A 288358-nucleotide genomic window follows, 5' to 3' on the forward strand; every position below is an offset into this window, starting at 1 on the left:
TGCTTCCTGGAGTGGAGCCCTGAAAGATGAGAGACTACTGATAGAGATATATGACAAAAGGTTCCTGGAGAGGAGAAATGAAGGGTTTTACAGAAACTGAAAGATCTATAGTAGAGCTAAAATGTTTTACAAAGTGCTGGTTGCAACCCATTAGTTATAAAACCAATTCCTTTAGTCATGGCCAATATTTCATGTAAAATGAGATAGAATAAAAGAGAATGGAAAATACCAGAGTGTATCACTGTAGAAAGGTTAAATCTTGTTTTAAAAACTTTTGTTTCATTATGTGTAGGAGCCAAGTCAAAAATATTTGAGAAACACTGAGCTAGATAGAATGTCAAGAATGTGTAGGGGAGACAGCTTAAGGAGTGTCAGAGATGTGATCTGAAATGAATCTTACTATATCCTGAAGACAATGGAAGCCAATAAAGAGTAATTCAGGGAATGTTGTGATCACATTTGTGTTTTGGAAAGATCCCTCTAGAGAAAAGATGAAAGAGGAGCCAGGAGACTGCTCAGGTAGCTACTGCAGTAATGCACAAGAGATCAAGATGGGCTGGACTGGGACAGCAGCAATGGGGATGGAGAGAGAGCCCACTTAAGGTTGGCCCTCAATATATAAAGATACCAAGCTGTACTGCCGCATAATTAATTCCCTTCAGGTGTAAACAGTAGGTGATGTGCAAGGCAGAGAAGTCAGAATGATTGATCTTCACTGGGGATTTGACCAATAAGTAAGATGAGATGACACTGGGGCTTGGGACTACTAAGAGAGAAATGGAATTATTAGGCTGTAAAATCTAATCTGGATTTTAAAAGAAATTAAATCCAGAAGCTGATTTAAGTTAAAAATAGTGAGAACAAGACACCTACCAGAATAGCTTAAATTAAAAGGACTAGTATTGGTGAGGATGTGAAACAAGTAAAGTTCTCATATACTGCTGGTGGCAGTAAAAATTGGTACAGTCAATTTGGAAAACTGGTTGGCAGTATCTACTAAAGCTTATCATATACAAATCTTATGACCCAACTATTCTACTCCTTGGTCCTCCTCTTCCCCAAAGAGAAAAGCATGCATTTGTCCAAAAAGACATGGACAAGAACGTTCATAGCAGCCTTATTCATAATAATAAAAAACTGAGAGCAACTTGAAGTCCATCAATAGTAGAATGAATAAATTGTGATGTTTGAACATTAAAATATTATACTGTCTCTCTCCCCATTAAGTGTGATTACCAGTTATCAACTGACAACAGTATAGCAATCTGTAGTGCCTCAGTGCATGGAACTGCAGAGGATTACTTTTTTAATATGAATAGTACAAGATTACTATTCTGTTTCTTTTGATGAGTTAATTTTGCCATTAAAAAGTCATTTTATTGTTGTTCCTTACCAATGTACACTTTTTGATGGAATAGAGTCAGCAATTCAGTGAAGCAAAGTGAGGATTAGAAGGTCATTCACGTGAGCAGAAGAAGAAGATGCACTTAAGTAGAAGAAATAGGCCGGTGCCTTTGCTGAGCCTGACACTATGGTCCTGAACAGAGGAGACTTTAAGGCAAACATTTAAAATCTATATACTCATTGCATGAACGAATAGCCTCAGTCAGCGTAGATACTCTTATTGAATCAAGTAGGGTTTGAAAACAGAAATCTAGAAAAAAGCATGGACTTGTTCTTTGTTCTTCCATTACTGTAGATATTAACCGGTTTTGGTCTTCAGTTGTAAAACAACCGAGTAATGTAGCACCTGCAACCAGAGGGAGGTTACATATGATGTCTGTGTTGAAAGAAGCCTGGTTTGCATGTTATTGTCACGATATCACTTTGGGCCACAAGTTCTTTGAGTCTAGAGGCTATGTGTTGTCTTTGTATCACCCCATGGTCTGTTACAGAATATCTAGCATAGTCTCATTATCTGTAGGCTCTAAAGCTGTTATGTTAGTCTTAGCGACTTCTTTATTAGAAGTACTTGCATTTTCAGGATTCAAAGTTTGTTTTTAAAAATTGGCTATTATATACTGTGCTGGGTTTTAGTGACAATATAAGAACTATTTATAATTGATATGTTAGGTGTCCAAAACACATTAACATACCTAAGAAACTTTGGAAAGTTTCTTGACTATTTTAAACATACTCAAATTAATCCAGTTTACATGGTTAAAAAAAAATTATACTGTCTCTTGCAAAAACATGGGTTAATCTCACAAACATAATAGAGAAAGAAAGAAGCAGACACAAAAGAGATACCATTTACAGAAAGGTTAAACAGATAAAACTAATCTGTGGTGTGGGAGATCAGAATAGTGGTTACCTTTGATGGAGGCCAGTAATGGCTCAAAAAACTTCAAGGAATTGAAAATGTTCTGTTTCTTGATCTGGGAGTTGATTATATGAGTGTGTTCCTGTGTGGAAAACCATCAGGCTTTACGTTTAATCTTTGATCAAAATCAAAGATTTTTGATTGTGAAATATGTTTTACTGCAGGCTTTTAAAAAGTAGAAAATCAACAGAGACTACCTATTGTCATAGAATAAATTCTAGCAGAAGTACAATTTCCGGTTCCATGGACAGGCACCTCAGCTGCCCCAAGTTGAGTTTCTCACACACTTCAGTTCATGGCTTAGTAGTCTAAGTAAGACTTCTCTTATATGTTATTTCATGCTATTTTTATTCTCTTTATCCCCCATCTTCCTCTCTCCCAGGTACCCATCCTAGTGTATTTAATATCTATCCTTTAAATTCACTGTCCATTCTTCTATGTAGAAATATGTGTATCTGAAAAACTCATCGTGGTGTTGTATATATGTACTTTTAAGATATACAAGTGATGCTGCGCTAAAAATCTCATTTTGTTTCTTACATGTTAACCTTAAGTACTATGAATTTGAGATATGATCATGTTATATGAAAATATTATAATTGCTGCATGGCATTCCACTGTATGCATGCTTTTTTTTTTTTTTTTTTTTTTTTTTTTTTTTTTTGCGGTACGCGGGCCTCTCACTGTTGTGGCCTCTCCCGTTGCGGAGCACAGGCTCCAGATGCGCAGGCTCAGCAGCCATGTCTCATGGGCCCAGCCGCTCCACGGCATGTGTGATCCTCCCCGACCGGGATGTGAACCCGTGTCCCCTGCATAGGCAGCCGGCCTCTCAACCACTGCGCCACCAGGGAAGCCCTGTATGTATGCATGCATTTTACTTCTTCATTCCCTAATAATGGACCTCCACGTTGCTTCCCACTCCTCACTCCATCCCACAAACTGTACACGTTTACTCATGGATCTGTGCGACAGTTAATGAAGCACATTGTACGAGCTTGTCATCTTTATCATCAATTTTTTTCCAGGAAGATTCAATCACATTCCTATCAGGTTTTATAATTCTTTTTAATTTTTTTCCCCAATCTGATAAGCAAAAATTCTCAATATATCTTAATTTGTATTTTAAAATAACTTTAAAAATTTTAAATAAAAAAAAAACTAGTAAGATTCAATCTTTTTTTCATATGTGTTTTGTTCATTTGTATTCTTCTTAGTCAACTGCTCATTCATGCCTTTAATTCATTTTTCTTCTGGGATTTTTTTCTTTTTTTTTTTCTTTTTTTTTTTTTTATGCTGTACGCGGGCCTCTCACTGTTGTGGCTTCTCCCGTTGCGGAGCACAGGCTCCGGACGCGCAGGCTCAGCGGCCATGGCTCACGGGCCCAGCCGCTCCGCGGCATGTGGGATCCTCCCCGACCGGGGCACGAACCCGCGTCCCCTGCATCGGCAGGCGGACTCGCAACCACTGCGCCACCAGGGAAGCCCGGATTTTTTTCTTTTCCTCATTGATTCTTAAGAAAGATTCATATATTAACAAAATTGACCTATGTTCATACATTGCAGATATTTTTCTCATTTCATTTTGTCTTCTAACTTTGTTTATTATGGTGCTGCTTGTGGTAATTGGGGAGTTTATTTTGGTTTTTTTGCTGTTTTGTTATTTGGTTTGGTTTGGTTTTGGCCTTATACCTGCCTTTTTGTTTCCTTTAAAAAAATTTTTTTTTTGTATTTGTATAATGCCTTTTTATGGTTTTGGTTTGGGGGTAATACTCAAGAAGAGCAAAAAAAAACCTTCTAATTCAGTTATACGTTAAGAATTATAGGAAATATAAGCGAGGGAGACTATGGTTGAGAGGAACATTAATCCTATCACGACACATCAGGGAAGAAAGTAACCAACCAAACCAAAAGGAACTGTGTTTGCAAAACAAGTTTTTGAAGTTAGAACCCACTTGGAATGTTTAAGATAAGCCAAAATAGTGCTGGCTTCAGCAGCATATATACTAAAATTGGAATAATACAGAGAAGGTTAGCATGGCCCCTGTTCAAGGATGACTTGCAAATTCGTGAAGTGTTCCATATTGAGGGGAGAAAAGGTATTTGGACCACAGTAAGAATTCAATAAATGGTAGCAGTTGTTAAGACAAAAGAAGACAAGATAGACCAAAATATACCCAGGATGTTGTTTTGATTGTACCTACCCTCTACTCACCTATACACTATGATAGTCTTGTTAGGCACTGAAGTCAGGGTAGGTTCCAACCGTCGTGACTTGAGATCCTGGGTCCTGTGTCATGCAGTGTCAAGAAGCAAGAAGTGGCAGCCTCTCGCCACATTGGCTGACTAGCATTGGTGGGAATTTTAGACCAGCAGGCTGATATCATCTGCAGTGTGTCACATGGTGAAGAAAGCAATGGTTCTTCTCTGGTCAGCATAACTGCTGAAGAAGTACAGTTACTTCTTTTTCTAGACACTTCAGTTAGAAATTCAAACCATGCCTTATTGAAAAGGGGATTTGAGATTGCCTACATGCAAAAATATAGTGCAAGATTTAAAGAGTAGATGAAGAAATTATGGAAAAGGAAAAATTAGAGTAAGACAAATAAGGTAAAACCAGGGATAACATTATTACGCAAAATGCATACCTAAAAGTTGAGTACAAGTTGTGAAATAAGGGCAGGAGTTTGAGCTGCCTCACGTTAAAAGCAAAAAGAGTGAAGCCTTTTCATGAAAGTTGTTAATGAAAATTACAATCATTCCTGATACTGAGTTCTGAGAGAAATTTCTCCACTGAGTAACCATAAAGAGAATACTGCCCTATGACCTAGTTAATAAAACCCTCAGCAACATATAAGCAGCAACGGTATAAGCCCTCCAATGTAGGCAACTAAGGGGAGTACTTGATATTTTTACATCCAGTGAGTCTCATACAAAAAGGGTTGAAAATGTCTCCCCTTTCTTGATTAGAAGATTCTCTTAGATAAGGAAGAAAGATGTTATGAATGTTCATAACATTCGGTTCAAAATACACGTGGCAAATTTTGTTCCTTTGAATTTCTGTAGTCAAATTTTCAATGTTGCAGGGCAGGCTTGGATAGGAATTTTGTAGCAGAAAAGGACTTTCACATTAAACTGTGTAATTCCTTGCTGGCTTTTTATTCCTACCCAGTGCAAGCTATCCTTTTTATAATTCTGCAGGGTACTTAATAAACAAAATTTTATTGTAGTAATGATTTGAACTACACAGTTGATTTGCTACCCACAATGACTACTTTTCTCTTCCTTCTATTAAGAGTGGTTTTGTATATGTTTTCAAATAAGTCGATTGAGCAATAAGAGTGATGAAGAGGGTAGCTTAGAGGAAAAGAGTTAACAGGAACTAAAGGGAGGGTGCGGCACGCATTTTTGTGTCATCTTATTTTTGTCCTGGTGCTCTTATAGACAGAAGTGGAGCGAATGCACACTTTATGGAACACAGTCGGCCTGGGCAAAAACTGTCCTGTATTTGGAATGAGTTTTGGAAGCAGAACAGAGGTGTGTTTTTCATTATGCCACATTGGATTTTTGCATTCGAGAGTATAATTACCAAACCCAGCCCTCAAACCACTGCAAAAACATCACATGTTTCTTACACACATTTTTTTCCCTTCAAACTAGCACTCAAGTGCCCACCAAGGGCCCTGCCCACAGTAGGGTTCGTTTAAAATTCTTTTCAAACACAGTTGTAACATGGCCCTCATCCACAAAACAAGTATTATCAGCAGTTAAATCATAGGATTATTCTTACATTACAGATAACTAGGTACATTCAATGTATAATAGTTGTTATATTAAGACCTTGGGCCAGGCTCTCCCTGTGTATAAAATTGCCATCCAGACGGCAAGCTCTCATCAATGCACCAGTATCTCTTTCAAGCTTATAATGAACCCGTGCTATAAACTTGAAGTTTAGAAGGTCAATTCAGTTTGGAGTTTAACTTACATTTAAAATTTAGAAGCAGTGCTAAGGAGAAATAAAGACAGAAAGAGGTAGATATTTTATGCTTCTTTTTTTCCCAGAGAGCTCTTTTGGGGTCAGTGAGAAATTCTAAGCATCAAGCCCTCTTACGATCCCCCTTCCTTACTGCATGTTGCAAACCCATGATTCTCCCCACTCACCCCTGCAGGCTGGGGGACAGCAGTTACTGAGGCTTCCTGGGCAGGAGGAGTTTCTAACTGAATCGTGTTCTAGCAGCTTAAAGATTTAATGCAGCTTTTTGAAGAACCTTAGTCAAGAGGAGTAGCATGGGAAAGGGAGTCATTTATCACCTATGGGTTAGTGTGGAATATACACTAATATAATGCAAGAAGCTTACAGGTGTTACATTAACAAACACTTATTTTAATAGTTAAGTGTTTAAAATAATAATAATTATTGCATTTAAATAGTACTTACTATGGGCCAGACATTATGCCTTATCTCTACTAACTCATTTAGTCCTCAGAACTCTAGGAAGAGGGTAGGTAATATTATTGTCCCCTGTTACAGATGAGGAGACCAAAGCACAGAAAGATCAAGTGATTTGTCCCTGGTTGTTTAGGAAGTTACAGGTAAAGCCTGGATCTGAACCTATATAATCTAGCTCCAGTGTCTATGCAGTTAAGCCCTCTCCAGCTCTTCTCAGCCGTATCGAGGGCATCCATTGTGTGTAACGAATTGCCTCCTCACCTATGCGTCTAGAATAGTGATAGCTAAGTACCATCCTTGGGTGCATAGTGTCTATCTAATGACTTCAGAAAAAGTCACTTAAATAACTTTCTGCTTAATTCTCACACACAACCCTAATTGGAAAAGGCCATTCGATTATACAGTATAACACGTATTAGAGAAATACATGACTAGCTGTATTAATTATTGCTATGGACTGAATGGGGCTTCCCCTTCATATGTTGAAGCCTAATCCTTAATTTGATAGTATTTAGAGGTGGGGCTATGGAAGGTAATTAGGTTTGGATGAGATCATGGGAGTGGAGCCCCCATGATTGTATTGGTGCTCTTGTAATGAAGAGCCCAGTGCTCGCTCTCTCGCTCTCTCTCTCTCTCTCTCTCTCTCTCTTTCTATCTCTATCTCTGCCATGTGAGGACACAGCAAGAAGATGGCCATCTGTGAAGCAGAGTAGCCCTCACCAGACACCAAATCTGCTGGCACCTTGATGTCAGACTTCCCAGCCTCCAGAACTGTAAGAAATAAATTTGTTACTGAAGCCACCCAGCCTATAGTATTTCTGTTATCGCAGCCCAAACTAACAAAGACATTTAACCATTATTGTATTAAAGATTACTCCAAAACTTAATGGCCAAAACAGCAAATATTTATTATATCATAATTTATATGGGTCAGAAATGAAAACTTATGTTTACACAAAAACCCATACACAAGTGTTCCAAAAACTGGAAATAACTCAAATATTCTTCAGAAGGTGAATGGTTAAGCAAACTGTGGTAAATCCATACTATTGAGTACTAATGAGCAACAAAAAGGAGCAGACTACTGATACATGCAGCAACTTGGGCGGGTATCAAGGGAGTTATGCTAAGTAAAAAAAGCCAATTTCAAACGGTTACATGACTTCATTTACATAACATTTTCAAAATGACAGAATTATAGAGGAATTTGAGAACAGATTGGTGGTTGTCAAGGTCTAGGGAGGGCGAGGAAGAATGGTGGCTGTGTCTGTAAAAGGGTAGCACGAGAGATCTGTGTGATGGAACTGTTCTGCTTGATGTGACGGTAGTCACGTGCATCTACACACGTGATTCCAATTACACAGAATGAAATACACACAAAAGGAGTGCATGCAAATCTGGTGGATGATATCAATGTCAATTTCTTGTTTGGGATATTATTCTATAGTTATGCAAAATATTGTTGTTGGGGGAAACTGGGTGAAGGGTATATAGCATTTCTCTGTATTATTTCTTACAACTGCATGTGTAGCTCATTTAGATTAAAAGTACAACAGTCAACTTATTTTTTTAATCAATAAAATGAATAGGATGAGTACATTCTGAGAAAATCTACAGAAAGTAGGACAAAAAAAGTAAAGATGCAAAATATAAGAGACAAGAAAAATGATTATAGAATCAATCCAGGTGGGGAATAAGGAATGGCTGTTATTATGTGGTTTCTTTTGGGGGTGATGAAAATCTTCTAAAGTTAGTTTATGGTGGTGGTTGCACAATTCTATGAATATACTAAAAAATGATGAATTATACACTTTAAATGGGTGAATTTTATGGTATGTGATGCTTTTAAAAATAAAGAAAAAAGAATCAATCCAGGAGCGTTAAGACCAGACTAATAGAACTTCCACAAAAAGATAACATGAAAAATACTAGGGAGGGAATTTTCAAATAAATATTTCAAGAAAATTTCATAGAATTAAAAGATATGCTTTTATAGATTTAAAAGACCTATGTAAAAGACTTAGAACAACGAAAATAATATGCATACCAATGCACAACAATGTGAAATTTTAGAATACTAGGCACAAAGAGAAAATTCTAAGTTTCCCAAAAGAAAAAAAGTCACAGACAATGGATAAAGAGTAAGGATGTTAACCAGATTTGTTTAAATTTATTTTTGAAATTTACACACAGTAAAATTTGCTTCTTTTGGAGTATAGTTCAATGAATATTGACAAATGCAGAGTCATGTAACCACCACCACAATCGAGATACAGTTCTATCACCTCACAAATTTCCTTGTGCTGCCCCATTGTAGTCAGACCCTCCCTCACCAGTGTTCTCTGACAAGCACTGATCTGTTCTCTAACACTATAGCTCTGCCTTTCCCAGAATGCTATGTAAGTGGAATAGTGCAGTATGTAGCCTTTTGAAATTCATCCATGTTATTGCATGCATCAATAGTTGATTCCTTTATGGGGCTGAGTTGTAATCCATCATATAGATGTACCATAGTTTGCTTATCCATTCACCAGGTGAAGGATATATGGCTTCTTTACAGTTTTGGCTAGTATGAATAAAGCTGCTAAAAACATTCACGTATGGGCTTTTGTGAAAATATAAGTTTTCATTTCTCTTGAGTAAATACCTAGGAGTGGAATTACTGGGTCCTATGATAAGTGATTGCTTATAAGAGACTGATAAACTGTTTTCCAAAGTAGTATATATTTCCACCAATAGCATAAAAGAGTTCTAGTTGTTTCCCATCATCTCTGTCACTTGGTTTTCTCTCTTTGTTCTGTTTTGTTAAATTTAGTCATTCTGAAAGATATGTACTGGTTTCTCAGTGTGGTTTTGATTGGTATTTCCTAACGACTATTGATGATCAGCATCTACTTTGAGGAAATGTCTCTGCAAATATTGCCCATTTTTTACCAGGTTGTTTGGTTTTTATAGTAGAGTGTTGAGTTCTTTTTATATTCTGGGCACAAATTTTCTGTCAGATATATGTTTTGCAAATATTTTATTCCAGTCAGGGAGTTGTCTTTTCATTCTCTTGTGTACTGCATGAAGTAAAGATCTAAGTGGTTGTTTGTTTTGCATATGGCTAGTCCATTGTCTCTGCTCAATATATTGAAAAGATTATCCTTTCCCCATTCCATTGTTTTGGCATGTTGTTTGAAAATTGACAAATCATAAGTGTAAGCATTTCTTTCTGGACCTTTTATTCCATTCCACTGGTATATATATATATATATATATATATATATATATATATATATATATATATATATATATTTTTTTTTTTTTAGAAGATGTTGGGGTAGGAGTTTATTAATTAATTAATTTATTTTTGCTGTGTTGCGTCTTCGTTTCTGTGCGAGGGCTTTCTCTAGTTGTGGCAAGCGGGGGCCACTCTTCATCGCCGTGCGCGGGCCTCTCACTATCGCGGCCTCTCTTGTTGCGGAGCACAGGCTGCAGACGCGCAGGCTCAGTAGTTGTGGCTCACGGGCCTAGTTGCTCCGCGACATGTGGGATCCTCCCACACCAGGGCTCGAACCCGTGTCCCCTGCATTAGCAGGCAGATTCTCAACCACTGCGCCACCAGGGAAGCCCCCACTGGTCTCTATTTTTATCCTCAGACACTATCTTGAATATATAGCTTTATAGTAAGTTCAGGTAGTGTACCTCTTCCAACTTTATTCTTTTTCAAAATGGCTTTGGTTATTTTAAATTCTTTGCATTTCATGTAAATTATAGGATTAGCTTGCCAATTTCTTAAAAAAACAAAAACAAACAAACCTGCTGGGATTTTTATTGGGATTGTGTTGAATCTATACATCAATTTGGGAAGAATTGACACCTTAACAATATTTCATGAACATGGAACATTTCTCCAGTTATTTAAATCTTCTTTCATTTGTCTTAGCAAAGTTTTGTAGTCTTTAGTGCACAGGTCTTGCACTTTGTTAAATTTATTCCAGAGTATTTTATTCTTTTTGATGCTATGGTGAATGAAATTGTTTTCTGATTTTCTCTTTCAGATTGTTTGTTGCTAGCATAAAACAATTGAATATTTATATTAATCTTGCATGCCATGACCTTGTTAATCTAGTTTCTAAGTTGTAATTGTATCATAGATTCCCTAGGATTTTCTACCCAAGGGATCATATTGTTTGTGAATGGTTTTATTTCTTTCATTTCATCTGCATGCCTTTACCTTTCTCTTACCTTGTTATACTGGCTAGAACCTCTAGTACAATATTGAATTTAAGCAGGGAGAGTGGAAATCCCTGCCTTGTTCTTGATATCAAGGAAAAGCATGTAGTCTTTTACCAGTAAATATAATGCTAAGTGTAGGTTTTTCATAGATGCTTTTTATCTGGCTGAGGAAGTTCTCTACTATTCCTTGTTTGCTTGTAATTAAGAGAGGGCATCCTATCTATATATGGGAGCTCTTTTCTCTCTCTCTCCTGGATTCAGCATAATTTCTTCTGCCTGTTGTCATTTGCCCGCAGTTATTCATGAGAATTCAACCTGGAGTGCTAAATTCAAAGAAACGGTCAAGACATTTTCAGTCTCTTCACTGTGGCCAACATGGGCTTCTAAAGCAAAGACAGTCTGTTCTTCTACAGCTTATTTTTCTTTAACAAAATCTAGCTTGTATGCAATTAGTAATTAGGATAAGGATATCAATATAATGCAGAAGTTGTGTTCGCTTAAATGGGATTTTCCCTAGGTTTTTAACATTTTGTGCCAACAAGTAACAGCAATTGAAACTAAAGCACTTAACACAGCTGAAGACAGGAAAGCCATGGGGGTACAATCGCCCCACAGTCGTCTCCTTGGCTGAGTTTTACCTGATTGCCTGTTTCTCCCCATCACGGTATATTTTTCATTCTTTGCTGTAGTTCAGCAACCTCAACAATTCCTTTCAGATATGTTTCATTTATCTATTGCTGTATAACAAGCCACCCCAAAACTTAGTGGTTTAAAGCAACATAAATGTTTAATTTACCATTGTTCTGGCAATTTGGGTGAGGCTTGGAAGGAACATCTTCTCTTTGTTTCACAGTATCTGGGGCCTCAAGATGACTCCAGTGGATTGGAGGCTGGAAGAGCTGGGAGCTGGCTGGGTTTCTCTATTTCTGTCTCTGTTTCTCTCTCTCTTCCCTTCCCACATGAATAGTTCAGACTTCCTCATAGCACGTTGACTTCAGGGTGGTTGCACTTCTCACAGAGCAGTTGACTTCTCCCAGTGGCAGCATTCCCAAAGTCCGTGGTGGAAGCTCCAAGTTTTCTTATGATCTAACCTCAGAAGTACTAGAACATCCCTTTTGCTGCATTCTGTTGGTCAAGCAAGTCATCAGGGCCAGCTCAGATTCCAGGAGAGGGAACTAGACTCCGCTTCTCAATGGGAGGAATAGCAAAAAAACTGTAACCATCTTGCATCTCCCTAAAGCCCCTTTCATCAAAACTCTTTGACTTTATTTTTAAGCTTAAATTCCATATTTACTGGAATACTTTTATTAGGAATTTATCGTATCTTTTAAAATTCGGCTAGTATATTCATTTTAAATTGTGCTCGTTATTTATTTAGATGGTGCTCTAATTATCAAGTTCCATAGATTTTGGGTGGTTTATGCCAACTATATTTTGTCCACAAGCTTTGTTGTTTTGAGTGCAGGATTTCACAGAACTCAACATTTTCAGGAGTACGTATATCATGTATACCCCGTGACAGCAGAGACACCTGTAAATCCATGTGCTTACAGTCCTAGGGTCTTCACTGAGTGTTCCAGGCCTCTGCTTAGACCCAAAATTTCTTAAGGAGCCCCAATTTCTTATTTTACCCCTTGATCCCAATGCAGCAGGACATTGTTACATCAAACAACACTCATTCTTCAAGCAGAAACTGCCACAGAGGCAGTAATAAAACTGATCTTCTGTGATGAAAATGCAGGTTGACTTCAAGGCAAAACTGGGAAAGTGATTTTTTTCAGATTATTGTTGTTCCTGTTTTAGTCATTTAGCACATTGTTACGTATGTGGCACGGCAGAGAATCCCATGCAAGGTTAGCCGAAGACATGTAAGGCATTCAGTGGGCATAATGCCCAGAGGAATTTGTGTTTGTGTGTGTGTGTGTGTGTGTGTGTGTGAGAGAGAGAGAGACAGAGACAGACAGAGACACAGAGAGACACAGAGAGAGGGAGAGAGAGAGAGGCTGGCTGATTTGTCATTCAGAGCTCTGCTGAATTTTTTCCATGCCTACTTGCATCTTCATCACTTTTCTGTTAAGTACTTTTCAAAACACAGGAACACTGTAAGGAAACCAAATACCATTTACAACTAAAGCTAAGACTGACTTTTCTTCCGGCCACTTTCTCTGTGGAAATAAAACCACACGCACGTACGTGCACATGTGCACTAGCGCACGCGCGCACACACACACAGAGCGTAGCGCTCAGAACTTGAGCACCACCGATGAAGGGTAGGTCCTAGCACCAGAGTTCTGACATAAAATTCCATATCAAGATAAGAGCGTTCATCAAAATGCCATATGATTGACTAAATTAGTAGCACTATTGAGATGAAAGTCAGGACATCTTATAGTCGCAGACCAAATTTCAACAAAAATTTCTTGACAACCTGCTGTATATTAAGCACCACATGAGAAGGATGTATGAAAAGAAACAAGAATTCATTTCCTATTACTCAGTTGCTGAGGCCGAAAACCTAGACTCCCCTTTGACTTCTCTCTTTTCAAAGCTCTCAGTAACTGCTGTAGAATCTACCATTCCGAACATATCTAATCCGGACGCTCCTCACCACCTCCTTGTGCTGCCTTCTTAGTTCAAACCACCTTCTCTTCCACGGACTATAGCAGGAGCCTTCTAATTGTTCTTCCTTCTCCCACCCCCCTCGGACCACATACTGTCTACTCTCCACACAGCAGCCAGGATGTCCTTCTTAAAAACAAAATCAGAGGGACTTCCCTGGTGGCGCAGTGGATAAGAATCCGCCTGCCAATGCAGAGGACGTGGGTTCGAGCCCTGGTCCAGGAAGATCCCACATGCCGTGGAGCAACTAAGCCTGTGTGCCGCAACTACTGAGCCTGTGCTCTAGAGCCCGTTAGCCACTGAAGCCCTCACACCTAGAGCCCGTGCTCCACAACAAGAGAAGACACTGCAATGAGAGTAGCCCCCACTCACCACAGCTAGAGAAAGCCCGCACGCAGCAACGAAGACCCAACGCAGCCAAAAATAAATAAAATTAAATCTTAAAAAAAAACAAACTCAGAAAGCTCCAACAACACTCAGAATAAAAATCCCAACTCCTTACCGTGTCCTTCAAGGCCTCTGTCTCTCTCCTACCTCATCTTCTGTACTTTGCTCCTTGCTCACTCCAGCACACTGACTTTGAACGTACCTAGTTCATGTTCAGTTCAAGCCCTTTGCACTAAGCTATTTCTTCTGCTTGGAGTCCTCTTCCCCTCACCCTACCTCCTGCCCCAAGACATTCACTTGATTTGAGTCTCTACTCAAATGTCACTTCCTCAGAGGGGCCTTCTCTGACCTAAAATACCATAGCTTAAAATAGGAGAGGCTGCCAACTCCTCGCTCTGTCCCCTTACCCTGAATTGTTTTTGTCTTCCTAGCCTTTCATATTAAATATTTATCTTTGTTGTCGTTTTTCTTCCCCACTAAAATGAAACCCCAAGAGCTTCGTCCGTCTTAACTGCTATCATCCCAATGCCTAGAACAATGCCTGCCACATAATAAATAATAAATATTTGTTGAATGAATGCATGCATGAGTGAAAACCTGTCCTGGCAGAGCTCTGATCTGTATTAGAAGGCAATCTTGGAGACAGCCATGGTCATACAATGTGATTGTGCTGTGACAGGTGCATGTGCAAGGTGTTTGGGGAGCTCAGAGGACTGAGTCACTGGCTGCTTAGGGAGGGAAGGGCCAGAGTTTTTTCACCTGAATCTTAAGGATTCATAAGGGCTCACCAGATGAAGTCTGCAGAGGACATTTCAAGCAGAAGAAATAGTGGATGCAAAGGCCTGGATATAAAAACATAACACACAGGGAAGCTCGTCATTTCATCGTGCCTGGAAAGCAGGATGTGCAAACGTGCCGCAGAGGGAGATGAGAGACGAAAGTCGCAGAGGTGAGTTGATCAGCTCAGAGCCAGAAATGACTCTGCGAGAAACCTGGAAGGGCCATTGGATTTGAGGAAGATAAAATCATCCTCAGAGTTTCAGAGAGAGTTTACTGGCCTCTATGTGGTGGATAGTGTGAGGCAGAACAGTCATCACAGGGGGAATGGAGACAAGGTGCATTTTGAGAGAGTGTGGAGGGGGCTTGGTGACCTAGTTGTGGGGGACAGTGGAAAGGGAGGAACAGGCCAGCAGCATTTTAAACTTGGGTGACTTGATGACTGTATCCTAGTAAGGAAACCCAGATCTGGGGAGTAAGGAAGAGAAATAGTTTCCGCCCACATTTGCCCAGTGTTCTTCCTCTCCAAGCCCCTGGATAGCCATCTTCTACTTTCCAGCCGTCCATTAGTGGGGGAGCCCACCTGCCGGGTTCCACAGCAAACTGCACAGGGCTGGGCTCACACCTGCTCATCTCTTCCACCCACTGAGCCTCGGGGATTAGGTCACACATGTGTGCCTGCCTCTCTCTTTCCTTGAGACAAAAACCTCTCTCAGGTGGCTCTTTGTCTCGAACATAGATTCCTAGCAATTCTGCTCAGACAGAGCAAGTTCCAGCAGGGCGAAGACTTAAGCTCAAGCCTAGATCCACCCAAACTCAAGTCTAATATTACTGAACTTTTGTTATTATTTTACGTAATTTTTAAATTATACAACTAATACATGAATACTTTACCATTATAAAAAAATTCAGACAATACGGAAGTACACAAAGACTTGAGAGTTCCTTTCATGGCCACCCCTTGAAAAAGAAAAAAAGTACACTCCCCCTCCTAAGAGTAAGATGTTTCTCTTTTTCAGTCCTTTATTACACGCACACACACACACACACATTTATATACACACATGCATACATACATACATACATATATACATATAGAAACAATATATGGTTTTATATGTTATCTTTGGGCTCAGATTATTTTGAAAACTTTTTCACTTAAATATATGTCTTCTAAGATTTTCACAGCAGTAAATTTAAATCTACTTCTTTCTTTGCAAACTACTGAATAGTATTCCATGGCAGAGATGTATATATTTGTCACTGAATCATTCCCCTTCTCATGGATACTTGGGTTGCCTCCAAGTTTGCAAGATTTTAAACAGCGGTACAGTGAGTATCTTTATACACTCTATTTTGTACACGTTTGCAAATGTTTCTCTAATGTGGGTCCCTGGAAGCAGAATTGGTGGGCCATCCTAAAGGTATTCCATTTTAATTTTGCTAGAGGCTGCCAGTTTTCCTATTCTATTTTATTAAGTGCTTCCAGATGTACTAAAACAAGAAAATTTCCTGAAATTTTCAGTTATATCTTGACAGGATCCTTAACTGAGGCTAACATCAATCCAGGGACAAGCCCAACACTCATGCTCATAGATGTGCAGTATCCCAGAAGGCTAGGGATGATGGGCTACAGGCACAGTTCTTAGGGCGTTATAGCTTTTCAGGGGCCTGCCAAAAGGTTTGGAATCTGAAAAAACTCTTTGCTTCAGTAGATGAAAAGAAAAAGAGAACGTTGAGGTTAATACAGATTTATTAACTAATTATAAAATGTAGCATGTGTCAACTTCATGGCTATTAGATTTAGTATTCACAAACGTTTCCTTACTGAGCAACCTGGTATTCTCCTGAATTCTTTCCCTGACCTTCTCTACTCCCTAGTTTGAGGGACCAGCCCAGCCCTCCCTCTTGCCTTGTCTTTCTCATGTTCAGGGAAGATATTCACCCAGAAAATATTATCAGGGCTTCCTTTTTTCCCTTCCCTGCTCTGGGGGTCTTTCCAAGGGGATTCCTTTGTGATCCTCTTCAGGAAGGAGGCAAGTTTAACTTGGACAGCAGATTGAGGAAGGGAGCTCCTTCTCCAGGAGGGGGCAGTATTAGGGAAGGAACTGCATTTGTCAGGTGTCAAACACGGCGGCGGGCGGGGCGGGGTGGGGGGGAATTTTTCTCTCATCTGCGGGAGAAGACGAAAGGCAGTGAGGGCCTGGAGGGACCAGTCCCAAGCACTCAGTGGGTGGGTGGGGCAGGGCCTCTGGGTCACAGACTCTCTGCTATAGGGATGAAGAGGCAGGTAATAGTCGGGATCTCTCTCTGACCTCAGCTTTTATTCTGAATATCAACCTCTTTTTCAATGAATTTATTTTCCGCTAGTGCTTAATTCCTGGTGTGGCAGTGACATTGCACCTTACTATTTTTCATCACTAAAGTATCATATTTCAGCAGCACTGTGGGCTAAACAGTCCTTGCAGGACATGATGGGGACCTGATCCATTATAATGTTTCTATGGGAAAATGCTTTGGGGTTTCCAACAGTGGACTTAACAGAGGAACCTCCGGAGTACATCCATTCCTGACTGAGTGCTGTTCACGTGGCCCACATATGAGATGATCAGACGTTTCTGTTTTCCAAGGAAGTTCCAGTTTGTGATTCCCTGGGAAATGTCCCAGGTCAGGGAGTTTTTTATTCAAGTTTCTCTGTACTAAACTACATAGTACTGTGGATGTGAGATGCCTTATGGATTGACCTGGCTAAATTATGTTGTTTTTTTAAGCTGGTGACTTTGTAGTTTACAAAATGACCCATGGAGTTTGGCAGTGTGCAAGCCTTGAAAGCTCAAGATGCATTTCTAAGAGTATAAACATTCCCTTTGGCCACTTGGACTATAAAACCCAACAGGTTCCCCTGCTGGGGATTGCTGGTGGGCTTCCTTTCCTCCTTTTCTATTACTCCTTTTTTTTTTTTTTTTTTTTTTGCGGTACACGGGCCTCTCACTGTTGTGGCCTATCCCATTGCGGAGCACAGGCTCTGGACGTGCAGGCTCAGCGGCCATGGCTCACGGGCCCAGCCACTCCACGGCATGTGGGATCTTCCACGGACCGGGGCACGAACCCGTGTCCCCTGCATCGGCAGGCAGACTCTCAACCACTGCGCCACCAGGGAAGCCCTCTATTACTCCTTTTTTCCTGCAGCCCAGCCTGGAGCTCTGGGGTCTTTAAAGATGTAGTGAACTAAGATCTGTTGAAATTCTAGCAATTGCCCAACTACTCGTCCCGATACCCTCCCCGCCCTTCTCCCTAGGAAAATGACCTGATTATAAAACTCTCTTTATAGATACATTCAAGATGTGGTGACCTCAGTTCCCTCCTTTGTTAGACAATGGAGGTTGAGTCTAGGTCTTCACCCTGGAATTCCCTCCCACACACACTCAGGAGAGCTCCACGTGGGCACGAAGGGTCCACTAACGAATTTCATGTTTGAGAAAACCTCCCAAATGTTTAGTTATCTGAAATAAAGCCGCACAGGAAAATGAAAACATCAAATGTCTTTTGCTTTTGGCTGAAATTGTATAAACTCACCAGTTGAGACATTGACCATACGGAGATGTGGAAGAGATGGACCTATTTTCAGAGTTTTCACTGTCTAGCAGGATACTTGGTAAGTACTAAACACATGCTTGTTGAATTAAACTGAGAGCCAAGAAACACTGGAGGTGATTACATTCACCAACTCTGCCACCCTGAAATTTCCAGAACCCTCAGTTATTCTTTGTCTTGGCCGCTGCACTCAAAAGAAGGTAGCTGCCCATACCTTTTGCTCTGAGGAGCCCTCCAAGGGCTTCCCATACTCCCAGCACATCGGTCACTGTCTCCGCACAACTTGACCTGAAATTCTCACCTTAATACCACTTTGGGGGGTTAAGCCACTGTTCCCATTTAAATATCTACATTACCAGGAGGAGAGGGAGGAACCTGCGTGGTTCAAGTATGTGTAGAGATGCGTGTGTGTGGTGTGTAGTGGTTATTAAGGGAAAAGGAAGAGTAGAGAGGTAGAGAGGCTGGATGCCTGTAGTTCCCTCTTTTTACCATTGAGCCAAAGACTGTTTCTGTCAGGTTATCTCATTAGACCTTTGGAAGCCCTAGAAACTTGGCTTTGAGGATATAGAAAACGAAATGGCACTGGTGATGCACTTTAGTGCTACACTCTCCAGTCCAGTAGCCACCAGCCACGTGGGGCTCTTGAGCTCTTGGAATTCTGTTCCAAATTGAGATGTGCTGTACATATAAAATACACCAGTTTTCTAAGACGTAGCATGGAAAAAACCCCATAAAATATCTCATTAGTAATTTTTTTATATTCATTACATGTTGAAATGAAAATATTTTGGATATATTGGCTAAATAAAATCTATTATTAAAATTAGTGCTAATTTGTTTCTTTTTATTTTTTAATGATGACTACTAGAAAATTTTAAGTTATGTATATAGCATTGTATCACTACTGAACAACACTGCTCTAGTGGTAGGAGGAAATATCCCACCCGAGAGGGCACTGAAATCCAGTGCACCGGCAGAGGTGCCAGAGGGATGAGACTGCAAAGGCAGAAATGTCACTAGGGGGAAAGGGTGGCCTCAAGGCAGGGGGAGTAACAAAGACTCCCTTGTGTGTCTTGTTGGCATCCTGGCTAAGCACACAGGGACTCCCACCGTCCCTTTGCATCCCAAGGTCTTAAATCGGTTGGCTGATCTCCCTCGTGTTGACTCCCGTGGCAGGGGAATGGGGCAGGGAAGAGGAGAAGATCCCTATGGCTCTAAGATTTGGCTCAGGGTTAGCTTCTGGGGTGATCTCTGTACCTTCTGATTCCCGGTTCTATATGTAGAACTTACACTGTAGGTTACTGACATGTTAGTTGTGAGCTCGATATCCCAGTCAGGCTTGGGAGGACTAATAATTCTATTGACTTGACTGATTTAAAAATTTCAGATAATACATTTTAATTGTAAGACCTTGTTTTACTGTTTTCCTAAACTGACTTTGCAGATTAGTGCATAGACTTTGGTATCAAGGCAGGAATAACTGGATTTTTCATAGTGGTTTACAGTTTTCAATGTCCTTTTCAGCAAATTATCACTTTTTATTGTCACAACATCTTGCAAGGCAGGCGAGGCATGTATAGATTTTTATCCATATGTTATAGCTAAGAAACCAAAAAAAAGGTTGCCTTGACCAGCATTTGAAAGCTGTTAAGTGACAGAATTAGGAATGGATCATGGATGATCTCATTGAAAACCTTGGCTCTGGTCTTTGGTGGTTTCTTCTGGTGTACAGAGGATCACTGAGTTGGGCCAGGGCATGAGTAGTTAACAGCTTCCTGAATTCAAGCAATTCTGCCCCCTTAAAGATCAGGAAAGTAATTTACAGGGCCTGCACATGCAGATTTGGAAAGATGCCATTTGGGGATCCAGAGAAGGAGACTAATTGGAGTACCACCTTCCACTCAGTGCGAATGCCTTTGAAGTCGGTGCCTCTGCTTAATTCCCTCAGGTGACCTCCCTGGTAGCACTGGGAGAGGCCCAGCCAGTTCCTCTGCAGAGAAAGGTTCTGAGCTGCAGGCAGAGCCCAGCAGAGGGTGCTGAGAGCCTACTATTTCAGGGTGAGATTGGTGGTGGGGGCTGGGGGTGGAGAACTGTCTGCCTTGCAGGGATGGACGCTGGAAGAGGAGGAAACTTAAGGAAACAATAGTTATAAGAGATTTCCTATCCAGTAGAGCGATGAAGACGATGATGGTGAGATGTGATGATGATGATGGTGATGGTGGTGGTGGTGGTGATGACAATGATGATATAAGTGGTGGCCAGGACTCACCTGGTGGATGTGGTGTGATTTGGAAATGTTAGAGGATCTGGAACAAGTACTAAGTTTCCACCATATGTTTGAGTTAAGACACCTAGTTCTGAGTTGGCAGCCAACAACAAGCAGGAAATGTGAGGCAGAGAAATTATAGAATCAGAGGGCTGGGGGGAATAGTACAAATGATCTCTGGGTCAATGCCACAGAGTATTTCATTGGTCTTGACTGTACCTTTGTGATATTTTTAGAGATCACCATGATCACTGACATACTCCATGCTGGGAAAATAGTTTCAGTTATTTGTCTAGATACTCACAAATCATTGCACAACCAAAATTAGAGCCACAGTTATTCAACAGGATGACAGGGGACCCAAGTGATGTCCAATGCCTTCATTTTATAATTAAGAATATGAGATCCAGACATGGGAAATAACTTGCCAAAGGTCACATAGCTAGTAGTGACCTTGGATAAGAACTAGAGACAGTGAAGTATCACTATCACAATCAGGAATCCAGGCTATGGAATGAGATCTGGTTTCAAATCTGGGCTCTGACAATTATTTCTTCTGTAATTCGGGCAAGTTATGTGACTTTTCTGATCTTAGTTTCCTCATCTGTACGATAAGGATTTTAAAAAAGTATCTAGGGCTTCCCTGGTGGCGCAGTGGTTGAGAGTCCGCCTGCCGATGCAGGGGACACGGGTTCGTGCCCCGGTCCGGGAAGATCCCACGTGCCGCAGAGTGGCTGGACCCGTGAGCCATGGCCGCTGAGCCTGTGTGTCCGGAGCCTGTGCTCCGCAGCGGGAGAGGCCACAGCAGTGAGAGGCCTGCGTACCACAAAAAAACAACAAAAAACAAAAAGTATCTACCTCAAAAGTATTAAGTGGGATAATAGATGTGAAGTATTTACATATTATATGTTAATTGCAAACATTCAATAAATAGTAACTGATATTATTATTAGAATTCAATTTTTCTGACTTCCAGGTCAGAATTCATTCTTTATTAGGCAGCCTTCCCCAATCCTCCTCAAGTCTTTGGCATGCTTATACAGTTCCCTATTTATAAGTTCTGCTGTGATATCTCCATGGAGGATTGTTTGAATGATATTAAGGAAGTTATTTGACTTCACAGTTTCCTTACATACAAAATGGGAGAAAACTATCTGGGCTCAGGCCAGCTGATATAACAAAAAGACTCCTAAATAGAGTGGCTTAAGCAGAATGGGAGCTTGTTTCTCTTTCATGTAACAGTTCAGAGGTGGCAATACAGGGTTGGTATCTGTCACAGAATCCCAAGGGCCACCCCTAGAGCAGTGGCAGTGGGAATGGGGAGGAAAGGCTGAATTTGAGAGACCTTCCAGAGGAGGTCACCAGCAGGCATTCTTCTGATAACTGAAATGGCACAGCAAGTCCCCTGAGCCTACTGGAGTCCATCTTTAGCTTCAACGTGACTTCTCCAGTTCTTGTATTTTCTCAGGCAAATGGGACCAGAGGGCACATGCCTGACACTTTCACCATCATTTCTCTCATTTATTTTTTTAATTGAAGTATAGTTGATTTACAATATTACATTAGTTTCAGGTACACAGCATAGTGATTCAGTAATTTTAGTTTGTACTCCATTAAAAATTATTACAAGATAATGGCTATAATTCCCTGCACTTGTACAATATATCCTTGTTGCTTATCTATTTTATACATAGTAGTTTGCATATGCTAATCCCCTACCTCTATCTTGCCTCTTCCCCCTTCCCTCTCCCCACTGGTAACTACTAGTTCTCTATATCTGTGGGTCTATTTCTATTTTGCTATATACATTCATTTGTATTGTTTGTATTATTTTTTAGATTCCACATATAAGTGATATCATATAGTATTTTTCTTTCTCTGTCTGACTTATTTCACTAAGCATAATATTCTCCAACTTCATCCATGTTGCTGCAAAGGGCAGAATTTCGTTCTTTTTTATGGCTGAGTAATATTCCATTGTATACCTATACCACCTCTTCTTTATCCATTCATCTGTTGATAGACGCTTGGGTTGCTTCCATATCTTGACTACTATAAATGGTGCTGATATGAACAATGGGGTGCATGTGTATTTTTGAATTCGTGGTTTGTTTGTTTCAGATATATGCCCAGGAGTGGAATTGCTGGGTCATATGTAGTTCGATTTTTAGTTTTTTAAGGAACCTCCCTACCGTTTTCCATAGTGGCTGCATCAATTTACATTCCTGCCAACAGTGCACAGGGGTTCCCTTTTCTCCACATCCTCACCAACATTTCACTTCTCTCATTTAAATGTCCAAAACTTAATCACATGCTCACACCTAGCAGCAAAGGGAGCTGGGAAATATAGGCTCCAGCTGGGCAGCTGTGTGACAGGAAAAAGAAGAATATTACACGAAAACCTGAAATTTGTCACAAGGTCCTTACTGTTACAGACTTGGGAGTTGCTGCTAATATAAGTGCCGATATTTCTAAAGATCTATTCACCCCACTTTTCACAGAAGAACCTAGAAAATTCTCTTCTCTCAAAATCTTCTGATTTTTGGCTTGTGATTCAAAAGAAATTTACAAGCAAGGTGGTTGCTGGTGGTTATAGAAAGAGTGATCAGGGATTACTAATGTAAAACTGAGCTGGAAAAGGAGTGGGGAAGTCATGAAGCAATTGAGAGAGGTGATGTTTTGATGGAGAGGCAGAGAACAAACAAGGAGGTGCTGTGCTGTGTTATGAAATACAGAGGCTGCTTTGACCGTTTGGGGGATACATTCCCTTCCAGGAAGGAGATGATCCAGCACATGGCTGACCCAGAGACCCTCTACATCTGCTCAGTCTGGAGAAGGCTTCTGGAGGCCACTCCAAGAGTCTGGATCCATAAAAATTTTTCTGAAATGCTGGAAAATATTTTCCAGTATCTCTCTCAAGTAGATAATAATTTTCTAGAACTTTAGCACCCTTTTGACCTACTTTGGGGCCACCTAACCAGGATCAGACCAGTTTGTGAGATGCTGGGTGATCCAGGCTCTGGAAGAAAATGATTGGGATGGGAAAATCCAGGTAAGGATTCCGGAGGGTATGCCCTGGGGCTGGACTCCAGTAGGCTCAGGGGACTTGCTGTGCCATTTCAGTTATCAGAAGAATGACTGCTGGTGACCTTCTCTGGAAGGTCTCTCAAATTCAGCCTTTCCTCCCCATTCCCACTGCCACTGCTCTAGGGGTGGCCCTCGGGATTCTGTGACAGGCTTGTTATCCTGTTTAACTTGTCTCCTTGCTACTTGCCGTTTGTTCCTCAAAGCCATCCTGCACATTCTTGCCATGATAATTCTCCAAAATCCTTTTCATGATGAGCCTTCTTTACCTTAGAATTTACCAAGCAGAATTATTAGGGTTCTTTTATATTTCTCTCTCTCTCTCTCTCTCTCTCTCTCTCTCTCTCTCTCTCTCTCTCTGTCTCTCTCTCCGGAGCTGGACTTTTTCTTATACGTACTTTTAAAAGCCTCTACAATAAACATGTATGATTTCTGTAACAATGAGAAGACAAAGTCAGTTTTAAATGCCTTAAAAATTGGGAGGGAGAAGTTGGGAGCCACTGTGACTCTCATTTCTTCTTCATCAAGTCTGTATCCTTTGGGGCACTATTTGAGGCCTCCATAGATAGTCCTACCCTAGGCTACCAAACACACTCTCTCTCAGTTCTTCAAATCTAGGCTGTTATACTTTCTACATGGCACCCAGCTTCTGCTCCTGTCAAAACCTGTCTTCTCAGCCCACTTAAGTTTTAGCCATCTTTCCAGAGCCAGTTAAAATTTCACCTTCCTGGGCTATTTTAATTCTAAAACTTATCTATCACTTCTTTGACATTTTATTTATGTCTGTACCTCACCCCTAGAAAACTGATGATACCCTTTTCATTGTTGCCGACTATTTTACGTGCGTGAATCTTGTCCCCTAAGTGAATTCCAAGTTCTTTGAGGACAAGGGTGAGCTCTTGTAAATTCCTTGCTTTCCTCTCACCATCTGGAATAATTCTAAATACATAATAGGTAATCCATTTATAATTATATTTTGAGAACTTTATTCACATCTTAGCTAAATGATTTAACATGTGTCAGACCACTTCCTACAAAATATTTGAAGGAGGATTTCATAGGGGTGGTAATCAAGAATACAAAGGAGTAAAAAGTTAATGGGGGAGTTTGGGGTATCAGTAACAACCTGACGGTGTGGCCTTGGGAGACATCACCTTTGCCCTGACTTGCCAGCCAGTCGCTCTCTACGTAACTTGTTTGTTCTTCTGACCACTGCCCCGATGAGTTCCTTAGCAGATTGGGAACTCACTGTGTACACCAAGTTCCTGCCTCTGCCATTGTGGACAGCTCTGTCTGTTCATTTGTCTCAGTTCCATCAGCATCTGAGGTACCCCTTTCTCCAAGAGGCAAGCTCGAAATGCCCTCAGTGATCACACGTCCTCTAAGCCCGAATTTCCAAAGAGGCTACTCTTCTGCAATTGTCACTCAAAAACAGGAACTTGTGTCAGTGTACATTTGGATATAAAATCTGTTTGCTTACCCATATATTTTGTCCATGATCTGCGTGGTCAAGCAGGATATGGTTCTATTAACAGTTAATCTTAGATTGTCAGTTCTTAGAGGGTATTCAGGTTGTATTTTTTAAAATGCCTGGCCTATTTCCTGACCTGAAAACACCCTTCCAAAAGATTGGTAAATGGTGCCTTTAGAAAAGGTCACCTGCATAAAAACTCATCTCTGACTCTTCACTGTTAGGCTGATGATGGAACCAGATAGAAAGTCTAAGTAGCTCAGACCTACTCATTAAAACCACTCCTAATTAGCAGTGTGATCTTGTGACAGTTATGTAACTTCTCTGAACTCACTTTTGAAAGTGAAATGTGGATGATAATAGTACCTATCTAACAGTATTGTTTTAAGGATTAAATGAGATAATACATGTAAAGCATCTAGTAACATTCATAGCTCTTATTTTTCAAGTTGTTTCAATTATTCCTTGAGATAGAAGATAGCTGAACGATGGAATGTACAAACCAGTAGCTTCTCAGTATATTTGTTGAACTGATGTGGCTCTGAGTCCTGGGTTTTGAAGTCCCCAGTGTCAGCAGAGACCTGAGCCTTTCGGTCAATCCAGTTTGGTGGCTATCATTCCAGATCCATTTCCTTTTGCTTCTCCTTCTCCCTTCCACAGGACTGAAAATATAAACAATACAGGCACAATAAAAACAAATGGCTGTTATGCAGAAGGGGAGGCAAAGGGTGAGAGTTGCTACCTCAGGCTCCACAGCTGGGCTTCAGTTTATAATAACCCTACCCACCCCAAAGAGCCTGAGGGGTTTCATCCAGGGACAAGGGTTCCCCGTGTGTTAGTGGTGTCTGCCCTTAAGCTGCTGTAGAGAATTGATTGGTAAAAAGCAATCAGTTTGTGTTTGGTTTGTGGGAGTGAACACACCGTCTGGAAGGTCATTGAAATGTTATTGTATGAATGTTTCAAACTAATGTAAATATCTAGGCAGAGCTCACAAAGGACAAAACATTGAATCAAAGAGAGAACCATACAGAACAGCGTCTTGGGTGTTTCCCTTCTGAAAGCCTCTTCCTGGGCCTCACGACTCTGCATTTTAACACTTACACCTGAAGTCAAAGGCAATGGTAGGCCAGGTGTCTAACCAACCTGCCGCAAGCTGATTTGGCCTAGTGTGTAGACTTCGAGAAATCCTCAGGAAAAGAGACACAAAGCCGCAGGACAGAAGAAGGGGGTCTTTGGTGGTAGCCCGTACAATCTGCTCTGCTTTTGCGAAAGGCTGGAGAGGCCGCTCCTCTGAGGCTTCAAGCATGGCCCCCACGGGTTTGTGCTCGGTCTTCCAGGTAAGTGAAGAGAATTCTGATTTGGTGTTGCTGCCCCTGAAGGCTCTACTTTGTCATTGTGCCCTTCTGGGGCTGCTGGTGGCCTCAGTGTAGCTCAAAGAACACAACCCAGAGAAAAATCTGACCACGGTGAGAACAGCAGAGGAATTTATAAACCGGATGGAGAATACCGCCTCACCCAACAAGGTATAACCATTTTGTTCCCTAAAATCAGATGACTGTAATAGGAAAATGGCAATATTTTATTTCTTTGTCAACAGCAAACAAACAACACCGGTGCCTGGGCAAATTTAATGCAGAGAGATGTTTCTCATAGTAAGCCTAGGTCTTCTCACCATTTGGTATGACACCCTGTGTCCCTGTAGCAGGAATCAAAGAATCTTGCATTTCTTTTTCTTTACCCTGAACCAATATAATATCACAACTCTGAGGCCATATGATAAGTTCTACCTGCCTGAGCACAGTCCTCTGAAATGACCTCTTGGAAGAAAGTCCTGCTAACCTCTGCCCGTCTTGCCCAGCTGAGGAGCCTCCAGCGTAGGGGAAGAAAGAGTACAAAACAGCTGAGGAGAAGGCTCTAGACAGATGCTTAATACAGTTCAGAAAAATCTCACTGGTGATGAAGTGCTATAAGGTCCTTTGCATTATTTTGTCTTAAAAAAAAACTGGATCTAAGAGAACAATGTGATCTAACCTTCAACTCCTTGCTCACTCAATAATTTTTCAGTATGAATTAAGAGAGAAGGCCAATTGGATTAGGAATTCCCACATCATAATAATAGAGTAAACATTCTCAAGGTTTTTACTATGTTCTAAAAGCTGTTTTAAGCAACTTACATAGAGTATTTCATTTAATCCTCTCAGCTTTAGGAGATAGCTGTTAGTATCATGCCCATTTGACAGATATGAAAAATGAGGCTCCGAGAGGTAAGTTAACCTCCCCAGGTTTACACTGCTAGTTAAGTGGCAATGACAGAATTGATGTACACTATAGGTTTAAAATTCCGAAGCATAATGCTTCTTCCCCCCAATATTTACATTATTTTTAAGAATTTTTCATAGTCATTAAAGTTACCATTGCAGGAAGATGGTTACTGTTGTTTAAATACGTTTAATCTTTTTAAAAAGAGACTTGTTTCCTGCACCAGCTCCCAGCACACACTGGCATAACCTCCTTAAGGGTGGTCAGAGTTCTCCTTTCCTTTCCATCATACTCCCTACCCAACATCTTATTCACCACCAGTCTTCTGGGTGAGGAAAGAGGTGCAGGCAGTATTCCAGATCCTTCTTCACAGGCCTCTCCATCCAATGTCTCTTTGAGAAGAGAATGCCTGGAGTCTAGCCTCCAGGAAGGGTGAGGGGGCACGACCAGGGTAAAGTGAATCACCTGTTCTGGAAGCTCACCCCTGTGCTGGGGGAATGAGAGAGAGAAACTCTTCACCGTAGACTTCCACCCACTCCCACAGACACAGGTGGAGAAACGTGGACTCACCTTAGTGGGAAGGGATTTCCTAGATCATGGTGCTAAACCCAGAGGATTGAGCTAAATGAATAGAAAGCTATGGAAGGCAAAGAGGTTCAATTCTTCTTGGAGTAGGGGAGGGAACAGGAAAAACAAAGTAGGTAATATGCAGTTGTGTTTAGAATGCATTCGAGTAAATCTTCCCTGTTATTCAACGCAGCTCACCCACACGGAGTGCCAAGGGAGAGGAAGTCTGAGGTTTGTTTTTATTCGTATAGTTTCAGCTTTGCTGTAGATACTGTTGTGTGTGGTAATTCCTAGGCAGAGGTTACAATGTAGAGTTTCTCCAGGCGGTTTAGTTGGTATTTTTAAGAGGACTCGGATTAAAGTCTTTCTCCTCAAAAACCGGTTCAGTGATTGAGGCTGAAAGGAGCCAGGCTTTGAAATCCTCTCCTACAGAACCAAAGACAATCAGAGCAGCCTTATATTCTTTTGCCATGAGTCTGCTGTGAACCATCACAGGTTTAGGTCACAGGAATCTCTCAGACCCCCCAGGTGGGAAGTCACTCCAGCCGACGGACCATGGAGACCCCTTGTGAGATCCACAGCAAGTGTCAGTCTTCAGGGATACAACAGAGCTCACAGGGCCCTAGAGCAGGGCTAACGGGATTGTGTGTTTGAAAGCAAACGTGTCTATTCTGTTCCCTTCCCAGAGAACCTCTTCTTTTTCTCTTGTTGCCATTGTTGTATGTAGGCTAACTGAAAACTTGGTGCTTTTTAACTTCTAAAAGACTGAAATGGGAAGGGCAAATGACTGGGTTGGGGGGTTAGCAGGTCGATGAGCTGAGTTGCCTTAGTGTCATTCCATTATGAATTTCTATAAGCAGTGCTTCTGAATTGTCAATTTTATCAGCCAAATATAATTTTTGTATGTGTATGATAGAATAAGTATCACACATCTCAGCCAACCTATGCTTTTCCTTCTTCTCCCCAATTCCCAAAGGACTTTGAAGAAGGGAAATCAATAAATCAATTGGTACCTTGTCCAATACCCATTTCAGTGACATAACAGCGCCATTTGCTAAAGATCAGACGTTAGCTATGGAAAGAGACAGACATTTCCATTTGATAATGTATCTCTTTGCCTTTGTGAATCAGATACAAAATAGGAATAGTGGAGTGTCCTTGTAAATAAGTATTTTGGTGCTGACCTTATCAAAAATTAATCAGAGGGTAATTATGGAGAGAATGATAAAATATCATTTATATCTCAGGGTTTATTACAAAAATAGTTGGGAATGTTTTCTAGGCTTATCTGATAATATTTCATTCAAGAGATGTCCCTACTGTCGCTAAATCAACTTTTTAGTAATTAGATTTTAATTTTTTTTCAAATCTGATTTTAGAAATGTATGTATTCTTTCCTCTTGGTCCTTAAAAATGACACCAGAATTTAACATTTACAAATCTATAAACAAACACTTAAATGCACTAAATTAGCTCTGATTTTTGGAGAAAAACTATACAACTTGAAAGAATGTGTTTATAATACCAGGAATCCCACATTTTTTGTTCTGTTTTGTTCATTCAGACACATATTTGCACATATCCAATGTTCTTAAGTTGGGATAAAACAATACTATTTTTGTTTAGTCTTTCCTCCAAATGCTTCAATGCTATATGTAACTTCATTTCCAAAATTTCCTCCCTTTGAGCCTATACTCTTTTCACACAGACCTTGAAGATTTTATTATCAATATATTATTAAAGGAGTATGCCTTACTAAGAACCCTAAAATATGTGGGAACATAATAATTACAAGGATAATAACAAAGCCCCATAGTCAAACTGGACTGGACTGAGGGTCAGAAGAGGCGACTTTGAGGCATTTGGGCTTTCCCACCTGGCATGTGATTCTTTGCCTGTATTCAGCTCAAGTTCCTCACCAGCAAACTACAACTGTAAGAATAGATGGTCTTTAAGTTTGCTTCCAAGAGTGAAATTCTTTGTGTTTGTGGTTCCCCAAAGAGACTTTGATGACTTAGCATTAGGAGAGCTCTTAGAGGGTAGTGGTGAGTTCCTGGGGGAAGGCTGGATTTTGTATTGGAGAGCTTGCAGGCTTTTATCTGTGGGAGTATTGACCAGGAAGTCTCTGGTCCCTCAGCACTCCTGTGCGGCCACACTGGGCACAGTGTGGTGGTCTGTGGGCTAACAGTCCAGCTAACCTGGAATAGGGTTGTTCTCTAAACATTGGTCATATCTTAAAATGAAAGCTTCCAAACCCTTGCTTAAGCATATGGAGTCAGAAAGAAAAAGAGTCTGTTGTGATACTACTACAGCAAAGCCAGCAGGTCTCCTCTGAGCTCCTAGTTTGTGCTGGGACCATCTAAAGCTCCTGGAAATAAAGGACTTGGAAACACAGTGAGAAGGGATTAGATCACCTCAAAATTTGTGGAACTAAGGACAGTCCGTAACCACTGGGGGCGGGGGGTGGGTGGGAGATGGGGGTGAAATCTATATAATGAATATATTTCCCATTGGATATGGGCAAAGGTGATAATCTCGTCACCTACAAAGTTATTTAACTACATCTGGATCTAAAGAATATACTTCGGTCTCGCCTATGTTCTTCGCTATGCAGCAACCGGGAATTAGTGGGCTTGGCCCTGTGATCCCTTCTCTACTGGCAGCTCGCACCTGGAGAGCAGGTGAGGCGGCCACACGCGCTCCGCGTTCCGTTTGCCGCCGGCGGTGGGGCCAGCTTGAGGCCGGGACCCGAGCTGGCCTAGCGCCTGAGGCGGCTCCCCCTACCGGGAATCCGGAGCAGCGCCGGTGGCTGAGCGCAGGGTGGCAAAGCCGCCTCCCCGAAGCCCGTTCCTTCGTGGCTTCGCGGGTGGGATCCGCGAGCTGCCGCCGGCGAGGTCCGCCAGCGCAGGGCGGAAGCGTTCGGTCTGGGTGACGAGCATTTTCCTGCATAAGCACTTAGCTATGAATAAACATCTGAAACGATGGCTCCTTAAACCGAGTGGCTGCCGCGCGCCTCTAAGTGGTGTGGCCGCGGTTGGGCGGGGGTGAGGGTAGGGGTAAGACAGGAGAGTGGAGGGAAAGATGCGAGGCAAAGGAAGGAGGTGCATGCGTGCGTGTGTGCGTGTGTGTGTGTGTGTGCGTGTGAGTGTGTGTGTCTGCGTGTGCAGGGAGCTGCCCCAACACGCGGTCCCCGAGTTCAGAGGCGCTTAAGTTACTAACAAGTCAGGGCCGATTCCTGGAGAGGTAGCCGACCATCCCCGTTACACGGCGCCCTTTTCTCCGGCCCGCGATCCGCGCGCGCTGCAGGTAGTCAGCACAACCCACCTCGGGTCCGGATGCCCTCGGAGACCCGGCCCCCAGGATCGAGGGCCTCGGCCGGGGCGCAGCTACCTTGCACTCCTAGGCTCTGATACAACCGATAGTTCACTGGGGCCTTCGAATGTCTCAAGTTCAGGTGAGCAGAGGAGTTCCCAAGCTCCAGGCCTCGCCTTCTCCTTCGGGACTTCTCTCCCGGGTCTTGGGTCCTAGCAGTACCCCGAAGGCAAAGCCGTTTGGAGTGAAAGACAAGAGGGCGAATCGATTTCAAAGTGGGAGAATGCTTGCACGTGCTCGGGGCCCCCAGCTCGTTTAGGAGCGCGCAGTGCAGGAGCTCAGACTAGGGTGCATTTTGGGCGCGCAGATTTGAGCGATGCACACTCTGCTGGGCCAGAACAGCCATCAGTTCTGCCTGAGAGCTGCCGTGGGAATCCACGTGCGAGGTGGGTGGGTCGAGAACCGAATCTTGAAGATTGGTCACCAGGGAAGCCGAATTTGCAAAGCCTAGCCCAATCCTTGAGGCATTTTATGTAGGCTAAGACGCTGGAATATAGCAGCCGTACACCTAACAAAGATGGGACATGAAAAAAAATGATAGGGAGTAAAGGGGTGAGGGTTTGACCTACCACGGGGCATCTTGCCCTTGCCTCCTTCTCCTCAGGCCGAGGGCAGCCCTGGAGGTAGCGCGAGGCGCAGTGGATGTCACCAGACCGCGCCCGGGGTTCCTGAGGTCGCACCCCCCTCCCCCCCACCCCAGGCAAGAACCTGGCAGTCTCGGAGCAGCCAGAGGCCTCCTAGGCATCCTCGGCCGAGGCGGGGCCTAATCTAAGAGCCCGGGTGGGTGTCTGCAGCCAGACTCATACCGCAGACCAAGCTCCAGGGAGTCTAGGGAAAGGAGGCCCAAGCTCCGGGCACTGCGGGCTGCTTCCCGGGAAGTCTCAGGCAGGGGCTTCGACCTGTGAGTGGAGAAGTCGCCTCAACGGCTTTAGCTGCAGGGAGGTTTCGTGGGTCAAGGGTGCCGCAGGAGACTGTGACGACCTTCTCCAGCCGCCCGCGCTTTCTTGCCCACCTGGGGCTGAGCCGGAGCGGGGAGAGCTGATGCTCTCCAGCACACGCCCGGTTCTCTGCCCGGGCGCCTAGGCTGAGGGCGCTGGGAGGGAGCTGGCGGGGAGGAGGAAAGGATTCGTTTCCCGCCTGCTTCCTCTTCCTTTTCAGAATAAGCCAGCGATATGGTGGTTGTGCTGTTACAGAGACTGACTTTCTAAACTCCCCTCCCTTCCCAGTTTTTCTTGAAGGTCTTGCAATATCCACCACCCCCCTAAAACACGCGCGCGCGCACGCACACACCTTTCTCCAACCTGCTCCTGCCCCCACTTTCGCCGAAAATGTAGTATGTGTGAAAGGCAGCTCAGTCCAGTGTCTACAGCAGAGCCGAAAACTAAGTGCTTGGGGAGGGGGCTTCCCTGAAGGGTTTGGTGTTTCTGAAGTTGCTGATATACCCCCTTGCAAAGGAGCTCGGCTAGTTGGAGAGTAAAACTCGAGCCCCGGGGTGGGTGGGGAGGGGAGGCTGTGTGCGCCTCTCCAGAGCACTGTCTGACCTCCCAGTCTCTGGGCTGGAGGCCCCTAGGCTCAGCCAGGGGCCAGGATCAGGTTCCTAAGGTAGCAGATGAATCAGACAAGTAATCTCGCTCCTTTATCCTCCCCCGCCTCCCACCCGCCCCACCACTTCTCCTTTTTTTCTTTTCGTAGACGGGCTGTGCAATAGGCAGGTAGCCAGAAGCTGCGATGTAGGAGTGGTGAGCGATCCCGGGGCTGGCACTGCCCTCTTGGATTTAGGAACCGTCTAGGGATGGAGGAGGGTCAGAGGAACATCCGTTTCTTTTGAACGAGGACGCCGTTTACTTCCCCTAGACTGCTCGCGCGGGGAAGAGCTCGGAGCGGAGGGCTCTCTAGGATGGCTCTCTGAGCAGGTAAATCTGCGGCGGGGTCGAGAGCAGGTGACTGACATTTTCGGTGATGGCAACCAGGCCGGGCAGCGCCCTTTCCGGTTATCAAGAGGATTAACCTCGGGGCCTTGCCGCTGGTGGGATCTCTGCTCCCCCTCGCAGGGATTAGGGGGCGCTCCTTTCAGAGGAGGACCCAAGGGTCGCGGCCTGGGCCCTTCCTTACCTCCGAGCGACCTCTCCTCTGAGCAGGGCGGAGAGAGGAGGGGGCGGCACGCAGCCCGGTCCCTTCTTGTCGCCCACCTCGCCGAGTAGGGTTCACCGGGCCGGTCCCCCGCGTTCCCCCGGGTCACCTTCCCCGCCCCCCACCCCGCAAACACTTGTCTGAAACTTACCAGATTCCAACCTTTAGGCAGGAAAAAAAGTGTTTCATATACGAACCGATCAGGGTATTTGCAGATAATTGCGAATGTCAAATACTCGGGCGTGATGACAAAGTGCAGAGATTGCCAGGGCCCGAGCTCCGCCTGAGGGGCGGGGGCTGCTGGCGGGGCTCCCGGGCCACCACACGCCTGCTCAGAGGAGGGGAGGGGGCAGTCGGCCGCAGCTGCCCGCAGCCCATTTAACCGGGGCGGCTATTCCTTCGACCTCTCCGCCGTGGAGCTGCTTCATGAATTCATTCACTGCGTCCTTACTCGAGCCCCGCGCGGAAGGGCAGTGCGAGGCTGGGGACCGCACCAGCCCAGCAGCCCTCACAGCCCCAAGAATGCACAAACACCCCAGGCAAGAGGCACACACGAGCGGGGCTACTGGGCCTCAGTTGGACGCCGAGGCCCAACGCCCTGCCAGGCTGCGTTCCCAGAGCTACTGCCAAACTGCCACCCTCTGCTGCGTGACGCACGGGAGAGGGGCGAGTCGCAGGTTACTCTGGGGCCAACTGCTGCACAATTTTAGCGCCAGCATCAGCCCTCTACAGAAGTAAAGACAAACTAAACTAAACTCAAATAAAAGACGCCCCCCCCACACACACCCTCAATTCTCCAACCCAGTCCTCCTATCCTGGTTGCAGGAGGCCATGGTGTCGGGGGAGGGGGGGTGTCCCTGGAGCCACAGCACGCAGCCTGCCAGAGCTGAGCCTGTCGAGAAGGTGGCTGCTCTCAGCAGCTTTCGGGACAGCTCCTCTGAGACCTCCTGCGGGCACGCTCAGAATGCTTCAGGCGCCCCAAATCCTAACATACTAAAGTTACCCTCGTTAAATTCCAGATCTACTGCAAACCGAGAGGAGCCCTTATAGATGGGATGATACAGTTAGTGGCAGATCTGCAGCTTCCCGGCGGTCAGAACAGCAGGGGTGGTGGGGTGATAGGGATTTGGGCGCTGGCCCCGGGGGCTGGAGAGGAGAGGAGAGGAGCAGTAGAAGTGCGCACAGTGCGTAAGGCATCGTAAGGAGCACCTCAGGCAACCCGGAGCTGGCTCTTGTGTTCTGGGAGGAGACTGAGAGACCTTGGTGCGATCGGTCCCTTTCCTTTCCGAGGGCCGAAGAAGTGGCGGGGATGCTTCCGAAGGCCGGGCAGAGGGGAGGGAAGGGTGGAGGAGTGCGTGGGCGTGTGCAGCTGGGCTACAGATGGCGGCAAGTCCAAGAGAGCGCGTTGGGACGTCTGTCCTGGGCGTCCCTGTCCCCGACCCTCACCCCGCCCCCGCCCCTTCCATTGAATGCCTGAAGTCAGCATATCCCTGGAAGCCCTTGAAGTTTTACACTACAGTTGTCTGAGGTTTCCAACGACGACAAATTAGAAAAACGCTTCGGCTGCAACCCAGTACCTCAGTCTGAGAGTTGGGGGGCGGGGACGTTACTAGATGCAGAACTGGGGAAAAGGAGAGACTGGCCTCCCCAGCTTTCTCTGCCTCTAAAACTGCAGGGTTGGGGTGAGGGAGGGCAGGGGACTAAGGCCTGGGGCCGGAGAAGCTCTTCCGCAGTTGGGAAGCCAGATCTGCAGAAGCTGGGCGCTTGGCTACTTAGCCAAGGGCCACCAGGAGTGCTCCGGGAGCTCAGCTTTCCATGTCCTTACCAGGAAGGCCTCCATCTTGCCGGAAAAGCCGACTGGAGGTCACCAGGGACAAACAGGGTGGCAAGCTCTGCAGGGGACTCATCCAAGTCCAGTGAGGCTGGTGTAGACAGACAACACTGTCTGTCCCCAGCCTGGGTGGCAAGCTGGGGCCCCACGAGTGCAAGATGTGATTCTATTTGACTTTCCAAATCAAAATGCATTGACTGGGGCCCAAAGAGTTCATGGCACATAACTATCTTAATTAAACCTGTTATAAACAGACAAATCACTTCTCCTCTTGCACATAGAGCTCTGGGAGGTCGCATGGGGTCTGGCAGAAGCCTGGCTTGGGGGGATGCTCTTTTTTTAAAAAGGAGCGTGAATGAGTCAAAGAGAAAAAGAATAAGAGTGGAGTTTCCACAGCCTCAGAAAACAGGTTAACTGAAACCAAAACATAGGATGGCAGGGAGGTAATGGCGGGGGTAAGGGGGTACTTAAAAGCCTAGGGACCACTTGAGTTCACAGAGCAGCTCTGACACGAACCCGCAGCCCAAGGTGGGACCTGAGTGGAAGGGCAGGGAGGGAAGGGGAGGCCCTGGGCTTTTGGGGGAGGCGGGGGTGCCCATTGCTGAGATTCTAAGTTACCCTACTCAGCCCTGCTCTTTCCTTGCTAATCCTTCCATCTTTCTCTGCCACTGTTTTCAACTGCCTGTCACTCGGAGGACTGCACCAAGAGGACACATTCTTCCTTAATATGGTCAGCTTGGGGGACAAGGGAGCACCCCTGTGAGTGCCCTGAGCACTTGGAACCTGGATTTGGCAACACTGGGGAGGATGGGCGGGAACTGGAGGCTGGCCCACAGCAGATGGTAAGGAAAGTTGTCTGTAACCTTCTGGGAAAGCAGGGGATGGCGTGTATACACCCACAGCTCAAGGTTCGCTCCCTCTGCAGCGAAGCACCAACACTGGGGCATTATCTGGAGAAGGGAGAAGCGGGTCGGGTGCTCTGATGCCCTCAGCCTGCGGGTGCGGAGGAGAGGTTGGGGAAGTGGTGGCTCAGAGAAGAGTCGGTAAGACGCCCTTCTCCGCTGCGAATGCTCAAAGGGCTGAGTCTATCACCAGGTAACTCTGGTCCTCCGGAAGTTACAAAGCAGAAGGCTACCTTCCGCTGACTTTGGGTCTCACAGACTAAAACAAGCTGAGCTAAGGAAAAGCTCATCAAGTTTTAAACTAAAAGTGGAAAGCAAAAGTTCTCCACAGTATGTAAACACTGAAGGTGTGAGCGCACAGGTTGGGGTGTGTTCCTTGGAACTTCAGAAGCCGATTTTCCCCTCCCCCCAACCTGGTTTGCAAACATGAATTCTCTTTGCTTTTCATTGAATAGCTTCTGACCTCAACAATAATCTGGTTCAGCAGTACTCTTCATTTCGTTTAGGCTGACGTTGGTGGGCACTAGCTATGTTGTATCTAGTGGGGAATTTAAGTTCAGGTAAATTTTAGCATAACACTTTTCTTTAAAGTATTTTAAAATACTTCTTTACTTCCATACAACAGTGATGAAATATATATATTGCTGTGATTGTAGAGAAACATGCTTATATTGCCTTTAGATTTCCGAGATTTTGTGTAGGCGCCAACACCTCTGTGGACACTAACGAATGGGCTATTTGCAGTTATTCATGAAAGGTCTTTTATATTTTTAAATTGAGACTTGTTCCCAGGTGGAAAAATTCCTTATGACTAAGAATATGCTTTCAAAAAGATTAGAAAATCAAAACAAAAAATTAGATGGCATTATAGTATAGAAGTCTTTACTGAAAACAACAGATATCATTACAATCTAGGAGTTGAAGTTAAAATGTAGTGAGACTTAATTAAAATGCAAACTATTACGGAAGCACTGCAAAAGTCTTTGTCACATTCAAAGGGAAAAATCTTAAGGACCCCTGCCCTTCTTATATTATACGTGTATTGTGAGACTTGAATTGTTGTTAACATTTTCCTCCTCTGAAATAACAATTCACCTTTCAAAACTCTTCACCATAGAACGACAATGATGATTGTTCTCCAGGAAAAGGACTTTTGAAACAACTTCTTTCACACACTCGCACACCCGACACAAACGCACCCACAGTTGCCGGTTTTTTAAAACGTTGCTTCTGAATGAGAGGGAGAGAGAGAGAGAGAGAGAGGGAAAGAGAGAGTAAGAAGGAGAGAGAGAGAGAGAGAGAGACTGGGAAACTCGAGCTTAGGTAACAACAAACCCAATTACTAGGCTTTATTGATACTAAAAGGAAAAGTTCCCCTCGTAAAATGTCTCTGAGCTTATTAGTTATTTAAATCAGCCCCAGGGCCGGACGAGCGACGCCGCAGGCTCCCGCTGTCTACTCCTGGAGGAGAGCAGACGGCGTCTGCGCCCTGACCTGCCGCCCCTCGCTCGGTCCTTGGCACCGGGGGTAAAGGCAGGCGCCGTAAGCAGAGGTGAGCCACTTGGCAGGGGTGCCGGGCCTGGCCCGCTTGGAGACAGCTCCGCGTGGCCTACGGGGATTAGATTTCAGAAATTAGAATTCAGAGACAGGTGATGAAGCGTGGATGAGCAGGCCAGGCGGACGCCCAGCCCCGGAACTCAGCAGGCTGGCGCAGCTTCCCTAGGGCGCCGCTGGGCACCGGCCGGGGCTGGAGCGCGCGAACTGGCGCGGCTGGCCGGGCGCCCCGCGAGAGTGCAGCTTCTGGCCGCCTCCCGAGCGGCCCCTTGGGCGTCCAGGGCTCGCTCCTCTTTTGTGTGGGGCTGGGAGCTTTGTAACAGGGTGGGGACCAGGTGAATTTCCACCTTTGCGTCGTTGTCCCTTTCCATAACTGACAGTCTCAAAACGTCTGTGCGCGTGTGTGCGCGCTAGCGCGCGCACGGGGAACAATTGAATTTGTTTAGGATAAGCCCCAGCCTACCCACTAAAGTCCTCTAAGCCCGACGTGGTGGCTCTGGAGTCCTGACGTAGCGGCCGGGCAGCGCCAGGTGACGCCCGGTTCGGCGGGGCTTAGCCTCTGGGCTCGGAGGCAAGGCATCGCGGGGTGGGGAAGAACCGAGCCCCAGGGCACTGTGAACAGAGCCCCAGGACACTAACGCTACCTGGGCCTTAGCCCGGGGGTCAAGCCTTGCCGGACTGAGAGAGTGGGCTTTGGGGTTCGTGAGACCGAGAGAACTGGCGAGTCGCCAGCCCAGAAAGCCCTCCAGGTTCCACGCCACTCCGGACGGCTTTGGGCCGCCGGATAGACCGACACCCGCTTGGTCCTCGGTCCCAGTAAGTGCCTGGGACCTTGGGTCTCGCAGCAAGCGCTCTCGCTCTCTCTGGCGCGGTTCGAGACCGGCGTGGGCCCAGAGCCGCGAAACGCTCCTGGAGCCGCTTGGTCTTGGGCTGCCTCGGATTCGGCTTCCTCGGCTCGCTCGCCCCAGCTAGGGGTGGGCGCGGATTTCACGACGCGGGCCAGCCTGCCTGGAGTTTGGGGTTCGGGTGGGGCGCCGCGGCCTGGACTTTCCAGGTGTACTTTTCATTACAAGGGGTTAGGGCAAACTGAGGGCGCCGGTGTTCTGTCTGCCGGGCGCGTTTTTGTGTTGGGTGGTCCGGTTGTGCCCGGGGCCGGGGACCTGCCCCTGCCCCGCCGCGTTCTGAACCCCAGGACTTGGGGCGACGTGTAAGGCCGGCTCCGGGACGCAGCGGACTGAACCGGCGCCGCAGGTTCGGGCCGCAGCCCACGCGGTGGCGCTGTCGGGAGAGGACGCCTCAGCTCAGGTCTGGGACACGGGCCTTGACCCGGGCTTGGGGGTGACGGGGCCGCGATGACGAGTCGAGGCCGTGGGTTTCTTCGCCACCACCTTGGGCCCGGGATTTGGAGATGGGACCGACCATCTTCTTCCTGGCCCAGTGTTTCCCGACAGAAAAAGCAGCGGGTCCGGAACGCGACTCTGGGCTCCCATCCCGGCTGCCCCGGGGTGGGGGCGGGGAGGTAGCGGCGGCTTCTTTGGCGTTTCGTTTTCTTTCCCTCTTTGCCTTGTTACCCCGTGGTTGAAAGTCGATTTCTACTTAAAAAAAAAAAAAGAACAACAACAACAACAAAAACCCCAACTAGATTAGCAGGGCCGTCGTTCTCTCGCTGCGCGGCTGCAGCAGGAGATCCAGCTCTTAAGCTCTTAGGTCTGAAAAAGAATGAAGGGACCCGGGAGCCCCGGGGGCATTGTCCTGTGTCGCTGGAGTAGTGCTCGGTGCCCGCAGGCCCTCCGCCCTCCCGGGCCTCCCGGCCCGCCGCCACGGCGAAAGCACACCCAGCGACTTCCCTTGGCTTCGAAACCTGTCCGCTGACTTTCCTTGCTCCGGGCAGTCAGTGCCCACCCCCGACGCCCTCTCCCATCCCCTACATGTGGGACCCTGGTGCCGAAAGCTCTCCGTCTTCGCCCGAGGCAGCTCCGGGGGCCGACCTTTGCGCGTTCCCTCCCGAGCTCTGGGCCTCTGCACTGTCTGTTCCCCTGACCCCCGACCCTCTGGCATCTTGGGTGTTCCGCTCACCGTCTAACGCGGACTAGTCGCCCACCAACTTTCCCCAATCAGCCGTTTCCCTGGGACGCATCTCGCTGTCCGGGCTGCAGGGGCTCGTTCATTTGAGGATGGGAGCACGACCTCCACTGCCCCTGCCTTAGGCGGCCCGACGGTCTCCTCACCGCTCCGCCCCCGCCCAGGCCCCTGGAGCCGCTGGGGGAGCCAGGAGGAATTTATCTTTGACTGGCGCGGGCTGGGATTTGTCCGGCTCTGATGCCAACGAGGAAGACGTGCGGATAACGAAGTAAGTGTCCCCCGCCCCTGCGCTCCGGCCAGTCCCCAGACGCCCCGGGGCAGCCTGGGAAAGGGCAGGAGCCCACCCTGGTCGATCGGTCCTTCTAGGCGCGTTCCCCACGGGGCATTCTGGCGCCGGGCCCTTGTCCCCTCGGCGCATCCAATTTCCAATCCAAGCCCCGCGCAGTTATGCGGCCTGCGAAAATGTTGGTCACCCAGCTCTCCTCGGACAGTCAGTGGCGGAAATTGGCTTCAGAGCTGGTGTGGGCTTCAAGTGAAAGGAACGATTCCCTCCCGCCTCCTCTCGCCCCCAGCAGAGCAAGCCCCGGGCGGGGGGTGGGGTGGGGTGGGGGAGAGGCAGGCCCGCGTGGGTTCCTAGGAGCCGTCAAAGGTTTTTGACGCTGGCCATTCCCATAGAATTTTCTCCTGTGCTTGCGGCAGTGGAGGGGAAAGGCGGCACAACTTTCCCGTGTTCTCTAAGATGCAGCGCACGGCTGGGAGGGCCTCTTGGGTGACCGGACCTGAAATCCTGGGAGCCTGGTGATAGATGCTGGGCACAGGCCACGGCGGCCCAGCAGAGAGCCAGGATCCCACGCCCAGCACCCGGCACCCTGGGCCGGGGCAGTCGGGCCTAGGCCGTCCCGCGCGGGCATCAGGGAAGGAAGGTTGGCCAGAGTTGACAGCTAGCACGGCACAAACCTCGGTGTCGAGAGACAGAAATCAAGAAATGTCATTAAAAGTGCAGGCCATAAAATAAGGGAGAAGAAAGGCCCGACGAGAGATAGACAGAAAAAGGGAGAACATGGAAATAAGAAAAAGCATATATACTTAAGCCCAGCGTATGAAGACCCGTTGATTTTTAAAATAACAAATCTCGGTGTGATTATGAAAGACAGACGACCTTTGACTAAATAACATATGAAAAAAATTGGGAGTGGGGGAGGATGGGGGGAAAAGTCTGAGTAGATTCCCGACAAAAACGTCAGTGAGAAGCAATCTGAGGTATAAAAATGTCCCCCAAAGTGAACTTTATGCTTTGAGCACTGGAGCAAACTATCATGTAATGCGCAAAAATGCGTTCGGGATCAAATGATTTTTTAAAAAAGTAATTAAAAACAATTCTTTTCTTGAGTGTTATTTTGTTTTAAAACTGTTTGGAAATAAGCCACTTGAGGAATATAAAACAAAACCAAACAAAACTTTTGAATCATCATAATTTATTTACTGTTTTAAAAAGTAGAATATCCTAGCAAAAGGTAAAAATATTATTTAAAATTTCTTATTGTCGAAATTAAACATGCTGGAAATAATCACTTACTTCAGTTGAAATAAGGTCAATACAAAAATTGTGTAGTAAAAAGCTTACGTAATTTGAAACAGAAAAGGCCTTCATTAGAGACAAAACTCAAGAGGAGAAAGAAAAAAAAACCCATACCGGGCATATATCACAAAAATCCCTAAAATTCTTCCTTTTTAAATCGAAATAAATTTGTAAAATTTCTGAACACAAATCTCCAAACATTCAAAATACATTTTTGGTAATAATTCATAGTATTTGCCATTTTCTTTTACGTTAAATGCAATTAAAAATTTTTGAGTTCTTTTGCCCCAAATGATAGATTTGTTCATTACCAAAAATGATCAAGAGTAAACTCCAATTAAAAGAAAAATCAATGAATTAAAAAGAGTGCAGAATCTGAAAACAAACTAGCCACAATGTACATTTAATTGTACTTAACTGTAAACTTTATTTAAATCGCCCGTCTCAGGGGTTTAATAATTTAGAATCAATAGTTCCTTTCAAAACATAATAAAATATTTACACTTTATAAAATATTAACCGATTAACAATACGGCTGTGTTGTTTATAAGAGTGTAACTGAAGTCCCCATAATCATGCTGTTGACATAAGCCTGTGAGGTTAGCGAAGTGATCCTTCGCAAAATGTAGATGAAGATCTTCAGACAGTAGTGTTTATAAAATAGCTCATTAATGACTTAAGATTGAATCGCTCCAACCATTCGCATCATCAGATATAATAATAGTGACGAATCAGACAGGAAAGATCCTGGCTAAACCATTTGCATTTTTTTCCAGAAGTACTGAAGTCCTAATATCACCAATTCTTCTAAGTTCCTGGACATTGATCCGGAGAAGGATTCTGCAGTTCAACACCAAGGTAAGGAAAGAAACAGCATTATTATCGTTGTTAAGGTATTAATAAGAAATGCGCCTTTTCCCCATTTTGAAAACGGGCTTAAACTTTTGACAGTGGTAGTAGTTGGCTTTTGCAACACCCTCTTCCCATTCCGACTTGATATTACAGATTTTTAAAAAAAGTTTGTCAATCGAACTTACAGTTTGTTTCTTTGCAGCCCCAAACCTTTTAGCTAGCACCACGAAGTTGGTTTGCTAGAGCCACTTTGTTCTCACAGACTCCGAAATGTGCGTTTTCTCTAACTCGTTCTTTTGGGGAGGTGGGAGGGGGATGAGGTTGTGGAGGGCACAGGGAAAAGCAAACGCAGCCTAAAACCCCCAGGCTGGCTCCCCGAAGCTTTGCTATCCATCTCGCTTCCTTTCTCCGCTCGTCTCCCACCGCCTCTCGGGTCGCCTAGCGCTCCTTTGGAACTTGGTGGGCGGCGACTGGGTGCGGGGTCCTTCGGATTCTGGGCTCTGAGACTTAGGCCGGGGGCAGGTTTCACTTCTGGGACCCTTTCTCTTCCAGAGTCTCCCCCGCCTCCCAGTTTCCTGCTTTTGAGGGGAGGCCAGGTGCACGCCGCGCGCCGGTTCGTGCGGCGAGTGGACGGCGGCCTGGCCCCGGGTACACTGGGCTGACGCGGCTTCCCGCGGCGGGTGCACCCGACCGAGATTTCCATAATTGCCCCCCGAGCGCGTTTCCCGAGATCGAATTTAGTTTGGCCCTCTGGCGCCGCCGTAGAGTCAGCGCTTCTTAAGGGAGACCGGCGGCTCAGGCGACGAGATGGTGGGGAGTCCTCGGGGTCCCAGGGGTTAGGAGGGAGAACCAAGGTGTGCGGGAGCGACTAGAGATACCGCCAGCTCAGGAGGCTTCATTGGCCTCAAGACGGGCGGGAACGCGTCCACATTTTCCCGCTTCAGGTCGGGACGGGGAGTGTCAGCAGGCGCCCCCGGGGTCTCGCGGGGGCCGCGGCTCCTTCCCACGTGCTTTCTTTAAGGAGGTTCCGCGTCCAAGAGGGATCTTAGGGACAAAAGCGCGGTCAGAGCCCGGTCTGCTCGGCTAGCGCCCGGGCCACCTTAAATGAGCACCGCGGCCGGAGCCGGGCTACGGGCGACTGCGGCCGCGGGAGTCGGCAAAAGTTTGTGGCTCAGTTACGCCTTCTCGGGACCTGCTGGGGACGCCCCCGCACGGCCTCCCCCGGGATGGGGAGGCCGGGTTCCCACCGCACAGCTCTGACCGCGCTCTCAGCCTAGGGCCCGAGCGGCTTGGGATCCCAGGAGTCCCAGCCCAGCAGCCAGCGGACAGGGAGCCCCGCCGCCCTCGCTGCCACCGCGTCACGGCCTGCAGGCTGCCCGGGCTGCGCCGCTCGAGATGTCGCCGGCGCTGCGAGCGCTCCAGGGACGTCATCCAGGGATGCTCCCCGCCCTGCGACCCTCCTGCAGCCCCCTTCCCTGTGCCACCCGCCGCCCGGCGGGCAGTGCTGGTGCTCCTGCCATTCGGGACACCCGGGCTATTGTTCTGGACCCACGGCAGCGCCAACTGTGAGGGAGAAGCGGCCTTCCTAGCGCGTGCGGCAGCGCGGCGGGCCCGGACGGCTGGCTCCGCACGGAGGGGGAGCTCGAAGGCACCGGGAAAAGTTGTTCGGAGGGGCGGAGGCGGTGCGTGGTGGGCGGAGGCGGTGGGTGGGGGAGGTGATAGCCCTCCTATCTCCAAAGTCGAAAGTACTCCGCGTAGTTAGCAGAACCCGGAGCCGAGGCAGCCGTGGTTGCCTCCTGCGCGTGGGTCTGTGCCTCCGCCGGGAGACGAGGCAACCACCGCTTACCTTGCCGCCGCCTCCGAGCCGGGACTAGTGCGCCTCAGGGCTGGGCGAGGCGGCCGCGCCCTGGACCCGCAGCGAGGAGGAGGAGGAGGAGGAGGAGGAGGACGAGACCCCGGGCCCCAGCTCCCGCCTGTACCCGGGCGCACCCACCCACCAGCCGCGGCCACCGCCTCGCGAGGCCCTCGGTTCCCTGCCATAGGTCCCCCGCCGCGCCGCGCGCGCGCGGTCCTCGCCACACCGCTCTCCCACCGCCGACTCTCTCCTTCCTCCTTCTCCCTCCTCCCTGCTTCCCACCCGCCCCTCTCCAGTCGCTCTGCCTCCTCTGCAGCTCCGCCGCTGTTCGGTCGCCGGCCTCACAGCGATTGATTGATTGATGTTTAATTTCCTGCCAGGCGGGGCCCCCTCCCCCCGCAACCTCCCCGGCCCTCCTCCCCGCCCCCCCACTCTCCTCCTTCAATGCGGTGTACCAGTCTGGCTCGGGTTTAGATCTTTTCCCCCCAGCCCCCATCCCAAAATAACCCAGAGACTTCCCCTACCCCCACCCCAAATTATTATTTTGAAGGCGCTAGATCTGGGGACGGACAGGGGGAGGGGGAGAAATCGGAAACCGAGGACAACCCAAAAGGACTCACTTTGCCTGATGACTCAACGCAACTAATAATCATCTCCCTCTCACTGTGTCTCTCTGCGGCTTGTCAGTGAGTCCGGCTTCGGCTGCTGGCGGCGGCGGCCGAAAGGGGAGAGGCTGGAGGTGACAGCTTGGGCGGCCGCCGCTTTTCCTCCCGCGTGCGGTCCCAGGTCCCTGCGCCTTCTCGCTTCTCGGTGGCACCGGCCCTACGGCTCCGGCCGCGCCTCCTCGCGAGCTAGCCGCCCTGCGAAGCGGCAGCCCCGGCCCGCCTCCGCCGCCTCCCAGTTTTCAGCCCTTTCTCGCCAGAACGGGTCTCCTTCCCGAAGGTGTGAAAAGGCTTTTTCAGCCTCCTTCTCTCTTCTCCCCTCCTCTGTCGCCTCCTCCCGCGCTCGCTCGGGTGTTCCTTTGGAGGAGCCCTCCTTTCCCTCTTCTCCTCCTCCCTCTACTCCCCCCACCCCCCATCATCATCATCATAACAACCATCGCCGCACTAAGAAGACACCCTGACCCAGGACCCTAAACGTTTGGACCTGGGAAAGAGGAAAGGGAAAGGAGGAAAGAGAAAGGAAGACTAGGAGAACACTGCAAGGCAAATCACCAGAAACTTTCCACCCTGGATTCTCTACTTTTGCTCCATGGACAGAGCCCCAGCCAGCCAAGTTACAGACAGACTGTGAGCAGTAAGTACTCAGCGCGAAGGCGCCCGCGCCAGGCTCCGGAGTTCGGGGAAGCCCCGGGTCCTGCTGAGTTCCCTCCCCGCAGCTCTCGCGCTGTTCGTTAGACAGCGCAGCCGAGGGAATCCGGGCGGAACCTTCGCCCTCAGCCCTGGCGCTCTGTCTCTGCATCACTCGCATCTCTTCTCACTTCTCCTCTGCCACCCCCACCTTGTCTCCTTGAGCCGTGGCCACGCGGCTTCTCCCACGGCCAGAGCGCCCGCGAGGATTCCCAGCGCACTTTGTTGTGCCGGGTTCCTCTTGCTTCTTGGGGATGTCAGTGACAATGTGAGTGCCGTTTCATCAGGTGTTTCCTCCTCCGCCGCCCCCCAAAAATCCGGGGGTGCCGAGATCTGCGGGTTCCGTGAGGAGCGCGCTGCCAGCCAGGCGACCCAGGAGAAAACTTTTTGGAGAGATTTTAAGATTGGGTTTGATGAAGGCTGCTCCCGCACCTAATAATTTAAATGCTTTTGCTTTTGTAATTTATGCGGAAGAGCTTTTTAAAAAATCACTCAGGATCGGATGTAGATAAGAACTTTCCAAAATAATAACGATTGTAGACCCCGCTTGAGGTTATTTTGATGAATACCGCCAAGTGTTTGGGGATGCTTATTAATGTGGAATCAGGGTTGATTTTGTGCAGTGTGTGTGTGTGTCCCAGGACGTGCTCGGTAAAGGTAAAAAGCGGGGATTCAAGGGTCTTTTTGGCAGGCCTTTGCCTACTGCCCCGCGATTCAGAGCGCATTCTTCTTGTGGTTAATTTGTTTTCATATGGACTTACGTACACCCGCACCCACTCCTTGAGTGAGTGAGATGTCTTCTTAGGAAGTTCACTCCTTCCGCAGCCCTGACCCCCCGACAGCAAGGTCGGCGCACTGGAGAACGGTTTATGTCAACCCTGTCCCAATGAATGGATTAATTCTGGGCGCCCTGGGCGGACTTCGTGACCCAGAGCTAACTTCTGGGAGCAGCGACTGGGCAGAATCGCGGCACCCCAAGTTCTGGGTTTCCTTTGGGCCGCCCAGTGTAAGGTTGGGACCGGCTTCCCTGTTCGGGCCCCTCGGGCAGCGTGGGAGGAAGTTTGTGTGGCTTTGGTGCAGCGCTCTGCCACTGGCCTAAACGTCTATCACGTGTGTGAGCGGTTTTCCCTCTTTTTTTTTTCCCTCCCCCTTTCCCCCCCCCGCCCCCTCCCTAGGTCCCTGTGCATTTTATTGCGACCTGCCGGTGGGAACTTTGTCTCCGAGTCGGAGCAGCATGGAGCGGCGGAGCGAGAGCCCGTGCCTGCGGGACAGCCCCGACCGGCGGAGCGGCAGCCCCGACGTCAAGGGTCCTCCCCCGGTGAAGGTGGCCCGGCTGGAGCAGAACGGCAGCCCCATGGGAGCCCGCGGGAGGCCCAACGGCGCCGTGGCCAAGGCTGTGGGAGGTAACAGCCCGGAGCAGGGAGGCGCGCGCAGCCCGCGGCCGGGTGATAAAGGCCCGGGTGTCAGGGTTCAGGTTGATTAGGCGATGTCGCGGTGTAGGATTACAGGAAGTGAATTCCAGGTTGCCAAATAATGCCCCTGTCGCCTCTCCTCTGCAACTGGTAGCTTCATCTCGAGTTAAAACAAGAAAGTGGTTTACCCGGAGGGTGGCATTTTTTGGGCACTTTGCCACTGTGTGTTGAGGTGTTGGCAGGTTTATGTCACAGCCAGCTAACTGTTTCTAGATTTTCCTAGAGAGCTTTTTAGTGATTTAACTCTTTTGCCTTGCCTCAGAGTATCTGTTGTAGGGATGAAGTTTAGGTGCGTTCGCTTTTATGGACTAATGTTTAATGCTCAGGTTAGTACAGGAGCAAGTGTTGGTGTTACTTTGTAGTTAGGACAGTGCTTCGAGACAAATGATTAACAACTGGGAATATTTCCAGCCACATTTCAAGTGGGAAATAAGGAATCACTACGAATCTGTCAGGCCCTTAGAGACTTTAATGCTACCGTTTTTTTAAAAATAAAGTTTAAAGTCATATGCATTTGTAACTTTGTTATGAATTACAGCACAACAGGTAAAAATAGCATAGTAGTCTTACTGACTGCCTGCTGTTTTTCTTTCCAAGAATTTACTATTACTTAAAATCTTGAGTAGTTTTTGCTATTTAAACAACCACTTTCTTTTAAAGTGGTTAGGGAAAGTAATTTTATAAAATAAAGATATGCAAGAAATTTAAACATTATTAAAATATTTTGAGGATTATATGACATTTCCTTAGTTGTTTTTTAAATATAAATGCACAGTTCTACATGGCATGCAGTTTTTTTGTGTTTGATTTAAATTACTAGTTTAATCTTTTTTATTTTTTGCTTCTAAAGGTTTTTTCCCCCCCTAATATTTTCAGTAGTAGTCTGTTTAATAGAATTCTTATATTAGCCAGCCTGAAATGAAACAAAACCCTGGCAAAAGTTAGGGATGAATTCCCATGTTCTAAAGAGCCATAGTTTGTATTTCCAAGTAAAGCCTTAATTCGCAATATCCACTCCCTTTTAAAGACATTTTATAAACAGACAACAGACAATTTATAAAAGAACAAGTTTTTATTTTTACTTATTTTGCTATTACTATTTCTTCATGGTAGACATTCAAGAAGGTTTGCCTTAGTTTCTTACATTAATCATCTCCCTTGAGAAGCACTCATTCTCTCAGTTTTAACTAAATTATTTGACCATAGATTGTGGCTTATATATCTTTCATTTTAGGGACTTGAAGATATACTTTAATGAAGCAAAAGAAAACTTGATAGTTTTGTGACTCCTTTTTAGAAATAGTGTTTATTAATGTGTTGTCTTGAGATTGAAGCAATAACTTCGGACTTTTCGGATCATTTTTTAGTATATGCATATAAGAAAGAAAAATATATGGTGAATATGGTGGGACCCAATGTGAGATGGTTATGATAAGTGCTGGTAATGTTGGATTGAAAAACTTTTGGAAATCCTTGGAGAGGATGTGTTCTCAAAGTGGCCTTATGCATTAAAGAAAAAAACCTGGACTGAAATTTTGGTTTCTTTCTAAGCTCACTAAATTGAAAGAAGTCTCTAAACATTTTAGAATGTAATGGTTACCAATTGTGCTTCCCTACAAAAAGTTTTTTTTCCCCCTATATCTTACTGAAGGAAACTGCCTGATTTTGTTGACCTAGGGATACCCTCAGTGTAAAATAGTGGTTACTTTTCATATTTTCTGAGACTATAATTCACATTTGGCCACTTACCATAAATTTGATATAGACAAATATTATTAAGTCTTGGTGAGGAATAATAAATTTGTTTCAACAAGCTCGTATATTCACTTTTTTCTGAGCTTTAACTTAATTTAGTGATATCAAAGGTCTTAGCTGCTTTCCGAACTGAAAATAAAGATGACATTATTTTGTCTCAGTAAGTACCATTTATGATACTTAACAGTAAAGCGGTTACAATAGTTTACCTATGGTGGATTTTTAAAGATTTTTTTATAAGAAAGATTTTACTCGATAGAACTTAATAGATTGTTTGGAAAGATTTTAATTTAGAAAGCTTTCAAATATAACAACTGAGAACGTAAAATTTCAATAGTACAAAGTTTTCTTATGAATGTTAATGATTATTTTGTGGGTTTAAGTTTATATAGTTTCCAAATGTACATTGAGATGTTAATAATTTTATTTCATTATGACTTTTGATCATGTATATAGACTGGAGAAAAGCAAAGCCTTTTTAAAAATGCACATTCTAAATTTTAAAAATGTTTAAAATATATTTCTATTTAGCGGTTCTTTTATAATTGAAATAAGTTTTTTTTAGAACATAGAATAAATATAAAATAGATTATATTTCTATCACCCTACCTCCTTTTGTTTAAATTTTCTTTATGAAGCAATATAATAAGTATAGAAAGCTACAAAAATATTTGTAGCTCTGCATCATTTATTACCATTTTCAGATATATTGTGGTCTTGTCAATGTTGTAAAGATGGCTATAATCATATATATTTTTAAAATAGAGCTCAAAATTTGGGAGGATGTATTTGTCAATCTTCAGTGATTCTCTTTTTAAATGCTCTCCCTCTAAAAATAGGGGAAATCATTAAGTTAATTGGTTGCTCAATAAAATGTCAGTTTATCTTACTGCTTCTGATAAATAGGTGAATAAATGCTTCTGAATGCATTGGTTGCCCTAATAAATTCTGTTGCTGTTATTCTACCTTTTTTAGGGAGAGAGAGAGTTTGCTATCTTTTTGATGAGAACTAAAAAAAAAAGAGAGACATAATTTTAGTGTCTGGATTTGACTAGATGAGGTGGTAGAAACACTGTCACAGTCTTCAGGGTTCTGTTTTAATAGGGGACTTAAGAGTGTGTTGTTTACAATGTGGTTAGCTTTAGAAGACTATTAGAAAGTAGATCAATTTTGTTTTGTATTTCTAACACTTTGTAGGCTCTATTTGCTCTTATCTAAGCAGTGCGTTTTAAAGCATGTATGTAATAAAATATAAGTGCTCATATGTGTATGACAGTCAGCTTTTATAGAAGGTCCTGGAAAAAAAAAAGGCTAATATCTCTTTAAAAAACATATGAAGGCTGGGAGAGAGTTTAGAGCAAGCAAGAGCACCATGGTGTTGACAGCTTTATATCCCTGCTGGGTAACATTCACTTACTAGAATTGGCGTCCTCTCTCAGCTAGTAATTCACTCCATAAGGATTTTGAAAAAGGATGATTAATGGTGGGGAAATTTATATTTGTGAAATTGTTGATTAAAACTTACAGATCTATTTGAAGATTTAGAAAAAGAAAAGATTATTAAGGATGATGAATATAAGAATCAGATGATCCTTTTACCACCATTAGCATAAGTACCTAAAATGTTCTGCTGTATGTAATGCTTCAGCCACACAACCTACAGCATAAAATGAAAGTGATGCCAATCAAGTTTCCAGAGGAAGCAAGGCATTCTGCTTTCCTCCTGGACTGCTGAAAGGCGCTGGCCAGTTGTGCTTTAATAACAATAAATTACTGTGCTTCATTCATTGTTAACACAAGCATTTTCATTTTTTAATGTTTGGCTTAAAGAAGAACTTTTCAGACAGCTTTATTTAAACTGAATGAACAGCGCTTGAGTATACCAGATGGTGTATTTGCTGATAGGAGGCATTAAACATCAGAAATCTTTTTGATATTTTTCATTTTCTTATGAATTTTGATGACTTTTTTGTGTGTTAAATCTTCTAGAGTTCAAGGAAAAATGTTTAAACACAGAATATCTTGATTTTTTTGAAAAAAAAATAGCTTTTTGGGGGAAAAATTAGTTTTTAAAATAACTTTAATTTTGTTGAAGAATTGTCTGTTGAAGTTATCTTGTAACTCTTTGACCCGAAGTAAACCTATTCTTCTTGCTACCAGGCAGCCCTTTCAAGAACATAACTGTCTTGTTGCAAGGGGAAAAAATATCATTATGCAATACACACTGATGTACTCAAATAGGGAAGCAAATGTGATCATGATTGTTGCGCAGGGCCTCATTTAGAGCTGAACACTGTCTACAACAACAGTTAGTTTAATTGTCTGCATGTGGAACATTTCCTTTTAGATAAGAGTAAAAGAAATGCAGTTCAGGTCAGGTGTAGTCACCATATGAGCAGTTGTAGAGAGATATTTTACTTTTTGAAAGGAGGGCAGATATGAAAGAGTATAGATATTGACCTATTGAAATGTATAAAATATTTAGAAATTTGAAACGTATTGTCAACATAGGCAAAATGGAGAAAACTCATTAAATTCATTTTAACCTAGGATGTTATACCATTATGCTTGTAGGGAAGACTCGTTATTACTTTAAAAGTGAAAAGGTTGTATTTCGGTCTTGTACTCCACTTTTTTTTTTTTTTTTTTTTAAGGGTTTAAGATCTTTTAAATAGAATGAACTTAGGCTTTGGGGTCATCCAACAATCTAGCATGTCCTCTGTAGTTTTGCTGAGGTAGAAAAATAGCCCTCTCTAAAGTGTTTTCAGTCCTTGGCCTGTTATTAAAATAAAGATATACTTGGTTAAAAAAATATATGCAATGGAACATACACATTAAACAGAACATAGGGTATCCGCCCCTCAAAGTCTTGAGCATAATTTGATGTTTTGAGTAATTTTGGAAGCCTTATATTCCATCAGTAGAAACCCCACTGACCATTATATATTCAAGATCATCTGCAGTGAAATGTGTGTGTGTGTGTGAGTGTGTGTGTGTGTTAGAACTGCATAGATGTCCCTTAAGGCGTCTGTTTTCTAACCACTGCAGACAATAAGCAGTATCCTCTTTTTTCAGGGGGTTGTGACTAAGAGTGTCAGTCTGTACATATTAGATATCCTGTGTTAATTCTTTTCTCCTTGTGTGAATGTGTGTATATATTTTGCCTAGCTATCTCTGTAGGGAGGGAAACAGACTAATCATAATTTATTAGATATCTAAGAATGTTAATTTTGAGTTATTTTAAGAATATGGAAATCAGTTTTATTCCAGGCAAGACATGGTAATTATTTGGTGTATCTGACAAGGCGTATCTGGTAAGCAGTCAAATTTGGTGGTGCTACTTTGATAATTTAAAACTCTTTTTTAAGATTCAATGTGGAGACAGTTTATATGATATATGAAAAAGACAAATTGACAGAGTTAGATGAATTTCAAATTGCATTATTTTCTTTTGTCTTTTTAGAGTTTTTAGGTTTCTTTTTTTTTTGACTGAAAATAAGGTAGAAAACTTATGTTTCCAGTATAGAGCAAAATGACAATTTCTCATCATTAAAAAAGTTTTTTATAACTAGTAATCTCACATTAGGTGCCAAAAACATGTACATAGTTTATTTCATTTCAAGAAGCCAAACTTTATCTTACATAGCGTGTAAATAAAGTTATTTATACTCTTTTACCTAATAAGTAGGCTTTTTTTTTTTAACCTATGTAACTAATGTGTGGTAACATAGTTTTACTATCTTCCTTACATGAATGCTGAGATACAATGGCATTTTGGAACATATTTAAGGATGGAGCATTTGACAAAAGTTGTATGTGTAACAGTTTGTCAGTGGAAAGTGACAAGTGGGAAATGACAAATGAAATGTTGGCATCATCACTCTTTATTTTGATAAAAATGTCTCAATTTGCAGTGATATAATACTGTTTCATTTTATTTCATGAGTTGTGTGAGATGCATAAGGGGAATTTAGATTTTGTGAACGGGAAATTAGCAGCCTAAACTCTCTTTTCTGAAGCTTTGGCAGCAAGTTCCCCCTCCCCCCCCAACTCCCCAAGAATAAGAACAGCAGTGAAATGTTGGATCTAACTCATACATTTTAACTCATTACTTTTTGGAAAAAAAGAAAGAAAGAAAGAAAGAAAGGAAGGAAGCAGGGAAGGAAGGAAGGAAGGGACAGGGAGAGGGAGAGAGAGAAAAGAAAGAAAGAAAAGAACTGAAAATGGTTTCAAGTAGGAGACATTTATGCTTAGCTCAAAAAATGAAGAAGCGCGTTTGCCTTTTGTTTTCTTTATAGGGGTTTAAAAATGAGTGATTTCCTTCTGCTGACTTTGTATTGGGCCTTTCTCACTTGCAATTACCACTGCCCTCCATCCTTAATTTAGGGTGTCAATGTGGAGAGCATGAATTCCTTTTATTTTAAGGTGGCAACAGAGGTTTGGAAATGTCTATGCGTTAAAAATTGATTTTTATATACAGAGGATTCACCATCCTCCTACTTACGGATAATGTGATAGATATTTCAAAGTCAGAGTAGACTGCCCTGCGTGGAATTGAGGTATGAGTTAAAACAAAAGCCAGTTGAGAACTTACAGATTTCCAAAAAAGTACGGATGTGGCCTCCATAGGGTGTGATTTTCTTTATTTTCTGAAGTCAGTGAGCAACCAAACATTTATTTTCTTCTTTTACATGAAACAAGCCCCACAAGGACTTCATGCTATACAGTGTTTATGTAAAAATGCTCTATGGTGGAGTTTTCAAAATCATGGAACTCCATCTATACAAATAATTTTTTTTTGCTTTCAATTAACAGAATTGTTTTGCTGTTTAATAACAAGTGATTTAAAAATTGTGGTAAAATCAGTATAATTACGAGGCAGTGAAAGGGTGCATCAAAAATTGTCTTCTACAACTTGTCTTTGGCTTCTCATTTGCAAAGTTTTACTTATTCCAGATTTTTTATTAACCAGGTAAAAATGACCTAAAATGGAGTAAATGTGCCATAGATATACAATTATGGCAGTTGGGCTTTTGGTGTGTATTTTTTCCATTTTTAATTGATGTGTATACCTTTGAAAATTTTTAAAATAAACTAGTGAATATTATAGTTATTAGTTTGACAAATGCTTAAAATGAAGAAAAATCCTTAATAGAAATTTCAAGAATTTGAACCTTGCAATAAAGTTATGAGCAAATTATGGCAGTCTTATATTGTACTAAGAATATTATTTGTGCTTATGACACATTAGGGTAGTAAAACTCTCTGAGGGGTGTATATTTCAATTTTAATTGCTCCCAGTATTATTACTGTTGGTTAGTGGGTGAGGCGGATTAGGTTCTGCCCTTAACTAGTTGCCTTATCATTGGAATGGAGTTCTACCTTAGCACAGTGGCTGTTAAACTATAGCATAACGTAACAAAAAGATTAAAAAGTTAAGGGGAAACCCTTCAAGCTACCGTATATGAAAAGGGGTGCATTTCACACCAGAGTAAATGTTTGGTGCCTACTGATGGTTGCACAGTTATTGAAATGTGCACAGCAGCTCAGTGACTTTGTTTTGTTGAAGACTTGCACAGATATGAACAAATTAATAGAGACTCTAGTTAGAGAAAATGTTTTCCAAAGCACTAAGATCTGACAGAGGTGATTTTCACTTTTCATAGAAACAATTTTAATTTCATAATGTTAAGGACAGATATCTTTTATTTCTTTTAAAAATATTTTTTACTTTTAAAAAAAATTTTGGCTAGAAAGCAAGTGTATCCATTCTTTTATAACTGACTAAGATTGATTTTCAAATTTCCTGATTATTCCCCACATTAAAATTGCATGTTTTTCTTGCGTTGGTTCCAATTATTTATACATACATATAAGAAAAGCAAAAATTGATAGCTTGTAAGGAAAACGCATTCATATCAAGACTCTTCAAATAGCAATGTTTTCAAAACATTATTATTTCTTTTTGGTTAACAGAACAAGAGCTTTCTTTAGTCATAACCCGAAGATGCTAACAGAGCGGCATGATAAATGTCTCTTTAAGTGTCGTAGTAAAAGAAAATGACATGCCTTCTGAGGCAGTGGAGAGTTTATGTTGTTTCGGACCCATTTCCCAAGCAGTGATCGAAAACAGATTACAATAACAATTATACAGTCAGAAGATGCAATATCCATTTCTGCTTTAATTGAGTGAAAGAATAATAAAAACATCATTAAGAAAAATGAGGGGGACCTGTCACACGACGTACAAATTTTTAGTCTTGAAGAAGATGCAGAATAACTCAAGTACTTTTCACTTACTTTGCTGTATTTATTAGCTAAAATTTGTTTTGGGGAGAGACCATTTGGTTCTTGCTCCTCCCTGGGAAGTTCAGAGAGGAGCCCCCAGGAGGTAGTTGCTCAGGAGACATGAGAAGTGCTCGCTGATTTGTCTTCATATACAGTTTACGATGGGAAATCAGTTTCTTATATTCCACCTGAGGTGTAACTACCTTCTCTCGCTCTCTCTCTCTCTCTTTCTCTTTTTCATCTATGTAAATGGAAGTAAAAAGTAATGAATGTTCCTCTTGTTACAAAGTCCTGCAAAGTAAGGGTTAGGTGTGGTCTCTGGATCTGCTGTTCTTCCTCCCCTGGCTGAAGGGGAGGGAGAAAGTTGAAGGTGAATAATGAGCACCCTTATTTTTTCTCGGTTCACGTGGGGTGTTGGGGACCCCGAGTTTCCACATGGACACATCACCTGACATTCATGTAGGTGACATAGACTGTCACCTGAGATGCACAGGATCTGGCCTCCATCTGCAATCATTGGAACCATTGAATCGATAATCCTTCACAATGCTGAGCCTCCAGCCCTCATTACCCAGAGTAGAGCTTTCAGCAACTTGGAGCGAGCTGGCTGGCAGCCGCTGAAATCAGTGGCTAGCGTTCTTTCACCCTAGGCTGTATTTCTTACTCTATTCATAGAATTGCATGTGCCTGGAAACTTGGGTGATGACAGTGGAGTTAGCCCAGACAGTGGAGTTAACCCCTGCTCGTTGTGGGAATACTGAAACCGCAAATGGTGTTGGCCATCAAAGCAGCTGGAGCCCAAGGTTGGACCTAGTGGACAGAGATAGAGGAGACTGTTTCCTTGGTCTGTAGCCAGGAGTTTTCTTGGGTTCAATATTTAAAAACCTTCCTGAAAGCAAAATGAAAGGAATAAGATAGGCAGTATAAACCCTTCCTGGTGGAGTTCTCATGATCCCAGAATTGTCCCAAGCATAATCCCTTTCAGACTGGAATTTATGTCATACAGCTCAAAAGGCTTTTTTTTTTTTTTAAATTCAGTTTAGAGAGTCTAGTTAATAGTGCCTTCATTAAAATACTTTTGTCAGCAAAAGGTTTTTCAGTTTTAACATTTACATAACCTAACATCATCGACTAATGCCACGAGCTTTAAGGGTCTATTAGTGGTTCCGTTTTTTTTCTGGGCTTTATAATTTAAACCTAAACATTAATTCTGGGAGGAACTTGACATAATGTCTTTTTGCCTTGGAGGGAATTTTTGTTGTACAATCAAAAAAAAACCTATATATTTTTTTCATACAGTCACCTTCTCCGTGTCTCCCCTCCCCTAAGTAAATAGCAGGTAAATAGTCAAGGTTTTAAAAGGGCTTATTTAAATCAAAAAAAGAAGTGATTATTTTAGGTGAAGTTAACAATTTTCCATTAGTTCATATTGCAAACTAGTGCTTTTGATATTAACAAAAAAGATCTGTGAGGCTGCTAATGTAATGAAAATATTTTTCCTCTCATACTAAAGTCATGTGGCAAATTTTTTTTTAATAAAATTATATTTGAGAACCCTTGAAACTTACAAATCAGTTACCTGTCTTATTTATTAGAAGCTGAGAGACGTAAAAAATTCTTTATGTCACCTGAAATTATAGCACTGACTAGGAGGAAAGAAGTTGGGATCTCAGTGTTAAGTAATAAAGGGACTAAATTTCCCAGTATTAGTTATTTTGGAAAACATACTTAAACTAGGATTCTTAAAATGATCTTTTAAATATATGATGTTAATACTATGTTAAAGTTGAGTTATTATAGGAATCTGGTTACAAGGTAATTGTGAAATTAAGAAACAATTGAGGAAACCCTGTGATGATCAGTTGCCGTGATCTGCAAACCAGAAAGTGTTCAGAACCCTAGGAAGAATGCATGCCTGGAAATCGCTCATGGAGGAGAGTGAGGCTAAGTTAGGGTTCTCCTGAAGCTTTGCCGGCTTTCAGCTTACCAGGCTCCATTTAGACAGATTTTTTCCTGTATGTAGGTTTGGCAGATGTGGTATTAGATGACCAAATACCCTTCATTATTGAGGAGCGGTATTATAAGAGGAGCAAATTGTTCACTGAAAGGGAAGTTATTACACATTTAAGACCCAAGTAAAGACATTTTACAAGGGTAAACCAGGTGATTCTGATTTTTTTTTTCCTTCTCAAATGGATCTCCAGGTAATATTCAGCACAACTCACTCGATTTACAGGTCCATTCATATAGGAAGCTTGAGCCTTCAGCACGTTTTTACAGGTAACTTATAACCAAACCCCACCGCCCCCCAAACTAGAGCTTACTATTGAAAGCCTGCCAGTGCCGTCACAAACGGTCATTAGTTCCCAAGAGACTTGGAGGAAAAAAGAACTGGAGGAGAATGCCATGACTTCAGTAAGAACCATTTTGCTGCATGTGTATATTTTTGCTGCCATGGCAAAACTGTCTGGGGGCTGACCTTCATATTCAGAACTGATACCACACACTCTCCCATGGAAATGTATAGAATTCCAATTAGCACAGGGTCAGAGTATAAATGTACCTCTGTTCACACTGTTCCAAGTGGTTAGTGGAAGACAAGCTGCAAAGTAATTCCCTTAGTCCCCCAATAAAAATATTTATAGCAAGATAATTCTCGGCCCCATAATGGGAGTGTTGTAGGTTTGCGTTTGATATTTATAAGACTGAAATACAGTCCATGTGCCCAAACTAAGCATTTATTGTAAACAAGTTAACTGCCGAGAGGTTATATTCTGTCCAACATAATTATATTGAAGATTGATGTATAGCTTGAAAGCAGGTTTGAGGGAGACAGTTCTTTTTAACCAAGGAAGGCTTCTGAGACGCAGCTCTTTTCTTCCTTTGATGTGAGTCAGTGAAGTCGTCTTTCTCACAGCCAGCCTCTCATGTATATAATAAACACAGGCTTGCTCTCTGAAAACATATGTTTGTTGATCCTACTTCTATTAGCAAAATAAAGAAATGAACCTATATTCACTGAAGCTGTTAGGTATAGTTTCTTTTATCATCTTTACCTGGACCTGGGCAGTGATGGTGCTAAGATAACATAGTTGCTGTCAGTATGGCAGGCAGGTGAGTTCACACACAAGCCTAAACCTACATCTCTGAGTTAACCTCCAAAAGAACCCCTTTCTCCTTTAATGCAAATTTTGAAAAAGAGCCTTTGCCTTGTCTTTCTGTTATCTTGTGTTGAGCTTGTGAGATGAGAACTATTTTTGAAATTGTGGCCTCCCGGGATGGGGAGAAACTATACTAATAGGCTTCATTTTATGGCTCAGAAATTATTCTAGAGTTAAAGAACTTGTGAATCCAGGGAGTCTAGGGAGAATGAAATCTTTCTGAGGTTGAGATATTCCATATCTGAGATTACCCCCAATTTAAAATAGTACACTGCTCTTCCAGGGTTTCTGTGCTTTAAGGAAGGTAGAAACTTACATTTTCTTTAGGATAAAGATTTATGACTTTTTTTTCCAGGAGAAAAAAAGAGGGTTTTTGTGACACTTTTCAAAGATAGTTAAAAATGGAATAACATTCCTCCTTTGGTTGGGTGGTATCCTTTAGATAACATTAAGAATGAGAATAAGAGTTTCAATGGATTTACATGCAGTGGCTGAAATGGTCTCTTTGGTTTTTTAATATCAAACTTAATAGTGTCTTTTGGAAATGATATAAATTATAAAGGGGATGTCAGAAACATAACGTGAAAAAAAGCAGTATAATAGTTTTCTCTGTTCTGATTTTCTTATTTAAATAATTGCTATAAATTGTACAGGTACATATAAGCTTAAAATATCTTGTGTGGGAAGTATTCCATCAGTGGGGACCTGAGTTTCCCCAGTCTGTGTGCTGGGTTTTATTAACTTCATCTCAGTCACAATAATAATACCCTATGTATTGCCATCCAGAGAGCCCAGTGTACCCTTAGGGAACTGCAGAATACACAGCATGATTTTGACTTTCTTGCTTTCTCCTCCTGTTCTTTTCTTTTTCTTCTCCCAGTGTTAGCCATTTCAAGGACCTGATTGCTGTTACATCTCAGTGGAGGCATTTGTTGGGTGTAAGAATGAGAGTGGCTTTTAGTGGTTGGGAAAGGATGGTAATGGCTGCCCGTCTGTTTAAGCTCGGCCTTGTGAAACCTGCATTCATTTCACAGTGACGATCTTTATACATCTATTAAACATCCATATATGTTTTGCTGTTTGAACCCTAAACATAGACAGTAGGATTTCCTCTTGTAAGGGAGAAAGTCTTTATTTTTCACTCTACAAACTTTACCTTTTCAGATTTTTATTTGATAAAAATCTCTCCACTCTAGTATGATTTCCTTTGGGGCTTTGCACCAGTGTTTGATCTCAACTTTTAATAATTTTGGTGAGTTAAACTCCCCAAAGAAAACATGCTCGTGCTCTGAAATATTCCCACTAGAAATCTGGGTAGTCTTGTCTTATTGAGAGCCGAGTGCTTGATTCCTTTATTAATTCCTTGCTAGAGAACCTCAGTACAGTTAAGCTTTCCTTACCACTACACTGGAGAAATCAATCAAGGGTTTTTATTTTAATTATTAAATTAGATAAAATAACATTTAAGGCAGAGCTCAAAACCTGAGATGACGAAGCAAACGTTAGTATAAAGATAATTTTTATTAACTCCTTTTTTAACTCCTGGGGCTCTGAGTTGCAAATAGCTTTTCCAGAGAGGATAATAAGAATGAAGGGAGCGGCAAGTACATCTCTAGTTCAATACTATTTAAAAAATTATCCTCCCAGAAACCTCCAGAATAAAATTTTACTTAACGGAGAAAGGAGATCCTAATGTTGATGAATTATGGTACAGTCATTTCAGCATGCCATTGAGTCTCAAGGCTTACTAATATATGCATTTCTAACCCCGTGAGAAAAGAACCTCAAGAATTTAGTTTTGAACTTGGGGATACTTACACAGTATGCCATATGTTTGCACTCTTCTGTGATACACAGACTTGCATATTCTACTTTTTTTCCTTTTCTTAATTTTTTTTTTTGATGCTGGGATCAGTAAACATTTTGTCTCTCTGTAGTTACTACATTTAGAAGAGGTGCCGCAGTCCTTCAGTGCAGGACTTGGGTAGGACTGCAGATAAGATGCCCAGGGCTCCAGGATGTGCACAGTCACAGAGCACAGTGCTGCTACCCAACAGAGTCCTACGCCAGTTGACTGTGATGCCTTCGTGGTGATAAACCAACAATTTCTGTGGACAGCGGTCGTGCAGGGCCCTGTGGTCTGGTGCGCTTCCCCCAGAGAACATGGAGTGAGCTCCTGAATCCACTTGTGCGGATCCTTTCCTAGACAGCTTTCCTTGTCTACCAATGCTGAATGCTGTGTAGTAGGGCCAAAGTGATGTGGACAAGTTAGGTGGCCAGGGAGTCATGAGACTTTAGAACCGACACTGCCTATTAATGGTGGTTACTAATGTCTAGGTGGAATTAACATTTTGTTAAAATAAACATTTCTTTTGGGCCTGCTGCAGGTCAGCCTGGGAGTGGAAGGGAGAGTGGGAGGGTGAAGACTTAATCTAAGTCCAGTTCATGTTGGAGAAGGAAAAGACCGGCCTCTCCTTCACTCTAACTGGACATTCTTGACAGCTGGGAATTTGGTTCCTTGGGTCAGGCTTACTGTGGCTGTGTTCCCAGGTGTAGCGCAGGCATTTTTGTTTAGATAAGTTGCCACACTGTGCCTCCTGTGTGCCTGTGAAATCCCGTTTTGCAGATTGCCAGGCCAGCTTGATCCTGCCACTGCGTTTGTATAACTGAAGAGTATTGCGAGACCTGGAGTTTATCCTTCAGCCTTCAGATCTGACTTCAGGTTGAATTGTGGCCTCTCAGTTTGGGGACAGGCCTGGAATCAGAGGTCTGGAAGACCAGAACCCATCTCCCTTCCCTACCACTTTAAACCCAATTTGAGCCTTTGAGGTGCTAAGTGAGAGGACCAGAGTTTACTAGGCCATCCCTACCCCTGGCCTATTTTTCGTTCTTATCTTCCAAAGTTAAGATCTGCCCCAGGGGCTGCACAGTAGTGTCTGGTTTTACTAGAGAGATTTCTGAAAATAAAATATTTCTTGGTAGTCTTACCTCTCCCCACCTCCCCACAGAGGAAGTGGCATCAAGGAGCTATATTGTTAAAGCTTTACTTGGAGGCCTAATTCTCAGGTCTAAGCAACTGGGTCATGGATGAACAGGAGATCGAATTTCTGCATATGTGGCTTCGTTTGCACTTAGAGTAATTATTAAGTGCATTTTGCCTTCCCCATAATTGTAGGATTGACTGGTCTTCCACCTGTGAACAACCCAGGACTTTCAGCTGTCCCACCTCTGTCTCTGCTCCTGCTTCCTCTTCGGGAAGAGTTAATTAAAAACAAAACCAACAACAAAAACGAATGAATCCTTCTGAGAATCTGTAGTTCATAAGCAAAAGACAGAAAGGAACTTTGGAAAGTGGAGCAGTTTAGGGGAGCTTGGAGGTCCTCTGGGCTACCTATGGGTGGCTCCTTTGCCCCCAGATGTTTTTGCTCTTCCCCCTCAAGACTGGTGAAAGCATGTTTTTCTTTATGACAGTACCTCAAATTCTTTCCATTAGAAGTTAATGTGGGATACAGTGTACTTCTTTTACAATGAAAATATATGTGAGGAAATTAAGGGGCTACCAAGCCGTTAAAACAGTGAAGTGTAGCATCTTTTTATCTATTAATCTCTTTGGAATTTCAGCCCCTGGGGGAATGGGAGGCTGGAGTGGAATGTGGAGCCTGGGGCCACCAGAGCTCAGGAGGTTAGTCCCTGGGAGTGAAGAGCAGAGGCAGAAAAGAAGAGAGTAGGGAAGACACACTTGATCCATTTTGAGATTTTGCCTGGGACCCCAAGAAGGAGGTGAGGAACACCCTATCCTTTCTTTCTATTTCTGGTAGCAATTCTTGGCGCTCAAACTTGCCTTTATTGTTTTAGGGTGGGAGGAAGCATCTACAGGTTAATATTGGCGAGTTCTTTCTATTCTTGTCTGTGACGCAGGGTGTGTGTGTGAATGTGAGTGTGTGCTTGTGCGTGTGTGAGAGAAACAGAGAGGGAGAGGATATGAGGTTAAAGAGCAAGGAAGTGGTTGTTTTGTTTTTCTAGTAAATTTGCAATAAGAAAAGATAGTTGCCACCCCTCACTCCCTTCTCTGCCAGTCCTTTGGAAAACCCTGTATTATTCACTTGGTCTCCAGGGTAGAATTTGTTTCAGTGTTTCTGGGGTTCTATGATTTATTGATTGTGGTGGCGTGATGTTTTACCCCAGGTTCAGTTTTATACAAAGAACAGATATTTATGAGAGACTCTGCCCTAAAGCCTTTGTAATCTTCAGTTAGCCCAGGGACCTTCTCAGGTAATAGAACCATATCTACTGCCAGCCCCAGGGAAGGGAGTGGGCCCTGTGGCCGCCTTTCTTTTGGAAACAGATGGTTTTAGGAGCCCTTTGAAAGAGGGGAGGAGAAAGGCTGGCCTCCTGTCATCTCAGACTGATTCCTGTCATTCAGGGGGCAGGTCCAGGAATGAAGGTGGACCCAGGAGGCAAAGGGGCTGGGGAGGAGACCAGAGCCTGTGGGCACCACACTAGAGAAGGACCCAATATTTGAGCCTTTCTCTGTCTGTGAGTGACTGAAGGGCAGGATCTGTGTTTGGTTCCTCCTCTGTGCCCAGCACAGTGCCTGACAGGTGATAGGCCATTGAAAGGTAAATTCACTTACAAGCCGCGCAGGTCACCCACTGGACACAGCAAGTGTGGTGAAGGGTCCTTTACTGAAAGCCCACACCTTTAGATTTCTGTGGACATGGGCTTTGGAGTGTTGTTTTCGACCCCCAAGAAAGCTGTGTGCTTGGGATTTAAAGTTGGTTAATCGGAGCTGCTCTGCTCTTTCCTCTCTTGGTTTCTTTGGACATCTTACTTATTTTCCTATAGTTTCAGCTTCCTCATTTATCAGATGAGGGTAATAATAACCCTCCCACAGGGTAAACGTGGGGAGGAAACAAAGGTAAGTATGTATGTCAGAGTACACGATGACTTAGGAGGCGCTGTGCAAATGAGCGTGTTGTTTTGTGTCCAGCTTTCGCAGAAGGCGGTAGAACCCTGTCATCTAGACCCCCCTGCCTCTGGACCTTCTTTCATCTTTCTCTGTTAGGTTAGATCTAGCCCATTAAAGAGTACTTGTTCCTCGGGTCACATTCATGCCAGTGTCTTGTCATTTCCTGAACACTGTAACTGTTCTCTAAAATGAAGGGAAGGGGGAAAAAAGCCTTTCTTTAATAAAGAAGTTGGATTAATATAATTAGGAATAAAACAATAGCCTACAATTTGCTCAGTGATGCGGAGAAGATATCACGTTAGATATTGGAGTTCAACCAAGAATACATCTGTACTCAAGTCTCCTAAGATCTGGAGCACAGAGAAAAGATAAAGCGAGGGGCATCAAGACAATCGCACAATTGTCCTGCTTATCAGTTTGTGGTGTATTTATCCTGGGTCAGAGAAACCACTGTATATGCTGGTATTTGGCAGATTGCTTAGAGCAGCTTTGTCTGATCGAAATGTAATAAGAGCTGCGTGTATAATTTTAAATTTTCTTGTAGCTTCATTTAAAGAAATGGTAAAGAAACAGGTGAAATTAATTTTAATACATTTTGTTTAACTCAGTGTATCTAAAATATTATCTCTACATGCAGTTCATAAAAATTTTTTTGTGTTAAGTATAATTATTTTTAATTTTTTGGTATTAAATTGTTGAAATTGAGTGTGTATGTCACACGCCACATCTCAACGCAGGACTAGTCAACATTCAAGTGCTCCGTCACCACTTGTGGCTCCTGTATTGGACAGGCAATTTTAGAATATATTTTAGAATATAAAGTATGGTGCTTTTAACACTTTCACCCTTTTGCTCTGGGGCCTGTTGAACATTTTTGGCCTTAATTATTTGCATCTTCAGTAATTAGGCCATTCAGTGATTATTAGTATAATTTTTATTCTGAAGAAATGCTTTTTAGGAAGTATCATGAGCATTGATTACGGACCCTGAAAAAAATGATTGGTCTCTTTTTTTTCTCTGTAAAGTGGTATTAATACTGTTTTTGTAGAAAGAAAATCAAATAGGGACTTCCCTGTGGCGCAGTGGTTAAGAATCCGCCTGCCAATGCAGGGGACACGGGTTCGAGCCCTGGTCTGGGAAGATCCCACATGCCGCAGAGCAACTAAGCCCGTGCGCCACAACTACTGAGCCTGCGCTCTAGAGCCCGCGAGCCACAACTACTGAGCCCGCATGCCACAACTACTGAAGCCTGCGTGCCTAGAGCCCGTGCTCTGCAACAAGAGAAGCCACCGCAATGAGAAGCCTGTGCACCGCAACCAAGAGTAGCCCCCGCTTGTTGCAACTAGAGAAATCCCGCGCGCAGCAACGAAGACCCACAACGGCCAAAAATAAATGAATAAATTTATAAAAAAGAAAACCAGATAGGTTTCATTATTTGAGGGCTACATGTCAGACAGTTTAACTACCTTCCACTGTTTAATTGTCACAACCAGTCTAGGATGTAGATGCTATTGTTCGCATTTCAGCTGGGAGGAGTTTGAGCCTCAGAGAGGTCAGGTAAATTTCCCAGGATCACTCCCACAGGTTAGTATGGTAGTGCCAGGACTCCACCTAAGAGTGCCTGCCCCCGGGTGCAGAGCCGTCCTCTCCCCGCACGCCTCTGTTCCCTCTGTTCCCAGGGCTGTGCTGGTGAAGACCAGATTAACGCTTCATCATTATGCGCGCTTCTTCAGAGATCATGTCATAATGAAAGTGACAATTGAGCATCATAACTAATGACAGTTGGGAAAATGCATTTTTCCAGTAGAGAAAGTCCCGTTTCTTATTTTTCCTCTGTGATAACAGAATTAACCATTTATCCCAATTGTCAGGACAGCTCTTAATTTTTAGCAAATGGCTAGGGCTGTGTGCCTGTCCTCTAGATTAAACCATTTGCTTACCTCCTGCAATTGTAAAAGGCTTAGCGAGGCTTATAATCAAAAGGTTCAAAGTTCTCTCCTTGATCATCTGAAGATGGGTCTGTGCTACAATAAAAGAAAAATAATGCCATAAGCTGTAGGTATAGGGCTAGAACAAGAGTGTCTTTCTTTTTCTTCTTGATCATTTCTGAATTTTTATAGATGCAGTTTAGTTTTATTGCTGTTATTCTTTTGTTGGAACTTATCTATTAATTCTTCCCATTCTTTAGTTTTTGAAGTGCTTTCCACATACTCTCCTTATCCTTTCATCTATTGTCACATTTTTCTTTTTCTTTTTTTCCCCTCTTTTTTCCTGGAGCGAATGGGGGGACAAAATGGATAAATATATTTTTTTGATATATATTTCTACTCATCCTCTTATAGTTTTCTTTCCTAGGGATTTGCTGTTTTTAAAGGCATTTAAAACCTATGCCTTAATTTTCTTCTTCCTTACATTTGACTTCAATTGTACTGTTTTACCCGTTTTCATTTCTCTTGTCATTGTCACTAGTAACTGCATCTATTGTTCCTGCCTTATTCTTTTGTAAAAATTGCGTTTCATTGTAAAGATTTCATTGTTTAGGTTGCTCCAATTCTACTAAAAAGGTACATTGTTTAGTCATTAAATATAACCTGTTTATGATAGTTTTTGGTATCACATGTATATGTGCTTTCAGAACAGATTCTGTTATCATACACTTCTGATTAATACTGTTTTGTTTTATAAATGACTTCAAAGTCCTTTTTTTCCCTTCTTTTTTTGAAAGTAGGCGATTGCCTGTGAGGGACTGGCGCTTGCGTTTTGGCTGTGAGGAGTTACTGCTGTCACGTACTAACAATTGCTTCCTTTACTCACTGAACTAAAATATTTAGGAAATATTTTGGTCATTGCCATTTTCAAAACATAAGTCTCTACATGGTATATAGATCCTTGTGCTTTAGTATTGTATTTCATCTCTAACTCATGAACTGTTAATATTACTAAAAAAAATTAATGGGGTCTTAAATTTTTTCACTTGACCATAGACTTGAGGAAGATTTATGGTTCCTAAGTAATGAATACATGATAGCTTGTGGAGCAACTGGATTCATTTAAAGGTCTTATCTGTGATTCCCAGATGAGTGACACTTAGATGTTGACATTAGGAACTGCACATGGATTTTCAGCATTGAAACTTATGTACACACAGGTATTAGTGGTGAAGTAGCTTATGGCACCACTGACTGCACGGCCTTATGTGTGCTTACGTTTAAATCATTAAAAAGAGAAATCAACCTACTTCCTTGGACAAAGATCATATACCAGTATGTAAGAGTTAAAAGGTCTAAATGGGGGCTATTCCCTGCTGGTAAGGACTCTCACGAATGGGTCCTATAAAATGCCATTATGCTTGCTTAGGAAGATTTTACAACACTTTTCAACTGCACTGAGGGCAGGAGCAAGGTAAGGCTTGTTTTCATTTGTATCACTGGAGCCACAAGGGATACCTGGCACACAGTAGGTGTTCAGGGAGTAAGAGTTGGATAAGTGAATGACCACAGAGACAATTTGGAGGAAATCTATTTTATGTTATTCACTACGTGTCTTACATGCAATGGGGAATAAAGCAGACATGTAAGTAAATAAGCATTTGATATGCCAGTGCTGGTCACAGTTAAAAAAAATATTTTGTAAGGCACCACGTGGCTAGGCTCAATTCTCCTCTTTATGTAAAACAATCAGTCTGCTCCATCCTTATTTCCTATGTTCCGTGAGTCTATACCATAGATGGTATATGAGCAATGGACGATAATGCTGCTTTGTTGTTCCTTGGCGTGAACACTAAGTTAATAGTTGTCCCAGGTCTGGTATTGTGTGGCTTGCTAGTCTGTCGTTCAGGCTTAGTAATAATTACCGTGATCTTTAATGATAACAATTCTTAATGAGTATTATTAATAATGATTATATTTAATAATTACATCGAACACTTACTACCTTTAATAATAATAATTAGCACATGGGAACCAGTTGCACCACTGTATTATCTTTAGCAGAAAAATCTAAATCTGTGACCTGGTAGTTTGCAGAGTATTTGTTCCCACCCTCTGCTTTCCAGATCAGAGTGAGTCAGGAGGCTTCTAGGGTCTGGACAACAGGGAGGGGCTTCTAGAGAAACTCCTCTGCATTCTGTGTGTGAGAGGCCATACTTGCACGTGTCATTTTACACAGAGGTCTTATTTTTATTGTGAAGTGCCATCATCATGAACAGCCCGTCTTCCACCTCCCCCATCTCTCTGCCTGCCCACTCATCCTTCATAACCTTTGATTTTTCTTGCACGAAGAGAAGACCTGGAGCAGATCCTAACTCCGTAACATACTAATTTGTGTGAATTGTGTAGGGCAGAGTCCATGTTTATTACTCGTATGTTGGTAAAACTTTGATCTTCTTTTGCCATGGCTACGTTTAGATTTAAATACCTGTATGACTTTTTTAAAAAAATAAAAAACATTTTATAAAACACCTTTGGCGAATTAAACATTTTTTAGCTTTTCACATATTGATACAAAGGAGAGAAATATTTCAGTGGCAACAGATTTCAACAGATTTTCAACTACACTAGTTTGCTTTATTCTTTAGGGTAGTTTACTTCTTTTCTTTGAAAACCAAGCAGAGGTATTCCTTTCCAGTGATAACTGGTGTTATTATATAAAATAATAATTTTTTAAAAAGACAAAGTTTCATATTTGTATGTATATTTTGACATAAATGTCAGTTAAGACTTACATGAGCAGGGTATTTTCAGGTTAGTTGATGGCCTGTTTACCAGGATTTAGAAAAATAAAAGATACAAGAGGGGCTTCTTTTAAATTCCTATTGATTTTCTTGTACATATTCACATAATAGCTTAGGACCATTACTAGGTATCTTACAACATTTCTAGACAAAAGCAGATCTTATCTGAAAATACTAGTCCTGATTAATAGTTAATGATAGGACCATAGATTCGAGGATGCTAGGGTCTGGAAGGTCACTTTTATCTCACCTATGCTCCGGCTGTGAACTTGAGGTCTCTCAGTCAGGACACCTCTGATTGGTGTGCTCCACTTTTTAATGACTAGAATCTGAGGGCTCTGCCACTGCTCGGGGCGATTCTGCTGCAGTCTGATAGTAATAATGGAGGGGAAAAACCCCCCACAGTTTTCCCATTAGGCGCATCTGACTAAGAGGCTTGTTTAATCCAAACCACTGTCCACAGATGATAACTGTCTCTTCCCTTCTCATGATGACTGGGGTTTGCTTTGTAATGTTTGTGTTTTGTTCTTGGGTTTTGTCCCTGCAGGTTTGATGATTCCGGTCTTTTGTGTGGTAGAGCAGTTGGATGGCTCTCTTGAATATGACAACAGGGAAGAACACGCAGAGTTTGTCCTGGTTCGCAAGGACGTGCTTTTCAGCCAGCTGGTGGAGACCGCACTCCTGGCCCTGGGCTACTCCCACAGCTCCGCGGCGCAGGCACAAGGTATTCTCGCGTCTCCCCTCTCCTCCCCGTGCCTCGGGTGTGTCATGATTTGAGGAAGAGTGTGTTCCCCGAAATAATTCTCCAAACAGGGATCGGAGGAGAGTGGTTACATCTAACATCTTTCCCAAACAGTGAACAGCAGGATGTTTCATGGAGAGTCTGGTTTTCTGGTTGCATTGGGAAGCATTTGACCAGTACCTCTAGAGCCACCAAAATCCCATTTCAAGCCATCACTTGCATTTCAGAGTGATCATCGTGGGTTTTTTTGCATTAATAACTCTCTTATTTTCTCTAAGTCCCCAAATCGGTATTCTCAGAGTGCTGAGACATTTGACTCCTAACTTATCCAAACTTTAATATGTGAATTATAAGCTTTCAGTTTTCTAAATTTATTTATTGCTTTGGGCCTGCTGCTTTTACACATTATGATCAGCTTTTAGTTAAATAGAAAAAAATGTATGCCTCTTATATACTGTACTTTTGTATCTTTGAAAACCTCTCTGTAGTTCTGATGTGGTCCATTCATTAAAAAAAAAAAATGCTCAGTGTCTTTGTGATCAATTCATTTTACCTATTTAATTAAATATAATTAAATATTAAAATTGCATTATTATTTCAGTGTGAATTGTATAGCACTGGGGAATCCATTGTGAGCTTGTGTTGCCCATTGTTCTTTTATGCCAGATAATTGACAAAACAAATAGCAAAAAATCCCCAAACCTTGGAGAATGGGAAAATAAATTTTTGACCCAATGGAATGATTATCTTTGTTTTTTAGCTGAAATTATTGAACTGTATAGATGATGATAATGGTTAGAACGAAAGGGTAGAAACAAGTGACTTCCAGGTCTTGTTCCATATATTAATTTCCTTTATTACTGTCCTTACTTAACATTTGTGTATGTGCCATGGATTTTTGCTACTTTTTCAAATGAATTCCTCTTCATATACTTACTAAGAACTATTAGTCCAAACCTCTATTTATTGAGAGAAGGAAGCTATGAGAGATTAAACAGTTTATAAAAAGTTACAAAATATGGTGACCAAGGACATGGAATTTAAATTCCCCAGCTCTTGACTCTGATTTTGTAATCAGATGATTACTGTTTAAAAGAAGTTTTAATTAAATATTCAAATTATATCTTAGTTCTACCAAGAAAGCAACTCATCTGAAACCAGGAGGTCAAGGATGTTTTTCCAGGGCCATGGATTATTGTGAGTTGAAGTGCAGTCTGAATCCCAGCACTTGGCCTGTCTGGGTGCAGTAATACATACAGCTGAATCGTAGAGTCCACTGCTTTCAGAGCAGTGTGATAAAGGATGATTCATTTCCTTTCCCTGACAACTTTCCTTCTTGTGTGAGGGATTCAAGATTTGATCCCGAGCAAATTGCATAGTGGGCATCATTGCTTTTATTTCATGCTATGTACCTAAATGAAATAAAAGAATCCCCCCTCCTTCCCCCACCGTAAACTTTTCATGCCATTTTAGGGATATTTTTCTCTGAATGTAAAGGTCATTGTATCCCACTGCCTGCATCCTGGTGTGCCAGCTTCCTGTTTGACAGGGCTATCCATCTCAGTTAGCATGGCTGCTCAACACGCCGTGAGCTCACATGTGGAGCACAGAGCACTAAGTGGCCAAGATTTGATTCTTGGCACACGTTCAGGGAAGGGGCTCTCAGGAAATTCGCACGAGGGAGCCACACTGTTCCATTCAGTAGTGTGGCCTGAGAGTTCTGCTCACCCAGGTGAGATCCACTAGCAAGAAATATGGTCTACAGTGGAGGATTAAAGAAGAAAAAAGTCAAAAGTGAATATCTGCTTCCCCAGAGTTTTTGAAAACCACGGTTAAAAATGACTAAATATTACACTTTTTAAAAGTTGAATCAACATCCTGAAGGTGCTCTAGATCATGATATAGTTTATTTTGTAGGTAAACAAGGGTTTTATCGCTAGGTCCTGTACTATAATTTTACAGATGGGGAAGAAAATCACAGTTTGTTTATTTTGTTTTCAATTAGATTGCTGATTTCTGTTTTGGGTAAATGGAAAAACTTGGAATTGTTTATTTGGAAATGAATGTATTAGATCTCTGTTGTCATTCAGATCATCACACTTGTGCATTTTGCTGCATATTTATTACAGACGAAACAGAATGCATGATAAGACAGGTCGTTCATGTGCTGGAGAAACAGCAGAGTGGGAGGAATCTAGAAAAGGAGGCAGAACAAAATGTGACTGCGTATCTGAGGCCTGAGGTTTTATGTGTCTAGTTTTTTGTTTTGGTTTGGTTTTATTTGTTTGTTAGTTTAGGTAATTCCCCCAAGATGGGAAAGTCATTGGGTGACCTGCTAGCAAATGCATTTGTGGCAGAGAAACTGAGTGTTTCCGAACCTCTTCTTCCTGTGTTGGAAAAGTTGGGCCAAAGTAAACTTCAGGGAGAGCTGGTTTCGTGAGCCTGTTTTACAAATTGAGACTCTTGAAATGTGATTTTTCATTTTGACGTGACCAGAAAAGGGCTTCAGTAATTGAATTGGAATAGTATTCAGATTAGCAATGTCATTATTTTGGAGTGATACTCACGTTCCAATGAGAGACAGCATACCCATGTTCTCGTGAGCATAGGATAGTCAGTTTCTTTTTCTGAGATGGCATTTCCTCCAGGTGAACTGAAGAGATTTCATTAAGAAAGAATATTTGCTTATAAAGAATGATAGAAATTCCACTAAAATGGAATTTAGGGGTTGCCAATCCTGCCCCCCCTCCCCATTTTACAGTACCTTCTTTATTTGAAGCCAGATATTTGGACCCAAGAGAGGATAAGGGCACAAGATAATGTCATAAATCATGGGCATTATGTTTTTAACTGACCTAAACCCTCCGTATCCCAGAACACATACCATTTACTCTCTGTGATTCTCAAGGATATGAGATGCAGGATTCATCTGACCTGCTGTTTTGCATATGCAAAAAGCCTAAAGATGGCAAGCTCTTGGCTTTTTCCGGAATAGGTAGCCTAAAGTCTAATGAGCAACAAGCACGTTTTATGTTATATGTTGAACTATGAGTCAATATATGTGGATCAAAAGTAGTCTTCCAGTCTTTTGGAAGAGGAGTATTAACCTAGGGAACTGCTCTGCAGTAACCCTCCCCCACTAAACTCTTCATTCCCTTTATTCGTCTTTCTTGTTTCCTTTTCATCCTTTCAGTTTTGCTCCATAATGCTTTTGGTAATAGTCATGGGCCTCTCTGCATTGTCGAGAGAGTTCTTTATCTCACTGATTAAGTAGCTATTTGTACTTACCAAGATGGTTGGTGGACTCTGGGAGGTGGCAGTGATGGCAACGTGATTCCTCACTGTGTACATTTGACTTAATTTGTAAATGGATATCTTTTTCCTGCTTCCTATTTAAAATTTATTTTAAAATTTATATTAAAATTTATTTTTGACAAGAAAATTTTATTTAAGAACAAACATGCTGAACAATAAATAAGCAAAAATCCTTTCTGGCTGGTTATTTTTGGGGTCATGAGTATGTAAAAATTATGAGTTCAAGAGGAAGTGTTATTAGTCACCAGTTTTTCTTACTTGTGTTAGAATAATTAAGTGTATATAGTCATTTAAAGTGATGTTTTTAACAAGTGACACAAAAAAGCATTTAATACAATGTTATGTGAATCAAGCAGAGTGCCAAATACAGTCTCAGTTATATAAAATTTCACTTATATGCATAGAAAAAAACCAAAGGAAATATATTAAAATATCAACTGGGTGGGTAGTGGGATTATGTGGGGTTTTCTTCTTTTTCTAATCAGAAAAAAAAAAAAGTACGAAATTCCACTTCCTCTATGAATTCCTCTCTGAATAAGTGGGAAGTTGTTATTTCCACCATATTATCCAATTTTGATGAACAGTTCACTTTGTCCCTAATTTATCCATAAGTGTGAAAACTTGTACATGATACAGATGCATTTCTGTTGTTTTTTCAGTTTAATATTAAAAAAAGAATCAGTAAGTCATTAATGAGCCCCTGTGTATAAAACAAGGGTTTCCTAGTTTTTTTTTAAATTTATTCATTGAAGTATAGTTGATGTACAAGGATTTCTTAGAGTTTTAATAGTGCTAGGTAACATAAATTGAGCAACTGCTATTTGTCAGACACTCTTCTAAGAGATTTACATGTACTGACTCATTTAATTCTCATAACAGCTCTTTGACGTAAGTTATATGTTTCCCATTTCATAGATGAGGAAACTGAGGCAAATAAAGAGAGAGAAGTAACTTTCCCTGGTGCACAGGGCTAGTGGATGGAAGAGTTGAGATCTGAAGGCTAGTTAACCGCCTCCTGAGTCAGAGTCCTTAACCACAGAACTGTCCAGTGACAGACCTGATCACGGGGAATGTAGACTTGGGGTAGGAGTCCATTCTTTTTTTTTTTTTCATTCTTATTTAATGCTTGTTCTTTTGATCTTTGACATAAGGCCTAAAAGGAAGGACTTTTTGGATTGGGTGCTTACTAAATATATAATAATTATATTTATTTGATAATGATTACATATATTCAATAATGATAAATTATACATATTTCATTTCCATCATGAAATATATAGAGATATTTCTTCAAGGTAACTGAGATAGATTTCGTTAAAAACAAAAACCTCGGGCTTCCCTGGTGGCGCAGTGGTTGAGAGTCCGCCTGCCGATGCAGGGGACGTGGGTTCGTGCCCCGGTCTGGGAGGATCCCACATGCCGCGGAGCGGCTGGGCCCGCGAGCCATGGCCGCTGAGCCTGCGCGTCCGGAGCCTGTGCTCCGCAACGGGAGAGGCCACAACAGTGAGAGGCCCGCGTACCACAAAAAAAAAAAAAAAAAAAAAAAACAAAAACCTCACAGAATTGTTTTTTTTTTGTTTTTTTTATTTTTTGCGGTACGCGGGCCTCTCACTGTTGTGGCCTCTCCCGTTGCGGAGCGCAGACTCAGCAGCCATGGCTCACGCTCCGCGGCATGTGGGTTCTTCCCGGACCGGGGCACGAACCCGTGTCCCCTGCATCGGTAGGCGGACTCTCAACCACTGCGCCACCAGGGAAGCCCCAGAATTGTTTATTGAAGCCAACTCCTAAAACTAAAAAGTGGACCCACAGTAGGTTGAGGAATTCAAATATACATTTTTTGCTTATGAAGCCAAAATGATTCCTGATATGCAAATAAAGCATATTCCTTAGCAATTCTCATCTTCAAATTAATTAATTCAGTAGTATGAAATGCGGGCTGTGTGTCAGTCATTGTTCTAGGTTCTGGGGATAAAGAACTGAAAAAAAAAGTCTTGTTTTCATGGAGCTTACAGAGAAAAGTTTAGTATGTGGATGACTAGTTGATTTTCACCCTCTGAGCTCAGAAATATTGAATATTGAGGCTCAGAGAATAGAAATGCATATAAAATTTGTTTACAGGTCTGGTGCTAATTTTTAACTAAATATTCATTTTACTCCTGAAAAAACGCTCAAGAATTTCTCTTCCTCTTGTTAGCTTTTGGAAGTAGATGACGAGATGGGAAATAATGGGTTAAAACTTCTAGGAAATCGTACTTTGCATTATTAAAGCAAAGCTGTTTATTTGCCTCTTCTGTCCATTGTTGTCTTCATTTTAAAGATAGGCTTAATGTTGGCTTTGATTTTTATTGGTGAAACTCTTCCGCTCTCACAGGCCCATTTCTTCAGAACACAAGGGTGGTACTTGTGCTAGGCATTTAGTCGATGTTAGAAGAATGAACAAATAAACTTGAAGGTATTTATTACCCTGGAGAAATATGGATTCCTAAAAAGTGCCAGTTTACTGTCTTTTATTATTAGATTTGGACTCATGAGCTGGAAACTATTTTGTTCCCTTATAACAGAGTGATACATAGCACAATGTGAAGTCTGTAGGAATGCAGTAATTGTTTTCTAACTGAATGAAAACAGTTTTTAAGGTTCATTTTTGCTAAATTTTATCCATGAAGAATTTTTTTGTGTGTGTATCACTGTGAAGTTGGCTCCCATTCATTAGCTATTTTTATCAGAACTGCAATATAATTTAACTCCTTATTGATCAGCTATCACCATTTCTAGGTTATTCTATGTCATCATTCCACAGTCAGTGATGTTTTGGCTATGCTTGGGGTGGCAAAACACTCCAATAATAACTGTTAGACTCAAAGAAGTAGTTATTCAAAGGGTACTTAGGGGATTGCTGAGATCCAGATTCTTCTGATCAGAAGTTAGAGATGTTTTGTCAGTATTTATCTGGACCTCATCTGTTTGAAGGCATTGTATGTAGGGTGAATAATTTCAGTCTATGGACTAGTAACTATGATAAGAATAAATAGAATAAGATTTAAAACCAAAGCAGTGAGAATATTTATATAAAAAGGAATGGAAGTAGAGTTCCCTGTGCTATACAGCAGGTTCTTATTAGTTATCTATTTTATACATATTAGAGTATATATGTCAATCCCAATCTCCCAATTCATCCCCCCCACCCCCGCTTTACCCCCTTGATGTCGGTATGTTTGTTTTCTACATCTGTGTCTCTATTTCTGCCTTGCAAACCAGTTCATCTGTACCATTTTTCTAGATTCCACATATACGCGTTAATATATGATATTTGTTTTTCTCTTTCTGACTTACTTCACTCTGTATGACAGTGTCTAGGTCCATCCATCTTCTCTATACAGTAGAAACTAACACAACATTGTAAAACAACTATACCCCAATTAAAAAAAAAAAAAAAGAACTACCATATACACAGCAATTCCACTCTTGGGTATATATCCTACAAACACCCCCAAAACAGTAATTCTAAAAGATGCATGCACCCAATGTTTATAGTAGCATTATTTACAATTGCCAAGATATGGAAGCAATCTAAGTATACATCAGCAGTGAATGGATACAGAAGAGGTGGTACATATATACAATGGAATACTACTCAGCCATAAAAAGAGAATGAAATTTTGCCATTTGCAGCAACAGGGATGGACTTGGAGGGCATTATGCTAAGTGAAATAAGTCAGACAGAGAAAGACAAATACTGTATAATATCACTAATATGTGGCATCTAAAAAATAAAACAAACTAGTGAATATAACAAAAAAAAAAGCAGGCTCACAGATATGGAGAACAAACTAGTGGATACCAGTTGGGACGGGGAGGGGCAATACAGGGATGGGAGAGTAGGAGGTACAAACTATTTGGTGTAAGATAGGCTCAAGGATGTATTGTACAACACAAGGAATATGGCCAATATTTTGTACTAACTAAATGTAAAGTAACCTTTAAAAATTGTATAACAAATTAAAAAAACCTTTTTAAATAAAAAATATTTTATATTAAAAAAGGAATGGAATGGCTTAATTTATGTATTATTTATTTATTATTTTATATATTATTCATTTATTAATTATCATATACTTTCCAGTGGACTAGCTGTACAACATACCACATATTGGGAAGAACTTTACATAGAAGCTACTGTTAAGGTAAATTTCATCATTAGAAATGAATACACTTTCATTTTAAGTTATTCAGTGCTTGAAATGCTCTGTTCTTAAATTAATTCTCTAAAATGTTTTATTATGGGAATATATAATGTATACAAAGTTGAGAGACTAGTGTATTAAATACTCACGAACTCATCAGCTAGGATCACCAATTAGCAATTTATGGTTGATTTTGTTTCATCTGTGCCTTACCCGTTTCGCACCTCTCTCCCACTGGATTATTTAAAATAATCCTAGACCTTGTATTTTGTCCATAAATATTTTACTAAGTGTCTCTTAAAGACTATTTTCAAAACATAACCACAATACCAGCATGACGCCTAAAAAGAAAGATAATGATTCCTTAATATCATAAAATATCCAGTCAAGCCTCAAATTTTCCCAATTATTTTATATATATGTATATATTTTTAGTGTTCATTCACATCAAGAGCCATACAAATCTATATATTGCACTTGGTTGATGTGTCTCTTAAGTCTTTGAATCTGTGGGTTTCCCATTCTCTTAAATTCTAAAAAACTCTAAAACTTATGTTTGCTGCTTTAATTCAGAATTATTTTTAGTTTGCTAAACTTAATGAAAACCCTAATCCTATAAATGCTTGCAAATACTATGATTTTAAATAAAAAATTAATAAGCTTAATCATAACCTTGGAAAGGAATTCAGAAAAATCACTTTTTGTTTTTCTTTTTGAGAGAGGGTGGTTAAAAGACATATGTTGTCTAGAGCTGAAAGGTTTTTCATGTTCTAAAAGTTTGACATTCTCCCTACTGAAAATGTTTTAAATGATCTCTTGCCTTGTCTTTCTTAGTTTCTTTGGTTGTCTCTCTTTTTTTCCTATGTTTTCTTCTTTAATTAAACTCTTATGTTTGGGAGACTCTCAGAAGTTTTTTCTTCATAAGGGCAATGTTGAAAAAAAGGTACATATTTAGAAGTTTTAGGCCTTGGAGCAACCTTTTAACAAACAAGCTGCTTTTTACAAAATTCTGTGGCTCTCAAAAGACAGCTAAGAAAGTTCCCCAAAATTGCTGTTAACCATGTTTCAACCCTCATTAGAGCTGGATGGGCCAAAATATAAAACACTGGCTGGGCTGACACAAATCTCTAACAAGCCCCCATGCTCTTCCCTCCTCTGCTATATAAAATTAAATATTCATGTATGTGTGTGTGCATACATATTTGTTCACCGGCACATAGCAAAACCTGAAACACTACTTTTTAACTAAATGCCAGGGGAAAAATAATGCTCATCTTACTTCTTTGTCTAATATATACTTAGAAATGAATATCTAATACAAGTGTTTATAGTTCTGTATTCCTTATATTTGTTTATATTGTCATAAATATGTTATTTAAAATATATAAATATGTAATTATGGCTCGTTTAAAGGTCAGCTGATGGAATTATTGTCTACAGGTAAATCTGTAGAGGGTGAACACCCCATCCAATTTGATTTGTGGAATGCCTAGCTGTTGGGTAGGAAGTACTTGATAAGAAGTGTTAAGGGCAGTGAATTAAAAAACAAATCTTATCTCACTTTACATCTGACCTTGCAATTTCTGCCAGAATGTACAGTTGATAAAAACCATTATCAGTGGAAATAATTCATTTAAAAAAACAGGCTCATTATTTTCTCTATTATGATGGAAGGGTTTAGCAATGTTTACAGTTATCTGTTTTGTTTGGGGCAGTTGGCCATGGTGGCCATTAGCTTTGGTGTATTTTTAAAACTGCTTAAAATCCTTCTATTTGGAATTTGGTCGTTAATGCCTAAGACCTGGAGGGGACTGATCATCTTAGTTCTGCGTTTTGACATTCATGTAAAATGATCCAGGTTAAACAGATTGACCCACAGTGATATATAACTTATTTAATAATTAAAGTATGTCCCATTAAAAATACACAGCTCTTGAGGAGTTATGAGTAGGAAACCTACAATCTAAAACTGGTGATAACTCTGATACAATTTATATTGTGATTAATTTTTTATTCTGTTCCCTTCAAGAGTATAACTGTCTTTTACTAATGTATGGATTTAAAATGCAGGGTAGAGTCATTTGCTGAAGACCCACTCTTTTTTGTGCTTTAAGAAGATGCAGTAACGATTCCGTTAAAGGAACTCATGCGGTAAAAAGCACATTCAATAATGATACAATAGACAGTGCTGTTACCTTTTGGGTAGATCCTTTATATTTAAAGCTCTCCATTGGTACAACTCTCCGTCTTGGTGCTATACCAGTCATATTCCAACTCTTAATAAAGTCTGTTTTGACATTCATGATAAACAGTGAAAAATTCTTGGCCATAGAGCATTTTGTAATATTCCAATGCTTTTTAAAAACTCCCTGCTTTCTTTTTTTTTTTTTCCTTTTTTATATGGATAAGAGCTCTGTCATCTAAATCTTTTAATTTAAGTTAATTCTTTGCGAAATGGTGAAATTTCAGAATTGTAGGTCCTTTTACTTCTTATTTTAGTGTACATTTTACTTTATACTTTGTCCAAATTTTCTCAGATACAATTATAATTGTATTTAAGCATTTTTATGGGATAACGACTCCACAGTAATTCATTCATTGCATAGTGTCAGTTGGTGGGCAGCTTATTTGTGACTTATGTAGGCACCTTGGCACACGAAGAGGAGCCCTGCAGTGTCAGGGGCCCCTTCTGTCTGCAGTGTGACAGAGCTCAGAGGAGGGCTGTGCGGAGGCAAGGGTATAGAGCAAGCGTGCAGCTGGGCGTTGGTCACTCAGAGGCTCCTTGGTTTGGTTTCCGAAGTGCCACGTAGATTTCACATGATTGTGATGAGCATTTAAAATCCAGTGCTTTGAAAAGCAATTTTTTTTTTTTGACAGTAGCTTTGAGAGTTTTAAAGAGTCTTATATCAAGGTTCTACTTGCTCAAAAGCAGTAATTGGCAAAATTATTTGTGTGTCAATGAGGGAAAACACAAAGGTTTTTCCCTGTCGGCCCCTTTTTGGTTTGAAGAAATACCACCCAGGACAGAACGGTGAATCTGCGCTCTTGTTTTACAAGCCCGTTACTCGGGTTGGAAAAGATCGCTGCAGGCTATATGCAAATAGTGCCGAGGTTTCTCTCAGTTTCCCTAGTGCCGAGGTTTCTCTCAGTTTCCAGCTCCAGCTCGGCAGAGAAATGCATCCAACACATTCTTTCTGTCGGTTTTGTAAATCAAAGAATGAGATGCTGGAAGGCTCATAGCACAGTCAAACCTCTGTCCTCAGTGATTTGGCTCTACAAGGCCTAATCATCTCCCAGGTGTGAAAACTGGGCCCACCATCCTGGGAGCCAAGTTAAGAGGGTGGTCTGTTCTTAATCAAAAGCTTTGACCAGTTTTACCAGCTTAAGGTGATACTCCAGAGCCAGAGTAATAAATAAAAATTCAAGTGTCGTGTTTTATTATTATGAATACAGTAATTCCTTAAGGGAAGGGGGAGACTTCTTTGAAAGGGCGTCTGCTTTAGATACTCTGAAAGGGAAGAGAGATATCAGAATTATTTGGGAAGGAAGCACTTTCTTAAGATCGTTAGTCTTTTAGAGCATCATTGGAAGAAATGTAGCTGAGTTTTACTGTTCCCTTTTCATGGAGAGGAACACAATACAGAAACTTTTATTAAAGATTATACCTTAATTTTCTGGTTCCTTCACACACTATGATATCATTCATTCACTTAACAAATACTTCTTGAGTGCCTATTATGTGTTGGGGACACAGTGAAGAACCAAACATACAATGCCTCCGCCCTCAAGATACATTCCAGTAGGAAAGATAGAAAATAAACTATAAATATATAATAAAATGTGTGGTAGGACCTGGCAATAAGTTATGCTTATGTTGACTCTGTTCTCTCAATCTTGTCTAGAAGGAGGTTTTGGCAAATTTAGGCTTCTGGAAAGTAGCCGTTTAGCCAGAACAAACTTGAAGGTTTTGAATGGGGTTGAGGATTAAAAATAAAATGATGTAGGTACTGAAAGGGTAAGCCTCAGTTTTCTGAGAAATTTACCTATTTTGGACTATCTCATGTTTGGAATAGGATAAATAATGTCAGAATTAGCTTAGATTAAGCCGTAGTTTAGTTTTTGTGAGGGAAACTGAAACTTTTACATAATAGACATGCTATGAATATATTTGATAGAGTTACTATTATTAACTAATTAGTAATATTAAGCTTCACTATTTATTTACTGCTTCTCATACACCAGGTACTGTTCTAGGTGCTTCACATATATTTGCTCATTCAATCTCATAATAACCGCCATGAAGTACATGATATAATTGTCCACATTTTACCAGTGAGGAAACTGACATTCAAAGAGGTAAACAGCTTAGCTGACACTAAAAACCAGCTTCAGAGAATGTGTACTTAACCAATATCCCATTCTGTGGCATTATATTTGTAGTCTGCCAATTTAGTCTAGAATTCAAACTAATAGTAACTATATTTTACAGGCATAAACCAAAGATTGACATTTTGGAATTGGTAACTGAACATATATATGTTTAAATTGAGTGGGGAGCTTGTTTTGAGTTTAAATAACGAAATGGAACTTGCTGTCTTGGGATGGCATTTTATGAGAATTTATTTTGTGAGACCCCCATTTTTGTATACCTAAGCTCCTTATAAACTTATAAATTAAAAAACAACTTTTTCTAATAACAAGCTAGTGCTTATTAATTATAGAAAACTAAAAAATACAGAAAAAGGAAAAAGAAGACAAACCCCCCACACCCCCCATTGGACCTACCACCTAGAAATAAATGTAGGTAACATTTTAGGACACTCCTCTTTAGTTACAGTGCTAGGCATTTTTTTACATAGTTGAGGTCATATATGCAATATTTTCATCTGTGGTTTTTCACTTAATATTATAATGTATAATTTGCATATTATTTGTTATTATTTCTAATATTTTATAATAGCCAAGTTTTTGGTTTTCAAAGCAAATGTGAAAGATTCATTTTCTTTTGATGATCTAGAAGGATTTAGGAGTGGTCAGTAAATTAGGTGTTAAGTACAGATGCTGTGCGTAGGCCGTGCTGGAGGATCAGAGTGACCAACTCCACTATTTATGTGAGAACATAGTTACCGTTTGAAAATAAGTTTCTTGTAAGTTATTTCATTGCAGGGACTTCCCTGGCGGTCCAGTGGTTAAGACTCCAAGCTTCCAATGCAGGGGCCGTGGGTTCGATTCCTGGTCGGGGAACTAAGATCCCACATAATGCGCGGCCAAAAAAAAAAAAAAAAAATGGCTAAGTTAGTTCATTGCAGGTGAAAGGCTGATTATTTAAAAAATAATTTTGGCATTGACCTGCTTTCTTCCTTACCTCTGCCTTGTGGTAAAGAGTTGTTTTTTAATGTGGGAGAAAAGTTAAAAGACATTGTGTCATTCAGGAAACCTTAGTTAATTGATTGCTTACTTTGTTTTTATAACAGTCTCGTTCTTACCACATTTTGGTCATTCTCCTCTTTAAAAAACACATACACAGCATTGTGTGGGTTAGTTACTGAGCGCTTAATAGTTTCACAATGACAGTCCTGTGTTAACGATGTCCCTTGGCCCAGGAATTAATAACTGATGACAGTTTGTCTATTTTTTAGCCTCTGGTTTTTGCTCTGTGCAGTAAGATGGAGATTTTCTGAAAGAGTCATTGGGGAAAACTCTTAGGGAAGGTTTCTCCTGTGTTTGAATTGACTGAGCACAGCTCACTATGGGAGGTAGGGAATTTGTCAGGCAAATCATGAAAACTCCCAGGCTTGCAGGAGCAATGAGCTGTAATCCCTTTTTGGTGGTTTGTTTCTAGAGGACCTCAGATCCTGCTGGGCATGGGAAAGAGATGATCATCTCTCCGTCTCCCTTCTGTATTTTATAGTTCTAAGACTGACCCAACTTCTTTCCATAGTCTTCTCTGTAGCTTAGAAGGTGTGAGATGGTCCTAGTTAGAAGTCAAATGTATTTGGCCACCTACCCTGCACCCTTTCCTAACAGTGTTGTTGGTACCATTCCGATCATCTCCCTTTTGTGTGCTTTTCTGGAATCATTCAACTCACACTGAGGTCTGTCCTCAGAGGTAGGGATCACTCTCTTCCTATGTGATAATGTTGCTGGCTCTTGGATAGAAAGAAGTATTTGACTGCAATAAATATTTAGGTGGGTTTTCATAATGGGCATAGCAAGGATTGGTCAGGATTTATGTAACCCAAATCAGATAATAGATGTTAAAATGTACGCATGTGACCAAAAATATCAATTCATATGAACAAAGAGTTTTATTTATGAAACCAATGTTTTATCATGAGATATCTTACATAACACATTAAGTTATAATCTGCTACTATTTTCCTTTTTTCACTTGTAACCCCTAGTGGATATTAAAATGCACCCATTTGCAGTTTAAACAAATGCAGTTAAGATCAATAACTGCTTTTCTGTCTTACTTATTAAAGGGAAATTTCCTGTTGTGACTAATAAGATTATGAATTTGTCTGAGTCTCTCAGCAGATACTAATTCAGCCAGGTAAATGAAAAAGAATAGGCCCAACTCTGTTGTAAATCGGGGGGATTAAAACACTTATGGGTGTGGTGTGTTCCCCCAGGAGACTGAGGTGTCATTTCGTACTTGGTAAGGAACCTTGGCTGCATTGCCTTGAAGTTTACAAAATTAACCAATTTATCACCCCAAAAAGGACACACCAATAGGCTATTTTTCTCTTGTCTATCATTGGAATACCTCGGTATTAATCAGTAAGACATAGTTTTGTTATGTTTTCATGTATGTTTAGTCCTTAAAAGAAAAAAAGGAGTGGTGTGCATATTGTTGCTAATTATAGTGCTAGTGAACACAGAGCTTACTGTATGCCAGGCATGTGGCACATTTAATGCTCACAAACCATGTGTGGCATAAGTACGATTATCTACATTTTACAGCTGAGAAAAAAACTAAGGCACAGAGAGGTTAAGTGAATTACCCCAGGGCGTCCAGCAAGTAAGTGATGGAGCCGCGATTCAGATGTTCAAACCCAGGCATTCTGCTTCTTGAGACAGTGGCTTAGTCACTATCCCCTGCCTCTCTATGGCATCATTAGACATTGTTGTGGTAGTGAATATAAATAAAATCCTCTACAAGGCCTAATATAACTAGACTAACTCACTAAAATGCTACTTATTTTCCCCTCTTTTTCCTTTATTTATTTATCCTTTCTTCTTGTAGTAGATTGGGAGACAAGAACTTCAAAAACATTATGAGTGCATTCTACTTAATCTGAAATATTTTGATGCTTCTGGAAAAGTGAGATGAGTTAATTTCATATATAATTGCATGAGGAATTATAAATTATGTTTTCTAAAATACCTATGACACTAAACCACAAAATGAACAGACAAAACTGATTTGTTCTCTGACAAATCAAGATATATGGCAGTGTTTTCATTGCAAGTGCCGTTCGTGGGGATGGAGCAGCTGAGCGTGCTACAATATGACACAAACGTTCCCAGGCAGCACTGCTTTCACATGGGCATCCCGAGGTGATTTACAACACGTACTAAAAATTTTTTTAAAACAGTGTCGGGCAAAGCCCAGGTTGAACTTCTAAAGTCATGGAATGCAGATATATTTTTCTAACTGGCCTTCGTTAGCATTAACTTACTCTTCAGAAATAAGGTTGTTTTATCCTGTGGAGAGAATGGACTATTTTCAGGGCCCTGGGGGAGTGACATTTAGAGAATTCTGTCTTAAGTGCATTCAATAGTTTCCTGGAAGGTATGTGTTGTTCTTCTGGAGGGTAATTTATTCATAGTAAGACTGAGTAATAATTCCTTTTTCTTCCCACTGGACTAAAAACAGAGTGTGTTGTAGGTCTCTGTGTGGTGAAAGGCTAAAAACTCAAAATTTGGATGTTGTGAGTTCAAGCACTTCTCAAAGGACCTGTGTCTGCAAGCTGCCATAGTCATTTGTTTGCCCTGAATTTTTAAAAGTCTTTGAAATGTGTGGAACCAAAATAGTTCTGTTTGTAGTACTAGGGAATCTGGGAAAATAAGTGTTGTCTTCTGTGTGGGAGAGACTGATATGGGTTGATTGCTGGTAGCACCTAATCACTGTGTTGGTTTTTGTTGGGCGGTGATGGATTTTTCACTGAGTCTGCCAAAATCACTCACCTGGTCCCTTTTGTGATCCATGACAGGTGATTTATGTTGGGTGGGTAGGAACAGGAGGGGAGATCAGATCTTTGGGTCAAAGACAAAAACAGAACTCCATAAGGCAGATCTTGGTTTATTTTGTATGAGATTCCAGTCTGATGGGTGAATTCAGACATAACAGGAGATGTTATTGTGTGTCGCTAATACTTGTATTAGATGCTTTATTTAATGTTTTCTTTTTGGGTACGTTTTTTATTATGTGTAACAAAAAGGTGGTTGAAAATGGTTGTCCAATTTAAATGTGAGAGTTTATTAAACAGACCAAATCAAACAACAGATAGTATTGTACAACAATGTAGAAGGAAACCAGGCTAAGTGTTGAAAGTAAAAGTCACTGATAACATTTCACAGTTGTACATTAGCTTTAAAAAAAAAATTTAGCTTCCAACTTAACGAACATAAATGGTTAAAAGCACATGGATTTCCCAGTTTCTTTTCTTTAAGACATTGTTAGGAATTGCTCATGGTGAACAGTTGATCAAGTGTCTCCTGTCGGACCAGCTGAGAGCTATCTAATGTGGTGGGACGGGGCCTTGGGTCTCCAGTTCTGTGTCTTCTGTGGTGCTGCTCTTGTTGAGGACAGGATAGTATAGTGTGTTGTTAGGTGTTGAGAATTCGGGAGAGTGACTGCTGGGCTTTTAACCTTGCTCTTACCACTTCCCAGCTCTGTGACTCTCTGCCCCTCATCCTCATCTATAAAGTAGGGGTAACAGGGACTTTCCTGGCGACCTAGTGGTTAAGACTCCATGCTTCCACTGCAGGGGGTGCGGATTAGAACCCTCGTGGGGAAGTAAGATCCCACATGCCCCGTGGCCAAAAAAAAAAAAAAAAAAAAAAACCGGTAGCGCTGACAATAATCACCTCCTTCCTAGGGTTGTTTGGAAGATTAAATGAAACAATCCAGATAAGGAGCTTTACACAGGGTAAGAGCTGGGTACCTGTTAGTTGCTAGTATAAGTACTGTTGTTATTATTATTACTTTACAAAGCAGAAGCTAGACATAATGGGTTAATTTCTTTTGTTTTCTGTGGTCTCCATTCATATAGCCCCTCATTCTGAGATTCTGGATGTGAATTACCAATATTATTTCCATAATCATTTTGATTTTCTTACAGTATAGGAAGAATAGATCTTCTGATATTCATTGTGTTTTGATCAACAAAATCCTATTCCATGGCTCTGCATCAACTTGGAAAAGAATTGATTTCTTTTTTTGTAGACAAAGTATTCTGTACTACATTGACTCCACTTTTTTCAAAGAATTTAATCTGTATTTTATATATGCTGATAGAAATTTTATAAAATTTCTCCCCCCAAGTCATCTGGTTGAAATTGTGTGTTTTAAAAAATGAAATAGCCTTATTAATAACAAATTTAAAAAGTTTTACATTTCACTAATGGCTTTGTAATAAAATGAGCTAGTTTTTAAGTCAAGTGACAAACACTTTGTGTCTGTTCAATCTTCTCCTTCCATAGCGTTCTAAATATCAAGTTACCTCCGTACAAATGCAGCTTGACTACAGTGAAACCATCTAGTTTAACACAGCTTTTCCACAGTTGGATTGAAAACCAGGCTATTTCCCCTCTCATTCCTCTTCCAAAATAGTTGTTCATATCTTTTCTTCTGATGTGGTTCCACTTGTGGAACTGCCTCAAAGCAAATCTGGGGCTGTGTGGAGCGGAAGGAATGTAAATGTTTTCCCCGGGGACACATTGTCAATAGGTATTTGTGTCCTAGAAGATTTGAATGTCACGTTACCTTTGAATCACGGCTCCTTCTTTTCATTCTCCTTCCTGGAGCATCTCACAGGAGATAGCTTCGCTTTGGTACGCTTTTACCTGGACTAAATGATCACAGCTTAAAGAGAAAAAAGTAAATAGTGATATTTGTGTGACTAAAGAGCCCAGCTAGATAAAGATATTAGGTCACGTTATGCTATATTCAGTTACGTCGCAGCATGGTGCAGTTAGCTTGTAAATTAGGGCAATAAGAAACGAACCGGCAGTGAACTCCGAAGTAGCAGTTTTAATTTATTGTGATTTATTAATTTCTTTCCCCTGATTTCTGTAGTCTTCTTCCATTCTCACTGTTTCTCTCCCTTTTCTTAGTATTTAAAACATTCCTGTTTCAACGTTACTTTTCTGATTACATAAGTCAATCTTTCTTTTTTTTCCCTTAATATTGTTCTTTTGGGTATGCCAGATCCAGCGTCAATGTGAATAAAATTCAAAGTTTAAATCAGAAAAAAAAAAAAATTCCTGTCTCCCCTCCCTGCCCTTTTTTGAGCAATATTCTATTATTAAAAAAAAATTAAGCATGCATTTATTACTTGTGGGAAAATACAGCATGTGAAGACCTTTTTCCTGCCAGCTAGTAGATGTGTGGTCCCACTGTGTTTTGGTATGTGTTTATTTTAATATTAGAATTACCAACTGAAAGCTATTAATACTCTAAGAAAAGTATAATTATGAAGGTAAATCTGTATCAAAAATTGCATGGTGTACCTCAAAGTCAAATATAATTATTAGGGGATAGTCTCCTATTTGATAATTATCCATTCATAGATTTGTACATAAAGTAGTGTTTTTAAAATTGTGTATTTTTAAAATTCATTCAATTTCCCACAAAGTATAATCCACTAGATTTTAAGCAAAATAACCCACTTTGGTATAATAGAACCACACCTATATCGAAATAACTAAAACACACTAAAATAGAAATATAATGTTTCTTCTGCCAAATATTATGATGACTCCTGCCAAGTCCTGGTGCCCACTCCCTTCTGGATCCAGTGGTCCTATTTTTAACTTTCCCGAGTACTCACCCCTGCCGAGGCCTGTGCATATGACAGCTACCTCTTTACCCTGTGGCCATTTGCAGTGGCAGTGGGAGCAGCGGTGATGCTACAAGTCGGCTGACAGGCTTGATGGGGCTGGGAGCAGCCTGAAGAGAAGGACAGCTCACAGGGAGTGGTGCTGGGCCTGGAGGCTGCCCTCAGAGGGCTTGGAGAGTAGGATGGAGTGTCATGTCAGGAAGGAGACAGGCTAGACCAGGAGGGGCACAGTGCAGGTGTCACGGGGACTAGCTTCTAATCATAAAGGTTTACATGGCCACCGCAGACCCGTGGGGGAGGCATTAGAGACGTGATGGGTCACTGGACACCTAGCAAGCACGGTCTCATCTGGGGAGTGAGGGATGAATTTATTTAATGCAATTTCTCACGAATGAAGGAGCCACCTTCCCATCCAATCAAATATCTACAGATTTTAATGCAATTTTGATACTGTTGTTATTGTATTGTATGTTATTAATGTTCATTCAGTTATTTTTTAGCCAGCATGCATTTAGTATTAAATGCTTGTTAAAGCAGTATCATTTTTAATTATAGTATCTAATATGTTAAAACAATACTAGATAGCACTGTCAGTGTTACATATGGCTAACGATTAGCAAGTTTTCTCAGAGATTTACAGTAATATTGATGACTTAGTCTCCATTCCAATTAATAGTGTATGTAACAGTTACTTTGTTTTGGCTTACTTTGAACACTTACTTGGCCATTAGGCAGATGACAAACTTAACTCTTCTGGTGTTTTTTTCTTTTTGGCTGTGTCACATGGCTTGTGAGATCTTAGTTCCCTGATCAGGGATTGAACTCAGGCCCACGGCAGTGAAAGTGCTGAGTCTTAACCACTGGACCAGCAGGGAATTCCCAAAGTTAACTACTCTGTTACGGCAGATAACATTTTCTTTAGGGACTTGCCGTCGTGGAGCTAGTACGAGTTATAGTAACCCTGTACTGTGAAGAAGGACAGCATGTTTCTCACTTCAGGTCCTATATTTTAATATGTAAATTTTATGGCTCTCATTCTTATTTGAGTTATTTTGTTTTTTAGATTGTATTCAAATTGCACAGGCTCTCATCCTGTAGACTTTCCCTCCTTTTATGATTCCCAGCTTTTTGCCGTCTGAACTGAATGCTTCCTCGGTATTGCTAAGGTGTAGCCTTTACTTAGTCAGGACACGCTGTTCTTCTGCCCTTGGCCAACACGTCCTGCTCTTTACCCCTGTCTAGCTGCCGGTGATCATTTCTGGAAGGACAGGTGTGTGCTGACGGATCCCATTGAGACCCTGCTCCTGCTGGAATCATTCCGTTTCATTTGTGATCCACAGGGAGAGCAGTGACCAGCTAGAGGCTTTTCTGAAGCAGAAGCCACATGGTGCTCCGAATGGAAGGTTTTTGCAGACTGGGGTTTGTTACAGGCAGGAGAGGTTGGCGCAGGAGTCTTGAGTGAGCGCTTTGACACACCGAGTAACAGCCCATTATCACTTGTGCTGGTGTCAAAACAATACCGCAGTTTACTCCTGCTGTCACACATGCTCCCTCGTAAGTCATTAGAGTGTTGGCGTGGACTCTTTCCGGGAGCAGTCAGAGATGCATTAGGAGAGGGGGAAGTGTTTATTAATTCAATTTAAGAAGTGCTATTAATTATCTGCTGTGTGTCAGACACTGTGCCGGGGCTGGAGGTGGGGCTTCCATGCCAGAATCACAAGGTCCTGCCTTCAAGGTGCCTCTTGCCTAGGAGAGCACACGAGTGCAGGGGCTGTGGTAAAGAGTAATCTTGGAGGGGGCAAACAAAATTACTTTGAGGGTTCAAAATGGGGAGAAATATTACCAAGTTGGAGGGATCCATTTAGACTGATGAGGGAAGTGATATGTGAGAGGAGTCTTGACAAGACTATAGGATTTTGATGGGCAGAGATGAGGTGAGAGAGGCAGTTGGCAGGGAGTTCTGTTTAGCTGGTAGGCAGGATGTGTTTAGGGGAGATATCAAGACTCAAGAATCTATCATAAAGAGCTTTGGATGCCAGGTTGAAGAGTTAATGTTGATTTAGTGGTCTCCTGCTTGAGACCTCCGCTGAAAGGTTTTTGAGTCTGGGCAATGATATGTTAGGAATATGTCAGTGCATAGTAAGATGTTAGTTTAGGTATTAATCAGTTAAGATTGCAAGTGACCACATGTAGCAGAAACTCTACGGTGGTAGTTTAACCAAATAGGGGCTTTTATTTGTCTTACGTAGTGACCAATCCAGGATAATACAGTATTTCCCAGTGCTGCCAGGGACACAGCCTCCAGCTCTCTTCCTGGCTTCTCTTCTTATGTTTGCAAAATGACTGCTGTACCTCTAGATATCCAGTGCAGATTCCAGGCAGGAAGAGGGTGGGGAAAGAAGGACAAAAGGCCAAATACCTCTCCTCTTGAAGCTCTGTCTTTATTATTCTGGAAGGGATTTCATCCCCTAGGACTTTGTCCTTTATCTCAGTTTCAGGTCTAGAGAGCCTGGGAAATCAAACTTCGTATTTGACACAGTGCTTCTAAGAAAAAAATTGGGATTCTTTGGGAAGAAAGAAATGGGAGAGTGGATATTGGGTAGATAAGTAGCAGTGTGGGCCGCAGCTTGTTTGTGAATCTGTCGTGGGAAATCAGGGAAGACTGACAGCAGAGGGGCAGAAAGCTAATCGTGCCAGCAAGGATTTCTGATTCGATTCAGAGAGAAAAACTTCAGAGTTTGGTTTCAGTTTTAGGTTTGCTTAGTGAAAGACTATGGGACAATGAGTTAGGGAAACGAGGCTTTAAATCTGGCACTATTATTAAAAATGCATGTTTTTGAAGAAGTCACTTCTCTGAACTTCAGTTTTCTTATCTATAAAATTGAGGACTTCAAAACCTGTGAGCCAAAATCTATGATGCTAAGAAATGATTGCATATGTGCTTTTGAATACTATTCTCAGATTAAACACTGAGTAAGTTATAAAAATAAACATACAGATTATGAGAAGATATAAATTTTATTTAGAAATGTTTTCTTCTAATTTGAGGAACCAAAGAGCTAGCAAAAGCATTTCATGTATTAATTTTAAATAAATTTTTTAAAACAACATTGTAATATTCCTTGGCACTGGTGTTTTCTGTTATCAACTATACTTGCATTTAGTTACTGTTAAGGGAAGTAGGAGATAACAGATTCACTCCTGAGCCCCTGCTCTAACAGGATTATTTATAATGTGACAATTTATTACACGGTCTTTTCCTGATAAATAGCTCAATTACATTCTCCATGTATTTTACAGTTCCATCTGGGACAGCTCGTACCATGCAAAGCAAACTTGCACAGTTTCTATTTTTCATCTGTGACTTGTTCCCGTTAGGGGAGGTGTTGTCTCTTTTGATCCATCCCTGATTTCCTCCCAGACCCACCGTGACAAGGTACACATGCCTAGCTCAGATGTGTCCACATTGTTTTAAGTAAGGAGGGAGATTCAAAGAAATAGGAAACCTGGCCACTGCCCCTGAGGGACTTATTACTTACTTGGGAAGAGAAGACAAAGACACATAGAATTGAGAACAGTACAAAAGACGAACTAACAACTAACGAAGTGCTGGAGGCTGGAGTAGGCATTGTCGTCTCTGTGTGTTGGGGGGTGGGTGTGTGTTAGTGGGGCGAGCAGCCATATGAGGGGTCCTTTCCTGGCTCACTCACTTGCTTACTCTCTCACCTTTTTGGGGGGCTTTTCTTCATCATTTGTCCTGAGAGTTCTTGTAGCTTTGATTTCTTCCTTTCTGTCGCCTCTTTCTGTTTGGTCTACAGAAATGCTCAATCAAGACCACCCCAAACTGAAACAGAGATTCTCGGTACTTATTCCCTGACTCAGGCCACCACCATATTCTATATTTTCCTTGTTAAATGTATTCAAAGTTTGCATCACTCCATTCTTCTAATCTAGCTTCCATCCATCTCAAATCACTTTTCACAGTGCTTTTCTAGTCACCAAATTTAGGGGCCCCATGATCTAGCTTGTCTTCATCTCCTTCCAATCATGGAACGGCTTGCGTTTTCTGCCCTCATTCAGAGTTGAATTTCTCCTTGTTCCTCAGATGCACCATATTCTTTCATGAATCTTCATCTTTATGCATTTTCTGAAATGTTTGCTCTCTCTCCAGCTTACGTGGAACACTTAAGAACCAATTACAATTGTAGTTATCCTAGGAGGATCATCCACTGTCCATTCACCAAAGAGCATTAATTAGTGCTTTCTTCTTTATGCTCCTAGAGCACTTATCTTTGTAACAGCAGTTAGCACAATAGATTATAGTTTATCTGTTTACCTATCTTTTCTCCCCTGGTCTGTGAGTTATTCTAGTCTAGAGACCATGTACTATCCACACCCACTGCTTGCCATACAGTCCATACTATTGATACATTATAACCACTCTCATTGCTAAAATACTGGCTTTAGAGTCACACTGCCGGAGTGCATATGTTGACTACCACTTGCTTGCTTTGTGACATTGAAAAAGTGTGCAAACTTCCATGAACCTCAGTTTGTTTAGCTGTAAATAAGAATAGTACCTACCCTCATAATGCTGTGAGAATAAGATGACATACAAGTAATGTTCTTAGCATAGTGACTAGAACATGGTAGGTATTCATGTTAATAGAATATTTGTTAAAAAATATGTTAATAAATAGAACAATACTCGTTTGGTGGTAATACTGTCTGTGGCCTCTTTCACTTTTTGTCTGAATGTAAATAGAAGCAAGGAAAATTAAGGGTGTTGTCGTGCATAAATATGCTTGGTGAGCTTCTGGATGGCAAACTCTACTCAATAAAGATGAGATCTTTATCATAAGAAGAAAGAAACTACACAAGATCAGTAAATGCCATTTATTAGCAGTTACTATTTGGGCTTCTTTAATTAGAAAAAAGCCGCTAGGCATCTAAGATCACTAATAGAGCTTTAGAAGTAAGAGGCACAAAGGACTTTTATGACTTTTTAGAAAATGTTTTATTTTTGTATTTACAAAGGTGACTGTAAATGTTTTACCAGGCCTTGAGTGTATGTTTTGATCTACCTTTGCACTTATTAACTGCTTATAGTAGGAAAATTCATCATAGGTTTTAACACTTGCTTTTATGATAGCCTTATGATGTCATTCTTGTGTAGTACATTGCATTAAAAAATAAAGTGACCACCCTGAGAAGTCGGTTAAAATATTCCATAGTTAAAGTTATAACAACATGCGCTGGGAGGTCAGTTTTTCAGAGTTGTCATCTCCCTTCAAGATTGGAAATTGGTAAAGATGACAATCCCCAGCATTCTTTGTCCAATTCTTTGGGAAGATGATACGGGAAAATACTGAGTTCTGATAAATGAGGCATTAATAGGTCCTATTCTGACTGTCAAGTTATTTGCATTGAGGAATGGGTGGGTGATCTGTAATAGCAGTTTAACTCAAATGCCAGTTGAGATGAGAGTATTCTGCCCGAGGAACAATGGCTCGTTTTACAGTGTGGCCACAAAATTCAGCATGGTTGATCCTAACTGCCTCAAATATCATTAAACTAATCTCAGAGCCTGGGATTAAGTTTGGCTGACCAAGTGTCCTTTTCAGGTCAGAGTTCAAGGAGTCCTGGTAAAGTTCCAGGGAGCAGGGAAGACAACCTGCTCTTGATATATTTTCAACAAAGATTTTGTTCTATAGAGTTTTAACAATCCCTCAAATACCCTTAACTGCTAAAATAACACAGAGAAAGGCAGTTCATAGTCTCAAAAATAGTCTGTTTACACAGGTTATTAATGACTCTGGCCTATAGAGTGTGTACAAACCAAAAAGAAAAGTCAGTGGGGTGGGGGATGGCATTGATGGAGAGAGAGGGAGCCGTGCTGACGCACTTCCTCTCCGCTTCATTCTTTGCACTCCTGTGATTAAATCCAGACTTAGCAGCGGTATCATTACATTGGGAAGATGAGCTACAGACTCTTTTGAAGTTGAATTTCTTAACATTACCCCCTGCAGTAGAAAGGGCATTCGCACTGTGACCAATCTTTAAAAACAAACCAATGCTAGACAGCATGCATATTTTAAGCAAAGATTCCTCCTTTATAAAAGCTTGGCATTTGTTGCAGGTGGTGTTATAACACCATGGTATAGAAAAATCTAGTTTTGATTTTTTAAGTAAGGTATTGAAGATATAAAGTAGGCAGAGCTGTAGGGCACAGATTAATTTAGCCATGATAAATGTGTTAATTCACCATCTTGTCCATGGAAAAAGCTATTCCTCAGGGAAATGGTATTAACTATGCAATATCTTATAGCTGAATATTGCTCTGTAAAATGTTGGAGATTTACACATGATCTGAATTCAGCTTTCTACCTATTATTTTATTCAATGCCTTTTGTACATCAATAAATCTACTATAAATTCCCTCCCCCTCCAGTGCAGTGTAGATCACAGCTGAGTAGTGTGTAGGGCTGCCTGTGAAAAGGGAAAAACTGGAATGGACTATTAGGATTGGGGTTGAGCCCTAAAACATAATTAGAGATCATCTCTTCCCACCTCCCACCATATTCCAGAATCTCCTCCAGTTTCTCTGGTGGAGTGTTACTAGCCTGTGCTTCTCGGGATGGGGAACTCACTCCTTTTCGAGGCTATAGATGTCTGTCACGTTGCTCTAGTTTTATCATTTCCTGAGGATTGTAAAAGAAAAAAGGAAATAGTCTTCAGACAGAGTGTACCGATACTACTTCCTTTGTAGGACAGTTCAGATATTTGGAAAGTAACGATCATGCCCTCTCTAAGACTTCCTTTCTGTAGGCTAAACAACCACAGATGTCTGCGTGTATATTTGGTCCCTTTTCTATCCTTTCATGCTCTGTATCACCCTTGTCTTTGGTTGCTCTCCAGGTGTCCATGGCCCTTTGAAACTAACTCATCTCATTACCTCACATGTGATCTTGACTTTCTAGAAATGCATTAATTGTTTTTGGCAAATGTTCACAGTAGTGGCTCATGTTGAATAACCTTAATGTAATCAAGATTTTCGCTCTTTTGTTTTTTTCTCAAGAATTTAGGGAAGGTCAAAATTTATTTATATATATATATAATATATACACACATATATATGTGTGTGTGTGTCATATATATTGTATATATATCAGTATACATGACACTAATATATTAATTCTTGGTAAATTTCATTTTGCCTTATCTATTCAAGTGTTAATGGCCCAGTGAGATAATTTTTTAATTAATTAATTTTTTGGCTGCGTTGGGTCTTCATTGCTGTGCGCAGGCTTTCTCTAGTTGCGGTGAGCAGGGGCTACTCTTTGTTGCGGTGCGCAGGCTTCTCATTGTGGTGGCTTCTCTTGTTGTGGAGCACGGGCTCTAGGCACGCGGGCTTCAGTAGTTGTGGCTTGCAGGCTCTAGAGCACAGGCTCAATAGTTGTGGTGCATAGGCTTAGTTGCTCTGCGGCATGTGGGATCTTCCTGGACAAGTGCTCGAAGGTGTGTCCCCTGCATTGGCAGGTATATTCTTAACCACTGCGCCACCTGGGAAGTCCTGAGATAATTTTTAATCTAAATTATATTATCAACTATATTGGCTTTGTGGACTCTACACATTTTATAAGCATCTTCATCCAAATCATTAGCAAAATGTTGAATGGGCAGGGCCAAACACAGAATGCTGGGTCATAACCCTGAAGACCACCTTGGAGGCTGACTGTTTACTTGGAGACTAGTTATTATTGAGCAAGGCACAAACTACCTAACTGTACTGTCTGTCTGGTCCACTAAGGTATCATGAAAGCTTTTCTCAAATATTTCTGCCATTCTTATACCCCTGGTCAAAGGACATGATTTTAATTTAGCTTTATACTTTCTTTGTGGACTGAACTTTTTTTACTTCTTACATTTTGAACTTGGAGTTAACAGTTTGACTTGTTCTAGAATTCGTCTATTTCTTCATGATTTTATGTATGTATGCATTTACTTATTTTTTACTATCGGATATCACATCTACAAATTCCTCCAATACCCTGGGATGTGAGTTTTCTGGGCCAGGAGGCTTACACTCATTTATAGCAGTCCGTGTTCTTTTATGGCTTTATTTTCTGTATTAGCTTTCAGGGCCTTCTCAAGCCATTGTTCTAGCATTTCTAGTTTGAAGCTTCTTTTGCTTTAGCAGAAGAAAAATGGGGATAGATGGGTAATTGGGTAGGTTTGCCTCTAGTCTTTTCATCTTTTTACATGATATCATCTCCCTTAAGCAGTTGTCCTGTCTTTTCGTAGATCATCATTTGGTCCCTGATTTTACCAAACACCTTTGTGAATGTTAGCAGGTTTCCCTTGTCTCAGGTGTTTTTGGGCTGTGACCTCTTCGTTAAGATTCTTTTAGAGATTCCTGCTTATTTCTCCACTCTACTTTCTACACTTTTTATGTAATTTTCAAGTTTTAAGCTCATAGGAGATCTTCCTAGGCAGCCACACAGAAGGCTTTCTAGTGCAGTGTTCAGATCCTGACCTCATTTCTTACTAGGGGACTGACCTTAGGAGAGTACCTGAAATTCTCTACACTTCATCTCTAGAATGGGTTCAGAGCCCACCTTACTTTAGGACAGTTTTAAAGATTAAGTGAGATTATTTTAATGACCAAAGAGTGGCATCATAGTCAATGAATGTTATTACTATTATTTTTCATGACGATGCTCATTCATATTCTTTCCCATTTTTGTGACTGTACAGGCATTTTTACAGCCTCACATCTCTTTTAAACCATCTCCCTCAAAACAGCACTATCCACAGAATCACACCCATACTTTCAGCTTTTTGATGTCTGCTTTCCTAAGCTATAGACTTACATACCTCTTTCTAACGTCATTGCTTAATTTACTGTAAGTTTCAGGAGAAGCGGGCTTTTGTACCTCTGAGACTCCTATGGCTCCATATCTTTCAAGTTTATTCTTTTGATTTAAGCCCAGCATAGTTTAGCTTCATAAAGGTGTTCCATATGCTTTCCATAGTGAGTACCATGAGCCAGATGACTTCTGGGGGTGGCTTATGGCTCTTAAGATACTAAGCTCTCAGAAGGCTCTGTGGAAACCTCTGCTCTTCAAGGGGGTAGACTGTCAGCTGAAAATGTTGGTATTTCCCTGGATTTTCTCACAAAAGACTGCACATGGTGAAAACTAAACATATTATTAGCATATAGGGCTGGGAATTTAATGGGCTTAGGGGAAAATAAGTAAGAATTGTGGAAACATAATTATGAAAATATAGGGTTTCACCGTGTTTACATTTTAACTTCCTACCTTGTTAGGTGTGTTAATTGTAAAGACTGCCTGCTTTTTATCTGTAGTATGCAGAGAATAAATAATAGTACTTACCACGGACCATGCAATATTCATATAATTAAGCATTCCTAAATTTTTGGAATTCCTAAGTAAGAATGAATTTGAAAGTGTCTGGCCCTGAGAGCTTTTTTCTTCTTTTTTCCTTTTTAAGAATATATATTTATATATAGAAATAAGCATGTGGAGTTTGATTTCTTTACCATGAATAATTGTACTAAAATATTTCTAGGACATGTTCTAAGTTTGCAGCTCTATGTGCGAAGGTTCAGAGAATACTTTTGAGGAAACTCCTTTCGTTTTCCCTGAAAAAATGATGGTGGTGGAGTACTTAAAAAAAATGTAGCTTCCCTCTCTCACCCATCACTTTCCTGTTCCCTCTGGCCTTCCTATACTTCCCCTGGGGAGACACTCTCTATTCTAGTATCTCCCTGAGAGGCCTGCTTTGCTGTGAGGTACTTCTGTAAGCGCAGATTCTTGGGCTTATCCTGACCTAGTGCATCCAATCCCGTGGTGGCAGACCCCAGAATCTTCATTTTCGTAAATTACTTTTTTGGTGGGCAGGTCTCATGTCCCCAGGTTTTGAGAACCACCTCTCCAGTCCAATTGTCGCTGGCTTCAATAATGTCAGATGAAACCAACATTATGCAGTGTTCCTTCCAAAGTGCTTTGTTGTTGAGGAACAGGCTGCTGGTGGGCCAGAACAGATTGTCACCATGTAAATGGGGTGTCAAGGGACATAATTTTATGGGCTCACACCTATCTCTCAGCCAAAGACATTTCAGGTTAGTCGTGTGCCTGCACTGGTAAAGGAATATAGTCTCATTTGAACTGGGACAACCCTAGTTCTGGGTACATTCTGTGGTATTATATTTGCCAACTCCTATTCAGCCCATGCATTTATAATTACTCAACTGTTTCCATGCATTGAGTCATTGCAGAAAAGCCGCTTCTTTGTAGAACCTCATTAAGATTTCAGCTGCTAACAGATTTTATTTTACAGTTCCAGCTTTCATGATATTAAGATATGGAGATTTAGGCTTCTGGGAGGGGTTATTTACAAGTTTAAAACTCTTAGCTATGGGAGCATCACAGTTATTTTAAGGGCATACCAAAAAGGGGAAAAAAATGAGTAGTCCGGTATTCTAATCAAAGTAATGTAATACTTTGAAGGCAAAAATAAAGAATGCCAAATTGCCTTTTAAAAAATTACTTGTTTGGGGGCTTCCCTGGTGGCGCAGTGGTTGAGAGTCTGCCTGCCGATGCAGGGGACACGGGTTCGTGGCCCGGTCCGGGAAGATCCCACATGCTGCAGAGCGTCTAGGCCCGTGAGCCATGGCCGCTAAGCCTGCGCGTCCGGAGCCTGTGCTCCGCAATGGGAGGCCACAGCAGTGAGAGGCCCGCGTACCGCAAAAAAAAAAAAAAAAAAATTACTTGTTTGGGATTTGCATGATTTTATTTGAAATGTCTTTTAATTTAACGCAATGTTTTTATAAATGTTATTTAAAATTCTGGGGGCCTAAAAAGACCCACATATCATTAAAGCACTATTCACAGTGTTTGTATTTTCTTAAATGAGTATACTTTCTTTATGCTAAGTATACATGGTAAATGAATCATCTCTGGCTTAACTGGCATAGATTTCTTCTGTGGTTTCACCCAAAATTATACTGAGCCATTTTATACCCTGTATTGCTCTTTACCATGGTATTTTAAAACTTTCTTCTAAATAATGTGCACTATTCTAATTAAGGTAAGTAACCATTAACTGAGAGTTATGGGTTATGTCAATTAGAGCTGCCACTTACATTTTATCTTCTATGTGTTAACATAATAATCATTCTTTAAGCCGCCCACAAAGGGAAGTGAGCTAAATCAGAGCAAGCAGGTCCATGTCAGGAGTTGGGAGTGCTAGCCTTTGAGAAGTTCTTATCTCCTTCCTTGTCACGGTGTTACCATTGCTTTCACTGAATAGGCGTTGGCTGCTTGTCCTGTTTGGTAATCCTCTTTAGTATTTCCAAAGGGGAAGTCTTACTCATCCAGCGCTTAGGGGCCCTTCTTTCCCTCACTGGGCATCTGTCCAGGGATCATTTACTTGCTGATTTGTCCCTGGTGTCCTTGCCTTACCTATTGTTTCTCCAGCCAGGTGATAAGAAGCCCCTTGTTGACAGACATTGTTTTCTGACTTCTGTGTCCCCCTGTGGTTTGGTGTCCTGCCATCCCAGGAGGCACTGTGTAGATGTTGGCTGAATAGAGGATGAAGACTAGGAGAGGAGTTAATTTCTGCTAACTGACCAGATTCATTTAATTTGTTGGTGTTCCTATCCAGCCACTTTGAATATCAGGCTTTCTTCCTTAATATCCTTTTAGGCAACATCGGAACTGTTCATGTTTCTATCTAAAGGTTTCTAAATTGGACGATTTCTCATCTGAAAATAGTCTAGAATTTATAAAAGAACAGAGATTTCTGAATGCAGATAGCTTCCTTTCGTGTGTAGGTTGTTTTGCTTAATGATTTGCAAGGAAAGCACAGAATTTTAACAGTAATAAATTCATCCATTGTAGGAAGTTTGGAAAATACAAAACAGTGGGAAGGATAAAGTAAAATTGCCCTTTGATATCACCTGTGGTCCAAGATATTTCTTATCTTAAAAATTTTGCTGATAAAGTTAAAGATTTCTACATCCCTTTTAGTTTCTTTTCCTTTCCCTCCTCATAGGCACAGGACTATATCTGTATATACTTAATATAGCAAACATTTTCCGTGGCATTAATTTTTAATGATTTCCTAATGGTTGATGGTGTGGGTTATACCATAATTTACTTAACCATCCCGTTTGTTTTAGGCATTTAGGTTGTTTAGAGCTTTTCGTTTTTGCAGATAACTCTTTAATAAATATCTTTGTATTTGATGTCCTTCTATGTTTATGACTAATTGGAGTAATGTTCAATACTTTTTAAAATTCTCGACTATATTCCCAGGTGACAAATTCATGATTAATTTTCACTGATATTTAAGATGTTAAATTGTCAGACTTCAGGCTTTAAATTTAACTTAAAACTTAATGAGTTTCTTGTCATTATAGTTAACCTGGAGTTAGAAAATAAGTAGAATTCGGGCTGGTGAAGGGCTTTATTGTCCTGATTTAAGGGTCAAACTGAAGAATTTATAAAGCATGCCTGCAATTACAAGACAGCTATATCTGAGTATTCTAAGGTATAGCAGTCATTTAAAATGCATGGCATTCATAATATTTAAATGTTTTATTATGAAATACGGCACACTCACACAAGAATATGTCATGTACATGCTTAACACTAAAGAGTAAATAGTAAGACAAGTACCCTTGTATTCACCACTCTGCTTAGGAAATAGAATATTACCAGTACCTATGAAACTTCTTCATGTTCTCAGTAAGACTGGTGTTTTTTGTCATCTGCGTTTGTGTTTGTTTTCAATGTCAAGAAGCTCAGTGATATTGGGTAAGAAGTTTTGTAAATGTTTAATCATCTTCAGTTCCACTGCTTCCACCTCATCCAGTTGACCATCCCTTCTCACCTAGCATGTTGCAACAGCCTTCCAAACTGGCTTCTCTGCCTTTCACTCCTGAGCCACTTTAGTTCAGGACCTCAACACAACACTCCCTCCACCCCAGCCTGCCAGAGTCATGGCTTAAATACAAAAACTGAATAATGCCATTCATCTGCCCAAAACCCTTCCTGGTTTCTGTTTGATTTAGACTAAAATTCAAATACTTGGCTGTGACCTGCAAAGCTCTGGCTGTCCTGGCCCTCCATCCTTAAGCACTTACTCTCCCCATTTCTGCTCTCAGCCACATGGGCCTTCTTTAAGTAAGCCTAGGCCACATCTTTCCTGCTTCATGACCGTGTATACATTCTTTCGCCCACTTTTGCTCACTACCCTGTTTCACCACGTTTCAGTGAAACTTTCCTTTCATTCCTTGAGCCGTTTCCCCTACCTGATTATTCTTTCTCATAGCATCCTATTATTTTGTGCTTAGCACTTGCTGAATTTTTCGTTTTGCCTTTGTTTATTGGTTAGACCTTGTAGACTCTTAAGTTTCATGAGTGTAGGCACCATGCCTATCTTGTTCACTACCGTGTACCTCTAATACCTGGGTAAACACTCCAGAAATGTTAAAACAATTGAATGAAAAAATTTAATGCTGAATTTGGAAGAGAATATTAATATTACAAAGCTTTTTATGTTCAAAAATGATATATGTTATTTTGGTCCAACAAAATACAGCTGATTCAGTTCGTTGAATTAGGCCTACATCCCTGTACCACCTTTTGCTGCATAAATATATTATTTTTAATTCTGACCGACCCATTTATTAAATGTGAGCAATTTAGGTTTCAATACTCCATTAGGGATTTATTTTCTCTCAAGTGCTTATCATAAGTATTTAAAATAGAAAGATTTAGTAGAAAGGATCTTGATATAATGGAAAGAATGTGGGCTTTGGAGTCATAAAAACTTGAGTTAAATAGTAGTTATGCTGTTTGTTAGCTGTATAATCTTTGGAAGCTACTTAACCCTTTTTGTCCTCTGGTGTTCTCATCTGCAAAATGTGATGATAACATCTACCTTATCGGTTTTTTGAGAAGATCAAAGGAGGTAATATATGTTAAATCCTAGCACTGTGCTTCCCACAAAATAGGCACTTAATTCATGATATTATTATTTTCATAATTATTATTAGAAGCTATGTGCCTATAGCAAGCTGCTTAATCTTTTCCTGCTACTATTTCTTAATCTGTAAAATGGGGATAATTCTTACTTTATGGGAATAACTTGAGGATTAAATGATACAATGTATGAGTGTATTGATGTAGGACATCTAGAGCAATTCTACCTGACTCATAGTTGACCCTCAATCAACGAATAAGGGTGATTGATAAAAAAGGACTTGAGATCAAGTTACTTAGTGGGAATTTGGAGTCTTTAAATTCCATTGATTCGTTCAGTACATATTTATGGGGTGTCTGTTTTATGCCAGGTGCTTGGCTCAGTGCTACAGCTGCAAGGATGGCTAAGATGAAACTCCATGGAGTGGCCTACAGTTTAATGGGGAAAGGGGATTTTACATGAACTGTTTAGTAATTTACCTCATGAATAAATACCAGCATAGTGAGTCTTGGTGGGGGGGAATAGGAAAAGGGCTGTTCCATCTGGAGGTATTGTTGGAGTTGGATTTCAAAGGCTAAGCAGGAGTTCTTCAAAGGGTAAGAGGTGCCATGATATGGGGAAAAAATATCGGCTATGGCATCAGGCACACCTGGCCTCCAGTCTCTGCCGCTTAACACCCTTGTGATGTTAGGCAAGTTATTTAGCTTAATCGAAAATGGAGCCTCTCATATCTATGTCATAGGATTTTTGTGAAAGTTAATACAGTGAGAAAGTGTTCAGCTCATAGTAAGGACTTATATATGTGGGTTCTTTGCAACCACCTGGAATTTTGTCCTCTATCACAGGAAATTACAAAATGACCTCCACTCCCATGGGTCCATAGTTATACTGTCTTGATCTGGTCAAACCATGAATTTTTTTCACTTGGTTAAATCTTTTTTAGATCTTTGTTTTTAAAAAGTTCAAAGATTGACTATTCACCACTTCAAATTCAATTTGTTAGAACATTTACTTGGCTCTTTAGGAGTTTCATTCTCACTCATGGTCAGAGAAAATACTGTCCTCCTTCCTCTGGGATTCTAAACAAGAAATCCGTCTTTTTTTTTTTTTTTTTTTTTTGCGTTATGCGGGCCTCGCACTGCTGTGGCCTCTCCCGTTGCAGAGCACAGGCTCTGGACGCGCTGGCTCACGGGCCCAGCCGCTCCGCGGCATGTGGGATCTTCCCGGACCGGGGCACGAACCCGCGTGCCCTGCATCGGCAGGCGTACTCTCAACCACTGCGCCACCAGGGAAGCCCAGAAATCAGTCATTTTAAACTCTTTGTCATCTGCTTACTCTTGATAATGTCAACAACAATGGCAGCTTACATTTGGTTAGCAGTTTAGAATTTACAGAGACCTGAATTCATATTACTTCATTGAAGCTCTCAACAACTCTTGAGATGGAGGCCATTATGATCTTGTTTACAGGGGAGGAGATGGAGAGGTACAGAGGGGTAAATGACTTGGTCTTCTGATTCTAATCCAGTACTTCTAACTTGATAGCACACCTGCCTTTCTCTTTTGCCTGTCTTCAGATCCCATCATTCCTTCCAAGGTTGCCGGCATTCATCCTCCTTTTTCCTTTAGACTGCAGCAGTCTTGTTTAGTTCTGTATGGCCCAAGTTATGCAGCAGTCTCCTATGACCTAGATTCTGTAGCTCTAGGAAAGCTTGTACCTGCCTTTTGTTGATTTTGATAGATTGGTATTTCTCCATCATTTCTTGATGCTCTCCAGTGGCTTCTCACTGCCCCGTGAAGCAACTTCAGGATCCTTTTACATTCCCCCTCCAAACCACCAGTGATTCTTCGTTCCTTTTTAAATTAAATTTTTATTTATTTATTTTTGGCTGCTTTGGGTCTTCGTTGCTGCACATGGGCTTTCTCTAGTTGCAGTGAGCGGGGGCTGCTCTTCGTTGCGGTGTGCAGGCTTCTCTTGTTGCGGAGCACGGGCTCTAGGTGCGTGGGCTTCAGTAGTTGTGGCTCGTGGGCTCTAGAGTGCAGGTTCAGTAGTTGTGGCTCATGGGCTTAGTTGCTACGTGGCATGTGGTATCTTCTTGGACGGAGGCTCAAAGCCGTGTCCCTTGCATTGGCAGGCGGATTCTTAACCACTGTGCCACCAGGGAAGCCCCTGATTCTTCATTTCTTGACCTTAATTCCACCATCTTGTTGAGGTATGGAGTGTACTTAAGATGTGGCTTCTTTGAAGTGGAGCCATTTTTCTTGAAACATCCTTGGGCTCCTCAGCACCCTGCTAAGCACCTTCTACATGTCTTTCTAAAACAGCAGAAACCAAATTCTTCCATGATGGCTCTCTCTTGGGACACCCATGTCTATATTAACTCCATTTAAAAAAAATTATTTGATATACTTACCTTTGTGAGTTTATTCTTCTTTTCTAGATTTTGTGTGGCTTACATTACTCATCATTCATTATTGCTGAGTTATTTTTCAGAGTCACCCAGGCTTGAACTGAATGACTTAGATTATAAATTCTTGGGCTATAACGAGCACTGTCATTTTAAATTATTCTACGAGCAGCAGAAGCCAGTGTTGAGATGATAATGGTGATACTTAATATAATGTTTTTCTCTGTTAGACAGTTCATAGGTTTATAAATAATGGTTAGTCTTGGAATCTCTGCTAGCTGCAGCTTGTTTCCCACATTCAGGGTATGTTTCCATTTAGCACATCGTTACAAAATATAAAAACACCAAATTCAAATTGATTAAAAATTATACTGTAGAGGATGTGAAGATCTATTACAAGATATGACTTTTTTTTTTTTTTTAAGCATTTGTGATCCCTGCCCACTCCTTTGCCTAGCACCTTTTATTTTGTTATATTTGTTTTAGTAAATAGCCATTCAGGAAGATGGTTTTGCACAAAAAGAACGAAAATAAAGGCATGAAAGAAAATGTATGCACTACCATCTCCTTGTCTCTCCCTCTGAGATTTTATGTATGCTCAGCTTCAAAAACCAGTTTAAAAATAAAAAAGATGAGGGCGGTTGCAATCTGCTCCATTTTATGCAGATTAGGTATGGCCCTCAGGCACCTGCCAAATTGCTAATATGGCCTTCCAGTTGGGTCTGATTAGTGTCAATCCAGATCTCCTTTTCCATTGAAATAGAAATATATCTACTGGGAATAAGTTAACAACAGAGGTGATATTTTCACTAATAACCGTGGGTATAATAACCGTGTTTTACTTGGACAGTTTCTCAGTGTAGATGAAGCAGACTAACCTGGGCATTTATGATTTCCTTCACTCTCATTTGGCTTCCACTCCCTGAGGACTTTGGGGTTTCCAGAGTCCAGTGGGACTGTGACTTCCCTTTGTGCTATGATGACTTTGAAAGGTCATTTTCCTCTGCATTCCAAATGCAAAGTGTTATTGTCGGGTTTTTTTTTTTTTTTTTGGTAAAACACATTGGTAGGCTTTACATTTGCAAAAGCAAATACCTTAAATTGGCCAGAATGAATGTTTGTTTAAGGATACCCACTCTGGGCAATTGAATTTTTGGATTATTGCAACAGTTATTTTCAGTGCCTCAGGGTGAAGCATTAATTATCTTCCAAAAAGATAATTGAGACAGCAAATATGGAAATCTCAAGCATCTCTTATGACTCTATTAGAGCAGATTTTAAGAAAATATTTTGATAGCAATGATTGCATTTTGTAGGAAAAGAAGAATAAGAGGTTTGCATGACCAAGCAGGGGCTGGAAGTTCAGGAAGAAAAAAACTGGGGCCCTATCTCCAGATTTGGGTGCATAAAGAGTTATAGAAAATAGAGTCAGCTTTGTCAGTCATCTAAATCAAGCCCATTTTGAAAATTGCTGCATATTTAATGTGAGCAGTATCTCCTATGGAGTCATTTTGTAACTCAAATTATTTTTTTGCCAGTGGAGGAGCAAGCAACATATTAAATAGTTGACATAGTCTACATCATCATGACTAGACCAGAGAGAGAAGTAACTGTGCCCCAAATACTGTAGTAAGTTCTTTATGTGGATTTGCTTCACATGGAATGGTTTATGGATGAATAAAAAAATTTGTTTTTTAGGGCTCTTATTCTGGTTTATGATAAGCATTATTACATGCACCACCCCACCCCAACATTTTGCATAATTAATTAATTACCATCAGGTAATTCAGTAGCAGGGACAAGAATTACAAAGCTCTTGTTTCTAATTTCTTTATTTTACTTGGTAAAATGCAAATTGAATGCTAAAATTAATAGTCATATAGATGTGATTGGGGAAGAAATTTGCAATCAGTTTGAACTCAGCTCTTAGAACATAATCACGTTTCAGTATTACCATGCCAGCGTTTTTTTGAGCCTCTACTAAGTGCCAGTCATCAGGTGAGGGCACTCAGATGAATGAGATAGTCTCTGATTGATTAAAACTAGTTTTGAGATGTTTCCAAGTGTGTAAAAACCACAAACTGATAAATAAATGTCCATGGCCATTTAACTTAAGTACATTTAATGAACTGTGAATGATATGGAAAAGTATTTTATCAGAACTTAAAATTTAATAACTTATTCTTTGTTTCTGGTATGAAATAATTTTACTGTGATATTGGATAACTTGGTTAACTGCTTTCTTCTAGTATAGCAACATAACAATACCATGATAAACATAAAATAAACACCCAGTTTATTGCTGGATCATTATAAAGTGAATATGATAATATACTCTTGAACAGCTAAAGTGAGCATAAAAGGAAAATTTGGGCCCCTGAAAGTACATGCTGCTCATCAATATATGAAAGAGTAGACATGAAGAAAATCAGTCTTCTTGTAGTGAATATTTTCTGTACTCCTCCCATATATTGTAGAATATATATGTTAAAACAACAAAATAAAATAACAAAAAATGAAATAAACTGATTTTTTTTTTTTTTACATTTGACTTAGTGACCTATGTTTTTAAGATTTGTGATTTTTCCTTCCTGTTAGAGGTGGGAAGGTGATGGTGGCTTGATAGAATCAAAACGAAACACCACTCAAGATGTTTCAAGAATAATTGAATTAAAAGTCCACTTGATATCACAGCCCCTGTGAGCTTCTTTCCAGCCTTTTTTCTAATGGAACACAACAGAAATTTACAGTATTAGGTCTCATATAATTCCTGTCTTCTCCTTGTCTTCCTTACCAGTTTTTATTTTTTAATGCCCTGAATAAAAATAAGTCTGTTTACATTTTGAGGATCTTGTGTATCAGTGATTCCTAGGGAATTTCTTAGTATTTATAATTAGATAATTTTGAAATTTCAGTACCTTGCTCTTAATTTTCAGAATACTTCCTGAATGAATTAGATTTATTTACTTATGTGGGTTATGCTAGGGGCTTAGTTCATATACAAATATATCTTTAAGGAGAGGAAATTACTTATTTGTGGAGGCATAAAACACTATATTTCTTCTATTTTGTGCTATGGAAATGCAAAATTGATCTGAGTGTAACTTACTTTTCTAATAATTGTGTTATTGTCTTTCATTCACATAAAATAATCCCTGGGGAAAGCCACTCTTAGCTAATAATTTTAATGTAAAGAAGTGATGAGCACAATTATATTTATTCAGGTAGCAGTCCATTAGTAGTCTGTAGGCAGCAGCTTTGTTATTTTAGTTAGAAGTGCAGTTGGCAGAATGATATTCAGTTAAAAACAATCCTGATTGAGCCACGTTCCCTTTTTTGGTTGATGTGAAAGCCATTGTTGTTTTGCTCACCAACTGGCAGACCTTCAATTATCCTGAATTTGGAAGTTGTTTACCGTACTTTGAAAGTTTAAAAATGGGCCCTCCTTGAGAAACAAAGAGCTGGGTGCTTGCCATTTTAAAATTTTTTTATAGAAAAGTAGAATTTTAATGAAAGAAAAATCAATCTACCAATTCAATGTTGAGTTTATTTTCACAGTTTTGAAGTCTTAATGTGTTTTTTAAATGCTAGTAATCAAAGCCATCATTATTGGTCCCCAAAGTATTCGGGCAGTGTTTTGACTTAGTGTCAGAGCTGTGAGGGGGAGATCATCAGTAAGTCTCTGTGGGTGGGGTGGATTCCTTGAGAAGATTTGGTTTGAGGGTTTCAATCCCTCAGGCCTTTCTCCGTGGCTTCAACAGCTGTCTAGAATATCTGGTCTTCCTGGATGTCCAGGGTGCCAAGAGTGTGAGGGCTCAATTTTCTACCTGTTGAGGGTTAACAGGATGCTAGGGATGGAGTCCGGGTAGGAAACATCAGTTGAACCTGCCAGGTGAGCTAGTGCTGCCCATTGGCCATTGGCAGAGTGGCCGGCCCCCCTCCCTCCTCCCTCCCTCCCCCTCCCTTCCTCCCTCCCTTCCCCTCTCTCCTTCCCTCCCTCCCTTCCTTCCTTCCTTCCTTCCTCCCTTCCTCCCTCTTTCTTCCCTCCTTCCTCCCTTTCTCCCTCCCTTCCTTCCTCCGTCCCTCTCATATCTTTGTGCCTCCACCATCTGCCAGGAACTGTGATTACAGTCTAGTGAGTAATCGAGACAGTAAGTATTTACAAGTACAGAGGATCTCTGGGATGCTTTGCATCAGAGGGCAGGGGTGAGATGCAGTTCCTGACATCCCTCTCAGACTGCAGCCACTCCTAAAGATGGTAAGATTTCCTGCTCAAAGAAATTAAGTGACTTGCCCCAGGCACTGAGAGAACAATTTCCAAGCCCAGGCTCTTTTGACTACGTCAGGTGACTTGCCATGTTGGCCAGTGACATTTTAGAAGATTCACGTTTTTGCTTAAGTAAAAACATTGTAAAAAATGTAATGCTTATCTCTTTTATGTTAACTTACAATTCATGAATGCCAGCATATGTTTATGCAGCACTTTATAATTTTCAGTGCCATTTAGCTCATGTTATTTTATTATAATTACCATTTTTTGAGTCAGGCAGGGGAATTTTTGTTGGTGGTGGTTTTATTCTGGTTTTGCTTTTAAATCCCCATTTTATAGAAGAGAAAATAGGTGCCCAGAGAGGTTAAGTGAGTTCCCCATAGGTGCAGAGCTACAGCCAACGAGGTTCAGATCCAACACCAGACCTGGGTATCCTGATTCCCAGTCTGCTGCTCTTTCAGACAGAGTGGCTTTCTTGTTTCATGACTGTCATGCACACACTGTATTTTAGGCATCCTCATGCTTATGGGCCTGTAGCTAGGGTTGTATGAACAGTTAAACTGACACGGCCCTTGCCTTCTGGCAGCATATAATCTAAATAAGGTAAAGAGTTCCTGGAGTTTATGCCTATACAGGAAACCCTTTTCTTCTGCTATCACCTATTCTGCCCATGCCATATCCCGCAAACTTAAGGAGGTCTGTAACTGTGTTACAATGCACTCCTAACTCTATTTTCCTTCTCATGTGCCAGAACTTTCTCCTTTCTCTTTGCTTATCCTCCTTGACAGTAGTGAGGGTATTTGCTGGTGAGTTGGAAAAAGGGTATCTGGGAATCTCTTGGTTTCCTGCCCTTCTTTTGAGGAGAATCAGTGGATTGATCTTCTCCTTGCTCAGGTTCTCATTTTTACTAGACGCTTGGGCAGTGCTTCCCAAACCTGGCTCATCCTCAGCATCTCCAAAGATCTACTCTGGAGCTCCTGTTCCGCAAGTCCGGGTGGGGCCCACAACTGCTCTAGGGATAAACTTGATCTTGAATGCTTTAGCCATTCACTTAATATGACCACTCTCAACAGGACAGTCTTTACTAAACTGCAAATTCCTGGGAATGGGGAGGAAAAAAAATCCATTTCTGACCTTCCCCTACCCTCCAGATCATCTGAAACTGTTCAGCCCAGCTACCATGGGATAACTAGACATCCTGTCAGGGATAATTGTTAAGTCTGTACTACAGTTCGGTTACCCATTGATTCATATGGCATTTTTCTGACATGGCTGAATATTTTAGGGGGCTCAAATAGACCACTGTCATCATTCATCACCTTGTATGTTGTGACTGTAGATCTACCTTTTATTCACTTCAAGAAACATTTATCTAATGAGAGCATACCTCACATGTATTGGGCCTTTCTCTTCTTTAGTATAGCCGTTAAAATGGTAGTGCCATATTTAAAAGTTTGGTTTGCCGCTTCTAAATACATTTCCAAGAAAACGGAAATCAAGGAACTATCAAAACTTCTTTGAATGTAAAATATCTGAAACCTGCAAACCATGTACATTTTTAGATTTAATAGTAGAGTATATGTGAAGATGTACTGAAAGTAAAAATTATTAAAATGTTCTTAAAGGAAACTCCCAAGAATTTAAACAAAACAAAACCCCTCCAAATTAATAGCAGTTGCCATTTTGTAATCATTATAGCTGTATTTGCTTCCATGTTTTGTAGTTTCTTAACAAATTACTGTGAAATTAGGTTAGTTGGAACATGAATAAATGTACAACATAAATGAGTATACTTTTGCCTTCATATTATATGGCAGCATTTTCTTTGATAATCGACATGCCCTCATAATATTGCCCTTAAGATCAGATATTATATAACCTTAAATTATAGGAAACAGAATATGCCTGAAGGACAATTCTGCAATATATAATTGGGAGCATGCAGTTGATAGAATTTTCAAGGGTGTTGAGCCCAGTGACAAGGTACCTGGAAAGCTGGGTCCTTAGGGAAAATTTGTTGCCACATTTGAGCTTCCATCTGAAAAAAATACATGTAATTAATTAAGATGGGAAATATTCATGCATAACTGTATTTTTAGATCTTCAGTGCATACTTCTTACCCCAGAGGATGCAGAAACAGTGGCTAAACCTAAGTTATGGATCGCATCTGCTAGAATATAGCAAAGCATGTTTAAAAGAGTATACATTTCCCCTGTGTCTTTGATTATTGAAGATACTTTAGGGGGACAAATGCTAGAGGAAAATCTCTTTATGCAAATGTATTTCTGAGTTGAAAGGAGGAGAAGTTTGTTTGTGTTACCTGCCAAAATTAATCATTTAATTCTAAACTCTTTCAGATAATGATTAAACTGAGAACAATAATAAGAAAATATATACCAGATGAAATAGTTTTTAAGCAGTGGCAGAAGCTTAGAACTGATCACAAATAATTTCTCATAACGCTTTTCTTTCTCATTTGTCCTATTCCCCCATGTAATAGTTTTAAATGGCACTCTTATGAAATAAATAACTAAACACCAACCATATTTTTTTCATATCCTGAACAATATTTTGGCTGTTTTTCAGAAGAATCGGAATTCTGAAAATTAAATAAAGGTTTCTAAAATACCAACTTCAGAAAGTTTTATTTAATTTGTGGAATAATTTTGTTCTCTCTCTTTTTTTTCAATAGGATCTTTATTAATTTAGTCTAGTTACTTAGTGCTTATATTAAATAATCTAATAAAAGTAAGGGTTATAACATAACGTTTCCCAAATGTGAAGCAGCATCTATTACATGAGACAAAATCTTTATGCTGCAAAATGTAAAAACCATGTATAGAGTTACAAGGCATCAAATGGTACTGTATGTATTTTTTTAAGTAGAACATTTTTGTAGCATAAGGGGGTAGTCAGCTCAAGAAAAGATTGGCAGACAGCTGTGTATCACTATAGTTTATTCAGAAAATGCACTAAAATTCATATTTCAATTTTTCAAGGCCAATAATATTCCTTATGATCAAGTCTCCTGATACAGATATGATTTAAGATTAAAGTTAATGTCCTAAAGAGTAGAAACCTACCTTCTTTGTGTTTGTCACTAATACCCAAATTGCTGCAGGTAGAGCTTTCTCTGTGTGTTTGTGTGTGTGTGTGTGTGTGTGTGTGTGTGTGTGTGTGTGTGCGTATTTTTAGATAAATTCATTTAACCAGTACAGCCTCAGTATTTATTCTGAATTGTCAAATCTTCTGTTTTGGTCCGGTGTTTTCTTTTGTATTGTTATAAATACAGGATTAAGTGTATTGTAGGTTCCTAGACAAGTATGTTTTGAGGTTTCGTTAATTTGTGTAAGTTATAATGGTACTTGAGTAATGTAAAATGCTGGAAGAATGCTATTTCATTTACCATTTACTTTTCCCTCAATACAAGACATTTGAAATATAGATAGTCTTTAAAATAAAAACTGAATATGTAGGAGTTTCAGTAAATTGTACTGGGGTACTGCTAAGCTGTGGATTAAAAAAGGAAAATATGTACACTTCAAAAACCATTTTTGTTTTGCCTTTTTTCTCTTTCCTCATTGAAAAGTCATTCCTACCACAGGTTTCACAGTAATAACTACAATTTATGTCCTTATGCTGCTACAGTTTGCTGATATACCACAGTCAGGCCACAGGTTAGAAACACAGGCTGAGTTATTATATACTGCTGGGTAGTGATTTCCTGTGAACTGATTTATGGATAAATAATTCTATGTTCTTATTATATAGGACAGTTTTTAATTTCTTTAACAAAGCATAGCTGAACAACAGAAAATTACACGCTATAGCATAGGGACACGACCACTCTGAGGAGGATAAACAGATGCAATCAATGTCATGAGTTCTCCTATTTTTAAAAGGGGCCTCATCAGCAGTTGCTGTATTGTGGAAATAATACCGCTAACCAGAAGCCCCAAGGCTTAGTTACTCTGAGACTGGGATTTTTTTTATTGATACTCTTTTGCTGAGATCTTTTCAGGGAGTTAATGAAATGTATAAACCCAAGCCTTTAGATATTAAAGCTAATGTCTCATTTTTTTCCCAGGCTGAGTTTTCATTTTGCTTTGGAAATTAATGTTAAAATGCACCTGGAATAAAAGAAAATTATTCATTGAGCTGTTCTACAGGAATACTGCTGATATCTTGCTGGTTTCCTATATCTGTCTCACAGATAATCTGTGGGCTTTATCCTACAATATACCCAACATATACCTGTTTTATCAGCATCTATCTGTATGCTACCACAAACCGTGAGAGCTGTTGTCCTCTTGTACTTTATAGGTGATCTGTTGCAGGCCTTCATGAAATAAATATTTCTTGTATTTGAGGTACAGGGGATAAAACTATCATTTTGGTTTATTTTAAGAACGGTTTCACTTAGCTATGTGTTTAGCAATAATAAGCTTCTCTACTCAGTTGTGAGCTCCATAATTATAGGGATAGTGTGTACTGGGTTATCTTTGCATCTTAGTGACTTATGCTGGAGACACAAAAGAAAAATCTGTTAAATGAATGACGATTAATGCTTAATACAAACCCTTGTGATGTTTTATTGCTTATATTGTATTATCGGCACATTTTATTTATCACTCAGAAGTGGTCGACTTTCTAAAAACTTGAATCAAATATTGATGAACTGTAACGTGTATTATCACCACTCTTGTTTTCACATAGTTAGAGGTATGAATGGTATGAATGATGCATCTACTGAGAAGAGTATTTGGTTTCTTTGAGATAGGCTATCAACTGATAAAAATAACAAATACATATGAACACAAACAGCTATTGATATTTCTCTTTGTGATACGTCCAGTCTGGCAGAATACTGCATTGAAAGAGTGAAAAACTGGTTTCCATTATTGCCTCTTTTTAATTTTAGACAAAACTTGCCTCCATTCCCAACCTAATTTTATGTCACTAATGGGAAATTTACCTACAATTGCATTTTTTTCATTTGGTCTAAAAGCATTACATGAAGAGTGGATTGGTCCTCTGTATTTTAGTGAACAGATTTGTCTAGATATAAACAATTTTATTTATATTATGCTCAATTCAATCATGTTAACATTTGTATGAATTTCAACCCCAAAATAAAGGCCCATAATTTGGGACTCAAAGACCTTGAAATTACATCTTTAATAATCCTCAGCACCAGGCATTTTGTAAATGTTCACAGATGATAAATTCTTTGGAAATAGGAAAGATGATGTGGAAAACAATGTTTATGTCTGAAATGGCACTGTTGAGGGAGAAGATTTTTTTCCAGAGAAGCTGTCTCTTCAGGCCCTGTCACCTGTTTGCTCATTGGTCTCATATGTTCCTTTGTTTAACATGAAATGTCAAGACCCTGCCCCATGTGTGACTGTGTGATTGGGCACTGGCACACGGGCAGAGCTGAGTAGAAAGGATATCGGTCCAGTAGTTAGAAGACTTGTCAGCTGAAGCCCTGGGGCCTGGTTCTGGCTGTCACCCACAGATGTCCTTGAAAGCTCACTCTTCTCTGATCTTCACCTCACTTTCAGGTGTAATACTGACCCCGTGCTCTCCTCGTGAAGCTGAACTAATAGTTTGGAAAAAAAACGCTTTGTAAACTGTAAAGTAACATAAAGGGATATTGTGATAAAGTAAGCTCCTTCTAAGATACACAAACTAACCAAGAGTATTTACTGTGCAGTCGTATAGAGAAAGGAATTACTTCAGGCTGGGTTGATCAGAGTTGGAATTATTCTTGGTGCAGAATTTGAAGAATGTGTACGATTTCTAGAAGTGAATGCATGGGATCAGTACTCCAGACAGAGTGAGAGTGTGATATATATTCAGAGAAGAATTGGGAATTGCCATTTATTGAGCATGTACTGTGTGCCTGGCTGGGCTTGAGTGTGTATGTGTGTGTGTGTGTGTGTGTGTGTGATCATCATTAGTTTTCCTCATATTTTGGATTGGGGCTATAAAACCTACTCATGGAGTGTAAGCATTAGAAATAATTCTGTATACTTATAGTTATGCTGTTTTTATTGAGATTTCTCCAGCACTGCGAGTCAGATATCCCCAGTGGGAACATAACCTCTCTTCCTTCTTTGTTCGCCTTCACTGTCCTGAAGCATTTCTTGGGGTCCGTATCCCTCCTTAGAGGGAGCCGGGAAGAGGCTGTTATAGTTGTTAGATATACCTATCTGGATTATTTCAGCTCTTTTTTTTCTCCCCTCAGAATGCTTCCCTTTTTTAATCCACCTGAATTCCAGTATAGGTTAATCATCCTAAAGCTTTGATGGTGTTACATCTACACCCAATAACTTTCAAAGATCTGTTTTCCCCTAACTTTTACTGAGCACTTCTTGTGTGCCATCCCACTGCTACATTCTGATTCTCATTTTAAGCCTCGTGGCAACCCTAAAGAGTAGGCACTGTTATTATTCCCATCTTACAGGTAATGGAAACCAAGCCTTAGAGAGACCAACTAAATAACTTGCCGCAAATCTTGCAGCTGACAAGCAGAGGAGGCTGGGCATGGACTCACCTCTGACTCCAGGCCTTGCTCCTGACCTCTGACCCATATGGTACATTACTGAGTTGGGCATCTGAGGCCTTCCACACTTGGAACCAAGATCTTTTCCAGTCTTAGCTTCTGAAGTGCCTCACACTTGAACCAGTATGACTTACAGGCTACTAAGAAGAGCGAGTGATTGATGTACAGTCTTCCTTTGTGATTTAAAATAATGAGGGCCTTTTATAGGCACTTGACTAAATTAAAGATTAAATGATATTGAAGTCATCCTTGAGTAAATATTTTTGAAATAAATTGACTGTATCTTTCTTTTAGGGAGCATTAAAAGATGTCTAAATAATTACTGTAAATGATTAATTGTTGGGATTAATGATATCCAGGCTCTGTACTAAGGGCTCTACATTCAATCTACACAGTATTCCTATGAGGTCAGTACTTCTATTGTTCCATTTTACACATGAGAGGACTGAGGCATAGAGAAATTCAGTAACTTGCTACAGTTACATGGTTAGTAGGTGGAGGAGGCAGGCTATGAACAGAGGCAATTTGGCTTGGAAGCCGGAATTCTTTGTCACTATGGTCTACTGCTTCCCATTTTGATTTCCTCAATTAACACTTGACACGAGCCCAAGAAATATTTTTGTCTATTTTATATCAGGGAAGGAGGACTGTATTTCCAAAGAGGGTTATTAATACTTTAGACACAGACCTTATTTGGAGGAAAGGCTTATTAAAAAGAGTTACTCCAAGTCCCTGCCAGGCTGGAGGAGAGCAGCCTCTGGACATCACTGTCCTACCAGATCTGGTTCCTGCAGACCCTGGTAGGTAGTTGAGCAAAGAGCATGACTTCTAGGTGCAGGTTAGTCAATATGGTGCGAAAAAGAAAAAGCACACGCACTTCCCATTGCCTGAAAATAGCACATGTCAGCAGCTCTCTTCCAAGATGTAGAAACCACCCTGTAGCAGCTGCTCTCTGTGGAGGCATTAAGTGTTGTGAAGACACCTGTATGTGTCTAATTCCAGCCCAGACAAGTCTCCTTCCAGCTCATCAAGGTGGGGAGAGAATTTATCTAAATGGAGATTACTATTTTCAATAGAGTGACTTGTCTGTCATTTCCTGTAGAGATTCTTCCCCCTGCACCTTTTTTTAAATTGAAGTATAATTTACATACAATAAAATCTATGCATATTAAGTGTTCGGTTACATGGATTTTGACAATTTTCATACCCGTGCAACCACCAGCCAAAACTAGAAAATCCCCTTTATGTCCCTTTCCAGTCATGCCCCTGCTGTCTGGAGATAGCCGCGTTCTGACTTCTCATAGATGAGTCTTGCCTGTTCTTGTATTTTATATAAGTGAAATCATTCAGAGGTATTCTGTTGTCTCTGGCTGCATTGTGGTATAAACTCACAGCGAAACACTCCTCAGCAGTAAAAAGGAATGAACAATGACACACACAACGGCACGGATGAATTGCCTCTAGAGTTATGCGTTAAAGTTAACAGGATTCATTTGCTTCATGTTCTTAGTAACCAAAATGACCCACAAAATTGGCTTCTTCTGCTTGCCTATGATAGTGTGCAATTGCTGACTTCATTTTTTTCTCCATCTAATCTCTTATAATAAAATATCATCTTTAGAAGATGGTCAGTTTATACTCAACTTACGGGCTATCACGATAATGATGTTTTAAGGGGATTAAAATTGTGGAGTGATCTTTTAAAAGAAGGAACTATGTTAGACATGTTACGTGGTATCTTTTTAGTACTTTCACATGTCAGAAGGAGTAAAGGAAGCGATGAAGCAGACCCAGCCTCTCCTGGATGGCTGTCCAGTGGGCCCCGGATGTTCATTTTCATGACTACTACATTTTCATGACTACATGACTGCTGTGTGCTGTGCACTTTTCATTGTCATGAGAGAGAATGTTAGGAAAACTATCCCCACAAGAAAACAGCTTTTCTTGGCAAGTGAAATATGACTTAGGGAGCCAGAACTGGAGACATACGGTGCTATGAATGAGAGCTGTGTTACTTTACTGGATCTGAGTCCAGGCACTATTTATACTACAGCATATTCAGCACCAGATTGTTAAATCTTAATACTGAAACAGGGCATCATTTTAATATTTTTGTTCTGTTTATTCCCTGTTTTCAAGCATTATGTCAAGCATTGCGCATTCATCGATTTCATCTTGGACAGGACGTGTGCCCTGACCAGAAAGTTCATTTCCTATTATTGAAATTTCGGCCCATAGCTATAAAGCAGCATTTTGTGAAGCTTTTCAAAGTTCGCTTGTGTATACAGGTGTTCTGTCTCTTTGGTGATAAAATATATTTTTTGAAAGGACAGTGTAGTTGGACTCACCTGCATTGTCAAAAATAAAAATGCTGTTTCTCTTCTATCACTAAAACATAGCTGTTTTGGATATGGGACAATTTTTGATATCCTGGGGACCATTGGATTTTTCACAGCATACGAATAAAATGTCTGTTACTGTGTTGTTTGTGAAATGGGCTTCTCTTTATTTTTCTTCATCTATGTTATATGCACCCTGTGCACCGGATAAGATGGGTCCATCTTGTGAATAACTTAGAATTTTCACCACGTGTTGCTGAAGCTGTCCCATGAGTCTGCCCAAGTTTGACCAGGATTTTTATTCTCTCTCCATTGTCACGAGTGTTTACCATATGTAGCAGGAAACCCGCAGGGAAAGGGTACCACTGTCACTGTAAAAAGAACTGAGGAATTAAAAAAGAAAAAAAAAGGAAGTTGAAAGCATCTCTGCTATTTCTGATCTGTGGTCAATCATTGTGCTATGGAAAACAAGCCCTGTGCCTCGTGAAATGTGAATCTGGAAGTGAACTCTCACTGCTTCTTCAGCTCCAGATGCTATTCGCACTGGGGTTCACACCACAACCAGGATGTGACTGTGTGTGTGCTGAGCCCACACACAGGAATTTTCTTGTACAATTCAAAACCGAATCTTATATTTACTTAAGCCTTGCTTTTTTTTTTTTTTGTCTATGAAATCAGCAGTTCGGTATATTTAGCATCAGTCTTAAGTTAGACTGTGAAACAAGACTTTGGGGGAAGGAAGTAACCGTATGGTTTTCTAAGTAATTTAAGAAAGAGGAAAACATAAAAAAACTGATTGTCCATGATTAAACCTCATCCTTTCATTCTCATCTTCCTGTATAGTTAACTCAATTGTCAGCCAGAAAGAAAGAGTCTGTTGCACTGGGTTGTAAAATATCTCTGAGTGGGCCTTGAATGTTGACTATTGGATGACCTTCCTAACATTGAACAAACAATGGGAGGGTTTAATAAATAGCAGATATGTGTTTATTATGTTTTTCTTCCCTGTGCAGGAATAATCAAGCTTGGGAGGTGGAACCCTCTCCCCCTCAGTTATGTGACAGATGCACCCGATGCGACAGTGGCCGACATGCTGCAAGATGTCTATCACGTTGTGACGTTGAAAATCCAATTACAAAGGTGGGTGTCTCTGAACATCTGCCCTTCCTAACTCTCAGAGCTGCTCCATTGATCATAGAGTCGCTACAGAGATCAGCTCATCCTGTCTTTGTTAATTTCTAGGCATTGGATGAAATGAAAAAAAAAAAAGAAGGGGGGGGCCGTCACCAGGCATCTTTATAGTCCACATTCCAACTGTTTTATGTTTTGTTTTCAGAAGCAGTGAAGTGGTAACCTAGGGGAAGCTTGATAAATCATTAAAAATCTGCAGCCTTTAAAGGGGAACTTTCCACAGCCCCTAATTTAATGAGCCCTCTGGTTAAATGCTTAGCACATAATATTTGAAGAATAAACACCTCTGCTGTTTCAGGCTTGTGTTTGAGGGGTGAGTTTGGTGCCCTTGTAGCCTGCTTACCAAGAAGCTGCTGGTACTGGACGCCTCTTGCTTTCCTCTCTGGTGGCCTGCAGAAGTTCTGGGGATGATTTCTTTTTTTCAGATACAGCATGCAGAACAAATTATGCCTCTAAAGAATCTAGAGTTTCTCTGCAGAGTCTTGTATCGTGAAGTGCCAGTAGCTCATGTGATTTAATGAATATTGTCCTTTACTGTAAAGGTTTTGAATCTACCCCTTTTGGAGAATTTACACTGTAATAGGGACCCACCAATCCTGTCCATGTCTAGGAATGCTTTAATGTCTTTTCTTTAGTTTTTTTGTTAGCGAAGTGACATCTCTGGATTGTTCTATGAGGGTGAAGGGTAGACCTTCAAATTTGATGAAGTATTTGTTTACATTTAACCTTAGGAATGTCCAATAATTAAGTTTAAATTGTGGAAGTTTATAATCACACTGTCATGCCATTTCTATCAGTAGATTGGAGAAATCCTATTTTAAAAAATTGGCATTTCTTCATATCCGAAGTGACCGGTTTTCTCAGGCTAGTGTGAGAACCAACTGAAAGAGACCGTGATGGGCTCTGTCAAGGTCCTAGAGAAGCAGTTTTGCTCCCTTTCCCTCATTTTGGGCCCACAATCAGCCCTGTTCTTTGGTGGTTCTCCTAATGCTTCACAGGACCCAGGGGTGACTGCTGTACTCTTCATTTAAGGGTTTGCATGTCATTCGTTCTTGCTCTGTTTTCCAGTTGTTCGAAGTTGGAAGACTTGCCTGCGGAGCAGTGGAACCACGCCACGGTCCGCAATGCCTTAAAGGAACTGCTCAAAGAGATGAACCAGAGCACATTAGCCAAAGAATGCCCTCTCTCCCAGGTCAGTGTCTTCAGGAGAAATGAAGAAGCCAAGGGTGGGCTGTCTGGCAGGAGGGGCACACCTGCTCAGACAGCTGTCTTTTATTTTATATTCACACTACATCTTAGGTGGAAAAAAATATGGAGGTTGTGGTGCTTTTTTTTGTAGAGGAGAACTTATCACTTATTGAGAGCTCATATAGTGGGAGTCACATTAAAACATTTTACACTCACAGTCTTTAACTTCTCACGTATGTCGTAGGTATCAGTGTCTCCATTTTATAGATCAAGAAAACAAGGCTCAGAGAAGCACTTTACCTGCCTAAGCTTCCTGAGCTGGTTAAGTGGCAGGTTGCAACCCCAGCTGAGACCTCCCTTGCCAAAGCTCAGGCTTCAAATCACTGTGTTACTTGGTCAATGAAATGGGCCAGCCATGCCAAACCCATCTTAATTTGTTTTTATTTGTTTATTGAGCCTTTTCTAGGTCTAGCAGAGAGAGATGATCTTTGCATCATACACGCTTGTAGAGATTTGAGAGTGAGTTCACCACATGAAAATGTACCACAAGAAAAAGTGATACTCTGTTTTTACTGAACTGATCATAAACTAAAACAAGCCACAAAAATAAGAGATTGAGAGGATCAAAGGGAGGAACAGCAGAAGAAAGGGCTTGCGGTTCCATTTGTGTTCATGGGTGAAGGCCCCACTTTTGCTAATAAGATAATATTTTGGTGGCTATGGGGAGTGGCTTAGAACTGCTGTGAAATGAACTCAGGTTAACATTATTTAAAGCCATGAATGGAAATCCATTTTCTGGTGTGAGTTGCTACACTTGATTTAAGACAGTAGACTACATGTCTGTCAAATTCAAGGGAAGATGACAAGAACCATAGAAACTTGATGTGTCCTGAGCTACGTTCCGGGATAATAGTCTTTGGGGCCTAGCAGGAAGCCTAGTGGTTAAGAGCTTGCATTGTGGAATCAGTCAGATCTGGATTCGTGTCCTGGCTTGCAAGCTTTTGTGACCTCATCTTTATAAGCCTGTTTCGTTGTGTGTAAAACCAGGAGAGTAATAGTTCTAAGTCATATAATGAGGAGTAATGAGATAAATCACATAAATTCTTGGCCTGGTACGTCGCATACAGTGATACTCCATAAATAGTACCAGTTGTTATTCCTGAGACATGATATTATTGGTGTGAACTGAATAATTTTTATATACGTCTTGGAGAGTGTTTTGGAATTGAGATCCTCTGAGACAAAGCCTGCTATTCATATTTTTGCTTCCAGAAAATCAGGACGGCATGTACCTGAGTGGTAGATTGAAGGGGACCCCATCAGTTACATCCCTACTTTTGTGCTTACAGCTTTCACATAGGCCATTTCAATACCTACCTGTAGGTATGTCCACAGGTGCTAAAGCTTGTTGCTAGAATTTTGATTTATTCCAATGTGATCGCTTATGAAGTTCTAAAAATAAATATTTTGAATTATTCTGATCATATACAGGGACTGGATAAAGAACAATATAGGGAAAAAAATTTTCAATCATTTCTCCTAAATTTTACGATTAGTCACAATTAATTTTCTCTTGGATTTACTTGAAAGTCAAATTGGGCTTTGCCTAGAAGTGGACAAGCTCCTAACAATATCACCAATTCAGAATTTTATCCAGGGCTTTTGAGGCCTATGGGAATTTGGTCAGAATTGATCTATTGTGATTATTAGGTTTGGTTATAACTATAAAATGTGGCTAGAGGGACAGCCTGAGCGGAAAGAACCCACATTAGGGGCTGAGCACCCTGAGCTCTCATCTCAGTAATTTTTTTGTTTGTTTTTTTGGCCATACCACGTGGCTTATGGGATTGAACCCGGGCCCCGGCAATGAAAGCACTGAGTCCTAACCACTGTACCACCAGGGAATTCCCGAATCTCAGTTCTTTTATGTTGAATGTGTGATCCTGGGCAAGCCCATCCACGCTCAGAGCCTCATTAAACTCGTCTGTAAACTGGGCATGATTGTATCCACATAATGTCACATAATTTGCAGGGTTGTCTTGAGATTCAAATGAGAACATCTTTACCCCTGCTGTAAAAATCCTCCTTTCTCCCCCATTTTCTGTTCTCATTGCTTGCCCACCTAGTTGCCCAACCTAAAAAGTTTCTTTGCTGTCACTCTCATATTAGATATACTGGATTCTACCACCGCTGTATCTAAAATCTTCCTCCTTTGTGCCATTGCCTTGTTTAGACTTTTGTCACCTCTCATGTGAAATATTTTCAGTCATCCCGCATCATAATCTTTCTCCCGCTACCTGCTTCTCCAAAGCTAACGTTGTGCCATTTCCTCGTCTACAAGCCTCCAGAGACTCCCCCTGCTCAGCCTGTAGGAAGAACAGACTGCACAGCATAGCCCGTGTATACCGTCAAGATGCCACTAACCTGATTTCCCACCAGTCGCCTTCCTCCCTCTACCTACATCCACTCTGTGCTCCAAACCGTGCAACTAATTGTTCTGAAACATTAAACATTGCTCAAACTTCACCAAAATATTCCCAAGGGTGGGAGCAACCTAATTAGTACCATTAGCACTTCAGGTCTGACAAAGCAACTTCTTATGTTACTTTTACAATTCATGAAAAGTAATACACAGTTTACTCCATATACCTGTGTTTCTGCTCTTTTTAAAAATGCCATAAAAATCGCTTTCCCTGTTAAATTATTAACCTCCCCTGTGCACATGAGAGTCGTCCTCAAGGGAGATGTACGATGTTAATCTGTGGCTTTGCTGGCCCCTGCACACAATGATGGTGACCTCAGAGTCCTGCAGTGTGACACTACCTTGCTTTTGCTGTGCGATTTCTCTCGACTAGCAGGCACCACTCTCTTCTGCTTGAGGAAACCTTTCAAATTCCAGCTGGAAAGTCACTGCTGGTGAAGAAGCCTGACCTTCTGATTAAAGTAGTTGCTTCTTCTACTTTTAGTAGCCTTTTGGACACACCCCTGTCACAGCACTTATCACAGCCTGTTGTCAGTGTTATCTGCCAGTTCTTGTCACTTACTGGACTGCCCAGATAGCAGAAGCCATCTCTTATCTCTGTGTTCTCAGCATTCAGTACAGTGTATATCTTCCATGTTGTTACTCTAATGCAGGAGTTCTAAACTTTGGCCCAGTTGAGCTTTGGGGCTGGATATTCTTAGTGGTGGGAGAATGTCCTGTGGTCCTGTGTGTTGTGGGATGTTTAGCAGCATCCCTGATCTCTATCCACTAGACGCCAGTAGCATCCCCCCTACCCAAACCCCCCGCCCTGTGACAACCAAAATGTCTCCAGACATTGCCAAGTATCCTTTGATGGGAGGAAAATCACTCTTGGTTGAGAGCCACTGCTCTCTAATGTATTAATTTAATAAATTCAATATTAAAATGTTTTAGAAAGTTTTATAAAATGTAAAGTTTTATTATTTACAGTGTTCTTGGCAGCTCTAAAATGTTTTGAGTGAGAAACAGTGAATACAGTACTTTGGTGGTTGATGCCCAGTACATTTTCAGTCAAACAGGGGCTCGGTTCTGTTGCTTAGATATGGAGGAGGTTTGATTTAGGCTTCCGGTATGCTGTGTGATTATGGAAAATCTCACTGGGGGAGTCCTTCTCAGCCAGCACGGGCATGTAATGTGGGCACCTGAATTAATCCTATGGCTGTTACCCTGAAACGTTCTGGATTATTCGCTTAAATTGCATAGCTGGATTGCATTTTGGTGTGGAGATAAGCTCACTCATTTTGTTGGTGGTTGTCATAGAATAGGTGCATACATTTTTGTTCAATCTGTGCAGTGTGAAAGAGAATGACTTTTTGTTCTGAGGCAGTGAATCAGTAATTAAAAAATGTATTTTACCAGCTTTAGTGGGGTCCCAGTTAAGAGTCAGGTACTTTACAATGGACTGGGGGTGCAGTGGTGAGGATGAGAGAGAGATGAAGCTTTCAGTGTAGGAAGAAGAGAGTGGGGCACCAAATACTACTTCAAAGCAGAATGGTAGACGATTGGGCTATCTAAGATATTCTCAGTTCATGAGTAAAAGATGCCTGTTTAACATAATTCTCCCTTACTACCCCCAAGCCAAACCATATTAGGTATTTCCTCACTTAAGTTGGGCAATTGCATAAAAGAATGATTTAGTGGCTAGTATATATTTTCTTGAACATCCCAATGGTCTACATTTCAAAAGAGCAGCCTTAAAGGCAGAAGGAAAGAGTGAAAAAGTCCATAAAAGGGCAACAATTGTAGGCTGAGGCATATATATTTAAAGGGAGGGAAGTCATGATTTAGCTGTATTCTCTCTGGCCAGGTGCTTGGAAAGTATAGGTTGTGTTTGTGTGTCTGTGTATTTATTTTTGATTTCACCTTTCAAAATGTGTTTAAGTGCTGACAGCCTCTTCCTTTTCCTCTGATGTCCCCCTGAGTCACCACTTCCAGCCTCTTCCATCAGCCCGTAGTCTGTCCCAAGCATCCTAATTTCCTATACTTTAGACCCAGGTCTCCCTTATTAAAATGGTCTCTGACTGTTCCAACTTGAAAACATTATGGACACACCTTTCTGTGGCTCACTAATTTTTTTACTGAAGGAAGAGTTAAAGGATAAAACCCCAGGTCCTCAGGGTTTCAATCCATTAAACTAAGAAGAGCTAACAGTGCCTGCCGTGATCACCTCATAGGTTATTAGGATGATCCAATGGAATGACAATTTGCAAATGTAGGCGCACCTTCCAGTGTCCCCCTGCCTCCCCTCCTAACTTTATCTCTGCGACACTAGACATGCTTTAAAAATTTTTTTTTGTGGTAAAAATACATAACATGAAATTTATCATTTTAATAAGTTTTAAGTTTACAGTTTTTAAGTTTACAATTCAGTGGTATTAATTACATTTACATGTTGTACGACCATCACCCCCCCCGCCCCACCCCGATCTATTTCCAAAATTTTTCATCGCCCCAGACAAAAGGTCTGTAACCATTAAGCAATAATTACCCATTCTTCTCTCCCCCAACAGCCCCTGGTAACCTCTGTTCTGTTTTGCGTCTCTATGAATTTGCTTATTCTAGACGTCTCATAAAAGCAGAATCATAGAATATTTGTCCTTTTGTGCTGGCTCATTTCACTTAGCATACAGATACGTTTTTAAAACAGCTCTGTCCCATGCCCCTAGTTGAGGTTTTATTGCCAAATATTTGAGGAGCAAGATGACTGATGGGAGTTTTTGAACTGTGAAAAGGTTACTAGATTTCCAGTATGATGGTGATGTAGTGTTTATATAGTCTTTTAAAGACATAGATTGTAAGATAATGATTTCTGTCATCCTAGGCAAGTCTTGCCCATTTGGGGATCATTAAAGGAACAACTTAAATGTACAATATGCCAAAATAATAAGGCAGTGAAATCAAGCAGCCACTTGGGTCAATAGAAAAGAACAAATTGATCATGTGCTCATCTACAGACAAGTGGCTGATCAACTGCCTGGACCAGTATTGTCTTAACCAGTTGCCAACTGTTCATTTCATTTAATCTTAAATTCACGGGTGTCGTGGGGATGCATCCTGTCCCGTGTGAATGAGGTGCCAGCTGTCCATTTCAGTTATTTTCATGCAAGGTTGTTTTAGATCATGGCCCCACCTCATGAACTTTGGTCAAAGAGGGCTCACAGGTGACAACTTCTAAATAATTTCCAGTGGGTGATTGAGATGACCATCTGAAATGATTGCATGGAGAGGAGAGAGCTGGCGTCCGCTGGCTCCACCTCTTCTGTGCTAGGCCTTCTATGCAGACCAACTCTGAATCCTTACAGCCTCTGAGGCAGGTATCAGTATTCCCCTTTCACAGACGAGGGTGCCCCTGTCAGACAAGCAAACCATTCGTCAGTCCCCTAGGGGAGGAGCTCTCGAATCAGCCCAGAGGAAGTGTTTCTTTCAACTAGAATGGCAAAAGCTTTCCATTCTGATAGTATAACTCAGAAATGAGGATGGAAAGGGACAGTAGAAAGTGGCCAAGTACCATTAATTTCTCATGATAAAGTAATTCCTCCAAATTATTTTTTCCCTTTCCTATAACCTTAATTGGAGTATCATTATGATCTCATGTTTAATATGTTATTTAACGTATTACCAAGCAGAATGACAAGGCTGAAAACAAGCAAAGAATGCATATATCATTCATTGCCTGCCTCATGCTCTGTCCTCTGTGTTCAGGTGGGAAGGGGGGCCGTGAGATGCCAGCTTCTCCCCCTACTTCTTGCTCAGACAGGGCATTCTCACCTATGGACCGCGTAACCATTCACTTTGGTTTTAAAATGTTCTCTTTTACAGTGAGTGTATTATGCATCTGAAGTTTAGCTACTCTTAGTATTTTGCTGTTCAAACAAATCTCACTAAGCCAAAGGAAAAGTGGTGAGAGATACACAATTATTTTATCTTTCTTTTTTTGGGGGGAGGAAAAGGGGATGCTCAGATCTCTGTCTTTCCAAGTATATTGTACAAATCATCTTAACCTGTGTTTATTGTTTTGCTTTTTCTATTAAGTTTTAAATTGCCTTTAGGTTTCTTAGCTTTCTCTGATTCTACACTTCTTAACTCATATAAGGGGCTGAAACTTTTTGTTTTATTTTTTGTCACCTTGTTTCTTGCTTTGTCTAAAGCATTGGTTGCAGAATCCACTTGGAGCTGTGCTAGCTGATGGAGATGGTGATGAACATTTCCCATGAAACAGTGTGGCCTGGTGGTAGCATCTCTTTGTGGTGCTTCCTGATGCTATTTGACTTTGGGCAAGATGCTTCTTCATTCTGAGTTTCTGAGCCCTTGGTTTGAAAAATGCAACCATACTTATAATCACAGGTGACATCTCTTTTCTGGGCTAGTCAGAAACAAATAAGTGAGTTTAAAATTTGTCTCAGGAGGCTAAAAGAAAATTTATTTTTCTTAGCTATAATTTCTACTTAGCTGTAAAAAGTATTAGTAACAATACTATAATATTCTCTTGCAGTTGGCTTAGAGCAAATTCAAATGAGCTAATAAGCTTGGCAGTAACTAATTCTGATATATTTTGATTCCTCAGAACCTTATTTTATTAAAAAATAACTTTTAAATATAAGTGGCAGATGTGTCAGAGTGACTGCAAATGAGGAAACTTAGATTTTTATCCCCCATCTACATTCTTCATATTTAAAATTTCATGATTGATTACAAAGAAGCCTGAAACTTTCAAAAATTTTTCTGTAGTTAGGAAGACATGTTAAACCTTCCTATTTATTTTAATACGTAATATTTTTCATAAAATAGCTTTGTCTACAGTCACTGTCTTTGTGCTGTTTATGGCTGTGACTAAGTGTGAGAGGGGCTGCCTCGATTGCCCATCGTACACATCATCCTCCTTTCTTTCTCACATCCCACCACCATGAGAAGTGAAGCATGCTTCCTAAATGCAAAGTCATTTTAATATTATTAGTCATTTAATATTAGCCTATTTAATTATAATATAAATATTAATATTTAATAAAACATAGTCCCTTTGTTTAAGTGTTAAAAATAACAGCACACATATCTTCTGGGTTATTTGAATCAGTATTACTTTATATTAACATGGATACTGAGGAGGTGGCTGTATTCTGGATTGAAAAAGTAACTCATATCATGTTCATTTATCAAAAAGATGGAGGTATTCTAAAAGGCCAATTGTATGGTTGCTCTCGAATGATTGGAAAACATAAAAGAGCAATGTAGACTACAAAATTATATACATATTTTTAAAAGCAGTGAATGGAAATTAGATATTTTTTGGCAGGGTGGTAGGTGGGAGAGATTTTAATTATTACTCATCCCATTTTGCAGCAACTGTATCTCATCAGGTCTAAGACGCTACTGATTGTAAGATGCATCCCAATTTCAGTGATATTAAAGTACAATCATCCCTTGGTATCCCAGGAGATTGGTTTCAGGATCTCCATGCGGATACCAAAATCCTCAGATTCCCAAGTCCCTTGTATAAAATGACATAGTACTTGCATATAACCTATGCACATCCTCCCATATACTTTAAGTCATCTCTAGATTAAATGCTATGTTAATAGTTGCTGGGGTGTGTGTAGAAAATTCAAGTTTTGCTTTTTGGAACTTTCTGGAATTTTTTTTCCCAAATATTTTCAATCCACAGTTGTTTGAATCCCTGGATGAGGAACCATCCAGGGATACGGATACCGAGGGATGACTGTATTTTTAAAACGTGGCTGTAGAATGGATGCAATGTGGTAAATACAGATTCTCTGTGCCCCAGGACCTCTGGAGAACACTATTCCTTGTAGAGTAAAAGTCAGTATGTGCGGGGTCTGTGTTAGCCCCTTTCAATTTTGTTTATAATGAATTAAGTTTTGATGTTTTAAAAGTAAATTGACATAACATTAAGATGACCTTGTAGTGTGCGTCCAGAGTATTCTAGCGAGGCCTAGTGGTTCAGACTCAAGCTTTGAGAGTATAGCAGTCTAATTTAGGGTTAGAAAGTGTTCATAATTGAAACTGTAATGGTAAGACATAACATGACCTTTCATCTTAAATATCCCCAAGATGTACCTCTTCTGTTTTTAAAGCTCTCTCAGGTTGAATTATAAAAATTTGTATCAGTAGAGCTACTTTAAGTGTCAACTAACTGTAAAGACCTGCAGGGAGTTAATATGAATAAAAGGTGCCACAAATTTGAAGAGACATTTCTGGTGACTAAAGTTTCTCATGTTATAGGAAACTGTCTTTATTTGCTACCCAGATCCTTTGCTCAGTTCATAGCTTAAACCTATTTATTTTTTGTTCTGTGGTCAGCAGAGTTAGAAACTCACTTATAAAATATGGGGAAGAGAGCAAACCTGACTGAGTCTTTGGGTAGCCAACTCCTTTTTTTTCCTATTACCTTTTAATTATTATTATTATTATTATTTTATTATATAAGTTTCAGATGTACAGCATTTACTGTTTGACGTCTGTGTGTACTACAAAGTGATCACCACCACAAGTATAGTTACCATCCAACACCATACAGTTGAGCCCCTTCACCAATTTCAGCTACCCCAAAACCCTCCTCCCCTCTGGTAACCACTAATCTGGTCTCTGTATCTATTAGTTGGTTTTTATTTTATTTTTTTTTAAGATACCACACGAGTGAAATCATACAGCATTTGTGTTTCTCTGATTTATTTCACTTAGCATAATGCCTTCAAGGTCCATCCATGTTGTTGCAAATGTCAGGATTTCATTCTTTTTTTATGGCTGAGTAGTATTCCTCTGTGTATATATACCACATCTCCCAACTCCTTTTTATTTATTATTATTTTCTTATTTTTATTTTTTTAAACATCTTTAATGGAGTATAATTGCTTTACAATGGTGTGTTAGTTTCTGCTTTATAACAAAGTGAATCAGTTATACATATACATATGTCCCCATATCTCTTCCCTCTTGCATCTCCCTCCCTCCCACCCTCCCTATCCAACCCCTCTAGGTGGTCACAAACCACCTAGCTGATCTCCCTGTGCTATGCGGCTACTTCCCACTAGCTATCTATTTTATGTTTGGTAGTGTATATATGTCCATGCCACTCTCTCACTTGGGCACAGCTTACCCTTCCCCCTCCCCATATCCTCAAGTCCATGCTCTAGTAGGTCTGGGTCTTTATTCCTGTCTTACCCCTAGGTTCTTCATGACCTTTTTTTTTTTCTTAGATTCCATATATATGTGTTAGCATACAGTATTTGTTTTTCTCTTTCTGACTTACTTCACTCTGTATGACAGACTCTAGGTCCATCCACCTCACTACAAATAACTCAATTTCGTTTCTTTTTATGGCTGAGTAATATTCCATTGTATATATGTGCCACATCTTCTTTATCCATTCGTCTGTTGATGGACACTTAGGTTGCTTACATCTCCTGGCTATTGTAAATAGAGCTGCAACGAACATTTTAGTACATGACTCTTTTTGAATTATGGTTTTCTCAGGGTATATGCCCAGTAGTGGGATGGCTGGGTCCTATGGTAGTTCTATGTTGAGTTTTTTAAGGAACCTCCATACTGTTCTCCATAGTGGCTGTATCAATTTACATTCCCACCAACATTGCAAGAGGGTTCCCTTTTCTCCACACCCTCTCCAACATTTATTGTTTCTAGATTTTTTGATGATGGCCATTCTGACCGATGTGAGATGATATCTCATTGTACTTTTCATTTGCATTTCTCTAATGATTAATGATGTTGAGAATTCTTTCATGTGTTTGTTGGCAATCTGTATATCTTCTCTGGAGAAATGTCTATTTAGGTCTTCTGCCCATTTTTGGATTGGGTTGTTTGTTTTTGTGTTATTGAGCTGCATGAGCTGCTTGTAAATTTTGGAGATTAATCCTTTGTCAGTTGCTTCATTTGCAAAATTTTCTCCCATTCTAAGGGTTGTCTTTTGGTCTTGTTTATGGTTTCCTTCGCTGTGCAAAAGCTTTGAAGTTTCATTAGGTCCCATTTGTTTATTTTTGTTTTTATTTCCATTTCTCTAGGAGGTGGGTCAAAAAGGATCTTGCTGTGATTTATGTCATAGGGTGTTCTGCCTATGTTTTCCTCTAAGAGTTTGATAGTGTCTGGCCTTACATTTAGGTTTTTAATCCATTTTGAGTTTCTTTTTGTGTATGGTGTTAGGGAGTGTGTTCTAATTTCATACTTTTATATGTAGCTGTCCAGTTTTCCCAGCACCACTTATTGAAGAGGCTGTCTTTTCTCCACTGTATATTCTTGCCTCCTTTATCAAAGATAAGGTGACCATATGTGCGTGGGTTTATTTCTGGGCTTTCTATCCTGTTCCATTGATATATATTTCTGTTTTTGTGCCAGTACCATACTGTCTTGATTACTGTAGCTTTGTAGTATAGTCTGAAGTCAGGGAGCCTGATTCCTCCAGCTCCATTTTTCGTTCTCAATATTGCTTTGGCTATTCGGGGTCTTTTGTGTTTCCATACAAATTGTGAAATTTTTTGTTCTAGTTCTGTGAAAGATACCAGTGGTAGTTTGATAGGGATTGCATTGAATCTGTAGATTGCTTTGGGTAGTAGAGTCATTTTCACAATGTTGATTCTTCCAATCAAAGAACATGGTATATCTCTCCATCTATTTGTATAATCTTTAATTTCTTTCATCAGTGTCTTATAATTTTCTGCATACAGGTCTTTTGTCTCCTTCGGTAGGTTTATTCCTAGAGGTTTTATTCTTTTTGTTGCAATGGTAAATGGGAGTGTTTTCTTAATTTCACTTTCAGATTTTTCATCACTAGTGTATAAGAATGCCAGAGATTTCTGTGCATTAATTTTGTATCCTGCTACTTTACCAAATTCATTGATTAGCTCTAGTAGTTTTCTGATAGCATCTTTTGGATTCTCTATGTATAGTATCATGTCATCTGCAAACAGTGACAGCTTTACTTCTTCTTTTCCGATTTGGATTCCTTTTTCTTCTCTGATTGCTGTGGCTAAAACTTCCAAAACTATGTTGAATAAGAGTGGTTACCAACTCCTTTTTAAATGAGTGTGAACCGACTCTAGTGTAAGACCATCTGGTGATGAAACCAGCAGAAGCCCAGATACTCATTTTCTTGCCACATAGATTGACACTCGCCACTAACACAAGAGTGTTAATGAAGATGCATCTGGAGCAAAGACAAAGTAGGAAGTCCAGGGAGTGGGGGAAATGTGGATTATCTGAGACCAGAGTAATATGGATTTGTGTCCTGGTCTTAAGGACCAGGAAGAGTTGAGGGGCAGCTCCAGGCAGTACTTAAAACACTTTCCATTTTAATCTGCTTTCTAGATCACTTTGTGATAGAAGGTTTAGCTCTGACTTCTGCCATGGCTATGTATCTTATGCCTTTCCAGAGGGTAACATTCATACAAACAACGTAGAAAGATGACAAGTACATTTGCAGTTATTCACATAAACCAGAGTAGCTGGTGCATCTGTTATTAGGCTGCTTTCATGTTAAATTTTTTATTATTTTGACATTTCAGTTTGGCATTTTTAAATTTCATCTTTGTCCCTTTTCATCTATTTCAGTGACTCAGATATCCCACATCAGAGCTGTGTTAGACACAAGGGAGAGAAAAAAAAAAGAAACAGACACTGTCCTCAAGGATCTCACAAACTGGGACAGAGAGAAAAGCTCAGCCCAGAGAGGGAAGGAACTAGCCCAGCTAGCCAAGAGACTTCTTTACTCCTTTGTTAATAACATACAAAAGCAGAGCCCTGCCTCAGGAAGATTAGGATTCCATTGATCCTTTAAGGCAGCAGGCAAGGCTCCAAGTTCTGTGATACACTCAGGTGATACTGGCTCTTTGTGTTCTAGGGCTGTGTTCAGATCCTCAGATTAAAAGAGTTCTCTTTACTATCTCCCCTTAGAGAACAGAATTGTCATTTAGAGATCAGCAACTGCAGGGAGGATAGCCATCTGCTATATAGAAAGAACCAGAGGTTTCTGTGAATTGAATTAGGACCTCCCTCCCCCATCAGTACTGCATAGTGATTAAAAAAGAGGGAGTCTGTGGGCTTATAGAGGAAACTGTCTTAAATGGGAGTCTGTGCAGGACTGTCTACTGGCATTTGAACCTAAATAACTTGTCAATGCCTTGATTTATTGTTATCCTTTTTATCTTGACTACTTTGTCGAAATGACATTAGAAGTTCCAAGATTTCCCTCAACTGTTCCATATCTGGGGAAAACTTTTTTAAGAAAGATGAGATTTCAAGGCAGGATATAAAGCCTTACGTAGGTCATTTGGATCTCTTGACTCGTTTATGTCCATTTGTTTTTAGACAGAATTTGCAGAAATAAAATCTATGTATAAAACATACACATGTACTATCACAGTCATTCAGGTATAAGTTAACATCTGCCACGAATGTTGGTCCAAACATGCCATATTGACTGAAAACATATCTCTGTATGAAATTGAATTCAAGGTGTGCAGTTTTAATTTTTCAGTGGTAAGTTAGGTTATGCTCCCTTTCTCTTTCCTGTTAACTGCAATTTCAAACAAATCAGCTAAAGGGTTGAGCTGAGGAGAGAGAGGAATATGAAGAGCAAGAAGGAATCAGGTACTTAAACACTCAAAGTTTTAGCTTTGATGCATTTTTGCTTGAAACACAGAACAAGTGTTATGTTTAGTTTCCCCTGCTCTAAAATAGCACTGTTAATTTTTTCATTTGGTGAATTTTCACACAAGTGCTAATCACACGTTTCTATAAATTATGTTAATTTAACTTATTTCCCTAAATGTTGTTCTGTAGTGTGTAGCACGGATGTTCTCAGATTCTTGGCTATGTAAGCTTGTTGCAGTTGGAAGCGGAACAGAAACATCTGAGAGGCATTATTTGGATTACAGATGCAGGAGCATCTGATCTCACCTTTTGCTCGGGTTCCTAAATCACAAGTGTTCTTTCCCTTTGCATTCAATGTGTGTCCTGCCCCCTCCATCTTTGACATTGCTCCAGGGTTGGTTTTATGGAGAATGCGCTGTCATTGTACAAGTTAAAGGATAGTAAGTTTCGTTAATCATATTTAATAGTTTAGTTTGCAGGAGGGTGACTGCTTCAAATTTAAAAGACAAAGGAGATTGGTATGGACTAAAATGTGCCCTTTCTTGTCCCTGACAAGGAATACTCATATTTATGGAAAAATAACTTTTTTTTTTCTTTACAGAGTATGATTTCATCCATTGTAAATAGCACATATTATGCCAACGTGTCAGCAACCAAGTGCCAGGAGTTTGGGAGATGGTATAAGAAGTACAAGAAGATTAAAGGTAAACTGACTTTTATTTTTGAAGCCTATTTTCAGTTTCTTAGGTCAAGGAGTTGTTGATTCTTGGGAATTTATGCTAATTTAGATACAATTTTTAATAAAATTTTATATACTTTTTTATAAATGTAGGATTCTTTTTTTTAATTGAAGTATAGTTGGTTTACAATATTGTGTTAGTTTCAGGTATATAGCAAAGTGATTCAGTTATACATGTATATATATATGTGTGTATATATATATATATGTGTGTATTTTATTCAGATTCTTTTCCATTTTAGGTTATTATAAGATGTTGAATATAGTTTCCTGTGCTATACAGGAAAGCCTTGTTATTTGTCTATTTTATATATAGTGGTGTTTATCTGTTAATTCCATACTCCTAATTTATCTGCCCCCTTCTCCTTTGGCAACCACAGGTTTGTTTTCTATGTCTGTGATTCTGTTTCTGTTTTGTAAATAAGTTCATTTGCATTATTTTTTCGAGATTCCACATATAAGTGATATCATAAATATTTGTCTTTCTGAAAGTCTGACTTCAGTCAGTATGATGATCTCTAGGTTCATCCATGTTGCTGCAAATGGCAATATTTCATTGTTTTTCTGTGGCTGAGTAATATCTATTCATCCGTTGATGGACACTTAAGTTGCTTCCATGTCTTGACTGTTGTAAGTAGTGCTGCTATGAACATTGGGGTGCAAGATAAGATTCTTAATATTTTCATCAAGAGATCCAGATTGACTCCCTTAAAACTAAGATGGTGTTAGAACTAAAGTAAAATTCTTAGCATAATATATGAAGTGTGTAGTTTTCACAAGAGATGCTTGTGAAGGCTGAGATCTTTAAAAATATTTTGAAGTTGTATACTTCAGAGAGGCATGTCTATTTAAAAAGCTCAATCAATAAATCATTTTCATTAATTTATTAATGAAAAAAGCAGTCATTCTAGGTTAAATCAGCACTTATAGTTTAAGTACCAATTATCAAATTGAAATGACTGTGTGGTATCAGGAAATCTTTGGTCAGAAATGGAGTTTTGATGTTGTATTTATTTGGAGACAATTCCAGAACAGTGGTTAAAGCAAAGGGACTCTGCAGTCAGGAGGACTTGTATTCAAATCTTTGTCTTCTGTTTACTAGCTATGTGAGCCTGAACAAATTATTTAACTTCACCAAGACTCAATCTCCTTATCTGAAAATTGGAAGTAATAAAAGTAAGTCACTGGCTAGCTGTGAGGACTAAATATGTTAATACTGGCACAAAGTAATCTCTTAATAAACAATAGCTATAATATTGTAACAATAATTAATGGTAGTAATTCTACTAGCAGCAATATATTATATATAGAATTATATCTGGTCCTGAATACACCATTCTCATATAATAAATGGCATGCTATTTAGGCCATCCAGCCCTTTAAATATATGTGATATTTTGCCTTTGCAAATTTGTCAATGCTGGAAAAATTCTGCTGTTCTCACCCCACTTCAAATGCTATTCAATTCAAGTGCTACCAACCCCTGAGGGGATTGGGGGATAGCTTGGTAACAGAACAGGTTGATGTTTGAGGGTTCTTCTAGTTCTTATTTTGCCTGATTATGACATCATTCATCATGCTTTATTATAGGTATTCAGAGACTTGCTGATGGTTCACTGCCCCTGTTGAGAGGGTTAAATGACAATTTATGGTAGGCAGGTAAAAGTAAAGGATTAATTTATTTGTTTTTACTACCTGTAGTTTTCCTCTAGGGAGACAGTATGGAACTAATGCCTCTTGGCTGTTGAGTATTTGGGAGTTTGTTTACAAAGTTACCTTTTGAGAAAATGAGCTTTATTTGCATTGGTGGCACATTTCTGATTACAAAGGAATGAGAGCATTTTATGCTAAATATACAATTTATAAGGAAAGTCAAGTTGTTGAACTACCCAGGAGAAATTAAGTTCACTAAAAATTGGATTAAGATCCATTCCTTTTCAATATATTCTAAAATTCTTAGGACCCTCTAGTTTCTGGCTTGGGTACTTGCTTTACAATGTTATTAATATTAACTCCTGTACAGGATAAGATGAATAACTCCTTCTCATTATAAGACATGATTGTGTGGTTCGGAAGTGTTCCTTTTCTGTAAGTGTTGTCTCCAAGTTTTCCCTTTAAAATCAGATTGTTAAAGTGCTTGAACAATATCCTCTTTGCCTAAAAATCAAAAGAATCACGCAGCTTCAAGGTCATTTGTTAGATCCAATTTACTTGCTATTATAAGAGAAAGGAAGGGAGTGTTCTCTTTTAATAGTCTGGAGTATAATTCCAGATTCAAAAAGACTGGAAACTCTTCACTCTAGTGTTTTCAGAATCGCCACTACAGAATCTGTGTGTGTGTGTGTGTGTGTGTGTGTGTGTGTGTGTGTGTGTGGTCTGTGTGTGTATATATCTGTTCACACACACATTAACACTTATGTCTTCTACTTTTCTCCTTTCTTTCTTAGCAAGTCAATTCTTCAAGCTCTATTTTTTTCTTCAAGATAGTAAATGCACAGTTAAATCTTTAAGTGTCATAAAAGCAGACTGAGACCTTGATTTCAATCAGGAGGTCAAGGATCCACACCTGAAGAGGCGGCCAGATGCTGTGTACACATGCTATTCAAAGAGATGGAGCTAGTCATTGCTGTTAGAAAGTGTGTGTGTGCATGTGTGTGTGTCACTAGGAGGAGAAAAGGGAAGGTTAAGGTATGTGTGAAGTAAACACAAGCTGCCATAAAACAGTTCAAGTGGTGTTGATTCATCAACCAAGGGAGTGGGAGGAAAAACAAAGAATTCATGACAGGTATAATGGTGTAGAGAAAATAAACACCCCAGAGAAGTGCATTTTATTAACTTTCCACCTTCAGAGAAAAGGAAGTGTTGGACCTATTCAGGAACATTTCAGTCCATACAAGCTTTATGAGGTGAATAGATGTCACTGTGGGAGTTCCTATCTAGTAGAATCCATTTCTCATGAGAAAGCAATGATTTTGTTTGTAAAATTTCTATTTGTGTCTATCCATTTTCAAAAAAAGTGGTGAATTTCAAATCTGGAAATAAAGTAGCAAAACCAGAATTCTACCTTAGGGCTCTTCCTGAGAGCGCAGAAGTCAGAGTTCTCTGTCTTTCCTTGTCTCCCCTCCCCCACCTTGTTTCCATTCCATAGTTACCAGTTTACATGAATCATTGCTGATGTTCAGTATAGAAGAAAATCTCAAGCTAGCTTACTGATGTCTCAAACTAAATGCAGGCTACATTGTTAAATATGTTTCCTATTATCTGCTAATGTCTGTTTTAATAAAACAGTGGGAACTAAATGGTTGCTTCTTAATCAAAACCATGATTTCCCAAACATAAGCTATGTGATTCTGTTACAAATTGCCACATATAGATCTCCTAGGTCAAATTTTTTTTCTCTTCTCACAGAAATAAACAGTAAAATAATTATATACTCTGAAAGATCAAAGTAAACATGACTAAAACCTGGCAAAAATAAAAGTCTACTGAAAGGTTTTAGGAAAAAAAGATCAGATTGCAAATTCTATAGTTAATGCTTAAATAAATATGAGAAAAATGAATAATCAATAATTTGATATCATTAAAAACAGATGTAAAGACTATATACAAATGGAATTGTCTAAATTTTGAAGTAAACATTTTAATGTGCATTTTTTGAATTTGTTGTTATTATAGCTAAACTATTTACACTTATTCTTTAAAAAGTCCTAAGTTGGTTTGGCTTCGCATGTTAACATTATTTTCCCCAGTGATCACAGCAAAGCACATTCTGTTTACCTTTTTCCTTTAATTTCAAAGGCAATCATAGTTGACACAGACATATTTGAGTTAACATTAGTGTTAATTCAGGATAGATGGGGAGACAGTTTGTGTACTCTGGTTTTAAAGTTCAGAACCATGAACCTGCTTCCCAGGAGTTTTTGATACTGAAGAAAATGAAGTGGTTGAATGTGGTAGTTGGTTGGTTCAGATGGCATTTTTTTAATTGCTGTTCATCTCATACTGTAATTGCTTCTGGCCTAGATTTTACAATGTAGCGCTCATAAGCTCCCAGGATTCAGAAAAATACATACATTTTGTGGAAAAACAAAACAAAACAAAACGACCAATATTAACGGTTATTTAATGTGTAGGAGTCTTAGTGTTGGACCCAAGGATAATCCACCGGGACCTAGAAACATTCATGCTATTAATTATTTTCAAGAATTTTGAGAGTTATGTGGGATTTACCTATCAATTTTTCTTTCATAGGTTCTACTCATTTTATTAAAACAATATTTTTAACCTCACTCTTCTTTTGGATTAAGTCTATTTAGACATACACTTGCCCCATCAGTTTTATGTGCAGTACTATTATTAATCATACTATTATGGCAATCTAATTCTGCAAGGGATCTTATAAGAATAAGAAAGTACCTTAACAAAGAAGCACTCATATGTTTTAAATGTTTCCTAATTAAAAATTAATAATTTAAAGGAAAATAATTTTATATTTAAAGTGTTTTTCATCTGGCACCAAAAGCAAAATGAACTGCCGTCTTTGGTCAGGTCAGTTTCAAGTATTTAATATGTCACAAGAATTAAGGGGTCATTGAAAGTTCACACAATTCAAGTGGATATCTCAAAATTATTTGTGTCATAAAATAATACCACTAGAATGAATGGACCTAACCAAACCCTGTACTGTGGCCAGAAAGCAAAATTATCCCCATCACTTTCCTTTTCTCAGTCATTGCTCAAGAAGCCCCTGATTGCTAGTTGTCTTAATTTTGTTTGTTTATTTGAGCTTATTTTGCAAAATATTAAAAAGCTGGGAGAAATGAGGATTTTAAAAACCAGTGTTACTTCCTCAAGCCTGGTTTATCCTAGTAATCAGTATTTTATCTGACCCTGTCTGATCTAGTCTTGCAAGATCAAACGTCCAGGCCAGCAAGCAGACAGTAAACAAAGCCTGTGAAGGGTTTCAGTAAACACAAAGATTAGATGTTGAATGAAAATTAAACTCCTTGAACTAGTTCTCTGTACTAAAGTGGTTAAGTGGGTTGTGATTAAAAGAAATAAGTAATTATGATCATTATAGCTGAAATGATACAATGTTACCACATTTAAAGCACCTCTTGTACCCAAAAATGATTGTGTCATTTACAAAGTGGTGCCTCGAAGTTGGATAGAGAAATCAGTGTCCCCTGACCTGGTTCCATAAGGCAGCCCTTGCTTAGCCATGGTGGTCAGGACAATGCCTTTAATCAACTGCTGGTACTTCTGCCTCTGCTGTTGTTTAGCTCTGATGAGGTAAAAGTAACTTAACTTCTTTTGTTTTTTAACATCTTTATTGGACTATAATTGCTTTACAATGGTGTGTTAGTTTCTGCTTTATAACAAAGTGAATCAGCTATACATATGTATATCCCCATATCTCCTCCCTCTTGCGTCTCCCTCCTACCAGTAACTTAACTTTTGTCTACCTAATTCTTCTGGGTCGTGAAAGAAATTTGCTTTCAGTTTTGGATCTAAATTAAGGTGCTTGGCAAGGAAGTTTGTCTGCCCTCTGCCTCTATTGCACCTTGTGTAAAATAATGACAACATCAAATCCTTGAATTTTATATATGTATTAGATTAATTGAAACAGAAACATCACTTCTGCAAACAATCACTTTCCTTCTTACTGGTTTTCCAAAAATTGAAAGAGCCTTGTGCATTTACACTGGTAAACACTGATGTGCCTTCATTGATCACCTTACCCTTCCTAACCTTCCATTTAGGAGCTTATTGGTAGTGTCACCAAGTGGAAGAATGGTACGTGGGAAATGCCTTGGACCCTAAGCTCAGATGTGGACTCATTTCTTGCTTGAATCTTAAGAAGCTTATTCTAGCTGTACTGGTAGCTGCTTCTTTAGCCTGAATGTGTTTATTCATAAATGTTTAAAGAAGTAAAAACAATCATTTGTCAACAGTGTGGTTTGTAGATGGAAAGAAACAAACTTGCTATCTTCTCATATTTATAAGCCATTTAAAAAAGAATGGAGGGCTTCCCTGGTGGCGCAGTGGTTAAGAGTCTACCTGCCGATGCAGGGGACACGGGTTCGTGCCCCGGTTTGGGAAGATCCCACATGCCGCGGAGCGGCTGGGCCCGTGAGCCATGGCCGCTGAGCCTGTGCGTCCGGAGCCTGTGCTCCCCAGCGGGAGAGGCCACAACAGTGAGAGGCCCGCGTACCCAAAAAAAAAAAAAAAAAAAAAAAAAGAATGGAAAGGGAAAAAGGATCTGCTTTTCTAACCCCTTCCTTTCTGCATCCATCCATCCATCCATCATCTATACTTACTATTTGAAAGAATTATAAGACACAATTCCTGGTTTCAAAAAGCCTACATTCTCTATGAGATAATTAACAATATAACATATTTTACTGTCATTCAAAAAGAAATTTGAGCATCTACTATATATACCTGGCAGGATTTTAAGTGGGGATCATTACCTAGTCCTTCCTTGCAGGAAAGTTACAGTCACAATTAGATAATTAATTTTAATAAAATGTTTACTGAGTATCTCTACTACAGCCCATATTCAGTGCTAGAAGCAGTGAGAGACATTCAGAAACACTTAAGATATGGTTCCTACCTCTAGTTGTGTCGCCCTTAACCTAGCAGGGGGTGGCCGTATAAGTATATCTGGCAAATATATAACAGTGGTATAAACTAGTATAGTGGTAACACAGAGAAAGGTCCATAAATTATACCTGCTGGGTGTCAGGGGATAATTCGAGAAGATGTAGCACATGAGTTATACCTTAAGTACAGATAGAGTTTTGCAGAGAGGACAAGGAGAAGGAAGAACATTTCAGGCAAATGCAAGTTCATGAGTATAGATGCAGGGGTGCAGAAGAGCATGATATATTTTGGAAATTATGGGTGGTTGTCCAGTACGTCTAGAATGGCAGTGCATTTATCATGATGCTGTAGTATAACATGCCCAGAATGGCTAAGATTTTTGATTGGTGAAAAGGAAAAGATAACAGCATGGCAGGGTGTGGGACTGATGGTGGCACCAAACATTGGTGAAAGAGCAGAAATGTTTGGGACCTGGCTGTGGGGAGTGTTCGTGTTATAGTGATGAAAAATAAAGTTGGGAAGGTAGTAAACACATCTTAGGGAACTCTGAAAGCCCAGTTGAGATAGATTGAGAATCATTGAAGGTTTTTCAGCAATGAAGCAATAATGAAAATGGTGGTTTAAAAAAAAAAAAACCAAACACATCCTCTAGAAGCCATCTAAAACCATGTATGGATATGAATATGTTTATGGCAGGAGGGGAGGCAAATGGGAGGGAGAAGGGTGGTGTGCACATGCTGGAGGATGCAGGCAAAATAGAATCTATTGCAGTAAGATGGTGAGGGAGGTAGAGCTTTGGCTCTGGTGGCAGGAATGAGAAAGAGAGAAGTGACCAATGCAATATGTGTGTGGGAAGAGAAAGGGAAATCAAAGTCCAAGGTTTTGAGCTTAAGTGACTCTTGATGGTTTTGACAGAAATGGGATGATATAAACTGAGAGGAAGTTGCTGATATGCTTCAGTGAGAGTTGGTGAACTAGGTAGAAATATCCACTGGGCTGTTCAAGGTATGGAGCCACCTGACCAAAAGACGGGCCTAGAGAATAGATTCTGGAGCTAATTTTTTAGATGTAATAGTTAAAATGATACCAAAAGAGGATTCTCTGAAGGGGAGGGTGAGGACAGGAGGGGTTGGAAAGTTTGAGAGGTAAAAGGGCCATGGGTTAAGAAGACATGATTAGGAAGAAAGTGAGACTTCATGGAAGCCAAGGGAAGATGGGTTACCAGTGGAAAAATGTTATCAAGGGTGACAGGAGGAGGAGAAGGAGAAGAGGTGATTGGAGGCTCTTAACTTTGGCAAAAATGGGACCATAATGACATTGAAGGGAGCTATTTCCCTGTCGTGTGAGAACAAAGAGAAACTATATGCATCTGAGATGGGAGGTGGCAAGGAAATGAGGATAGCAGATACTGCATGAATGAGGAAAGGATATAAGAGCAGCTAACTGCAGCATTAGGGTTAAGTGTACCCATACTTCCACCCCACCCCAATACTCAGGAGAAAGACGATGGAGCCACAGGAGGCCAAGGGCTCTGAAGGGGAAGAGGGGTGGTAAGCAACAGTTCACAAACTAGGAAGGGATGGGGCACAGAGGATGCTTTTGTCTTTGAAAGAAAGAGAAATAGCTTTGCTTCAGAACCTGGAGGAAAGGAAGGAAGATGGATAAGGAGACAAGTTTTTGGAGACGGAGTGAGTGGTAGAGAATGAGGCAGCTCATGCCATGTGGTAGGGTTGGGGGTGGGCTGTTGTGATTATCTAGCAGTGAAGGAGAGAATGGTTGGTATGAGGGCTTGGTGGCGAGCCCTGAAACAGGTTCTGGACCAACTATGTTTGGGAAACAATGAGAGAGAAGCAGGGAGTTGAACTGAGATGACATAGTTAAGGGTTGTGGTCCAGGTCTCTTTAGTTCTTAGCGTTTTCTTATAGTGAGCTTTAGATTTCTCGTAGTTTCAGATTTCCTTTTGTCTTGCTGAGAAACAAAATTAAAAACTCAAAAACAAAGATCTGGTGGTGCTTGATGAAGAATCTACAGAGTTGTGAAATGAGAGCTTTTGTGTGTAGACAAGGAAATATCCAACTTATTTAAAATCTGGTATGATTGTGGTGACATCCTCTTATTTTGGGGAAACCCATAGGTTAAGATCAGAGAATTCTCTTGGTCTCTTGATTGACTAAATAAAAATTATTACTTGTGTTTCCTCAGCTGATTTACAGAGTTAAAAGCTGAAAAGCACTTATGTTTGCAAGGTGCTTGAAGCTCTTAAATATAAGTGCTATGTAAGATGCTAGGACTACCATGACAATTGTCTATGGTAGATAGTTGTTTAACGTGCTCGTTGTCTGACTGGTGATATGATTCTTACCCTATGCAAGAATTTGAGATTATCTGACCTTGGACTTCTGAACTCTCAAGGGGATGGACATAAATCTAGAATCATCTGGGGTACAAGCCAGGCTATGAGTTCTAACATTTGGCCTTTCAAGCGTCACCTTCAAAGTTCCATGTTCTGTAGTAATTTTGATTCTTGAATAATCTCCCTACTAGACCAAAAATCCCTTGAAAGAACATCTGGGGGACTCATCCATTTTGTGCCATCCTCCAAGCCCTGTGAACATAGGACTTTGTATATTGTCAATGCTTAGTAAATATTAATAGAATTGAATTTAATATAGATGAATTTATTTGAACATATGCACTAGAACAGTTTTATTTTTGGACATATTATATTGTTACTAAATCTTATTTGCTATCGAACGTCTCAATTGAGAGAAGAAAGAAAACCTTTGTCTTATTCCTGATCTTAGTGGAAATGGTTTCAGTTTTTCACCATTGAGAACGATGTTGGCTGTGGGTTTGTCATATATGGCCTTTATTATGTTGAGGTAAGTTTCCTCTATGCCTACTTTCTGGTGGAGCCCTCATCTCCCAAAGGTTAGAAGAGACTTATGTTAGGAGTGATAAGGACTTGCAGTAGGAAGTCAGTGGGTAAAAAGGAGTATTCTGTGGGGACTTGTGTCAGGTTTGGAGGTTGGGGCAGAAGTGAAAGATGTCATAAATATATCAAGTCTGATGAAAGTTGTAACATGTTATAATCACATATACATGTTCATAATAAACTCAGAAGGTCTGGAAAAAAATATATTAAAAAAAAGAGAAAACCTTTGCTTGTTTAATTCATATTACAAATGTCCTTAGCAAATTAGTTATCGGTTAAAATCATTCTTTTTTTCTGTTAATTAGTTATTGAGCTAAAGATTTAGCAATTGTTAATCAATTCCACTGAAAGAGACAGTAACACCTTTGTTAAGTAAAAATTCGGGACCATTTATGTAGCCTAAGAAAAACATCCCTTTGAGGTGTTTCCAGCTAGTGTATTGAGTATTTTACTTAAAATAATGGCCCCAAACATTTAAGTCCTGTGAAATCAGAGAGAATGGCCAATGGAAAGTAATGAATTATGGGTTGATTATTTCTTTGATTCACTTTTCCTTATTAGGTTGAATTAAAGAATTAATCCACATAGAATGCTCCTGAATGATAATGTTAAGTTTCTGAAATGTCATTTTTTTCCTATCATGTGTGAATTCACCTCTGAAATTATAGTTTTAAATTAAAGCAAAGAGTAAAAATCAAGATATTATTAGATAAGTAGCTTTAACCTATACAGAAAGCTATAGAAATATTTGAAATGATCAGTGTTATCAAAGTATTATGAAGCATTGTTTTTTGGGGTTTTTTTTGCGGTACGCGGGACTCTCACTGCTGTGGCCTCCCCCGTTGCGGAGCACAGGCTCCGGACGGGCAGGCTCAGCGGCCATGGCTCACGGGGCCCAGCTGCTCCACGGCACGTGGGATCTTCCCGGACCGGGGCACAAACCCGTGTCCCGTGCATCAGCAGGCGGGCTCTCAACCACTGCGCCACCAGGGAAGCCCATGAAGCATTGTTTGAAACCAAAAGGGACGATAGCATTCAGACACAGTAAAGGTGGACAATGCTTACTTTTTCCATGGAACATAATCGGTCCTATGAACTTTTATTGTCAAAAAACAAAGGTGTTCAGCTACAAGTTGCTCTATGGTAGATAATATATGTTTTTGTGGATCTTAATATGATGGGAAAAGGAAGTTGACAATAAGGGGAAAATATACCTAAGAAAACCAGTCATATGGTATTATCACAATGCCGGCTGGTACACTTCGCTTTTGGGGCTGGAAGCATTTTCCTTCCAAGTCTTGTTTTATTAGGAGTTAACAAGTTGGCTCTGAATATCTTGCTCTAGGCAGAGACTTTGCAAGCAAGTTCTCAACCCGGAGACAGATTCTCTTTAACAAATTTAGAGGAAAAAAACCTTTAGGTTTCATAGTCCTAAAAGACTTATTTTTTTTCTTTTGCCCTTCAGCCCTTTCAGACTCCTAATATTTTCTTTAATTATATATAGTGAACTCTTCTGGTTATAGTTTTGTTTTTAATTTCCAATAGTGTGGGATTTGTATCTGGTATATATGGAATATTGGCTTTAGCTCTTGAGATCATGTCTGTCTATGTTTGTGTTAACAGAAAAGCAGTTTTTATATAACAAATTGACTTTGTACCTACAGTTATTGACTAGGAGAGAATAAGTCAGAAGTATTTTCAGTGATTGGGCATGGTCATTGTTGGCAGACAGGATGCTGTTCTGGTTTGTCAGGAAAATTAGTGTTATGTTTACATTCTAAAAAGAGTTTTAACTCAGTGAAAGACTTTGGGTGGACAGTAGGGCTTTTTAATGTTAATGTGTAGCCTGGTTCAGAGAGAGGAGTCTAAATAAATATCAGGTTGAATCATATGTAAATGCCATTTTTGTAGGTCAAAATTGTATGTCGCCAAGTTCATATAGTAGTTCAATCATATATGAATTTATTGTGATTGCCTGAGATTCTCAGGTTATTACCATGTTACATGAGTGTGCCTACCCCATTTTATTTTTTGTTGGTTACTTGTTTCAGACAAACACTTCATATTTACAGAGTTTATAAAGAGTACTTGCAAAAGCTCTCAGTTGCGTGATTCATGTGTTTCATCAGTCAGGTGGGACTCCGTGCTGATGACACCCATTTGGGGACAAAGCCTTTTGGCTGCAAGAAAAATAAAAGAATGGAAGGATTCATGAAAATAAATATAGTGAGTGTGAAACTGTATTACAGATGACTAGAATGAGCTGCTAAATAAACAACAAAATAGGGATTAAAAGGAGCTATGTTTTATCATCAAATAGAAATGCATTTTATATCATAGGCAGTTGTTACAGGCCCATCTATACTCAGTTAAATTGTCTGAAGCAAATCTATAGATGGAGTTCTTTCATGCCAGTATTATTCAGTACTATATCTGTAGGGGCTGTCATCATTCTGGTACATAGTAGTTGATTAATAAATGTCTATCGTATGAATTAAAACAATAAACAAGCAAACGCGAATAATCCTATTTTAGTGATTAGCTCATTCAGTTGGGAACAATCCGTAATTTCCTCACTGTTTAGAACTGACCGGTTTCTGTAGTCTGTCACATCAGGAAGGTTTACAGGGCATAGAGTGGAGGCTTCAGGATGAGCCCTCACCATTCAGATAACTCACCCACTCATCATGTCACCTATGCATCTTCATGCCGCATGTGCACATGCATACACATACAAACACACATACAAACAGACACACATACAAACAGAAAGCAGGGCTTGTCTGTCGGAAAGTTGATGAGTCCTGACTTGAACCCTAAAATTAATAACAACCACATGTCCCAAGTTGGGCAGGTTAGCGTAAGCAGTGGAACAAAGACTTTAAAGGTCCTAAAGACATCGGTTTGATTTCTGCTACTTGCTTTAATAGGTTAGTGACATTGTTTTTTTCTGAGCTTCAACCTCTTCTTCAATAATGTGGGCATAATAATATCTATGTCATACAATTGTTATGTGAGAATTAAATGACAGTGATGTGTAAAGGGTTTAGCTCAGTGCCTTAGCTACTATATAAGTGGTAGAAGGCTTGATGTTACCTGCAATCACTTATAATAAAAACATTTTTCTCTAAAGGAAATACAACAAAAGTACTCGTGAAACATTTAGGCCCCGAGAACTTCACTTTGAGTTATGCAGAAAAAGAGGAAAAAAAACCCATTAGTTTTCACTGGTCTTGTGATTTATTATGCTTATGAGGCTAGAGCCAGTAGTCCTAATCATTTTAATTTTTCCTAACTATTTGTCTACATTTGGACTGCTATTTGTCCCTGAACAAGTTACCTGACTTCTCTGGTATTAGACAGGATCATTATCCTTAAAATTGGGGCCCAATGTTGGGGTTTAGTGTCACGGGAGCAGGGAACTTGGGGTGGAGGTTTGGAAGTCCAAGGCAATGATATGCTCAAGAATATCTTTTCCCTATGCTCAAGATTTGGGTGCCCATTCAGAATTGTCGATTTGATTGGCAGCTTCCCCACCAAGAGTGCCAAATGGCCAGCCTGTGTCTTACCTTGTAGAATCACGTCCAGAGTACTTTTTGAGGCTGAAGGAGTCACAGAGAAACTCACTATCCTTTTTTATTTGGCTTATATTCTTCTATCCAGGGTTTCCAGGATTTGTTCTGGGGAATACTGCAGTGTTAGCTTATTAAGGAATCCATTAGCACTCATTCTTGCTAATCTGTTTACATTTGTGTAAGCATCTTAATGGTTTAAGGAAAAATCCATAGGCCAGAAATTCCAGAAATTTCTCAGTGCAAAGCCTTTTACCCAATTCATTTCTTTCCACTCATTATAACTATGGACAAAACCCCAGGGCTTATTTCTCAAAGGCAATTGTGTTAAGGTTTGCATTGAAACACTAGGTTCATAGTTCTGGAAAAAATTATCAGTCTTTTAAGCAGTATTGATGGATAACCTTGCAAGAGCAATACTACAACTGCTGGTATTGCCACTGTAATCCACTATTATTTCTGTTGCATTGGGGAGTTTCACAAAGAGAGATATCTTGGGAAAGTCTTGAATTTTTGCCGAAGAGTCAAAAAACAGAAGCAATTATTCTGAGAAAGGGAATTGTTTTGAAAATCCGAGCAGCAGTACTCTTTAAGATGCTATCAAGATGCTGGAAGGTTGCTTTAAAACCAGTTTACAGGTAATCTTTCTCATTTTACAGGTAATCCCAAGATCACCCAGCTAGTTAGAACTCAGGTTTAAAAATCCCAGTTTGCTCTTCTTTCTACCTATCCTATGCTGTCTTGCTTTGATTGACAGACATCTCTACATATCAGATGCTTTACCTTTTGCTCATAAATCCTCTTCAGAAAGTATACTTCGGGGCATAAAGTCATTGGAGTATATTTGGAGTATTGAAATTTTACTGGGTTTACTTTATATAGCATGTATAGCAAATATAGATGTAATAAAAATAATGAAATCTAACAGAGAAACACTAAACTGAAGAAGAAAAACTAGTGTGTGTGTGTGTATGTGTGTATTTCTTTTAGTTAGGACCTTTTTGATACCTACTCATTCCCTGGAAAATAAAAGCAATCCATTAAACATTTGCTTTTTTAAAATACTGTTGTAATAAACTATAATGGAAAAGAATCAAAAAAAATATAGATATATACATATATATGTATAACTGAATCACTTTGCTATACACATGAAACCAACACAATATTGTAAATCAACTATGCTTCAATTAAAAAAACTGTGGGACAATCTCCTTCTTTCTTTTGGTTAATGTAAATGTAACACGTATACCTTTGAAGCATGTTTTATTCCTTAAGTTTTCTTTCCATTTTTTATTGATAATAAATTTTGAAACTTAAAGCCATATTTATGTAGCATTCCTGTAAATTTAATTTCAAGAGCTGTGAGATTGTCATTTTATTTCCCATCTATTCTGCTGTCTCCTAATTTGAAGGTCAGGATATGAACTATTAAGCCTCATTTGGAGAAGCTGAATCCAACATATTCCTGCATATGCCATGAAGCATGTGATTCTAAATTGACAACGAATTCTTCTAAACTGTAGGGATTTGTTTTAAAAAGTAACATGATGTAACATGGCATAGTTACTTAAACCAAAGGAAAGGTTGCAATTCTTCAGATGACCTTTGGGAAACAGCAGACCTTGGTCAGAATGTCCTAATCAGGAAATTTTGAAATGTCAAGCCTAATCTGTTAATCATAATTATATAGATATTTTGTGAAATTTACAGTAGCCCTTTAATAAAGATCTTTCACATAGACACTGATCATCTAAAATTTACAATTCTAAGATAATAATATTTTCCCTATGGCAAAACTGAGATCCAGAGAATCTCCAATTTGCTCAAAGAGACCCCACGGCTAGTAAGAGTTAGAATGTAGATTTGAATGCAGTTTTCTAGTATCAGGTCCAGTCAATGCTTCTTCAGTATAACAAAAACTAAACTAATCATCAACAAGAACTAAAAATATATCATAGAGAAGAAAATTTAAAATGTTTAGATACATTTATAGGATAGTGAACATTCAGTCAGATTGAATCCTTAATGTCATTAGGGTTTAGAGAAAAAAATGGAATATGACAGTTATAAATGTCTGGTATATTCTCAAAAGACAACAACAACATAAAAGCAAAGACAGTATAGAACAGCGATTCTCAAACTTTAGCATACATAAAAATCACCTGGCAGCTGCATTTTGTATAATCTCAAAAGACAATAAGTAAAAGCAAAAATGATATAGACATTGATTCTCAAACTTTAGTGTACATAAGAATCATTGGAAATTTGGTATACATAAGAACTCTAAGAGATCCTGAGTTTGTATTTCTAAGAGTCTTCCAGGTAATATGGATGTTGATGGTTCAAGGGACTATATTTTGAATATCTCTGACCTAGCGCAAAACTGAAATGTACAATTTATGTCCATCCATCTATGCCAGTACACACACAGACACAGACACAGACACAGACACAGACACACACAGGCAAGGTGAATGTAATAGTAATGGTAAACTGCATAGTGCCAGATACTGTGCTAATATATATTCTCATTTAATCACACAGTAATCCTTCATGGTAGGCATAAGTTTTAACCCACATTAAATATACAAGGAAACTAAGGCACAGGGAAGTTAAGTAACCTACCTGAGGTCACACATCTACCAAATGGTAGAGCTGAGATTTAAACCCTGGCAGTCTGGCTTAGAAATCTCTGCTTTTAACTATTATAACATGCATCTTTCCCAACAGCTGAAAACATTTTTACCCAAAATTGCCATAAAGAAATTATAATAAAAAATTAAGTGCCAGAGAGGAATATAAGACAAGATTTATATATAGACATATATTTTCTTGAGTATTTAGAATGTTCTTGCAACCACCTAAGACACATATGTGTATATCAGGGATTTGTGATGATTAAAATAAGTACTTGACCTCAAAATGTACTTAAAATTGCATGAAATAAAATGAGATTTTTAAACCAAATATCTTTTCATTGTAATGTGGATAAATCCCTGGGGAGGAGTGTCCCTTTCTTGTCTATGAGCAACCTGTCGTAGCCAGCGGTCTTGGACATTGAATAGCTAATGTTCATAGGGTGCTCTTGGTTAGAACATCAACTCTCTGAGCTTGGGAAGGCTTCAGGAGCCCATGGGATTCTAATACAGGGCTACAAAGGCCTCTCCTACTTTGGAGTTATATAGAACTCCAGAAGCTCAGAGGGTGGTTACATAATTGTTTCCTAGTCTTTGCAATTTTCACTCAATCCCAGAAAGCTCAAAGGAATTGGCAAGGTCCTACTGGAACTGTGAGTTTCTCAGAAACCTGAGCACACTCCAGATCCTAATTATGCACCGGCAAGGCCCCAGGACTGGGACCCTCCTCCGGAGGTGAAAATAGCTACAGAAAGCTGCTCAGCTACCCAATGTAGAGATATTTCAGCCCCACTTGCCTCAACAGCCTCTAGCCACACTCTGTTTGGGGACTTGTACTTGAAGCTGGGGTAATCATTCCTTCCCAGGCACTTCCCACCTCACAGATTGCCCTTTAGGACTTTGCCAACCGTAGAATCAAATTCACTGTGAATTAAATTGCAGCTCTGATGTAAAGTCCTGGAAGCAGTTGTGTTTTTAATGTCTCTTTAATAAGTAAGCATTTTGGCTTTATTGAGAATATTTTCTGTTGTGAATGTGAGCATTGCGCTCGTCATGAGCGGCAGTGCTACCTTTTATCCTTCAGGTTTTTAAGGATTTCTGATCCATGGCTGAGTATTGCAGAGATAAGATGGGCCCTCAGAGCCAGGGAGTTACCTTTGGTCTTGGTTTAGTTTAAAGTAGACCTAACATGATGTTTTCTATCAGAATGAAAAAGCAAAACACAAAATCAGGCACTGCTGTTAGGTCTACATTTCAGTCATTGTGGTTACTTTCAACAAATTTAACAAGAAAGAAAGAAAAAGGGAGGAAGAGAGGGAAGGAGGGAGGGAGGGAAGGAAGGAAGGAAGGAAGGAAGGAAGGAAGGAAGGAAGGCCAGAAAGAAAAGGGAAAAGAAATACTGAAGGCCCAGGCTCAGCTTTCAGACTGAGTCTGGTACATTGTTGATGCTCCTCTGACTTTTTTTTAAGCATTTGTATTTCATCTGCTGTGACATAAGAGGTTAAAATATTATTCTGATATTATCTGTGTAAGAGTGGCAGCAGAAAAAAGAGAAAAAAGTTTTTCAGATTTGGCAAAATCTGTGCAAACCGTTCCTGAAACCATGAACCTTGGTGAGAAGAGATGTAACCTGTTGGTGAGCATTTGATTTTTAGGCATTCTTAAAGTTGGAATGATTGGTTTGTTTGTTTGTTTTTCCTTTATTCTTGGAAATAAAGAACTTGGCTTTTATTGATAGAGCTGTCAGGGACTGGAGAACATTGACAAAGATTCTTCGCTTGACCAAACTTTAGACAGGCTCCTGAACCTTCTCCTGGGCCCATCTGTGCACTTCCTTGTAAAATCCAGTTTTACAAGAACCCTGCTAAGTCAGTTTAACCAGAAACCCCCAGCCTTGTATCTGATCACCCTGGATATCTCATTCTCATCAGGTTCCTCATCCTCCACCACCCCCAGGTGATGTCTGATCACCCTAGCCTGTCTTTAGCAAAGAATCCTGTTAGGTTGGTTTAGCCAGAATCCCATTTACTCCTGATGTTTCCTTTTAGTAATTTTCCATCCCCTGACCTCCACCCTGCTCCTTGGCTATAAATTCCCACTTGCCCATGCTGTATTTGGAGTTGGGCCCAATCTCTCTCCCCACTGTAAAATCCCGTTGCTGTGGTCCCTATACCTATTGCGATGGTCCTGGATAAGGTCTGCCTTAACATCTTTAACAAGTGTTGTTGAATATTTTTTTCTTTAACAACATAGTCTTTAGTCTCGTAGACAAAATTTTGACACTGGTAGCCCATGGATGGGCAGGATCTAGCTTTCAGAAATGTTTTCAGAAATGTTTTGTTTGGCTTTTATTGTGTTTTGAAAATAGAATTATTTGCCAACACCTAAATTTAGGAGCTATCATGTAAAAATCCAGGTTTTTCATTTTTTTGAAAAAACATCTAAAGAAGATGTGGCACATATATACAATGGAATATTACTCAGCCATAAAAAGAAACGAAATTGAGCTATTTGTAATGAGGTGGATAGACCTAGAGTCTGTCATACAGAGTGAAGTAAGTCAGAAAGAGAAAGACAAATACCGTATGCTAACACATATATACGGAATTTAAGAAAAAAAAATGTCATGAAGAACCTAGGGGTAAGACAGGAATAAAGACACAGACCTACTAGAGAATGGACTTGAGGATATGGAGAGTGGGAAGGGTAAGCTGTGACAAAGTGAGAGAGTGGCATGGACATATATACACTACCAAACGTAAGGTAGATAGCTAGTGGGAAGCAGCCGCATAGCACAGGGAGATCAGCTCGGTGCTTTGTGACCGCCTGGAGTGGTGGGATAGGGAGGGTGGGAGGGAGAGAGATGCAAGAGGGAAGAGATATGGGAACATATGTATATGTATAACCGATTCACTTTGTTATGAAGCAGAAACTAACACACCATTGTGAAGCAATTATACTCCAATAAAGATGTAAAAAAAAAAAAGAAATGACAATATGAGAAAGACAACTGGCTGAATCAAGTTAGTGGCTGCTTTGTTTGGAGTGGGCAGATTTTCTCTCTCCTCCTAGTATCTCTGCGGTGGGCTTCTCTGGCTGTTGTGCTCTACCTGCATGTGTAGACATTTGTTTGCAATGCCTTCATTATAGCTTACTAATCAGTTAGTACTTCATGGTGTTACCACATGTCTCTAAGGATGCTTCCGTAGTTACTGTTCTTAACTATATGAGACTATAATGCTCTGGGAACTCATAAGGAAAAGGAGAATTATTATGTATAATCTTAAAGGACTATGGACTGACGTTATTCTGATTCTTACTGCACCAATTTCATAGAGGTTTCATGGAGCTCTGACATTTGTTTTTTTATTAATGATGGGATTTAGATGTATCTTAAGAAAGTAACTCAAATGTAATTAAGTCATTGAAAGATGAAAATACTGACATTTTGGAAAATTGGCTTTTGATCAAAGAATGTATGCATTAAGAGGGTGTTTCTATGCTTTTTAAGTAGAAAAAGAAATGGATAAACCGTCTGCTTCCTAAGTACCCAAAAACATAATTTTTGCTACTTGAATTTGCCTTTATTTTGGCTGAATTAAAAAGCAAACAAACAAAAGCGAATCAAATGTCTACCTGAGGGCAAATATTTCTGCCTATAAAGTATGACTTTACTCTGGAAGCAGTCCGTGGTCTCTTTATTTCTTTCAATAAGGAACTTACAATAGTAACTTCTGTTCTATGAAAACTGTGTTCGATTACCTTGTTTGAAGGCTCTTAACCATTTGCTTGGTTTGGTTTTCCAGATCGTATACCTTAAGGTTTAATTAATACAATGACTGAAAAATGTTTGCCTTTAGAGAATAAGATTAAAATGATTTGTTCACCTTGAACCTTATGAAGGAAAGTTGAATACAAACTATATGAATTACATTGAAAGGATTAGGTTGGAAATTGAACTCTTAAAGAAGTTTGAGGTAAACTTTTGACTTATTTAGGGGTTCATAGGAAAGTTAAGCAATCACTCAGTTTTTTTAAAAAGCAGGAAGAAATACTGTGTATGTCTGAATATAAGGTGCTCCCAAGATGTGGATGTTTATGTATTTTCCCAATGAGAAGTTTTAAATATATAAAACCTTTAGAAATATAGATAAAATGATCAGATATCTATTTACATATGGTTAATGTATTAATTTACTTCCACATATGTATTTGAAAATCACATATTACAAAAATATTAATTTAGAAATATCACTTTCCTTGCCTTTATAGTTCATTGGTTGATTTTATTCAAATTTTTTCATGTGATTTGGTTCTAGTGACTTTGTCATCACTTTGAGTCATCTCAACTAGTTTTCCAGCACACATAATTTCCTAAATTTTTTGAGACTCAGCACTTTTTTGATCAAATATGATTCTGTCACTGTAAACCATATACCAATTTACAAGCACTATTTGCGTATAAGGGGGGCAGTTATTTTAAAAATTTGTCTTATAGGTGAATACTTTTCTGCTCTCCAGCATGTAACCACTCAAGTCGTGTTCTTTAACATTATATTAATACGCTTTTGCATTATCATATCAAACACTTTCAGCTGTAGGAAAAAATTACTAAATCTGTGAGGAATTTTTACTTTAAAACACAGATTTTGTTAGATTACATCTATAAGCATTTAAAGCTAATAAGGATAGAGGTTGTTTCAGCCTAATGAGTTTTCCCCAAACAAACCTTTGCTTTACGTAATAAAATAATACAGAGTTTTAGGAAAGGATTTGACTCTGATGTGACTCTTTCCTGAGGAATATTCTTGAGGGAAGAAAAGAATCTGCCTCATGTATGAACATATATGATACTTCCTTTTTTTCTCCCTTTCAGGGTTATTCCTTAAATCTTTAGTTAAGTTCAACAAAACATAAAAGATAGATAACCTGGAGAAAGGGAGAATTTTATTTAATGGCAAATCAAGGCAATGTTATTAATTTTGTGAGACTTTTTTCTTATCCTAGTGCATATCACAATCATTAAAATATCCATTTCTTAAAGAAATAGTCCTATAAAAAAGATAGCAGGTGAGGAGATGAAAGGATATACTATGTGACAGACATTCTGCATAAATGTTTCCATAGCTGTAAAGTAGTATTTATGTGAGATTTTTATTGGGAGGTAGCAGTTACTTTAACAGGAGACGTTGTCCTTGTCATTTCCTGATAACCATGAACTACACCATTAACCACAAACTACAGAAGATGAAAACAGCTGGTGTTTTTGTCACAGAGGGAGATGATACAGCTTGGGAATATGAGAGGATTTAGAATTTGTAATGGTTAGTGGTTTCTGTCTTGGCTATTTAATAAAATGCCTAGTTTTAGGAATTAAAGAAAATTGAAGTAGCAAATATTTTTACTTTCATACCATAACCTATGGAAAAATCTATTATTGTAACATTTTCCAGGAAAGGATAACTCACTTTTACTCTGGGGCTTCCAGCTTTGTATGAAAAAAGTCTATGTCATTAATATACCAAAAATATAATTTAATACTACATGTATCAGAAACAAATTATGCCAATGTTGATAATGACGAATTATCATTTTTATCTTTTAACAGTGGAAAGAGTGGAACGAGAAAACCTTTCAGACTATTGTGTTCTGGGCCAGCGTCCAATGCATTTACCAAATATGAACCAGCTGGCATCCCTGGGGAAAACCAGCGAACAGTCTCCACATAGCCAAATCCACCACAGTACTCCAATCCGAAACCAAGTGCCCGCGTTACAGCCCATCATGAGCCCTGGTCTTCTTTCTCCCCAGCTCAGTCCACAACTTGTCAGGCAACAAATCGCCATGGCCCATCTGATAAACCAACAGATTGCCGTTAGCCGGCTCCTGGCTCACCAGCATCCTCAAGCCATCAACCAGCAGTTTCTGAACCATCCACCCATTCCCAGAGCAGTTAAGCCGGAACCAACCAACTCTTCTGTGGAAGTATCTCCAGATATCTACCAGCAAGTCAGAGATGAGCTGAAGAGGGCCAGTGTGTCCCAAGCTGTCTTTGCAAGAGTGGCATTCAATCGCACACAGGTACCGTTAGCAATGAACGTCATAATTGGTGATTCAGAATAATACTAAGGACAGATTGTGGCAAGTATTAGTTCTTTCTTATCTCTTTAAAATTTTTTTTATGGATCTCCGAGCATGTAGAATTAGATCAATTAATAATCCTTAGTTCATGAAATACTATCACCATTGATCCATACTTGGCCATATTAATTAATCAATTTCAGTAATGTAATGAATGTCTGTGAACCCACCACCCAACTCAGGACCTGAAATGTTACCAATGACCTGGGTCTCTTTGTGTGTTCCTCCTCTCCTCCCTTTTTTTCATTTGCTTTTCCCCAGATGTAACCCTGATCTTGAATTTTGTGCTTATCATTCCTTGTTTTTTAAAAAAACTAGTTCTAGAACTATTCATGCCCAAACAATCTATTATTTACCTTGTCTTTGCACTTTATAGAAAGAATATCACTATATGTCATCATTTCTATAATTTTTTAATAAACCCTTCACAATGTACAAGTTAGATTTAAGATATTGAGAAAGTAAAAATGGATAGATTACTCATATTTTTAATGTTTTGAGGGAATTATATGCCAAAATAATATTAAATGATAAGACGGTAAACAGTTTATTTATGTCTTATTTTTTTGAGGGCTGCTTATAATTAAGTTCTTTCCCACCAGTGCTAAACGTGAGTGTGCGTCAGAATCACGCTGTTTTAAGGCAGTTAAAACACAGATTGCTGGGCCTCTTCCCAGAGTTTCTGATTCACCAGGTCTAGGGTGGGACCCAGAAGTTTGCATGTCTAACAAGGTCCCAGGTGATGCTGATACTGCTGGTCTGGGTCCCACTTTGAGAACTAGTAATCTAGCTCTTGTACTCCTGTCCCTCTGGTATCTGCACGGGATTGGTTCCAGGAACCCCCCATGAATCCCAAACTCCACAGGTGCTCCAGTCCCTTATATAAAATGGTGCAGTACATTTGGTCCTTCGTATCTGTGGGTTTCACATCCGCAGATACAGAGCACCAACTGTATGAGTAACAGAAAAGGAAAAGTGCCTAATCTTAAGGAGCTAACCAACCTGGTAGTGGAAAAAAAAAAGTACCCAGATAATTCGAGTAATATGTGAAGTAAGGTGAATAATGCAGGATAATGTGTGCAGCAATTACAGGGGCTGTTCATGAGGAGTCATTAACTGTCAGTAGAGCGAGTGTGGTAAGTCTTCAGGAGGACGGTGGGTTTAAGTTAGCCACCCTACTAAATGCATGGCAGGAAGCCAAGCTCTGTGCAGATGCAAAGGTGAAAAAGACCATGGGTGAGCACATATGTGAACAACTGATTTGAGTATGAGGTTGCTGGGCAGTTAGACCTTGAAGGGTAAATAAAATTTAACAGGAAAACACGGAGAAGAAGGGTATTTTAGGCTAAAAAAAAAATGCACAAGAAAAGTGTTGATTCAGCAAAAGGCAGGATTAGTTGGTAGTTGATAGCAAAGCTAGATAATAAAACTAAAGGTGGAGGGAACAGATCTGACAAGGTCTTGGGGCCATGCTAAGAACGTTGAGCTCTATTTAATAAGCACTGGAAACACTGAAGGTTTTATGTAGGAATATGCTATAATCCAGTGATCAGAATTGGATCTTAGGAAGACTTTCTTCCCCTTAATGATCACAAGAGGGTTAGGAATATCATTTAGGAAGCCGCCTTAAGCGTCCAGCTGAAATGTGTAGAAGTTTTGAACAAGACTGACGGCGATGGAGTAGACGGTACAGTCAAAAAGCATTGTGAGAGTAGAGTTGACAGTGCAACTGCCTGGAGTGGAGGTAACACCAAGGTTTGAGCCTGGTGACTAAGAATATAGTGAAATTATTTAGAAAATCAAGGAGGGCATTGAAAGAGATGGTTGGAGTAAGGTTAAAGTGATTATTTTGGATTGGGCTATTTTGACTTTGAAGTGCTAGCAGACTTCTTAAGTGAAGATGTGCAGCAGTCATTGAAAATAACAGTTTAGTGCTAAGAAGAGTTGTCAGGGTTAGAGAAAGAGATCAGAAGTTTATTCACAGAGCCTGGGATTTAAAGAGACAGGGGAAGGAGGGGAGAGGCCACCGGCACTACTAACACCAGAAAAAGAGACAGAGAAATGCCCAGAGAGGTGGGGGCAGGTAGAGGTGGAAGAAAAGGGAGATGCTGATAAAAGTATAGAGGACCTGGGTAAAGAGTTTCCAGAAGGAGACTTGTCCGTGTCTGGAAAACTAAGTCTGGGAAGGGGAAGCTTGAAACAGTGCCATGAGATTTGGCGATTGGTTGGGAGAGATCTTTGGCAAACTTTAGAGTATAATTTCATTAGAGTGGTGAAGGCAGGAGAGAGAATTTAGGAGTTCAGGATGGATTAACTCTTGAGGATACAGAAACAGTGGCTGCAAATTACTCTTTCCAAAATTTGGTGTTGAAAGGGAGACCAGAAATGGGTTGACAGTTTGAATGTGAGAGGGAGTCAATTTGAGATAGAAGAATTTGTGAGGTAGTTTGGGGCCTCAGCTGAAGTCAAACAGCATGAACTAGTGATGGAACCAACCACTGTGGTTTGGTAACAGTCTTCAGCCACGCTGGAACTGCAGGGGTCGGAGCAGGGGAGAAACGCAGTGGGATTGTTTGAGGTTTGGTGCTGACAGCTTAGGTATGGCAGGAGACCAAGAGGGGTGAAATCTCTAGCTCCCTTGACTCCTAGCTAACTTATACATTCTGTTATTCACAGAGTCAATACATCATTTGAAAATGAGTTCGGAGGTTCACAGAGGGCTGCACATGTTCCAAACATCACTCTACCACTATTCTCTTGTGACTCAAAGTACTGGGGCTGCATTTGTGTGTCCACAGTTATCTGAACCGGGGTTATGAAGAACTCTGATCCTTTGGGGCAAGTCTGTTGCATACTGTTATAAAACACAAAGTAGAAGGATGCGTCTTTTAGTCTGTATCTTGCAGTTCTGTGAGTGTGTGTGTGTGTGTGTGTGTGTGTGTGTGTGTGTTCTTTCATCTATCATTCATGTGCATGAACAGGCATTTCAAGGCTAGCCAACATTTTATTGCTGGTTATTTATACCGCTCCTTTGGATAAGGATAAAATTGAGAGCATGGTCGTATTGCTTTGGATTTTAGAATCAAATACAGTATACATTTCATCCAAATAGCATGGAGCATGAGAGAAGAAGGCTCACGATGAGGCTAGACAAAAGGCGGGCTGTGTTGGTGTGAGGAAATGCTCTGCCAAGGCCCTAGACTCCTGGAGGTCTGTCTTCTCCTGCCCAACTCTTTTTGCCTATTTTTGGGGATTAATGATTTTTCTTTGGCATTGCCATCTTTTAAGTGCCAAGTTATAAAAGGTCTAATTGAAGCATGGAACGCATTTTATTATTTTCCTCCTGCCATTAAATTTGTAAGATGGCTACACCCAGAAAGAAACATTCACATTCAATCAACATGAGCTTGAGTTCATGGGCAAGTCTTGAGGATATCAAATGGAAACTGCATAGGAATGTATGAGTATTTCCTTTTAAATTTCTGCTTTTAATTTGGGAAAGCTTTTCATCCCTCTGGGATCATAACCTGTTGTGTATAAAGCCCAACCTAATCAAGGTAGATGGTATTGACAGAATGACATAGTTTGAACTTAAGCTGGAGGTCAACAGACAGATTGTTTCTGCTGTATATATACTGTAGTCACTAACAGCAAGGTTGGACAGCCAGGTTTCACCAGCAGCATTGTTAAATGGAAAATGTGGTGTACTATGCCCCATGAAACCAACTGTGGATTTTCCAAATGGTAGGCTTTTTTTTTTTTTTAATCACATGAGTGGTAAAATGATTTGTCAGCTATAATAAACAAATAAGAATTAACTTTATAGGTAATAACATAACTTGTTAATCTTTGGATAGAAAAGAATCTCAAAACTTTTTTCTTAAAGCAAACAAAATCAGATTTTAGATGGACACCTAAGGCCAATATTAGTCTTGTACTCAGTTGTTTTACTGATATGTAGCATATCCTCAGTTTACTGAATATTTTTCAGAAATAATTCGTGATAACTATTATTCATTTATTATCAAATTCAATAAAAAGCAATTTGATTTGTCACCCTATAGTTTGTGCTCCTGGATTTGTTTTTGATGATTAGACCAAGAACAAATCTAGCAATTAGTTCCTCTGTGTGTGTGTGTGTGTGTGTGCGTGTGTGTGTGCGTGTGTGTAGAACAAAAATCATATGCACAATATTCATAAATGAATCTAGAATTGTAAAAAAAAATAGTCTAGTTTTTCACGTTTAAGACTTGCAGACGAAAAGCTCAAATTCATAATAAATAGCATTTGAAAATAACAGTTCTTCAAAGAAAAACTATTAATTACTTTGTGTGTCTGATCCATTGCCACTATATCATTTGGTATTGTAAAGTAACATAATTAAGGGAATGGAGCTATATTTCCAAGAACTTGCTTTTTAATACATTTTAATCTTAATCCGTGTGTCTTTTAAAAACATAAAATATATTTGTTTGATAAAATGATCCCCTACCCATACTTCGTGGCAAGGTCATGACTTCTGCCAGAGTCAGAGATAGACAACCTTTTGCCAATCTGATTTTATTATTTATTATTATTTTTTACATTTCTATATTGGTTTCTTAATACTGTCCAAACTAAGAACGTAAATTAAGTCACATGTTCTGGGCAAGGGAAACAGCACGTTTGAGATCATGTAATGCCAAGATGTTGAATCTTCAGCTTGGGCATGAGACTAATGTAATTCTAGATGCAGGGAGTAGCAGAGCATCACATCCTATCTGAGCCATCAGCATGGTAGAAGCCTATTTTTTCCTTATGACCTTATATAAAATATACTCGGAGCACCATCGCTTACTTCTTTGCTAGACTTTTGAAAGAAAATGTTAGCCCTGCTTTTCATGTCTCTAAAGACTTTTATAAATGGGACCCTATGAGAAGAGTAAGATAAACGTGCTGTTTTCTGACCTGATCATTAATATTCAGGCAATCCTATGACAGATTTCTAAGCATTTCTGTTACCTGTGGTCACAAAGTAATGTGATACACCAGAGGAGGCTGAGGCAGATAACAAGCCAGCCCTTTTTTCCATGCTTCACGCCTCCCCCAGCACCCCCACACTGTCCCACCCCATGATTTACTTCTTTTTTAAAAATTTAATTTAATTTAATTTTTTATACAGCAGGTTCTTATTAGTTACCTATTTTATACATATTAGTGTATACATGTCAATCCCAATCTCCCAATTCATCCCCCCGCACCGAACTGCTTTCCCCCCTCGGTGTCCATACGTTTGCTCTCTACATCTGCGTCTCTATTTCTGCCTTGCAAACCGGATCATTTGTACCATTTTTCTAGATTCCACATATATACGTTAATATACGATACTTGTTTTTCTCTTTCTACTTCACTCTGTATGACAGTCTCTAGGCCCATCCTAGAGACTCTACAAATGACCCCATTTTGTTCCTTTTTATGGCTGAGTAATATTCCACTGTATATATGTGCCACATCTTCTTTATCCATTCATCTGTTGATGGACACTTAGGTTGCTTCTATGTCCTGGCTATTGTAAATAGAGCTGCAATGAACATTTTGGTACATGACTCTTTTTGAATTATGGTTTTCTCAGGGTATATGCCCAGTAGTGGGATTGCTAAGTCGTATGGTAGCTCTATTTGTAGTTTTTTAAGGAACCTCCATAGTGGCTATATCAATTTACATTCCCACCAACATTGCAAGAGGGTTCCCTTTTCTCCACATCCTCTCCAGCATTTATTGTTTGTAGATATTTTGATGATGGCCATTCTGACCGATGTGAGATGATATCTCATTGTAGTTTTGATTTGCATTTCTCTAATGATTAATGATGTTGAGCATCCTTTCATGTGTTTGTTGGCAATCTGTGTATCTTCTTTAGAGAAATGTCTATTTAGGTCTTCTGCCCATTTATGGATTGGGTTGTTTGTTTTTCTGATACTGAGCTGCATGAGTTGCTTGTATGTTTTGGAGATTAATCCTTTGTCAGTTGCTTCATCTGCAAATATTTTCTCCCATTCTGAGGGTTGTCCTTTCATCTTGTTTATGGTTTCCTTTGCTGTGCAAAAGCTTTGAAGTTTCATTAGGTCCCATTTGTTTATTTTTGTTTTTATTTCCATTTCTCTAGGAGGTGGGTCAAAAAGGATCTTGCTGTGATTTACATCATAGAGTGTTCTGCCTATGTTTTCCTCTAAGAGCTTGATGATGTCTGGCCTTACATTTAGGTCTTTAATCCACTGTGAGTTTATGTTTGTATATGGTGTTAGGGAGTGTTCTAATTTCATTCTTTTACATGTAGCTGTCCAGTTTTCCCAGCACCACTTATTGAAGAGGGTGTCTTTTCTCCATTGTATATTCTTGCCTCCTTTATCAAAGATAAGGTGACCATATGTGTGTGGGTTTATCTCTGGGCTTTCTATCCTGTTCTATTGATCTATATTTCTGTTTTTGTGCCAGTACCATACTGTCTTGATTACTTTAGCTTTGTAGTGTAGTCTGAAGTGAGGGAGCCTGATTCCTCCAGCTCCGTTTTTCTTTCTCAAGATTGCTTTGGTTATTCGGGGTCTTCTGTGTTTCCATACAAATTGTGAAATTTTTTGTTCTAGTTCTGTGAAAAATGCCAGTGGTAGTTTGATAGGGATTGCATTGAATCTGTAGATTGCTTTGGGTAGTAGAGTCATTTTCACAATGTTGATTCGTCCAATCCAAGAACATGGTGTGTCTCTCCATCTATTTGTATCATCTTTAATTTTTTTCATCAGTGTCTTATAATTTTCTGCATACAGGTCTTTTGTCTCCTTAGGTAGGTTTATTCCTAGATATTTTATTCTTTTTGTTGCAATGGTAAATGGGAGTGTTTTCTTAATTTCACTTTCAGATTTTTCATCATTAGTGTATAGGAATGCCAGAGATTTCTGTGCATTAATTTTGTATCCTGCTACTTTACGAAATTCATTGATTAGCTCTAGTAGTTTTCTGGTAGCATCTTTTGGATTCTCTATGTATAGTATCATGTCATCTGCAAACAGTGACAGCTTTACTTCTTCTTTTCTGATTTGGATTCCTTTTATTTCTTTTTCTTCTCTGATTGCTGTACCACATCTTCTTTATCCATTTGTCTGTCCATGGGCATTTAGGTTGCTTCCATGACCTGGCTATTGTAAATAGTGCTGCAATGAACATTGGGGTGCATTTGTCTTTTTTTTTTTTCAGAATAAACTGGATTTAATCAATTTTATCAGGTTCTTTCATGAGTCTCAGATATTCTTGTATCCTGTATTATTATTTTTTCTTTCAATTTCCATATATATATATTTAATATCTTTATTGGAGTATGGTTTCTTTACAATGGTGTGTTAGTTTCAGCTGTATAACAGAGTGAATCAGTTATACATATACATATGTTGCCATATCTCCTCCCTCTTGCGTCTCCCTCCCACCCTCCCTCTCCCACCCCTCTAGGTGGTCATAAAGCACCGAGCTGATCTCCCTGTGCTATGCGGCTGCTTCCCACTAGCTATCTAGTTTACATTTGGTAGTATATATAAGTCCATGCCACTCTCTCACTTCGTCCCAGCTTACCCTCCCCCCTTCCCATGTCCTCAAGACCATTCTCTACGTCTGTGTCTTTATTCCTGTCCTGCCCCTAGGTTCTTCAGAGAGCTGGAAATGCTTAACCAATGTCTGATAGGTGCAGGAGGGTGAAAACCCAGCTCCTTGCCTCCATCGTAGGGACAGCACTGAAGTGTGACTTCCCCTCCAGAGCTCTCTGCAGGATCAGGCTGAGGCTGGGACTTTGTTTGGATCTCCTCCCTTCTCTGACCTGCTTCTCCCACTCCTTCACCAGTTTCCCTCAGAAGCACTTCCTGAATAAATCACTTGCACAGAAATCTTTATCTCAGGATGTGCTTTTTATCCCAGATTATAGATCAGGGTCATTGCTAGTCTAATTGGCATTTGGATATGCCATGGAATAGTAGTTTGAATAAAAGTTATCTTCAATTTTATACCTACTACCTTCACAAATCTAAGGCAAGATGTTATTATGGGAATAGTATAGAGGTTTTTATTGTACTACTTTGTTTGAAAATATTATCAGTATTCATAAATCATGAGCAAGATGTTGTTAAGGAAATAATATAGAATTGTATAGAATTTTTTACTGTACTACTTTCTCTTGAAAATATTATCACTATTGTTATTTTAAACAGAGTCCCCTGAATTCAGTGGGATGATATTGATATTAGCCAGATTTACTTGTGGATATTGAATGTGTGTGGGAGGGTTTGGTTAGAAGGATGGGGGAGAGAGAGAGAAGGAATAAGACAGAAACAGACATTGGCTATGAGGCCCTATGAGATCTTTCAAACTTGACTTAAAGCCATCCTTACTGAGTCTCAAAGATGAATTATGTGATTTATGTGAGTTTCAGAGTAGCTTTGCTTCTCAGCCCTGCCGAATCGCCAGTGCTCTGTCAATGATGCAAATGGGTCTGTTAGGCTGATAATTTCAAGAAGTAATAGGACCAGTGCTCTGTCAGGTTTTATTTTTTTGCGTATTCATTTTTCCTTGCTTCTATCCCAAATTTATTTTAGTGTTGGCACACTTTCGCTTATCAGTCCTATGGACATGAAATAAGTTGCTTGGCTATTTACTGTGTTTACATCTTTGCATTTTGACAGTTTAATTATGAATCCTAACGTAAAGCATTCTTTTGCCCCTGTCACTTTATGGACTTAAAAAAAATCAATCAGAGGCTTATGACTGTATGAAAAGGTTTGTGACTATTTTACAAGGCTTAATATTGCCCAGGAATGGTTAGGGGATGTCCACTGACCTATAATAAGAATGGTTTCATGAAATATGTACAGTAAATCTTCCTTAATAGATAAACTATTCTCTAATTTATTTAAAAATCCAATGACCTACATATTCATATGTTCAGAAATCCCCCATTTACTAACATTATTTCTCCTTTGAGACCTTCCATCTGAGCAAATCTGTTAAATGAAGTAGAGGAAGCTTTGATCGAAACTAGGCTAAATCCATCGGAACGAATGCCCTGCCATGTGTGAATGGGAGCATTAGAATGCCAGCAAAGGGAAATGAGGTGTGATTCTCTGCCCCTGTCTGCACCACTATCCCCTTACCTTGAAGGTGGGGTTCAGGAAATATCCATACACAAAGAATTGGCATTAGGAGGTTTGTATTGTTTGAAAACGAGACTTACCACATTCGTTATTTACACAGTATAGTTATTTTTTTTTTTCCTCTAGCAGATTATGACATAACTCAGAAAGTTTGGGTTCATTTTGTGTCTCAGGTAGCTCTCCTGAGCCAATTCTTAGAAACATGTTTTCAGTAGAAGCCCTTGTGTGTTTTGCAAAATGTGTTATTCTTCTGCAACAGAAAGGCCTCTAATTTGGTGTCTTGCTCCTTCGTTAGTTTGATGAAAAAGTCACAAAGTTACACAACTTACAACCTTTTGTCAAAGGCCTTTTTTGAGAAAGCTGTTCATCTTGGTTTTATCTGATAGAGAAGAGGATTTTTTAAATCCTTTGGGAACTCATTTGGTTGACCTGTCCTTATTTGCCTACTTTTTATTTTTTATGAGACTTTGCAAAAAATCTGCTGTTTACATATCAAAGCCACATCATTTGAAAAAACTTAAGGCCAGGGTCATAAATACAGCTCATGAAGTCACTCAGCAACCAGAGAATGTTTTCAACAGATTGGAAAATTTAATTGAATTATGTATCAGAAAAATTGGCAGTAAGGTCAACAGCTAGAAATGTAAATGTCTTTGTGTGAAATGACATGGACTTTGCTTTTATGCTTTATTGGCATGGTGTTTATAGTATTTGCCCACTGTATTATTAAGGTTAAAAATGTCTAAGGACTTACTAAACATATTTCGAAATGGCACAGTTAGGAAGAGATGTGTAGCAACAAAATGAAAATTTTAGCAACCAAAATATTTGAAGTCTGAGCTTTTAGTGTGTTACCAGTTAGTTTTTTCGGGGTTGGGGGGATCTTCTCTTTTAACTTTGTGTTTGATTTATACATATTGTTAGCCAAAGGTAGGCATGATTTAATTACATGTACAGTTTATATTTGTAGAAAACTTGACCTCCAAGATATTTAGAATTCTTTCTCAGCTGACCTCTGGTCTCAAGTCATTACTTCTCAATATCCAGTTAGAGATATAGGCACTCAGCAAGTCATACAGGAATAGAATACAATGTAAATCCAGGGGTCTTGACTCCATGGTCCAGTAAGCTGGTTATAAAATGACAAGGAAACCTGTGAGAAAAAGGAAGTCCTCCAACTGAAAGATGGGCTGTAAATATGAAATGCTGCAGATCAGGCATGAACATGTTATTGGGTTTTGAAGCAAATAACATACCCTCTTTTGATTTCAGCATTAAATTAATAAAGTAGGAAAAGATGGCCCTGCAAGCTTCATAAAACAGGTACTCTTTCATTTCAGAATCACTGGCTTGAATTCATAGATTTAAAGATTGTAGTAATATTAATATCTCCTAGGATAGCAGTGTCTCCAAGTTATTCAGTGACTTAAGGATGGCCCTCTAGATAGTGGTCTCAATTTAGTCCTCCTTACATATAAAGACTATAATTAGCACTTTTTAGGCAATTTCAGCCAAAAAGCCTGGGGGAGATGCTGTCTCTGTTTGTGCTCTGGGTAAAGAGAATGTTGATTCAGTAGCTGTCAAACGTATACCACCCCTATTCCCATTCCTAAATCTAATTGAAATAGAGCATTTTACGTAGAAGAAAATATGAAGACTCCTTTTTCCCCGTCCTTCACAAAACTTGTACCAAAGAATCAGAGGAAAGAAATATGACAGCACACTCTTCTATCTATTCCTTTCATCCCTGATCAGTGTGCAAAGTCCTTAAAAATTAGTTGTTGCTGGGCTTCCCTGGTGGTGCAGTGGTTGAGAGTCCGCCTGCCGATGCAGGGGACATGGGTTCACGCCCCGGTCCGGGAGGATCCCACATGCCGCGGGGCAGCTAGGCCCGTGAGCCATGGCCGCTGAGCCTGCGCATCCGGAGCCTGTGCTCCACAACGGGAGAGGCCACAACAGTGAGAGGCCCGCGTACCGGCCAAAAAAAAAAAATTATTTGCTGAACTATTATAGAAAATTCAGGTTTTTCTACTTTACTCAAAAAGACTGCCTTTTGATGATGGTTTTATAAGTTTTTGTCACTATTCTCTAACAAGGAGTGATTGACTCGTTTCACACAGATGAGGGGGTCTCTGTCCTAAATAAGGTATTTCACTTCTAGTGAGCGTGTCTCAACAGAGACCTGCACTTTTAGTGGAAAGCCTAGTTTTATTATTTATCTAGTTTCTCCAAGTCCTGGGTGATGTTTATAATTAAAGTAGAATTTTTATGGAAGAAATATAAGGAAACACTAGCTTTAGATTCCATTATTTATATGCTTTTCACCTTTGCTTATTCAAAGTAACTTTAAAAAATACATAAATGGTTCCTTTTTTGGCCATTGATTGAAATGATGACCATTTGGCCTGGGGTTAAGTGCATGTTTGTTCAAATAAAGTGAATTAAGTTTAAAGGCCAAAAATTCTGTGTGAAAAATATAACTGAATCACTTTGAAGTCAGTTGGAAATTACAAGGTTGTTTAAATTCTATCTGCCAGTTTTGTGCCTAAAATTATTCCTGTAGACAACAGTATTTACTTTCAAATTTTCTGACTACAACACCCAGTAAGAAATAATTTTTACATCATGAGCTAGTACACAAACACACACTCACACATTTGTTCACATATGTATGTCTGTCTGTTTTGAGTTCTATCTCATTTCCAACTATATCTTTATCTATCTGTATATTCATGAAAGAAAAAAAAAGCCTTCATGAAACAATACATGTATGAAGCACTGTGGTAATTTTTAATCTATTTAATTGCATTTTGTTATAAAAACTAGTTATGGTATGCTAAATTAATTTTATCATCCACTAATAATTGTGACCCATGCTTCAACAATGATGCAGATTAAGGCTGATTTTAAAAGTTACTTAAGGGGCTTCCCTGGTGGCGCAGTGGTTGAGGGTCCGCCTGCCGATGTAGGGAATGCGGGTTCGTGCCCCGGTCTGGGAAGATCCCGCATGCCGCGGAGCGGCTGGGCCCGTGAGCCATGGCCGCTGAGCCTGCGCGTCCGGAGCCTGTGGTCCGCGACGGGAGAGGCCACGACAGTGAGAGGCCCGCGTACCGCAAAAAAAAAAAAAAAAAAAAAACAAAAGTTACTTAAGAAAGGAAAGTGGTTTTACTTCCTTGAAGTATAAATGAATATCTTAGTTTAGTGCTGTCCTGAATGTCCATATGCTCATTTCACTTTAGATAATTTATTAAACTTTTTTTACATTCTCCTCTATCCCAAATAATTTTAATTATTCTTCTTCCTAAAAATTTTTTTAAAAATATTTTCTGTGTTCTGTATGGGAAGACATCTAGCAAAATATAAGTGGAGGGCCTTGAATATTTGAAGTTGCAAATTTAGAATAAGAAATGTACTTTGATGTTAGTTCTGTCTTTATCCATTCATTTAACAAGTAATTATTAAGCATTCAGAGACTATGCTGGGGTTATAATGAAGGCTAACGGTTATTGAACATTTAACACATATAGGGTACAGTTGTAAGCTCTCTAGGGAATCCTATGAGGGAAGTGCAATTATTATCTCAATTTTACAGGTGAGGAAACTGTGCCATAAGGAGATTAATTAATCCTTGTCCAGTTGAAGCCCAGTTTTGAACCCAGCAATTCTAACTTCAGAACTCATACTCATATCCCCTTTTTTCTCAATCATTTCTGTTATCATAGAGCAGAAAGACACAGTCCCTCCTTCAAGGAGGTATGAGGAATAAACAGACTTTTAAACCAGTAATCCCACTGTGGTATGATAATATGTAATGTGTTGCATGTACTGTGTAAGAACAGATGCTTTTGACCCTGGAGGTGATTGAAGCTAAGGCAGAAAATGTTCAGCAAGAAAAAATAATGTTTTATAATTATTTCAGGACAGAGTCAACTCATATGTTAATAGACTGCTTTTCTTCTTATATCTGAATGTATTTGATACATTTGAGATATAAATATGCAATAAATGTATGTTTTTGTTTTGTTTTTGAAAGTACTATTTTTGCCAATGTTTTGACAAAGTAGCCAAAGCTAGTAAATTTTTTGGAAGTTTGCCAGCAGTTGTTTCACAGAATACTCATGGAAACTAGGAATAACCAGGGCCCAGCACTTTGTGAATTCAATAGTCATGGTGCCAGGTACTTGAGGTGTTAGTAGAAACCATGTATGTGCCCAGAGCTGAGAACACCACTGGTAAATGTTTCCAAAAGGAACCTGTTCAGTTCTGTACTTGCTTTTGCCTTTCGGTGCTAATGTGTTTAGAAAATTTTGACTTAGATTGTGCACCATCCCCCATTCCAGTACCTAAGACTTCCTAGAGATAAGGAGGGAAGGAAGAAAATGAGACAGGACTCTTTATTTAATTGCATCTATCGTTGTATAGATTAGGTAGGTAAAAAGTAGTAAAGTTGCCAGGAATCTGGGTTTGGCTAAGTTCCTCCATGGTACATGCTCAGGTGTGGCTTGGACAAGGGGATTGCAGTTAAGAAAGCACAGACTGCTTTGTTTTCAAGAATGCTCTGTTGCATCTACTAACTTTGTTTTGCATGCTTACAGTATTCTGATGTGTCAGATGGCACAAGCGAAGTTTTATTTATACTAGAAAGAAACCTGTCTGTGAGGGAAGTGTTTCATTTAATAAATTGTAGGTTTGGGGTGCATGGAATATTTGTTCTAAAGTGGAGTTTTCATGGCACAAAATTTTCAGTATTTATTATCTTACCATTTTCAATAGGTTGTATGAGAAGTTCTTGAGTTATTGTGAGTTAGGCTTTTAACATATGGTCCATCAGGGCCTGCTGCTGACTGTTTAGCAAAGATGGGACTCCCACTTCCAGAAAAATGAGAAATATGCATTTGATGCTTTCTTAGGGCTCTATATTCCTGTATATCCCCAACTAACCACTAAGCACAAAATGTACAGATTCTCCTCCCAAGGTGTTTACTATATGATGGGAGAAAGAGGTTTTATAGTTACACAATGTAAAGATGATAAGTGTCATAAATGTGAAATAGAACTAGTGCCATCTCCCTTCAAAGGAGGGAGAAAGTATTGCCAACTGCAGTGTATATACATATACAGATATATACATAGTCTTTTAGTGCATTACAGAATACATCTCTACAGCAACACTTGTCTGCAAATGTTACTTTTGTATATGCATTTATATTTGCAGAGTACATTAATTCCCTGTAGATGCTGAATTCTATCTACCCCCATGGTACAAAAGTGCTATATGCATAGGCTGTCTTTTCTAATAAAGAAATATTATAGTAAAAGAGAGGTGTTTATTAAACTAATGCAATAACAACATTTTCTTTGAGGATTTAACACATCATTTTTAATAATAAAAATCAAATTGTCATTGTTGTGCCGTGTATACCTTTTATTCAAATCAGACTAAGTACTCTGGCTTCATGGCTGAGCAGTACTCTAGGGGGTGATGGGGGAGGTGAGTATTTTTTAGCATAACACAAATGAATTTCAGTAGTCGGCTTTGTAGTGGGGTTGTAGATTATGAATATGGGACCCAGGGAAACCTGTTTATATTTGTGAGCAGAGGAGAACATGCCTCTCAGGAACGTCTAGAAGGAAATGAGACTGGAGGTTAGGAGAGAACTGATTTCGTTAGGTCAGCTTTCAGGTGGTAGGATGTCAATACTCTGTTCAGCCAAGAGCTCGGTTCACAGCTTCAACTAACTGTGCATTAACCACTGAAACTGAAGAGTTCACTTTGTACAATTAGGCTAAGAATTTGGTATCACCTGGTTTTCATCAGAGGATACCACTTTTTGGCTCTCGCGTCAGCTGGAACCAGACATTTCAGAATTGTATGAAGTTAAGGCTAACCAATAAGCATGGAAAAGGGGTGGTGAAACGTGAAGAGTACCTTCAGCGGGAACTATGTGATAGGTCATGCTCAGTGGCACGATGTGGGGTTAGCCCATATGGGTGCCAGGGCCTCTTCCACCTCTGACCCTCTGTAATTTTAATCTGTAAAATGGGGGTATATGTGCCTTTGAAACTTGATTGGTTAGGACATCATTTGTTTTAAGCAAATGATGAACTAAAATATATTTTCAGACCCACTACTACAAAGTAAATATGTTTCAACCCATACACCCTTAAAGAGATGTAACTTGATTTCTGAAAAGGACCTTCATTTTAAAAGCTTATATACTTTATTATTGATACATCCAACAATTAATAATTAAAATACATTATAAAGGAATAGAGCTAATTTTCTCTAAAATAACCAGTCCAAATGATTCTGTAGAAGTGGCAAGCATATATTTTTCCCTTTGGCATTGTAATCAGTAGTACATATAAGCTTTCTTTGGGATTTATATGACATTCTAATATCTATCTTTGGGTTGTAACCTAACACTTTCAAACTATGATATGCTATGTATGTTATATGATATATGAGTATTTCGGAGGTTAACTTCAAGTTTATGTTAGAATAAATATGTGAACAGAAATATAATTTACAGAAATGAAAATAGTCTCCGGCTAGTTTGAGGCTTTTTCCAAAGCATAGCACTGGGGTTTGGCTGGGCCAGTTTTTTCAATACACACCTGGTGTATATCACTTTAAAAAGTAAATTATGCCTCATTAAATTACAATTAAATGGAATCATGATCATTTGTTTTCCTGGAAGGAAGATGTTTTGCATATTGAAAGCCTAATTTGTTGCAGGTGACAAAAAGGCTGAACAGATTAATATCACTTCATTTTGGGGGTAGTGTTTGCTGGTTAGTTTGTGTATACTCCAGTAGTTCTGAATTATATTAATGTGGACTATACTATTTTCACTTCAGAAAGTCTTCTACCACTTTATCAGTTTTTGCACTTTTTTTTTTTTTAAGCTTTTAAGGAAACAGAAACTTCTCTTGGTATTCTGGATTAGTCATGCTCTTTCTTTTTCTTCAAGTGTTCTAATACTATCCAATCCCTCATTTGCCCTCTCCCTTTGCCTGGTCTCATCACTATCTCTATGTCTATGCATTATATACATTTTGAATCCCCGCCAAGTTAAATACCACCTCTTCCAAAACGTTTTCCCTGAGTCTTGCGATGGCAATACTTTCACCCTCTTTGGAACTGAGATGGTACTAGTTCTGTCTGAAATTTATGACACTTATCTTTCACATTGTGCTTCTGTAAACCATTGTATAGTAAACTCCTTGGCAGCAGAATCTATGTCTTATTAATCTTTCCATTCTTTTATGAGCTTTGAACCAAGTTGTAAATAGGGAGTGAATTACTAGACTGATCTGTCATTTTTTGGCAATAGGCGTATTGAATTTGGGGGTTCTCTAGATAATCAGTGGGAGATATAACCTAATCATAGAGAATTACAAATGTCTAGGAAGTATGAAGAAGAGATATCTGTTAAAATCTAGTCAGTAATGATCTTCAGTGACCTCCCCTGGAGTGACCTGGGAGGTCTGATGGGCTCAGCTCAGATTCCTAAAACCTGGCCCAGGCTTGGGTTCTCTTCTTGTTCTCTTAAAGGATTTAAGAGGATTTAAGGGCCCGTCAAAGGCAGTTTCTCACCCGTCCCAGACGAAGCCTCAAGGGCTAGTGCAGAAACTTGGAAGTAAATTTTATAGAGCCAGTCATGGTAATGTTTCCCAAATATTTCTGAGTATCAGCATGTATTTTGCACACTAACGATTTGGAGCAAACTATATAAATTGTTGAAGGAATATGAAAATCATAATAAAAAGGAAAGCTCTTCAAATAAGAAAGCTCTTCAACAGAAATTGCAGATTCAGAAACTCTAAGGTCATTTAAGGTGTCACAAATATTATTAAAATACTAGTAATAATAAGCATAGCAATTTTTTATTTAAAAAATTAGCCCTAGTTCTTTTTTTTTTTTTGCCACATCACGTGGCTTGTGGGATCTTAGTTCCCCCATCAGGGCTTGAACCTGTACCCTCAGCAGTGAAAGAGTCAAGTCCTTGCCCCTGGACCACCAGGGAATTCCCAGCCCCAGTTCTTTGTTTTGTCTGTAGAGATAGCCTGTATTAGCAATGAAGCTAGATGGCATTATATTATCTCTTGTTTTGTGCTTTGAATTATTTTGCTTTTATTGAAGTTTTCTGCCAACCTCATGTATTCTTTGCTGGTGCTGGAAATAATGTGGAGCTTACAAAATCCTCCATTAAAAGACTAGGGAGAAGGCCAATTTGAGGCTCTTTTTGCCCAACTCCCTTCTTTTTTCAGTGACCTGTAACCCGAAGGGTAGAAGGTGCCTTTCTACCCTGTGCAGAGGTTTGTTCTACTCCTTTTCAGTCAACACGTTTCCTGGTCTTAAACAACCTCAGCTAACACCATGGAGAGAATTGTTTATAATCTCTCCCTTGAGAAGGCTCTGTTGCCTATGATGAGGAAAACACTTAATGACCACTTTACTGAATACTTGCAATATGTTTTAATAAGATTACTGATATGAAATTTTAATAAGCAATATCCTGGTTAATTTATTAATTTCCCTCAATTTTCACATTCTCAATATTCATGACCTTTCTTTTCATAAAAGTACATCTTTTTTTCAGTGCCCAGGTGCCATGCCAGGTTCTCTATATCTCCGGCTGCATAATGGGAATGTCCAAGTGACACCTCCTGCCTGGCTGGTTGATAATTAAATGCCAGACAACATAGTAGCAAGGGCTTTAGAAATAGTTATGCAAGATAAATTATTAATTTATGTTCTATTCAAGACAGTTTCAACATGATAAACATTTACTTATCTTGATAATTAGATGGGGTGATTTGTGGTATACTTAAGTTATGCCGTACATTTTCTTCCGATCTGTTTCCCCTATGATGATTTTAAACTAAATAAAACGTGCTTTACATTTATGTGCCCGCAGAATTTTGACTATGTTTTTAAAAATCCCTGCTTAAGTCGTTAAAAGCACATAACCAAAATGAAGAAGGCTCAACAAAACAACTAAAACTCTTCTTGTGCCCACCAGTTAGCCACTTGTTATTGAAAATGTCTGAGGTAAAAAGAATCTGCTTTGGGACCAGGGTTACACAGATGAGACTTTAATACTTTAGAACAGTGTTCTCGTTCTCCAGGGCAGCAGTGGCCACCTTGTTGGTTTGAGACTTTATCTTCAATTAGGCGAATAAAACAGAGGCAACAGTATAGTCCACCAACCCCTTAAAATACAAATATTGTGTCTCATTCACTTCAGAAGTGATGCTCATGAGCAGTCATTTACAAGGATGCTTTGTCTTGATTTTTCTTAGAGATGGATTCATTTCCCTGTAAGGTTGTCCAACATGTAAAAAATGCAGGGGAAGGAACTCCACAATTTCAATGTGGGAAAAAAAGGTAAACCAAGCTGAACAAAAAATAAATAAAAGAACTCTATCCTTAGGAGTGATTTTGTTTTCTATTGATTAGGAATAAACAGACTTACAATTTTGAACTTCGTCCATTAGAACAATATTTTTTGTTTTTTCAATATTTTGTACGGAATTTTTGCCATAGTGTCCTCCACGATTTGTGTAAATAATTTCACGGAAGAAAGAGTTTACAGACTTTGCCTTTGAGAGATCTTAAGTATAATCATATAACCAGCATAAAGAATATGTCCATGTAGATCCTAAAACTTTTCCAAATTTGGTAGTCTGACATTTAGTAAAACGCTAAAGTTACTTATGAGAGAGAGAAAAAGACAGAGAGAAGGAGAGTGGTACCAACTTGTCCTTCATGTGCAAAGTTCATTGTTAAAGAAAGCTCAGAAAATATCAATCTTAGTATCTTATTAGTAATGGAAATTGGTATTGATCGTCTTTTATGCTTTAATTTTTTACTTAATTTTAATTTTGTTGAAGTATAGTTGATTTACAATGTCATGTTAGTTTCTGGTATACAGCAAAATGATTCAGATATATATATATATATATTCTTTTCCATATTCTTTTCCATTATGGTTTATTACAAGCTATTGAATATAGTTCCCTGTGCTGTACAGTAGGACCTTGTTGTTTATTTGTTTTATATATAGTAGTTTGTATCTGCTAATCCCAAACTTCCTCCCCTGCCCTTTCCCCTTTGATAACCATAAGTTTGTTTTCTATGTCTGTGAGTCTGTTTCTGTTTTGTGAATAAGTTCATTTGTATCATATTTTAGATTCTACATATAAGTGATATCATATGGTGTTTGTCTTTCTCTGTCAGACTTACTTCACTTAGTATGACAATCTCTAGGTCTATCCATGTTGCTGCAAATGGCATTATTTCATTCTTTTTTATGGCTGTGTAGTATTCCATCATATATATAGGAAATTGGTATTGATTTTAAATTCACATCCCTCTTGCTTCTGCACACATTAATTTGGAGAATTTTGTCTTAGAAACAAATTTGTTATTAATATTTCAGGTTGCTTAGTCCAAGTGGAAAGTAGGATAACTTGAGGCAGAGCTGACTTTTAATTTCAGAAAGAAAATTAATACTTAGATTGTATAACATTTTCTGGAAGACAAGTGTCTCACTTGTTGCTTCTTTCTGAAAGCATGACAAGAAATCAAGATTTTCTTAGAATCATTTCAGCAGTAGGGTAGTTTTATATACATGCCCTACTTTGACCTTTCCTTGGGCACACAGACACACACTTGTTAACATTTTTTTTTGGCTTCATTGTATGGCATATTATAGTCTCACTTGGAAAGACTTCTCTAATCAAAGTAATGACAACCAAACTGGCAAGAGGTATCAGATGGCATGCCTCTTGTAGGTTCCTTGTAGTAAAATTGTCTTACATGATGTTTTGAGTGGTGATTACTCCCGGAAGCTGATAACAGTGTGATACACATTCCTGTAAGCAACATTTGCTTCACTATATTATAATGCATTATTTTTTAAAACCGCCTACCTTACCCTGAGGATTTTTGGCCAACTAGAGATGGTATATTTCTTTGGTATCCAATGCCTTTTTGGCCTATTGGCCAAAGACGGCCTATTTAGCCATCTATTACAAATCTGATAGTGTTTCTTTGCATTAATATCCCCTAAGTGGAAATGCCTTTGGCATCTACTTTTACGATTTGGGGTTATCCCCATCTGTTGTAAGATACAGAGGTTAACATCTTAGCTTTTTCTGGGGGATAATCCTAGGCCCTGATCTCATACTACCCTGAGAAGGGATGTTAGCTGGGAATGTAAAGTGATGCCTCTGTGTGATAGTCCAACAAGTGTGCAGAATGGAAATGGATCTGCTTTTGCCCCAAGTACTGCAGTGTTCTAACTCAGGTCTCTAGCCTTTTTTTTGCGTCTGTACTACTTTTCTTTAGACTTGTCAACATTTTTCTTTTCTTTGTGAATTCTCTGTCAGCAGGGCAGCACATGAAAACACCAGTTTTTTTTATGTAAAGCATTCTATTTGGATGGGTCACATAGTCAGAAAGTATCTGAGACTATCATGGCATTCTCTGAAGTGCGCTGTGGCCTGTTACCGGATGTGACTATACTTCCGTTGCTTTAATGGTGGGCTTGGAGCGTCCCCATGAGGGCATCTCAAAGAAAGGTTTGGGTGCCCTCTGGTACATATGCAAGGAAACCTATTATGTGTGTGGATTGGGAAGTTAATAGAGGCCAAGTTATAGCCATTTGCTTTGTGTCTTTTTTTTTTTTCTTCTTCTTGCCATAAGAAACATCTATATTGAAAACAGTGTCCGGTCACACAGAAATTCAGCCAAACTTTTTTTTTTAAGTCGATGTAAATCTCCCATGCTGTTTAAATGTCGGAACTAAATTTACCAAACTTGGCAGATTTGTAAAGCTAAGCAGGACTGCCAAGTGTTCCCAGTTTCAAGCAGAGAGAGTTCTAACAGTTCCTGAAATACTTGCAGGAGGCACCTGGTGGTAATCGCAGTTTCACAATTCTTCCGAGCGCCTACCTTGCTAGCTGGCATCTCTGTACACTGATGACTATTACAGTGATGATAAAGTGTCAGAATAGAATGTTCCCAAATAAGGCACAGCCCCCAGAGAGCAAGCACGTTCCCACCAAATCTTCCTGCTGGGGAACCCGCAGGAATTAGACTGAGGCTCTTGACATCACAGCCAGCTGGTTACACCAAACAGATAAAGGGGAAGAGGGGCGCAATACGGAAACCACACATGCATACCTGCAGATATAACTTGGCCTACTTTGTTTTTTTTTTTCCATTTAATCAGGGATTGTTGTCTGAGATTCTGCGTAAGGAAGAAGACCCTCGGACAGCATCTCAGTCTCTTTTAGTAAACCTGAGGGCTATGCAGAATTTCCTCAATCTGCCGGAAGTGGAGCGGGACCGCATATACCAGGATGAGAGAGAGCGGAGCATGAACCCCAATGTGAGCATGGTCTCATCGGCCTCCAGCAGTCCCAGCTCCTCCCGAACCCCTCAGGTGAGATATTCGCTCCACTGACTTTTCACTCTTAGCCTTGGAGATATCTTGCCTTCACTGCTACTGTGTTTTCCCTCAAAAACGAAGAGACATAATTCCAAGACTTTTTAATCCACTGAACATGTGGGTCAGAAGATATGAACCTCTGACCATATGCTAGTGGTTATCTTTTTCTATATCATCCATGCCATTTCTGTCCCTTCAAGAAAGTCCCATTCTTCCACATGTGGCAGGAGGGCAGCAGTGGGTGGAAGGGTAAGCACTAGATGTCTACATACAGCTGTTTGGTTATTAAAGAAGGGGCTAGCGGATTTGTATTGAAGCTGAGTTTGCGAAGCATTGCTTTTCCTTCAACTGTGTATTTATTTGGATGGGGGCAGGGGACAGCTAGCGTAGTCCGAGTTCTGCTTGATGCAATCTGAAAGAGACAAAATCAGGGAGGAACCTGTGTGTGATGGAAGCATGCCAATGCAGCGGCTAGATCCGAATGACTGGGAGCTCGTTCAGTGATCCCTTAGAAAATGGTAGTGGAAATGTAGGCCTTAATTATTTTCCTTCCTACAGTGATGTCCACAGGACCCTGACTCAGCTTTCCATCCCTCCTTTGTTCATACTTTAAAAGCATTCTGTTCTCAGGTCCTCCTGCAGATGCATACATCTAGTAATGTTGTGTGATTTAAAGATTTTAACTGAAGGGTCAAGGTCTCAAGTCAGCCAAGAGTCATTTCCAATTCAGATCTGAGCCCACTTATTTTTAGCCTACTCCCTACTTCCCCTAAACTTTTACTAATCAACGGATTTATGGTAAAGCCACCCCATTTACTGTTGCTAGCATGGTTGCAGGTTCCTTCTTGAGTGATAGTTTTCAAAAAAAATATTTAACAGGTACACAGTTGTACAAATCAGAAAAATGGGTACTTTGAAAATAAAGGTTTTTTTTTTTGCTTAGATACTATAGTTTTGGGTTTAGGAGTTTGTTTTCTGTTAAGTTCTAAGGAACTGATTAAGCAGAATCTTCTAATAGAAATATTTGAGCTTTTTCAAGTATATCCATTTTTTCACACATCTTAACTCTTTTTATATTTTGCACTCTGCAATAGATTTTTTAACTGAAGATAATTTTCTATCATGCACTGCCAAACTGTGATACTTAGACTTTAGTGTTTAGTGAATTATGAATTTTAGTTACTGTTAAACCAAAAATAAGTCTCTTGACTGCTTACTTTGGACCACTGTAACCAAGCTTTTTTATCTTTATTTTTATTTTTTTAAAATTTTGGGGCATACATGTTGAGCTATTGAGTTGGACGAGTTGTTAATTTGCACTAATATTTACTTCTATTAAATTCACCAACATTTTTGCCACTTTTGAAGCCCATTAAATCATTACAGGAGAATCCAGCCATGCTTCATGGCCATTTAATTGGGCAGGTCTTCTCAGAAAATCACTCCTCCTTGTTAGAAAATCACACAGGTCTGTGTGTTTTGTTTTCCACTCGTTTGTAATATTTTTCCAACAAGATTATATCTTAGGCATCTTTTCAAAGACCTGGTAGCTTTCAGAGCCAGACCAACTTACAACACCACACAGTTAAGGTCAGGACCCTGACTCAGGACCCTGACTTTGCTTTTTTAAACAGCAAAAAATCCTGTCTAGAAAATTCCTAGTTAAAGGTGCCCTTTACGGACCAGTATACCAGGGAAATTGAACGTTTAATTTCACAGTTTTGAGATTTCTGAAAATAAATATAAAATGTTTTTCTCAAAATAGTTTTGAGAATACAGTCATGGCACTGACATTTTTACATTGTATGGAACATTCTTCTTTTTCTGTTGGTTAAACATTGAGAAAGTTACTGAAGACTTTTAAAATATTTCATGATTACCTACTTATCCAAAATTCTTTACAGAACTATCTCAGTAGCAAAGATCCATAGTACTGTAAGGCTTTCATTGTGCAAATAAATGTCAGAGGGGTACCCACTGATTCAGCCTTTGAGTTGGAGGCAGCAGTGCAGGGCACACACACGCAGAACCTTGCATAGGTCCATGGAGATTATTTTCCAGACCCCGTCAGTACTTTGTTATCAGTTTAAAACAAATTGAAGACTTTTCAAGTTTCAAATTCAACCTCAAGAGCCTCTTCTCATAACCTTCAATTGGCTAGTATTCCTCAATGTACTTAAAAATAACAAAACAACAGTACAAGTATAAGAATAGTCATTTATTGAGCACTTATTGTATCAGGTATTGCAAACATTTTGCATGAATTGGATCCTCACCATTTTGCACTGTTGTTCTCATTTTACATGAGGTTTAGATGAGGTTTACATTTTAGATGAGGAAACTGAGGTTTAGATGGGTTAAATACCTTGTGTAAGGTCACACGGCTGAGTGATAGAGCTAGAATTTGAACTCTAATTATTCTGATTCCAAGGCTGGGCCCCTAACCATATATTTCAATGCTTTGCCTTTAGCCCTCAGTGTTCTAGAGAAGATCTGACCAGTCAGGTGAGATTAGTCAGTGAGGCTAATAAGAAACCTGCATTGAGAAAGGCAGAAATGGTATGCTAAAATATGCACTTAACAGGAAAAGCACTGAACGTTAATTAGAAGTTTTAAGAAGAAAAGGGAGTTTTCTTGAAAAAGATGAGAGAGGATTGGACTATTGAGGGAATAGCTCAAACTTGAGGGCAAGAAGAAACATGTAAAAACAGCACCAGAACGAATTGGAGGTTTTGGAGGCAGAGTAGCACAGTGATTCCTGAGCCTGTGCTTTGGAGCCTGAGAGACTTGAGTTCAGATCATGGTTATTTCACTTGCTGCTAGCAAGTTAAGTATCCTCTTTTATTTTCAGTTGTCTTCATCTGTAAAGTGAAAATAATAATGTCTAACTCACTGTGTTCTTAAAAGAATAAGATGTGATAACAACAACCAAAAAGCACTTTTTGGAGTGCCTGGCACGTAAAAAGTACTACATCAATTATTCTTATTATTACTTTGCAGTAATTAGAAAATAGTATGAGACAGGGAATTCAAAGGAGAATGGCAAAGGTCACTGAGCGCTCTTAGGAATCAAAGCCTTCCTGGAAACTTAGGACATAACTCCAGCTTCAAGACACTGTTGAGAATGACCCCATGGTGTCCACCCTGCATGCCATGTCTTTCTCCAAACCTGCGTACTGTCAATCCAGCATACTGTCAGTCCAGCAGGGGAACAACAGCTCAGGACATCCACAAAGGGAACATAGTGGTTTAGGATTCTAGGGTGGGTGGGGATGAAAAGGGAAAACAATCCACTTTAGACCAAATCAGCTGGCCATGCTCAGGAATGCAACGATTGGGGCAGACTTTTCTCTTTGTCCTGTTGCCCTGGGTTCTGGGAAGGCTGCCCAGCACCGTCTCCTTACACACCAGAGCAAATGCTCTGCAGTCTTTTGGATCAAGTAGATTCAAGCGTTTTAGGGTTATCCTAACCCCAAGAAGTACAGACACCTTCTATATTGTCCTTCATTTGTCTCTGAAACTGATGGGAAATCATTCAATTAAAACGAGCACGGCAGAATACATAAAACCACAATATGAGTTTAAGAAAATGAAGACGGCACTTCAAAGGCATTCTGAAGCCTCGTTTTATGAAATGAAATTTTGTTTCATTTCCACTGATTTCCTAGGTGAAATTAGGTGACTGTCTGGGTAGCATAATGATGATAATGGTGGGAAGCCATACATACTCGGATGACATACGTAAAGCTTTAATAAAGAATGAGAGACTCAGGGGAGTGCATTAAATTGAGTAATAATTTATTATTTAGAGACCTCTACCCATTTACTCAGTTTTTCTGGAAGAATTGGCTCTTCCTCCAAGGTGTACTATTTTCAGAAAGAAAAAGGTAACTGTGTGTGTTCTGCATGCTCCTGTTGCGGGTAGGTGATCGCTTGAGTTTGGTGCCCAGAGTAGCCATCGTACCTGTGAACTGTCTCAGCTACTGTGAGGGAAAGAACAAGGTTGACAGGACTCTGCATGTCCTATAGGAATGCACTGCAATTATTTCCAATCACAATTAACCTGATTAGAATAATGGACAGGAAGTGTCCCTCTGTAGCTAATGCAGTTTGGCATCAGCTGACTGAAATCCTTTGATAATTTCTGCACAGATGGCTGGGCTGAATGCAGCACTTTTTAAATTATTATTTTCATGGTCTCTTGGTAGGCCAAAACCTCGACACCGACAACAGACCTCCCCATTAAGGTGGACGGCGCCAACGTCAACATCACAGCTGCCATTTATGACGAGATCCAACAGGAGATGAAAAGGGCCAAGGTGTCTCAAGCCCTGTTTGCCAAAGTGGCTGCAAATAAAAGTCAGGTGAGTGGTTTTTAAAAGAGCAAAAGTGAGGGCTGGAATTAGACCGTTCTCCTCCTCCCACCAATAAAAATACATCTGTTCCTATAATAATAATAACAACAATAATAATAATCCCTAGAGAACCTGTCGTGTTCTGCATTTTGCTCTATGGTTTGCTTTTGTTCCCATCAGAGTTCAAAATGAAGACTGAGTCAAAACCCAGTTTTTTTTTCTTTTATTTTTTTTCCAAAAGGAATCAGACTTGAATAATTTCCCTCCTAATTCTGAATATTGCTATGTATCCTTTCTTTCTTTCTTTCTTTCTTTTTGGTATTTGAGCAAAACTTAGTGTGTTCAAAACAGCATCTTCCTGAGACCAAGTTTTAGCCAGGTCTCATCACCTCTCTTATTCCCACCGGGGAAATGGATGACTTTGTCATAATAACTGCTTTTCCTCAGCCCCAGAGACACCTTGCAATGTCAGGTGTTTCTTTTATGTATAGAATACAGTTGTTTTTCCAGGAGAAAACACACATTGGGGAGTGCAGAGTGAGTGCTAAAATCTTTAACAGAAAAACATAGACGCTTATCCAGTACAATTTTTCAGAGTGCTGGGATTGTGGGGAATGGAATGCTCCAGGGAAAAGGGTAGACAGATGCTTAGGTTTTTTATTTCTGAAAGCAGAAACAGTTGATGGGATCTACTCTGTTTCAATTCATTTAAAGGGACAACTACCGCCCTATCCTAGAATGGGTTAGGTTGAGGCACCTACTTATTTATTCCTGGGTTGAACAATTACCCAAATGCAGGATAGAGGAAACAAAAGTTAGTTAAAGCTTAATTTTGAGAGTCCTTTGATTCTGAGCTTGATTTCCTCTGTGGCCTTGCATGACAAATGTTTTCGTCCCTACATATGTAAATGGTAAAATGGTCCACCATCTCCCTAACAAATCTTCTGTTGTGTGCTATAAAGGAAGGAAGTTACTGAATATTGTATTAAGCAAGGTGGTTTTTAATGAAAATTAAGTTTTTAAAATGATAGTCAGATGCTATATTTATACTAGTTATATGGTTTTGGGAATAGCCTTTTTTTCCTGTGGTTTTGCAGTAACCTGACTTAAGTTATTTTTCAGATGTTGATAAAGGGAGAGCAGTAGAATATCCAGCAATTTCGAAGAGGATTGAAATATTGGTTTCCCATTTCAATTTCGATGTAGTAATTCTTCCAGATTATTCTTTCTCTCACAATGAAGTCATTGAAATACAGTTTGCTAAGATATAATGTCCAACCATAGTATGAAATACATGAAAAGAAAATACCATAGAGCTTTCTTAAACTGTTAAATGCATAAAATCCCGTGTACCACATGGCAAAATATAATGAGAGTTGGAGCTGTTAAACGAATAAAGCTGTTAAATGCATAATGCCACTTGGCAAAACTACTGTGCATTTAATGGTTTTCCACTGTGTAATAAAGGACATATGTGATAAATGTGCAGTAAGTATAAAGCTACAGAATGGATTCTGCAAACCTGCCCCTTAGTTGTGACTTGACGTAAATATCAAAGCTTCACTCAGTCCTCCTTTTATAAGCAGCTTTCAAGAAAATCTGAAGGCCACAGTCTGAGAACTTGACTCAGAATGCTTGTAATCTTCCTGTTGACTTGGCACTATTGCTTCTGGAAATGGTGATGCCTCCAGCCTCCCCAAGTAATTCAGGTGGCTGATTGAAAAGTGTGCTTGCCAGTTGGACAAACTTAGCTCTCCAAATTTTTGTTGCCTCCTGAAGAACTCAGTAGCCCTGTTTTTGCCGAATCTGGAGGAAAACATAGTACTAGGAATTAATATGCTAAGGGATGAGATTGAGCCTAAATGGGGATAAGATGCTTTGTTTTTCTTTCTTCCTTTGGGACAATGATTTCATTCTCATTTATGAATAGGGAACTTTATTTGTAAGTAGCTGACTAGATTTGCAAATCAGGCATTAAGTTTTTTAAAAATGGCATTGCCAAGCAAAATGAACTTAACTGACAGTTTCAAAGGCAATTTAACATAAGTTATTCACTCTACTTTGTAAGCACTACAGCATTTGCTTGATAAAAAGCATACTTAGTGAAATCAATTGATGTGGTACTTTGCACATGTATTTGGTGTGGATCCATAAGGTGTGTGTGTGTGTGTGTGTGTGTGTATGTGTATGGAGTGGCTGAGAAGGCAGACGAAGAGCAAGGGCGCTCCATTCTCTTGGAGGTGAAATTAGGAGAACCTTTAACAGGAACTCTTGTGAACTCTAGTGGGTTTGGAGCCTGGGAGGCCCAGTTCAAACATATATAGTAACCCCTCCCCTTCCATTTTAAATGTCTTTTAAAATAGAAAGGAAACCCTCATAAAATCTCATTCACTGCATGGTGTGAATTACTGTCACCATATTAAGAATAATACCTAACACTGCCTGTGTGTTAGGCACGCTTTGAATGAAGAGTAGGAAAAAGGGAGGACATTTTTAGAGATTAAGGGTGGTGGGCCAAGATGGTCCTTGAGGGCTGTAAGTGTTTAGGGAACAGGCACAGTTGGAGGAGGGGTTCAGAAAAGGAATTGAAAGAGTGACAAACGTTTGCAGTTTTGCCTGTGGTCCTGTTGGGGAAAATAGTATTACTGGAAAGTGTGTGTTTTCTTAGTGGGTGGGTTACATCAGGGCGCGTTTGTAGGGTCGTAGACCACCTGTTCCTTTAATTGGGCTTCAGCTCCTTTGTCATGGCCAGGCCAGTCCATCATCTGATTCCATTGAGTGCCTCCTATCTGACCCTTGCCCCTTTCTTCATAGGAGAGAAGTCAAAAAAGTAAAGCAGGGGTAAAAATAAGAGGGAAAAGTATGCTTATGCACATTTCACCTTTTACTTTTGCTTCATTTTCAATTTAGGATCAATTTTAGGTGTTGTGTGTGTGTGTGTGTGTGTGTGTGTGTGTGTGTGTGTGTTCTGAGACTGTTTTCCTTTTCTTTCTGCAGAATGTTCAGATTATTGGTCTTCATGGGATAGGATGTACCATGGTCCATGGTTGATCTCTGTGAACTAGGAGTGGGAGTCCTCAGTAGGAGCCATAGTGCAAAGGCATATGGCATTTTCTGCACCCCTTCAGTATGGCCCTTACATACAAAGGGCCTCCAGGGAATGAGTGCCCCAGCATGCAATTTAAGTGGCTATGGGAACTCCTTGTCCCTTGATAGCTTCTTGTAATCTCCCTGTCCCTCTTACTCAAATTCTGTAGGGTTACTTTCCCCTTTCCTCCCCAACTGCAGCTTATCAAATGTGATCTGGGCAGTGGAAATCCAGTAGGGAGCAAACACAGTGACCGTGGGCACCCTCACTGCAGTCCTCCAAGGTCGGCCATCAGTTGCCCCCTTCCCCAGACATTAATTCACGGTTTCTCTCCTGCCCTCTTCTCTTTTTTATATAGTTCACAGTATTCAGCTCATGGAATGCTGAGGATCACCCGAGGCTGGTTTTCTTTTGGAAAGAGAGTGAAACTTCCTTTGTTATTTGTATACCCAAAGACCCAACTCTACATATATGACTGTCTTTTCCTACTAGGTTTGGGTGAAGACAGAGTAGGTAGAGGAATGGGAAGGGGCTTATTTTAATCCCTGTTCTACCTTGCCCCCATTAAAAAAATAAAACGAACAAAAATGTTAGAAGGGCCCTGGGTTTGCTTTCTTTTTTCTTTTCTTTCTTCCTTTTTTTTTTTCTTTGGCGGGTGTGGGGTCTTACTTTCTATATTAGGAAGGTAGAGAGAATCTGAGACATTGCAAAAAGGAGAAATAGACAACCTGGTTGTAAAGCTCAGTTGGTGGTAATGAAAGGGCCAACCCCAGAGTCTTCTGGGATAAAAGAAAGGGAGTGATCTGGGAATAAATGGACCCAGAGGGGTCTCTGATGAGATGACGTTGGAGATGCCCTCATCTCCACCAAGATTTAAAGACCCCTGCCAATCCTCCAGTTCTGCTCCCTGCCGCGCACACTTCCCAGGCCCACAGGTTGCAGGAGCTACCACTGGGACCAGTAATGGGGGGGGTCCTCACTTCTACTACAGAAGAGGGAGGGAGGCACAATTGTGATCCCACTGCATCTGGGGAGAAGGAGTTTCTGGCCTTCAGTATACAATTCTGAAATCATTTCCTCCATAGAAGCTGTGTTCTTCATGGTGACTGGATTTCAATGTGTTCTGTGCTTTACGTACGTTAGGATTAAATAGATTTTGTTTACTGACTGGCCTTTATTCCTTATCACTGTCTCACCAAAAAAAAAAAAAAAAATTCTGTGTTCTCACCTACTGACTTAACAAGTTATAATCCCAAATAGAAGGCTTCTTAAGCTTTAGATGTAGATTACAAACTCAGATTTTACGGACATTCATCTTTATTGTAAAATATCTCCTTACAGATGATCTACTTTGCTTAACAGGCTAAATGATTTAAAATATACAGGTGTTTCAGACATAGAGAATGGACTTCAGGACGCGGGGAGGGGGAAGGGGAAGCTGGGATGAAGTGAGAGAGTGGCATGGACATATATACACTACCAAATGTAAAATAGCTAGCTAGTGGGAAGCAGCCACATAGCACAGGGAGATCAGCTCAGTGCTTTGTGACCACCTAGAGGGGTGGGATAGGGAGGGTGGGAGGGAGACGCAAGAGGGAGGAGATTTGGGGATATATGTATGTGTATAGCTGATTCATTTTGTTATAAAGCAGAAACTAACACACCGTTGTAAAGCAGTGACACTCCAGTGAAGATGTTAAATAAATAAATAAATAAATAAACTAGAACAAAATATATACAGGTCTTCATGGCAGATCCTTTTATAAGCAAAAATAAAGACAGACAGCTGTACATAAAGAAAAATAATTGGTATATTATTTGGTTTGTTTCCTTCCTTTTATCACTCTTTGCTATTGGAGTTTATATCACATTCAGTATATGTGCTAACATATTTTTTCCTTCAATCATGGGTTACTATATTAATCTTTGCTTTTGTGTCTCTTCTTAAAAATATCCCAGGCACAAGTTAGTTGTACATATTTCCTTTTTAAAGAAATAGCTTCTATTTTATGATTACTTAAGTAAAACATCCTCGTTTTATTTTGTATTTTTTATTTTTAATTCTCAAAGGCATTTCTTTTCTTCTTTAATGTTATTTATTTTGAATAGGTAGCATATGTTCATTGTACAAGCTTCAAAAAGAAACAGAAGCGTATACAGTGAATAGTTTTCCTCCATCCCTCACCCCCTTAGCCATCCTTAGAGGCAGCCACTGCTAACATTTCTCCTCTATCTTTGGAAACACAAATGTATATACTTTTTTTGTCCCTATGCACAAATGACTAGCATACTTTACATGTGACTCTGCTTGATTTTTTTCTTATAAATCTCAAAGATCTTGCCACATCAGCACACAGAGCCCCTTCTTCTTTTAAGCTGCTGTATAGTATTCAATGGAATGGGATGCACCATGATTTATTTGACTCTCTTCCTTTGGTGGATATGTAAATTGTTTCTAATCCTTCCATACTAAAAATGATGGTGTTTACATTCCAATTGACCTCCTTGCCAGCAATGCCCAAGGGTCCCAGCCCCTATACCCTCACCTAAGACATTTTAAATGACTCAGCTGACTACAGTTTTGGCAAATATAAAACATTTACAATAAACAAAAACGAAACAAAACAAAACCCTGAACAACCGGAACCTCCCGCGTCTCCCTCTCCCATGAGTTGTGCCCCTGAAAGTGAAGCTAGGGCTTCCGCAGGCAGGTCCCAAGCTAATGGTCTGGTCTGGCTCCCCTGCACGTGCAGCGGCATCTGGGGATGGAGCCGCACGCCACCCTACTGCGCTCCTCCCGGGGCCTACCTCCCCTCTGGGGCCTGTGGGCCCATGCAAGCACTGCAGAGGCCCATCACGCTGAGTGCCACCTGCCATTTGTGGGGCGGCAAGTGACAGGAAGAGACCGCGCACCCCCGAACTGTCACCTGCATGCCCCAGCTTCATTTTTAAAAATGTAGAAAATGAAGAAAAGTGTAAAGGCAAAAACATGAATCACCCATAATTCCACAATCCAGAGGTAGTTGCCATTAACCTTTTAGAGTCTTCTAATGTGTAAGCGTGGGTTTGCACATGCGTGTTTATATCCTAGTTGGGATCACACTGTAATAAGACAAGTTAAAACTATAATTTTCTTAAGGTCAACTTTTCATGTGGGAGAGTAAATTTATGAATTATAAAATATCTTCAGTTTCATTATTTTGTTTCTTAGCCTTTAGAAACTATTGCCCAAGGATCGGTTTTGCCACTTTGCACAAAATGTGGTTTGACAGTTACCTTATTTATTAAGCTCTCTTTATGGAGATGGCTTTATTGGGGCTGGGATAGCTCGGGCTATTGGAAGTAAATGTTTGATTACCCCAATCTCTGGTATAAAAAGTGACAGGAAAAACTGGCCGTATGATGCCATTGGTGATGAGCTGGTGGTCTAAGTCTCGCTCGCAATGCTTTTGCTTTTGTCGTCTTGTCTTCAGTGTGTAAGGCAGACTGAAATGAGGCATGTGGCCTTGACTGAGTAGCTGCCCCTTGCTGCTGGGCAGGTTTCTTTGGAGCACATTTTGACAACCTTTCAAAAAGCAGTTTCTACTCTTGTCAACTGGGGCATGTATGCTACAATGTCAGGTCTGTCCACCAAATTCAAATGAAAAAAAATTAATATATTCACACTACAGTTACCTTTTTTTTCTGTGGCACGCGGGCCTCTCACTCTTGTGGCCTCTCCTGTTGCGGAGCACAGGCTCTGGACGCGCAGGCTCAGCGGCCATGGCTCACGGGCCCAGCCGCTGTGCGGCATGTGGGATCTTCCCAGACCGGGGCACGAACCCGTGTCCCCTGCATCAGCAGGTGGACTCTCAACCACTGCACCACCAGGGAAATGCTACAGTTACCATTTTTAAAAAACTGTTATACCAAGTAGTGAAGAAATTAGGCTTCTCAATATTCTCAAATGCCAAACTAAGTGGGCAGTCAATACAGTGATGCCCAGGCATCAAGTTTGAACCCTTCACTTTTTTCCTTTATCTCTCAGCATAATTCAAAGGATTAGATTCTTTTGAGAAGTGATCAACAGAAATTCCCACAAGATCTCAGTTTTTACATCAGTCTTCTAATGAGGAATTGGGTTCTTATTACCATTTCTGCAATTAATTATGTTAACGTTTCATGCCCTAAAACTAGCGTTTATGGGAACCCATAATTAGATATCAATGAAGGTTAATTACAGTTTGTATGCAGTTCATAAAATGTCATATACCTTTATCCATTGCTAAAGTTTCTGTACCGGTTTTAAGCACATTTTTATGTACTGCAGAAACCCTGAGTTGCATTATTTTGACATGGGACCTTTAGGAACTTGCATTTGACTTTGAAGCAAATCAGGTTGACATATTAAAAGCCATCTTTCTGAACTCTGCAGCCCTCTTTCAAAGATGACATTGAGCTAAACCATGGTTCTTACAGTTGGAGAATGTTGGTGCCTGTGAGTGGTTCCTCCTGTTTTGCTGTAGAGACCGTTTAATCATCCTGCTTGGGACTTCCCTGGTGGCGCAGTGGTTAAGAATCCGCCTGCCAATTCAGGGGACGTGGGTTTGATCCCGGTCCCGGAAGATCCCACATGCCGCAGAGCAACTAAGCCCGTGTGCCACAACTACTGGGCTTGTGCTCTAGAGCCCGGGAGCCACAACTACTGAGGCTGCATGCTGAAACTACTGAAGCCTGCACGCCTAGGGCCCGTGCCCCGCAAAAGAGAAGCCACTGCAATGAGAAGCCTGCGCACCGCAACCAAGAGTAGCCCCGGTTCGCCGCAACTAGAGAAAGCCCGCGTGCAGCAACAAAGACCCAACACAGCCAAAACAAAAAAAGATCATCTTGGGCTTCCCTGGTGGTGCAGTGGTTGACAGTCCGCCTGCCGATGCAGGGGACACGGGTTCGTGCCCCGGTCCGGGAAGATCCCACATGCCGCAGAGCGGCTGGGCCTGTGAGCCATGGCCGCTGAGCCTGTGCATCCAGAGCCTGTGCTCCACAGTGGGAGAGGCCACAACAGTGAGAGGCCCGCATACCGAAAAAAGAAAAAAGATCATCTTGCTTTCACAGGGCCAAGACTAGGGGTAGGCATGTAGGCTTGCTAGGTCTCGGGTGCAAAATTCAAGAAGACACACTTTCAGAGTCACATTCCTTAAATTTTGCACGTTAGTCACTTGCTTGCCTCACACTAGTCCCAGCCCTGATCTGTCAAACAAGTCTTATGCCTGGTTTTCTGCTGTGTCTGCTTTTTTTCCCCCCTGCGCTTATGGGTTTTTGAGGCAGTGTGCATAATATGTAGTTTTTTTTTTTTCTTTTTGCAGTACGTGGGCCTCTCACCGTTGTGGCCTCTCCCGTTGCGGAGCACAGGCTCCGGACGCGCAGGCTCAGCGGCCATGGCTCACGGGCCCAGCCACTCCACGGCATGTGGGATCTTCCCGGACCGGGGCACGAACCCGTGTCCCCTGCATCAGCAGGGAGACTCCTAACCACTGCACCACCAGGGAAGCCCCCATAATATGTAGTTTTGTATCATAGGTATGCTGGAATTTGGACCTGAAGTCAGGGACTAGAAATGTTTCGGTTGTTTTCTCCTTGATATTTTAGTCTAGTACATTTTGCTGTTAATATCTTTCTAGTATTTAAGTGGAGAAGACTCCAGATTCATTCTTTTTGACAGATAAGGATGTTTTTTTTCAGGTACATGTTCCCATCTATGTGTATATGTATGTGTGTACATACTTATATAAAGTCATACTAAATCTCTGTCCTGTTGTATAGCTATGTATACCCTGTATTTCTACGGTAAGGAAGGCAACAAGATTTTATGAAATCCCCTCTTGACTTGGGCCCTTTATAACAGAGGTTAAGGAGTTGTTCAGAATAAAATTTTCATTACTCTCAATTACAGATTCACTCTTTGCAAACACATCCATAGAAATAGGAGACACATGCCCAGCGACAGCTGAAAATTAGTCCCCATGAAAATACAGTTTAGAACTTAGTGTACAATTTTGAGAAATAAAAAGAGAAGCAGATCATTTTTACTTATTACATTCAAGGTATAAAATAATTAACCTTGAACTGTAGACAAATGCTCAGCACAAATCTTTTTTCAGGTTTAGATGACCTCCTTGTCAGGGATTCATTGAAGCCCTTGACAAGTCTCCCTTGCAGTTTAGCCTTTTATCCATTTCAGTTTTCTTGATTAGGTTATCTTGAATCATTAGGGGGTTTATTTATTTTAATAGACACTTATTGGATTCATGAAAGGAGAATTCGGTGACTAAGAAACAAGAGCTGAATATTATCTGGCTCATTTCACACTTCAGAAGAGTCTCAACCAGCTGAAGAGAAACTCTTCCACAGTTACAAAAGTTTGTTTGGGGACTTTATGTGCTTCCGTTTAGAAAGTGAACTGCCTGTAGTTAATAATATGAATTTTCTTTTGAGTCGCTCAGAAAACATTCCCTTTCGGTTACATATGCTGACATTTTCTGTATTGAAGATGTGGGTGAGTAAATGGCCTTTTACATTTCTGTTGCAAGAAGCCTTGTGTCATTCACCTGAAGAACTGTTCATTTGCCGACTTATTCATTCATTGGGGTTCCTAGATGGGCAAAGGGGGAAGGGGATTCTTACTATTTGTAGATTGAGTTCACTCGTCAGCTCTGTGATAGGTACATCAGGGGGCACAGTAATGACTGTGACAAGGCCTTCCCTTCAAGGCCAGTACAACCTTACTTAACAGGAACAAACGTATTTACTACATCTCTTTTTGGAGATCAGAGCAGACTGTGAACTTGCATTTGTTTCTTAGCAAGTCCTGGTTTGTATTCGTTTTGAAATATTATAAAAACTAGGAGATTTGTCACTAACACAGAACTTAATTTTGTTTTTAAAGGAAAAAATATGGGAACAGGGACATGTTGGAGTTATTACCTGTGTCCTGGGGTAGGAAAACAAGTAACTTAGTACACAATGAAATTTCAGTACCACGGACAGGAACCCCACTCTTTCCATCTCCTTCCCCTCCCCCATCACTTAAACCTAAGGCTTGGAGCTGGGATTCAAACCCATATCTGATGGGCTCCAGATTCAGACCCTGGGCTGTATTATTGTTTTCTGAAAGACCTCCTTGTTCATTTGAATAGTCTCAGCATTTGGTATGTAGTTTGGAGAATATGTCACTCATTTATTATCTACTTGAGTTTTTAAACCTTTCAATATTTTTATAAGTGTACTAGATATTGTCCTTCCTCATTCATTTTCAATGTGAGAGAGCTTTACAAATTCTCATTTGAACAACAACAACATACACATGCACACACACATACACGAAAATGGTTAAAATGATGAGAATAGATTTTTTTAAATGATTGATATAGTTTGGTACTTATGAATATGTCATTTTTTTAAGAATGAAACCTTCTGGAAGATGAAGCTTACCAAGTATGTAATTTACCACTAGCAGGCCACTGTGGGCCTTCATTGATACCCAGCAACATGATTTCACTATGAAAAAAAAAGATATCTAGGCTAGGGTAAGTGGTGTTCTTGACTTTATGATAGTCCTTTCTCCAAGAACTTCTTGTTAAAAAAGAAGGAAGGAAGGAAAGTAGGAAGGGAAAGGAAAGAAGAAAGAAAAGAATTCTTTGTCATGTCAGTTTAAGAGCCTTCAATGACTCCCATGGCCCATAGGACTAACATGAAATTTCTTTGCATGGTATTCTTTATGACCTGACCCCCACCTCCATTTCTAGACTGTGCTTTAGCCACACAAAGTTGTTTCTGATTCCTTGAATGTGATAATTGTATAAGCCCCTGCATTTGCTGATAATGTTATCTCTGCTTGGAATGTGATTCCAATCACTTCCTCTCCCCACCTGGTGAAATTCATCTTTATCTTTCAAGGCCCACCTTATGAGTCCTGTTCTCTGTGATCACATATTCCCTGAACTTCATGGTCAGAATTACCTACTTACCCTTTGGTGATCTCAACTAACCTTTTAAGTAAAAAGCATGGCCCACAGTAGATGGGTGATCAGTACAAGCTTATAAACTAATGTTCTGAGAGACCTCTGTCACTGTTTGCATTTATATACTGTGGTAAATTGGATCACCCTCTTTTCTTTATCTTATTCTTGCATTAGAGATGGGGGAAAAAGAGCCCTCAGAATGTTGTCATGGTTGCTTTTGAAAACTAGTGCTCTCCCCCAACACTAACTCTTTTAATTTGAGGCCATGAAACATTCGTCTGGGCTAATTTCTATGCACTCTAATAATTTCAATTCAATCTATTGAGCATTTATTGAACATCTGTTATGTGCAAGAAACTATACCCTAAAGTGGGTAAGAAACCAACAATTTCCCTCCATCCGCATTAAGAAGCTGACTGTTCTGATAGGGGTGCAGGCATGCCCAGCAGTAACAAAATAATCATCAAATTGTGAAAAGGTATAAGCAACATGCTTTCAAATTATGCAGGAGTGAGTAAGCAGTTCTTACAAGAGATCAGGTGAGACCATGTCAGCTGAACTTTGAAGTACAACTTCTCATAGCAGGGGTAGAGGGTTGAGTGAGATTTTCCAGGAAAGGGAGTAACATAAGCAAAAGCATGAAGATGGGAATATACCAAGCCTATTCAGGGACTGTGAGTAATTCACAGTGGCCAGAGGACAAGGTCCATGGGGAAATTGAGGGGAGATGAGACCATGAAGGAAAAACAGGAGCAAATTGTGGTTCTTATTGTTGCCTCTTCTAATGCTCTTGAATTGTGAACTAGAGGTGTCTCATTTAAGTAAATCCTCAATAAAACTATCAGTTTACTAAAAGATAAACTATGGGGTTATTATTCATCTTTCAAAAAGAAATAATGATACCTTTCTTCAAGTAGTAAGGATTCCTAATACATTTACAACATTATTTGCTTTGTAAATTTAGATTGATGTACAACTTTGTAGGAACATGTGGATTGTAAACAAAATATATCTTGACTGGTGTGTCACCTCACCTGCATAGTTGGGCAGAGGTGGTCAGAGTTGTTTTTTCTACTGAGGGAAATATATTTGTTTAAGAGGCTGATGAGATGACTAAAATGAGATGTTAATAGGTATTATTTGCTTATGCCCTGAATGCTTGGGAACTCTTTATCCATTGATCACAGGGATGTAGCTTTGAACTTACGTTCTTTCTCTGGGTTCAGATTTTGAAGGTAAAGGTGTTTTAATCATAAATTCCTTAGCGTCATTATACTTAGGTTCCATGTACATTTTCCTGTGTAAGTTCCAGGTATTCTCTGTATTTTTTTTAAACTTTTTATTTTGAACACATTTTAGACTCACAGATTTTGGAAAATAGTACAGTTTCCATATATTTCTCACCTAGCTTCCCCTACTGTAACAGCTACATCACCATAGTGCAATGCTCAAAACCAGGAAGTTAGCATTGTTTTAATACATTAACTGAACTGAAAACTTTATTCTAATTTCACTAATATTTTTAATTAACATTATACTAAATATTAATAGTATTTCCACTAATGTCCATTTTTTGTGCCAGGATCTCAATCAGGAACCATACTGTGTTTAGTTATTTATCCTTAGTTTTCTGCAGTCTGTGACCATTCTTCAGTCTTTCCTTTTTTTTTTTTTTTAAATGATCTTGCCACTTTTAAAGAGTGCCGATTGGTTATTTTGTTGAAAATCTCTCAGTTAGGGTTTGTCGTGATTGGACTGAGGTTATGCATTTGGGGCAAGACCTCAGATACTGTGTTGTGTCCTTTGCAGTGAGTCATATCACAGAGTTCATGGTTGTGAATATGTCATCACTGGTGATGTTGACCTTGATCACTTGACTAAGGTGGTTTTATTCTTTGTACTTTGACCCTGATGGCTAATCATTATCTGTTGTTTCTGACAAATAACAAGGTAATAGATCATGGAATGTGGACCTGGAAGGGAACTGAGAGATCATCTTTTGTAAACCCCTTCTTTTATAGTTAAGCTTCCAGAAGATCCAAGAGGGTAACCACTTATCCAAAGGTCACCCAATAATTTAATGTCAGAGCAGGAACTTAGCAGTTTGGTCTCCAAATTGAATATTCTGTGCTTCCTAGCTGTGCTCTGGCACATGTAACTTACTTAGCCTCAGTTTTCCCATACTAAAAATGTGAAACTGACTCTATGAATATTCAGCCAACCTTTGGTCAAAGCTTACAACCAGACTAAAAGAGAAATCACAGCTAGGTATATACACCACAGCTCCTGGTGCCCACTCACAAGGCTGGCCAAGGCTGGAATCAGATGAACTTCTGTATCAGCATCTCCGAAATGAAAATAATTCTCCTGGAATGCTCCACATAACACATAGGGAGCAACAACAAAAAAACCTACTTGAGATTTTAACAGAAAAAGGAGATTTGTTTATTAATAATTCATGAGTTCCCATTGAACATGCACGACAGAAACAGTGCTATTCAATAGAGAATACTGTCATCTGTCACTGTTTTATTTGACATTTACACTTTTTTTTTTTTTTTTTTGCCTGATACTGCAAAACTTTCTTGGATGGCATGCAAAAATTATATAAATGAAAAAAATCCCAGTGTGGGGACTCTTTATCTCTTCTGTGATGGGTTCACTCAGTTACATATGTGTGTGTTCAGGCAATAGCGTGGCACTTTCTGGCACATTCATTAAGCCACCAAACAAGCTAATAAGAGACACTATTGAGAAAACAGAGATAAGCCTCCCAAGTGGGCTGATGGAAGGATCATGTGAATAAAAAGATGGAGGGTGAGATGGGAAGTGAGGTGGAAGAATAGATTTCCGGGAGATAAGCGTACAGATTTGTGGAGTGAGCAAGTGAGTCAGAGTGAGGGGAAAGCGAATCATGGCCGCCATGAAGAAAACTGACAAAAATACACTGCCATTTCCGATGCAGAATAAATATTTATAGATGGCATCAGAGGAGCTCCACCAGCAGGGAATATCGGCATTTAGTAGAAGAGCAAGTTAGACTTAGGGGCACCTTGCAGTTTTGTGCCACCGTAAGGCTCTTGACAATGTTTCTGCTCAGTAGGTTAGTTATTATTTATAAAAATCACAGAACCAGCTGATACATTCATAAGCTAATTATTGAAGCAGCTGGGTACACATGGTGCAATATGTCCAAGGCTGTGAAGTATCACAGATTTCTTGGGGCCTGCTGTGGTGAGGGTGCGCTGTTGAAGGCTCCATCCCTTAATCTGATCAGCCAAGCAAACACTTTGTGGGGAAACTAGATTAATAACCCTCTAAATACCATGAATGTGCTTCGTCTTCAAAACTGGGTTCCCTTAAACATGCTATTAGCTCAGCTCCATCAGGGATTTGAGGAAGTTCTCTGGTGCCCTAAAAACAGGGTCTTGTCGCCTACCTCCCTGTGCCAGAAATTAATTTGGTTTGCTTATGTCTGCACACATGATCACACTTGTGTCTAATCCGCTCCCTAATAGCTTCAAGGTCAGGACCTTGCATGTCAGTGGGCAAATTGAGCACTACACTTCTTAAAGACTGATGGCAGACAGCACACAGTCCATAACGAGGTCTGTAGTTTGTTCTAAGTGGTTGTAATGAGTGCAGATTATAACAGCGCATATAAATCAAATGCGGCAATGAATGTTGTGCGAGACATTCCGAGTATCATAAGTGGAGATACCACTCAGCTGTCACCTGTCTCATTTCAAGCTGTGGCTTCCCACAATGCAATTCACTCCTCATGCGGAACAGCAGGTGCTGTCCTCCTTAAGGTCTGGGTATCTCAGAACTTCATCTTTTAACAGATGCAGGTTTTTGTTTTTATTTTCTGTTAAACAATTGGTCTCCATGCTGTAGCCTCCCCTGGGAGATGTTAAACATACCTGTTTGAAACATTTGAAAGAGTTCAGTTGGAGACTTATTCAGATCTGTGAAAAGACAGAGAAATGGAGCTTACTTTTTCCACAGATGGTTTGTTTTCCATTTCAAGAATTCTTTGCTTTGTACAAAGAAACCCTTGAGGAAACACTTTGGGACTAGGAGATTTTTTAAAATATAATTTATTTCCTGATAGGGATAAAAATTGAATCGTCTTCAATTTTCATATATGTTGCACCTTGAAAATCAACCATTACCTGTCTCTCAATTGAGTTGGAAAAAAAGAAATCTATGAAAATACTTGGGAAAACATTTCCAAGCAAATGATTAGATATCTTGTTTTCATTCTTCCTAACCCTCTAACTCTCCCCAGCTCCCAGTTTATTGCAAGAAAAGATCAGGTCTGCACAAATGTGGCCTCTCACTTGTAAAAACAAGGCAGTGTTGTGTTACAGATTAGTTTATAAATCCCCAGTGGCTTCACAGTTCAGTGCCTACAGCTGCTGCAGATGGGCCTGGGTTTTTGTCTCTTTGCAGTGCTGCAGCCGGCAGTTGAAGGAGAAAATGGAATGATCAGGTTATTAACATGGAGGCCGCGAGGAAGAGGCTGCACAATGAGAACAGCTGGTGTTGCTGTCTTGGCTGATGCAGCGGAGATAATCAAATCTTGCCTTTTTTTGGGTAAAGGCAGAAGACACAGTGGAGAGTTAGACAAACAACAGCTTATGATATTATAAGGGGTTTTTATAATACGTGTCAGGAACTTTCATTGGCTTACAAGTTATGATATAGAATTTGTTGAGGTTCGGGATTTATTTTTTACAAAGTCGTTGGTGTTTACTTATGCACCTTTTTAGAAAAATTCTTACTCTTGCAGGAGGCGTGATGTGGGACAGTTCTTGTTTTTAAAATTAGCAACGTAGCTTGGAAATGATGGGTTAGAAAGCTACTGGGTAAAATATTTTGACATGAGCCAGTGAGCGATGTTGACAGCATCCTCTGTATTATTTTCATATAATCCATCATTATTTGCATTACATTTTCTTTCTTGTGCAGTTGCAAGAGAACATCCGGATGCCAGAGTTGGGAGGCAGACATTTGCAGGTGTGACCCGTCCGACTGCCTACCTTCCTGCAGGTGTGGCTGAGGCAGGAAGGCGATGGTTAAAAGGGCCTGGAGCCCATGGCATTCAGAGATTGAGCAGGGGTACAGTTTTTCATTCTAGCTAAGGTTGTTATGGAGGAGTTATTGATAACTATGAGGCCATTTCCTCCCTATTTATACTTAGGTATTTTTTCTTCTTTAGAATTTGCCATTTTGCAATACATGTTTGTTCATCTTCACTTTTTTCTTGGAATGGAGTACTGTCCAATCGGGTAATTTTTAAAAACTGTTGCTGACCAACATGAATTACTCTTGCTGAGAATTGGATAGCTACAATCTTCCTCGAGTATCTTTTACAAAGGAACTGTAAATTAATTGAGAATATATTCAATAGGAAGGGTGATAAGATAATTAATAAAGACCAAAGATTCTCAGGTATTGGTGTAACTATATGCGTGGTCATTGGTTGGTTTGCAGAGTTGTCAGGCTGTATCACTATTTTCCCAGTTTGGTGGGAACAAGTTTGATGTAAAAATATGATAAACCGGTATGGTACTTGACTGCACTCAAACCCGCCTCTGCTGCTCTGCACTCTTCAGGTTAATTCAAGTGACCTTCTCTGTTTCTAGGGCTGGCTGTGTGAACTGCTCCGCTGGAAGGAGAACCCCAGCCCAGAAAACCGCACCCTCTGGGAGAACCTCTGTACCATCCGTCGCTTCCTGAACCTTCCCCAACACGAGAGGGATGTGATTTATGAGGAGGAATCAAGGCACCATCACAGCGAGCGCATGCAGCACGTGGTCCAGCTTCCCCCTGAGCCAGTGCAGGTGGGCGTCCCCTTCTCCCACAAACCAGAGCAAAGCTGTTGGTGCCAGTAGCCGTGAAGGGTCATAGGGGCACACCACATCACCTCCCCTCGGAAGGTGTCTCATGCCATGTCCCCAAAAACAGAGGGCCCTGTTTTCACAGTGGGCACAGTGTGTGTGTGTGTGTGTGTGTGTGTGCGCGCGCATGTGTACACATGCTCTCTCTCTCTCTCTCTCTTACACACACACACACACACACAAATGACTGAGAAGTCTGATCCAAAGGCAGCTGCTTTCCTGAGAGCATTTTACTTGTGGGATTGTGAAGCCAGAGAACTCACGGAGAATTAAATCTCCCAATTGGAAGCCATAGTTCATTGTTTCCATCAGTTCATTTTCTAAAGAAAAAACTCTGAAGTAGCCGATGAATTGATCCAAAATTCCTCAAGGAATATTTCATTAGGCTGAGGAAAAGAAATTTCCACATGAGCTAGGGAATACCACTGAACTCAGTTGAACCTTTGAGAGAAATTGTGACAGATCTTAGTATTTTTTAGATGAGTTCCTGCTGTGTTTGGTTTCCTGTCCTTTAGAAATCTACCTTCATTTGGGTTGCATGTTTCGTTTGCTTAGATTTTTGCTCTCACTGAGAGAAATAATATTTATTTCTGAGAGTCATTGATCTTAACTACTGACGCTTGCTGTAGTCTAAAGTCAATTACTTTCGGGAGGAAATATTAATGAGGGTTTCTACAGTTACACCTCTTCGAGTTGTGCCACAAATTGTTTTGTCAGACTGTGAGACTTATCCTCCTGTCCAATACCACCAATTCCAGCTGCCACCAAAGAGGATGCTCTAAGGCCTGTCTGAATCTCCTTGTGTGTAGCAAGAAGAGGGCCATTGAGGCAGGAGTGCATGCACGTGTGCACATGTGCGTGAAGAATGGAAGATGAGGATGAAGGAAGTGTGGGGCATGGGGTCTTGATCAGAGAGCATAGGAGAGATGGTAAAGGACACAGTGAAATGCTCTGCCTGAGGTTTCCTGTCACCTTTCCCCTTACTCCACCCTCACATCCCCTGGGGAGAAGCCAGAAGCCAGTGGGACCATTATATCACTTTTCATCCAAATATTGACATCTCAGTCAGTGCTCTCATGCTCTCATTGGTCACTTTCCAAAGTCATGGAGTGAATCGCCCAGATCGTTAGACTCATGAGTTCATAGAGCTATACACATGCAGGAGTCTCTTATAATATCCACAGTGAACTCAGAGGGGAGGTAAAAAGGGATACTTGGTTAATAAGTGGGAGAGCCCGCTGTCCAGGCTCTGTATTAAGTGCTTGGGTGACTCATTCCCCGGAGATGAGCCCCAAGTCTTACCCTTCAGGACCAGCCTTCCCTCTCTTGTCCTTTCCTAGCTGGGGCCTCATCCAAACACCAGGGCACCTCCTTATAGATAATTAGACCAATGTGCGTCACATGGAGCGGTGGTTTTTAGATTTTGAGATTTAGTAGAAATTAAAATTAAACAGGGGCACATTGTAGGTTCACCAACCTTTTATTTTAGAAAATAAATTTATTCAAAAAATTCAAGGTGGTGGAAGTAAGAGCAAATACTGAAATGGAATGTACTTTAAAAATATTATTTTGGCTGAATTAGAAAGACCATTAAAATTAGTTGTTATAAAATATATTTACAAATAAAAATTAATAAAATTGTCTAAGTAAAAAAAAATTCAGTGGGCACTCACGTTTGTTATTCATATATTTCATGCAATAAAATAACAAACAAATTAATGAAAAGGATAGCCTTAGGCAAAAGATCTTACAAATGTATAAGTTCAGTCATATGAAAAACTCACCATCACCCTTGTTTTTCTCATTTTGATGTGAATTGTTCCAAACTTCTGTGTTGAACCAACACAGGGCCAATGACTAGCTTCAGGAAACTACTGACTTTGTGTGGACTTTCATTCAGGGTCCATCTTAGTCAATCCAAGCAAGATAGAAACAGAACAGGAGTGAAAAAAATTGATTTATTATAGACATTAGTAGCATTTCTTTTTTATCATAGGATGATGACAAAGTTGAAAATTTAGAGAAGTTTGAGATAAGGATACTAATACTTGTTTTCCATTAAAATGAGGACCACCCTTCATTTGGATGATGGCTCTTGTATATTCCTGTCTCCATTCTTTGTCCAGAAATTCTCATCTCTGTGAGGTCCCTGTGTTTAGGTAGCTAAAATGACGTTCAACATCATATTTTGTCTTTTAACTGACCATTCTGAGTAAAGTAAATCTTAGAAGCAGACAGCCAATTGATTTATGAGTTTTATTACCTTTTATGTTAGTGTGTCAGAACTAAAGAGTGCTGACAATAATGGCTAAGAGTCAGTCTGTAATTTTCCTTTTTAGTTTTAAGCAGTCTGTGGCTATTAACATTAACTTCTGATAGCACTAAGAGAATTCACTTATTTTATAAAAGATTATTCCAATCACTCAGCTCTTAGCTAAAGAGTTTACAAATAAGGTAATTTTCTCTACACTGACTTTGTCTTAGCCGTTGACCTTGATCCCAGAACAACTATGGAAGTCTCCAATACATAACTTATTTTTTTTTTTTTTTTTACGTCATGCCTGTCTCAGTGACACTGCTTTGAATGCTGTATTTCTCTTTCGTGATATGAAAAATGAATAGAACTTGAACTAACCAGCAAAACTCTTGAGACTGGAGAATAGAGTTAGCACAGCCTCTGTGATTTGGGAAGGACTGTATTCAAAAAGGTCCCAGACTACTTAAAAATGTCTGTAATCGTCCAGAAGTTAAGCTGTTGGACTCAGGGTTGGGATTCACTTGTGCCTTTGTATCAATTAAAATTTTAGGAAGATACAATTGCTTACATGTTTTAGGAATTTAAAAATTCATATGTTGGTAGTACTAGTTTGGTGACGTTACATTTTGTCTAATTAGGCAGAAAACGCGCCATTTAAAAAATTTTTAACCTCTTTATTGGAGTATAATTGCTTTACAACGGTGTGTTAGTTTCTGTTTTATAACAAACTGAATCAGCTATACATGTACATATATGCCCATATCTCCTCTCTCTTGTGTCTCCCTCCCTCCCACCCTCCCTATCCCACCCCTCAAGGTAGTCCCAAAGCACTGAGCTAGTCTCCCTGTGCTATGTGGCTGCTTCCCACTGGGTATCTATTTTACATTTGGTAGTGTATATATGCCCATGCCACTCTCTCACTTCGTCCCAGCTTACCCTTCCCCCTCCCTGTGTCTTCAAGTCCATTCCCTACATCTGAGTCTTTATTCCTGTCCAGCCCCTAGGTTTTTCAGAACCATTTTTTTTCTTTTTCTTTTTTAGGTTCCATATACATGTGTTAGCATACAGTATTTATTTTTCTTTTTCTGACAGACTCTAGGTCCATCCACCTCACTACAAATAACTCAATTTCGTTTCTTTTTATGGCTGAGTAATATTCCGTTGTATATATGTGCCACATCTTCTTTATCCATTCATTTGTTGATGGACGCTTAGGTTACTTCCATGTCCTGGCTATTGTAAATAGTGCTGCAATGAAAATTGTAGTACATGTCTCTTTTTGATTTATGGTTTTCTCAGGGTATATGCCCAGTAGTGGGATTGCTGGGTTGTATGGTAGTTCTATTCTTAGTTTTTTAAGGAACCTCCATATGTTCTCCATAGTGGCTGTATCAATTTACATTCCCACCAACAGTGCAAGAGGGTTCCCTTTTCTCCACACCCTCTCCAGCATTTATTGTTTGTAGATTTTTCGATGATGGCCATTCTGACCGGTGTAAGATGATACCTCATTGTAGTTTTGATTTGCACTTCTCTAATGATGAGTGATGTTGAGCATCCTTTCATGTGTTTATTGGCAATTTGTATATCTTCTTTGGAGAAATGTCTATTTAGGTCTTACGCCCATTTTTGGATTGGGTTTTTGTTCTTCTGATATTGAGCTGCATGAGCTGCGTGTATATTTTGGAGATTAATCCTTTGTTAGTTGCTTCATTTGCAAATATTTTCTCCCCTTCTGAGGGTTGTCTCTTCGTCTCGTTTATGGTTTCCTTTGCTGTGCAAAAGCTTTGAAGTTTCATTAGGTCCCATTTGTTTATTTTTGTTTTTATTTCCATTTCTCTAGGAGGTGGGTCAAAAAGGATCTTGCTGTGATTTATGTCATAGGGTGTTCTGCCTATGTTTTCCTCTAAGAGTTTGATAGTGTCTGGCCTTACATTTAGGTCCTTAATCCATTTTGAGTTTAATTTTGTGTATGGTGTTAGAGAGTGTTCTAACACCATACATAGTTTCATTCTTTTACATGTAGCTGTCCAGTTTTCCCAGCACCACTTATTGAAGAAGCTGTCTTTTCTCCATTGTATATTCTTGCCTCCTTTATCAAAAACAAGGTGACCATAGGTGCGTGGGTTTATCTCTGGGCTTTCTGTCCTGTTCCATTGATCTATATTTCTGTTTTTGTGCCAGTACCATACTGTCTTGATTACAGTAGCTTTGTAGTATAGTCTGAAGTCAGGGAGCCTGATTACTCCAGATCTATTATTCTTTCTCAAGATTACTTTGGCTATTTGGAGCTTTTGTGTTTCCATACAAATTGTGAAATTTTTTGTTCTAGTTCTGTGAAAAATGTCATTGGTAGTTCGATAGGGATTGAATTGAATCTGTAGATTGCTTTGGGTAGTATAGTCATTTTCACAATGTTGATTCTTTGAATCCAAAAACATGGTATATCCCTCCATCTGTTTGTATCATCTTTAATTTCTTTCATCAGTGTCTTATAGTTTTCTGCATACAGGTCTTTTGTCTCCTTTGGTTTTTAAATTGTTAAATATGGGTGAAATCAGTGATTATTAAGAGGCTCTGATGATGCAGCATATTAAAATACACACAGAAGTCCACTTCACTTGTGGTCACGGAAAGGTGCCATTTAAGTTTCTTTAAGCAGTTAGGGTACACTATTTCCCAATTTTTTTAATTATAAAGATATGAAATGGTGACCTTTGTGCATAATTATTCACCAGATATAGTCTGTTAAATTAGGGATCCACAGATGTACTGGATAAAAGAAAGAGCTTGGAATCACCCCCTCCCCATTCAGTGCTTTCTGTGATGTTGAGAAGTCCGTTAGAGTCAGAGCCTCTTTCCTCACAGAAGGAAGGAAAATCTTCTTGCCCTTGGTTTGCAAATAGTTTACTAATTGGTAGTCTTATATTGCATGCAGATGTGTTTCTTTTTTTTAAGCCCATGAAAGGTTTGAAAAATTTAAGCCCACGTTTAGAAATTAGGATATTTCATTTAAAATCTGAATTTCATATAGCAATCCAGAAATTCAGAAGATCTGACCCACTGGGCCACATGCCTGGAGCTGACATACTCTATTCAGGACACATCCTTGCCATCCTGCTGCAGGATCCCCACTGCCCACATGCTATCTCCATGCGCATATGTCCCATCCACTTTGTTCACTTAGGCTGCTCCTGTCCCGTCACTCTGTCCCATTGAGACCAGCTTGCCCCACGAGTCCTACATCTGAAGCTGCCACACTAAAGCCACACACGCCTTTGCCGCATGCTTCTGATTTCTTCCATGGTAGCCATTGTGCGTCATTTATTTTTATAATTTTAACACCTAACAATCCTTGAAATGCATATTTGATGGAATTTCTCTTCAGGGATGAAGCTAGGTTATAGTTGGGTTTGGGTCCGCTAAGGGGTATAGTCGGCCCTAGAGACTTGGGGGTCCTGGAGGAATGAGATGTTTTTTCCTTGGGAATTCAGTTCTCTCCAGGTGATGTAGATTTGATGTCATATGGAATTATCCCGTTTCTCCAATTTTCTTTCTGATATTCTAAGTCTCTTTTGAACCCCCATTTAAGTTCCTACTGTCTAAAAAGTGATTTTCCAGGCTCTGAACACACCTTGCAAACTAGATTCACCTACACTATGGACCCTCAGTGGGGGCAGTATTGCCCCAGGGAGTAAAAATTGATTCTTGGGGGCATAAAAATCTTGTTTACAGTTGTTTATTGCCCTCCAAAGGGACATAGTACATAAAGAGATATTCTGTATATCTGGTACTAAAATTTCATGATGCAGGGAAAATGATTAGGAAAAAATGCCTACAAAGGCTCCTTTGGGGAATAATAATGAAAAATAAATGTTGCAAAATGCTAATATACATAATATTTCTGGTTCATGTATGGATAGCACAAAGAAGACCAACATAGGTGAGATGAAATGGTATGACGAACTAAAACATTCCATGAAAAAGGTGAAATAAATTCCATTGTTTACCTCAAACGGTTGGAGACAAAATGATTTCTTGTGGTTGTAGTGATTTCACCCCTAGTGGTTATTATGACCTGAGGCCCTATAGTGAGGGGCCTCAAACTTAGAATCAAAAACTAGTTAGGTCAGGGTATTCATTATTACCAACTCCATTTTACAACTGGAAAACCTGGAGCAGAGACGAAGAGCCTTGCCTGAAGCCAGGATGGCCAGCTGAATGAAAACACAGGCGTTTTTGGCATTCAGTCTTTCCTCTGACTTCACTCTCAGTGCAGGAGAGAAGAAAGGACGTCGCTCATGCTATGACTAGGTCACTGAGTGGGGTTGATTGGGAAGCATTTGCCAAACTGTTCATGTCTGTGCAGTTTGTGCTTTATTGCTTTATTATATTTCCACCACAGTGTTTCCATGGGTTATTTTGTAAGTTCAGGAATTCTGAGCTTGCTGCTATGTGGTTTCCTGACAAGTACTTGTTTTAAAATCCCATGCCGTACACTGAGGAAGAATGTGAGAGACCTGGTGTATGACAGCTGACACCAGCTTTATACTTCAGCTTGTCTGGATTGCCACCCACTCAGGGTATTCTCAGCATTTTCTAAGCTACCGAATCCCTGTGCTGATGTCAACCAGTGGTTCTCAACCAGCGGTGACTTTGCCCCCATGGGATATTTGGCAGAGTCTGGAGACGTTCTTGATTACTATAACTTGGGGATTCTACTGATATCTACTGGGTGGAGGCCAGGGATGCTGTCAAATGTCCCATAATGCACATGACAGCCTCCCCACCAAAGACTTATCTGTTCCACAGTGTCAATAGTGCTGGGGCTGAGAAACCCATGTAGAAACCCCACCAAGGTTGGGGGGTGGGCAGCATCTACTTGCACATGTGAGAAACTGAAGCTTAGAGAAGTTTAGTAACGTGCCCAAAGTGGAACCTTAAATCCACATTAGTCTACATTCAGCGTCTGACTTCTTTCTCTGTGCTAGAAAGAACTGCTAAACATGCAGCAGCCAGCCTTCCCTGAATACTTGCTGTTAGCTGTCTGGTATTAGGCAAAGCTGTTTTATGTATATCATTTAATTTTTAATCTTTCTACTGAATAGATCTAGTTTTGTTAGCTTCTTTTTTACAGGATATTCAGTGCTGTGAAACCTGTAGCTCATTGGTGTGATGTCAAAGAACTGATGTGACTGAAATTTTCACTTTCTCTTCAGCTTTTTCGGCATTTTTGAGGTAGCTTTGGAATGTGCCTCTCATTGCTAGTGTTTAAGGGTATTTGAAATCTATGATTAAGCCCTGAGAATTTGATCATGGCTTTCTGCTTCAGCTGTAGGTATATTTTGATTTGTGAATTTGCTTTCAAAAGGACAGTGTCTAAGAATATAAATAAGCTAATTAATTAATCAATTAAGGATGTTTGCAAATTCTTTAACCAGGTTACTAGAAATTCTCCCATTTTGGATTCATTCCAAGCTCCTATTCAAAGCCTGCTATCTGAATGTGGCTCTAGAGGTTTGAAACTCTACCCTAGTTGTGAGGAAATGTGCAAATAGACACCTGCCATTTTAGATGAAGTATTATAGCAGTTGGGTATACGTAGGTCCTCAGTTGGGAAAACTTTGGGAGTCCCTGACCATCAGTCAGGAGTCACGCTAGCCTTTTTCTTATTAACGTTATGCTATCCTTCATGCATTTATTCAACTTGGAGAGCGTTCCTCATTTCTTTGTTACCAGTTAGCCTTTCAGCACATCCAAACTTTTAAATTTGTCACCAGGAATATAGAAAGATTTGGAGGTTATTTACAACTAACTCTTTTTATTCTAGAACATGGACATTTCTATCTTGGGTTCAGCTTCTTCCAAAGTGTAGTGAACAGGTTTCTCTTGGTGGTGATGTGAAAAAGTTGAATAACCTCCTTAGAGTTGCTAGCTGATAGATTGGACATTAGCTATGGCTTTGTTTTCTCTAGAGATTTAAGCAAGTTGCTTGTCTACTTTTTAAATTTAAAGTTTCTTAAAGTGTTTTTTTTTCTTTTGCAAGACACAGAAATTCCAGCTTAATTATTGGAGACATATTCAAAGAAATTGAGGGTGAAAGAACTTCATGAAAATCCAGGTGTAGGACTGTGAATATGGGTAGGTTTCTCCAAACCTGGGACTTGTAATTCAGCCGCTGGAGTTCGTGGATTCACCCCCTCCTTTGCAATCCTGGATATAACATACCCCCTCCCCATATCAGCTTCTTCCTGCTATCAGTCTTTTTCTTTCTGCTCTCATCTGATTTACCATTTACTCTATAGTTGTCTACCATATGACTTCTGCTTACTATGCATAGTTTCTCTGAATTATAATTCTACCTTCTCAAAACTTTGACCTGCCCACGACCTCTGCTCTACCTCATGACTTTTTGTATGCCTTTATGAAATCCAGCTTCTGTTACCCACTCTTATTTATTACTTTAAATACTTATAAGAGAGAAATTGGCTGGTCCACCTTATCCCCATGAAGGCAAACTTTCTTGACACTTAATTTCCAACCAGTAATGTGAATGCTTAATTTGGAAGTCACTGCATTTTAGAGAAAGGGCTTTGTTGGGCACAAGGTTAGAATGACCTCAAGGAGCATGGGAAGTGGAAAGCTAGCTGGCTGCAGACCACCTACAGGCAACCTGTGAATGCCATGTCCTTGGGCTGGGAAGTTAGGGCCCTTTAGGAGCCCTGCATTTGTCAGGATAGATGGTAGCAGGTATGATTAACAAGTCTAATATAAAGTTCTCGTGGGGCTTCCCTGGTGGCGCAGTGGTTGAGAGTCCGTCTGCCAATGCAGGGGACACGGGTTCGTGCCCTGATCCGGAAGATCCCACATGCCGCGGAGCGGCTGGGCCCGTGAGCCATGACCACTGAGCCTGCACGTCCGGAGCCTGTGCTCCGCAACGGGAGAGGCCACAACGGTTAGAGGCCCGTGTAGCGCAAAAAAGAAAATATTCTCATATCAAGGGAGATTTATATGACTTTTTAAATGTAAAGTGCTCTGGACATGTAAGCAGTAAGGAACTAATGCCTAAGAGTGATTTTAAGTTTGTGTGTATCCAAAGTATTATGCCTTTATATTTCATTGCAGTTTTTCTAACATTTATCATGTACATCCATGCTTTCAGGCACTGTGCTATAGATCCTGATAGGAATCAAACTTAAAATTTTATCATACTCTGTTCTGGGTCTGCCTATTTACTGCTTTAAAGCAGGTCCAACATTTTACCAGGCTTATCATTTTAATAATTGGAGTTAGCTTTCTATTCCTCATTCTTCGTGGGGTCGTTCCAGTGTTTTTGCCAAGCAGAGCTTGCCCTGTTAGTGACTAAATCTTCACAACACACCACCTTCCAAATTAAACATCCAGGGTTAGCTATTGGTTGGAAGTGAAATGTCAAGCAGCTGGGTTCCACTTCTCCCAGTCTTTTCCTGTCCTGTGGCAGCATAGAGAACCTTGGTTTCCTGAGTAGCTTGCTCTTCCATAATTGCTGTGTTCTTTAAATAATAGTCTAATTGCATTTTTGAGAGGCAGCACAGTCCCTTCAGCTCATGCTGTGGGTTACTGATATACTCCTTGTTTCTCAGATCCTAAAACTGAGTAGAAGGCACTTTGCCCAATGCCACTCTATAGGTGAAGGGAAGAAGCAGGATTACATCAGGACAAATACTCCTCACTGATATGAGTTTCTGCAGTGCTCAGAAACCACTAAGATCACTAATATAAATTACATTTATTTGTGTCTGTTTTTAAAGGTTTTGGGACAGCAAGGTACTCCTCATATATATTGTCATATTCTTTTCCTTCTGGTAAAATTAAAGTAAGAATGTTATAAAACGTTTAGCACCTTGGCCTTTTCTTGATGTTCTGATAGAAAATGAGACTAAACATAATACTTTTGAACATAAAGCTTAGTTGTCTTTTGAAAAATATATATTGCTATGGAATAGTTAGAGAACGTTCTTGCTATTGTTCTGTTGGCCAACTCAGTGTAGCTATTTTCTCCCTCCCTCCCTACTTCCTTCCTTCCTTTCACTCTCCTTTCTTTCCATAATCTGAAACGTCTGAAACACTTTTTTTTTTTAAGCTGAGAGAGCTTAGGGCAACGACTAATAAATTTTGTGATGGGGCAAACTGATTAAATGTGAGCAATGTGGAGCAAATTGCGAAAGAGAGGCAAAATAGACCAAGTCAGTGCGTTCACATGCATCCTGCCTTCTTCTCCACCCACAAAAAAAAAACAACAATAAACTTAAGGCACTTGTGGACATTGATGTGTCATTGTTCTAATGAAGGGCCTTGCCATATTTCATCTGTGAGAAGGAAAATACCTCCTTTATACTTTTATAGATATATAGCAAAGTCTGGCTTTTGGCAAGGCTGATTAAAATTGACTGATAAAACTGTTTTCAGACCCAAGCTGCAGACACAATTGAGCGGTTGCCATTTTTATTCATTGATTCAACAAATATTGGTTGGGTTCCTTCAGTGTGCCAGGTGGCGTTCTAGGCACTACGTATATAACAGTACATAAAACAGAATTTCACACATCTATTGAGCAGCTCTCCCCTTTACTCACGTAGATCGCATTTTTAAACAGACTTCGTTTTCCCTCTGGCTGCCTTGCCTTAACCTAGAATTCAGACTACGATTTAGTGGAATCCATAGATTGTATTCCTTTCTCCGATCCCGACCTTGGGTGCCATCTCTGTGCCTCTAGCTTTTTCCAGCTGTTTCCCGAATGTACTGGGTAATATCTTTAAAACACACAGAGCCTCTCAGAGATGACATTACCTTAAAAAAAATGTTTGAAGATACCAAAGCTAACAGATCTTCTGAGTCTATTCTCTAGAGTCCAAAGAACTTCATCCATGTGGAGAAGCCCTTCTCTGCAGATGTACATTTCTGTTGCTTCTGCAAAGACAACGAATACCATTCATATCAACAATTAACTATGAATGAGAAGCATTCCAGTAGAAATTTTAAGGAGGTAGTGAGAAGCAGCTCCCGTAGTCCTTGAACAACACATTTTCTGCCGCAACGAGCTCATTATTAAGAGGGACTAGTTCACACACCTGACCCTCCAAAGGCCCCAGCTTTATCAACACCAATGAGCCAGGTGGTTGGTTCAAAACAGTGAATTAGCCCATACCCCAGTGCCAAATAATAAGGTTGCCACTTGGAGAAATCACCCTGGGTGAGGAGAGAGAACATGACCAGGACAAAATAAGAAGTGTCTGTCTGTGTGGTCGGGGTGAAATTAGGGATGGAGTAGACATGCTTATTATCCATCTGTTTTTCATCAAAACTGTCTTTAAAAATGCTACTTGGGTCACTAATCTACATATGCAGCTCTTTGTAAAACTATGTTAATCACTTCTGTAACACATTAGAATCCACAAAGTTGTGAAGGTGCAGTAATGATGTTTTAGTCTCTTTGGTCCAGTATTAAATAAGCATTTACTATCAGCAGCTCTGTACAGGCTCTGACAGACTTAAGGAGAATGAAATTTTCTCTGGTCTTGAGTCGCTTGGAGGCTACCAGGGAAATGAATACAGACTTTTGCAGAACAGGTTATGTGTTCGTAGGCTGAGCAGAGATACAGAATTTGCTAAGATCTTAAGACAGTCTTTAATGGGTCCTACATACTGAAAATAATAATGGGTGGTTTTCGTGTTACTTCAATTCCTGGCATCACGACCTGGAATTCTACCTCTTTCCTTCCTAGATAAGCAAGTAAACAGAAGAGGAAGTATGTATGAATAGTGTCATTGTAGAAGAATAGAAATCAGTTCTAATTTACCCAAAACAAAACAAAGGTAAAAAAGTAAAACATTTGCAAATTTTTCTATTGATGGTAGTGAATTATTTAAAGTGTAGTTCATGACAAATGTGTCATGTACTCCATGATTGAATGACACAGGGTTAAGAACCTGATGATAAATATAACCATTTGATTTTAATTTTGAAAAATCATGATGCCTTGCTCACATAATGGTAGAAACAAACATAAATGCTTCTTTTGAAGTCAGCACCTTCTGATTATGATTTTTAAAAGCACATATAAAGTAGATGACTGGGATTTGCTTAAATCTGAGTGTAGTTGAAAAGTTCTTAAATACAAAAAATTTTTCTGTGTATGTTCGTTAAGCCTTTCTATTCAGTGTTTCAGGAACTAGAGCATCTTGTAAAGAAAGAAACTACTTTGTATTTCCAATGAACCTTTGACCAAACGGGAAAAAAGATGATAAGGTAAAGAAAAGGGCCTGTAAGTGACGTTGACTCCAGTCACAGGGTTGTGACCTTGGACAAGGGGTTTTATCACTTAGAATTTCCTTTTACTGTTTTGTAAACAGTTATAACCTGGATTAGGTGATCTCAGAGACTCTTCCGATCTGAAACACTCATTCTGTGAGTTGTTCATCTATTTCTGATCCCCATTTGAGTATTTTCATGCAAATGTAAAAAACAAAAAATAACACAAAAACACATGGCCCCTGGGAGGTTTAAATGCATTTTGGAAAAACAAATTAGCATCAACATAACAAATTATGAACACCTTATAGGGGCTCAGAGAGATCCAGTTGATTTTCTTATGATTGATAGTTACGACAATTACAAGAGAAAGCCAGCCACTGAGTTTTAAACTATCGTAGCCAAACCTACCTACTGTGGCTTTTCAGCTGTTTCTGTTTAGTGTGGAAATCTAATGTAGCTGAAAACTACTGCTGATTTTTATTAAGTTGAAGTCTAGAACTTCCCCTTGTAATGATAGACAAGCATACTTTCAATTAAAGGAAAACTGCCAAAGTCCTGAAATTCATTTATTTTATTATTACTCGGTTTAACCCTAGAAATGGGAGATCAAGCAAACTAGATAGATTTGACAGTTCCGAGGTCACAAGTTCAATTTCCTCACAAGTTGTTTCTAGATCTAATTCACTGCAAATCATATAGCCCTTCACCTTTTTATATGGAATCTTTTAGGGAATTGTATATCACATCAAGTTCATCCTAATCCCTTTGGGGCTGGGAAAGTGACAGGTAAGTTGGGCCAGGTGAAGGATTTCCAGTGACCAAGTCTGGAAAGCACAGGAGGGACGGGTATCACTTTTGATAGCAGATCAGGGTGTGCTGGAGTAAGCTTACACCAGTTAGCAGGAACTGATGGTTAAGTTTTCAGGAATTTTGGAAGCTGGTTTTTACACCATTAGTAGAATGGAACTGGCCGTGGTTGAATTATTCACACTGTAAGAACTGGCAAATGATTCAATTGGAGCTTTTTTTCTGTAGAGAGTCTGTTGTTAAACATTTACCAGCACAGCACTGAATAGACTCCAATTAGCTTTTTTTTTTTTTTAAAGCTCTGTGGATATCCATGTATTTATTTTTCATAAGTAAGACATGCCAAAAGCCATTTTATGAAAGAAAGGTTTAGGTGTTTCCATAGCTGAATGGCTGATGGGTGTTACAGCTAACGTGATCACACAGGTATCAGAAATAGTTATATATTTAAACAGTCGTCGTTTCTACTCTTTCCTCTTCATGCTCTCCTTTAGCTTACATTTATTGCTCCATGTTCATGGCATTTGTCTTTGTATTTCTTTCTGTGTGTGGTATACAAGGCTAACTGAAGTACCTGGTTAGATTCATTTTGCAGAATCAGAGCCATGTAACGTAATGAGTCCATTACGTTGGGATTCCCTAGTGCCAAACACCCAACAGGTTTGGGTAGAACACAGGGGAAGTTATTTTAACAGAGTTACTTTGTTAGATATGGTAAAGTGAACCCTGACAGTGCACTTCAAAATGAGGAGTCAATTACTTTTTCAAAGTACTCTAAACTTAGGGAGCTAAAATCTATGATGTGAATGCTTAAACATATGTGGATATGGAAAGGTCTTTTTATTTCTATTATGATCTAAATAAACAGAATGTGCCAAAGTGAGCATATACTGTTTAAGTGCAATATATACATGCAAATGGTTTCTTAAATATAGTTTTTCTCATTTCAGTTTTTTGACAATTCATGTCAACAGTGTACTCAAAACTGTGGTACTAGAAGAGCAGAAAGGGAATTGTGGTTGACACATGTCAAATATTTCCATGTAGGTATAATTTAGGAGTATACTTTTGAGAGAAATCCTTATTTGAGTTTGTGCCTCATGTGAAATGAAAGCCTCCCAAAGAGATAAAGCTAAAATAGTCAAACAGTGTGTGTAGTAAGTTAATACAGTCATTTCCTTAGTTATGAAAGGAGAGAGGCAAATTGACGGATTCTTTTGCTTGTAAAACATAATCTGGATCAAATGCATCAGTGTGTTCTATCAGTTGATGAGTCTTTGATATATCTTCATTTTAGAACTACTGAGGTACCAGAGGAGAAGTTTTCTTGTCACTTTATTTGCAAGAAATCAACCAATTTATTTTGAGCTCCTAGCATAGATAGGCTAGAGACGGCATGCTGTACTGTGATGATCTCTTCATGTTTGCATATGTGAAGCACAGTTGTCCAGTACACTCTATGAACATGTAATGTCCTCTGTGTTCTATGTCACCATTACTCACGTATAGAACGTGTATGTAATCAGTTCCTATTTTATGTCCCATTCATCTGCATTTGCAGCATTTCAAAGACTAGTCTGAAACATCTTGGCGCAGATGGGGAAAGCAGAGTTGCTTATAAGTTCCAGAACTACAAAGACACAGATCAAACATATGATATTAATAAATAGCTTGGATGGGGGGAGGGGAAGGATTAAAAATTAGGTTATTTATTTAGAAAGTTGAAACTCTCCATTTGTGATCATTACTCTGTTCTTGAAAGGAAATAGGTGCTGGATTTTGTGTTTTGTTTTTTTGCTCCAATCCTCACGTTTCCCTCCTCCCCCTTCCTCATGTTTTGAATTAAAACCTAAAGACAGACTGAAAGAGTATATATAACTGCAAAGAGGATGTGGTAAATCATGGCAGAAGTTTGTGATCTCACAGACATGGTGGTGTCAGGGGCTGAAGACCAAAGGCGAATCCTTAGCTTCCAGTGGATTTACTTGAAATCCTTCGCCCTTGTAGCCTATCATGGATAATAGCATATCATGGATAATTACATTTTTACAAACGGTAGAGAAAATCATTTTGACACACACATAGTATTTTCTAGCCAGACCAGCTTTTCAATCTTTTACAGCTTTCATGCATTAAGACTCATATTTTCTTTGTTTATTTTTAAAATATTATCATTAATAATAGGTTTGTTCTGCGGTCAACCTCTGAGTAGAAGATACTGAGGAAGACCCTTTTCTCCCTATTTGCCCTAAGTCAAACATTCGATACCTTTTCCTTTGTAGAAGTTCGTGTTACTCGTGTTTTTCATTTAAAAAGTTATGGCAACCAAATTTTCATGGAGATTTTTAGGAGTTTTGGTCATTTTTCAGCTTATTGCTATGTGAAACAGAATGAATTGTGTTTAGTGACCAATCACTGGGGGAAAAAAAACAACAGACGAAGAAGTCATAGAAGAAATAGTGTCATTGACTTTGCACTACCATGAGATGATGTGAATTCCGACCAGGTGAACCTAAAGAAGGCTGTCCCCATTAGCCACTTAGCTGCTTCAAAATTCCAGGGCCCAGAAGAAACTGGGGGACAATATTCACTTTCTTAACCCTTTCTGATCAGATGTGGTATTTCATTTTGAAAATGAAATTAATTCCCCTGAGACCTTTGAAACTTTAATAATACCCAATAAATAAAATCATATCTAATAACTCAACGGTTTCATTTGGCACCATCATCGTCTTCTAGATGTACTGCAACTGCAGAAACATAAATACTTGCAGGCTTCGAAAGCCCAGTTTCTATTTGCTAAATAAACTTAGCTGCTTTAAATTCCTCTGTGTATAGTCATTAATATAATCCACTTTACAGCATTTAATTAAAGTGCTTTTCTCTATTAAATTCATTAAAAGTTCTCCCCCAACCCCACAATGTGTAGAACTGCTTTCCAGATGCTGAGTGGCAGGGACCTGTGAGGCTCACTTTAAATAACTTCTCATTTCTCTTTGAAAATGTTTATTACATACACTTTAGAAACTGTTAAGTATGACTTAGAAAGTCAGATTTCAGGACATGCTCATCCCTTCAGCAATTTCTTAAAAAAAAAAAATTAGTTTAACTCATCTGAATAAGCATTTATTATTTGCATATTCTTCTTATACTGTGTCAACACTCCCAGGCACTTAAGCTGGGAGGTAATAAAGATACGATTTCTGTATCAGAGTTGGCGAATTTGCATTAGTTCTCAGCAGGTCTTGGCTTGAATGCCTTTTCCTGCAGATTCAGGGAGAGTGAGCTGAACAGTCCAGTATTAATAGATTATTGACAGTTTAATGTCTTGGCACCTACTTAGCCCATGAAGTATAATAACCAGGAAGCTGTCTGATATGAAAGCAGTCAATAGCATTCAATCAAAACCTTTCAGTTAATTGCTGGTTGACCTTAGAGATTTCCTTTAGGCAATGCCGTCTTCAGTTTAGACCAAAAGGAGTGTATTTATTTGTAGAGTTTATTCAGAGATGATTATTTAATATCCATTGCTCCAGTATATGTGGTAAAATTTGCCTTTTCTGTGTCTACCACATGAATTGTCTTTTTGGCAGTGCTTTTCACAAATATTCCCTTTACCAGTTCTACTTTGAAAATATCTCATTAAATCTGTTCTCTTCTCAGAAATAGAAAGTTGGGAATCTTGAGGGAACACATGATCAAGTGTTTTAATATGATAATAGAGTTTTTTTATTTTCTTTTTCTGCGGTACGCGGGCCTCTCACTGCTGTGGCCTCTCCCGTTGCGGAGCACAGGCTCCGGACGTGCAGGCTCAGCGGCCGTGGCTCACAGGCCCAGCCGCTCAGCGGCACATGGGATCTTCCTGGACCGGGGCACGAACCTGTGTCCCCCGCATCGGCAGGCTGACTCTCAACCACTGCGCCACCAGGGAAGCCTGATAATAGAGTTTTGATAGAATTCTTTGCTTGGTCTGGAATTATAATTCCAACGGAGAATCTGACAAAGCTAAAAAGTATGCTGTCAATAAGGGTAATTATATAATCCCTTAAAAGCACTGCACCTGAAAACAAAAATGTTCTTTAATGCCAAAATGCTTTTCTGGTCTCTGTAAGTATAAATGAGATGGCTTATATTTAGTTTCTAGATTCTTTCTTCATGGATTTTTTCCCCCATGGTTTATTTAGTTTTAGTTGAATGTTTCTAAAAACAAATTTTAATAAAATCTAAATAAACTACAAAGGTGGCCAGGAAGCAGCAAAGGCCATTTCTGGCCCTTACTCGCTTTGGACTGTGTGGTGTTGGAACCACAGTGGTTGACTCAAAGTGGCGGCAGAAATACATACTTTGAAAATAATTTTGTTACTTTCCTTTCTTTTTGGTTCTTCCCACGCGAGTTAACGTCACTGTTTCTCCTCTAAGGATAGGCATTTAATATTTGTTTTGGAAAAGACCTACAGTGCTTTCCGTAGCATTGTGTAGATAGGCAGCATTCCTTCACATTTCATTCCATTGAGGGCCATTACTGTCTCAGGCTTTATTGTGCTACCTGTGATCCATTTTTAAGCAAATACATCTAGTTTTTATAATTTTCTCTCATTGTTACTTGTTGTTTTGCCGCCAGCAGCTTTTTTTTTTTTTGTCATAGAAACTGTCTGCTGCAGGCCTTTTGAATTCTCTTGATAGTAGAAATATTTCTGGAGATTGGGGAGGGGGAGAGTGAAGCAAGCTGATGAATATGTCAGTTTTTATCCTCGACAACAGTGACACCCAGAACGCATGTCTCTGAATGTCAGTAATTTTCAGGCAGATAATTGGGTCGGGGCGGGGGGGCAGGGGCGGAATTAAAGAACTGCTTGAGCCGCTGTATGGTACTGGTGGCTTGTGCCAAGTGTGTGTGTCTGTGAGTCTAGTAAGTCATTACGAACTAGTGTGATTTAGCCCTTTTCAGTACTAAGTGTATTTTTAAATGAGTGTCGGTGTGAACTGACCACTTTTTCCCCCCTTACAGCTATTAGACGTTTTCTAATTTTTAAGAAGACTTTTGGTCTATATAATATGGCTATTACCAATACAGAAGTATTCTGGAAGTTTTAGGATAAATTTTAAGTTTCCACTATTCTCTCAAAACACAGTGCCTGACCCTGTGTTAAGTGCTGAGTGTGTGGAGGAGAATGTAACACAGAATCTATCCCTAAGGAGCTCACAGATTCGTGGAGAGACAGGTGTGTGGACAGATGACTGTAGTACAGCATGTAAGTAAGTACAGAGGAAAAAAAGCACAAAAGATGGGCACATATGCCCAAAACCGAGTGGGCCGGAGGACCCAGAAGGCTTCCAGGAAATAGTGCTGCTAGGGTTCCTTACAGAATTCCTTACTGGAGGAGCTTTCCAGGTAGAGGGGACAGAGGAGGCAAAGGCACTGAGATTAGAGGGGTAAAACAGCACGAGGGTGGGAACTATAGCTTTTAGGATCATTGGAGCACAGCCTGAAAGGCAGGGTTCAGGAACAAGGATGGAGCAGGGTCACCTGCTGCACTCAGGTCATGGAGCTTTCTTGGATGTGCGAGAGGCCTTGACCCATCCTGAGACCACTGAAGGCCTTTCACAAGATGCTGTGTTGGCTGTGGCTGGGAGGCCTTTTGCGAAGTAATGGTTACTAATTCAGGCAAGAGATTTTAAAGTCTAAATAACAGCAGTGAGAGAAGAATGGAAAAGGGAAAATTAACCAGCAGCACGTGGGATTGGCTAGATGTGGAGGCTCGGAGGAGGGGGAAGGAGTCAGCGAGAATTCTCAGATCCTAGCTGGGGCAATGTGGGGTCTTGGAACACCAGTCGAGAGCAGTAATGATTAATTCCCTGATAATGTCAGTTGTAAGTGTGTTTGTTTTGTACTGAGTTTTCAGCTATTAAATTAAATCCACCCCTAAGCAGATTCACATTTGGAAGTGTAATGACTTGACAGTTCTAGTTTCTGAGGACGACCTACACAGGATAAGAAAATATGCTTAGAAAAGCCAAGGCAACGTGGCACAGAGACAGAATTGGACTTGCTTGGTGAATCTGAGTAGATAAGGATGCTGCATGACTGGCCTTATGGGAGTATAATGGTTCATGGGCAGCTTGGAGACTAGAATCTTTCTTGTGGGAAAAGGAATTGCCAATCCAGTTACTTTGCCCCGGGGAATTAGGAACTGGGATTTCTCTTCCCAGTGACCATCCTTGGTACCCTGGGAGCAAAAGACTTATTTTCTTGAGTAAACCACGGTCTAAGTAAGAGTGCCTGGCCCTGTCTGCTTTTCCTCTCGCACCTGGTGTATCTACCACAAAGTTTAGAAGCCAAAGTTTCTCCATACCTGATTAGTAAGATGATCGATGTGGACAATGTAAAACCAGAATCCTCATAATGAATTAAACGTGGTTTCAAATTTAAAAGAATATTCTAGAATTAACCTTTTGGAAGTTTCTCCTCACATGATTTAATTTTTCCATATTCTTTTTTCCTTGAAAGAAAAGAAAACCGAGGAAGCCAGTCTCTGATGAAATTAAATGAAATTGAAAACTAAAGGCTGTGTTTGATAAGCTCTCATTTGACACCTTTTCACTGCTAAGTCACAAGGAATCTCTGTTGACACTCCCTAGAGATCAGTGGCCCTTACCTCACAGTCTGAGGGGAAAACCCTTCCTTGATCATTTGACTTTGTTTACCCAGTTTGGACGTTAGGGAATAATAAACCATAATATGTCCGTGGTGTGGTATTTCTAGATACTTTGTCTTTTACCAGAGTGGTTGACTATAATGCACTGCTTAAGATTTGCTTTCTATAAAAGGAATATTTGTACTTTTATGTGTTTGATTCACACAGTGCAGTTTTCTCAAGTCCTGTTATTAAGTGGTTACATCCAGAAAGCAAAAAATATGCTGAGGTAGTATTTTGTTGGTGAACATCTAATATTTTCACTAACCATAACTGTCAGATTGTTCTGACTTCTGAGTACCCCAACTGTAAAAATTATACAGACAATGTGGCCTATCAAGGGATTCTAAGCAGCCCCATGTGAGACCTCAAACACATGGATTACCTTCTTTCTTCCCCCCACCCCCCTGGTAAAAAAATCTAATCCAAACACCCTTTCTCCTTAAATAATTTAAACACTCTTCTTTAAGAAGCTGGAATGCAACATAACTGCAGTGTCACTAGTGCCATTACAATTATGGGGATTTTTCATCTTATACTGAGTCTTGGCTGAGTTGTGTCAGGCAAAATCTCTCTTTTTTGTTCTGGCAAATTTTGACAAAATTGGGTATATATATATATTTTTAAATGGTATCCAAAGATAGAAAAAGTAAAAATTCCTTTATTACCCACTCAAAATTAACATTTGGGAGAGGAACTTCTCCATAATGTATTATAATTTTTCTTAACTTGTTTGTCTTCACTTTTAACCATACACTTGAAACATTGAATAGTTTCCTCTGTCATTTTTAGTGTTATTTTTATATTTTAATTGGAAGATGTTTATTCACCCTAAAATGAATTTTTGTTCAAAACTTTTAAACAGAATAATTTTTGTATTTTTCCCAATTTTCCACCTAAACAGCAGTAAGGGCATGTTTGTTATATGTTAGACTCAGGGGTTTGTGATTTGTGGATCAGAGTTCAATTTTGTGTATGCATTTTCTCATCCGAAGAATAAATACAACAGGACCTATCGCCATTGTGAGATTAGTTTGTTATTGTTTTTAAGAAACAAGAAGACCAAAGGATGGCGAACCACTTTGAATACATACTAATTATAGGATTTGAATGATTAAATTTAACATACAACCCCCAACTCACATCATATAATCTGTATGTAAATCAGGAAGAATGATGTTTTAGTTCAATGAAGCTTATATAATTTATTGAGATCCTATGACTTAAAGTGTACACATTCTTTCCCCCATATCATCTTTGTTTCTAAGTCATTCTTTACCAAATAGGTGTTTTCAAGTTATTTTTGTCATTGGATTTCTAAATAGTAAGAGATTTCTAAGTGGATTGAATTTTGACTCTAGTGCTTTACCTCAGGAATCATTATTTTAAGTCTTCGTTGATGCAGTTCTTGGCTGCCTACATGATGTCTGTTCTTGTAAAATATATATATTCTCTACCTCCTTTAACTTAACATGTTTTCACTTAAAAGGAATTGAAACTGCTCTAGTTAAACTTGTTGGATGCAATTTATTTATCTGAAACAGTTTCTGTACAAGCATAACTCGGATATTGCCAGTTCAGTTTCAGACCACCACAATAAAGCGAATATCACAATAAAGCAAGCCAGTGTATATCAAAATGATGTTTACACTATACTGTAGTCTATTAGTTGTGCAGGAGCATTTTGTCTTAAAAAGAAAAAAAAACAATGTATATACCTTAATTTAAAAATACTTTACTGCTAAAAAAAATGCTACCCATCATCTGACAATGTGGGGTTGCCACAAACATTCAATCTGTAAAAAACGCAATATCTGAGAAGTACAATAAAGCAAAGCTCAATAATGTATTCTATTCTTTTAAGCTTACCTTGAATCTGTTTTAAAAAGTCAAATTTCAGAGCTTACTGGGTCATGCATGTATCACTGGCATTTGATGAAGTTGTTTTCATTTGGTTTACATTTTTACTTCACTTGAGAATTATTTAGCCAACTAGATTAACTGTTTAAGAATTCTAATGGATCATTCTTATCCTGAACCTTTGCACATCTTTCTCTCTTGCCCTTTTGCCATTGATGAAGTGTCATGAATTTCCACATTGGTTCTTTTAATACCATTATGAATTCCAGGTACGTATATCATCCTAACGTTTTACACTCTTCATTATCTTTAACTTAAATTTAACTTGATGTAGGAGCTCTTCTTTCATCCATGCTGGTGCAAAAGCCACTCTTTTCTCAGCTATACCAATGAAACAAGTCATGCAGTCATTTAGAAATCAGAATCCCAGAGGTAACTGTCAGCTCTGGTCATGTTACTCTTTACTCATTTTAACTCAAATATAAGGTCTTTAAAGACACTTTAATATTATCTGTACCTTGAATCTGATCTTCAAAATATAGGCCTTCTCTATTCATTTTGAGGCAAAGTTTTGTGTTTTGAGACGACATTGTGAAAGGTGGTGGAGGTGTATGGAAACAGGAGGAAATGGATGCTCATGGGTGTCAGGCAAATGGGATTGGGGTAGGTGGGCTGGGAGATGGTTTCTCCCAGGAAGAAGGACACATGGTTGTGGCCTGGACTTTCCTGAAGAGTCTGCTCTTCCTGAATTCTCCCATGAATTCTGTTATGTTTGTGGAATGATTTTGGTCACGTTAGGTCCTAAATGGGCAAATAAACCTATTTATCATATGACGCTGATGAAGGGAAAGTTATAATTGCCATTAGGTTCAATATATGTCTGTGTTTTATCTCTCTTACATTCTAATAGGAGAGAGAATTGTCTTTTATGTGTCATGGAGTCTATCTGATTGAAATATGGCTACTCATCTTGACCCTGCTTAATTTGCTATCAGCTCATCTCCTTATATTGGAAAAGCAGCTCACCCAGCTAGCTACCTCTTCAGGGTTTACAGATTCTGGCCACTCCCCAAAGTCAGATTGATGACTATGACACATTTTTAACCCAAACCATACCAAAGTCGTTGGTATAGTTGTTCTCAATTTGTCACCAAAGAGGAAATGATATAAGCCAAAGGCTGTTTTAAGAAGCTTCCTCTAAACCCCCAAGTTTATTTTAACAGATTATTGTGTCACAGTGTTTTTATGCTTTTATCTTTGGCCAAAGTGTTTATTTTGAGAAACAATTATTAAACTGCATTAAAAACATACACGATGTTCCAATACCATCTTGGTTACAATATTAAAGGAAACTCAGACTAAGGCTGGATGAAATTGGACACATATTTCCATGTTAGACTTCCTACCGTTTTGCTTGTTTGTATTGATTTCTCTCGACATGATCTTCTTTTATTGAACTCTACTCTTTTTTTTTTTTTTTTTTTTTGGTTCTTATTCTCTCCCCCGACCCCCGACCCCCAACCCCCTTCCCATAGCTGTATGTGCTAAGAGCAATTGTAAAAGGAGACCAACTTATATTAAACCTGCCTGGAGTCAAAATGTAATCTAACACCTGTAGTCCGCAATTTGTCATCGCTTCATGGATACATTTTTTTTTTTTTAATAACAGATTTCCTGAGTTTTGACCTTAGGATACTGTATAATCCAAAAAAAGCAACAAAACTAAACCACGGTTTTTAATAAGTCTTATAATGTTAGGATGTGAAATTAGAACCATAAGAGCCAACTCAAGTAACATCATTTGAAGTTAGAAATAGTGCTGAGTTGTGTACCTAGGCAGATATGTTTTGCCTGTGAAAATGTCTCTGAGAGATAAAGTCAAGAGGCAAATCGTAATGCATGTGTACTTTCTCCTACACTCATGCTTTCAGACTTTCCTAGGTGACTGAGATCAAGTAAGGATGTTATTAACTGTAAGGTCCATTTTGTATTTTATAGTAAAGTGCTTGGTTTTCATTAGGGGAAAGACAAGGCTATATATTCAAAGTGATTCATGTGGTACAGAGTTTTCAAACTTTTTGGTGTCAGGGTCCCCTTTCACTCTTACTATTAAGGACTCCAAAAATATGCATATCTATCAATATTTACCATATTAGAAATTAGTTCTGAGAAATCTTTTAAATGTTTGTCTGAAAATAATTATAAATAATATTTACACATAAATGATATATTTTTATGAAGATAACTATCTCCAAAACAACAAAAAAAATAAGAGTCCCATTGTTTTACATATATATTTGCAAATACTTTTGATGTCTGACTTAATGGAAGACAACTGGATTCTCATAATTGCTTCTCATTCATTCTGATACAAAGTGTAGTTTTGGTTGACGTAAATGAAGAAAATCAACCGTCACACAGACATGCAATTAGAAAAGGAAGGGATATTTTAATAGCCTTCCCAGGAAATTATGATCGTTCTTCTTCTGTACAAAACTCTACAAGTGGTAGTTTCTTAAAGGTTGGCTGCCAAGTAGAATCTAAAATCATATCAGTGAACTTTCATACTTTTTTACCTTATAATTCATTGGTCTGCCTTGCACTTTGAATGGATCTTTTACCTATTCATTTTATAGTATCATGCAATGCTCATTTAGAAAATATTGATATATTGAGTTATTCAGATCTTCTAAATGTCGACACATTTCATTGTATGACATATTTTTTTAAATTTCTTAAATCACCGCCAGTATCATCAGGGAAGTCTTTAAGTATTAGGGAACTGTGAAGCTTTTAGTGGAAGCTACAAGTTTTCCAAAATTCTGATTTTTGCTTGAAAGGTAAAATTTAATCATTGGCAACAAATACTACCAGGTTTTTTTTGTTTTGTTTTTTTTTTGAATTGACGGGTTTACTTTATTTTTAAGAAAATATCTGCCACATACCCAAGTCTGAATAATCATAGTTTGCCTGTTGGTTGTTCCTTCAAGTAAAAATGATATTTATTCCAAGACAAAGGTGCTAGTTCAGCTGTCAGCTCATAGCTTCTCACAAATGCTCTTTCTCACGAGAAGCATCTTAACTTCAGTATGCCACAGAAGTGCATTATGTGTATTTCCCAGTTCCTCACACAGACTATTAAAATGAAGTATACTCAAGAGTTGAGATTTAATATAATTAATACCACATTACTGCTTCATCAGGATGTTCTTAAATGAAAGTTGCATGTTTACTGTGTGTATGTGGCAGTGAAGAACACAACTACTGGTGAAGTTTGGTGCCACTGACTTGACTTATGCTAACAGGCCGGCAGTTTCCCCACCATTGCTTTTGTACCATCAGTATAAGTTTTAGCACCGTCAAAGAGGCAACTAATGTCTCAGTTTTGCTATGAAAATAGTTTTGATTCATGGACCTCTCTGTGGGGATATCGGGATTCCCCCAGGGGACCGTGGACCACATTTCTAGAACCGATAAAGGAGGTCATCTTAAGAGGATCCCAGGTTGTGCACATAGAAGGTGTCACCCTGAAAGGGATTATGATTATGAGGTGTAATTCCATGTGACAGATGCTTGAGCGGCAACTTCCACGTGCTAGGTGCCACGTGGAAGAACTAAGATGTGTGCAGTATATGAATGAAAGAAATAAGACAGCTTATTGGTGGACTTTCTCCTTTGTAGATCTGTAGATTTTTGGAGTGAAAAGGACAGACAAATCTCTGAATTTGTTGCTAATTTTCATAACAAGTGTAGTTACAGAAAACTACGTGAGGCATTATACTGCTGATTCTTGAAACCTCATCTCATGTTTTAATGACAGAAACTACTTCCGGAAACCTTACTTATGACAAGAACTCTGCTAAGTACTTAGCATGCATTATCTCACTTAATCCTCATAAAACTACAAGGAAGATTTTACAGATTAACAAATGCTGTGGCTCTGAGAAAGAAACTTGCTCACAGCTGCAAGGCTAGTAAGCATATGTGCTTTGGGGGATAAAGACTGGATTCAAAACGAGAACTTTGTGACCTCACAACTCCTGCTAACAAGGTTTATGTAAAAGCAATCTTAAGGATTATGTGATGCCCTGGAATTGTTTTTAACACACAAAAAAATGGTTAAAAAATATATATACATATATATATATTTGCTCTCAGATACCTGCTAGATGTAAGTTCCTATAATGAGTGACAGTTTCTTTACTTTTAAAACCTAGTTTTGCTACAAATGAATAATAGAAAGAAAAAACAATAAGTTGTACAGAACAAAAATAGTAACTGGTCTGCAGTTAAAGAAAGAGAGAATATGGAATTAATGCAGTGCAGCAAAGGTGTACTGAGCACTTATGTGTGCCAATATGTAGCTTATAGTCCAATAATGAGATAGAGGTAGAATAGTTCTATTAATTATTAATTACTAATGCTAAATTCTCCCCACTGAGGTTCTGAGCTAAAATTAACAGTCTTAAGTGCTGATTTTGAAAAAAAGGGAAAACTAGGGGGTAGAGTTAGGTTGCTGAAACTTAAGACAAATATCTCAGTTATATGGTATTTTATATATAGTATATTTTAAAAACAGCAGCACTTATTCATTTAACAAATTCTAATTGAGTTATGCATGAGGGCTTTCCAGTTGTGCTAACCAATTGTTCTTATTGCCTGGTAAATATATTTTCTCAGGATTTTTAGTGGAAGAATGCTTTCCTTCTTCGGATCAACTATATTACATTCTGTTATTTTAGATGAGGTAAAATTAAACAAGTAAAAATATTCTGATATTAACTCAAATGCGGTTAGAAGTCATCTCCTGTTGATGCACATCACCACGAAGGACCTGAAGCTCTGGTGAGGCTCACTCCTATGGGTGAGGCTTGTCAGAGAGAGGGGGATGTGGCCACCTGGGAGCCAATTTTAACCTATTGCCTATTACCGCACTGGATCAGCCACCCTATACAGTCACCTCCTTAATAATTTCTCATTTTCTCTATATAAAAAAGACCACAAAGTCTTGGCATATTATAAGTAATCCAGTTCACCCCATAATGATACAGTGAATTATATACTTTCCTAAACTTAATCATTTAGGATCTCACTTCCTTCCCTGCAGGCAAAAGCCATTATTTTTTACACATGGCTTCCAGCTGGTTTTCATTGAGGCCTTCAAAATCTATTTGAACACTGAGCGGTTTAAGAAGAGCTGCTTTATCTTTCTTAGTCAGCTTTTGTCACAGTACCATTTTGTCCTTGTGTTTTTAAACTTTTCAGTTTCGAAGGCAGAAAAACAACATATATCCTTATTACGATTGTGTAATAATCGTGTAACTGGGCAAGAAGGTGTTGGGTTTTATTTAGAAGTTGATATCTCTTTTGAATATATTTACAACCTTTCTTCCTTCATCGCCATCTTCATGTTCATTTATACACATGTATGTCATATTTCAGCCCGATGAGATTTTAGTGAATAAATAGGAAGGCAAGACTTATTAAACTTTTAAGTTTCTATTTGATTATGTCTTACCCATAACTTGTTCATCAACACCCAACTGTTGGAGACAGGACTCCTTCCTAGAAAGCTTTGTAAATTAATAGGTCCAGTTACTATAGACACTCCATAAATATTTGATAAATGGAATTTTTTTTTTTTACTCAACCCGGGGTCGATGGTTTTAAACATAATTTCTTTTAGACATGGTAAGCACTTCTGATGAAGAAGGCAGCCATCAGTTAAATGTAAGTTTACCATTCGCTCTTTTTTTTCCCAATTTATTTATTTATTTTGGCTGCACCGGGTCTTCGTTGCTACGAGCTTGCGGCGAGTGGGAGCTACTCTTCGTTGCAGTGCGCGGGCTTCTCATTGCGGTGGCTTCTCTTGTTGCGGGACACGGGTTCTAGGCAACAGGGCTTCAGTGGTTGTGGCACGCGGGCTCAGTAGTTGTGGCTCACCAGCTCTAGAGCGCAGACTCACTAGTTGTGGCCCACGGGCTTAGTTGCTCCGTGGCATGTGGGATCTTCCCGGACCAGGACTTGAACCTACGTCCCCTGCATTGGCAGGCGGATTCTTAACCACTGAGCCACCGGGGAAGTCCCCGTTCTCTTGAGGATAGAAGTGCCGATGCATCCTTCTGGTTGTTTTTATGATAGTGTTGCTATTTGTGATACTATGTTGAAAGTCCAGTAATATATTGATATTATGAGCTGAGTATTTCTTACTTAGTGTGTGGATACATGAATATTTCTCTTCTCTCTAGTGTTAGTGGTTGTTTCAAGTCCTACCGTGTTTGGGGCTAGATCAGAGGACATGACTGCAGGTCACAGTAAGGGTAGACCTTACTGACAGTAGAATGCCAAGGCCCTGCTGCTCCGGCTCCGGCCCTGGCAGCCCCTCAGTTGTCATTTCTCTCTAGCGGAGGGCTGTCCGAGCTGTTCCTGTGATGGCAGTGCTGGTGGCAATGTGCTGTATCTGTGCTGTCTAGTATGGTATTGCACAGGGTGGTTATCTAGCGCTGGAAATGTGGCTCGTGTGACTGAGGGAACTCAGTGTTTTCTTTTTTTTAGTTTTAATGAATTTAGATGTCAGTAGCCGTACGTGGCTAGTATCTGTTGTACTGGGTGGCACGGCTCTAACATGCTGCCTTCCTTGCGGTTCTTCAAACATACCAAGTGTACTCCTGCCTCCCTGCCTTTTCACTTGCGGTTTCCCTTGGTCTGCTTTGCTCTTTTTCATGGTTTGGTCCTCACTTCCTTCAGGCCTCTGCTCAAATCCTACCTCCTTAGGGAGCCTTCCTTGAACTACCGAATCTAAAATAACTTCCTCTGCCCCCAGTTCTCCTCCTTATGCTTGGCTCTATTTTTGCTTATAGTATTTATTACTACCTGATATCTTATTTATGGTCTGTCTCCTCTACTCTAGAGCCTTTGTTCAATTTTCTTATGTGAGCTTGCGCACAGAAGACAGGAGAACATAATGTTTAAGGGCATGGGATTTAAAATCAGGTATGTTTTAGATATCCAATCCTGCTAATTAGAAGCTATGAGGCCTCACACAAATTACCTATACTCTCTGAACCACAATTTTCTCATCATAAATGGAGTAAAAATGCTTACTCCAGGATTACTGTGAAAATAAAATATATTTATAGCATTTAGGCTCATAATAAACTTTACATGAATGCCAGCACCTATCATTAATATTAATAGTATTATCATTATTATTGAAGCCACCTTGGTATTTCACTGCTGCGAACCCTAAGAAACTAACAATAGAAGCTACAAAAAAAGAAAGAGGCTTTTAAATAAACCTTTTAAAACTCTCTTTGTAGAAATTATCAATATCAGAAATGAATTGCCGACCAGATTAATTTAAGTTCAGTTGTGATGGAGAAAAATCCAAAGCAAAATGAGATAGGATGAATTGTCAGGCTTCAGTTTGCAAAGGTCAAGAGGAAAGGGATGGATAGCTATCTTTACAGAATGATATATTCTGTTATTTGGGAAAGTCATGTGAAGAGAGATGAGAGACTTTAGGAATAGAAAGGTCAACTGCTAGGCCCATTTTGAAAAAGGGGAAAAAGGATGAGTCTGGAAAGTGTGCAGACTTGGGCAGATTTACATAAATATCTGGGTAGCTGCTCCATTATACTTACCTTTTTTAAAAAAAAATACCAGAAAACAATAATCTGGGCTTGGGAAGAACTTGTTAGGAAAGAGCCTATCTCTGTTCAGATGGCAGGGCATCCTCTGTCTTGGTTGCAGTAATTGTAAATTTTGTGGTTTCAGAAAGTCAATCCGCCAGAAATATATGCGTGAACTGTCAGATGAGCTGAGGAACAGGATGGCGTGTAGTCCATCCAGCGGGAATCAATGACATGGCCTCAGGCCGGAGTTACTCAGGGCACTGGCTGGGGACAGGGACCAAACTTGAGTCATTCTAGTTAACAAACAAGGAGTTTCAAACATCTCTGAGAAGTTCGGACAGAAAAACTAAAGTTCACTTAAGTGGGTGTTCAGAAACCTGTCCTATGAAGACGAGACTAAAAGAGTTGGCATTAGTTAGTCAAGATGTGGGAAAGTGCAGAAAAGGCGACTTGATCCCGCTCTTTAGAAGGAGGGTTTGGGGAGAGCATTTGGACTGATTTCCCCGCCTGGGGAATACCACATCGTAAGCAGTAGGCTCTGCTCTGTTTTTGTTCAGAGTATTCACACCACTGGAAGAAGCACTACACGACAGTAAGAAGAATTTCCTGATCGTTTGTCATAATAATAAGCTACTGCAGGTGGCTAGTGAGGAAATGTATGCCGTTCTTTTTTTTTTTTTGCGGTACGCGGGCCTCTCACTGTTGCGGCCTCTCCCGTTGCGGAGCACAGGCTCCGGACGCGCAGGCTCAGCGGCCATGGCTCGCGGGCCCAGCCGCTCCGCGGCGTGTGGGATCTTCCCGGACCGGGGCAGGAACCCGTGTCCCCTGCATCGGCAGGCGGACTCTCAACCACTGCGCCACCAGGGAAGCCCTGTAGGCAGTTCTTTTTGCTAAAAATTATAGAAGACAATAAATAACTCTGTGCCTGGAGTAATCCGAACATTTCAGGGGAGTGAAGATAGCTGGGACAGAGTAACTTGGGGACTCTTTTCATCTCAGATATTATGAATATTGCGCTCCTTCCTATCTGCTTGAAGATACCAGAAATATTATTTAACCTTCTTCATGCAAATATTGTCATGGCTCCCAACTCAATATAGAGCATCGTCTGACCTGACACAGGATATCTCACTTTGTAGATCATTTCCATTGCTGCTAGCTCTCTGAGAAACATCTCCCTCTCCTCTGATGGCAGCCACATTGTCATTGTCCCGAGGAAACCTACTGTCTTAGACTGACAGCTCTCTGTGTTTAAAATTTCCAGTTTTGAGCGTGTTCCTGAGATGCTCCATGTTTCTAGGTTGTTCTGGATCCAAGTAGCACCTTCACAAGGAACTGTGAGGACTAAATGAGTTAATCGATGTAAAGTTCTTAAAACTGTCTGGCGCAGAGTAAGCGTCCAGTAAGTGGTGGCTGCTATGATTATTGTTTCTCTGTTTCATGTGTGGCTTCTCTGTGTCTGTGTGTTACTACTGCTAGGTTCAAAGTTAGAAGTGGGGGGTGAAATAGGCCAATTGGTGGGACCTCAGGAGAAGAACGAACCCTATCGTGCAGAAAGATTATCGTAACTTCAAAGTATAGTTTTGGAAAATCTCTTTAAATCTAACCAATGCACAATGGAAAACCCCTAAAGAACCAATCTAATTATTTAATTAAGTGGAACCGTTATGCTGACTTTTACTACAGAAGGCAAGCATAATTTTAAAAATGGGGCATTTTAATTCTCTTTTGTTTTCCAATTATCACAATTGCTCTAAAAGGGGGTCCTTGTGCTTGAGTATACATGTTGTGTGAGTACATATTCCTATGTAATTTCAGTCTCTCTCTCTCCTTCTTACCGACCCCCCCAAAAATAATCTTCACCTGTTGATGTAGAGGTTCATTTATTACAGCGTTCAAGCTGCCCAGATTACAATCTTACAAGCTCAGAGCAAATATCTTCTGCCATCAAAGCTGCCATGAGCAGCGTGGGTCCACCGTGCAGACCTCCTCTCCCTGCCAGCTATAATTAGGATGTTGAAGTAATGGAGCTCTCACTTTTTTGCTGATGCCTGCTTACCACAGCAGACCACATACGTTTACTCTTAGTTGAAAGGGGTAAAGAAAATGTCAAGAACATTCATTTTAATTGGTCGACACTATATGGACCTTCAGTGCCACTGTTTATGGTCTTCTGTTTTAGATTTCTTTCTGCCACCAGCCATCAGCTTATTATAATGGGTATTCTTATTTGCATTTGATTATCCTTTTATTGTTATATTGATTGTTACTTGTTACGAATTATTATTTTAAAAGTTTCATCCTCTTCTGTTACCTAAGTAACAATGTCATCTGCCCTAATATCTATTCAATTCTACAGAAAAGGCTGACATTTTCACATCGGTAAGAAATTAGTTTTTCATCAGGTAGTCCCTGAGACTAGGATAAATGGCAGAGATTGTTTTCTTAAACGCTTGCTTTGATGTTTTGTAGTTTTAAAAAAATTTGTCATCTGGGTAGTGTGTGGTGGTGCTGGTAGTGGTGGTACCAATGTTTCTCTCGTGTAACTAGACATGTTTTCTTCTTCATTGACTGGACTGAGTTCCCCCTGAGCTTTGGAAAATGTTTAATTTGTTACTCTAACATGGAAAACACCACCTAAAATAGGAGAGAATGGTAAAAGAGAAACATGTGTTTTTTAAAAAAGTGAACTCACTATTCTTAAAGGTCTTGGGAACTTCCAGGATGTTAGACACTGACCTGCGTGGAGGAAATTCGATCTTTGCCTTTGGAGTTGACATGATACTTTCTAATGGGAACCTTCCTGGTAGCCTTTTGCTGTTATAGCGCTGCCGCTGATGTTGCAAGGTGTGAGCAGCGGCTGAGTTCCTCTTCAGGGTCCCGTGCACCCTCTCCAGGAAGTCCTTCTCACATAGGCCTCTGAGGGGAACAGGGGCGAGTTGTTTGGACAATCTCCTCTGTATTGCTTTCTCTTTCTTTAGTCAGATTGAAAAAGTTCATAAATATTAAAATGGGAAACTTTTCCATGCAGAGATGACGCTGAAGAAGCAGTTATGAGGGTCAAGAATAAGCTTGCCTAACTAGTGTCAAATGACAAAACTAAACCAATGTAGTAATCAGTTTGATGTCCTTTATTCAAGGGGAACAGAACAATCCATGGGTTGTACGGGGTACAGTTCCTCACAAGCAGTGGAACACTCTTCCGGAGGGATTTTGGGCCAGTTTTATAGAGCATTAGAAGTGACGACACAGAAAACAGGGCATGATTGTCTGGGGTTGCATATCTGACCTTATTTAGAAAGATCAGAGAGCAAAGAAGTGAGTGTGGAGCCCAGAGCTGGCGTGGCATTTGGGGATTTGCTGACAGGGTACTGTGTTTCTGGTCAAGCAGAGCATTTATAGCAACACGAAAGTTCAATCTGCTGACGTGGCACCCCAGGCAGGAGTAGCTCCAACTTGGATCTAGTGTTTAAATACTAGAGGTTTTTGTTTCGGTTTTGTTTTGTTTTCTAATGAGTGGGGAATAGGTAGAAATGAAAGAGAAATTTAAATTAATTACAACTAGAAAACCTTGACATGAAGGATAACAAAAAAAAAAAAGGAAGTGGATTGCAGAACAAAGGATGAATAGTTTGTTCTCTAGCCTCTGCTGGACTGGTGGCTGGGATTCCTGGTTTTCACCCAGGCTACCCAGGTTCAATTCCTGGGCAGGGAACCCAAATCTTGCTTCAAGCCACCACTCACTGCTGTCTCCTTGACATCAGTAATATTGAGGAGGTCCATTTATATGAGTATAATCTAGTCATTTAAAGGGCATAATTTAATAACAAATTATGTCTTTTAATTAAGTTGGAAGTTTTTATATTTTTAAAAAACATTCTTGTTTAAGGATTAAGATCAGGGCTAAAAGAAAATAAACAAAAGTTGTTCTTAATTTTATGGAGAATTGATTTTCTGACTCAAATACTGACTTATTCCACTGTTATACTCTAAGTAATTATGAGGCTGATATAATAATGACTGTCATTTATCAGATGTTTGCCCTAAGCCAGAGGTGAACAAACTCTGGCCCATGGACCAAATCCAGTCTGCCACCTGTTTTGTTTTTTTAAAATTAATTAATTTATTTATTTGGTACGTTGGGTCTTAGTTGTGGCATGCAGGATCTTTCATTGCGGCGCATGGGCTTCTCTCTAGTTGTGGCACGTGGATTTTTCTCTCTCTAGTTGTGGCGTGTGGGCTTAGTTGCCTTGCGACGTGTGGGATCTTAGTTCCCAGACCAGGGATTGAACCCGAGTCCCCTGCATTGGAAGGCAGATTCTTTACCACTGGACCACCAGGGAAGTCCCTGCCACCTGTTTTTATAAATAAAGTTTATTGGAACATAGCCATGATCATTTGTTTATGCTCACACTATAGAGATGAGGCATCACAACAGAGACGGTATGGCCCTGCTAAGGCTAAAATATTTCCTATTTGGCCCTTTGCTGAAAAAGTTTGTCAACCTCTGGTTTAAGGCAAGCACTGTTCTTTACATGCATTATGTCATTTAATCCTTCCAACATCCCTAGGAAGTCAGTGTCTTATCTTTCTTTCATAGATGATAAAATTGAGGCTTAAAGATGTTTGGTGTCTTGCACAAGGACACCCAGCTAAGGGGAAGAGTCTGGACGTGAGCCCGTGTGATCTCATTTGTAGAGCCTGCACTTTTCCTCTGGGTCCAGTTTCTTTGTCATTGGGCTTCAGAGAGGTAGCACACCACGCTAGCTAACAGCAAGGCCCTGGAGCCAGATCCTTTGAATTCGAATGACCTTTGGCAACAAATGACTTAACTTCTTTGTGCCTCAGAATGGAAACATTACTATTATTAACCTCTTGCTTTGTAGAGGAGATTCTGAATCTCCAGAAATTCTTTTAAGTTTTCAGAAGACCTGAACTTACCATGACTACAGCATCACTACAGTGCTAGCTAGACAACACATATTTCACTGGGCGGATGGCTTTTGAAAGGTAAGATTGTGAATCACATGTTAATTTTGTTTAAATTTTAATTATCAGGTCCTGCACAGACAGCAGTCTCAGCCAGCCAAGGAGAGCTCCCCTCCCAGAGAAGAAGCACCTCCCCCGCCTCCTCCGACTGAAGACAGTTGCACCAAAAAGCCTCGGTCTCGCACAAAGATCTCTTTGGAAGCCCTAGGGATCCTCCAGAGCTTCATCCATGACGTGGGCCTGTACCCTGACCAGGAAGCCATCCACACTCTTTCTGCTCAGCTGGATCTCCCCAAACACACCATCATCAAGTTCTTCCAGAACCAGCGGTACCACGTGAAGCATCATGGGAAGCTCAAGGAACACCTGGGCTCGGTGGTGGATGTGGCCGAGTATAAGGACGAGGAGCTGCTGACAGAGTCGGAGGAGAATGACAGCGAGGAAGGCTCGGAGGAGATGTACAAAGTGGAGGCTGAGGAGGAGAGTGCGGAGAAGAGCAAGGCGGTGCCTGCTGAAATTGACCAGAGATAATGTGAACTGCCACCAGGCAAAGCAATACATCGGTCCAAGGATTTTCTGTTTTAGTTTCTTTAAAAAGTTTTTTTTGGTTGCTTTATTTTATTTTTGTCTTTTTTGGGTCTGTTTTGTTTTCCTTACCTTTTTTTGACATTTCTCTGTTGCACAGGGTACACCTGTAGACTGAATAAGTTCAGTATTTCTGAATCAGACATCGCCTTGGCAAAGACACTAAAGTGTTACGCTTTACAATGGACTGGACCGTAGTCATTATAATCACAGGAGACTCTGCCTTCATTATCCTTGCACTTATGGAAGAGACACCAGGCAAGTTCCAGGATGAAAAGACCTATGAAATAAATGAAGGAAGCTACAAGTGTGTGTGTATATGTATATGTATATATCTATATATTTACATATATATATTAAATTGCATGGGACAGAGAACTTTACAATCCGAAAGAATAGACTGTGAAATGAGTTCTTAAAGAAGAGACTTGTTTATGTATTAAAAAAAAAACCACTTCACAGTGAGTCGCTTTGGCTTTTTGATAAACTGCGGCCTGCTCTCAGGGTGGGGTGACTATTTTTGAATTCCTATTTATTTTCTGTGTTTGTCCCTGATTTTTTTTTTTTTAATTTTATGGCTTCCTATCTGGCAGCTTGATGGGTAATTTTTGAGGTATGTATTTAACAAAACAAATCAACACTGCCAAAAAAAAAAAAAAAAAAGGAAGGAAGAAAGAAAGAAGAAGAAAGTAAAGTGAAAAAAAATCAGGGCACCTTAAAATGATACCAGTCAAATTAATCTTAAAGACACAATGCACACTTAAAATGACTCGCATTCCGTTATTCAACTTGTCGTTACTGTAGTGAACAGATGTGTTTCTGTGGACTTCCAAATGAGTAAAGCTGAAATTCAGTACAGAGAAAACTTGTCCGTTAGTGCAGTCTCGATAAAATGACATACTGATGTCAGACAAATGGAATTCACGGTATGAGCCACATATTATTGTGAAATTTATTTACCTGCTTGTGGCTTCAGATCTTAAAATTAGTAAGCCTGCTCATTTAAAACTTGTTTATTGTTGCTGTTTTCTTTTTCTTTTTTTTTTTTAAATAGAAAATAGTTCAATGTAATATTAAGTTAGAAAAGAAGTTGCTGCCCAGTTAAAGGGGCTCCCTCTCAAATAAATCTCCATCCCTTCATCTCCCGAAAGACGTTTCTCATTTCTGTTTCACTTTGGGCTTCCTCTTTGTACGTATTCCATGCACCTAACCAGACGTTTTTAGTCCTTGCTCTCACGCACCTCATCCCTTCCCTACTACGGGGGCAGCCCTAGCAAGAACCTGTTTTTGAATCATTGTGCAGCTCCAGGCAATAGAGTAAGCGAAGCAATTTCAGTGGAATCACCTACTCCTCATAAATGGAAACATTTTCCCAGTTACCTACATAGCAGTTACCTTACATAAAGCAGAACTAATGCCGACTGGCTATTCAGTGGAGTGAGCATTAAAGCTGCAATCTACTATAGTCCTCCCCCGCCTCTAGCTTCCCATCAGAAACCATTACTTCCCACTTCTACTTCTAGTCATTGCAAGAGGAGACCTCACCTTCAGGACTGGCCGAGTGAAACTAATCTCATGCTTCAAGGTGGCCGTCAAACAGTCCCACACGGTTGGATTTTTTTTAGAGTTGTGCTCTCATGCAGCCTTTTCAAAGACCTCATGCAATATCACTTTGAAAGTTATTTTCTGTTTACGACACAAACATTGTAATATAACTGTTAATACTATTTATATATTTGAAAGGTATAAAAAGGTCAGAGTTAAAAAAAAACAAACCTCTATGTGTAGATATTAACTGAGAACTTACAATATACAGGGAGAAGACATGTTGCAATACAAGCTAATTCTAGCTGCTCAGTAACCTCTGGAGTTTTTAAAGGGACATTTTCCTGTACTTTTTCAAATAATGATGTTTAAAAAATTATCTTGACATGAGCATCATATACCTTTGCAAAAGGATGGTTGTTTGCAGTCAAGCCCTGGGCCCATCCTTCCTACTTCTGTAGTATGCTGCAGCTTTAATCAGAAAGTCCATGGTTGCTGCTTCCTAATATCCGAGTTACTCTTTTCCAAATTGTCTTCTTACACTGTTGCTGAAGGTCACTCTGTACACGTAATGGAAACTGATTTTGCCAAGCTCTTACAAGGTGGTTCATCTATCGATGGCATCCGCATTTGGTATCTTTTACACTTCAACCAAAAATTTATTAGGTATTTTTCAATGCTAAGTCTTGCCTTTTATTTTTTAATTTCACTGCCAAGTTTGCAGTGGTTCTAAGTGAATCTGTGGGCATTTTAGCCTGTGGTCTTGCCAGATCTTTGCGAATTACAATGCATATATGTCTATTTATTCAATATCTGTCATATAATATCTATTTGGAAGAAGAAACTTTCTCTTGTAGTGCCTCTTGACAAAGCACAATTTCCCGCCTTTTTTTTTCTTTTTGTGAAATGAAGAAACAAATTGTGTTTTATTGCGATATCAACAATGTGAATAAGGATTAACATATTGTAAATGTTCTTTTTTCCATGTAAATCAACTATCTTTGTTATCACTAAGTGATAATTAATTTTTAACTTATGTGCATTGTTAGGCTGTTAGAATTTTTTGGTTGTTAAAATAAAATGCATTCAAAAAATATGACTTTGTCAAGTATTTTACTGGGCATTGCCCGCTTTCCTACTTGGTTTTTTGTGTGAAATGCGACCTGGTGAGTGTAAGGAAAATCCATGCCTTTACTTACAAGACAGCTTGTACCTGCAATTACAGGTGTTTGAGTCCTGTCCAACGCAAGAATTTAATTGCACATGTGAATGTATGTCCACCTCTGTGTGTTTATAAACGTATGCGCGCTCACATCCTGGAACTGGCAACTGGGGGAGTCATTTGCCCAGATGTTTTGTTGTATACAAACAAAACTCAATTTATGAAGATATATTGATGGGCTTGCTTCTTTATTTTTCTAGTGAATATTTTCTGTTTATAATTAAAAACCCACAAATGACTGCGTGTCAGGAAACTTTTGGAGCACATATGTCCATGGTTAATGGACATAATAAAAGTCTTTTATATTTAGAGCCGGCTGCCATAATGCGAGCATAGAGGAATGCCGGAAGGATTGATGGATCTGAGAAATGTGTGAAAATGATTTTTTAGAAAGTGCTCACAACGGAAAAAATTGCTCTAAAGACTAAAGTTAATAAGGAAGGAGCAAGTGCTTAGCTTCAGAACTGACAAAGAGAATGTCAATTAGAAAGTGTTTTCTTTTTCTTTTTATATGGTAAATTGTTTTTCCCGTTTTTTTTTTCCTTTTTCCTTTTTTTTTTCATTTGGTTGGCATACAGATGTAATTTTTCTTTCCTTTCTTCCCCAGTTTCACTTGCCTTTTTTCGCATGATAGTTGATAGCCCGTGGACTGTGTAGATAAGTTTTAAGGACAATTTGTGGAAACTGGGTGTTTGCAGAAAGGCGGACAGCCCCACAGCACGGTGCTAAAGGTTTTTAAAGAAAAATTAGAGATTCAGTAGAGGGTGAAACAAGTTGCTTATGCAAATTCACATGAATTCTGCATTTGGGATAAAGACATAGAAGTAAAGCATGTGTGAGATAGTCTGCCTTTTAACACAAATTCTTTCCACCTGCCTGAGGTTGTGTTCTGTTGGGGGGGGGGGGTCATAATTCACTGGAGGTGACAAACTCAAAACCGGGTGGCTCTGCCCATGGATGGATTGGCTTTGGCCTAGAAGGTGGTCTCTGTGCTAACAACTTTTATTTCCAAGAAAACAAAGTCAGAGACTTCTTGACTATATGTTAAGTCATGTCATCTCAGAGCCATCACTTTATCGGTTGAGTTTTTGTCTTTTCTTTCTTTCTTTTTTTTCCTTAGAAGAGATACTTTCCTTTACTCTGTTATTTCGCTTTCTGCAAAGTTTTAAACAAAGATTTAAAAGTCCCCACATTTTTTCTAAAGAGCAATCATGGCATAATTAGACAGTAACACTTATTTAAACATGTACTCTATACCAGATAATTTGCTAAGAGCTGAGGTGACAAGGAAAACTGTATGATTTAACACTCTCCCCTCAAGGAGCTTATATCTTATTGGAAATGTATGATATAAATCCAGGAAAAGTGATATTATCATTCAGCGGTTGTCTCCAGACAGATGTTTATTTGTTTAGTGAGTGATACAAATATGTGCTAAAATGTAGAGAAAGAAATTATCATTATTTGTGAGCTAGAATGGTCTTGAAAGGTGCGTTACTTAGGATTGGCTGCATGTAATTTTAAAAAATACAAAGTAATCATAAGAGAAGAGTTTACCTATTTCTTACATAAAAGAAATTGCTGAGGTATTCCGGCTTCACGAAGTTGTCAGGGACTCAAACTCCTTCCAGCTCCCAGCTCCATTTCTCCCTATGTTCCTGTGTTCCATCTTCCTCTTAGTCCAGGATGATTGCTAGAGCCTCGCCATCACATCCACCTTTCAGACACCAGGGTGGAAGAAGGAGTAAAGAATGGCATACTCCCTTTCTTTTATGGGACTTCTTCAAGTCCCCCACCTAAATGCAAGGGAGACTGGTAAATGTTTCTAGCTGTTCCATTAATTCCAGAGAGAAGGGTAGAGTGGATATCTGGTAGGCAACTCACAGCCTCTGCCAGAGAAGATATCCAGAAGGATGTTGAAGATAATAGTAGATAAGAAGAAGATAGCGAAAAGGCACATTTATCCTGCTGCTACTTCTGGTACCTTGTACCTCTTCCTCCTTCCCACCCTGAGTTCTTTTCCTTGCTAACTTTAAGAATCAGCCCAAGCACCACTTCTTCCAGGAAGCCTTTCTGATCTGCCCTGCCAGTGTGGTTACAAATCCTCCTGTGCTCACACAGCATTCAGAGTATTCCACATTGACAGGACTGTCCCAGTTCTTGTGGCATATTGTGGTTGCTGTATTTGCTCAGTGGGAAAGTGTGAAGTTTTTCTTTGCATTCATCCATGCAGAGAACGAGAGTGGGCTGGTGGAGGTGACATGAGCCCTGGGGAAATAGGTGTGACAGTGTTTCCTCTGGATGAGCATGTCTAGGGCTGGCACATTGAGTTGGAGACAGAAATGAAGAATGAAAAGTGCAGCGAGGGCCAGGTGATTTAGAACTCTGCCAGCGCAATATTTCAGGGAGACGGTAGAGCTAGGACCTAAAGCCAAGCCTGCATGTCTCCAAAGCTTACATTTCCACCCCCAGTATCACACCACCTCTCTTTATGTCCTAGTGTGTCCTAGAAAGGCTGTATGAACTGAACATCAATTTATTGGCCAACATATTTTGTATGAAATGACCTTTTGACTTCTCTTCACACACTTTTTCATCATCTTGTCTGAGTATGACATTTCTGATGGAGTTTTGTTCTAAAGGAAAAACCTATTTTAAAAACCACCATGCTCTGCTTGTAAAACTGTCCCAGAAAAAAATCTAGAAGTAGCTTCTTAGGAGACATTTTAAGAGATTTAAAGTGTTACCTTCACATATGGAGAAATAATTACAAAAATATTCCATTAGCACTGTAATGAATAGTGCAGAGCAATGATTAATTAAAGAGAGAACTATAATTTATTCACTATCCATTAACAACTATAATCCCGTTTTAACGCAAAACAGCACAGACTAAGGGAGTCCTGGTAGTCTCTGTAGCAACTTTGGACTGTGCAGTCAGTCCTAGGAACCCTCGCCCACCTTAAGGAAAAGGTAAGGAGAAAATTCTTTCTAGATTTACTCTCAAGTTGATTGTGAGAAGGCAGTGAGCTATCCTAGGTTCTATTTCTTACCAGTTTTGCAGCTTGCTATTTTTCAGATCCTCAGTTTCTTCATCCATAAAATGGGGCAGATAATTCAGAGATCTCAGAACTGTTGTTATGATTAAAGAAAATAACTAGGTAGAAGCATTTAGAACAAATCCTTCCTTTCTTTCTTCCTTCCAAGAGAGAAAGAGAAGCAGGATATAGTAAGATGCTATAAATGACTTAAAATACTTCAGATGAGTTTTAGAGTAGGATTATGTCTAATGTTCTTAGAAGTTGTTTTACACTATTGAGAGCATTTGTGCCTGAAGGGCTACTGTGTGCGCCGTTTACGTCCTGCTTTTGTCCCTCTCTTTCTTCCACTGTCTCTTATTACAATCTCTTTCGTTCCCTCCCTCTCTTCCTCTCTTTCCTTCTTCCTGTCAAGAGCTATAATATGGTTTTCTTTCTAAATGAGTAAGAAAATGAGAGTCAGTTTAGTAGCCTTCCGAAGTCTTCAAAATTAGATGTTTCAACACGAATGGCACCCGCTCTCTTGTTTTCCTCCTGCTTCACTCCTGCTCGTTTCTGCTGTGTTTTGCAGATTCCTTCTTTTCCCTCCATGAATGCTCAGGTGCTGCAGGTGCCTTCTTTGAGCCTCCTCTTCCCAGATCCACACTCCTTCCTCATCCGCTGTCGGGACACTAAGTGTCCCCGTGTGCCGACCACCTCCACTCTCTACCTGCAGCCTAGACCTTTTCCGGGTCTCCAAACTGTCCAGTTGTACTGCCTGCTCACACTTCCACTGAACATGTCCCCAGGTGACCTTATCTTCCTCCCCAAATGTGGTCCACCCAGCTGATGGCAACTCCAAACTTCCAGTTGCTTGGACCTAAAACCTTGGCTTTATCCTTTATTATTTTTCTGTCAGCAAAGTTCTTTTGGCTCTACCTTCAAAACACATTCACGGTCTGACAGTCTCTCACCTTCAATACCGCTCCCAGCTCGGTCAGAGGCACCATGCTCTCTCACCTGATCTGACCCTCTCTAACCTCCTTCCCTTCCGCTTTCCTCCTGCTTCCTGGGCTCCGGCCACATCGGCCTCCTGGCTGTCCCCGGAATAAAGGGCTCACTCTGGCCTTAGAGCCTTTACTCTTCTCCCTCTTCACTCTGCCAGGAGAGCTTTTCCCCCAGACAGCTGCACGCTCACACCTCAGTCCCCCTCAGTCTGCTCAGACGTTACCTCCTCAATGACAACTACTCTGACCACCTTATTTAAAATTGCAACAGGGCTTCCCTGGGGAAGCAGTGGTTGAGAATCCGCCTGCCAATGCAGGAGACACGGGTTCGAGCCCTGGTCTGGGAAGATCCCACATGCCGCGGAGCAGCTAAGCCCGTGCGCCACAACTCCTGAGCCTGCGCTCTAGAGCCCGCGAGCCACAACTACTGAGCCCACGTGCCACAACTACTGAAGGCCGCGCACCTAGAGCCCCCGTGCCCCTCAACAAGAGAAGCCACGACAATGGGAAGCCCGCGCACCGCAACGAAGAGCAGCTCCCACTCGCCACAACTAGAGAAAGCCCGCACGCAGCAACAAACACCCAACGCAGCAAAAAATAAATAAATAAATTTATTTTTTAAAAAAATTGCAACAGACCCCACGCCCACCTTCTGGATCCCTTTTATCCTACCCTACCTTATTTTTTTTCATAGCTTCTAACATGTATAATTTACTTATTTTTCATGTTTTTGTCTACTTGTCAGTTCCTTAACCCCAGTGAAAACACCAGGAGGGCACAAAGCGTGTTTTTTTTTTAAACCAATCAATAAGTAGACTACACTTCATAACTGTTTTCACCTAGTTGGATTTTTCAATTTTCCCAACTTCAGCCTGGATTAAGGATTTAAATTACTTTCTAGAGATGAACTTCATCTGAATATTTCTTTAGTGCATAACCAAGGTACCTGAGACCTCAGGAACTTCCAAGACTGACATTCGCAAGCCCACATTTGGATAATTTATGGCCTGTGATTCTATGCTGTCTTGGAAGACAGAATCACTGAACCACGGATTCTGTTGTCTAGTGCATTCTCTATTCAAAGCAGAAATCCCTTTTCAGGTTGGAGGCGTCTTTGGCTGGAGGCCAGGCAGTCTTTGTCGCTCCAGAACTAGGAGCTTATGACTTTGGAACTCAGCCCAGCCCACCTTGGGTCAGCTCTGCTGTCCCTGAGCTCTTATGGATGCCGTCTAAGACCCCCGGGCTCTTCCAGTAACCACCTCACATATTTGAACCCACATTGGATTTATGACCACTAAATCCTTTAAGTTCTTAGGTTTCTTTTATTAACCATGTGATGTAGCCACAAAGAGAGCTTATGTCATTCAGACTGCATGAATAGAGATACACCACTTAGGTCAGGGAAGTGATCACCCTGTCCTCTCCAAACCTATCAGGCCACATTATGGCATTTTTTCAATTCTGATGACATTTTGGAAATGTATCAGTACATTGAGGTATATTCAGAAGACACAGGGTGATCAGGATGGCAAAGGACCTTGAGAGCTTATTTTCTACTAATTTATTCGATTCAGTCATTTTCGTATTCATCGACCAACAAGCCAGATTTATGAAATGTCTATTGGATTGAAATCACTGTGGGAGAAACAAAGTTAGGATCTTTAGTTGACAACAACAGAACTAACTCTAGCTAGTTAAGCAGAAAAAGGAATTTACTAAAAGACATGAGAGCGCTCAGAGAATTTCTGGGAGGGTCAGAAAATCAAGTTCAGAGGTGATGGTCCAGGTCTAAGACTACTCCAGTGGAGACTACGCTGCCATCCCATGAGGTGCAGGCATCAGAACTTGGCCCCCTGATCCGGGGCATGGATGCCACCTGTAGAACCTCTACCCTTGCTGCCTCTGAAGGAAGGGGCTCTGCTACTGCCCTTTACAGAATGGAATCCACGTGGCACATTTTTCTTCATTCTACTCCCTTCCAAGTTAATGTCTCATGCAGATGTGGATGAATGGAATAGTCTAAGTCATATGAAAGGAAGGTTGGGAAAGTGAATTTCTGTCCTCTGTCTTGGGGAAATACAGATTCATAGGTGGGAAATTCTCTAAACATAGGAGAAATAGTTAGAGGTACTCAGGGCCCCAAAGCATGCCAAATGCCAACAGCAATGAGATTACTAGACTGTGAGCTCTTTGAGGAAAGATACTGTGTCTTATTCAGACAACATGGTGTTTGGTCTGAAATCAGAAAGATCTGGTATGAATCCTGACTACTCCACCTCTTAGCTCTTTGTGACTTTGGGCTACTGTTTAACCTGGATCTCAATTTCCACATCTGTTAAAAGAGGAAAATAATACCTACCTTGCAGTGTTTTTGTGTTTGAGAAGCATGGTTAAAGCTTCTAAAGCACAGTGCCTGCCTATAAATGAATGTTTTCCCTTAACATCTTCGTATCACCATTACCAAGGATGGAGCCTGGTACACAGTGTTCAATTTGTTTTAAATGTGGGAATGTTTGTAGAAGTCATGGTATTTGTCTTCAAGAAAAATATTTCAGTGGGTAGGTAACATGTAAACCCCAAAATACTAAAACCCAAGATGGAACAACTTAGATCCACTGTGGATGGGAAAGTTAGTGTCCTCCAAGGTACTGATGACTGCTCTATTAGCAGAAACCAGGAGTGGCCTCACACCATACTCAGTCCTGCTGTCTCACTCCTGTAAGTGTGACTCAGTGTGCACTTGGTCAAAGGTAAAATTATCTCCATGAATCATTCTTCTTCTTTCTTCTGTATTCAATTCAATCTACTAAATATTTCCTGATGGCAGGCCAACTCATTAGATTATCCGGGGACATGTTTTATAACTAATTCCATGGTGGGCAAGCATCAGGTTGGGTGCTTAATAGCAGAGGATGGTCAAAACATAGGAGAATTTTTTCTATATCAAAGACAGGTCACAGATGACACAGCTTTGAAAGCCTCCAGACTCAAATCATGGAGGGAATTCCCTGGCGGTCCAGTGGTTAGGACTCGGTGCTTTCCCTGCCGGGTCCGGGTTCAATCCCTGGTCAGGGAACTAAGGTCCCACAAGCTGCAAGGTGTGGGGAAAAAAAAAAAAAATCGTGGAACAATGGGGTTTCGACAAATTGCATGTCAAGATGTTTGCACGTGTCCAACGTTGCTTTCTTCTTGAGGCCCAGGTCTGGTGGCCGTGAGGAGGCCCAGCCCTGGGAATAGTGGGGAGACTTTGCCATCTCCAGCATCAGTGTAGAAAGATGCACTTATGCCCAGCCCCTTGTCAGCAAGTATGGCTCTCAAATATTTGCTATTTTGGGAACTCCTGTGTTGGGAAGATAGTCCATGGTTATCACTGCCAAACACCGGGATTTTAGGGAGCAGTAATAGCCACCCCTCAGACGTGGTGGCCAATAGTGTTGTCAAATTCATATTGGCAAATAAAGACATTCAACAAACAATAAAATTTATAAAACTACCATCTGCTCTACCATCATTACACCAGAGAAAGGACCTTTAGTCACTCCCAAATTTGGGGCACGTACTCTTACAATGAAGTAGGTCCTAAACAAGTGAGGAAAGTTAGCCAATTTGCAATGAAATGTTTGTCTCGCTCTTCTTTTTCTCCTTTTTCTGGGGAGCAGTGAAAACTTTGTCACCACCCAGAAGTTAACTGCAGATGGACATTTGAGAACCACTGTTCTGAGTATTAGGCTGGATATGTACTTCCCCAGAAACTCTTATCTTTTGATTGAATCAGGCACCAAAAGATCCACAGTGAAGCCAAAATTAGCTCAGCCTTCTCAGAATTGACTCAACTGTGCTTTGCTGGTATCAAGGTTTGTTACAAGAAACCACTTATACGGACCTTGCTATTGCACTTGCTGTTACATTTTTGATGCCACTTTGCCTGTAATGTCTCTCAGTGGCTCCCAAGTGAAATTCCACTTGAGAAATTTCTTTTCCAGTTGAAAGTAAAAAAGATCTTTGTCTCTCCAGTAGAATGGATATGCTATTTACTTTTTCTGTTAATGAGAACAGCTGAACTTCTTGAGTTGCCTTGTTTTGCCCTAGCCACTAGGAAGCTCAGCGTTAACTCGAATGTGTACTCATAGCTGCTGAATTACCCTGACTTCTAAATGGGAAGGAGGTGACACCTCGAATTACCCAGAAAGCTGAGTTCGGAGAGTACAAGGGTTTTAGTAGCAAGTCATTAAAAATTTAACCTAACAAAATTTCTTCATACAGGCAAATCCATTCTTCTAAAGAAACCAGAGAGCTCCCCCAAGTTCATACTCGGGGCCACCTCATATGAATGTGCCATTCTTCATAGCACAGGTGTGCAGGAAAAGGGTCAAGTGGAGGCTCACCAAATCCTGTGCTCTGGTGTGGGGTGTGCTTCTGACCAGAGAAAGGGACCCTTCTCTCTAATTAACACCAAGGTACAGAACGGGCCAGGAGTGCCTCTGCCTGTACTTGTGCACAATCCATTTGCGGATATGTATCTCATTCCAGCATTTGCTCCTCCGAGGTCAGAATGCCTCATGTAAAGATCTCATGATCTGTGAACAGGGAAGCTCTCCTAGGCTGTCTTGGGCTTTGCACTCTGTGGGGCGGAGCCACATCTCTGCTTCAGTGGCCTTTGGACAAACGACAGAGTTTTGACTGAGTGAAATCGTCAACCTTCTTTTTTCTTTTTTTCTTTTTTCCTTTTTTCCCATCTAGGCTTTAGTAGACAGGCCAAGACAAGAAACAAGAGAGCTACCAAAAGCAGTGAAAAATTGTTAGTCAGAACTTTTGACTGATTGGTGCCTCCAGTTTCCCGCAACATGCCAGATGTACAGCTTCTTACTGTATGTAGTTACATATGTGTCCTTTGCATAAAACCTCTCTGGCTAAACCTCAATCCCTGACTATTATATATTCTGAATAAAAGCGAAACATCTCAGCATTTGCAAAAATTCAAGATTTATCAACATATTGAGCTTTTACTAAGTCATGAATTCTTGATTTGTATTCATAGTGCTTTTGCATATTCATAGCCCTCTTTAGCCAAAGATCTTCAATATTCATTTACTATGGAGTGGTAAGTATATATTATTCAACTCCATTTACCAGTGGGTAAACTGATGCCCAACGCAAGGCCTGATCAGAGAAGCCGAATAAAGAGCAAGATGCTCTTAGCCCCTCAGAGAGAGAGCTCCAGCTGTCTCCCTCCAGAAATAAAGGCCCACGGCCTGCTTGTGATTCTCACTTCTCAAGCATCAGGGGAATCAGGATTTTTTCCTTCTGGATTTGTTGGAATGTCTTGGATAGAGTTTTCTCTTAAAGTGCATGAGACAAAAGGATAGCCCAGAGAAATGAAAAATAGCCTTCTTCCAAATTGCTTCGAATCCATGATGCCAAAGGTTAATTGACCAGATCAGTTCCTCTTAAACCTAGAGGAGAACAGGTAAAGAGAATCATTCGTTTGGTCCAATAACCAATTAATGGCATTGATTGGGCTGTAAGGATCCTCTCTCCCACTTTTATTAGAGAAAGAGAGGTCGATTTTCTTAATACCTTCCTTTAATACAATCTATTCCTTTATTTTCTAAGTAATTTATTGAGGATTATAACTACAGATTTACCAGGTGCTGATTGAAGAGGAGTGTACAACATAAAAAAATATTTCTGACTAAATTTAGAAAATTATAAGAGAAGAAATCAAAATGATCCCTTGAAAGTAACCAGCTTCTAACACACACATCAAAAGAATGTCGACTTATGATTATTTTTGAAACTGTACAAATATGTATTAAACATTTCTCTATGGAGATTGCATTTTGCAATAACAGTTTTTTTAAAAGAATGCCTTGTGTGATATTGAAAGGAAGACCATCTCAAAAGGTATGTTGTTGGGAAAAATGACTATCCAGCTCCCTAAAATGTTAACTTGAAAGCTGGTGTCAGGAAGCTCAGTCTCTATTTCCCCTTAAAAACAAATAAAATAAATGTAATTGCTCAGACCATCAACTACAGCAATGCCTGTTTTTATCCACGTGTGTTGCCCTTTAGACAGCAAGAGTGTGATGAGTAACATTACTGTTGGTTTTTATTACTAATAAACACATAATGTAAACCGAGCTCATAACAATCTAGAACAAAGCTCTCCAATAGAATTTTCTGCAATGATGGAAACGTTCTACATCTTTGTTGACTAATAGCCCCTCACACATGTGTAGAGTTGCCAGATTGAGCAAAAACAAAACAAAACAGAGCCTCCAAATTTAAAGAAGCAGGGCACCTAGTTAATTTGAATTTCAGATAAACAACAGACAATTTTTAATATACATACGCCCCATGCATCGTTTGGCTCAATAAATGTTAGCTATTATTATTGTTATTGAAAATTATTATTGATTCATTTGTTTGTGTTTGACTGGAAAGGAATCTGTAAGCTATAAAGTGTGAAAGGCAGCAAAGTCAAGTTCTTTGAGGTGATTAAAAACAAAAAGAAACTGAAATCAAAGCCCTACAACTTGGAATAGAATGGGACTTATTTTCTTCTGGGCTATGTCGGCTTTCACTATTTAGTAGCTAAAACCATGGCTAGAGAGCAAGGTGCAACTTTAAACATTTCTTCAGCATCAAACTACAATTTCCAGGATCCCTCAATTTATGCAAACAGGTGTCTCCTGAAAAGTTGCTTTAAGTCAGTTTTACCTGAATCAAATAATTCAGGACTTACTCTCTGTTTAAAGGAATATTAAGGGAGTAGATATGTAGACAGATGATAGATAGATAGATGATAGATAGATAGATATGACAAGTTATCATATATAACAAATAACCCCATCATTTAAAACGTCTTTGATATCCATATTTAATTTCTTTGAAGCGTTGTGTTTCTATGAATGCCTGTGCAGGGAACAGATAGCAGATGCAAAGTATTTAACCAAAATGAGGTTAAATGAAGGGCCCGTCTATAAAGGTGTGGCTATTGTTAAAGGAACCAGGAAGGGATGTTGGGCAACCCAGGGAGTAGCAACAGCGGAAGCTGTTACCGCAAGTCGGTCTGAAGGAGGCAGGATGTGGAAACGTAAGAGGGGCCGCACGACAGGATCTTTGGTCTCAGAATATTGAAGTCCTTCAGAACCACGGCAAGGTAAGGGCATAAACCATCGCTTCTCTCCACGTTCCAATCTCCTGTCGGTTCCTTCCATTTCCAGAACAACCTGAATCCAGAGGGCAAATGGTCCTGGGTGGTGAAGCAACAGAGATCAGTCTCCGGGACACAGAGCAGAGAATGGAGGGTGTGGGGTGGATTTGAGAGCCGAATAGAGAATAACCAGCACACTGAGTACACCTTATCTTTCTTTAAAACTCAGATCACATGTTCATGAACATTTTGGAAAAGGACTACCTATTCTTCTTGTGTATGAGTTTTCATCACTGAGTTAGTTAGGAAAATTTTATGCAAAATTAAGTCAGTCTTAGAATGTCTAGTCAACTTTGTTGAATGTGGGAGTCAAATTATTTATATGGAACACAGACAAGAATTTTGCCCTAAAGTTGTATTGTGTGTGATATGAGTATTAACCACACTAAAAGCAATTATTTTCACGTGTTGCAATATATCAAGATAACAGTCCTCTATCTTGATCTCAGGCTCATGTGCACACACTCTCTCTATTCAGAAGAACCAGATGGTTAAAATGAAGATAATTCTCATAGTAATTGGTGGTTTCTTATAAGATTTTATTGGGAGGGGTGAGGGAATATCTAACTTGCTTATGGAAGTTTATGTTACTGAATGCTGCTATCTTTCTCATTGTATAGTAAGGGAATATTTTTAAAAATTAATGAACTGTTTCCTTTGTCAGGAACTATTATAGATATTAGATTAAAAAAGGAAGGGGCATGCGTCATGGTAATAAACTTTTCAAAATTTAAGCCCTATTAAAAGGAATTTACCCTGAAAAAGAATTTACCCTGGAAAAATAGGACATTCCTTTCGCATGTTTGCTTCCAGAGACACACTTCTCATTTTATCAGGTTTTCCTTTAGAAATCATAATTCCAAAGAGTCCTCAACCCCCTCCATAATAGAAATGCTATGGTTCACTTATTTAGAGTGGAATGATTAAATGCAAGGGGGCCAGGTATGAGACCTTCAGTAATTTATTTAACCTCTTAGTGCATTCATTTTACCCATCTTTGAAATGGTTATAGTTACAGTATCAATCTCATTGAGGTGATGGGAATTTAATAAGTTAACATATTCCTGGCATGTGGGAATTTAATAAATTAATATAGTCCTGGCATGTGATATATGCTCAAGTGTTAACTATTATTGAAAAATTATTCATTTCACTTGTGTTTGGGTAGAAAGAAATCTGAGTGTCAAATGCAAAGGGCAACAGAATAGAGTTCTTTGAGGTGGCAACGGAAATAACAATACATCAGAGCCCTACAACTGGAGTAGGATGTGTCTTAAGAGATTACCTACCGTAACCACTAAAGCCAGAAGAGTTCGGCAGGTTGCCTACAGTCTCTAAACCAAAATCCAGGGCCCGTTTTCTTACTGCAATGATTGCTCCATTCCTCCACCATGCTGCCTTTCCAGAGCATGCTGGAGCGCACTCAAACCAGCTTGGTGATCGTTACAGATTTGGGAATGTTGTGAGCTAATTCTTAAAAAGTAAATGATATAAACTCAGAATTAAATGAATTATATTGTTGATATATAAGATTATAAATATGCAAAACTTATCACTACATATTTATTTTCCAACCAGTTACTATCGTTTGTGCTCTTGAGGTTTTTTACACCTGTGTATGATGGAAACACTGTAGAATGATGTGCTGCTCTGAATCTCTTCCCAACTCAACACTTGGTGATGTCGTGTTGGTAGTTCAAAACTGGCCGTGGTGGCCGTATTTGTAGCCTATGAATTGGCAAATGCTACAAATCGGCAAGCTCTCTTTTTTGGGGAGAGGTGCTTGTTAAACACTTACCAGTACACCATTGGTTAGACACTGATCCTTTTTCTTAGTGCAAAAGTGGGATAGTAGGTATTAAGTTGAACCAACTTGTTAAAAACCTAGGCTGAATAGTTGGTTTCAGGGCAGTAAAATGCACAGAATGGGAAATTGATTTTAGCTGTTAGTGAATTCTAATGAATAGCAATGGTAGCAATAGCAATCAGTATTCTACTGATCTCCTGATGTAAATTGATCCCTTATAGAGGGCTGTTTAGATCAATGGGTGAGGTACTAATTGGGAAGTCAAGGTTTTTTTTGGTTTTCTTGTTTTGGGGGTGGGTGCGGTTTTGCCAGGGCTCTTCCTAAAGACAGCACGCACCAGAGAGGTGACAAGGAAGGTTTGGAGTGACCACCGAGTCCCTTGACACCATTCACTCCCTGTAGTTCCCATGGAAGAAGAATCCTCAGAAGTCATGTGCCATCCACTAGGAGAGAATCAAGAAAATGGCTGAGGCCACTAGGTCTGTGGGCCTGAGCAGCTGGTCTTCGGGGAGGACTTGTAGTTTCTCACCCTCACCTGGGGCCTCTCCTGGGACAAGAGTGTCTTCCCTTTCACTGTGGAAAGGAGATCCGGCTTTAACTAGCCAGGAACACCGAGACCCTTAATTTAACGCTATGTCAAATTAATCGCCTTGTTTGTCTTTATTCACATTTTATCATTGCTGGCCCCAGGAAACTGATTGAACAGTGTATTCAAATCTCTGATCATCCCCCTTGTTAGGACAGGATCTCAGACCCATTCACAGACTTTGTTAAGTGAGTGTGTGTTGTTGTTAATCCACAAACAAACATTTTTGTTGTTGTTAGTTCACAACTCATCTTTTAAATGTTTTTCTTCAAATTTTCCATCTGTAACTTGGGTGAGGTCAGGATGGGAACTCTAAAGCATCAGTCAGGGGTGTGAGACAGACTAGGGGACAGATGTACCTGGCAGGCATATCTAGAAAGGCTAGTGAATTAAAATAATCGAGTGGCTCCAAAGCCATCAAGCTGCACAGAGTCAAGGATATCTGGCTGCAGTAGCAGGACTTCAGCCGTGAGGTGGGTATGGAGGCCCGAGTCCAGCCCCTGGGATAAGAGGTCAGAAAAAGGCAGGGTCTGGTGAAGGTGGGGCTGGATTGGGTGGGGACGTTGATTATGCCAGTCTATGCAGGTTTGAGTCCTCGATGAAGTTTAAAAGCTCTATGTACCTCAGTTTCCACCAGTATAAAATGGGAATAATAATTTTGCCTACATTATAGCATTGTTGTGAGAATTAATTAATATATGTAAAGTACTTCTGAAAGTGATCGATTTTCAACAAGGCTGCCAACAGTACACAGTGGGGAAAAGATAGTCTCTTCAATAAGTAGTATTGGAAAAGAATATCTACAAGCAAAAGAAAGAAATTGGACCCTTTTCTTACACTGTACACAAAATCAACTTAAAATGGATTAAAGACTTAAACATAAAACCTGAAACCATAAAACACCTAGAAGAAAAATAGGAAAACTTCTCGACATTGGTCTTGGCAATGATTTCTCGGATATGGCACCAAAAGCACAGGCAGCAAAAGCAAAAAATGGACAAGTGGGATAACGTCAAACTAAACAGCATTTGCACAGCAAGGGAACATATCAACAAAATGAAAAGGCAACCTACAGGACGGGAGGAAATGTTTGCAAACCATACCTGATAAAGGGCTAATATTCAAAAAATATAAAACTCCTATTCAATAGCAAAAAGACAAATAACTCAGTTTTAAAAATGGGCAAAGGAAGGACTTCCCTGGTGGTCCAGTGGTTAACACTCTGTGCTCCCAATGCAGGGGGCCCGGGTTCAATCCTTGGTCAGGAAACTAGATCCCACATGCTGCAACTAAAAATATCCCACACGTGGCAACTAAGACCCAGCGCAGCCAAGTAAATAAATAAATATTTTTTTTTAATGGGCAAAGGAATTAAATAGACGTTCCTCCAAGGATGACATACATGGCCAACAGGGGGGAAAAAAGGTCCCAACATTACTGATCATCAGGGAATTGCAAATTAAAACCACAATGAGATATCACATCATACTTGTTGGGATGGCTATTATAAAAAAAAAAATAACAGCTATTAGCAAAGATGTGGAGAAAAGGGAATCCATGTACACTGTTGGTGGGAAAGTAAATTGGTGCAGCCACTATGGAGAACAGTATGAAGTTTTCTTAAAAAATTAAAAATAGAACTACCATATGATCTGGCAATCCCGCTTCTGGGAATATATATATGAAAGAATTGAAATAATTCTCAAAGATATCTGTACTTCTATGTTCATTGCAGCATTATTTACAGTTACCAAGGCATGGAAACAACCTAAATGTCCATAAATGAATGAGTGGATAAAGAATATGGTATATACATACAATAGAATATTAGTGAGCCTTAAAAATGAAGGAAATCCTGCCATTGCAGCAACATGAATGACTGGAGGACCTTATACTAAGTGAAATAAACAAGACATAGAAGGACAAATGCTATAAAAATGTATATGATGACTCAAAAGTAGTTAAATGCATATAAGCAGAGAGTGGAATGGTTGTTGCCAGGGGTGGGGGGGTGGAGGGGAACAAGGAGGTATTAGCCAAAGGGTACAAAATTTCAATTATACAAGATGAAAAAGTCCTGGTCACCTACAGTACAGCGTAGTGCCTATAGTTAACAATACTGTATTGTATATCTAACATATGCTAAGAGGGTTGATCTTATGTTAAGTGTTCTTATTACAAATAATTAGACGGAGAAAACTTTTGAAAGTGGTTAGATTTTTTGCATAGATTGTGATGACAGTTTCATGGGTGTATACTTGGTTTCATGGATGTATACTTTATCTCTAAACTCACCAAGTTGTACACATTAAATATGTACAGTTTTCTGGATGTCAGTCATGCCTAAAGTTTTTTTTTAACATATTTATTGGAATATAATTGCTTTACAATGTTGTGTTAGTTTCTGTTGTACAACAAAGTGAATCAGCTATATGTATACATATATCCCCATGTCCCTTCCCTCTTGAGCCCCCCTCCCACCCTCCCTATCCCACCCCTCTAGGTGATCACAAAGCACCAAGCTGATCTCCCTGGGCTATGCGGCTGCTTCCCACTAGCTAGTTTACATTTAGTAGTGTATATATGTCAATGCTACTCTCACTTCGTCCCAGCTTCCCCTCCCTGCTGTGTCCACAAGTCCATTCTCTATGTCTGCATCTTTATTCCTGCCCTACTACTAGATTCATCAGTACCATTTATTTTAGATTCCATATATATGCATTAGCATACAGTATTTGTTTTTCTTTTTCTAACTTACTTCACTCTGTATGACAGACTCTAGGTCCATCCACCTCACTACAAATAACTCAATTTCGTTTCTTTTTATGGCTGAGTAATATTCCATTGTATATATGTGCCACATCTTCTTTATCCATTTATCTGTTGATGGACACTTAGGTTGCTTCCATGTCCTGGCTATTGTAAATAGAGCTGCAATGAACATTGGGGTGCATGTCTCTTTTTGAATTATGGTTTTCTCTGGATATATGCCCTGTACTGGGATTGCTGGGTCAAATGGTAGTTCTATTTTTAGCTTTTTAAGGAACCTCCATACTGTTCTCCATAGTGGCTGTATCAATTTACATTCCCACCAACAGTGCAAGAGGGTTCCCTTTTCTCCACACCCTCTCCAGCATTTACTGTTTGTAGATTTTTTGATGATGGCCTTTCTGACCAGTGTGAGGTGATAACCTCATTGTAGTTTTGATTTGCATTTCTCTAATAATTAGTGATGTTGAGCATCTTTTCATGTGCTTCTTGGCCACCTGTATGTCTTCTTTGATGAAGTGTCTATTTAGGTCTTCTTCCCAGTTTTTAATTGGGTTGTTTGTTTTTTTGATATTGAGATCCATGAGCTGTTTGTATATTTTGGAGATTAATCCTTTGTCTGTTGTTTCATTTGCAAATATTTGCTCCCATTCTGAGGGTTGTCTTTTCATCTCATTTATGGTTTCCTTTGCTGTGCATAAAGTGTTTCTAAAAAGACAAAAGATCTCAATAAATGGAAAGATATTCCATGTTCATGGCTAGGAAGATTCAATATTGTCAAGACGTCAGTTCTTCCTAAATTGATCTATAGATTCAACACAATCCCAGTCAAAATTCTAGAAAGTTATTTTGTAGACATTGACAAACTGATTCTAAAGTTTATAAGGAAAGACAAAAGACCCAGAATAGCCAACACAACGTCGAAGGAGGAGAACAAAGTTGGACGGCTGACACTACTTGAATTCAAGATTTACTATAAACCTACAGTAATTAAGACAGTGTGATAGTCATGAAAAAATAGATGAATAGATCAAAGGAACAGAATACAGATCCCAGAAATAGATTCACACAAATACAGTCAACTGATCTTTGACAAAGGAGCATAATCAAGTTAATGGAGAAAAGACAGTGCTTTCAACAAACTGGACATCCTTGTGCAAAAAAAAAATAAAAAAACCTGAGACACAGACCTTACACCTTACACCTTTCACAAAACTTAACTCAAAACAGATGATAAACCTAAATATAAACATAAAACTACAAAACTTCCAGAAGATGACATAGGAGAAAATCTAGGGGACTTTGGGTTTGGTGATCAGTTTTTAGATACAACACCCAAATCATGATCCATGAAAGAAAAATTGCTAAGTTGAACTTTATTAAAGTGAAAAGCTCCTGCTCTGTGAAAGACACTATTAAGAGAATGAAAAGACAAACCACAGCCTGGGGGAAAATATTTGCTGAACAAATATTGATAAAGACTTGTATCCAAAATATAAAAAATTCTTAAGAGTCAATAATAGGAAAACAAACAACCCAAATAGAAAATAGGCAAAAGAGTTGAATAAACATCTCATCAAGGAAGATATACAGATGACAAGCACGTGAAAATATGCTTCATATCATATGTCATTAGGGAAATGCTAATTAATACAACAATAGGATACCACTACACATATATTAGAATAGTAAAAATTCAAAACACTGACCAAATGTTGGCAAGGGTGTGTAGCAACAAGAGCTCTCATTCATTGCTGATGGGACTACAAAATGGTACAACCACTTTGGAAGAGAGTTTGACAACTTCTCATAAAGGTAAACGTAATCTTACCGTATGCCTGATCCTGGGTATTTACCCAATTGAGCTGAAAACATGTCCACACAAAAACCTGCACAAGAGAGTTTATACCAGCTTTATACATAATTGCCCAAACTTGGAAGCAACCAAATGTCCTCCAATAATAGGTGAATGGATAAACAAACTGGTACATCCATACAATGAAATCTTATTCAGTGATAGAGAAATGAGCAAAAATCATGAAAAGACATGTAGGAAATCTAAATGCATATTGCTAAGTGAAAGAAATCAGCTTTAATGGGCTATCTCCTGTAAGGTTCCAACTATATGACATTCTCAAAAGACAAAACTATGAAGATAGCAAAAAGGTCAGTGGTTGTCAAGGGTTCGAATGAAGGAAGGTAGGAAGAAGGAATAGGTGGACATTTTTAGCACAGTAAAACTAAAAATGTGTCATCATTCTGTATGACACTGTAATGGTGGATCAAACCCCACAAAAGTGTACAATGCGAAGAGTGAACCTTAATGTAAACTATGAACTTCAGTTCCTAATAATGTATCAATATTTATTCCTTAATTTTAACAAATGTACCACCCTAATGCAAAGTGTGGGGAAACCGTATGGAGAGACACTATATAGAAACATATCTGCTCAATTTTTCTGTAAATATAAAACTGCTTGAAAAAAGTATTTTTTCAAGAAACGTGTCCATTTCATGGATGAGAAATCTGAGGCTCGGGACACAGAGAAATTAAGTAGCTTGATAAAGCCACTCAAGCAATTACTGTGGAAGTAGGTTGTCCAGAGAAGAACTCAGGAGCAGAGGCTCAAAAATTAGGAGCCAGTTTTCCTAATCTAAGTACAAACTCAATTTCTTTAAGTCCTAAGCAGAAGCTCTTTTATTAAACAGGTATATTCTGTTGTAACGAGAATGTGGGGTCCCAGAAGCTATTTTAACAAGCGCTCCATGTGATCCTGATATGCATTAAGACTTGAACGACTGTCCTGGGCTACTGATGGGGAATCAGGAATCAAGGCAGGGATAGAACCACGCTTGGCTTGACGGCATGAGGAACAAGCTGGAGTTCCATGTGGACACCTGTCTGCTCCAAGAGACCCTTCCTGCCTGTTACCTGGAGTGGCTGAGCTTGCTCGGGCTGCAGAGGGTGCCTGCAGAAGGTGTTAGGATAGAAGGTGTCCCCTTCCAGGTGCGAAAACTTGTCTATGGAGTTTAGGAGAAAAAACACTCAGTTTAATCCCGTTTCTTTGCATGGAGACTAAGGAAATACGTTGTACTTTTCTTCATCTTCATGACTTGGTATTTGAAGGAGGAATCTTTCATTCATTTAACATGTATTTATTGAGTATCTACTCTATGCCAGGCATTATTTAGGCTCAGGGATACAGCTTGAACAGGCCGTACTGGTCTCACAGAGCCTTCATTCTCAAGGGGACAGACAGGCAAATAATAGAACAGATTTTCTTTTCTTAATTATGGTATTTCTAGGTTCCTTGCCTCTCATAAAGCTTGTATGTTTGCATCTCTCCTGAAGTGTATGTGAGACAGCCTCACAGGAGAGTTCCTCCCTCAGGTACTCTGTGTAAAGGTACCACATTGTTCTGTAGATCTGGGCTGAGCAGATGTCCAGCATCTTCCATGCAGAGAAGAATTACGTGCTTGAGTTGTTGCTGAGTTCATTCTCCATGTGATGAAGAATGTACATTTCACAGCGTTTTGAATATTAAATGACAAAAAAAGGAAAAGAAAATAAGCCATACAAAAATAACTGCATGACATTAGGCGAAGGATTTAAATTCACCAAAACAAGGAAATTCCAAATTAAGGCCAGATATTCAGGACCACACTGCCTTTTCAGCCACATGGATGTGAGCGTTACCAGGATTCTTTCTTCACTTGTTTTCTTGGCTTTTCATTTTGACACTCAGCAACGTAGTCACTACTCACGGAGAAATGATCTCCACTCCCTCAGGTTATCCTGTTTTCTTTGCTGGGATTGGTATTTAGAATTTTGACGAAGCAACTTCAAACAGAAGGGTTTGTTTGTTTCAATTTTGCCTGAAAGTTGACCCTCTTTATTAAAAATTGATGCATTGCAAAAGAAAGATCATAATTGATTTCAATACTGTCTTAAAAATACCTCCCCTGTAAATAAAAATCAAAGAAAACTAAGGAGTAAACTCCATAAGAAAGGAGACTCCCAGGGAAACTGTAGAGGTAGTCAAACCCTAGAACTTTGTACCAGTGTGTGCTGGAGTATATCAGGAATTGCCAGTTGTAAGGCTGCTTTACCAAAGAGAAATCAAGATATCTTTATCCCTATTATTATAATTTTCTCCCCCTGACTTGCTAAATCTACTCAAACTAGTCTTTAAGCTCTAAATCAGTAGCTTTCAAACTTGACTGCATTTAGAACCCCATAGGGAGCTTTAAAAATTCCCGGTGTTCAGGCCACACTCCAGATGAATTATATCAGGATTTCTGAGGATGGGATCTGGGCATTAGCATTTTTAAAGCTCTCCAAATGATGCCGATGGGCAGCCAAGTCTGAGAGCTAGTGCTCTAAGTAACTGGTTAATAAGCCTTGTGTTAGGCAGCTATTTGCCAATACCAAAATAATTGTTCTGTGTCAGAGAAGGATGAGCGAGAGAATGTAATTGATCTAGCTTTTCTTACTTTCCCCTCAGAGAGAGGGGAAAAAAAAAAGTAAAAGAAGGCTCAAGAGAGATTTGATACTATCAAGGAAAAAGAAACACATTTTTTTTTTTTTTTTTTTTTTTGTGTGTTACGCGGGCCTCTCACTGCCGTGGCCTCTCCCGTTGCGGAGCACAGGCTCCCGACGCGCAGGCCCAGCGGCCATGGCTCACGGGCCCAGCCGCTCCGCGGCATGTGGGATCCCCCCAGACCGGGGCACGAACCCACGTCCTCTGCATCGGCAGGCGGACTCCCAACCACTGCGCCACCAGGGAAGCCCAAGAAACACATTTTAATGTACTTAATAAACCTTGAGCCGAAAGTGAGCCAACTGGTTTTTCTTCTCAGTAAGAATGTATGTCAGTCAGACTAAATGGAAGAAATTAGGAGGCTGTGAAGATGAATTACAATTTAGGCCGATAGTATTATTTAGCAAGCCAAGAATGACAGTGTTTGAACATATCTTTTATCCATTGCAGGTACAAATTTTTACCAGGTAGACAAGGTGGAGTGGGGAGCGGGGGAGGAGTAGTACATTGCTAATGGGTGGCCCTGGGCCTGCTGCTGACAAGTTAGGGTGAAGATCCAGGAAAAAAAAAAAACTATTCCTGAGATTTTCGAATTGAGGTATTCATGGAAGTAAGTGACAGAATTTGCATAAATAGTAACTTTCCTAGTATTTGATGGTGGACTATGAGGGGGCATATTATTTATTTATTTATTATTATTTTTTTAAATTTTTATTTATTTTTGGCTGCGTTAGGTCTTCGTTGCTGTGTGCGGGCTTCCTCTAGTTGCAGCGAGCGGGGGCTAATTTCTGTTGTGGTGCGTGGGCTTCTCATTGTGGTGCCTTCTCTTGTTGCGGAGCAGAGGCTCTGGGCGTGCGGGTTTCAGTAGTTGTGGCACGTGGGGTCAGTAGTTGTGGCTCGCGGGCTCTAGAGCGCAGGCTCAGTAGTTGTGGTGCACGGGCTTCGTTGCTCCGTGGCATGTGGGATCTTCCGGACCAGGAATCGAACCCGTGTCCCCTGCATTGGCAGGCGGATTCTTAACCACTGTGCCACCAGGGAAGTCCGGGGCATGTTCTTATTAATGCTAATAAAAGGAAACTGAAATGCTGGTAGCATTAGTGTATCAAATTGTGTAGTACTTGATATTCCTGACATGCAGATATGGTTTTCACCATATCCCCAATTGGTAAACTGGGTAAAGAGATACTTGGGGCCTTTTTCAGGGTAACAGCTGATAGAAGAATAACTGAGCCTGACTCTGAGCTCAGTGGTGTCCACAAAATAATGTGAGCACTCATTACGTGGTTATAGCACCAAGGGCCACTTTGGAGTAAGTGTGTTTTTGACTCATCAAAGCATTACTTCTGATACCCTATCTAAGAGATGAGCACCACTGGCTCCCTCAGTGAATTTCAATTTTATGCTTAGAGCAGATGATGAATGAGAAGTGGTTTTCTGATCTTTTTGGATAATCTGGATTTAAAACTCACAGATTCTCCAGAAGCAGCGTTATTTAATCAGAATAGTCATAACCGATGGTAACTTTTCATTTTGTCTCCAGGAAAAAAAAGTGTCTCCAGATAGCAAAAGTGATTTAAATGGAGTCAGAGGCAGGACTCCAGACTCTGCCCAAGTCACTGTCTACCTTCTTATCTGTCTTCCAGGTCAACACCCTGATAATGTACCTAGAGAGTTAGGGCAGTGAAATTGTTAAGACTTAGACTGTTCTCTGTTGGAATCCTAGTGCTTCCTTTTACTGGCTGTGAGGCCACCAGCAAGTTCTGACATCACCTGAACATCAGTTTCTCCATCTGTTAAATGAGGAACTTATGATAGTTTTGGACATAAGAGTGCTCAGTATTGGGTCTGGCACGTTGATTAAGTAGACACTCAACCAATGCCAGATGTTCCTGTTGTTTTGTTGGATTATTTGTTCCTATTTAAATAATCTTTCATCAAGTTGTACTGCCAATAGATGTAGTATTTCTGTGTGACAGAGTTAAATAGACCCAGATTTGACCTGATGTCTTGAATCACCAGAGACCTGGAACTGTAAGATATTTGTTGTGCAACTGTGCATTTGTTGTAAGTTTCTTTTTGCGCCCTTTATCATAAAGAGAATGGTAGTTTGACTAATAGCTATAGTTGACCTGAAGTCAAAATCAACCCTCTGGGGGCTTTTAAGTATAAATTATCAAATGATGTTGAAAATAACCTCTGACTGGCTCACTAAGAGTTTAAAAATGAAGTACTTCAAATCAATGGAGAGAGTATAAACACCACCAAATGACAATCAGGAGTTTTGTCAGTATTTATACATGTGTGTGCTGACCAGTCACGCCACAGAGCTCAAGTTTGCCTGGTTGAGAATGAGAGCTGCCAATCTAATCAGGAAGTATCCAAGCATCTTTGTCACAGCACTTAGGCTTATCCCATATTACACAAGAGGTGGAAACATCTAGCAGAGGGGGAATTGGGCAGTGCTGAAGAATATGGGGCTTTGGATTCTACAAACCAGGGCTCAAGCTCTGTTCCTCTTACTCAATGTTTTATCTTGAGCAACTGACTTATATCTTCTGATTTTGTCTATTCATCTCCAAAAAGAATAGTACCTACTTCAACAGACCAATGTGAGGCTTAAATGAAATAAAGCACATAAAAGTTTTGGTACGGTGGGTGGCATATGGTATATGTTAGCTCTTATCGTTGTTGTTATAATCATAATCATTATTATTATTAGATCCAGGGACTCTTTCCGGAGCAGACGAGGTTTAGGGAAAAGGAAATGTAAAAATTACTCAAAAAGAAGAAAACTGAGCTGAACATATACTAAAATATACCCCAACCAGCTTGGCATAGTAATTTGACATAGGTTGCGATGTGGACGCGTGTCTTTGTATATTTTGACCACACTCACCGTTTTGTCATTTTGTTTTAAACCAAAAACTACAGTCAGCTTAGAAAATTATGTTAAGTTTTACCATCACAGAAAGATCAAAGACCTACCTAAGTGATCTCTGATAACTCTATTATAGCTAATTACTAATGCAACTAAAATGAACATGTAATAGAAGATAGTTGCCCCCTTTCCTTGCTTTCCTTTTGGAAAGTTATTTTGTAACGTATAAAAATATTTTCATGAGATGTCTCTTTCTCCTCATGTGCATAGCACATCTAAAGAAACCATGATAACACTGCAGACAAATTCCAGTCTAGTTGCTGAAGTCGGGTTGGCTAGTGGCTGGAATTCTTACGTGCTAGCTCACAGGTCTAAGGGGAGGGGCCCTGAGGTCAGTAACGAAACTGGGGCAAGAGGCCATGACAGCTTCCAGGAACACCTCCCATTCCAAGTTGTATTAGTTTTTAAGGGCTACCTAACAAATATCACAAACTGAGTGGCTTAAGACAACAGAACTCTGAAACCAAGGGGTCATCAGGGCCATACTCCCTCTGAAACTGATAGGGGAAGCCTCCCTTGCCTCTTCCTAGCTTCTGGTGGTTTGCCAGCGATCTTTGGTGTTCCTTGACTAGTAGATGCGTCATCCAATCCTCTGTCCTCACGTCAACGTTCTCCCTGTGTCTTTTCATAGTCTTCCCTCTGTGTGTGTCTATATGTCCAAATTTCCCCGTTATAAGGACACCAGTCATAATGGATTAGGGTCCACAAATTAGACTTCATTTTAACCTGCTTCCTTCTGTAAAGATCCTATTTCTAAATAAGTTCACGTTCTGAGGTATTGAGGGGTAGGTCCTCAACATATCTTTTTAAAAATGATTTTTAAATGTTATGGGACATAGTTTACCCCATAACACCAGGAATCCTCATTTTAGACTGGATGGATCTCTGAGGCTCTACATATAGTTATGGCAGTTGAGGGAGGACAGAAGACATCAGACAAATTTAAATGTCTCCAACTACAGGGCCTTACATTTCAATTTCTTAAAAGTAAATCTTGTCATTATGTTGTGAATACACTCCATTGTATTTTTTTGTGTTAAAAATGTAAATTTGCAAAGGGTAAACATTTAGAATTCACTGTAAGTTTTGTAATCCTTGTGGCGTTTCTCTTTCATTGGGAGCCTCAACAAATAAAAATAGCTAAGGTCTCTGAGCACGAGTCAAGTGTGTCTTCATGACTTAACATGACTTGAATCTCTTTTTCAAAGATTTATCCCAAGGTGGCCACTATCTTCCTTTAATATTTGCTTTCCAGAGAAGAAACATTCAGACCAGGAAAATCTGTGACATATTCCATTATTAAGATTAATTTCAGGAAAAGAGAATAATAGTTAATAATAATCACAGGTTCGTATATGAGCCAGGCACTATACTAGGGGCTCTCCTTATATTACAAAGCCCCATACTGATAGTTGTTAAATTTAATGAAATTTAATAACATTTAGCAGTGAAAAATATTTAACTCATAGCGTTATTGACTGTCTAACTTTGAGAATAAACACGGAAAGATCTCTTTTTAAATTCTTGTTTACTTATTCTGATTTTCCCCCCTTGTGCTGCTTTACTCCATTACTTTGTATGATGTATTGTTTCCAAAGTTTCTCTACTTCTTGTTTTAAGAATCCAAACACAGCATTGAAAAGGAAGTCAGTTTCTGCCCTCCTGACACCTGACATGCATTGAACATTGGCCAGTTGGCTGTATTTAAGAAATGAATACTCTATTTGGGCATTTTATTGAAACATATACATGTTTAAGCACTGTGCGAAAATATCCTCCTGTATCCTATGTTTACATTTACTTTGAAACTTCCTAGTCCTTGAGGTATTTTTATGGTCAGACACATATGCATGCAATGATTGTATGACCGCCCTTGGATTATATATTGTATCTAATGACATTAGCTTTTTTGCTCACCCCTGGGCAACCTTTGAAAATAAGACAATAGTCTCAGTTGTTTGTTTCCTGGAGAAATGTTAATGATTAACCTGAAAAAAGAAGAATTTCTTTTACCTCACTGCCTAATTTTTCATGATTCCATACAATTGCTGTGTACCTTATCTTTGTTTAATATATCCCATGCAAGATATTAACTTCTATAACACTAGTGTACATTTATTTTTGGCAAAGGAGAAAGCACTACCCTACCTAAAGACTTTAGTTCTTTCCACTTGGGGTGGTTGGTTTTTTATATTAAGTCTTGTCTGCAGTCAGAAAATGTTGCATTCAGGCTTTGCTTTAATGGTGGTTAGATAAAGCATCAATCTGATTTGGATACTAACTACCTTTTGCCTGAATCCACATAATAACTAATGTTTTCCACATGTGCCCAGCAAATATTTATGGGTGTACTCCAGCGTGACGTGAAATACTAAAGAAATGTGAATTACTACGACTGGGCTAAGAGTTTGCAGCATCTGAGGAGCGTTCTTCAGGGCATGCTTAGGTGGACAACTCAGTGTAAAATGTGGGAAGTGACTTTATTACCCTGGGGAGGATGAAGCATCTGCAGGGTATTTAGTGGAGGGTTGGGTCCTCTGTTAGGCTCGGGAAAGTGGTGTCTGGGCTAATCCAGAAGTCCTGCCTGATAGGCTGGGCTGAATAGAGAAGACAGTTTGCTTACCTGATGGCTTGACGTCTGGGTGTCTGGACTGGGTACAAGGATAAAGGCATAGCCCTGAGCCTTGTATAGTATGGCCTCTTTCATTTGCCTAACAACACTGCTAGGTAGGTACTAGCATTTGCTCCCATTTTATTCTGAGAAAATAAGATTAAATGTCTTCTCCTTCTTGGTCATGAATAGCAAATGATGGAGCAGATATCTGAAGCCTGACAGTTTGACCCTGTGTACCCCTTTGTTTGCAGTTAGCTCTTTATAATTCCCTAAGTAGGCTATATGATAGAATGCAAAGTCTTAGGTCTTATGAATAGACAGCCCTGGGTTCAAATTCCAATTCTACACTTAATAGGTGGGTGTCTTTGAGTCCATTATTTAACCTTTCTGGGATTCCATTTCCTCATCTGTAAAATGAGATTGCTGTGATGATTGAATGAGATCATCTATATTAATGCCCAGCCTGACAGTTATTAAATGTTCAAAAATGGTAGCTGATTTCCCTTCGAGCTACTGGCTTATATTCCATCCAGCACCTTAAGTGGGTCTCCCAGTATGGTCCTTACCTGTCGTGCTGGGAATGGTACCATCGTTATGCTGCTAACCTGCCACTGTTCTAATAGATGCTTCTCAGATTTAGGGCCTTGGCCAAAGTTCTAGGAGTTTTGTTTCCCTTCAAGCAGAGGTAAATCCACCAGACACCCTCCTTTTAAGTACTGAGGGCTGCATCTGTTTTAGACCAAAAATAATACCATGTGATTGGAAATGTTTCAGTAACATTATTTTTGTGTTTTATTGAAGCAGAGGTTACAATTATTAGCGACACCAGTAATTTCAGACATTTAAACACAGTCTTGACTTCTCCAGAGCAGCCCACATCCCTGTGCAATTGTTAGTTTATCTAAATACCTTCCATCCAGACTTTAAACTGGAGCCGGCCTCTGTGGGAGGTGGTCCCTCTGAGGACACACTCTACCGTGCGTGTGTCAGTGGCAAGGCAGAAAAACCTGGAACTTAGCTGGGGGTCGCGATAAAGGTGACTTTGTTCTATTAGCTAGTAATTTGCTACCTGGCTTGGGTCACTTCCTAGTCACTGCCAATTTGGTTAGGTTATCCCAACTCCCTATTTGAAGCTGACCTTCAGGATTTAAAAGAATTAAAAGCAGGGTTTCCTTCCCTTGGAGTCCACTCCTTTTGTCACATGATCTGACAGCACCCATTTCAGCCAGTCTCTCACATCCCAGCATCTGTGCAAGAGAAGGAAACTCAAACAAATAAAAAACCAGCTTATCCTACAGAGACTCCAAAACTTCCCTCCAGCTGTGGACTAAACATTTTTGCTGTTGTCTTTGCTTATTTGTTTCATTTTAACAATAGTTTTTAATAGAAAGAAACTATAATTCCTTTTAAATTTGAGGTAAGTAATTATCAATAGCATGCGTAGGCATATTGTATTACTAAGAAGATGAGTTACGTCTCTTCTGAAAAAGGCATACCTACCACTTATCCTCAAAATTACTATGATATAGGAATTATTATATCTACCTATAGGTAAGGAACCAAGGCTCACAGAGTAAGGCATTTGTACATGATCATACATAGGTGGGGCCAGGATTTGAACCACGGCCCATGCCGTCCAAAGCCAGTAGTTTTCCAGCCACTTCCTGCTGTTTAAATTTGGGAGAGGCAAAGAGGCAAGGCTTGCAACCTGAACCACAGGCCCCAAATTCCTGTCACAAGAGTGGGGGCCTCTGACAGGCTGGTGTTTTTTTAATGTATTTATTTTATTTTTGGCTGTGCTGGGTCTTCATTGCTGCACGCGGGCTTTCTCTAGTTGCGGCGAGCAGGTGCTACTCTTTGTTGCAGTGTGCGGGCTTCTCATGGCGGTGGCTTCTCTTGTTGTGGATCACGGGCTCTAGGTGCGTGAGCGTCAGTATTTGTGGCATGCAGGCTCAGTAGTTGTGGCTTGTGCGCTCTAGAGCGCAGGCTCAGTAGTTGTGGTGCATGGGCTTAGTTGCTCCGCAGCATGTGGGATCTTCCCGGACCAGGGCTTGAACCCGTGTCCTCTGCATTGGCAGGTGGATTCTTAACCACTGCGCCACCAGGGAAGTCCCAGGCTGATGTTCTCTGTTGTTGTTTTTTAAACCTGTCTATTCTCACGTAAACATTAAACCTGTAGTTGGACCAATCTGCGATTTACTAATACACTTATATCCAACAGGAAGCTGTGGAGTGTGCCACGCATTACACTTGGAGGATATGTGGAAGACATTCTCAGGAACCAGGTAGAGGACTGGGAGCTACTAAAGACTTTAAGTAGGGGTGTGATGTGAATCTATTTGAGGTTTGGAAAGATGTTGACAGCAGTATGGAGAATGGATTAGGAGAAGGGCTGAAGGCAAGACAGTACAAGAAGGCATTTTGCTGGTCCAAGCAAGAAATCATGTGGGTCTGACCGATACTTTCTCACAGCAAAATTTTAGGAGAATAACTCAGACCTTCAGTGAGTTAGTGTACCAGGTGGGATTTCTTAGTAAGCAGTCCCAGTATTAGACAAGTTTCTCTCTTTCAGTACCTCTCCCATTCCAACACTTTGGAGGAGGAGATGATTTAGTTCTTGAGTGCCACCTTCCCTTTTCAAGGCCTAACTCCTTTGGCGTTGGGGGCAGAAGTGGCATGTTGGATTATGGCGAGATGCATCAGTGAGCCCCAAGGCCTTGTGTCTGAAACAATTTTACCCACTGAGAAGCTCTGTGTAGCTCAAATGGTTGAAGGAGAGGAAGCAAATGAAGAGTCTTGTTGAGAGGTAGGACAGTGTCTAGATCATGAAAGCTCAGTCGTATCCCATGAGAGGGAGGGGAGGTTTTGAGTCAAGCTGTGTGGAGAGGTGAGGTAACGTGCACATTTTCATTTTATAAAGATCACTCAGGCAAAACTGGAGGCAGGGAAACCAGTGAGAGATTGTTGCAATAATCCCAGTGAAGATAATGAAAGACTGAACTAAGTAAGTGGTTATAGTAAAGGAGAGAAGAGGATGGAAGAGAGAGGCTAAGGAATTAGAATTCATTGGGCTTGGTGACTGATTGGATGTGGTGGGGGAGGAAGTCTGAGAGGGATGCTGGATATCTCCAGATTTCTGGATTGGCGGATGTTGGTGCCTTGTTCACTGGGATGGAAGACAGGGGAGAAAAAGCTTGTGTGGGTGGGTGGTCAGGAGCTCAGTCTGGGACTGTTGCATTTGAGGGTCTGTGGGACACCCAGGTGGAGCTAGAGGTCTAAGAAGCAGTCAGATAGAAGAGCCCAGTCTCACAAGAGAGGCCCAGAGTGGATCGCCTCTGAGCACAGGTGTCTGTTGAAGAAAGAGGAGTAGATGATGAGATTGGCAGAAAGTGAGTGAGGAAAAAAACCTGGTGATTAGCAGCTGGTTTTAGAAGAAAGGATGTAAATTCTCACCTACCTGCCTTCTTTAAACCACTCTTTTTTTGGGGTAGGGCATGCATAATGAACCTCATGTTCAAACAGCAGAGAATTTCATCTAACCTTCAGGTGCCTAGTTCATTCATTTTTATTATTGCATTTTTTAAAATTTAAATCTTCAGGGCTTCCCTGGTGGCGCGGTGGTCGAGAGTCCGCCTGCCGATGCAGGGGACACGGGTTCGTGCCCCAGTCTGGGAAGATCCCACATGCCGCGGAGCGGCTGGGCCCGTGAGCCAGGGTCGTTGAGCCTGCGCGTCCGGAGCCTGTGCTCCGCAATGGGAGAGCCCACGACAGTGAGAGGCCCGCATACCGCAAAAAAAAATAAAATTAAAATCTTCAAACAAAATGTATCAAGACTAATTAAAAAATTTTTTAAATCTTAATTACTCTCATCACCCAACTTCACTCAATCTCTTCTATCACAACCCCTGCAAAAATTGAGAAGCCGTGTCATAGGACATCTGGTGCTTTCTCCAAATGTCATTCATTCATTCATTCTTTTTTGCATTTATTTGCCCAATTTTCCACTAAATATTTATTGAGCATCTCCTACGTGTCAAGTGCTGTTTAGGCCCTGGAGTCCTAGTGGTGTATAAGACACAAAGGCCCCCTAATCTCACAGAGTTTACATGATAGTGAAGGGTGATACTCAGAAAACATAGAAATAAATAAGGAAGAAAACTTTAGCATGTCCATTGAAACATTGCCACACACTTACATTATCTCATGAATGTAATTTAAAAGAAATAATTATTGGTAGAATTTTGACATGCATGCAAGTACCAACAGATTTCTGGGTGCCTTTATAATGTATTTCCATTGTTAAATTTTCTGAAATCTGTTGATCTATAGGATGAACACTCAGGTAACTTTTTTTTGTTGTTGTTATGGTTTCTGAATAGACTCCCCCCATCTCCTCTCCTGTTAATTGTCTGCCTCTGGATCCTGGAGAGAGAGGAAACCAGGAACCACATTGTATGACTGCTCAGACCCTCCCTGCATGAGCAATGAGGGCGGCTCCTGGGCTGTCTGCAGAATCCACGGGTGTGAAAGTGCACTCGCTCTCCAGGAATGTCCTTCTCGAAGCACAGGGAGCCAGGAATGCAGAATAGACTTGCTCACCCGGGTGTATTTAAACAATCTCTTCCTTAGTAACACCCATGAAAACAAAGTTCTTCAAGTCACAGAATTAAGTGGTCATACAGTGAGGCAGTTGGGCCAGTCAAAACTGTACTTGACGAACGAAAAATTCGAGAGCTTCTTTATAAAAGTGACAGGTTTTTAAATGGCCACCATATGGGGGCAGGCAGGTGGCTGGCAAAGGTTTCTGTCCTGCTTTTGCTAGACAGGCTGCCCTCCAGCGTGCTGTCAATGAAGGGCACTGATACAAAGTGATTCCTGAGTCTCTTCCCAGGCAGTGTCTTGACAGAGGCCACTCCTGCCTGAGCAGGCAGCAGGTGCTGGACCAGGCTGAGCCCCGAGCTCGCCCGCAGTTATGCTGTCAGCCTCTTTCAGATCTAATTCTTCGTGACAACTGCCTACCTGGACTATGAGAATGGCAGAAAACCTCTGCAAAATTGATGTGGGCTTTCACACCGAAGAGTGGCTTCTCATGTTATGTGAGGCAGAACACTTTGGTTCTCTTTGCCGGTGGGAAACAGAAGGTTAGGGTCAAGACCTGGGCAATGGTGTAGATTTGAAAATTCAAATTTGCGGTTGACTCGCCCTCCTCCCTGGCTCTGCGTGTCACATACATTTGTTTTCTCTTGAATGTCTGAGCCTCGGCTGCTCTTAAAATATTACCAAAAGATTATCTTTGAACTGGATTCCATATGACATTAAGTAACATAGAAGGCTGACAATGCATGTAATGAGTCAGTGCTTCCACTCTGGATGAAGTAGGATAAATCCCACGTTGTCCCTGGTTGTCTGGATCAGGTTGAATGTTTTGTGTGAATTATACAGCTGATTGAAGCTTGTTCAGTGGTTCAGAGTCAATCGTTAATGCTGAGCCACTTAACATCCCTCCTCTGCACAGATCAAGACCACATTTTTATCCCAAACCTTGTCATTTAGCTCATCAAAATTATGAGGACTCAATTAAATGGACATAGTTGTTTTGTTTCCTGGCCTTTAGGAAAGGCCCTTCCTCTCCTACCCTGAGAGGCCATAAACAGCTAAGCGGTAATCCGCGAAGTAAAATATTAAACACTACTTATTAGAAAATCTAATGAAATAATGCATGTAACATGCTTATCAAGATGCCCCAATAAATGTTAGCTTTTATTCTTTATTGTTAGACAATGGACTTCCCTGGTGGTCCAGTGGTTAAGAATCCACCTTCCAGTGCAGGGGACACGGGCTCGATCCCTGGTGGAGGAACTAGGATCCCACATGCCACGGGGCAACTAAGCCCATGCGTCACAACTGCTGAGCCTGCGTGCTCTAGGGCCCACGCGACACAACTAAAGAGAAGCCTGCACACCACAAGGAGAGATCCCACATGCCACAACTAAGACCTGATGCAGCCAAATAAATATTTTTTAGAAAGATGCCTCAATAAATGTTAGCTTTTATTCTTTAGTTATTAGGCAATGATTTATCACTAGGACGTTTGGCACTTCTGTCAGTGTTCAGATGCTGTTATTTTCCTCTCATCTTTGTGGCTGGAGAGGTAGGAACGGTACAGGGAGGTGGTTCATTTGTGTGTACACGTCTGTTAGGCTCTAATGGAGCAACTGTATGAATGTGTAGGGGTGCTTCCAAATGGGCGTCCATGGGAGATGCACCTCTGCTGTGTCTCCAGAGCACACAGATCTCTAAAACATGTGAAACTTAAGGCCATTTCTAATATTATCTAAGCAATAGAGTTACTGGTATCCTACCACAAAGTTGAAAATGGACTACGTAAAAACATATGCCTTGAGGAAACATCGTGAAATAAAAATTTCCTCTTCTTTCCTCTCACTGGATACTCTTAGCATTCCAGGACTGTCTGTGCTATAGTCCTGGTTGCATCTATTAGAGAATCATTTTTGAATAGGCAATGGTGAACCCATTTTGGTGGCAAAGATATTTTTAAAAGTTAAAAAAAATTTAATGATGTCCCAGGTATCAAACATTTTCTATAATGTTCACAGGTTTAAATACTAATCTTGGACTTATTATATTTTATGTTACTTTATTTAGCAAACACTTTTATAGCATTTATTATATGCCAGTACTATCTTAAGCACTTTTCAAATACTGACTTCACATGACTATATGAGGCAATTACTATTATTAACTCCCTCTTACAGATGATGAAACTGAGGCAATGAGGATAAGTGATGAACCCTGAGTTTATGTTCTTAATCACCATGCTGCCATTCTCTTCAGTGTTTCAGGGCAGCCATGCTGTATTTCAAAGAGTACATCAAGATTTGAGGCTAATTTTTCCCATATGAACTTGGGTGTCTTACAGGATATCTTACTAAACTTCAGAGAAGTTTTAATTTTGTAGTTTTCTCTTAAAAATTGGAAATTGCTGCTAACTGGTTGTTTTAACTTGGCGCATGTCAACTTTTTTGAGTGTAAAATTTTTTCTTTAATATAAAAGACTTTGTCATAGTCCTCCCCTACCCTCATCCCCTCAGATAATTTTAAAACAAAAAATGGGAAATGGTAGCTCCAAAACATGCCCATGACTGCCATCTACCTCTGGAAACCCTGCAGGATATACTTGGGTTGGAAGAAAATCTCCCCAGATCTGGGATCCTTAAGAAGGTCAGGACCTGAGGGGCAAGGGGTTGCAGGTGCAGAGCACCGATGTTTCCAGTACCACTGCTGTGTGTGCGTGCGTGTGTGGTCAGGGGAAGCCTTGCTGTTGGAGCCTGGGGAGGAGAGAGCAGATCCTGCAGCTGCTGGACAAGGCCTGCGCTCTCGGTGCAGAGGCCCTAGCTGGCTGCTGGCCCTTCATGACCAGTCTCTGAGGGAAGAAACTCCCACCTTCTCCCTCACAGCCTGCCAGTCAGCACTGCCCTAGACTACAGATGCTTGAGCTGCGTGGTACTCACGGACCCGCTTCATGACATGAGCTGACAGGAGCAAGCAAGGGGAGCTCAATTACTTGAAGAGGATGCAGTTGCCATGTATAGAGGAAGAGTTAAAGAAAAGAGGAAGAGAACTTGAAAAACAAAACAAAGAAAGAAAAACAAACAAAAGAATTGAGGGGGCTTCCCTGGTGGCGCAGTGGTTAAGACTCCACCTGCCAATGCAGGGGACCCGGGTTCAAGCCCTGGTCCCGGAAGATCCCACATGCTGCAGAGCAACTAAGCCCGTGAGCCACAACTACTGAGCCCGCGTGCCACAACTACTGAAGCCCGTACGCCTGGAGCCCGTGCTCCGCAACAAGAGAAGCCACTGCAATGAGAAGCCTGCGCACCACAATGAAGAGTAGCCCCCGCTCACCACAACTAGAGAAAGCCTGCACAGCAACAAAGACCCAACGCAGCCAAAAATTTTTTTAATTATTAAAAAAAAATTGAGAATGCTTTAGCAGTACTTTAGGAAATGATGAGAACAGTAAAACCATAATTTTCAAATGCAAACAATTCCTTAGTGGAAGGGATAAAGAGAATTCATACCACTAAAAACAAAATTAGTGATCTGTAACTTCAAATAGAGGGACGATTTTAAACACATAGCAAAGAAATGAAAATCAGGAGTGAAAAGATAGCATAAGAGACGAGGAAGACAAATCCAGGAGATCTAATAAACAACTTATAACAGTTACTGAAGGAGAAAAAGGAAGAAATAGAAATGAAGCAATAACAGTATGTATGCACGTTCGGTACCATGCATGTGTGTATGTGTATGAATAAGTCCCTGAGCTGCAGGAACACTTGAATCTTCAGATTGAAAGGGCTCATCAAATCTCAAGATGGATTAAAATTAAAAAATGCTCTCTAGTAAGCACATAATTCTCCCCTACCTCCTCTGCATTATTATCTATTTTAGATGGGTACACTGAAGGAGGAAGATTTTTTTTCTGCTTTGCAAAGAAAAATATACAGTTAAGTCCAGTGCAAAGTACTTTTTTACAAGGTGGGGTTGCAACAATGACCAAGACAGATTCAATCCTTACTTCAGAGGTTAGAGTCTAGTGGGAGCAGTTCATAAGTATTAAAATGGTGTGTTATACACTATAATAGGCAACCCAGGGAGCTCACATAGGTGATGACTACGGAACTCAGACTGGAGGGAGTGCATGAGTTAGCCAGAAGAGGAGAAAATGTTCCCAGAGAGGTAAGGGAACTCATTTTGGAAGACTTGGGAGAAATCTTTCTGGTAAGATTCAGGGAGAAGATTTGGGGGTGAGGAGGTAGAGAGAGATGAAGCAGAGAGCTAAGCTAGGGCCAGATCGATTAGAAAGCACTTTCGATGGTTTGGGCACAATTCTGAGTGTTTTCATCTTCATGATGGCCATATGACAACATACATTCCCATTTTTCAGATGAGGAAATTGAGGAAAGGAGAGGATAACTAACTTGCCCAACGTCACCCAGCTAGTGAAACGGTGGAGCCAGGCAGTCTGGCTCCAGAGCCCACACCCTAAGAATGTTGACAAAGGAAGGCTTTTATTTTTCAGCACTGGTTGACCTTAGGAACCGTATCTAGTGGTTTCAGACATAAGAGGATAGTCTTGGCTGAGCTACCCTCACGTAGCCCCACTGCAGTAGCTGACACACATGCCCGCCTGTCGCATCTGTGGACTTATCTGAGTGCTCTTAAACCATGGGTAAATGATCCCCAGGCTGTCTTTAAGATAATTAGAAACAAATGGAAAATAGTTCTCCTGTATTATCAACAGCTTATCAGAAAAACTTGTGTCTTAAAATGTGCATTCAATTTCTAATATTAAAAAACGTAGTTAAAGCCATATGTTGGATATTATCACGCATCTTTGTGAAATTAGTAGGGGACCCATTTGAATAACCATTTTGTTTAGATCAAACTTACTGGAGGTTTTCTTTTTCTTTTTTTTTTTTTTTTAAGTCTTTCCTCCCTTTTCCCTCTGACCCTTCTGCAAATCCAAATATGAAAGAAAAACTCTGTGTGTGTGTGTGTGAATGTGTGCACATATGTGAGTGCCTGCAATGGGGATGAATTGTCAAAAACCAGAGCCTTACTTTTGGAAGGTCACTGTTTGGAGAGATGCATGAAAGGTGAGGAAGTCAGCAATTGTTCAAGAAGAACATAGGTTGCTGGAAATTAGTACACGGTGGGCCCAAAAGGTCTCCTCCTTTCTTTTTTTGGCCTAGAACTTTGGTGAGAAGTAGAGGGGCTGATGGAGGGAGTGCTGGTCTGCTTTGTCTAATCTTCTAGTTTTCCCCTAAATGCCTAATGACCATATCATGTAGCTCTAGGAGAAAAGCCTTTTAAAACCTCTGCTCAATCAATGCTTGGGAAACTTTAATCATTGTTGTTTTGCTAATTTTCCCATTTAAGTCATCATACGTAAGTAAACACTGGGTTGCCTAGATTTACTGAAATGAGCAGTCCCTTGAAAGATATGCCTTCAATACTATCTTCTATTTCTAGCGAATGAGAGTCATGCAAGGAGTTACACGAGTATATTTGGGAATACAAAATATTAAACAACCATTTTGTACCAACAAGTGAGCCATCTCCATCTACATGTTGTGCAGACGTGAAACTACAATGGGCCCTAATGAAAATTAGGCAGAAAATCCATCAGTATCATCAACCAGAATGTTAGATGTCAAGGGTTCTATGGATTCCTACAAATGAAAAAAAATCACATTTTGTAACAAATTAGTTGGCTTTCCATAGAAGACATAAGCAAAGAAGTAAATGGCTCAAAAAAAATAAAAAGGGTAAAAGTATATTTCTGATCACTGAAACTGAAAAGCCTTGTAAAACACAGAGTTTAGCCAAGGTAAGAAAAACAAAAATCAGGAATAAACATAAAATCAGTTGATTTAGTCTGCCTTAAGTAAAATTGAACGACAACAAAATCTCTTGATTGTAGGAGCTGAATCAGCAAATAGAAGAAAAATCTCCCAGAGAATCAACCCTATATTTACAACCCACTTGAGGTTTTTCACTCTGACAGACTAGTCACTAAGTATAGACGGTCCTCCCACTGTTGGTTTGTACAACTTTAAATTTGTCTCTTTCTTTGGTCTGGGCCCCAGGATATATTCTAGGTTCAGACTGCGTCACTTTGTGCCTTTTAATTGATGCTTCATCTATAACAAAGAGGCTAAGATTTTCCATGAGAAGCTTTTCCATGCAAAACCTTGTGGACAACTCACCTCAATGCTTAATAGCGGCAAAAATAAGGAAGGCCATTGGGAATGTCATTCGCTTTGCTAAATATGTATGGAGTATCTACTTTGTGTAAGATAGTTGGTTAGATGTATCAAGATAAGCAAACCTTAGTCCTTTATGGCTGTGTACATTCTAGTGAGAAGGTAAGACAGGTGAATATTCCACTTTGAGACAAGTAGGATTAGAAAAGAAACAGAGCTAGGTCTTTCCATGTAGGCTGTCGTAATCTTCCCTCCTCTGGCACCTCTGTCCTGTCCATCTTTGCTCGTTTGAGGTTGGGAACTTAATCTAGTGATAGTTCTCAAGTCCAAGGTGCATGAATGAGAAAATGAAAACTGAAATAGTGACAATAGAGAGGAAGGGATAGATTGAGAGACTTTCAGCGGCAGAACGAACAATAGGATTTAGCAGCAGATAATGTGAAAAGGAAGGGGAGTCAAAGGCAGCATCACGATTTTAAGTGAACGGTGAGGGGTTTGCAGGTGGACGGAGAACTCTGGGAGAGACGGTTTTGAGGCAAGATGATGATTTCAATCTCAGTAGCTGACATACCAATCCTGGGATCAGTTTAGATGAATATCACAGATAGAATTTTAAGGAGGGAGAACATTTTTGTTTGTTTGTTTTGTTTTGTTTTGTTTGCGGTACGTGGGCCTCTCCCTGTTGTGGCCTCTCCCGTTGCGGAGCACAGGCTCCAGACGCACAGGCTCAGCGGCCATGGCTCACGGGCCCAGTCGCTCTGTGGCATGTGGGATCTTCCCAGACTGGGGCACGAACCCGTGTCCCCTGCATCGGCAGGCGGACTCTCAACCGCTGTGCCACTAGGGAAGCCCAGGAGAACATTTTTTTAAGTGAAACGCTCAGATCAAAGTTTAACAGACAGGTTTTCACAAAGAGATGGGCCATGTAGGATGGTCAAGGTTTTAACAGGTGGCATGATGAGTAAAGATATTGTGAAATGCCATTTTATGATATTTTGTCTTTATCCTACAGGCAATGAGAAGTCACAAAGTTTTTGAGCTGAGTGACTTTTAGATTTTTTTTTTTAAGATGAGATGAAAATTACAGGTTGAAAGGAGAGACAGGAGTTGGGGAGAAATGCAAGATTTTTGCAGTAATAAAAGGGTGAGGGATTAGGAAACTCAGGTTGGTAACAGTGGGAATGCAAAGGAAGAGACAAAAATGAGAGATGTTTTAAAGGAGGGAGTGTGTCAGTGAAGACTGTGGTTTAGGGCTCAGGAAATCTGGTTCCAGTCCATGCTTTGACACTTCATCACTATGTGAACTTGGGCAACTATAGTCATTTGGTACCTCTCTGAGCCTTAATTTCCTGACCTGTAAGATGAATATAAATAGCATGCCATCTCATTGCACTGTTGTAAATATTATAAAGCAAAAATCACATAAAGTTCTTAGTACACTGTCATAAAACTAGTTAAGAAGGATTTTTAGTACTAAAAATAGAAAAATGTACATTTGCCACAGTAATGATTGTGAAGAGTGAAAGGATCAACGGGACCAGGACCACTAGCCTCTGAACAACATTCGAGGTCGTTCTTTTTCTTGAACACTATCACATGTTTGCAGCCAAATAGTTGTATAAGCTCATTTCCTGCCTGTAGAATCCCAGAAGTCTGATAGCCTTCCTTCATTTTGTCCTGGCTCTGACCCCTTCGGTCCAGATTGGCAGTGTTTCTGCTGAGATGGTTGCCTGGAATCCGCAAGTCACGTGCCTAATCTCTTTACCAAAGGGTTGTCCAGCCACACCCTTGGAGCTCTCTCCGGAGTGTGCTTCCATTTTTTTACAACATGGATAGGCTGAGTATTTTCCAAATCTAAAAGTTGGGGTTCCTTCTGCCTCTTCAACTTATCTCTCTCCTCTTGCATTTTACTTTAAGCAGCAAGGAGAAATCAGGGTGGACCTTCAGCACTTTGCTTAGCAATCTCTTCAACTAAATATTCAAGTTCATTGGCTATAAGTTCTACTTTCCATTGCACAGAATACAATTCAGCCAAGTCTTCTACTGCTTTATAACAAGGACCATCTTGCCTCCAGTTTCCAATAACTTGTTCCTCATTTCCGCCTGAGACTTCACCAAAAGCACTTTTAACTTTCACATTTCTAGCAACATTCTATTCAAGGCATTTTAGGCTTTTTCTATCATGTACCTCAGAACTCTTTCTGCTTCCGTGCATACCTTATTCCAAAGCACTTCCACATTTTAAGGTATTTGTTATAGCAGCATTCCACTTCCCAATACCAAAATCTATATTAATTTGTTAGGGCTGCCATAACAAAGTACCACAGCTGGGTGACTTAAACAATAGAAATTTGTTGTCTCATGGCTCTGAAGGTTAGAAATCTGAAGTCGAGGTGCTGGCAGTGTTGATTCTTTTAGGGCTGTGAGGGAAAGAGCTCTTTCAAGCCTCTCTCCCTGGCTGATAGGTAACCTCGTTCTCTCTGTGTCTCTTCATATAGCATCTCTCTATGTGATCCCTCTTTCTGTCCAAATTTCCCCTTTTTATAAGGACACCAGTCATATTGGATTAGGACCCACCCTAAGGACCTCATTTTAGCTTGATTACTTCTATAAAAACCCTATCTCCAATAAGGATACATGCTGAGGCACCCATAAAAGTTGAATTACAAGGGTTGAATTAAGAGGGTTTTACAATCAAATTTTTCACGTGTGGATTTTCTAAATCAATCTCATGTTTTCAGAGGATTACAATTTTTTGGCATTTGTCTGTTTTGTTGAGCACCTTCAAACCCAAGAGAAAGCAGGCAAAGGAAGAACTTTTTGCCTTTTGCTGAATGAGAGTAGCTTAATGGTGGTGGGGGCTGGGATGGGGAGAGCAATGAGATGGTAAAATTGGTTCCTTTTCCAGCCTTGCCATATATGGGTCTCTTGGCTCCCAACAAAATGAGCTTACTTTGATGAACTGCTTTTCCATTTTAGTCTTTTCTCTGCCAAAGTAGAAACCCCTTCTGCACAAAGCTCTTAATAAGGACATATAGAATTTATATCTCCTAATAGAATTTAATCACAAGACTGTCTAGTAATCTGCTTCAGATTCTTTCATGTGAAAAAATTATCATTTTTTTATGGCTATTTGAGAGTTTATGTTGGAGACAACCTCATAGAAATTGCAGAATAGGCTCTTTACGGCAGAACAACTGAATGCTGTACAATTTTAAAGAAGGTTCTAACCTATAGAAAATCCTAAAATTCCAGTGTATTTGTACTCTAAGAATGATATTAGAAATATTAACTTCTGAAACATCTTCCTCCTCACATCATTATATTATACTCTATGGACTCAAAATTCTTACAGTTTCTGTACTACTAACTTAGTTGTTTGCTTTTCCTTTATGTTTGACCCTCCTTCTTGCCTCCTTTCTTTTTATTTTTCACTGTGATGTACTTCCTGTTCTATGCAAAAATGAGGCACTTGACCAGAAATATTCAAATCTATGCGCATGCACACGGAAAAGAGCCTGCTTATTATCTAAGAAATCTGGATCAGACACTTCCTGATTGTCTGCAACATTTTGTCAGACTCTCCGTGAGTCCTGTCATCTGGCACAGATTCTTTCCCTCATGGAAGGCCTTCCCAAGCCTGTGTCTGGTTTGTCAGTTCCTATCTTCTGACTGACAGAGCCAACTTACTCTGCGTTGATCGTCACCCCCTTCACCATGCCAAGGAAACAGATGGAATGAAAGAAATAGGAATCAATAAGATTAAAAAAGTTTAATTTCCTTGGTCTCCCCACAGTATGCCACCTTCAATTCCAAAGCTACAGTTTTCAGAGAAATGAATATAGCTCCTTTGAAGAAAACTAGACTTTTAGAAGCCTCTTGATTGCTTTGGTGTTTGCTTTGCCACAGCCTGTTTTCTTCATTTTCTTTTTCCTTTCTTTATAATTGTAAAATTTATTCTGAGTATAATTTTCCCTCACATCCACTTTTGTTTTGACTACGTGTTAGTTATTAAAAATGAGAAATATGAAGAAGCCCCACGTCAATGTATGACTACATATGCTTAGGTTGTAAAGTGTAATAGAAAGAACACAGACTTTGAAGTCAAACAGTCTATGATTCAAATCATGGCTGCATTATGTACAGGCTCTGTGATCTTCGGCAATTTGTTGAACCTCTTTGAATCTCAGTTTCCTCATCTTTAAGAATATCAATCTTATTGTGTTGTTGGTAGGTTTTGAGGGGAAGCCCATGGAGTGTCATGAACAGAGCCTGATACTGTCAGCACCCACTGATGGTAGCCATTATTACTCTTTACTCGTGAACTGCTAAAATACAGAGGCAGATGCAGAAAACAATGAAGCGTTAAAATATGGAAAACCTTTAAAAAGGTGGTCATGAGATTTGGTACTTTTTCAATTGGAGTAGATAATATACTTTTTGGCACAAACCAAGAGACTGATAGTAAAGTTTTAGGCACGTGCTGAAAGATTCTGTAGCTTTTAATGGCCTATGGGATTTTATGCTTGGAAATAGTTGTCTAATGTTATTCAAATTATAACCATATATAAGCCCAATATTTCTGGTGGGATGTAAGCAAAAAAGTATCAAACCACACAGAAAATGCCAGTTGATTGATACCATTGTCATAAAACTCCCTGCAGAAGCACGTTACAACTAATTTTGTTAGAATATTTGGTTCACTAATATTAGCTAAAATGGTAGAGAAGACGAGGATAAGCTTCTGTCAAAGATAAGTGAAGCTGGACACTAGTTAAAACGGTAAGAACAGATTTTAATCAGTAACATACTATGGCAATAGGGAAGAGGGTCCAGAGTGAACTGAACTCAGTTTGTACAGAGGTGAATGTTTTAAAGAGAGAATGAGGGAGTAGGGAGGGGCCTGAGTGGGAGCTCTGCAGGGTAGAGGAAGTGAAAAATTACAAAGGGTTGGTCAGTGTAGACGCTAATTGGGCCAGCTGTGTGTTAGCTGACAATTATTGAAGATAGGATTCTATCCTCCCACAGAGGCTGAGATACACAGGCTCTATCCTTCCTGAAGATTACATTTTAAAGGAGTGGCTTTCAGGTCCTTGAGAAAGACACTCCTGAAGTTATAGGAGAAATGTATACATCTCCAAGGGATACAGGAAGTAGTAACAATGGTAAGCCCCTTTTTAGTAAATGTTCTAAGAAAAACTGGTGAGTGGCCTACTATCAGGCATTGGCTAGAAAAAACAGTAAATCATACTGGCAGCTTTGAGCTTTCTCAGGCAGGTACTTTAAGGGGGTTGGGATCATTCTAGGGGTGTAGCCTTGAACTGTTAGAAACTATTTTAGTGTTTAAGTCATTTAACATTAGGAGAGGGGGATGGATGAAATAATTTGTGTTGAGAGTCTGTCAGTTCTCAAGGTTGAGGCCTAGTCAGGAAGAGGGCTCAGGGGAGCCTGACTAGGGTCTGGTCAAAGAGAGAAACTTTGTCATTTCAAGTCAAGCAAAAATGCTGATATACAAAAGTGGATGTAAATAAAGAAACAATCATTTATGCACCCAATAAAAATTTTGACCACAAATTATATACCAGGCCCTGTGCTAGGCTCAAACAAGCATGGAGACTTGCCCTCATAAAACTGATAATCTACAGGGGCACACAGACAAAAGAGGCAAAACAAAACAAAAATCTCATCATAAATTAATTATAAATATAATTTAAATTTTACATCTGTAAAACTTTTTAACAGATAGGTTGTGGTTTTCTGTGGCCTTTTATTTTTCTGGCTGTTTGTTTTGGCAGAAATTTTAAAAACTGATAAGATTCAGGAAGCTATTAGGTTGAATAGTCTCATAGCCTATTGATGAAAGCATACATTGGTACTATTATTTGTAGGCAACTATTTCAGCAATATATGGGGAGAAACTTAACATATTCATACCTCTTCGTTTAAACATATTCATACCTTTTCATTCACCATTTCCTCTTCTAGAAATTATTACTAAAGAAATAATCAGAGATAAGTATAGTTATATATGTAGTATATGTTTATCACAGTATTACTTAAATAACAAATAATTAGAAACAGTCTAAATGCTCAGTTTGATGGATCATTAAGTAATCAAGGTATATATTGTAAGTTTTATTTTATAGTATATATATTTTAAATTAAATATTTATTATATGAGATACAACTGGCCCCTGCACTTTCAAAATGCTATTAAAATGCTTGCATGGGGGCTTCCCAGGTGGCGCAGTGGTTGAGAGTCCGCCTGCCGATGCAGGAGACAAGGGTTCGTGTCCCGGTCCAGGAAGATCCCACAAGCCGAGGAGCGGCTGGGCCCGTGAGCCATGGTCACTGAGCCTGCACGTCCGGAGCCTGTGCTCCACAACGGTAGAGGCCACAACAGTGAGAGGCCTGTGTACTGCAGAAAAAAAAAAAAAAAAAAGCTTGCTTGCTCCCTTTGTGGCTGTTGAGATGTCTGCCATGTGGCTGGTAGCGTCTTGGTACTCTGGCTGGGTGTCAGGCGTGAGCCTCTGAGGTGGGAGAGCCAAGTTCAGGACATTGGTCCAAAAGAGAACTCCCAGCCCCATGTGATATCAAACAGCGAAAGCTCTCCCAGAGATCGCCATCTCAACACTAAGACCCAGCTCCACTCAATGACCAGCAAGCTCCAGTGCTGGACACCCCATGCCAAAAAACCAGCAAGACAGGAACACAACCCCACCCATTAGCAGAGATGCTGCCGAAAAGCAAAATAAGATCACAGACACCCAAAAACACACCACAGGACGTGGTCCTGCCCACCAGAAAGACAAGATCCAGCCTCATGCACCAGAACACAGGCACTAGTCTCCTCCACCAGGAAGCCTACACAACGCACTGAACCAACATTACTCACTGGGGGCAGACACCAAAAACGACAGGAACTACAAACCTACAGCCTGTGAAAAGGAGACCCCAAAGACAGTAAGTTAAGTAAAATGAGAAGACAGAAAAACACACAGCAGATGAAGGAGCAAGGTAAAAACCTACCAGGCCTAATAAATGAAGAAGAAATAGGCAGTCTACCTGAAAAATAATGCAGAGTAATGATAGTAAACATGATCCAAAATCATGGAAATAGAATGGAGAAAATAAATGTTTAACAAGGACATAGAAGAAATAAAGAGCAAACAAACAATGATGAACAACACAGTAAATGAAATTAAAAATTCTCTAGAAGGAATCAAGAGCAGAATAACTGAGGCAGAAGAACGGATAAGTGACCTGGAAGATAAAATAGTAGAAATAACTACTGCAGAGCAGAATAAAGAAAAAAGAATGAAAAGAATTGAGGACAGTCTCAGAGACTTCTGGGACAACATTAAACACATCAACATTTGAATTATGGGTGTCCCAGAAGACGAAGAGAAAAAGAAAGGGACTGAGAAAGTATTTGAAGAGATTATAGTTGAAAACTTCCTTAACATGGGGCAAAAAAACAGTCAATCAAGTCCAGGGAGTGCAGAGGCTCCCATTCAGGATAAATCCAAGGAGAAACACACCAAGGCAATATTAATCTGCTATCAAAAATTAAATACAAAATATTAAAAGCAGCAGGGGAAAAGCAAAATATAACATACAAGGGAATCCCCATAAGGTTAACAGCTGATCTTTCAGCAGAAACTCTGCAAGCCAGAAGGGAGTGGCAGGACATATTTAAAGTGATGAAAGGGAAAAACCTACAACCGAGATTACTCTAGCCAGCAAGGGTCTCATTCATATTCGATGGAGAAATGAAAACCTTTACAGACAAGCAAAAGCTAAGAGAATTCAGCACCACCAAACCAGCTTTACAACAAATGCTAAAGGAACTTCTCTAGGCAGAAAACATAAGAAAAGAAAAAGACCTACAATAACAAACCAAAAACAATGAAGAAAATGGTAATAGGAACATACATATCGATAACTACCTTAAATGTAAACGGACAGAATGCTCCAACAAAAAGACATAGACTGGCTGAATGGATACAAAAACAAGACCCGTATATATGCTGTTTACAAGAGACCAACTTCAGACCTAGGGACACATACAGACTGGCAGTGAGGGATGGAAAAAAATATTCCATGCACATGGAAAGCAAAAGAAAGCTGTATTAACAATTCTCATATCAGACAAAATAGACTTTAAAATAAAGACTATTACAAGAGACAAAGAAGGACACTACATAATGATCAAGTGATCAATCCAAGAAGAAGATGTAACAACTGTAAATATTTATGCACCCAACATAGGAGCACCTCATAGGGCAAAAGCTAATAGCCATAAAAAGGGAAATCAACAGTAACACAATAATTGTAGGGAAGTTTAACACCCTACTTTCACCAGTGGACAGATCATCCAAAATGAAAATAAATAAGGAAACACAAGCTTTAAATGACACATTAAACAAGATGGACTTAGTTGATATTTATAGGACATTCCATCCAAAAACAACAGAATACATTTTCTTCTCCAGTGCTCATGGAACATTCTCCAGTATAGGTCATATCTTGGGTCACAAATCAAGCCTTGGTAAATTTAAGAAAATTGGAATCGTATCAAGTATCTTTTCCGACCACAACACTGTGAGACTAGATATCAATTACAGCAAAAAATCTGTGAATAAATACAAATACATGGAGGCTAAACAATACACTACTTAATAACCAAGAGATCACTGAAGAAATCAAAGAGGAAATCAAAAAATACCTAGAAGCAAATGACAATGCAAACACGATGACCCAAAACCTATGGGATGCAGCAAAAGCAGTTCTAAGAGGGAAATTTATAGCAATACAATCCTACCTCAAGAAACAAATATCTGAAATAGAAAACCTAACCTTACACCTAAAGCAATTAGAGAAAGAAGAACAAAAAAAGACCCCCCAAAGTTAGCAGAAGGAAAGAAATCATAAAGATCAGAGCAGAAATAAATGAAAATGGAATGAAGGAAATGATAGCAAAGATCAATAATACTAAAAGCTGGTTCTTTGAGAAGATAAACAGAATTGATAAACCATAAGCCAGACGTATCAAGAAAAAAAGGGAGAAGACTCAAATCAATAGCATTAGAAATGAAAAAGGAGAAGTAACAACTGACACTGCAGAAATACAAAGGATCATGACAGATTACTACAAGAACTATATGCCAATAAAATGGACAACCTGGAAGAAACGGACAAATTCTTAGAGAAGACAACCTTCTAAGACTGAACCAGGAAGAAATAGAAATATAAACAGACCAATCACAAGCACTGAAATTGAAACTGGTTAAAAATCTTCCAACAAACAAAAGCCCAGGACCAGATAGCTTCACAGGTGAATTCTATCAAACATTTAGAGAAGAGCTAACACCTATCCTTCTCAAACTCTTCCAAAATATACCAGAGGGAGGAACACTCCCAAACTCATTCTACAAGGCTGCCTTCACCCTGATACCAAACCAGACAAAGATGTCACACAGAAAGGAAACTACAGGCCAAAATCACTGATGAACATACATGCAAAAATACTCAAAAAAATAATGGCAAACAGAATTCCACAGCACATGAAAAGGACTATACACCATGATCAAGTGGGTTTTATCCCAGGAATTCAAGGATTCTTCAATATATTCAAAACAATCAATGTGATAAACCATATTAGCAAAGTGAAGGATAAAAACCATATGATCATGTTAATAGATGCAGAAAAAGCTTTTGAGAAAATCCAACACCTATTTATGATAAAAACCCTCTAGAAAGTAGGCATAGAGGGAACTTACCTCAACATAATAAAAGCCACATATGACAAATCCACAGGCAACATCTTTCTCAATGGGGAGAAACTGAAACCATTTCCACTAAGATCAGGAGCAAGACAAGGTTGCCCACTCTCACCACTATTATTCAACATAGTTTTGGAAATTTTGGCCATGGAAATTGGAGAAGAAAAAGAAATAAACGGAATCCAAATTGGAAAGAAGAACTAAAACTGTCACTGTTTACAGATGACATGATACTATACATAGAGAATCCTAAAGCTGCTACCAGAATACGACTAGAGGTAATTAATGAATTTGGTAAAGTAGCAGGATACAAAATTAATGCACAGAAATCTCTAGCATTCCTATACAGTAATGATGAAAAATCTGAAAGTGAAATTAAGAAAACACTCCCATTTACCATTGCAACAAAAAGAATAAAATACCTAGGAATAAACTTACCTAAGGAGACAAAAGACTTGCATGCAGAAAACTATAACACACTGATGAAAGAAATTAAAGATGTTACAAACATATGGAGAGATATACCATGTTCTTGCATTGGAAGAATCAAAATTGTGGAAATGACTATACTACCCAAAGCAATCTACAGATTCAAAGCTATCTCTATCAAACTACCAATGGCAATTTTCACAGGGCTAGAACAAAGGTTTCAGAGTTTGTATGGAAACACAAAAGACCCTGAATAGCCAAAGCAATCTTTGAGAAAAGAAAAAACAGAACTAGAGGAATCTGGCTCCCTTACTTCAGGCTATACTACAAAGCTACACTAATCAAGCCAGTATGGTACTGGCACAAAAACAGAAATATAGATCAAGGGAACAGGATAGAAAGCCCAGAGATAAGCCCATGCACTTATGGTCACCTTATTTTTGATAAAGAGTCATGTATCACAATGTTCATTGCAGCACTATTTACAATAGCCAGGACATGGATGCAACCTAAGTGTCCTTCGACAGATGAATGGATAAAGAAGATATGGCACATATTTACCATGGAGTAGTACTCAGCAATAAAAAGAAATAAAATTGAGTTATTTGTAGTGAGGTGGATGGACCTAGAGACCGTCATAGAGAGTGAAGTAAATCAGAAAGAGAAAAACAAATACCGTATGCTAACACATATATATGGAATCTAAAAAAATTAAGTTCTGAAGAACCTAGGGGCAGGACAGGAATAAAGATGCAGATGTGTTGAATGGACTTGAGGATATGGCAATGCAGGAGGGTAAGCTTGGATGAAGTGAGAGAGTGGCATGGACATATATATACTACTAAATGTGAAATAGACAGCTAGTGGGAAGTAGCCGCATAGCACAGGGAGATCAGCTCGGTGCTTTGTGTCCACTTAGAAAGGTGGGATAGGGAGGGTGGGAGGGAGATGCAAGAGGGAGGTGATATGGGGATATATGTATAGGTATAGCTTTTTCACTTTGTTGTACAGCAGAAACTAACACACCATTGTAAAGCAATTATACTCCAATAAAGCTGTTAAAATAAATAAATAAATAGATAAAATAAAAGGGGAAAAAAAAGATACACCTGAAAAGAAATTTATCAACATTTATTGTCAGTTTGCGTGAGGGGGCGCGGGGGGTATTAAAGTGCTTTTCATTATTTACATTTTTACCTGTTCTTTTTTTACAAGAAACGTCTTTTTATCAATAGAGGTAATCATTATACAATTTTATAAAACTGCTTTAAATATTGTTGCTTAAATGAAACTCACCTTCTAGTAAAAGTGCTTTTTAAATTGTAAAATGTGATAAAAATTAAAGGGATTCCTATTATTGTCTCTGGAATTGTTAGTTATTTGTTCTGTGGGCTGAATGTCAAGTCATAAAAATTTAGGGCTGTGTTTGACTTACATTCGGTTTTTGTCTTGGCATGTACGTTTTTTGAAGGAAGAGTGTAATTCAAATATTATCATTAAACTACTTTGTATCCCTCAGAAATACAACATTACATGGAATTCAATATAGAAACAGACTAGATGTGGTAAAATATGAACTACATACACTTCACCTGCATCTGAGTGAATACAAACAGGAAAGGAATCCATGTTCTGTGTAGATAAACGGGGTCACTTGTCTCAATCCCATGTATAAGTGCCGTCTCAAAGTTTCCTTTTCTCTTAAGAGCCTCTCTGTCTCGCTCCAACTTTCTGTTCTTTGAGTCTTCATTCTTTATATGCCCTTTGGTCTTCATGTTGCATCTTGGGCTATATCATGAATAGCTCTTCTGTGAAACTTTTCCTTAGCTGCTGATGGCTCAGCTGTGCATAATTTAGGGTTGTGCACGATATTAAAGCGTGGACAGTGTCTTTAGAATGGTTCATGGACCTTGTCACAAGTAACAATAAGCATGTGAGGAGGGAGTTGGGAGTTGGGTTCTACAAGAATGTTCGCTGGGTGGCAGGTGTTAAGAGGCTTGTAGAAGTGGATGAGGATTTTTATTATTATCTTACTAGGCTTTATGTTGGGTGGTTGAGCTTCCATAGAAATGCTCACAATGTTCTTATTGCTTGAATCAAGGTTAAATAGACAAATGCATAGTAATGTCCCTGGCCCCTTAGTTAAAGCTCTCTTAGGTTTTTTCTAACAACCTGCCACATAACAATATGATTTTCCTGGATTTATAATGGTCAATGGCTATTGAATTCATGTAAGAATTTTGATTGGAATATTGTCTGCCAAATACTTACAATATATGCTGAAAAGAAGGATTTACATATGCTTCTGATCTTCAAATATACATGTATATACATAAATATATATTCAGATACACATATATGGTGAAAATTAAAACAAGAGTCACCACTAAATCAAAACAACAGAAAAGCACCAATTAAAAACCCCCAAAAGGGCTTTCCTGATGGCGCAGTGGTTGAGAGTCCACCTGCCAATGTAGGGGACACGGGTTCGTGCCCCGGTCCGGGAAGATCCCACATGTCGTGGAGCAGCTGGGCCCGTGAACCATGGCCGCTGAGCCTGCACGTCCGGAGCCTGTGCTCTGCAACGGGAGAGGCCACAACAGTGAGAGGCCAGCGTACCGCAAAAACAAAAAACAAAAAACCCAAAGATCTGACTTGTATACAAAGAAAGAAGAAAAGGTTTTAAAAGATTGTCAGATTTTGCAAGATATGGATACTAATTTGTCAATATAGGATATAAAAGAAGGAGGTCAAACTAATAATTATAACGTGGTCAAATTGAAGATTTTTTAATTAAAAGAACAGTTTAAAGAGGAATATAAAATAATTAGTAGGCTTCACTGAGTTTGTGATAATAAAAGCAAACAGGACAAATGTAAATCTATTTATTTAACATGAATTTGTTTGCTACAGCTGTCCACTAGGCACCATGTTAAATATATGGGGAATGCACAGTTGAATCACACATGTAACCTGTCTTAAAGATGCGCAGGGGGAAGACCATGTGAAGACATGAGGAGAAGATGACCGTCAACAAGCAGCTAGACCTTTGGACCTTCTAGACAGCCAGTTGTGTAAAATTACTGAGGTCATTTATTTACTTGATAATAGTTACATTTTACGTGAGTGCTGGCTCATGGTGGGATTTTGCCGCAGAGGCTGAATCAAATAATTAATTAATGGTTCAAGATGCAGAGCATCAAAATATTTGGAACTCACTATCTTCCCTAGCTGAGATGTAGTCACAAGGAAGAAGTTAATACTTAAGAATTCTCTGGCAGGCATGTAAAAGAAGAAAAAAATGAATTAAAAATCCAAAGAAAACAAGTAGGAGATGAAAAATTAAAAATAGCAACAAGAGAAAGAAAAGTAGGCCTTTTATGACTAGAGATGGAAAGGGAATTTAAGCCTATAAGTCCTACCTCAAATACACTGGGTTTTATGGTTTGATTATTTCAAGACTAAAGAAGTTGTAGTTTCAATAAGGTTTCCTGTTTTCTAGATTTCTCAGATATTTCAAAACATCCCACTATAAATAACCACAGCACATTAACCATAGAATGCATTGTTCCATGGTTGTTGCAGTATTTTGGCTTTTAATCACCTTTAAGTGTAGAGGACATTTAAAATTAAATAATCCATGAAGTCATCTAGAAAATAAGAAAACATGTGATTACCATGCATTTATTAGTGAGCCACAGATTTCTTGCTGTTTCAAGCCAGGATGAGTACACGAAAAGAAGCCTTCATAATAATTCAGCTGTAATAACATGCCCCATTTACAATATATTAGGAATATACTTCTCTTACTGCTGATTTAAAAAGAAAGAATATATCAAGAATTATCTCTTCATTTGAGTTTATTAGGAAATTGTGTATCAGTTATGTTCAATGGCAATTAAATTCCTCCAATTTATTATGGTATACCTTACATCAGTTGTCAAAGAGGACATGGCGTAAAATGTGTATACTACAAGGATAGTTTGTGTAATATGGTAGAATGCCTGTATCACAAGATCTGGAAGACCTTGAAATCGGTCAAATTCTAATGATTTGTGCAGCTAGGAGACCATGTGGTACAACGCACGGTATAATCTCCTCTTGTCCTGCATTATATGTTAGAAATGGTGAAAGAATTCTTCAGTTTTGTAGCTTCCTTCAGGCTCTACACAGAGCATCTACATAGCATGATATTTTACTTTGTTTATTCGTGCAGCTGTTTGCTATAGAACATAAAGAGGGGTTTTGAAAACAATTGATTTTAAAAGAGATTGGGGGTTAGGAATATTTTGGAGATATTTGTTAGTCTTCGCATTTGAATTTAAAGCAGCTCTGAACAGCCAGTTCACTTTTAAGTGTTGTGATTATGAATGGAGCACCTCTGTGTGAAACTATCAAGTTCTTCTTACAAGATCTTCCAAGCAGAAAATAACCTTTCATTTCCTGGCCTTTACCTCCCAGAAGGAGGGGAGGAGAGTTGCAAATAAACCCAGCTTTATGCAAACGCAAGAGTATATGGTGTAGGTCAGAAGGGCCTGAACCAAGATGGCGGAGTAGAAGGACGTGTTCTCACTCCCTCTTGTGAGAACACCAGAATCACAAGTAGCTGCTGGACAATCATTGACAGGAAGACACTGGAAATCACCAAAAAATATACCCCACATCCAAAGACAAAGGAGAAGTCACAATGAGATGGTAGGAGGGGTGCAATCACATCAAAATCTAATCCCATAACTGCTGGGTGGGTGACTCAAAGACTGGAGAACACTTATACCACAGAAGTCCACCCACTGGAATGAAGGTTCTGAGCCCCACGTCAGGCTTCTCAACTGGGGGTCTGGCAATGGGAGGAGGAATTCCTAGAGAATAAGACTTTGAAGCCTACTGGGATTTGACTGCAGGACTTCAACAGGACAGGGGAAAACAGAGACTCCACTCTTGGAGGCACACACAAAGTAGTGTGTGCAGTGGGACCCAGGGGAAGGAGCAGTGACCCCACGGGAGGTTGAACCAGACCTACCTGCTAGTGTTGGA

General features: G+C 39.9%; 1 protein-coding gene and 1 non-coding gene across 2 annotated transcripts; both read left to right on the top strand.

The window, feature by feature from the left end:
• The first annotated feature begins 4301 nt into the window (after positions 1–4301).
• On the top strand, positions 4302–4408 carry LOC116757260. Its single transcript, XR_004350907.1, has one exon. It is a non-coding gene; the product is annotated as a U6 spliceosomal RNA (small nuclear RNA).
• Positions 4409–43451: 39043 nt separating this feature from the next.
• SATB2 (SATB homeobox 2) lies at positions 43452–233750 on the top strand. Its single transcript, XM_032638309.1, has 11 exons — positions 43452–45467; positions 46696–46923; positions 68445–68621; positions 117822–117948; positions 119068–119191; positions 132927–133029; positions 154425–154897; positions 176370–176582; positions 180797–180952; positions 197680–197877; positions 232540–233750. The coding sequence occupies exons 2-11, from the start codon at positions 46755–46757 to the stop codon at positions 232999–233001; spliced, it is 2202 nt and encodes a 733-aa protein (XP_032494200.1). The 5' UTR covers positions 43452–45467; positions 46696–46754; the 3' UTR covers positions 233002–233750.
• Positions 233751–288358: the final 54608 nt, after the last annotated feature.

Source organism: Phocoena sinus, chromosome 7 (assembly GCF_008692025.1).
Source record: "Phocoena sinus isolate mPhoSin1 chromosome 7, mPhoSin1.pri, whole genome shotgun sequence".
NCBI classification, from domain to species: Eukaryota; Metazoa; Chordata; class Mammalia; order Artiodactyla; family Phocoenidae; genus Phocoena; species Phocoena sinus.

Bases quoted from the DNA above. Each gene is read 5' to 3' on its own strand.
- SATB2 (XM_032638309.1), top strand. From the start codon at position 46,755: ATGGAGCGGCGGAGCGAGAGCCCGTGCCTGCGGGACAGCCCCGACCGG. The intron at 133,030-154,424 runs GTAAACTGACTT...ATCTTTTAACAG, and splicing joins GAAGTACAAGAAGATTAAAG to TGGAAAGAGTGGAACGAGAA. The intron at 180,953-197,679 runs GTGAGTGGTTTT...CTCTGTTTCTAG, and splicing joins TGGCTGCAAATAAAAGTCAG to GGCTGGCTGTGTGAACTGCT.